Raw genomic sequence first — 250,639 nt, forward strand, 5'->3', positions numbered from 1 at the left:
CATATAGCTGATCAGGCCTATTGATCCTAAATCCCTCAGTGTTACCCAAGAATCTAGATTGATACCCGTTTGGCTCCACAGGCCAAACCAACCAACCCTTCCAATTGGGGTCTGATGAATTGAGAGAACCATTACGTAACATGGTATCTAGTATATCCTCACTGATGTGTAAAGTGCTGCCAATTTTCAAAGTGTGAGAATTCGGGAATACGTGTTCAAATTCTTTATTTTCGCTATACCAAGAAATGAAGTTTGTTGCACTGTTTTGTTCAGGAAAATCATTTGATGTGGTATGAGGCATGCTCTTAATAATGCCTCCATTCCATGAACCTGACAATCTTTTGTCCCTCTGATGGATTTTTGTGTCTAGGGTTATTTTTCAAAAGTCAAAACCCTATACAGACAGTTGGGAAATAAAGGAAGTAGAGTATATCAGCTTGGTGTTTGTAAGCACATTTTTCTTTGCAGGTGTCAGTGCAAGCCTATAGTAATCTGAGGCTGGGTCAAAACCCCAAAAATAAGCAAACTTCTGTTCAAAGGTCTTTGAACTACCTTTTGGCGGTGTCGGGCAGTGTTTCCAATGTTAACAGAACGTTGTATATTAGCTTTATGTAAAAAAATGGTGACCATAATGCTGATAACAGAACATGTCTCCAAAATTACTTGTACCATCATACAATTCCTCATTAGAAAATGCAGCCGACTGCTCTAAATCTGAAAGCAAAGTATGCTCAATTTCAATGTACCAACCATCAGAGAAAGTACTAGAGGTGATGATGTCATTTAAAGAAATCTTAAACAAATAAGGAATTTTCAAAAGTTCAGTAGGACCATACGCATCATACGATACCCTGTCCGAATCAATTCCTTCAGGAACTGGAACTGCTGTAATGTTCACCAGGCAAAGTCAAGTAGTTCTTGGTGCAATGATACATGGGGTTTAAGAACCAAGTTCACTATTTATACTAGGGAGCATTTTGGGTGAAAGTGTCCATTCAGAAGTAGGAAAAAGACAGTCACTATGCCAATCCAAAGTACCAGGAAAAGTAATCCAATTGTAATCCAGAGATGTATCCAGGGAACAACGAAGTAAGTCTTTCTCAGCCAAAAATAGAAAGCATACATTCGTAGCTAGAAAGTGAGAGGCGGTGTTGACAGTTCAGATTCACTTGGATCCAATGAAAAATCGTCATAATGCATGAAGTAGCCAGACGTCGTCCGGTCTATTCTTGGCAGCTCAGCAGGTTTTGTAGAAATGGGAGATGAATTGATCTGTGACATGTTAACATAGACATTGTCAATTTGTTTAATTGAAATTTCTGTACTTGTTGACTGTACAGTAGTAGTAGTTTCAATAGGGAGAAGTACCATTTCATTGTTTAGAGCTTTTCCTTGGAAAATGGAGTCTTCAGTCGTTATTAAAGCTTCCATGTGAACTTCCTGCATGGTAGCAAGAGGAGAGCAGCGCTACCCAGTGTGAGAAGTTGGCCTGATATATAGTGCTCACTATTCTAGTGATCACTGTGTATCATACCAAATGACCCTTATTGATGATTGGTTGTAAGTCAACCTTATAGACCAGCTATCCTAGTAGCATGGACAAGAGCAGTCTTTAGGCTAAACTCTAGAGGGCGTGTTAAGCCAGCTGTTATACCATCACATATACCCATTGAACACCAAGTGAAAGGACACCACACAAGTTGTTATGAAAATAAAAGGATATTTATTTATAACAAGTCTACCCTGAACTCTTTATGAGTCAGGGAGCTAAGCACACAACAAAACTCTTACGAAAATACTTTAAGTTGCACAATTTACACAAATGCCCGAGGGGCACGAAAAACCATATACACTAAAAGTGGAATGCGAAATACTAGCAGGTAAGTAACAAGATCCAGAGGCTTCAGGATCGCTAGGACTACACTACTGAACCCTCAGGTTAGGAGCAGGAGGCCTAGGGAGATCGGGTGCAGAGTGTGCACTCTCACGCGGGATGCGGGACAAAGTCTATGGAGGCTAGTATTCACAAAGTTACTGTTATCGGACGAATCCGACTAGATAGACTGAAAACGACAAAGGATCTGGACACTTAGATAGTGAACCTACGTTGGAGCACCGAAATGCTCAGGTTACCTAGCCCAGGGGGTGCGGCTGCATAGGGTTCAAAAGACGTCGGGAATCCTCGTTGAAGTCTATGGAGCCTGAAAGAAGAAGTTGCTGGCAGGCGACCAGTGAAGATGTCCGGAGTGATCCAAGCCTGGATCGGTGATGGAGACGAACTGAAAGCAGAGGGGACTCAGTTCTTAATCACTAGCCAGTGATTAGGTGGGCACCAGGATGGCACCGGATGAAGTCACCTCGACCAGGTGAGTGGGCGACGCTGGACTCGGCTGTCCCTCGGACCAGGAGGCGTTGTCGGCGACCAGGCTAGAGGTGCGAGCTGTCCCACAAAGGTGTCTGCTGTCGGCGATGCTGGACCCAGGATTGGGGCAACAAACCTTGGCAAAGTCAACCCACGCGGTGGAGTCAAGATGGCGTCTGGAGTGGACCAGGAGGGTCCGGGGTGCTCCTCTCTTGGAAGGGAGCAAGGGCCAGTCTGGAGCAACCAGACCAGCGGAGAAATCGTCATGGTGCGTCGTCAGGAGGGCCACTAGCCAGCAGGCAAGTGACCGGACAATGCGGTGAGCAGCAAAGAGCAGAAGGGCCCCACGCAGATCTCGTGGATGTTGGGGGGCTGGACTTCGGTGCTGGAGCTGCTCAGGGTTAGGGCTTCTCAAACCCCAAAGCACTCACTCGAGGATCCCTCGGCAGTCGTGCTGGTTAAGCGTCGTGCAGTTTTGAAGATGGCCGGTCCCTTCAGATCTCGTCACACCCACGAATCTCAGCTGGGCGGATGATGCAGGTAGAGGTCAGAGATGCCAGGGAATCCGGGTCTCGTCGAGCTGGGCAGTCTTGATCCGGAGGATGGACTTACAGCAAACCGCGATGCTTAGGTGGTGCCTGCGGGTGCAGGGTGGCTACTCCTTAGCCACAAGGGAGAGTCTTCAGAAATAGTCAAGAGTCCTTTCGTGGAAAGTAGTCGAGATTCAGAATTATCTAATTTGGGAAGGGGGCCTGCTCCTACCTTTATTCTAAAAAAAAAGGGGCTGGCACGCGACTAGGTCCTGCCCATGGGTGGGACCAGGAGGGGGGTGGTTACACCCCTCTCCCTTGTCCGGACTTTCCCCAGCTCAGGGGCTGGTGTGCCCCTGGAACTGGTTCAAGCCGGCCTATGCACAGTGAGCACCGGGGTGCCACTTGCAGTCACCTTGCTCTCAGCCCTGCCTACCTGGGATACACAAAACCCTGTCTGGGATGGTGCTAGCACCGCCCCTGACAGGAAACCCTTTGTCCAAGCTCTCCTGGCTGGAAGGACTCCCAGCAGCAGGAGGTCAGCATCCATTTTGTGATGCTGAGGCTCGAGTTAACTTTAACCGGGGTTCACAGTCACATACATTTCGTGTCCCTCTAGAAGGGTGGAATGCTAACCCCGTCGCCAGAATTGGCGAGGGGTTAGTATTCCAATTCGTATGACACCTTACTCGACATGTTTTGATAAAGCGATACCAAAGTTGGCAAATAACCGCGAGGATTATAATGCCCTTAAGAGTATATGGTACGCGTTATCATGGAACAGCTATTAGGACCTGGTTCCGCAAGCTGTAAACGGGCTCAGCTCATGCCACAGCACCATCTCACATAATTCCAAGCACTCTGCCTTCAGGATTGATAAGGCCTGCCATAGGAGTGACTGATAGGAATATATGTGTCCATTTTAGGGTTAGATATAGGAATACTATATCTAAAGCAAAGGGTGTTTACACCACCTTGCCCCAGCTGTCGTGCAGCCAGTTGCTTCAGATTTGGATGGCCTGCCAGGGGTGGCATAATACATGCTGCAGCCCCTGGTAGGCCCTGGGTATACCTATGCCCTTGATACCTGAGGTAAGCTATACAGGGACTGATAAGGTGACTCAGCATCCAATTAGATATGTACCTAAGGTACATGGAATCCATTTTACAGAGAGAGCAGTGGGCCTGGGGCCCTGAATAGCAGGGTCCCAGGTCAACTAAGTCGAAAAACCAGCAAAACACCAGGCAAAAAGTTGGGGGTAACCATAGTCGGATATCCACCTTCCTACACCCAGGAGCACATGTGACCTGCTGTTGAGAACCGGCCACATAGTGTGGTTTTATCAGATCAATTGAGACAAACCTCTTGGCGGCCGGCAAGGGGCGGAAGAAGAACAGTTCTGATACCTTCGACAGCCCAAATTCCTTTTTGTCTGCAATTTTCTCTCTGACCAGGTCCCCAATCTTCACGACCCAGGCAGGTCTTACCGATACCATTTTCACTTCCCCAGTGGTGGTGTGTTTTACTTGGATGTTGCTTTGTAAAGCTCGGTATTCTTTGAGGTCCTGTAAAACATCCAAACGATCACTGATATCTAATGGAGTTTCAGCCACCACTCTGCTGACACTATCGAGGTCGGGTACCCACATCCTCACCCAAACAGGAGTTCATAAGGTGTACGACCATCCAGGGATTTTCTTGGTATATTGTTTAGTACCCTCTGGACCGCAAGGCCACACCCAAACTTCCCATGTCTTCTTTGTAAGCCCAAGAGCTGAACGCTGGACGCTGGTTGGAATGTAGTGTGCCAATTGCATATGTGCTGATAAAGACTCGCAAATCCTTTATAACAGTTGGAGCATCAGCCGAGCGCTCGGGCCAAATCCACAGGAATCTGGAGCATGAAGCCACTGCCACCAAGATGTACTTGTAAGCCCCGTCTGAGTGTTAAGGGTCACAGTGCTCCAAATAGACACACGCAAGAGGTTTGTCTGAGATCAATAAAGGTGTTTGTGGTGGACGTGCTAGAGTGGAGCCCTTCATCTGCTGGCAGATATCACATTTGAGGACAACGTTCTTGGTCTGCTTAGTAAGACATGGCTACCAATAGTGCTGCTTTAGTAGTGAAGCTGTAGCAGTGATCCCTGCATGAGCTGAGCCCAGATCCTCTTGTGCAGCCAGTATCAATCTCAATCTGCAATCAGTGTTTGGTATTACTCTATCCCCTACTCCTGGAATCTGAGCATACAGAACGTTTTGTGCATCTGGCTTGCAGGAGTACTTGAGTTGAAAGCCTTTTAGCAGGGCTGATCTGTTGCGCGTGCCATTGACAGCAATCATAGTTATTCCATCTATCCTCTTACTGATGTGAGTTATTGCAGCAACGGCAGCAGTATGAACTGTTGCCTTGGTGGATTCATCCGCCATCAAATTCCCTTCAACATGAATGCCAGCACATTGATGACTCAATGTATGAATAGCATGAGCCTGTGGAGACCTTCATTCAGCTTTGCCACTTGTTCCCAAAGCATCTTGTGCTTTACTGTGCAACCTTTGGAATCCCTAAATCCATTCTGGCCCCAATAAGGTAAATATTTGTTCTATGACCGAAATGTCCGCAACTCAGTGTTAGAAGACAGAAGCGAGACTCTTGAGGCACAGCCGGGAGTCAGGGGCTTTATTTTGAATCGCTTTTAACTCTGGGAAATTACTTCACCCATTTTAATCATATTGTGTGAAAATTTGTGTGCTCTGTGTAAAATCGCATCTTTTTAATTTATTCTGTGCATTACTTTTAAAAAACTCCCCTACCTCTCCACTCCCTTCCCGAGGACCCACACGTCCTTAGGCAGCCGACTTAGGGCTCCTGGGACGCGGGCTCAGGATCACAAGCGCTGATACACAGGCGCCATCTTGGGGGTAATTTCGCTCGGCGGTCTAGTGGTGAGGGCGATTTAGGCCCTCCCACTACAAAATGTCCCCTCCAACTCGGCAGCGGGCGCGCCGGAGGTGCGCCAGAGGTAAGCCCGTCTGCGCCCGTCCGTGCTCGACCGAGCTCAGAGCCCAGCCCTCTGGTAGCCACCCCCCAGAATCCCCTTACATATTCTAAAGAAGCTCTACTCCTCATGAGACATAAGACCTCCCCACCCTGCTCCCACTCTATCCTGGTGGACGGTCTATCCAAACACTGTCATAATTGCCCCTTCAAACTCACCACCAATGTTCCTAGCCCTTCCCCCTCCACGGATGTTCGCATGGCCCTAGTGAACTGCAGGTCACTCCCTAAACATGCCGAAGAAATTTACAGCATGCTAGAGGATCTCCAGCTGGAGGTTCTCTTTTTGACGGAAACCTGGTTAGGACCTTCATCTGATCCGGACATCGTCAGGTCCCTCCCACCAGGTTTCCTCATACAGCATCTAGACCGCCTTATGGGCAAGGGAGGGGGAATAGCCATTATTCATAGGGGCCATCTCTCCTGTCGCCTTCAAGGCAGTCCCCTGTCAGATTGTGAAAATACCCTATTCACAATCCAAGTGTCCCCATGCAAATCTCTATCAGGCCTCCTTATATATCGCTCTCCGGCTCGGTAGGACAATTTTGCAGCTCACTAGTGGAACACTCCTCTACAATGGCTACCACCCCTTCCAACTTCATGATCCTAGGAGACCTGAATTTTCATTTTGATAAGAATGAAGATAAGTTGGTCTCGGACCTCTCTTTAGATCTTGCATCCTATCACCTCCGTCTGGAAAGCCGCCTTCCAACCCATACGCTGGGACATCTGCTAGATCCTATCTTCTCTAATGTTCTCGATCTTTCAATCTCCACGCCATCTCCAATACCCTGGTCAGACCATTATGTAGTTACATTTAAGTGGCAGATTCCAACCCCCCCCCCCCCTGCCACAGACCCCCTCCGAGCCGACCTACACGCCCTTGGGCTAAACTCGACCTAGAAATCTGGAAGCACCACTTGGAGCGCACCGCTCCAAGGGGCGGATCAGATCCCATATCGGCCGATTCCGAGTTCTCAATATGGATAGGGGACTCATTGGACACTACCCTCCCGAAAAGATTCACCTGCAAACCCCGAAAAAAAATGTCGTCGCCCTGGTATACAACAGAAGCACGCCTTCTAAAAAAACTTTGTAAAAAAGCTGAAAGGGCTTGGAGAAAGGACTTTGACCCTGCAAAGAAATTAGAATACAAGCGCCTGATGCTCAATTATAAAAAAGCCCCTAAATCTGCACAGTCCACGTACTTCGACGATAAAATCAGGTCATCTGCGAACTCCTCCAGGGAGACATTCAATATCGCAAAATCCCTTTTAAAAATCCCTGACCCAGCGGCCCCCGTGGAGCCTTCGGTCAGCCGATGTAACGAACTGGCTGAATTTTTTGACACCAAGATCAAAAATATTCTGACCTCTCTCCCATCGCTCCCCCCAGAGACTACTGAACCGCTTGTACAGGTAGAAGTCTTACCCCAAGCACAAAAACCTAAATTAGACTGGTTTGTCCCGACAACAGCAGACAAACTTTTACCTGTCCTACAGTCAATCAAAAGTGGTTCCCCACTGGACCCTGCCCCTCTAAATACCCTAAAATTAGTTTCCCTGACCATTATGCCTCAGCTGGTCAACCTGATCAACATTTCACTCTCCCATGGAATGGTCCCACCCAGTTGGAAAAGGGCATTTGTTAAAGCTCTGATTAAAAAGCCGAAGCTGGACCCCCTTGAATTAAATAACTACCGCCCGATTTCCCTCCTTCCTGGTGTTAGCAAAATTGCAGAAAAGTAATCAATCAACAGATCTCTAACTACTTAGAGACGAATGGCCTACTTAGACCCTCTCAGACAGGTTTTAGGCCAGGCCAAAGTACGGAGACTGCTATGGTGGAGGTGGTCGATGAAGCCAGAAAGATCATGGATGAAGGAGGGTCAGTGGCAGTGATCCTCCTGGACCTTAGCGCGGCATTCGACACCGTCAACCACTCCATACTTATCCGTAGGCTCAGGGACCTGGGTATCTTAGGGGTTGCCCTGACGTGCCTCGACTCCTTTCTGAGCAATCGATCTTTCCAGGTGGCGGACGGGGACTTACTCTCCAATAGCACACCGATACACTGTGGGGTCCCCCAGGGCTCGTCGCTTAGCCCGACCCTCTTTAACGTATATATGTCCCCCCTGGAGAAGATTGTCGCTCCATTCGGGATCAAGCTACTCACCTACGCTGATGACACCCAGATGGTAGTGTCTCTCAACCAGCTTAACCACCCCTATCCTGATCTCTACACTTGTCTCGGAGAGATAACCAAGTGGATGGATGGATCCCACCTGAAGTTGAACAGTGGAAAAACTGAGATCATAGTTCTGGGCAATCAATCTCATTTTCGCCCGGAGTCTCTCTGGCCCCCATGCATGGGTCCCTCTCCAATTCCCAAGTGCGCAATCAAAAGCCTGGGGATATGGCTGGACGAAGGGCTTCCCTTCTCCACCCAATCCCGGAAAACAGCTGGCATCTGCTATGGCCTCCTACGGACCTCCAGGAAAATTCTTCCGCTGCTGCCCCTCAGTCCCAAAAACTCCTGATACAGGGATTAATACGGTCCCGTCTGGGTTATGGTAACGCCCTGTACCTCGGCGCTCCTAAAAAGGTGATCTCACAACTCCAAGTTGTACAAAACACGGCTGCACGCCTCCTCACGGGCACGAGCAATCGCTGCTCGGCCAAATCCTCCCTCAAGTCCCTACATTGGTTGCCGATCCAAGAAAGAGTGCATTTTAAGGCCCTCTGCACCACTCACAAAATCCTGCACAAGAAGGCCCCTCCCATATTGAAGGATCTCATCACTCCTCACACAACCAACAGAGCACTCCGTTCATCCCACCTCCACCTTACCTCCACACCCAGGATCAAGAAAGCTCGCTCAGGTGGCCGTCGTTTCGCCTACAACTCCTCCAAACTGTGGAATTCTCTCCCACTGGACATTCGAGGCCAATCTGACATCCTTCCCTTCCGTAAACTTCTCAAAACATCGCTGTTTCCTTAAAACTCCCCCCTCCCCTTCTTCTTCTTCTTCTTCACTAGCGCTGGGACGCTTACGTGCAGCCATGCGCTCTACAAATCTAATAATATGACTGGATGCAGTAAAATAAATCACACACAATTAGTGTGGAGAATTCACGATCCGTAGTTCGTAGTGCCAGTATCAGAGCTTTTAGTTCTGCCATCTGCGCCATACAATCCTCTAGGGACTGAGTGTGCTTTCCCAGGATGAAACTTTCCATCCTGCATGCGCCCTTTCACAATAGCGCATGCCATGGAATACTGCTGTTTTATTCCTAAGGCCCGTGGGGCAGATCCATCGGTATAGATGATTCATTCATATCGATGAGACATAATTTAATTTGGCTGAGGATATTCTTGTTCGTACTGCAAGAAAGCTTGTGTTTGTAATGTAGAGTCAAATCTGTAATCTACATCTGTTGCAGAGACAGAGTTAGCCCATTGGACCCGTCGTGGATGTAATGCTTTAGCATTCTGGATGCTTGCTTTTGTAACAGCCTCTAGGGTCGGTACCAGGGTCACCACAATTATGTGTTTGCCCAGCGCTAATGCTCGCTCTCTCACTACAGCAGTCTGTCCCACTGTGAGTATTTCTTCTGTTGGTGCAAAGCGCACTTTAGCGTTTGTGTACTAATGTGATTTGTATACAATAGGTACTGTATCACCTTCATTTAAAGTATTATAAGTATACCCTGTTGGCCCAGCGACTACGTGGATCACCAGGTTAGTTGGGTTAACACATGTTTGTAAATGTTTGTAAGCTATCATATAAGCTTGTACGGAACGTAGAATGTCTGTATGTTCCTGTGTCCAATGATTTACTGAAAAATCCGGTCTAATTAAGTTGTAGAAAGGCTTCACCTTTCTACGTAATTCAAAATGTATGTCCTGCTACAATTCGAAAATCCTAACTTGGTTTGTAGTCTCTTCAGAGTTGTTGGAGGCTGGAGCAGTGCACATTTTTCGGAAAATTGTGCCGCCAGGCTTTTGCCTTCACCTGACAACTCGTTCCCTAAAAATAGGACACTGAGGTGGGCAATTTTTGATTTTTTAAAATTAAATTTGTATCCCAGGTGGGCGAACCCAGGAATTATGTGTTCCATTAATTAATCGTCCGTCAGATGGATGTCATCTACATAGGACAATGCCTCCTCATTAAAATCTTTGAACACCTCTGTTACCCTGACTGAAAACAGTCCAGGGCTGTTCTCATACCCTTGTGGTAAACAACAAAATTGGCTTTAAGAACTAAGCGCTGAGAATGGTGTCAAATATCTGCTCCTAGGCACTATATTTTGGCAGAAAAATCCAATTGAGATATCTGGTGTTGATTTGTATTTTTTCCGCACAATGTTATTCATTAGTGCGGCACGGTGTGCATTTTGTACTGCAAATCTACATGTGGATGCATTTAAATGTCTGTAATCTAGGACCAAACTATATGAATTATTGGGTTTCATTACGGGAAACAAGAGATTATTCATAGGAGAGGTGCAATTCTCTAACACACCATGGTACTCATAGTTGATCTAGGATCTCCCTGACTTGTTTCTTTGCTTCATGCTTTATTTGGCATTGTCTCTGTGGTTGAGGAATTGATTTTAATGGGATTTCATGATGAGGTGACTCCTCATCCCACCCAACATGATTGCGGCAAAGAGCAGGAGCTGGCGCCAACGCTCACTCCTGCGCGTATGAATTTTTAACTGATTGTGGTACGAGGTTGGAGAAAGCAGGTAAAATATTTTTTTTTTCTGCATGGGGCAATCCATTATGAAATCAGGTGGCCAATCTTTTTTGGCCAAAAGAATTTCGTAACAGTATATCAGGTTCTCCCAAAAGAGACCCTTTACTTTCCTGGGGATGCCCCCTTCCATTTGCACCACATTTTCATATATACATTGTGGACACTTACCCTTGTATCAGGTATTTCCACTGTGATATGCTCACTCAACACTGCTACCCCAAGACAATACATCAGGTTCTGCGAGCTATGGTGACTTCTACCACGCTGTCCACAATCGTCACTGCGCATTCCCCGTTCAGAAGCAGAGTCCTCAGTAGCATGGGCATTTCTATTCTTATTCGTGGATACCTTCTGTTTAAATTGAGGTTTTGAAGTCTTTTGTTTGTCTTCCTGTTTTATGATGTAGTCCGAAATCCGATGGGTCTCCCTTTTCGACTTGACTGTCTCTTCCGATCTGTGCTCTGACCGCCCGTCTCTCACCGATAATGTTTCGGATGAATCCTGAAAGGAGCGAGAGGAACGTGTATCAGTATCCTGATACCTGTCAGGTTTCCTAATATTGTCACGGCTTCACAAATTGTATTTTCTCTTATGTTCTTTTATGTTACTCAGCATAATGACCAAAACCTGGGAAAAATTGCCAATCAGCTTCATACCTAGATCTGGGGCAGGGTCAGCGCCGTACTCGTTCTGTCTTTGTTTTAGTACATCTGGTATAACTGCCATTAAGGGGTACTATGTGTTTTGGTATAAACAGCAGCGAAGATTGTACCCCAAGTGACACAATCTTCTATCAGGGAGCCATCCCCATTGGCAAGCAAATTTTCAGTATTCTGTGTTTTCCTGCAGGACCTATAGTGGAAAAACTACTTCAAGCTGTGCTATTTTTGTGCTATACAGAATGGGATTTGTTCCGGCTAGTGGGAATCTTTCCCATAATGGCCTTCAGTGTTTGTGGGCTAATCCCTGCAGTAACCATATGTGGTTGTGAAGCCTGAGCAGCCCTTGCAGGTTGAACTGGTAACGTTCTCATTATGGATTGTGTTAGAATCTGTAAGGTTTTACTAGATCTCTATAGAGTGTATGCATTCCTGCTGCTGTTAAGGCAGCAATGTCTGGAACACGCCGCTCTTTCTCTGCTGAGTGGACTGAGTCTCATGTGTTCTGTGGTATGTGGTAGGGCACCTTTAACCCAATTAATGTGCTCTTGGTAAGTTAACAGGACTTCTAAGTCATGTATGGGAAATATTCATCAGGTGGTTCTTCTTCAATGTATTCATGAAATAACCGTGTGTGTGCGTCTGCAGGTGGGAATATAACCTAAGAATAGAATACTGTTCTGAATGCTTTGTGTGCCTCAACCTCAAAGGTAACCTCTCCACCCATTGCCAAGAGGCCATGTTGTAATAATTTCATGGTAACTGCCTGTATGCAATTTTCTGAAATATTTAGTCCAACTATCTGTTCTCCAACGTTCTCATCTTGTTCGGTAATCTTCACAGCAGTAGTATTTTATATAAATGAATTTATTGCGATATGGTATGCACTATGCAAGAACGTCTAATTATCCTAGCTTGAATAATCTTCAGCCAATACATAGGGAATACCTACTCAGCTGAGGTGGATTTATTTCCCTTCCCCCTACGGACAACTCCGGTTTAAATGTGAGGAGGGTCTCTGAGAAAGCACAACTGAACTACTCGAATTAACCATTAAATAAGGGCCTAACGAACTTTGGCGGCACCATGTCGTGTAGTTCCTACTAATCTGTTTGATCTGTGCATTGTTTGCACAATATAAACTAGGGGTTTGGTGTCAAGACTGATTCTGGACACCCCCACAGGATATGTTGGCCTATAGACCAGCTAGCTCACAGTGCCATCGTAAGCCCCCCTAAACTTACCAGGGAGCGAATGGTTTCTGGCAACCACTGACCAGGACAACCCTTCCCCTCAGGGTTCATGGAAACAGTACAGTACCTTTCGCCCAGTGACTCGTGCTCATGTATTATCATAGAAATATACAGAGAATACACAGTGGGACGTTTTCAATACATTTGTTGAACCAACGATATTCTTGCATAAAATACGTGTGCAGCAATGATCAATAGGCAGTAGCAGTGAACGTGATTACAAGCACCTCAAGAGCGAAGAGTAGATATAGTTCTACCATGGTGCTAAAACAGTATATATATGCTGGCATGTAAAACAAGGCAGTAATCCTACGATGAAAACCATACTCTAAGTGTACCTAGAGTGTGTGTAGGTGTAAAGCCAAGAATCCCCCCCAAGGGACGATCCAAGCCCATTACCTGATGGGATTGTGTGAAGGACCCTGTCTTGGTCACAAACTGGACACCCCTCACAAGATGTCAGACCACTGCCTGGTGATTTCTCAACATGCAAGGACCTCGGTATCAGCAGAAGTGCCTCCTCTGCCAATCTATTGGGATGCTCATGTTTTAGAAAAGAAAGCAGCCTTGCGATGTGCGTATAGATTAGCCATGTTATGGATATGTAGATAGCCCTTTTGCCCCGTGGATGAAGATAGTGATGACATTTGTACAAAACGAGACCTTGTGCATGATGTTCAGGGCGTTATGATAATGTTGTGTGAAGCTAGGTGTGTAAACAAGTTTAGTTTCAGGGAAACTAATCCAACATTGTCATGCATGCAAACATGTGCAAAAGGTCACAGCTGAAAATGTTATTTGTGAGAACAATGTAAGAAAAGAAGCTGCTTCGCTACATAGACCTAATTTGGGAATATAGCAGCATGTTTCAGAATCTTTCCTCATAGTGTGACTATTTGATGTTAAATGTTTTTTTTATTTTTTCTTATAGAAAAATTGAACAAGATGTTGTCCTGATGAAGGATGCAGCCCCAAACGTGTGAGTTTTTCTTTCATCCCCAAAATAAGAAATATGAATTTGTTGATTGAGAAGAATGACATTTCAAAATAAAAATCTTATGTAAACTTTTATGAGATTCCTTAATTTCGAACTTCATACAATTCCACAAAAAAATCTTTATTGAAACTAAGATGACTCTCCCCTCAATTGGTGTGTGGAGTGATGCAGAAGGAACACAAGAATATTTGTTATAATTTGCTTACGGATTCTTCAAAAACCTAAACAGCTACGCTGCTCTGGCATGACTGGCAATGTCCAGATGTGGTCAATTGTCTTAGGTCTCTCTGGAGCCTTCCGTAATAATGCAGGGTAAGGGCTGCCTCCCATTGCAAACAAAGACTTTGCCCTGATGGCTCACTGTGCAGAATGCAGGGTCTGTGGGTACCCAGCTTTGGCTCATAGACAGTCCTTGGATACCGATGCACAAGCACAGTCATCCTGTTATCAAAGCTATCCCTGACAGAAGCTATATGGCGCTGGTATGATGTAAAGGATCTCCCCACATTAAGGACAAGCATAGGCAATGTCAGTAGATCTCTCTTTTTGACCTATTTACTTTGCCAATGCTATGCAGCGTTAGGTAAAAAAATACAAAAAACTGCAGTGGGTTGATCGCGTGCACGCCTCATGACGAATATGCACATAAAGTTCATCACACTATGGCAGCCAGCGAGATGAAATATGCACGTCACCAGACATATGAGCCCATACGCAATAACGGAACCGCCATTTTGTTTCTTGTTTTTATTTACCATTCAATGATGGCGGAAGCATAACTTAGAATGGTGAATATTATAACAAGCATTTACAATGCAACGGTCTCGCCTTTGCAAAAGTTAGAGCTATTGGCATTGTAAATGACAACATTTTTATTTATGTGTTGGTTTTGAAAACAGATAAATAAATGGCATTGTCATTTGCATTGCCAATAGCTTAAACGCTCGCAAATGCGAGACCTATTACATTTGCACCCACAAACACAGAGTCACAAACACACACACACAGAGCCACACACAGAGCCATACACACACACAGAGCCATGCACACAGAGCCAGTTTCTGTTGTCTTTAATGACGCAAAAAATGTGTAAACACTGTTTTTAAGGTATTGAAATGACTGTGAAACACTGGAAAAAAACACCAGAAAATACCAAAAATAGAACAAACATGGTACCTCAGCACCTTTATTTGTAGGTGCAAAATGCTCAGAGACTTGTGCGGTCAGATCGAGACTCCAACAGGAACATGAATGGAAGAATACTGTATTTATACCACCTTAAAAGCAAACCATATGCTCTATTCCAACCCAGTGTAGATGTGAGAGAGGGTTAGCAACTGAAGTGCAAACGCAAAGGCTTAACAAGTGGTGGCCTGCTATATTTAGAACAATTAGCAACTGGAACATAAGATATTTGCAGAGACTCAAATGGTTTGCTTTTCCGTAGTTGTGGTAAGAGGAGATAACAGCAGGTGGAAGCTACACAAATTATCTGGGGAGTGAAGAACTGAGAAAGCATCCGACTTATAGAGCGCTTCTTAGGTACAGTTCTATTCATTGTCCCATTGACATATTTTGACTTCCAGAACAGAGCGTAAGGTCTCCAATCTTAGTGTGGAAAAAGGGTGGGCACTTCTTGGGCCAGTACAAAATAGTACCCGTAGGATTTCGTGTGTGCATTTATTTTGAGTGCCAATGGTCGAAATAAGGGTTAACGGGTGGAATATTTTTTTAGAACCAATTTCCTAAGCTTTTCTCACTTTCCAAACATTTTTTACTGGAAAAACATGACTTTCAACAATTTTATCGTCCATACTGGGGGGTCATCAAACTTTGCCCGTCTGCATTTTTATCTTAATGCCATCTATGCACTACTCAAAGTGTGCTGAACACAGGCAGACATGTTGCACAGATATCCGCTTTTCTGTCGGGGAGGTAGCTTATTATTAAGACTGTAGGAACTTCCAGGTTCCAGATGCCTTTAAGCACATTAAATTAACTAGATGCTCCCAGCTGCAGCACATGATGGTGCTTTAGATTGTTGTGTGCTACAATGGGGGCGGGTGGAAGAAAGATGTTTTTCCCATAAGCTGTGCTCTCCTTTCACTCTTATATGCACGTTAGACAGGCAATTGCGTTAAGCTTTTTGAACAGCAACAGCTGTAGCATGCAAAATAAGCGTTTCAAAGAATTAATTGTTCCATGTAAACAACCGTGGCAATATTCACGACTTAAACACAATGAGGTTGGAGCCCGTTGAGATACCATCAGACACTTGACAGTACAATTAACTCAGACACTCCGGCAATGTAGCCCTTATCTAGGTCTTCACGTAGATAATTTGGGTCATCGCCAGTCACTCTCAGCACCAATTTAAAGACACCCATCCCAGGCACCACTACAACCGGCTGTGAAATTGGATAGATGGAAGATAGCACCTCACCCCTGCCCCAATATAACCCCCACATCCTTTAACAAGTGACACCTTTGACAGCAACCCTCTTTACGCGCACCAGTCACTCTCGCCCGCAAACTAAGGTGCAAAACTGACACCCTAAAGTGAAACTGACACAACACCTATGGGCACTCACCTGCCAACTGCCGTAGGATAGCAGCAGCACAGAGAGTCGGATAGCGGTGCCGGACATGGCGTGCGTGGAGGGCATGCTATACTCGGAGTTGTAAAAAACCTCTAGCTTATTTTTTGTTGCCAAAGGAGGAAGATCGTGGGACCTCTCAAAATCTACTTTTGTCAGCTATTCAATAGAAGGGAAACATCAGGGACCACCTTGGGAGTTAACAGCGTGAACAGAATATTGGTCCCGGTCTATTGCTGTGGTGCCGCCATTTTAGGTCCAGGCAGCTCGTTAATTTTTAAAGTAGGTTTCTGTTTCATGGAAAGTGTCAGTAATAAAGGTCTGGGTAGAGTATTATCTCAACACTCCTCAAGGTGCATCATTGAGAGCCAGCTGTCATCTGTTAATTTAACATGAGATATCGAAAATGGGGAGAACAAGGAGAACGAAGCTCAAGCCGCCGCCATTTTGGGACCAGGTAGCCGTAGTTGATGAGGAAATGGACAATGTAATGGCTGAAAAAGTCATTTACATCGTGTGAAGTTGGGATTTAAATTCCGTGTCATCAACTGGAGCATAAATCAGCGACAAAACAGAGTGCTCAGCATTACACACAGGCATCGACGGGGGCCTAGCGAGATGAAGTGGAGCGATTCACGGACGCGTATGAAGCATCCACGGGGGCCGCAAAATGAAGCAAGGATTAACCGGCTCAGTGCTGAGCGCTTACCGCTGAGCGACTCACGATCACGAATGAGGCGAACAGGCCAGCAATCGGCAATAATCACAGGTATCCACGGGGCGCAGCAAAAGAATGCCAGTAGTCGACTCACGGTAGCGAATGCCGCATGGAGCGAGGTGCCGTTACGTGTGGCCCGGAACAAATCGCAGAGAAATGTAGTAGCTTGAAAAAAAAAAAGCAGGCGCTGCCCGGGTGAGGAGCGAAGAAGCCCCTCCCGCCCGGCGTCGACGAGTCTTCCGTTTCCAGGCAACGGCCCCACCGGCACCAATCCCAGCGCGGCTCCTCGTCTGACGTCAGAGGAGCTGCGCTCGGGATTTGTAAGGCTACAGAAGTTCCCGGGCTGCGGCGGTGATTACGGGAAGGCAAGTTTTAATTTCGATACAATGCCGCTGTGGGAGGCGGCGGTGATTTGAGACAGCGCACCTTCTAGCACAGTGCCTTCCCATGCGTAAGGGGAGAGGAGCCCGGTGAGTGGGGTTGAGGGTGGGGGTGTACGCGCGTGTGTATGTTGTAGTGTGTTTGTGCGTGCGTGTGTCTGTTTAAGGGGGGTGCGTGTGTGTATGCAGCGTGTGTCTGTTTAAGGTGGGGTGCGTGTGTGTGTATGCAGTGTGTGTATGTGCGCATGCGTGAGTGTGGCTTTGATTGAGAATGGGAAAATGAGGCACGGCGACGTGCGCGCTCACGAGGTAGAATCTCCGGCAGGAGACGCTTGTGATAGTCTGCTGTCCACATTCCCCTGAAAGTGATTACATAAGTTGTCGAGCCCTAGACAGCAAAGCTTCGCTTTGCTTTCGTCTAGGCTCGACCTAAAAAACGATTTATAAAATGCCCAAAAGCATATTTGGAAAAAGAGTGGCCTAGCTGCAAATGGCAGCTGTAGGCCTGTAGAATATTTTTTAAATAAACTTACGGGCTAGGTCAATATGGGTGTGAGGAAGCAACAGGGAGTGTGTAAGGTCTGGAAGCAGTGAAGGCATTTGAGGTTGGACGATGGGAGGGAGGAGTAGGAGAAACATTTTTAAATTAATTTTTAAAAACAGGGAGTAATGGGGAAATGAAAAAAATGAAAATGAAAATGAAAATGAAAAAGAAATGTAATAAAGCGCACTGCGGCCAAGCGGCTTCCTGGCGCTGGGGACCTGGTCAGGGCTCACAGAGGGAATCTGGGGAACCTAAGAAGGAAAGGCCTGGGTGAAAAGAAAGGTTTTAAGGGCTTTTCGGAAATTGGTGTAGATGGGGATGGAACGAATGTGAAGTGGGAGGCTGTTCCAGAACTGGGGGGCCAAAACAGAGAGGCGGGTGCCACCAGTTCTGGATTTGCGGAAGCGGGGGATGTGCAAGAGAGAGAGAGAGGAAGAGCGAAGGATGCGGCTGGGGGCATGAGATGTAATTAGGGAGGAGATGTAGACAGGGGCAGAGCGGGAATGAGCTCGAAAGGCAAAGCAGGCTAACTTAAAGAGAGATCTGAAGCGGATAGGGAGCCAGTGCAGAGATTTGAGAACAGGAGTGATATGGGAGGATTTAGGAAGGGAGAGAATGAGACGAGCAGCTTGATTTTGAATGGCCTGTAGACGTCGGGACTCGTAGGCTGGAATGCCCACGTACAGGCCATTCCCATAGTCAAGTCGGGAGATGACTAAGGCCAGGACTATGGTTTTGAGTGCATCAGTAGTGAAAAAACGTGAGATTTTCCGGATGAGGCGGAGGGACAGGAAGCAGGACGACACAACAGAGCTAATCTGACTGTGCATTGTTAGGTCAGAACTAACTTTGATGCCAAGAGTGCGAACAGAGGAGGAAGGTGTAGGAGGGGGACCAAAAGAAAGGGGCCAGTGTGCTGGGGACCAAGGGTTAGATGGACCACCCGTGAGGACAAGTTCCGTCTTATCGGGGTTGAGCTTAAGATGGTTGGCGCTCATCCACTCGGAAATGAAAATTAAGGTGGAACTGAATTTAGGGAGAGAATCAGCAGAAGAGGAAAGATCAAAGACGAGCTGGAGGTCATCTGCGTAGTTATACACCGAGACCCCCAGCTCAAGAAGAGAAGTGACGAGGGGAGAGATGTAAAGGTTAAAGAGAAGAGGGGAAAGAGAGGAGCCCTGGGGAACACCACAGGTGACCGGACGGGGGGGGCAGAGAAGCCAGAAAGATGAACCTCCTGGTACCTATCTTGAAGAAAGGACGCTAGCCAGGAGAAGGCCGCGCCCCGGATGCCCGCTGCGCTGACACGGTCGAGAAGAATGGAGTGGTCAACCGTGTCAAACGCAGCGGACAAATCAAGAAGGACCAGGGCTTGGGGGAGGTTGGAATCTGCCTTCCCCTTAAGTTCATCTAGAACCGCGAGAACCACTGCCTCCGTAGAATGGCCTGGGCGAAAGCCTGCTTGATGGGAGGCTAAAAGGCCGTTGTCCTCGATATACGAGGAGAGGCAAGAAGTGACATGGGTCTCGAGGATCTTAGCTAGGTAGGGGAGGAGGGAAATGGGACGGAAATGAGCAGGGAGGGAAGGATCTAGACCGGGTTTTTTGAGAATGGGGAGGACAACGGCGGATTTAAATGATAAAGGAACGGAACCGGAGGCCAAAGAAGAATTAAGCAAAGTGAGCGGGGGAGCAGGACAGTTGGAAAGCAACAGATGTGCTGGAGTAGGGATGTTAGGGAGAAACTTTGAGCATTGCAGCATTTGAGTATTTGAGGGGAAGCAGCAAACAAGGAAAAAAGTAGAAAACAAGCTCACGGAGTGCTGAAAGAAAAACAAAAAAGTTGTTCTCTGAATGTAAGCAGTGGAAGGTCACAAGTCATCCAATCGAAAGGATCACAAATAACCACGCTATGCTCCGGTGCTGGGGTAAACACAATAAAAGTAAGGGAAGTAATCGAATAAGAACCAAGTGAATAAGAGTGACAAGAAAGCCCACCAATGGAAAGCAATGGGCTGGCCTAGAGACTCCTGTATGTTTTGGTGTGGTTCACATGAGATCTTTTAACAACAAACCACTGAAAGCTGTCTGTAGGTGATATTCATAAAGATTAATAGTGGTGCCAGAGACCTTAACGGCGAAGCCAAGTCGTTGCTTCTGGGTCAACTCACCTGCACTTGACGCTCTCCTATTTCCCTGGTGAGGGTTCACAAGGGAGCTGTAAATATGTCTGCAAGTTATCAACACAGATTACTTTCACTAAGCGGAGGCTTCATGAAGACAGTTTGCTGCAGAGCAGCTGCACCATAGGCAGAGGTCCAGGATTACTCTTAACCAGTGCTTAACACCTTCCCTGCGGCGCAAATTCCGCCGCAGGGCTGTGACATTCCAATCTCGGGCGTGGCTCAGACTGCCCCTGGCCGTCATGACGGCTGGGGTCCGTCATGAGCATGGAAGAGGTTAATTTGAGCCGGTAGTTTCCAGTGCCCGGCTTCGGAACTTAATTGTGAATACTGGTGCTTGCGACAGTCTGCCACAAGGTGGCGATGTCTGGCTAATTTAAAGATCACAACAACAGTTCATTATTAATTCAATATACATTAAAAATGACTATTACCTGCTGCCCAAACCATTCTTATAGCTTTGGAGGCCCGGAACAGTCTGAATTGTCACACTTATAGAGAAGTGAACGGTTAGTAGCTGTGTTTTTACTATCATTGGCAGCATGGCAGGGGCAATGTGTGGTGCAAGCTGCAGTGGCCTCCTGAGAAGAGCCCTGATAATTTGTTTTTTTTTTACAAATTAAGCACTGCTGTCAACCTGATGGAGCCAGACAGCACTCTGCTCCCAGAATAAAAGTATTGCGGGTCCTTGCAGGTCACGTTGGCATAGGTTCTAAAGTTAGCTAAGGCTTTTATGGCTAGTTTGGGACAGCCGGCCTAGGCCAATCACAAGAGCTGGCTTGGCCTGCCTTGTCGGTGTAGCCAATCTCGTCATATGGCACTTTCAGAGGCTTTCTCTCGCCCTGCACTTCAACAGAGCTTGCTGGGACTGAGTCATATATGTATTCCAAAACCAAGCCAGATAGGAAAATGCAACCTCTCACACTCAGTTCTTTCCTACAGAAACAGGGCAGATTCAGTGGAATGCTTCCCACACATTCTAGAGATGGCTGAGACATAGACCTTTCACTAGTTAGCCCTTGCCTCCTTGTTTTGAAAGAACGTTACCTGATTTATTTAAGACTAGCAGCAGTTCAGCCAGGTAAGGGATTAAGTTTAGCCAGTTCTGACAATTGTATTTTACCCAGCAGCAGCTTAGCAAGAAATATATCATTGCTTTTCTTGAGCAGTCACTGTGTCTCTGTGGTTGACTAAAAACAAACTAATCTTTCTTGAGGGGGTGGCTCCCCTTGTTCAACAATCAGACCACCAGTGGATAATAATCACCTTCTCTCCTATAATTATAACCCTCAGTGACAAGCTCAGGGCATTTGTTAGGTCTGGCCAAGGGAGGGTATTGACAGGGGAGGTGTTTTTAAATGCAATGCTTTACTGGTGTGTGACTATAACTTTGGCAGCTGTCATTTAGATGGATCACTCTATTGTTTGTGAAGTATGCCTCCACTGTAAATAAGTGCACTGGTTAACAAGCAGACTGAGAGGGAGGAAGTAAGCAATGTTCATGCGAAGGTTGCCTAAATGTTCAAAAGTTCCTAGAATGTTTGCAAGAATTACATATCGGGTTCAAAGTATAGGGCACTGTGGCATGTCCAGGGGGCTGCGGATTCAATATCGTAGGAATGTACCCACAGGTGCTATTAAGCAGCAAGGTATGTGGAAACTCAAGCCTGCAGCTCATCTCTGAATAGTATTTATACAACTTTACATAATGACAAAGTCCAAGGCATCTGTACCACCTAATTATTCTGCAAGATGCTTTCAAATTAATTTATTTTAACTTAAGAAAGTGAATATACAGTGTGTGCAACGTGTCTGTTTTAGAAGCAACAAAGCTACATCATGATTATATCTAGGGCTGGGCAGTAAACTCTGTACTTCGGGCGGAGTTCGCAGAGTTTTGCAAACTCTTTGCAAAAACTCTGCCAACTGTCGAGTTGGCTGAGTTTTTCTCGTATGTGGCTCACTGACAAGAAAAAACATGAGTGCTAGACTGCCTCTCATTGAGATTTCACAATGCTGACCTTTGTGGCAGGTTGCTACCGCTCGCGTTGAGAAGGTTGCCGCTCATGTTGTGTAAGCGGCCACTGTAGTAGAAAATCTACTTGAGTGGCAGAAAGAAGCAGCCCCCTCTTGCACGCCACATGGTGCAGGCCATGCTGATTTCAGCGGGTCAAGCTTCCGGGGCTAAAAATCAGAGCGAGCAGCATGATGGGCCCGAATTTTGCTACTCGTGGAACTCTGCAGACTCTCGCTGAGTTTTTAGGTAGCTCCACAGATTTCCACGGAGTAAAATTCCACGAGTTCCGCACACCCATAATTATATCAACAACATTGCGTTTAGAATAATGGTTGCTGTAAAGTCAGTACCCGAACAACAGAGTGAGTAAGCGACACCAGGGGAGATACTAAACGGCCTCCACAAGTGCTGCTCTACTCGTTATCACAACATTGTGACACTGTGCATGTGAGTGTGAGATCCCAACAACTGGTTGTCCTGTGGACATAATAGTGGCCTTTGAATAGTTTGACTCATGAAGAGTGCATCAAATGTGGATGCACTTTTTTTTTTGTTCTAATATCTTTATTAATTTAAGAAGGACATTTAAATAGTTAAATACAATTAAAAGTAATACACTGACAAAAGAGCACTACAAAACTCAGTGTCAATACTGTCATATATAGCTCCTACATAGCAATGCAAATAGCATGTTTCAAAAACAATATCATAGAGGAACCATATTAAAAAGTCAGATGCATCACTTGATAAAAATTAATCAAAAGAAAAAAGCAAAGGAAGGAGGAACAAGCATTGGAAATGCAATAGGTCTCGCAGTAGTAAAGTTTGAGCTATAGGTGTTATTTATTATTTTGTTTTTTATTTATGTGTTGTTTTTTCTAAATAGCTAAATTAATAGCTTTCTTCTTTACAAAGGCAATAGTTATAATTTTTGTAAATGTGACACCTCTAGCATTTGTAAAGCAACATGTTTTGTATTAACGGGACTTATATGTGACTTAGATGTATTGATATAAAAAAAATCAATGGCTTTAAAAAACAATTAATAATTAATACGTAAATAAAATGGATTTTATTTTATATTGCCAATAGCTTAAAGTTTATTAAATATATTTAGTGAAGATGCTGTGGTTGCGCTGAGTGAGGGTGAGTGAGGTTGAGTGAGGGTGAGGGTGAGTGAGGGGTTGAGGGTGAGTGAGGGTGAGGGGTTGAGGGTGAGTGAGGGTGGGTGAGGGGTTGAGGGTGAGTGAGGGTGAGGGGTTGAGGGTGAGTGAGGGTGAGGGTGGGTGAGGGTGAGGGTGAGTACCCAGGTGTTCTGCAGAACTCCTGAGGCACTCTAAACTGACCACACAAAATAGAGAGATTACGGTCAGAATTGTGAATGATAAAAGGGATATAGTGGCGTAAAACTGGACTGGGTGAGTGAGGGTGAGTGAGGGTGAGGGTGAGTGAGGGTGAGTGTGAGTGAGGGTGAGTGAGGGTGAGGGTGAGGGGTTGAGGGTGAGTGAGGGTGAGGTAATTTAAGATGTTATCAGTGATGTCTTTTGACAGGTCATGAGCAGTGCAATGTTGGTGCTTGTTATGGTTTACATAGCATGCCCTAATTGGCAGTCTTTTGGTCTTTAGGTTGTATTTCGTGTACAAATGCGCTGTTTTGAATAGGAGGATGGCTGCGGAGTTTCACGCCATGTAGCCACAGGTGATCGCTGCCCTGCCCCCGGCAATGGTGGATCGTTCCTGGCGTGCGGAAGGCTGGTGTCCTCTGAACCCTTTAATTGTGGCTCTTCTCGGGAGCAAGTGCGAAAAGCAGCGAGGGGCAATCGACAATACTAATGGCAACGTGGTGAGAGACGGTAGCTGCAAATGCGGCGGCCGCTTTCTTTGAAGTGCTGCTGGTACCGCTCTCTGCTTGGGGGTCTGGCACCTCGCATCTGTTTGTAAAGAGTAGGGAGTCTTACCGGTGTTCTCTAGCGGCGGCTAGAAGAAGATCTCCGCAAAGAGAAAAGTTGCAGAAGCGGCAAGTAGCTCTTTCAAGCACAGCAGACGAGTTTTCCCTCAATGCGACAAAGTGGTGAAAAAAGGCAGAAAAGGCAGCAGCGGTATATGCTGCGGCTGCTTGTCCTGAAGTGCTGGGGGCACCGCTATCAGCCTGGGGGGGGGTCCGGCACTCTTTAGCAGCCTTCTCTAGCGCTTCTACCCCACGAGGCCCCGAGTTCAATTACCGGCATGTCCTCTTGTCTAATTATGTGGCGGCAAGAAGAAGAGCTTTGAAGTTCTGGGATTCAGCAAGTTGCTCTCTCAAACATTTGAGACGCACTCAGGGCTGTGAGAACAGTAGTTACAGCAACTGTAACAGTAAAAAAACAGTGCTATATGGCAAAAGCGGCATGAAAGTACTCCTATCTATCCATTTGTGAGGAGTGTTTAGTGCTCTTCAGTAGTCTTGTTCCTTTTTCCTGTTCAATTACGTGGCGGCAATGACATGGCAGGCAGGGGAGGGGGCGGAGCGGGGGTGTGGGAGGAGTGCGGGAACAGACGGCGAGGGGAGGAGAGTAGGAGGAGGAGAGTAGGGGAGGCACGGCCTAGCGGACGTGCAATCAAGAAGTGAGGGGGCGGGAGAGTAGGCAAGGCAGGCGGCTGGGGGCATGTGCACGCGCTTTTAAGCTCAATGCGCATGCGCATTGAGCTTAAAAGTCACGGGCACTGCAAGGAATCGCCACGATTCCTTGCAAGTTGGATAAAGAGTGGATGAGCCCCCATAGTCTCGCTTGCTCGATGCGCATGCGCATCGACAGGCGAGACCTAAAAAGAGAAAGAAAGGAAAGAGAAAAGAAGAAAGAGAAAAGAGGAGAGTGAGAGTCTCCTGCTACAAAAAAGACAGGAAAAATAAATTAATGAGACGACACAAACGGATATTGCTCTACCAAACCCTTCGAAGCTAAGTCCACATATCTATCCAAAGATCTCCATACCCCACTAGAAATAGAGGGAGAAAGATGATTCTCCTCCACAGAGGTATGAGCCCCACGGAAAGAAGAGACCCAAGACCACCATGTTTAATAGGATATGGACCCAAAGGTTTTCCACTCCGTAAGAATAATCTTCACCGCAATTATTAACAACAAGTCTAATAACTGCCTATCTAAAGAATCCAACGGCAATGGTAATAGTGTAGCCCATGGACCTAACAAAATTAGAGGTAAAGAAAGCTGAAACTGAATGCTAAAAATTAGCATGAGATGCTTATGAACCAATTCCCAAAAAGGTTGGAGTAAAGAACATTCAAAAAACATATACTGATGTGTACCAGGGTCTAAGTTGCAACTCCAACAAAGATCATTATCCTGAAGATTGAGAGAGTGCAGGCGTACTGGTGACCAATGTAGCAGATTGAGAGAATTTTTTTTTAGACTGAATTAGAGAGGGGGCAATCTTATTACGAAGAGAAAGTCTCCCAATAATTTGTCAAGTTTCTGGGGAGATATGTTTAAAAAGATCGTGGTCAAAATGATGTAGCCATTTTATGTTGTGTAACGGTAGTCAACACAGGTGGAGTGGAAGATAAAAATATATATATCTTAGAAGCCACATGACCTGATTTGTACCACATAGATAGGAGTGAAACTGTATGGGAAACTGAATCAAAATGAACCTTAGCAACAGCAACTTTGACTTTCAAAAACGTATAAAAGTCTACATTAGTAAGAGAAAACTGCCGAGCTAAGGAAGAAAAGGGTAATGGATCATGATTTGAATCATAAAGATGATGAACTAACGTAATACCTTTGTTAGCCCAGTAGGCCACCAAAGTCGAGTCAATATCAATCTTAATTTTAGGATTGTGCCACAAAGAAGACCATCTAGACTTATGAATTGGCTTAGATACTTTCTTGTCAATAGCTTTCACGGCAGCAATGGTATCTAACATAATAGCACGAGAAAAAGGAATAGATAATGTGGACGCAGTTAAAAAAGAGGAGGTAGGTAGAGGAGAAGATAATTCTCACTCAATAAACACCCATGACAGAGTATGACGAGGATCTCTAGAGAACCAAAGAGCACCTTGGGAGGCTAAAAAAAGCCACTTGGTATCGATCCCAATCAGGAAAATTACAACCTCCCATGTCATAAGGTTTCCTCAAATCTGTTTAGGCTATTCTGGCTCTCTTATCACTCCAGAGAAATTTTGAAGTGAGGGAATCAATTTCATGAAAAAAAGCCGAAGACAACTTAATAGGAAACATTGAGGACATAAAGTTAATAATGGGAGTTATTATCATCTTTAAAGTTTGAAGACATCCCCACCACGAAATATATTTAGGTGGCCAAGTATCCAGAAGTTGACGCACCTTAATTAAAGTTTGAGCTTCATCATACGAGACTGTGTCTGTTAAAGTACTGCAAAACCAAATCCCCAAATATTTAATATGTTTTGATTGCCATTTAAAGCCAGCATTCCCCATGTTGCAGGAAAACAATGCGCATTGAGGGGAAACATCTCAGTTTTATCCTTATTGAGAGTATATCCTGAAACACTAGAAAATAGATTAATAGTCTCGGAAATAGCAGGAATTGCAGTAACTATATCATCAGAAAAAATGAGCACATCATCTGCATAGGCAGCTGTTTTGATAGAGGTTGAACCAAATTGAAACCCTTTAACATCTTGACTAAGATTAAGTAGACAAAGAAGAGGGTCAATAGATAACAAAAACAAAAGAAGCGATAACGGGCACCCTTGTCTAGTACCCTGACACAGATTAAAAAAAAAAGAGGTAGCTCCGTTAACCCTAATATTTGCCCTAGGATGTGCGTTCAAATACCTCACCATATTGACAAAGGAATCTCCAAGATTGTGGGGTCGAAGTACACCATGTAAAAAAGGCCAGGAAACATTATCAAAAGCCTTTTGGGCATCGAGGGCGAGAGCCGCCGCAGGAAGGCTGGATAACTTTGCTTTTCCCAGGACATGACAAAATGTTCGAATATTATCCCTAACAAACCTACCGTTAAGAAAGCCAGTCTGCGATGGGTGAATAAGCAAAGGAATATATGGTTCCAGACGTTTGGCCAGGATCTTGGCAAAAATGTTCGCTTCCATATTTAGGAGAGATACGGGGGAAAAATTCTTAGGATCCAAATGATCTTTACCTTCTTTAGGGATTACTACAACAGTAGCCTCCGCCACAGAACGAGAAACGGAGCCTGATGAAATAAAGTCATCGAAAACATCTCCCAACTTTACTCCATCAGCACCAGAAACAGTCTGAATAGGAATCGAGTTTAGAAATTGTTGGCATTGATCAAGAGAAGATTGATTATGAGGAGTGTATAATTTACTATAATACTCACAAAAGACCTCAAGGATCTCTTTAGTTTGAAATTTCCTAGCTCCACAACTGTCTTTCATACAAGATATCTGTGCTGATCTGATATTAGACTCTTGGAACCTTAAAGTAGCCGCAAGTACCTTCCCTACTCAATTCTTTAGGAGTAGCCGTTTGGACTTCTGCGCCTGGACACCAATGTGAGCTCTCTTAGTTACAATAGAATTGTAAGAATATTTTAGAGTCTCTATATTTCGTGTAAGAGCGTCATTTCCTTAGAAGTCCTATAAAGCGATTCTTTCTGCTTAATGTTATCCGCTAAATCAGCAAGTTCCTTCCTAATATCTGAATTCCTTTTTGCCATTTTTTCAATAATCTCCCCCCTGATCGTACATTTAAAAGCGTCCCATAAAACCACAGGAGATCTAACCGAGGACTCATTCTCAAAGAAAACATTTTCAATATCCTTGTTAAGTAAGTCAACTTGACTTTGATCATACAAGATCTCTGAATTCAAACGCCTAGAACGTGGCTCCCTAATTTCTGAAAAATTGAGGAGAGTAAAGGAAACCGCAGCATGATCAGAGACAAGAATAGGATGAATGACAGGAGTCGAAGAGTATTTTAGAAGGACTGAGTGAACTAGAAGATAATCAATACGAGAAAAGCTAGAGTGAGGAAAAGAGAAAAAAGTGAAGTCGTTACCAGTGGGATTATGTAATCGCCACACATCAGTAAGATTAGAGGAGGAACACATGTTAGTCATCTGTTTGTGAGCCCTAGGGGGACGAAATTTAAAAGCAGCGTGTCTGTCCAAAATGGGATCCATTCGGAGATTAAAGTCCCCTCCAACAATCAAATTACCATTATGAGGAACATCTGAAAGCTTTTTAGTAATAGACACCAAAAAGATGGATCATCACTATTAGGTGCATAAATATTCATGACATAGATATCGAGAGAACCATTGGATAAACGAGTCAGCAACCACCTACCTTCAGAATGATGTTCCGCAGTAACAACAGTCAATCCCAAATTTTAGGAAATCATAGTCACCACTCCATTCTTCTTGCCAGAGGCCTCAGAACAAACAACATCAAGAACCCACTCCTTTCGCAACAATAGAGCTTCTTTATACAATATTTTGGTTTCTTGTAACAATACTAAATCACTAGAAAGGCTTTTGCAATAATCCAAAATGTTTGCCCTCTTCACAGGATGATTCAAACCACACACACTAAGTTATAGAACGTTCAAGCCTGGCGTAATAGCTAAAAATCTAAAAAAACAACTACTACTTGGTGCCAGAGAAAATAACCCCATAACAATAGCATCTGCACAACAAAGACAAGACAGACCCAATGAAGACACAAACAATGGAAACCAGCACGAGACCCTAGAAAAGAAAGAAGAAGTAAAGATTGGAAAAAGAGAAAAAGGAAAGAGGAAAAAGAAGGAAAGATACAGGATAAAAGAGAAAAAAGATCCCACCTGGGGAAGTCTATAATAGACAAAATGCATACGAGGGAGGAACATGGAGGAGCAAGCAAGGAGGCCAACAAGAAAAAGAAAAACCCAATCACCACATAGACAGAAAGCAATAGAGAATAAGAAACAGAGGCAGCCGAAAGAGGCAAATCAGAATAAATATATAAATACATTATATTATATAAACTGATGAAAAACAGTTGATCTAACAAGGAGCCATCAATCAATATGAACAGTATTTGAGAAGAAAAGCGTATATAATGTTCATCCTATCCATAACATATCAGAGCGCAATATATATATTACTATATAGCAGTATATAATAAAGGAAACATATCTAAGTAGAAATACATCATAACATCAGAAGAGAATTTAGAAATTCACCGCACACTATACTCACTTAGAAACAAACATGGAAAAGATATAACAGATCATAACAGGACATAAAAACACAGACACACCATCAGACAGGAACAAGAGGACAAAAAATGTATATAAACAACGGACAAGACTTCAAGACAACATATATATATATATATATATATATATATATATATATATTAGGCTCTCGTAATAGAAAAAGAGAAAAGGAGAATTACCTAAATAAAACAGAAAACTAAGAGATACCAAGGAACCTCGAGCAAGAAATAACAATAGTTTCCCAGCAATACCCAACATCAAGAAAGGAGAGATACTGCTCTAAGAAAGAATAGACAAAGAGATTGGAAAAATAGATCAAAGAGGACAGTAATAAAGACCACCGTCACTAGAGCCACAGACAATAAAGATATGAAAAAATTGCATCCTGTAAAATCGGAGCAGAACCTGCAAATAAAGGGTTAGAACATATTGAAAGCTGCAAAAATCACCCAACATTTCCTAAGATAGGAACAAATACCCTAGCATTATCACAATGATATAGAAACCAGTACAAGTAAAATTACAGACATCTCACAAAAATACTCAAGAGCCAGAAGGACCATGAGAAGGAGTAGACTCCATCTGGGATTCAGTCTGATTATCCAAAAAGGCAGACAAATCAGAAGGCTCATAAAAAATCTGAGTGCGACCTCTAAAAGTTATTCGAAATCGCGAAGGACCAGCGAAAGAAAACAGAATGTTCATGTCAAGAAGTCTTCTTCGCAAATTGAGAAAATATTTCCGTCTGATGACAGTATCTCTAGCAAAATCCTGGAATATGGCAATTCTGTTACCCTCCCAATTAATCGCTTTAATTTTCCTCATCTGGGCCAAATTTTGCTCAAAATGCTGATGTCACAATGGTTTAAAAACCACCGGTCTAGGATGAGGTGAAGACTTCGGTCTAAATGTAGGAATCCTGTGTGCACGTTCTATTTCAAAGTCCCTCTGAAAAGAAATATTCAACACAGTAGGGATCCAATTGAGCAAAGATTCTAGCATTGATGGCTCTGATTTCTCTGCATCCTCGGGGAAACCAAAGATACGTAGATTACTTCTACGATTTCTGTCCTCCTCCTTCGTAAGATCTCTCCGCAAAGCAGCCAGGGAGCGTTCCATATTTTGCATGTATTTAGTTGGTGTGCGGAATCTTCCACTACACTTATCCGTGATTCAGCATTAGAAACACAAAGTGTTAAGTTCTTGAAGTCATTTCTGATTGTCGCAACTTCAACTTGAAGTAAATCAGTATTGGTTTTAGTACTCTGCGCAATATCATGAACAGCGTTTAGACGAGATAGAATAACATCCAAAGTAGTACCAGAGTCTTTCGGTACAAGTTCTGGAGTAGGAGAAATTTGTTTAGATCTTTTAAGGTTACCTTTAGAGACCTTGGTTTTGGGAGAAAGACCCATGTTATCTGCCATGAGAAGAGGCAATAGAGATAGTGAAGAAGCCCACAACGTATACTTGACTCCACTGAGGTAACACCAGACACCTCACTGTTCGAAAACAACTCCCTGGTAAGAGTGGGCAACTCAGGGTGTAAAATATAAAACTCTTATTGCCCTTCAACAGTAAATTCAATATAGCGCACACACCTGAATATGTCGCTGTAATAAATATATTTCGAGGCACAAAAGCAGGAACACAAAGCACCTCTGAAGAGAACCGTGAAATGTCAACAATAGGCGACAAGCAGGCAGTACTTATCCAATAGCGCTGTCGTCGTTCCAGTAAACGTGGGGAGAGAAAGAAACCAGTCAAATGATTAATGTGCACTGGCGCGCACTGCTTAAACATGTGCCCTCCAAGTGAACTCCAGTGAACTCCAGTTGTCGTGGGATTTCTCCTCAAGTAATCACTGTCAAATAATAATGCTGCACTGCGTTTGCTGTAAAAATGCTGGCATAACTAACATATGAGGCATAGGAGAAAGTCATTGAGCTAGGCTGAAGCTAGGCTGAAGATTACCTGAAGTTGTGGCAGATGACTGAAAGTAACTGCAGCCCATAACTTATTCTCCAAGGCTAGTCAGCGTCAAAATGCGAGGAAAATCTGCCACCATAAGGAAAACGCGAGCGCCTCCACCAGAAACAAAATGGCGGACGCCCGCGAATTAAATGAGGAGAAAAGTGTTGCGGCCAAAAGTCTCCTGAATTATGCAGCGGGAGCAGCGCAAAGGTGACAAGGCTGCTCACCGCATCTTCATAACACCGGTCCCGGACAAGTTCGCACGCATGTGAGGTCCTCTTACATCTTTGTTGGCCCGCGCCGCTCCGGAGCTTAAGCACGACCCGCCATGTTACAGCGGCACGCAAGCCACGCACCCCCTCAAATGTGGATGCACTGAATGGCATTTATACATTGCAGCACCTCTGAACCAATTTAAAGGGCCTTCATCTGGGCAAAAGTACTAGTAAGGTTTTTAGTTATTTTTTATCACAATTTTGTTAGCCTGTGACGAGGAGCAAATCTGTATACTGCTCCTTATCAATATCTCGGAGGGAATATGTTAGTGATATTCAATTGCTGGCTTCGACAATGACTTATTGTCACCAATGCGGTATTACTCTGCAATTGTATTTGTGCTCCGACATATCTAAAGGATTATGGTTAGGCCGTGTATATGTATCTGGGCTACATTCAGGCCATACCCATCTTGATGACAACCTCTGTGAAAATGGGGCATGTAAGTTACAAACACAAAAGACTGGTTCCTGGATTCATTTGAACGAGTTCAACATCACAACAAAGCAAACCTAAATATGTCTTCTTACCCTGTTACTGGGGAACGCGACTGTAATGAGAGGGGTAGTATTACAACTTCACTACCTGCTGTAACCACCATATTAAGATGCTGGCCATTGTTAGTAAAGCTTCTTGTATTGAGTGACTAAGTAGGGCAATATTGGTACCACTTGTCACTGAAGTAACCGTACAGTGGCAGCAGAAGACTGCTAGTGACACGGTAAAATTACCTCTAGGGTCAGCATTACGAGTGGCCTAGTAATGGGTGTGATATTTCACACATCTGATCAAATTTGACTGCAATGATATCGCAATAATTTCCAACCAATTATGAGTTTTGGGGAATCACGTGTTTTTTTTAGCTTACCGAAACAAAATCTGCATGTTCCTGTAAATACCAGGTATTCTTCTGTGATCAATATCACCAGGTTTGACCTGCTGGTATTTGTCACAAAACTTTGTTGTGATATGTGTGGTAGCACCAGTTAACTCCTATATCTAAATTAACCGGGCCATTCGTATTGAGGGCCTAAGTATGCCTATATCAAACCTCTTGATAACTAATACAGTTGTTGCAATACCAGACATTTTTTCACTGCTGCATGTTTACCGGCTGTCAAAATGAGCCCCTCAAATAAAAATTCTGGTGATTAATATAGCCTTATAGCCCGCTGTAGAGGGCTATACCGGCTATTAAAGGCCCTCTCCATCGTTAAAGGCCCAAGCCGAAGGCGAGGGCCTTTAACAAGGGAGAGGGACTTTAATAGCCGGTATAGCCCTCTACAGCGGGCTATTGGTACATTCTGACACTTGAGGGCAGAATGTTCTAACAAAAAAAACAAAGCCTTATGGGAGTGTGAGGGGATTGGAATCCCCTCAGGCTCCCTGAAGCCTTTGTTCACAGCCAGAGCTGTGAACAAAGAAACATTGGAATGTTGGAGCTCCAGACTTATACCAGCCATTACAAGACCAGAGCACTCAATTGTTTTCAATGGAGCTCCCAACATTCCAATGTTCTAATAACTATTAAGCTAAGGCGGGCCAGATTGCGGCCAGATTCAATTGATTATTGCCTAGTTCATCGAAATGGGTTTAATTGCCTAGGAGAGGGTGGTGGCCAAGAGCGGCTTCTTTGAGGGGGTGAGTCTAAAGCGCCTTCTTTTGCCTTTCGTACTAGTTGGTTGTGATCATTGCATTTGTTCTTGAAGGGCTGACTTAGATTTAGGTTTTGTCCGTTTGTGTAGCATGGGTCTGTCACTAATCTGCCCTTGAAGCACTGTCTGCTGTCTTGGGTGAAATGTTTGGGGCGTTTAGGCTCATCGATAAGATTCTGAAGTGTGGTTTGGGTTTAGACCGACAAGTAAAAGATTGACCATGGTCCTGCTTGGTATTTTAGAGGTGGTTTGAAAATGATTGTGCTTTTAGTGCAAGACATTGGTGTCAAAATGTAAACATTGTATCTAACTGGGCTTGGAAGAACTTGTGAAGGTAATTTGTCATGTCTGATATTTTCAATGTCCCTACTTAAAATGTGAAGTTGGATTATATGATTAAAATGAAATAACATTTAATCAAGCAAAAAGGGCAATATGGAATAATAGTTCAATAAGGAAAAATATTAATAGGTAATGTCTTATTTCGAGACCTTTACCCATTGAAGAGATATTAAAGAAAGGTAGTTTCCCAGCAGAACATTCAGACCTTTCTCACACATCCTGTGATGCCCGGGGCCCTTGTCGCCCGGTGATGTGACCTGAACCCCCGGACTGTACACACAGTGCAGCTTTTGTGATCTGCCGCAGCCTCACTCAGATGCTAATAATCACCTCTGATTCATTTACTGGTAAACCGTACCATAACATGAGGTCATCAGCAAGGCGTGTGGATTGGAGGTCTGAACCCAGATGTCTGGAATAATGGCAACAGGTAACAATGCCATACATTGTCATGGGGATAGTGTCTGGTACCATCTTCTTCCTCCCAGAGATGCTGGCTGTCCTTGGAGGGATTCTGTGTGGGTGCACCTTACTAATAGGGTAGACTCCGGCAGAGTCTCACTAGGGCATGTGCCAAATCCAGCCTCGTCTTTCGGTTCTCCACTACTGATATTCATGAGATAACTTTATATGCAATGGTTTTCCATAGCAGTCTTTTGCATGTTGGAACATTGGGTGCTCCATTGAAAACAGTGTGGTGCTCCAGGTTTCTAATAGCCGGTAGAAGCCCGGAGCGCCAACATTCCAATGTTTGTTCACAGCTTTTGCCATGTGCAAAGCCTCAGAGGGCAGAGGGGCTTTCAATCCCCTCAGGTTTCGTGGGGCCTTTGTTTGACAAATTACTGCATTCTGCCCTCTAGGGGTGGAATGTACTAATAGCATTAGAGCCCTCCGTTGCTGACTCTACTGGCCATTAAAGGCCCACTCCCTTGTTAAAGACCCTTGCCTTCAGCTCAAGCCTTTAATGCTGGAGCAGGCCTTTAATGGAAAGTGTAGCCCACTACGGTGGGCTTTAAGGCTGTATTTAATGGTGAAACTGAAAACTCAGCTAGGTTGCGCCCATTGGATTCTATGGGGGAATGAAATGTGGTAACCCTCCTGTACCTTGCATATCAGAGTGTATGGCAGAAACCACTGGCACCTGGCGTGATGTAGAGTAAAGGCCGATCACCTCAACAAAGCAGAAACCAGCGCAGATTAGGTATTGTTGACATTTCAATTACGCAAGCATCTGTTAATGAATTTTGTGTTAAACAAATTTCCCAAAATCACACCATTATGCTACTTTATACATAGCGCTCAATGCTGGATTTGCATTTTGTGTAATTATTTATAGATTTTACGCACCAATATTTTAGCTTGCAGTACTGGAAGTTGCAAGATAGAGAGTTTCCTGAATTGAAATATAAATATTGTAGCTTGCACGAAAGGAGCTTTTTTTTAACACAAACTTTATTGCATTTTCATGTACTTACATGTACCCGTTGCGTGTCAACATGAGAAAACATACAATCAACAATCGTTGCTATCTGGTGCCCCCTACAGTCCATCTTTAGTGACAATATAAGGTGCCTGCTCTTCCTCGCCTTTTAGCAGCAGCACTGACAAGGTTATTATGACTTGGTTACATTCAGGTGACTTATATGCAAATTCTATCCCAAATAATCAAAAAAGAGACTTTTATAAATCGGCAGAAGCATGTTAATCGAAAATAGACAAGGATTTGTCCTCACCAAACCTAAAGCATCAGAAATGCCTCTTTACCGCCCTCCTTGGAAAAGACCCGCTTCTAAGTCTCTCTGCCCCTTTAACTTAATCCTTGTCAGGCTCAGCTGATCATCACGGTGTGATGCTGCAGAAAAGTAGCCTTGGACTGCGCTACAGGGAAGAATCCTGCGCCACCTCCTTTACGATGGAAAGGAATGGACTTTACTACCAAGCAGCTGCCAGATCCTTTAATGTTGTCACTTCATCACTTTTCCTATCTTGGGTTTTCCTTTGCAGATCACTTCTTCCAGTTGCATTACATCAATCGGTTTCATATTTTCCAAAATGCAGTGGTTTGTTAAATGAAAGTTCAGAGTAGGGAAAACAGTGGCCAGCAAATGCTTCTGCCAGGCCATGGATGCTGGCTGGCCATTGAAAGAGAATATTTACAGTTTCTGTACCTGCTGCCTGCCTCTTGGGTTATTTTGGGAAACATCCTTTACAACGCAACTTTTACCACGCAGTGCTTTTACATCGCAACTTTTACAACGCAAACCATTACAACGCATTGCGCTGGGGGGCGCTCTAGGATAGGGAATAGATTTAATTTACTATCCAACACCTTCCCTACTATCCACGGGGACTGGAGTTGGAATAGTAAATTAAACTATTCACTATCCAGCGCCCCAAAGCACTATGCGTTGTAAAGGCATGCGTTGTAAAAGTTGCGATGTAAAAGAATGCGTGGTAAAAGCATGCGTTGTTATGTCATACATCCGTTATTTTTGATAGTGATGCCAGGTACATCATTGCCCCCTGACTGTTTCGACTTTCAAAGCCACATGTTTGCTACAGCTACAATCTTACACTTTGAATAAACGCGCAAAGGCCTACCCACCCTGAAAACATTCATAGTTTTGCTCTTGTTGAGCGAGGGAGTTTGTAGAGTGGGAATGGAGAGGGAACACCCCAAGTTGATAGAGGAAGGGGTAAAAAAATAAAAAGAAAACAAATTTATAAAAGAGCAAATGCTTTTGTGTCTTTGAAATCAGACGTCAACTTGCATTTCACAGGGACATCCCGCTGCGCTTTGTGTTCGGTTGATTCTTAAAATATTAGTCAACAAAATGGATAATTTATACACTGTATCCTGGATATGGCTTTAAATTTAAATATTAATGGAGGAAATAGTGGGTACTGTAGGTGCCCTCTGCATGGAAAGGACCACCATGGATTCCAAGTAAAGCCTATCGCGATTGTCCGGATACCAAAGAAATGTAAAAGGAAACCTGAGTAAGTTTCTGTATTCTTATCATTACCCAAAAGTGCACAGCCTCCCATTAGCATCCAAATTAAGCAGGCCATCTTAAAGATCATCAGAAGGGGCCCATTGCAAAAGAAACATGTATGATGGAGTCAACACATGATGCTGGGTAAGGCAAGAATGCCATAAAATTAACCACCCCTACTGAATTCTTCCATCCGAAAAAGGTCTCAATGGCACGCCACGCTGAGTTGTGAAAGTTGAATCTTGGGATTAAGATTATGCACAGAGAGTCTTGGAGAAGTTGTAAATATTGGCCAAAGATGGATTACGCCAACGCCCTCATAGTTGGCAGCCCAGGTTTCCTTGTGAAGAAATTACAAGTGGTACAAAACTCGACTGCCAGACTTCTTGGGGAGTTGTCATCCAGGCACAGTGTGCGGGCACATTTACGGTCATTACACTGGCTTCCTGTCGAAACTCGCCTGAAATTTAAAATGCTGTCAATTGTGCAACGGGCCCTTTACGGTCTCGGTCCCATCTATTTGCAGAAGAGACTTGCTTTTTACACACCAGGGAGACAGTTGCGTTCGTCTTCTCAGCTGATGATGCAGACTCCGAAGTTTAAGGGTCAGCGACTGGGGGAAACTCCTTTGTGCGCAAAGCTTGCTTGGCCTGGAATGCGTTGCCCTTGGCTTTGAGGGACAGCCAGGATCCTCTTCTGTTTAGGAAAGCCTTAAAAACCCTACTGTTTTAATTGGTTAATTCTGCATGTCCTGCCTTTTTGATGTAAGCGCCGGGACACTTCCGAGTAGCTGTGCGCTGTACAAATTAAAATAACATAACATAACATGTCCACTCCTGGATGGCAATCTTGATATACCACAATATTACCGCGGTGCATTGCAGCGTCGTGTCTGTTCTTGTCTCCGCGATGCTTTCTATGGCTGAAATCAATATTCACTTAAATGTAACTGTTGGTACAGATTTGAGAATGTAATGTAAATGTGGTAGTTGGTTCCTTCTTCAACAGATTTGCTAAATTACAGTATTCATTACTACTAGCCTCGCTACTTTATACTGGGTCATGTTGCCCCATTGTGCATCCTGAAACTCTTAGTCCGAAGGTAAACCCTGTTGTCGATTGGTCTTCACTGTTCGATGGCTTGGGGCACTTTTTTTTTCAAACATGTTTGCAACTTTATATAAAACAGTTTTTACATTCTAGCGGCTAGTGTCAGGACAGGGGAAAAGGATGACGAATAGCAATGAAAATACAAACAAACAACAAAAAAATGAACTTACCTGCCGCCCGCCGCATCGATGCACTTCTGCTCCTCTCTGGCTCCAGTCCACAGCAGCACAGGCTCCCTGACTCCCCTGTGGCCAATCCGGATGCTGCTCTCATGCTGCTGGCAGCATCAGAGCAGCGTCAGGATTGGCTCGAGAGCCCTGGATTTGCGCTTCCAGAGAGACTGGGAGTGTGTACCTGCTGTCTCCAACCCGGCAACGCAGCTCAGGTTAGAGACATCTGAGTGCGCATGTCAGTTTGGCCATCTTAAGATGGCCGTCCATATAGACATACACAGTGACAGTGCACACTCCTCCTGCAGCCTGTGACCGATTAGGCCCCGCCTCCAAGACTCTAGCCAGGATAGAAAAATAAAACAAAAGTAAACCCATTCTCATAATCTTTTTATTTTTTTTAATTTTTGAACCTGCTGGCATGGGGAGGCGATCCTCCTCTGCCATAGCAGAGGGGCTGCACTTGTTGGCCAGTACGAATTTAATCAAGAAAAGACATGTCAGGGCAGGTAAGAAACATATGTATTATTATTCATGAGATGAGGCAAAACATTTTTATAAATTATCCTGTAATACCTTCAAATGCCATTGAGATGCAAGCTAGTATAACCACAAAAAAAGTTTAGATGGAATTAAATAGAGATTACATGTTGAGATAAATACTTCTATGTGAGAAAATATACATTTACCGATCACTCAATTGGTGATATTTTTAAACAATTTTTAAACTTTCATTGTGTTTTTCTTCCTGTGACTCACTGTGCAACCAGGAAAACGACTGAAGTTAGCTTTCATTCAACGAATCTGACAACCAAGTAAATTCCATGTAAACGGAAGTTCTATCGATAAAGGCAAAGCAAAAAATGTGAAACTATGCTTAACGTTTCTTGAGTGACAAAATTACTAGACAACAAAGATGCGCCGCCATTTTAGAACTTAAAACCACGACCAGCGAGAGGAGCTGTGTCAGCTGCACCACACAGACGGCGAGAGGCGACAGCCACATAAAATGATCCGCATGGCGCCTAAGAGCCTCCAGACCCCTGCCAGAAGCGGCACTTCCAGGGGCGATCACACAAGAACCGAGGGATGTAGAAAGACAGGAGTGGGGCGGGGAAAAAGCCCAGTGACACTAAGAACCAAAACTAAACTGGAAGCAGACCAACAGAGGGCCACAATTTTAGACCTGCGATCAGACAAAACCGTGCACGGAGAAGAGAGAGGGCACTAGAACAGCACGCAGACTGCGCAGGGCCTCAGCTCCCTAGTACCAGAAGCACCACCTACATTGCCCCATTACCCCACGTCTGCAGCAGCCTCCACAATTCTGGGCCAGTAGAGAGGGCCAGTGCAGAGCGGCCCTCGGGGCACACACACCCCTCCGCAAACCAAAGCAGCGGGCCGGGGAAAAAAACCAAAACTGTTTCAGGCAGCAGCCCTGCAGCCACATTCGAATGAAAACTTGTAAACTTGCAGATTTATAGAGCGCGAATTGTTGCCCGGAGGCACGGACCGCCACGGACTCTCCTGGACTTCTATACTTTTTCTTTTGGCCTGGCTGTCATTTCGCTGCTGCAGTCGGCCGCTTTTTCTCTGGACCCTGACCCGCCATCTTGCCCATTCCCTCGTCCTTCAACACTTTTCCCTCGTTTCTCCCCTTGACGATCCTCAAATGTTTTTTCCCTTTTCTGATTTGCCTTTTTTCCATACCCGTGTATCCCTCCCACCCTCCCTTGGAGCTGTGACTGCATCCCCCCTCCGACCCCACTTGATGGAACTCTGCTTCTCTGTATATAGAGATAACTCTAATCACTAGTACATGCAGTAGACCTTTGTACTCTCTACCGTTCCTATGTGACTCTTAGAGTATATCCATTCATATCCCTTCCCTATGTATATAGAGATAACTCTAATCACTAGTATATGCAGTAGACCTTTGTACTCTCTACCATTCCTATGTGACTCTTAAAGTATATTCATTCGTATCCCTTTCCTATGTATATAGAGATAACTTTAATCACTAGTATATGCAGTAGACCTTAGTACTCTCTACCATTCCTATGTGACTCTTAGAGTATATCCATTCGTATCCCTTTCCTATGTATATAGAGATAACTTTAATCACTAGTATATGCAGTAGACCTTTGTACTCTCTACCATTCCTATGTGACTCTTACAGTATATCCATTGGTATCTCTTCCTTGAATGACTTTACTATTTGTACATTTGCAATTTTTCTTTCTGTTTGTATCTCGTACTTGTGTGACTTTACATCTTGTACATTTGCAATTTTTTCTGTTTGTATCTTTTATGTAACGCATGTAATCCTAAGTCCTTATGTTTGCAACTGGTTCTTATGTAAAGCGCTCTGACACCTTCGGGTAAAGTTCACGCTGTATAAAATCAAATTAAATAAATAAATATATATATTTTTTTAATTGTCGCACCCCCATTGCCTGCCACATGTTCATAAGAAAGCCATTTCTACCCCCTACAAAATCACTTAGTTTATATATCTCTGCTTCTGTTATTCTCTTTACTTAGCCATCACTTGTAGAGTTTTTGTGGTTTTGTCTACCCTGTAGTTGAGGCTGAAAGTAAAATGTCACTCATCCACATTATGTAAGACATCTTAGGTATTTCCTGGCGCAATGTGGCTCACCTTTAATTCTTGCCTGTGAATTGACTAGTAATATTGCATTCTTTTCATACTGTCACGCAAATTTATGAATTTGTCCACCCACAGCACAACAGTGTCACCTTTCACCTTACTTCCTTAAGGTATCTTTTGTGGGAACATTGTGCTTACATAAATGTGAAAATGTTCTCTTCTTGTGTTGGTTGCTGCTGTAAATAATTTAGTATTATAAAAGAACAGAGATCCCCCATCAAAAACATGTACAAATAATAATACAAAAGGTATACGATGAAACCTATATATGTTCTCCAATCGACCATTTTAAATCATTTATTTACACAAATATCAGAAAATAAAGTGGGAGAGAAAACAAATGAAAAACCAATCATTTTTGACGTAGAGGACTCAGGCATTTTTATGTTACAGTAATAACTAAATAGGTTTAGTAACAATTCAATAGTACTTATAGCCCTTGTGTTCATTACTGTCAACATTAAAGTAAGTTCAGAGTACAGGAGTCAACGACATTTCGATCCTTAAAAAAATCATAAGATCATTATCGGAGCATTATGGATAGCATGCCAGAGAATTAGTTACACAACGGTAAACCAACATATACTGAAAAGGAAAAGGGCAAAGGGGGGGAAAGAAGAAGTAAATCATATCCTATTGTATTATTATTTTTACATATTTTTGATGAGGGACCCTTGTTCCTTTATCATACTATGTATGCCTGGTCACTCGACACCCGTTGGTTCCCCATGTTTTTTTATATATACACATAAATATTTTAGGCCATATATTTTTTTCACCAACCTTAATATTATTTGTGAACAACTTATTAGGTATAAACTGTGAAGTTTTTTGATTTTTGTATCTTTGCCTGTACTTACTAGAAGTATGTAAAGACATTAGATCTCACTTCAGCAAATTTTGTTGATTTTATAAGCTTTGCAATCCTATGACATTCAATAAGTTTTAGAAAGATAGAAAACACTAAGAGTAAGTTTCACCCAAAAAATCAAAAAATGACTTTGGGGCAAGAATTCTCGCACAAAGCTTTGTCCCTGGCAGAGTGACGCTAAGTACTCAATAAACAAAATCTTTCAATGTGTTAAAAATCTGAACATCATGGATGGAAATTAATTCTTCACATCCTTATAACTACGCAGAACTAATCCACTAGTATTCACATTTTTACATGTTATCATAAAATCAATCAAATCAAAATATCTTTATTTATTTATTTATTTTATTATTACATTTATTAAGCGCACAGCTACCCGGAGGTTTCCCGGCGCTAAAGCAAACTGAACGGTGAAAAGAGGGAGGGACATTAGTTGTTAAAAAGCCATGTTTTTATTCCTTTACGGAATTTCAGAAAGCACGATTCCGTGCGCAAGGGTAGAGGAAGAGAATTCCATAAGGATGGGGCCAACAGGGCAAACGAGCGGCCACCCATTTTGGCTCTGTTGATGCGTGGAATTTTAAATTTGTTTTGTGACGAGGACCTGAGTGTACGGGGGGGAACATATTGTTGGACTAAAGCAGCAAGATAACACGGGGCTCTATCAGTCATGATTTTATGCATGTAGCAGAGTGCTTTAAAGTGCACTCTGCTTTCAATGCGCAGCCAATGCAGGTTACGCCTGTGATGAGTGACCGATGATCTTGCGGGAAGTTGGCAAATCAGACGAACTGCCATATTTTGAACCACTTGGTATTTTCTGGTTACCTCTTTGGCAGCACCTAAGAGCAGGATGTTCCCATAGTCCAGGCGTGAGATGACAAGGGCCTGGACCACGGTCCTCAAAGTGTCTGTAGGCAGCATCCAAGTGATCTTCCTCAGCCACCTGATGATGGTAGTACAGGTGGCCGCAACTTTCACAACATGATGTTTGAAAGTGAGTTGGTTATCGAAGATCACACCGAGGTTGCGCGCAGACACTGATGGAATGGGTAAAGGACCCATCTCCGGAGGCCAATGGTGAGGGCCCCAGAGAGAGGTGTCGGGTCCAAACAGAAGCAGCTCTGTTTTGTCCCCGTTGAGCTTTAGTTTGTGCTTCAACATCCAGTCCGATATATGCTTTAATCCAATTTGGAGAGAGGAGGAAGGGAGGTTTTTGATAGTGGAAAGTGAGTAGATGACCTGCGTGTCAACAGCGTAGGAGTAAATTGTGAGACCAGCCTGTTCGGCCAAGAACGCAAGAGGCCTTACGTACAGGTTAAAGAAGAGGGGACTGAGGATAGAGCCCTGGGGAACACCGTGAGAGGAAGGAAGGGTGGAAGATACAGAGGTAGAAGAAAAAACCTGAAATGTGCGATCAGACAAAAAGTTAGCAATCCAGGCCAGGGCGGTACCACCAACACCAACTGCCTCCAAGGTGGATAATAAGATGGGATGGGAGACGGTGTCAAAAGCGGCACTCAAATCAAGCAAGATGAGTGCCACCGTCTCACCATTATCCACTTGGCGCCTGATGGTTTCTGACACGCCAAGGAGAGTAGTTTCCGTGGAGAAACCAGCCCTGAAACCGGACTGGGATCCATGGAGAAAATTGGAGGACTCAACAAAAGAACTAAGTAAGGAATTGACATGTTTCTCCAAAATCTTGGAGAAACAGGAAAGCAAAGAAATAGGGCGAAAGTTGGAAAGATTGTTCGGATCAGCATTGGCCTTCTTTAATAGTGGTACCACCATTGCGTGTTTCCATTCATTCGGAACAGTCGCTTCTACCAATGAGGCGTTGAGGACATCCAAAATAATGTGGAGAGGAGCTGGGTCAAGGGAACCCAGAACTTGAGGGGGGAGGGGGTCAAGGGGAGAACCAGATTTGATGTCCTGAAGGTATTTTTTAAAAAGCGCAGGGGAAATAGGATCCCAGGAAAACAATGGGGGAGTGGTAGGCAAGGAACAGGGACATAAAAACCATAAAAGTACACATTAAAACATACAATTATAATCTTGCATTAAAAATTAGTAAAATGAGGTACTTAAGAGGCAAAATCATGTGTCTCAATGCCCTCCGCTGGTGGCTTGTCAAAGTGAGCTCGAGTATTGTAACACAGGCAGTATGGTTCCATTAATAGAGGCCTACTTTGTGGCCCGGTTAAAAAAAAATACAACAAAAAAACATTAAGAACAATTCATCCTTTATAAGTATTATTAAATTACCTTTTTAATGGTAGTCCCTCACATCTTTTAAATAAAATTCACGGTTCTGAGGGATCGGACAGCAGTGCAAAGAAAGCAATTAAAGCAGCGCAGATTTCATAATCTGAGAGATCTTGTAATGCGAAGAATAGCTTGGGCCCTACGTCTTATATTTCTTGCTCTCATTAGTGGGGCCAAAAACTTTTAGTATATAACGTGTAAAATTTACAAAAGAAAAGGAAGTGCATCATGGACTGTGTGGAACCGTTGCTACACGGGCATGCTATTGCGTCTAGATTGGACTGATATTCTACTGTGAAACAGAGTAGGTATTTTACTGTGTCTGCCCTAAACCTAAATAATAGGGACTGCTCCCAGATCCTCATGGGTTTCTGTGTGTAACTAACTGGAATAACCTCTGAGTTCCATTTTACTAATGGATGCACATGAAGTGGGGTCGGAAAAAGCATGTGGTAAACCAATCATCAAGGGAACTTTTCACATAGGCCGGTAATGGAATTGACATGCCTTTTTCGCATTTCAGGCAATCGCTAATTATGGCCCTAGTTAATGGAGCGTCCTCATTCCGCCAGATAGAAAGCTACAACAAAGGTGGTTTGGTTCGTGTGAGGTCGCTCAAATAGGAAAGCCCAAGTTCACTGTGGCAGATGAGATTTGAAGAGGATCTTGGTATGGATAACAGTCTCTTGCAAAAGTTATTTTCCTTCATCTGTATTGGTGAAGAATCAGCATAGCCCTAGACAGCAGCCCCATAAGAAGCTGTGGGGGAGCATTGCGCAGTGTAAATTTGCAATGCCGGAGCCAGAGGCCAACCCCTGGGTGGCCGTAGTAGGCTAAGGAGTGAACCCGAAGATCGAGCTAATTTCACACTACTTTGCTTGACGTGTGCTGCCCAGGACCCGGTTTTACTAAAAGTTACCCCCAGGTACGACAAAAGTTTTTGTGCTCACCAGAACGTTTTGACCGACTGCTATTTTAAAGTCTGTGCATCTTTTAGTCCCACAAGCCATTATGTAAGATTTACTAAAGTTCGTTATGAGGTCCAAATTTGTGTTACATAAAATGAAAAGAACACATATATTTAAAACTAAGACCTGTCTGTAGAACGAACAGCTTTCCAAACATTCGTTCTTGGCATGGATTTGAATATTATTTTAATTTGTTTGAAAGAAAAAGAAAGACACTATATAGTACCAACACCTGAATTAGAATCATTGTCTTCTTGTTTAAGCACAACTGCATATCCCTGGAGCTCCAATTTTAATATTTTCAGATTTTTCCCAGAGATTTCCTTGCTGTCATGCCTGTCAGATCATGGCCGTTGGTATGCACGTCTTAGATCCCATAACAGCCAAAATGAGTCCGCATTGGTTTGTGGGCCTCGTAGTGTGTGCCACAGTTATGTGCCGCTGTCTGAGACATTTCAAGCTCACCAATGGGCCTCCACTCGCACATCCAGCTTGTCAATCCTCCATGGATGCCTCCACATTGAGACTCCACAAACCAACGGGAACTCATTCGAGTCGCCCATTGGAGGGCTCATATTTTCAAGTGGGAGGTGTGGCCTCTATGCTAAAATGACTGTTGCGCCTCTGAAGAGTGCAATGAGCACGAAGCGCATCAGGCATGAATCGACAGGCATGCTGTAAACTGGATCCGCCCGCCGATCTGGCTTTTACCTCATTAAGGTTGCTGCAGTGGATGTCAGAGTGCATCTCCACAGGTGGGAACCTTGGAGCTTTGATATATATATATACGAAAGCCTTCCTCCACAAGAAAACAAGAAAAGAAGCAGGAGAACAGGTAAGATGGGTTTTATTAACACAAAGGCAGTCCCAGTTGCGGCAGATGCATTTCGGCGTGAAGCCTTCTTCGGTACCCAACACCGGGAGCCCTCATCAGTATTCTGTTCCTGCTGCCTCTGATGAAAAGTTAGCGAGGTCCGCTCCTCCCCCTGACAATGAGGCACACCTGTCGCAGTCCGTTTTAACTTCAGGTACTGCAACTCCCAAAAGGCCATGTGATAGCGGCAATTCGGGTCCGTGAGATAGGGAGGGTGTGAAGATAATCTCCACCGAGGTCACACAGCAGGACACGATGACTGAGCCTTCCCCTGCTGTCATGCTAACAAGTCCGTCCAACTGTTCCCCTATTACGCCACAGCCTCGCACCCAGAAGACCCAATGTACAGGGATCAAATATGCTGTCAGCACAATGTCCAAATCGAGGTAAATTACCTCACTGCGCCGGGTCCTCTGTTAGCAAAGCGGGAACTGGATTATCCATATATATATATATATACCCATCCAAACAGGTTGCCCCATATGAAGACGCCACTTACCAGGGAGTATAAACACCTTTAGTTGCAGACTTCAGCTTCACAGAGTCACAGTCTCCCACCAATATTCGGCAGCAGCCCAACGCATTTCAAGCACTCCTGTGCTCTTGTTCACAGGCGAAATGGAGAAGAGAAACAGCAGTCCTTAAATAGGGAACACCTGATAACTCCACCAAGTCCCGCCCCAGTGGGCGTATGCATGCAAGGCATGCTGGTACTTGGAGTTCCCCATGAGTTTAAACCCCCGTGGGTGCCGCCGCATCTCTCTCAGTAATCCAAATAAAAGCCCCAGTGGGTTCAGAGGGAGCTGAAAAACACCGCCATGCTGACTTGTAAAATGTCTAACAACACGGCTATCCCTGGTTCCAGCGTGTTTGATTTAGAAAACACAGGATCTGCACCTCGCAGCAGGGCGTCTTCGCGACCGAGCCAGCCGCCACAATATCCATCCAAACAGGTTGCCCCATATGAAGACGCCACTAACCAGAGAGTATAAACACCTTTAATTACTGACTTCAGCTTCACAGAGTCACAGTCTCCCACCAATATTCATCAGCAGCTCAACGCGTTTCATGCACTCCTGTGCTCTTGTTCACAGGCGAAATGGAGAAGAGAAACAGCAGTCCTTAAATAGGACCATGAGTGAGCCTGGTTTAGCTATCGTCTCGAGAGGTCTCTAGGCTAATTAACTGATCTCTATGTCATTCTAAAGCTGAGGGGCGCAATCTCATTTTCCAGATACACTGCACCCACGCAGCATATTAAAAGCATTGCAAAGTGTCACATGATAGTTATTTGCGCTATTCCTTATGTTAATGGAATATTTTTAACTTTTGTTCTAATTTAAGGTAAAAGGTACACCAGTATTAGAAATGTTATGTTTCACACATTGCATGTTTATCGTAATGGTCAGATGATGTTTTATGCAGTTATAGAATGTATACATTTGCACCAGGCACTTTACATTTTGATTATTATAATCATAATTTTCATTTTTGTTTGTGACCATTATCGCCACCTAATGCTATTCAAGCGAATTCACTTGCGTGTACGCATTTAAAGTGGGTATCTTTTTTAAATGTGTGTATCTTTTTAATTGCAACTACAAGATTTTTTCTATTTCTATGATGTTGTGACATGTTTAAATGTTTTAAGGAAAATGGTGCTCACCAGATTGAAGAAGGCTGCCTAGTCAGCCAAAATGCATCTCTCTTTGTTGCCGGGTCGGAGGAGGCCCTATGAAATAAAAAGTGCCTGAAACTCAGCATTCCTCGTGTGCGTGCTCTCTTCTACGTGAAGCAGGATCTGTCTGGATATATGTGTATATATTCTCCCATGATTAACCTGGATCTTATCCTACAGGGAGTAAAGCCTGAGTGCACTTCCAGTTGGCAATCTTCTGAGAAGGGTCCCAAAGGTCCAAGAATCCTGAGCCGAGTCCTTCTCCCATTCCCCTTTCCCCCATTGGGTTAGAGTTGCCTTGTTTACTATCTCTGAAATAAGCGACTTGAGCCTGTTGGTGGAGTTGGGAACCAGCATCGCGCATCCAGCTCACTGCTGTGGGAACATCCGGTGAGTGCTCGATACTTGTTGAAATTCTCAGGCCAAAATGCATTGCAAAAAGCCATGTGATCCATTCGAACAGACCAACCAAAAAAGAGCCAGTAAGTACTGATTGTTTTAAAGTTAAGATTTATAATTCAAACCCAGTTAATTTCAAAACACCCAAAAGAAATGGAAACAGCTCCAGCAGTGTAGAGCAGGTCCCTCTGTGTTCATCCACTCCCATCTCGCTTTCCAACTTCGCTCTTTTCTCCTACACCAAATCACACAAGGCCTCAAAGCACTTGCCAAGTTTTCAAAGAAACATTTAAACTATTCCCTGGACTCCAGCAACCGTTCTTAAAACTTCCACAACAAACCATTGATTCTGAAAATAGCTCCAACTCGAAAAATGTAAAATAATATATCAATCTAAAACATCTCTTAAATGTAGGCTAAAACGACATTCATTGTGCATGCATCTAATACATTTCCTTGAAAAGGAACAATATATCATGAGTTGATAAATGACCTGAGGCAATAAACTTGATGTAAATGTCTTTACATCTGACATAATCTGAAGCTGGTTTGTTTCTAGATCAGCTGTGTCCATCGCCAGTTGAGGGGGGGCGGGGGGGGGGGGGTTGAATGGATTTACCAGCTATCTGTAAGAGATACATTTACACACAAGTAATCTAAGTGAGGCCCTTTAACATGGGAAACAACCTTTACTACGCAGTCATTACATCGCAGCATCCTTTACATCGCATGTCACTACGACGCATGTCATTACAATGCATGTCACTACAACGCAGGCATTACATCGCAAGTCATTACAACGCATACCATTACAATGCATAGTACCCTTACTCTATCTGACACTTTCCCTACTGTTGCACTCACTGGAGTTAGAATAGTAATTTTTACCCCTACACTATCCAACACTTACTCTACTGTTGCACCCCCTGGAGTTAGAATAGTAATTATTACCCCTATACCATCCAAAACGTACCTTAAATGCAATGTAATTGCATGCATTGCAATGGTATGCATTGTAAAGGTATAATGCGATGTAATGGAATGCGTTGTAAAAGTAGTTTCTGAAAATGCGAGGTAATGGCATGCTATGTAAAAGAATGCGCTGCAAGGAATGTTGCGATGTAAAAACTGTGTTGTAAAGCCATGCATTGTAAATGTATGCGTTGTAACATCATACATTCCTTTTACACAGCTAGGGCCAGATGTAGGTAAATCACATTTACCGATTTTGAAATACCGAATATTACCGAATTTTACCGATTCAGTATTTCAAAATCGGTAAATGGGATGTAGGTACCAACATCTGGATTGTTTACTGATTCCTTAAAAATTCGGTATTTACCTTGAAGCCCATAGGATTCAATTCAAATACCGATTCGGTAAATACCGAATTTGTCAAGGGTGCAGGGGGTGTCACTTTGACACCCTTTAGCACCCCCAAAACGGGCATGTGTGCAATGTGGCACACAGACATGCACTAAGGGCACGTCTGTCTGTCACATGGCACATGTGTACATGCACAGATGTGCATGTACACAGGAATCGTTTTTTTACCATGGATTTGTATTCTATGGTTAAAATACCGATTCTGAAAGCCATGTGCCAATGGAAAATTGGCTACCCACATTTCAATCTTGCATTTTCGGTAAAATTACCGAATCTGTAAAATTACCGATTCGGTAAAATTACAGATTCGGTAAAATTACCGAAAATGCAACAATTAAGGGCCCCTACATGTCAATGGCCATTTACCGGTCGGTAACGACCGAATTCGGCCGTTACCGATCGGTAAATGGCTATTTTCGGCCACCTACATCTGGCCCCTAGTGTTTATCCTAAAAATCAGGCATGGGTTCCGCCTGGCGAACCTACCTGGGGCGTCACTGATCTAAATACAATTGTTGTATTGGTGCGTTCTTTAGTTGAATGCAATCAATATGTAAGGTAATGATTTTACATAATTGGTTACCCTCCTTGTGCACCAAAGTGTGATCCCTTTTTTTACATGAGAAAATGATGTGTGAGGAGGCTGCCCGACATGAGCAAAAATGCAAACAAACCCATTTTTCCTCGATATGGCTGAATCAATTTAGACTGTTTAACAAAAGAAGTCACACTGTAAGTTTAAATTCACATTACGTGTGGACGTTATTCTAATTAGTGCAGACCATACCTCTGTAAAGTGAGAAAACTTTCCAGCGGCAGGTCTCTAGAAAACTTCCCCCTGTCGCCTCCTCGGTTTGTTTTTTAATAATAATCTATGTTTTCCATTCAGCAGGAATGCAGATTGTTGCTGTGCTGCATGTGAAAACTGGTCAAGGTAAAGTTACTCGGGCAAAGGTTTTCCCAACTCAGATAGTGGATTTCCTGCAGAATGTGTTTCTAGCAATTAGCACTATTGGTATGCATGGGTTTGAAAATGTCCTCTCTTCTATGTACAAATACAGCGGTAAGTCCATAATCTGTAGACCGAACATGGGTCTACACGTGAAATGAGTGTCCAGAACAGTATAAGATAAACACATCTTTTATTGATTCGACAATATCAGGAGCCAATGTTACAGTGCAAAGGCCGGCGGGGCTGGGGCTGCGAAGACACTGGGGCCTTTTTAACCACTGAGAATACAATTTCCTCAAAATGTGCAAACTGTTTTGTTATTCCACTTAGCAAGTAGGTCCTTTAGATTTGAATTTGTTGGGCAAAGTGGCTGGCTGTAATTGCTACTTTTTACTCAACATTTCCTACTGCCCCCTCCTAGTTCATCAGACTGGTTGTTGCAGGGATAGGACCTAGAGCCAGTTGCAGGATTGTTGCTGGAATTCCAATTCACCATGTAAGTGATTCAAGATTCCACCATGTGCACGAGTGCCATGAGTGTGCAATGGTTGCGGATATGTTCTGAATAACTACCTGTACGATTCATGCACAGTGTATTCAAGGAACATTTTCAAGTTCATATCAAGAACCCCGGCCATTCAAGCTGTCTGCGCTTTCTCTTATTCATTGGGTTAGCAGTCACAGTCATTTTGTAAGCGACTAATTTATGTTTCCTTGGGCACCCTTAGAGTAAATTTATAGGCATTATAAATAGTACCATATTAAAAAGCCCAATCAGTGCAGCGGAAACAAAAGGTTCTCTTCGTCCTCATTTGCGTCACGAATAGACGTTCTGCACCATTGCTTTGTCTGATGATCTCAGCTGGGTTTGTCAGATGTTTTGTGATGTCATTCAGTGGAAGACCCCTTAAATCATTGTTTTCCCAATACATACCGGAGATTAAAATTATATACAATCTTAGTAGTCATTGGATCTGAAAAGTGTTTTGGTCGCACACTTTCTACCCCGTCTCTGCTAATTGATTGGTACGTTAGGCCATTCGTCGAATGTGCCCGTCCATCTTCCATTTTGCCACCTTTCCTGTTTCAGGCCCCCAGATCATGGCTACAGTAGAGACTCTCACCCCCTATTCACCGTAGTATTATGGGTAGAACGACCCGTAAAATGTGCCATAGAGGCCCCGCTTATGTTATATGTCAACAAACCACATTTGGTATTCCGTTATCTATACGGGTCCTGCGTTTCTTCTCTTGTTGAAGCCCATAGTAAAGCAAAAATGACTCTGTTACTTGCAGATGGAAGGTGAGGGTATGGAACCCTCTATATCATAAATCCTATGCCCTGGATTTCATTTGGAGTTAATATTAGAAAATCTATACCCAATGTATTGATGTTTTTGCAAACAATACTCATAAAATCCTGGCATCATCCCTTGCCGAGTAGGACTCGGAACTACCCTGGCACACTGCAAACGTCTGGAAGATTGCTCGTGGCAGATACGTCCCCGAAGACTGAGGTTTTGGATCGTGATGATCATATTGCGATCTGGTTATTTTGGCCTGATGAGACCTGTTTCTCTCTCGAGTAAGGTGAATGATGTGTAACATCACGTAGATCGAAAATTGATCGTTTCACTTTACACAGTCCGCCTCTTTTGAAATATTTTCTTGGGGTTTCAGTGACAAATGTTGTGAAAACCTTTCGGCCGTCTGAGTTGGACATCTATTTAGCCTTTGCTCTATATTATTGGGATTGACACTTATGCAGCTTTTTACTTGAAAACACGCTGTGAGAATCTCTTTGAATTTCACAAACGACTCCTAATTTAATTATTCGGGATTCCAGACCACAGGAAACCTATCCCACACTGACATATCTTAATGGATGATCGCCATTTTCGCTGCACATTCTGTATAGTTCTCGGTCACTCACAGAGATATAAGGATTGACTTATAGATCGCCCTGAAGAAGTCCCAGACTGGAACGAAACGCGTCGGCTGTACTGTTTTTTTCTACCACGTAATGGAATAAAGAGATCAAAACTCAGGAGCCTCGCTTTCTTTATCATTTGGAGTTTTACTTCTATCTGTCTTAATTGTGAAATTGGGCTTTATGACGTGATGCACCCGTGCGTTTGTTTGAATTGTATAGTTCCTGTAGGAACAAGCACTGTGATGGTGGGTGCTGTTCGGCGTGCACACGTACCCCTATGGAGATTGAAGGGGTTTTTCACTCCTGGAGTAATTGTAGGTTAGGTGCTGATAGAAAGAAGGTTCCACTGTCCACCAGAGCTTTGTTAGCACACTGCAAACCTCATCGGGGTGGGTGCACTTAGAAGATGCCTACTTTCATTTTGGAAAGTCTGGCTGTAGTGTGGGCTTATGGACATGACCACATGTTCTCATATGGCCAACCACTCGCCAGTGCGATGGATAGCGTGGTTCCTGATCTTTGGTAAAAGGCCACCCCACGCTGAAATGTGGGGATTGTATCATATGAACTATGACCTCAGAGCCATACACCAGACATGCAAGGAGCACTGAAGCCGGGAACCCGTGTAAGAGATGCTTTCTCCTGTGTGCTTTGAACTGAGGGCGTGTAAGGATGGTTGTTGCATGATGCTAGAAATGAAACCCGCCTACTTTGGGTGTCGCTACACTAGCGCTATTTAACACGTCATTGGTTAAAATACATATTCTTATAAGCATCTTTTTTTGGCAAGGTTGTCACTTAGCTGTTTTTTCCCCCAGCATTACCAGTAACCTATGGTCCCCGCTGCTACGAAAAAGAGGACAATGGCTCAAGGCCGGTACTTTCCCCCATAATCAGTGCGGGCTTTAAGCACCTGACAGATAAACATGCCTGACTGATAATGCAAGTGAACAAATTCAGAAAGGATGTTAAAAATTAATTCAGACTTGTTCTATAAAGTACCATTTTAAAATATCATGCCGGGCCTTTGCAAAATCATAAAACGTGAACGAATGGCCGGAATTTTTCTCTGGGAAGCGTGGCAGCCCTAACATGCGGTCACATCACGACTCCCTGAGGTACGTTTGTGATATTTTACCAATTTTCAAGGCTAATGAGTTATTTACGTAAGCACGTTGAGGTGCAGATGTTCTGCCCATAGCGGAAGGTGTGCAGATGTTCTGCCCATAGCGGAAGGTTTCCGGGTTGCAAATTCATCTCATGCAGGCCCCGGTGCCAGGAACCCCGACCCGCCCGCTCCTCGAGCACTTTCTGTGCCCGCAGCATCCTTGGCACTGCAGCCAGAGCAAGGGATGGGAGAACTGCGCGCAAGTGACGTCACGGCTGCATCCAACGCGCGCACCGTGCCGAGTCGCCGGATGCTGCGTAGAGACGCACGCAGGCTCTACAGCTCGCACGCACTCAGACTCTACATCAGCGCACACCGGCCGTGATCCATGCAAGCAGGACCTCTCAACGCACAACCCAGGCCCTCACTGTTGCAATAGACCCTCTTCGGCACACCCAGGCCCTCATGAGCACAGACAGACCCTCACTGTTGAAATAGACCCTCCAGACCCCAGACAGACATTCAACAGCACACAAAGAGCCTCATCTATTAAAGCGGGCCTTCGTCGGCACAAATCTATCCTCCTCTGTACACCGTCGATAGATACAGTGGCGTAACGAAACTTGAGTGGGTCCCCATGCTTCAGACCCAGTCAGGGGCTCTCTGGCCAGGGACCCGAAGCCTTGCCTGTGCTGGAGGGGCCCCCTGAAACTTGTACCCTGCACTGTGGGGGCTAATGTTACACCACTGCGTCATAAGTTCAGGGCCTCCATAACACACAGGCTATCAGCACCCACAGGCCCGATCTGCACACCTAGGCCCTCATCATCACATACCTACACACAAACCTTCAAGAGCATACAGAGGCAGGGTCGGATTGGTAAGGCGGGTACCTGGTCAATGGCCAGTATCCGAGTTCCAGCTGTGGGTTGCTTTTTTGGGCAGCCTGGGGCGATTTGGGCAGACGTGGGTCCCATGTTCACTACGCCACTGGAGTCGAGCTACCCTGGCTGAAGACGGCTGATAGCCAGAAGCCGGTCCTAGGATGCTTGTTTCCGGTCTAGGGAAGACATGGTTTGGCAGTTTGGGCTGGACTGTTCCCATGAGGCACAGGGTCAGACTGATTTGCATATGGCCATGTCTGAACTGGGGTGGCTTGGTGAGCAAAATAACGATGGATTAAACCCAGATCTGTGACTGGGGGGTGAATGTTTTGCCATTGTGTAACATTCCGTCCATCATCTTGTGTGTTTTGCGATTTGGGCAGTGTCTGTGTTGTTCCGATGCAGCCAGCGGCCCAGCGGGTGCCTGAGTGGCCTTTCTGGAGGCAGATGGGTGTCAATTACCTCCCTTTTATCAACGGTCAGAGGTGTCACTCACTCTCTCTCTTGCTGGGTCGGTCCATTAATCTATGCACATTTTGCGGTGGCAGGGGGCCAGAGCAGAAATGGCCTCTCTTGTGTTCAGGTGTGTTTCACCAGTGTGAACTAATCTGTGTATTGTTTTAATCAAAGTAAAGTTCAGAAAACATGCCTCTGTCAGAGACTCCCCCCTTCTTTTTTATAAAACTTTGCCTAAGCAGTGTTTTGCGGAAAGGCAATATGCAAATGTGGGCCACTTTTTTTAGCGTGCGTGGGCCGATTTGGAATCCCAATCCAACCCTGTACATAGGCACAGTGCTTAATTTGAACCAGTGGTATCCGGTGCTCAGCACCGGCACTTAATCATCTATCCATGATTTCATGAGGACCAGTTAAGGACACTTTCATTTACAGGGAGATTAAGTGATTTGCTTAGAATCAGAGAATGCTGAACCGATGCTGAAACTCGAACCTGGTTTCCCAGCTCCAAAGTCGGCAGCCTTAGCAGTCACTCCACATCCTTGCCCCACTTTCATAGTTACTAGCTGGTTCTGTTTTAGGCGGCGCTAACAGAAGAAATGGACTGGTGCAAGCTGTCTCCTGACGAGAGCCCCGGCACTTATGTTTTTACAAATCAACCACTGCATATGCCCTCATCAACACACACAGACCTTCATCAGCACACACAAGCCCTCATAAGAACAAACAACCCTCATGAGCACACAACACGCAGAACCACACTAGTAACACATTAAAACTCTCAATGGCACAAGTCCTTCATGAGCACACACAGACCATCATCAGCTCATATTGACTGCCATCAACACATACAGATTCATCAGCACAAGCAGGCCCTCAAAGCACACAAAGATTGTCATCTGTACATGCAGCCCTCATCAGCGCACGCACACTCGTGTCAACGCATACAACCTTATGGCCAGATCTATCAACACTGAGCCGGTTATAAGTACACATAGACTTCCTCAGCACAGACACTGACAACAACATACACACCGACAGTCACATGTGCACAGTCCCTCACCATTTTAAATGTTTCACACCTGTGCAGTCCCCTAAACTCTTCTCAACATGAAGGCAGGCACTTGAAAGCAGGCCCATAGACTCCCACCAACATGAACAGAGACACCCGTAAGGACATCTACAGACCACCCACCATTAGGAACAGAGACTCCTGAAAGAAGTCCCACAGATCCGCATCACTTTGAATGTAGAAATGCACTCGAAATTCTACCTGTAGACTTCCACCAAGCAACATAAACACAGACACCTGAAAGCTTGCCAACAGATCCCTCCATCATGCCCAGAGACTGTCACCACCATAATCACAGGCACATAAAAGGAGACCCACAGACTCCCATCAACATAAACACAGGCGTTTGAAAGCACTGTAGACCACAGATGAACACCATCTCCCATGGTCTGGGTAACAAAACCTCAATAACAGATAAGGAGACACTTAATAATAGGTCTACTGGCTGCCCCAAAATGCACACGGACTATTGAAATGGCACACACATGCCTCCGCACCAACAAAAAGACCCCTATATTGCACAGATAGATTTTATGACAAGACCGGACGCTACCATATGCATACGTTTCTTTATTGCAACCCCAAGCAGCCCATTCAAAGCTAGAAATACCAGTAAACAGCAGAACTCCTGACCGCAACACTGCTTCAAAACTGTTAGATTTTAAAGAGGGACATATAGTAGATTTTAGACATGGAGTAAATCTAATTAAAAGGGGCAATACCTCAGGTATCAGGGCAGTTAGGTGCATTTGCAAGTTCTCTTTTCCTTGTGGAAAAGAAGCGTTAGCGGCTCCTCTGTTATGGCGGAGGAGCGTCGCCCCACAGCCTTTGCCAGCAGATGATAAATAAAATGATAATAATGTTATTATAATTTTATTTATGCTCTCTGAGCCCCGCAATAAGTATAAGGTGGGGCGGGCATGTCGGGGAAGAGGAGTAGTGTGCACATATAAGTGCACATGTGTGTTTGGCCAGCCATCCTAGGCCAGCCACACACACATGCACACTTACGTTTCTGCAACCCAGCTGTGCTGCACAGACGAGTTGGAGAAAAGCCACAGGCTCCAAAACGCTGTCTGAGCGGTAAACTAGGCCACTCAGACCAATCCTGACACTGCTTTCATGCTATGAGAGCAGCATCTGGATTGGGTGTGGAGCCTTTTCTGCCCGGTGAGAGGAGCAGCGAGGCGGGCGATAGCAGTGCGGCAGGTAAGCCTTTTATTTTTTTACTTTTATATTATTTCTCCTACCCGTCCCCAACCACCCACCGACCCCCCCACCCCTGCTGCTGTCCTACCACTTTAGATAGGCGGCGGCCGCCACTGAAAAGAAGGGCGAAGAATGTTGTCCAATTAAACATTTTGAGTAATCTCCATTGTTTATGGATTACAATCATTTCAACATAGAAAAGATCCATCTTTTAAGAGGCGTTCTTCAGGAGTGAAATTGGTTAGTAAAACTGGACCTGAAAGATACATATTTTGCAGTCCCTATGGTTACAGTCAATCAGTCAGAGATATCTCTGGTTCAGATATGCTGGCCATCTGTATCAGTTCCTTTGTCTTCCACAAGTCTCGCTTCTGTATAGGCCTGGGCGATAAATTCCTTTCCGCTCGCGGAATTTGTGTAATTTCTTGTTCCGCGGAGAATGCGAAATTGCCCAAAATTCTGCATTCCGCGACTTTGCGAAATTTTTTGCTTGTTCGCGTTCTCAAAATGCGTGTTTGCGAGATATTTCCCCCCGAGCATGCAAACTGCGATTGCGAACAGGGAAAAAACATCGCGAACAAGCGTGTTCGCGGAATTTCTTCGTGTCCGCGGAGTTTTTTTACCGTTTTGCAGAGATTTGCGTAATGCGATTACGCAAATTCCGCCCACCCCTACTTCTGTACCTTGGTTCCTGACGAAGGAGACTAGGCCTGTAGCAGCATGGTTGAGAGAGAGAGATGTACGATTATTTATGTACTTGGATGGTTTTGCGATAATATCCCCAGATTCAGTCGATTTAGAAAGTCACTTGAATATGAGTATGGATTTGCTGGAGAGTTTAGGTTTCTTGATAAACCTCAAGGTCAATTTTAGTTCTGTGCAGACAAGTGGAATCTCTGGGCAGACTACGAAAACAATGCTGCTTCTTTTGTGTAAGAAGCTACAATTGATCAAGGTGGAAATTTGCCATTGGTTGAGTCAAGATCAGTTAATGTGAAGGTTGTTCGCCGGGATGTCAGGTCTTTTATTGTCATTTACATAGAGTTTGTTTTCAGGACCACTTCATCACAGGAGTCTGCCACATTTGAAGGCAGAGCCTTTACTCAAAGGGGCTTAGTTAAAAAATGTGCTGTCTTTCACAGACAATGCCAAAGAGGAGTTCATTTGGTGGTTGTACAATTTAGAAGCCTCGAGTGGTCGAGCTTTTTTTGGTGTAGACCAGGAACATATAGTGGAGTCAGATAAGAGCTTGTGTGGTCAGTGGGATGGCGTGATTGGGCAGTTTGAAGACTGGGGCAGCCATGCAATGGAGGAAACCATCCCCTATAAACTTCTTAGAAATGAAGGCAGGCCTGTTTGCTCTTCTGAATTTTTCGAAGCAGTTGGGCAGGTCCTTTTAGAGATGAACAGTATTTCGGCAATCTGGTACTTAAGCCGCTTAGGAGAGACAAGGTCCAAGAGATTATTGAAGTAGACGCTTTGGCATCATTGCCTGCAATACAAGATTCCTCTCAGGGTGGAGTGTTTGCCTTGACGGGTGAGTTTGGTGGTCAACTGGAACTCGAGAAGCTTAAGAGATTACAGCGATTAGAGATTTAATCAGACAGTGTTCAGCAGGATTCAGGAAGTGTAGAGGCCGGGACAGATCTTTTTACATCCTGGTGATGGCACAACTTCTGAACTATTTCAATTGGAGGCCGGATCTTGGGGCTCAGATGCATTTCTTCAAGATTGGAGAAGGGTGAAAGGTCATACATTTCCCCCATTTGGGATGAGTGAGAACTGCCTAAAACATAATTTGGGAAAAGCAGAGGTTCTTCTTTTAGGTAATTACAGCACCTTTTTGTCTCCTGATTGGTGGCCACAGGACTTAGATTCTCTTCCCACGCCGATTGACAAAGTCAGAAACCATGGGGCCGTTTTTGACAAATGGCTTACATTCAGAAATCAGGTGTCCCAAATCGCTTCCTCCGTTTTCTATTTCTTAAAGATCATTAGGAAAATTCTTCTTTACATCCCCTCCTATCTTCAAATGTCCGTTGTCACGGCACTAACTTTATCCAAATTAGATTGCTGCAAAGGACTATGGGCCATATATAGGAAGCTTATTTGCGCTCACAAATGCTGAAATTCGCAGAATTTCAGCATTTGCGATCGCAATTAGGGCAGTGTGCTATGTAGCACACAAAAACCCACATGCAAAATAAGGAATCACAAAATTTGCGATTCCTTATTTTGCTATTGCATTTAAGGAATCGCAAATTGCGATTCCTTAAATGCAATGTAGGAAGCACCCAAGTTGTGCAAATTTTGGCTTAACCCTTTCGATGCTGATGACGAGCTCAGCTCGTCATGATGCACGGTTGAGCTGTGCTGATGACGAGCTGAGCTCGTCATGAACAATGTGCCTAACGAAAAGTCAGCACAGGAGGGGAAAACACCTAGCAGCCAAGGTGTTAAGGAATCGCAAAATACCACCAACTGCAGGTTGGTGGTATTTTGCGTTTACTTTGAAAAATGCCGTTTTTGGCATTTTCAATGTGCCATGTGGGTCACATACATGCCATTGGGGCATGTATGTGGGCCACATGTGCTCACATGTTAATTTCAGGGGTGCAAAAGGGTGTCCTATTGACGCCCTTACAACCCTGAAATTGCATTCTCAATTTGCGATTCTCTAATTGAGAATCGCAAATTGAGAATGTCTTCCTATTCATTCCTATGGGCCTTCTAGCCCATAGGAATGAATGAGAAGGTATTCCTTATTTGCAAATCTCAATTTGCGATTCGCAAATAAGGAATGAGTGGGGTTCGCAAAAAAATTTGGTAATCCTACCTACATTTCGTTTTGCGATTCTCTAATTGCGATTCCCTAAAAATCACAATTTGAGAATCGTAAAACGAAAATTACCTACATATGCCCCTATATGTTAACATTAGGGCTCCCGGTTTTATGGTATTTATTTTTTTAACATTTCCTTCTGTATTTATCCATATTTATTTTTTGCTAATCTTATTGGTATTTATCCTTATTTATTTTGTGTTTTGCGAATATATGGAGTCATAAAATTGTATATTTCCACAGTTATTAAACTGATAAACATGCACTTATACTTTCTTGCTTGTCGTTTTTTTAGAAAATCAAGCAGCCAAATATAGCAATACACTACAAATTCACATTATATACAATACATAAACCTGCATTTAGGGAAATCTCAACCTATTTTTCACTTCCCATGCTGCCTATCTGCTCAACTGTTGTCTTAGAAATCAAGAAAAACAGCATGGAGAGTCACCCACAAGAAGCACACTTTTCTGCATTTTTACGCTTTTAAAAATAAATACAGACAGGAAACACTTTGGTTTCTGCCTGTGATTATCAGTAAAAATCTGTAAAAACAGAAAACCTGGAGCCTTAGGTAAAATGCAGCAAAATTGATTGGCAAAACGCCAGATCTTACAGAATGCGGTGGCACGCTTGATTTTCGGTCTTCCCAAACACCACTCAGCCTCTACGGCACCGCACAAACTCCCCTGGCTGCCTATAAAGAAAAGAATCATTTTTAAGGCCTTGTGCATTGCCTTTAAGGCACTGCACAACTCTGGAGCAGATTATTTCATTCAGAAACTTTGCTGGTACATACCTTCTAGGTCCCTTCGCTCCATGACCTCCAAAAATGTGACAGTCCCCATCTTCAGGAAAGCTCGGTGGAGCGGTAAACATTTTGTGGTTAGCAACGTAAAAATCAGGAATCCCCCTCCCCTTAATCTTGGAGAATCACAAAATCTTCTTCAATTTGGGAAGGCTTTTAAAACATGGATGTATAATCACTAGCCATGTCCTATGTCCCATATTCTCTCAGCAATCTAGCTCCTTCCAAGGCAGCGCCAAGACACCCTTGGGTAATCGATCGCTATATAAAAAAAATAACAACATAACACATAACATAGGTACTAAGGGGAAACCTAGCGGGGCTGGCAGATTGGGTACATTAGTGCATGAAGAGGGATTAGGGTACCTTGGAAACATTTGCAGTAGAATTGTCTATTTTCTTTTCATGTCATCTATACTCATTTGTGTGATAGAACAATAGGTTGTTATAGATCAGCAGGTTATAAGGTGATTAAAGACAAGTCTATTTCTTCTTCTTTAATCTGCAGAGTTATGAAAGGAATTAGGATTAAGCATACTCCAACAATTAGGTATTTGTGGGATGGTATTCTGGTTTTGCCACGGCTTAAAGGATGGCCCTTTAATAAATATTTCCTTTTGCTGCGGTTGAGAAGTTGGCTTCTTTTCTGTGTTAGGTTTCTTTTGAGGGTGTATCGGATGTCCACGCTTTGGAAGATTCTAGAAGAAAATATGTGCCTGCTGGAGTTTGGTTTTAGGTTATTAGGAGGACTAAAACTATGGGTTCTTCGATACTTTATCCTAGAGTTGAAGAACAACCAAAGGTGCGTATGATAGGTGTTTGCCGGCGTATGAATGTTGAAAGGGTGAATATAGGAAAGAAAGAGGGAGAGAGACAGTAATTGTGTTTAAAGGCAGCAGATCAAGTGCTACAGTGTTTGCAAATCTTTATTTGAAACTTATTGATCATGAGTCACCTGCAATTTTTTGGGACTTTGTACATGCAGAATGCAGCCTCCATATGTGTCCTAAACAGGAGATTCACTTGGTGTTAGGAAGAGAGAGTCTGGAATTGATACCAAACACTAACATTATCCCCCTCTCCCTCCCCGGGGGAGAAAATGTAAACACATGAAGGGGTATATAATGGAAATTAATATGGTGGCGTGTTAATTGAAACATGGTGCTTGTAATTTGTATATGTTGGTTTATTTAGGACTGACATTTCCATTCTGTTTGTTTCTGGGCAGATGGGCAGTAAAAGTATGGCGGAAGGCGGTTAGATGGCAAGCTGGAGAAATACGCATCCATTTCTCGCCAAGTGTGGATGCTAAAGTGTTCTTGTTAATTTGTCAGGGAGCTGATGAATGAATGAATGGAAATTATTTATATAGCGTTTGGCATCAACGGCATAAACAGAAGAGAAGACCTCAGCCTGTAAACCAGCACCCTAAAGGCTGAAGCGGTATGTTTTTAATGCTTTTCCTTTAAAAACGTGCTGCCTCCAGTGGCGGCTCTTCCACTAAGACAAAGGAGCGTCGCCCCACTGAGCAGCTCAAAGAGGAAAACATAAAATGATAATAACTCATTGTTATTATCTTTTTATTTTCCCCCTTGCACAGCCGGGTTGGGGCGGGGCTGCTCTGCTCACAGAGCAGGGCAGGGCACGGGAAGAGTGGTTTGACCACTCCAAGTGTGCAGGACGCTTTGGCCAGCCGTCTCTCGTCATGCGCACTTTGCATGTTCTCCATGTAGGCTGCATTACAGCCCGCGTGGAAAACACGCCAAGCCTCCTATTCTCTCGCTGAGCAACGATCCACTGCGCTCAGACCAATCAAAATGCTGCATTGCAGCGTTGTGATTGGCTATCGGGAGGCTGCGAGCCGGGTGCTTTCTGCTTCCTGCCCTGGAAGCGGGCGAAGAGGGAGAGGAGGCGGCGGGGGCAGACAGACGGGTATAAATGTTTTTTTTTCACGCCCTCCTCCTCCCTTGCCCCCGCGATCCACACGACTAGTGCTATTACATACCAACCGCCACTGGCTTCCTCCTTCATTGGTCTCAATTGATAAGGCAACGAATTGCACATACCTGCAGTTTGCATCATCAAGGAGCAGATTCAAAGACGATGGACTGTTGTGAGTCAGGGTGCATATGGTCCACTGTGTTTTAATTCTGGAATGTTGTATTTTAGGTCAAGGACCATTGGCTGGCTTCCTAAACGGAGGCCAGCCATTGGAGGAGAGGGGCATCACTCTGTTCAAGCCCCGTCTTTTTCCGATTCGGGGGCGTTTTTTTTCGCTTCTTTCTTGTTTTCTTTATCTCCTCTTCCCATTGGCTGGAATTTTACCTTCCAGCCAATGGTAAGAGGAGAGAAAGAAAACCACGCCCCCGAATCAGAAAATGACACTGCTTTCTCTGAGGCATTTCTGCTTCGCCTCGGAGAAAGATGGTGGTGTGTATGGCGTTCCCCCCCCCCCCCCCCCCCCCCCCCCCCGACTCTGTATGTTTTCTTGCCTCCTGGCTGCGCACGTCTTTTTCTTTCCTTTTTCACTAGTTTATATTTTGTTAAGCTGTAAATTAAGGTCTATTTATATTTTAAAATATATATATATATATATATATGTGCGTGTGTTCACTGTATAGCCAGACTGCTCTGTTGATTGGCTTATTTTGCTTGAAATTTTTGTTTTTGATTGGCCGCAAATGTTACAGCTCATCCTCAGTGGGATAGATGATTGGCTTTTGATGCCTGACCCATCATGAGGTCCAGCATGCTGAACTCATTTCTCTCGTACAAAGACGGTCCGGTATAAGCCATTGGGAACTCTTAGAGCTCCCTCGGTTGGTTTCAGCTACCCAAGATGTACTCGTAATACAAGGTGGACAATGGGTCATTTATTTGGCGCCTAAAAACGTGAAAGTTTTGGCTCTATCTCTCTGTGTGATTCCTGATGTTTTCAGTGGCTGTTTTTAACCTATTTTAAGTACGAAGCAGACAGTGCTCCACATAGCGCATCGCGATACAGTTTGCACCTTCGGAGCGCATCGCAAGAGGGCAGAAAACATACTTTCAGATGCGCCAGGTCACAGTTCATGACCCCCGACACCGCTGGGGAGTCACACAAATGTTACAAATATCGCGGGGCAAAGGAGAAGCTGCACCATATTTTTCCATCAACATAGACTTTGATAACTACTGCTTCTTTTATGACACTTCTCAGATCAGAGAAAGTGACTTCAGTGAAAACTTCCCCCATGATTTTGAAGAATTTTTGTTTGCAAAGTGTACTTGAGGAATTATGAAACAGCACACTTGGATACAGGAGAAATAGTGCCATTGCGCATCAAATGAATCGATTAACAGGGAGAGAGTGAAAATCATATCCTTTCATGACAGTAGAAAGAATAGTGGAAAAGGGCTGCGTTAATGGTCTAAAAAGCAAATATGTGTGGGGACGGGCGGACTCGCCCTCATACCGCCTCTTGTTTTGCAGGAGATAATCGTTTGGGTCGCCGTCTTCGCTTTCCTTGGCTACGGCAGGAGGGGTCAAAAGAACCCCGGCAGCAGCAGCGGCACCACCACCATCAGGGTGTCCAACATGTCCGAATTCGACGAGTTTGAGCGGCAACTGAACGAAAACCAACCAAGGTGAGGCGTGCGGTAGAGGTGGGACTTAAGCGGTCCCAAAAATCGATGTGCGCAGCAGCCTATCGCGGGAAAATGGAGGACGCTCTAGGCCTAAAGCCTGTGCTCGAGTAGTTGGAGGGCTTTTTTCTTAGTATTTTTAGGCTAATTACGCACGCTGCAGAGACTATTACCAAGGGCATCTGTGAACAAATGTTGGTCGTGGGGCACGAGATAAGTTTTTAAAAAAAAGTTTATAAGGGTGCACCGTGGTCAAGCGCACGTTCTTGACATACAGGATGTTTCATTGTTCGGCCTGTTCCCTCTTACCAGCAATCACTCATCCATCCTTCCACCTTAAGATTATTGCTTTTAGCACCGCTGGGGAGCACTGAAGATAGAGTTCTGCCCCGGTCTCTTTCATCTATTTTTCCACCCTTTCTCCTTGCGGATCGCTGCATATGGCTTTTGGTGTAGGCACACGAGCACATGAACAGTGTTATGCCTTGAAAACTTTCAATGGGTTGGGGGTGCAGGCTTTGAGGTGATAATAAAGCTAGCCACTTTTATTAGTATAGTATGACGACGTTTTAGATCTTTTCATAGCACACTCAGGGATAGTGTTTGTTTTGAATGTTTGGATTGGTGTTTCTCTCTCCTAGCCGCGGGTCAGATTCCAGCAACAGCTCTCCTTCCGACCATGACCCCAGATAGACTGGCCGTGACCCCTACCCCTGTGCCCATCGTCGGCAGCCAGATGACCAGGCAGGCCCGCCGACTCTACGTTGGACATATCCCCTTCGGAATCACGGAGGTACCCGTGGTTTCCATATACCGTCCTCCGTTCTCTCCTACCGAGAAGCGTTGTGTGCAGTAGGTGTATAGTAAAGATTACATTGGAACCTGGTCACAAAACTAACTACCTTTTTCCCCCATTTTTCAGCTCCTCGTATCTTATATTTCAGGTTTTGTGGCCGTTCAGTTAGTCCCACCAGGATTCTGTCTGTGTTTCACTTTCCTCTAGCGATGCATGTTTCAGATGAACAGGCTATTTTTTTCTGCCCCAGAATTTGATGGGTATAGACACGAGGAAATGGAATCTTCTTTGGAATCCAAGCTGTTGCATTTCAATTAAGCTTGGTGCACTGAAGCGCTATTATTGTGTCCTTTGTTGGCCCCCGCTGCCACGCGTTGAAATCGAGCTGTGCATCTCCGCAGCTGCTTTCAGCTTTTATACCCCAATTCTCTGTAAACTATTTGTGCAATGGCAGTCGTGCAAATAATAAAACCTGCCATGGCTGGACTGTCAAGGCTTCGCCACCTTTAGAAGTTGTGCAAGATAGATTAAACAAAAAAGGACAGAAATGCTCTGGTCGTAAATAGTGTGCATAATATAGAAAATGTACTATTAGTAGGCTAAGAGGCAGCCTGTAGGGGGAATTGATTGAGTGCAAATACCTCTGCACAATCAGAACGTAGGGATTCAGGTTTTATCAGAGTATACAATTAATCGCGCTGCCCCCTCGTTGCGCCTCTGTGCCCTGCTTGTGATCCGGTTTTTGTGCCTCTGTGCCCTGCTTGTGCCTCTTTTCTCTGTTTTTGTGCCTCTGTGCCCTGCTTGTGCCTCTGTTCTCGGTTTTCATGCCTCTGTGCCCTACTTGTAAATGTAAATGTATTTATATATCGCAAATCACCGACCTGGTATCTAAGCGCTTGCTTAGGGAACCCATCCTGGTATTCCCCTGTGAGATAACCCCGGCAGGGTATCCACAAGGTGAAAGCCAGGCATCCCACCGCGAGGGGCCGTTGTGGAGATTAAGCAAGCTATTGCCCAGAGTCGCAGAGTGTGAACCCGTGAATCGTGTAGGCATCGGAGCGATAATTGTCGAGTCCGTGGAATTTTGAGCCCAAGACCCGCCGAGGCAGGGAATTGAACCCTGGTCCCGGGCTGACCTCTGCTTCCAGGTCTGCCTCCTCTATCCAGTGAGCCACACTTCTCCACACTTGGGCCTCTGTTGCCTGCTTGTCCCTCTGTTTCCTGCTTGTGATCTGTTTTTTTCGTGCCTCTGTTCCCTAGGGCGTTACTGGGCAGAGAGCTCTGTGTGTATATGTGGCTCTGTCTGTGCGTGTGTGTGGCTCTGTCTGTGTGTGTGTGTGGCTCTGTCTGTGTGTGTGTGTGTGTGGCTCTGTCTGTGTGTGTGTGTGTGGCTCTGTCTGTGTGTGTGTGTGTGGCTCTGTCTGTGTGTGTGTGTGTGGCTCTGTCTGTGTGTGTGTGTGTGGCTCTGTCTGTGTGTGTGTGTGTGGCTCTGTGTCCGCTAATACTCTCTACTACTCTCTAATGCTCACCTATTGCCATTGTAAATGACAATACCATTTATTTATGTTTTTAAAAAGATGAAAAAAATGCCATTTGCAATGCCAATAGCTCTAACTTTAATAAAGCCGAGACCATTGCATTGTAAATGCTTATTTCTTGCGCTGAAAGATCCCCAGGGGGTATCAATAAAGCCATTTATGCCTAATGTTAGCCTCTGCGTCTTTAATAAAATCCTGTCTCCTCATAAACATGGAGAATCTACTTTCTCTTCCACATGTACACAGACGGACAAAAACACAGACAAAGAAACCCACACATTGGCTCTTAACAACACACACAGATGCACAAGAGCACATAGCTCCTCTACAGCATAGGCACTTGAAAATACACCTAGAGCTCCTCGCTTACACACACACACACACACACACACACATAGACACATAAGAACACCTGTAGTCCATCTATATACAGAGGTATGTATTCACACTCACGCACCCTCACACTATGTAGCTGTAGGAAAACACACCCAAAGACTCCCACCGGCATACACACTCACTCACCAAAGTGCAACCACAGACCTTCACCAATAAAACACTCCAAGGGTCAGGCACAAACTCACGAATACTCATCAGTGCTTCAGAAGACGCCCATATACCCTCAGCAGCGTACATGGACGTGCTCAAAGAGATCCGCACAGACCTCATGAAGATGAATGTATTCTAAGCCCACCTTACCTCACCAACACACACAGACACTTAAGGGCAAGCTTACATGTCTTGATCTAATCTACACTCACAAACACACAGGTGGTTGAAATCTCTCTCACATGCCTTCACAAAGTACCCATGAACTATGCAGCTCCAGCCATGGAAGATGGCTCAGAGAAGGACTGCTTACCCACTAGCAACTAGTGGCTCGACCAACTCGGCCTTTCATCCTTCTGAGATAAATTGAGTACGGATAGGTAATTATTAACCCTGTTATTCAAGCGCCAAGAGATAACTAGTTGCGTCCTCTGCTCAGAAGCACTCAGTATCAACGTGCGCTGACCTCTGCAGCTGTGCCCTGAAGTACGTGTTTGGCGCTACAGTACAGAACAGAAATAAATATATATATATATAGAACTGTGTTTTTTTTTTTAATGGCGATTGTGCAAAGCCATTTGGAAGAACGCAGGCTGGCATTCATGCAAAAAAGGATCCCTGGCACAAGGGCTCCGATGTCTCAACACACACAGACCCGCACCAGCATGTGCACTTACCCTCGCACCCCCCTCACAGCCTCCCCCCCCCCTCCCGCCCCCCCCACCCCGCGCTGAGTCACTCTTTCCAAGGACCAGCGTCATGCCTGCTTTGTCTTCAAGAGATGCTTCCTGCGCCACGAGCGCTTAAAAATCCATCTTTTTAGTGTGCACCTGCTGTCGCCATGGTAACCGAGAGCATCCTGGGAGGGGGTTGCTGAGGAGGAGGAGAGAGGGGGTGTGCGGTGCCTGTGTTGGCAGTGCAGGCCGCCAGCACAGATAAGGTTGTGCTGAGCGCTGCAGGGCCCGGGGGCCCTCGGTAACTCCTGCGGAAAAAGTGAAGTCAGCAGCCGGGCTGGACTTTGGCCGAGGACGCGGCGGCCGGGGCGAGAGCACAGGGCGCCGGGGCAGGTCTGTGTGCAGCGAGGAGCCAGGAGGCAACACTCGGCAGAGACCACGGCGACAACAGGCGACGGGGGAGTGTGGGAGCAGGGGCCCCAGAGCGAGACCGCGGTGGCCAGGGGCCTTGGAGGGGCCAAGGAGAGACCACAGGCACCCGGAACATAGCCCCTAGTGGACACCGGAGAAGAGGGGACCACATTCAACAGAGACCACGGTGACAACAGGCGACGGGGGAGTGTGGGAGCAGGGGCCCCACAGCGAGACCACAGGAACCCGGAAAATAGCGCCTAGTGAACCCCGGAGAACAGGAGAAGAGGGGACCACATTCAACAGAGACCACGGTGACAACAGGCGACGGGAAAGTGTGGGAGCAGGCCAGGGCCCCAAAGCGAGACCGCGGTGGCCAGGGGCCTTGGGGGGGCCAAGGAGAGACCACAGTAACCCTGGAACATAGCGCCTAGTGGACACTGGAGAAGAGGTGACCACATTCAACAGAGACCACAGTGAAACGGGCAACAGGGAAGTGTGGGAGCAGAGAAGCCACAGTGAGACTGCGGTGGACAAGGAGTTTGGGGAACGCGGGACCCACTGAGAGACCACGGTGACCACAGGCTTCTGGCACGCTGAGGCCTTGGGGAACCACAGTGACCACGGGTATTAGGGAACGCTGGCCCCACTGAATGACTACAAGTGTCCAGGGACATTGAGCCTATAGGAGGTCCGGAGAGGACGGAGACCAGGTTCAATAAAGACCACGTGGACCACATGCATGGGGGACACTGAGCCCTAGGGACCGCGGTGACCGTGGGCGTCAGGGAGCGCTGGACAGACTGAGAAACCATGGTGACCACGAGTGTCGGGGAACACTGAGACCACGGGCATTCCAGAACATTGAGCCCACTGTACCCACGGTGACCACAGGCATCCAGGACCCTTGAGCCTATAGGGTGCCAGGAGAGGACTGAGACCACGTGCAAAGAAGACGATGGACCACGTGGAAGGAGAGTAGTGAGTGAGCCCTTAAGGACCGCGGTGACCATGGGCTCCTGGGAACGCTGAGCCCTTGGGGACCACAGTGACCACAGGTGTTGGGTAACATTGACCCCATTGAGAGACCACAGGCCTTCCAGAGCATTGAGCATAGGGGCACGGTGAGCAGTTGAGGTCAGTGACCACATTCTGTAAAGACCACTGGAGCCACAGTAACCACGGCAACACCACAGTGACCACGCGCATCAGGGTACATTGACCCCAGGCAGCTTGGAACTCTGAGCCAAAAGGGTCACTGGAGAGCAACACCGACCACAGTGACCATGAAAAGTTGTGAGTAGTGAAGCGACAGAGCCCACGGTGAGCCACAGAACCCACGGTGAGCCACAGAACCCACGGTGAGCCACAGAGCCCACGGTGAGCCAGAGAGCCCACGGTGAGCCAGAGAGCCCACGGTGAGCCACAGAACCCACGGTGACCCACAGAGCCCACGGTGAGCCAGAGAGCCCACGGTGAGCCAGAGAGCCCACGGTGAGCCACAGAACCCACAGTGAGCCACAGAACCCACGGTGAGCCAGAGAGCCCACGGTCAGCAAAAGAGCCCACAGTCAGCAAGAGAGCCCACGGTGAGCCACAGAGCCCACGGTGAGCCACAGAGCCCACGGTGAGCCAGAGAGCCCACGGTGAGCCAGAGAGCCCACGGTCAGCAAAAGAGCCCACAGTCAGCAAGAGAGCCCACGGTGAGCCACAGAGCCGCGCTGCAGGGGAGCACGAGCGGCCCAGCGGTGCAATGGAGATACCCATGCCGGTTATGCTGGAGGAAGGGGAGTCCCTCGGGAATGAGTGAGTACTCTGCGTCTGCAGGAGACCTCCTGCTGGGTTTGTGTCTTCAGGACAGGAGTCCTCCTGCTGGGTATGAGTAAGTACCCTGCGCCTGCACTAATTCTGCCCTCCAGAGATGATGGGGTGCACCCTGTGCCTGCAGGAGATCTCTCTGCTGGGAGTGAGTGAGCACCCTGTGGGACCCATCCTGGTGGTGGAGTGAGTGAGCACCCTGTGGGATCCATCCTGGTGGAGGGAGTGAGCACCCTGTGGGATCCATCCTGGTGGAGGGAGTGAGCACCCTGTGGGATCCACCCTGGTGGAGTGAGTGAGCACCCTGTGGGACCCACCCTGGTGGAGGGAGTGAGCACCCTGTGGGACCCATCCTGGTGGTGGAGTGAGTGAGCGCCCTGTGGGATCCATCCTGGTGGAGGGAGTGAGCACCCTGTGGGATCCATCCTGGTGGAGGGAGTGAGCACCCTGTGGGATCCATCCTGGTGGAGGGAGTGAGCACCCTGTGGGATCCATCCTGGTGGAGTGAGTGAGCACTCTTTGTCTGCAGCTTCCTCCTCCTCCAGAGATGAGTGAGTGTTACATTTGCTGGACCCAGCCACTCTCTGGGTGAGCGTGAGTTCCATTTGTGTACTGGACCCCTCACCACCCGGGATGAGTGAGCCCCCTGTGCCTTGCAGGATCGATCTCTCCCCTCGGGGTGAGTGAGTTTTCTATCTCTGAACGATCCCTACTCTCCCGAAAGGAGTGAGTTTGCTACGGCTGCAGGATCCATCCTCCTGGGAGGGGTAACTGTCCTATGTCTGCAGCTCCCTCTCTCCCCAGGATGAGGGAAGGCCTTGAGCTTATGTAGTCCCCATGTAAAGAGGCTTGGAGAACATGAATATATATATATATATATATAATTTGTTTTTATTATTATTTATTTATAACGTTTTATATAGCATGAACAAGCGCTTTACAATATACAGTTATTAAACATTAGAAGGTTGAGGTAGTACACAAACATTTGGTATTCAATATATATATATATATATATATATATATATATATATATTTCAAATTTCCGTTTTTCATCCTCACTCGTGCAAGAAACGGAGACGGGCCACTTAGATAGTGCCAAATTGATTTATTTGATGTTGCCTAGTCGGTCCTTATATATATATATATATATATATATGTATATATATCGAAAAGCAAACTCCCACTACTTCCACACAGACGAAATGAGAGAAAGGGACCCAGCGGCTCAGGTATATGTTTATTCCTTAAACCTTTCCCTCTGTTGACGCGTTTCGAGCACACTGTGCCCTTGCTCACACGCAATATATAACACGCATATGTATTTATTTACATTTTTTAGCTGGTCCCCCTGCTATACCTACAGAGATTCACAATTTGCGCGTGCTGCCCATGCAGGACGAGAAGAGGGCTTTATCACAATGGCAGTATAATTTCCATGTGGTTATCCCAATGTTTGGGGGTTCGTTTTGTAAGCGTTCTACAAAGGCATCCCACCTTTGCCTAGATACACTGACGCAGGTGATGTGCTACACGGCAACCCCCAACCCCCTCCACCATAGACCCCAAATCCCACTTCTGACCCTCCCTTCATAAGTCAATATTTGCGATCCGTGCAAGTAAGTGTGTGCGTTTGCATGTGTGTGTTTGTGTTTTTTCATTTCATTTCTATGTGTGCTTGTGTGTGTGTTTGTGTGTGTCGGTCGATGTGTCTCTCTTTGTGACTATTGGTCTCTGCGGCCCTGTGTCTGGCTCTGTTTGCCTGGGTCTCTGTGCCTCCGTACTTATGTATTTGTGAGTTTCATATCCACACGCCTCTACCTGTATTTTGTTGTGTGACGCTGTGTGTTTATGTGGGTTGTGTATGTACATTTCTACTAAAAATTATGAGAACTGTGATCCCGAGTGCAGTGGGCGCGGGACAAGTGACCGCGTGGGCCTGGTTAAAGGTGAGACTCAAAAAAACAACCCATTGTGTAACTATTTTGTTGGTCTTTCACCTTCAGTTACCTGCCCATAAAATAACCACACCTTGAGTGAAAAAGAAATGAAAATTAAACTATTCTGCTGGAAATGCTCTATTTCACGTTATGAAACTTCTATTGGTTAATTCCATCACCGCAGATGCCTTTATGTGTAACCAGAGAGCCACAGAAGTGACTCCTGGTTAGTTCAATTGGGCATAGTTTCATGCGTATTTATAGTGCTACAAGGTGCAACCTGTGGCAGAAAGCACATTGAATATGTAAGTCATTATTTTGAACTTGCACGACACAAAGCATAAGATGGGCTGCCATGAAATAAGCAAAAAAGGTATAGGTTTAAGTCAAAAAAGTGCTTAAAAAATATAGATTTTAGTAATATGCAGATTACACCTAGTACAAACATTTTTTATAACTGGCCATTAAAAGCATGCACTCCACAGGTCAGCTGGTGACAGCCTGACATTACCTCTGAAAGAATGAATCCCTGTCACCTCGAAGCTTCAAGTAACTCTAATAATAAAGCCAATAGCAGCTTCCCAGAACAAAAGGGGATAGGTCCATAAACATGTGGTGGGGGCCAGACCCTTTATAGAATATATAACACAAATTGCCCGAACCACAAAGTCTTCACAAGCTTATTAGGAGGGAAAAGATCAATTTATTGTGATCCCCCTCGACATCCTACTTAATGTCAATGTTTTTTATCTTTTTCAAGTTATGACAAGCTATATGACAGAAAAGAACAATACATTAAATATTTACACACCTATATATACTTTGTACATACATGAAAAACTAATTCTTTACACAGTACAAAAAGAAAATGTCTTGCATCAAACATTACAAAAAACTAAGAATACATCACAAACAACATTAGAACAAACATTACAATAAAAAAATGAGAAAAATAGGAAAAACCAATCAAGGGGGAATTATAAGCAAATGAATGGCTCTTAAACAAATCCGTACAGGACCATCCGGTCTTAGTATCGTAGATATGACATTTTATTCCACCCTATGAAATCATAGGGTGGAATAAAATGTCATCTCTACGATACTAAGACCGGATGGTCCTGTACGGATTTGTTTAAGAGCCATTCATTTGCTTATAATTCCCCCTTGATTGGTTTTTCCTATTTTTCTCATTTTTTTATTGTAATGTTTGTTCTAATGTTGTTTGTGATGTATTCTTAGTTTTTTGTAATGTTTGATGCAAGACATTTTCTTTTTGTACTGTGTAAAGAATTAGTTTTTCATGTATGTACAAAGTATATATAGGTGTGTAAATATTTAATGTATTGTTCTTTTCTGTCATATAGCTTGTCATAACTTGAAAAAGATAAAAAACATTGACATTAAGTAGGATCACAATAAATTTATCTTTTCCCATCCTAATAAGCTTGTGGAGACTTTGTGGTTCGGGCAATTTGTGTTATATAAATAGCAGCTTCCCGGCAGCCTTTACATTTGTTGATGAACCAATGTGCACACATGTGTGTTGCATTTCTTTCAGGCAGCAGTCACCCTGCGGAAAAGGCTTGCTTTTTGTTTAGCGGTCTGTCCCTCCCTGGATTCACAGGACAGGAAGCTCCCTTCCTTCCACCTTTACCTAAAAGTACAGGAACTGTATTTGTTAAATCAGAAAAAGCATGAGCACATCGTGCCCCACAGATCCCACCCACTTCGACCTCTGATCTCTACTTGTTTTTCTCTCTGCCTGTGTGCTTTCTTGTGGTGTGTGTCCCTCTCTGTTAATGTTTGTACAAGAGTGTGGCTGTGTGCCCTTCTCTGGGTGTTTTCCTATCACTTTGGTGTGTGTATGTTTGATTATGCACGTATGCTGTTGTACCCAGTGCCCCAATCACAAACTCGTGTTATTATACAACCAGGGCGTAAACATGGGGTGGGGGGTAGGATCCTGGATCTGTTTGCTATTCTTGATTGGATCCGGCAAGCCCTAGGGAAATATTCTGAGTTTGTCCTGATGTAATTTGGTAACTCCAGGACACATTCAGCAGTGCCTGGATGTTGTCTTCTTTTGTGTTTCAGTGCAGCAACTTGCACGCGTCAAAACAAAGGCCCGATTTAAAGGGCCTCCAGCCTTCCTTTTGTTCCAGTGTCCTTGTTGGGCGCTATCTGGAGCCTATCGGCTGGATGCCAATGCAATGGAGGGAAACAAAGGCACACAGCTTACCACTTCACAAGTACTTAAAAGAAACTACGAGTTGGAGGCCGGCTTTTGATTTTATTTAATCCCTGCATATAAGAGTTATACATGCACTATAAGAATGTCAGATGTATCAGTCTGTCTGAGTAGCTACAAAAATATAAAGGTATATAGCACTTATTAGGCTATTTTTATTTATTTATTTTTACAGTGCTAATCATCCCATTGTAGGGTGTCAGTGCTCTTTGCAGCACAAGCACACATTATGCATTGACAATAAATCATACAACTGTGTAAATCATTGTACAAGATGTGGTACATATAACAATCAGGCTTACATGTTGTAGGAGTCACATATCTTCCTTACTGACAAGCATGGCCACTGGAATTATGCAAATATGTGGCTGCATCGGTTTCTTCATAGCTATGGGTTTACAGCACATGCCACATAATCCATCGTCTTCTGCATAAAGGCCCGATTTGTACCCAAAAAATGTTTGCCGCTCAAATGCATGAAAGGTTACTATTGCACTCTGCGCCCCATTTACTGTCACATTGTGGATTACTAGGAGTAGCTAGATTGTGCAGATGTCTGCAGGACCTATTGTTACCAAATTCGTTTAGGCCTGGATTTACAGCCCAGCTGTGTGCAGGAAAGATTGTTTCGAAACATTTAAACTATACATAACAGCGTGCATTGGCTCTGCCCAGAGGAGTATACCTCTGTCACCTCACGCTATTGGCTGTTTCATGTATCATTCCACCTCCTATAGAGCACTTACATTGGAATACATGAAGGACTATTTTAGTTCTAAAAAGCACTCCGAATCATCACACATTAAATTATTTATACCATAGATGTGTTGCACCAGAAAGCAATTATTTTTACTTCAGCAGGCACTGTTAATGTATTAGTCAGGACTCAATGTGCAAGCCAGCCCTATTGGTTGTGCCAATGCTTATTTTGTTTTGACTATGAGGCCCATTTACAAAAAAAAATTGCGCAGCTTGGTGCAGCAACCAAAGATAAATATGCCTGTCCATGCATATTGGTGCGTCGGTTTGTCTTTCACTCTTTTTTTTTATTATTCACTCTAAATGGCAGAATCTGTCTGAAATGGGTCTTGCTCCTTAAAGGTTGTAGACACACAAGCTGATACAAACATTTACACTCCTCTGAACTTCATGTCAAATTCAACAATCATTGCAAACAAGCCCTGCATACATCACTGTTGTTTGTTGTACCCAGGGATCATCAAGGCAGAGACAGGTAAACACAGTAAACAAGGCTGAAAAGTCTAGTTGAGTTTCTGCATATTGACTACTTTCCTTTCCCTGAGCACCTCAGCAACACAGAGAGTAAACAGGGTGCTTCTGGGGAGCTAGGAGTGGGACAAGGACAAGCGCTGTGATGCCACTAGGAGGAAAGGGTGTGTGTGCTGTCATTTTTGCTACCCGGTGCATTCCGGTGAATAGACGTCGATGGGTGTATTTATTTTAATTGTGAATACATAGTGTTTTATTCATTTTAGAAACACCTGAGTTTGGTGATTTTTAGGTCTGGACTTAGCAAAGACATTTTGATTGTACCAATACTATGTGTATAGTGCACTTACAATATAGGTGCTTTCGAACAGTCCTCGTTTTCCATTGGTCTGTTGTTGGGCCATTCATATTTGTCTTTTTCCCACTTCAGCATTGCATCATCGGCCAGTGGGTCAGCCCACCTCATCCATTGGCTAACTTCACTGTGAGTGACGGCATTCCGCTCAATCATATGCAGCGCACCCACACACAAAGTAGTTCCTTTGAAATACGTGGACCACTGTAGCAATGTGTGCTACTTGAGACCCCCAAAAATATTGTTTCTTTTTTCCATGTTTTTAAAAATTATTATTGGCGAGGACCAGGCAATGAAAATTTTGTTTAAATCCAAGCAAGCACTGACAAAGCCAAAAGGCAGACAGCCAACATCAGACCTACTTGTGATGCTAAAGAGGGTGGCATTGTACAGGCAGGTCTGTGTAATGCTTGTTGCCACAAACAGCATAATACATTCTTTTCTGTGGTGAGCTGAAGAGCCAGAGGTGCAATAGCATATATTACAGCTATACCTATGAGCGGTGCTGAATTTGAGATGTTTTTCCATGTGGTGGGCACCCGCGCTTATCAGACTTTGACCCTGGGCAAGAGCGGGAAACGCAAGAATGTATGGAGAAAGGGAAAATAGAAGGATAGGAAAACGGTGATAATGAGGGAATTAGAAAGAACCAGAGTGAATACACCCAGCAAAGAGCAAAGCAAATCCAGCGCCCGCCCAACAGCGCTGACATTTGAGAAAAAATATAAGGACTTTGCACTTGTTTTTTTTTATTTTTTACAAATTCTGTGTATAGCACTTGGCTAAGGGGAGGCTGCAGAGGCATAGGGTACGTGGCACCCTACTGTCACAAACCCCTCACAGCCTCCGAAGGGCCATAATGAGACCCCTGAGACATAGAGAGGGCCCTTGTACTTTAGAGAGCCCCCCACATACAACCTACAGCCAATGAATATCTGAAACATGGGAGGCACGGTCACATTCTGCAGGGAGCCATCATTTTGTCTTATGCCACTGTGCCACCTCCTGCTATCTCACACATGCTGATCTTGGCTCATGCCTCTTTCATGCATGTTGATGCCACATGCCTGTCACCTCCAGTCACCATGAACACAATTCTTCAAATGCATGTGCATTTCTTGTATGGGTGTGTGTGTGTGTGTGTGTGTGTGTGTGTGTGTGTGTGTGTGTGTGTGTGTGTGTGTGTGTGTATACATGGCATCACTTTCAAAATAAAGGTAGATAGGACGGTACATACATGTATGCATACTTATCACACACATTGTTTACCACATGCGGTGCACTCCTACCCAGTTGCACCTGTCACACCGCCTTGTGTTCCTGTCTCAGTACACATGCATTTCGAAGCAATGTATCCCACACAGATCTCTGCACCCTTTATTTTCTGTACACACATGCACACACACAACTAGAATATTAAAGACTTACATGTGAATTCGTACAAACGCACTCACACCTGCGCTTTCTTGTCTCAGTTCATTATTCACTGCTATGGCCCCGATTCCGAGAGTGTTGTATTAAAGGCGATATTTATTGCAACAGACACATAATAATACCGTCTGGTTCTTTATTTATCGGGTGCTATAAATAACACCAATCACGATTTTTTAGGGAATAATGTGCAGATTTTAATGCAGTACATACAGTATACTGTTTCCCTGTTAAATATCAGGCAAGTTTGCCCTGCTTGAATGTAATGAACTGTGAAATATTTAACAATCCAGGTAATTACCGGATGCGGAAAGTACCATCCCAACTCGGGATTCAGCTCCCTGCACAAACAAGGATTTACGCTGGCTGGGGTCAGTAAATTCAGACAAACTTGTATCCGGGCCTTAAGTACAACCATAAATCTGTGAAATCCTACAAAAGGACACACCACCTGCCCCATCTCATGTTTATTTAGGTTTTGAGAAGCACATTCCTGAGACATCTAAAGAGCAGACCATATATGCCATTCACCCTTTATAGCTCCACCACTCCCAGGCCTGGTTCCTCTCAGCCCCTGCCCAGCTCACGCCTACCTGCTGCTCTAGAGAAAAAGAGGCAAGGACTGGTAATTCTGGTTTAATGGCTCGCAGACTAGGAGGGATGGTGAAAAAGCCAGACGATACTAAGCAGTGGGTGGGTTCCAAACCCCTTTGTCTTCTTGGTAAGCCACAATAGAGCTTCGCCAGCTATGCGCAGAAGCGCAGCAGGCGAGCCCTAAAAAGCCAGACGATGCTAAGCAGTGGGTGGGTCCCAAGCCCCCTTGTCTTCTTGGTAAGCCACAATATGCCTCACAACAGGCAGCGCATGCATTGAAAGATATTTGTAGTGGCTCAGACTTCAAACTACAAAGGCCGACATTTACTAAAGTTTTGTGTGCTGGCGCACAATGTACTGCATACATTGACCATTGTAAAGGCCTGCGAGTGCACAACTACATTGTGTTGCAGATTTGAATAAGTGTAAGCCAAAATTCATGGGGGAAATGTACTAACGTTTGATGCAACACAGCGCAGCAGCTGAAGTTCCTGCGCTACTTTGCGTCGCAGGGAGATATCCGGATAGTGCTATACCTACTAAAATATGGCGCTGTTTTTCCCTCCCCCAGGCATGGCACACTTTAGGCTGGAAGTGGACCTTTCCAGTGCAAAAACTATGCTTTAGAGCTTTTCCCACTTTGTGGGTGAGCTGTACTGTGCAGCACACGTGCAAATTTGGAAAAAAATGTGGAGACTTTTTAAACTTGCTGGACTACGCCAGCTTCAAGGAGGTGTGTATTTTTGGCTCACGTCTACAGATGTTAGTAGATGGGGATTTGTGTCAAATTCTTCATATTTCCGTGTATATGTATCGATATTTATTTTTTGGGCCATTTTATCTGTGTTTATCCATATTTATTTAGTGTTTTGCGTAACAATGAAGTTGTAAAACTGTACATTTCCATATTTATTTCACTGATTGATGTCCACTCATACCTTAATGTCTGTCGTGTTTTAGCTATTCAAGCTGCCAAATATTTCATAAAAATACATCCACTTGTAAATATTAGCATTATACCACAAATGTATGTTGACATATGCCGTTATTTAAAGACATTTCGTCTTGTTTTTTCATTTTCCATGCAGTCCAGCTGTTCAGCCGTTGGGCTATAATTCATGAAAAACAGCACGGAGGTTAACTTAAAGAAGCACCATTCTCTTTATTTATCCGCCACTAAAAAATAAATGCAGACAGAAAACACAATGTTTTCTGTCTGAATTCTTCTAAAAAAAATCCATAAAAACGGAAAACAGGGAGCCTTAATTATGATTTGCACTGAAAAGTAAGTTCCCAAAAACATTTGCTTTGGGTTTCACCACTTTTGTGATGCAAGCCCAGTGCAAGTGTTAGTAAATTTCTCCTACACGTGTGCAAAAGGATGGGATGTGCAAACAAGTGAACACAATTTTATATACTTTGAAGACATATATCACAGAGAATATGGGCCAGGAGTGGAATCTAGGCCAGACTGGAACAGAATTCGTCCCTCAGCCGGACAAAAATGTTCAAACCATCCCCTCAAGTGGGATTTGGGGCATGGTTGGGTCCTGGCAGTCCATCCTCTTCCGAGTGGCCGTATGGGCGTTCTGGACCAGAGTTGTGCATGTTTCCCAGCATGTATTTACCTGTGCTGTTATAAACATACTTCGTATCGTACACCACACAATATACCACCTCACCTACCCAGGTGGCACCCACCAACAATACACAAACACATCACTCAACTCCAAACCATTCCGTACCATTCAATAACGCTTTAGAAAGTATCTCATCATACAAGGACAAACCACCCAACCCTAAACAGATTAAACACATCCTCATTTCATAAACAGGGGAAACAGCTTTTACAACAAAGTTTTTACTTCGACCTACAATTATCACACATTTTTTTACAACGCTCAAACAGTTACAACGCAAGTCATTACCGTGCAAGTCTTTACAACGGAAAAGGGGCAGCTCGTCGCACCACTTAATTCTCCTCCCCCCCCCCAAAGCCACAGATATGAAAAATAAAATGGTAAGTGATAACCATTTTGTTTTTCATCCACGTCTTGAACAGAGCATCAGGACGGAGGTGAGGCCGCTGCTGAGTGACAGCAGCAGGGAGGAGAGTAGGCTGGCTAAGCACTTTTCAAAGTGCGCATGTCCCTTTCGCTCATCTTGTGACGGCCAGCCAGACATGCACAATTCGAAACCTCTAGCCCAGCTGTCTTAAGACAGCTAGTTTAGGGTAAGTGCAGGCCTCTAAAGTGCTATGGACTGCCGAGTGAGCCAGTCCCTCCAATCAGAACACTGCTTACACAACATGAAAGCGGCACCAGGATTGGTTTAGGGAGTTGCAGCATCCAGTTCCTGTGGTCGTCAGCGAAAGAAGAGCTCCGAAGCTGAGAAAGTTGTTTGACAAGTTTTTTTTAATTTAATTTTGTACACACGTCTGCCCCCAGCCCACCCCCTTGAAATATTGAAATGGCTGTTACTATGCAAATCATTACAAAGTAAGTCTATACAACAGCAGTTTACACAATATATTACCAGGACTTGATACAGAGAGTGTAGAGGCTGTCGGTGGGTGAGTATCATTTAAAAATTAATTTACGAAAAATATACCTGCTCCCACGAGCCCCTGCACAGTCTAACATACTCCCAGGCTCGCGCCGCTGACGTCATGTGTGGTCTGCGGACAAGGCTACGAGTCCTAGAAAGCCCAACTCAGTTTTCGTTCTTCCGATGTGGTGCTAATATACACCTTTCCAATGCTCACAGGCTGAACTTGTCCTATATACAAGTGAGAAAAAAACCACTAACTTGAAGCCCCACCGCGATGTGGTATACAGTGATCAAATAGAATCGCAGCGCTCGCGGAGTGAGAGACTTATAGAGCCACTGCGTTCGCGACACGAGGAATCATAGGGCACTGTTACCCAATGAATCGAAACCTTCAGTGAGCACTGCATGTGAACGAAAACACTCAAAATACATGACAAGCTTTCTAAAGGAGGAGTCATCTGATTGGGGTCTCAATGCCAAAGGCATAGATTTCCATTACAGACTAGAAAGGAGAAACTTTGCTCCCCCATCTTTGCCTTCTTTATTTTTTGTACTGACACATGTCTTGCAGAGCCAGATCTAAGAGTTCGGGTAGGTATGTGACAGCCAACAATCTCTTTAAAATGAACAGAACGGCTGCTATGCACGGATTTATGAGCTATACACAGAGCCTCGAATTTAATTGTTTCACTGACAGGCAGCCTGTGAAGATGTCTAATACTCTTGGAAACAGAAGGAAATTTTGGTATTCCCAATTTGAAGGGATTGGAGCCTCAGTGGCGAGCGTTTCTGGGTACCCAGATATAACGCATTGGAATAATCTAATTTAGATAATACCAAAGCCACCGCCATCATTTTCTGCATTTCAGCTGGAATGAATGGAAGTATTTTCCTCCGGACTCTCAGGACGTGGAAACAAGCGAAGGTGACCTGGTTGATTTGAGCTGAGAAGCTCAACAGCGCTCCTAAGTTTTTTTGCTTTTTGAACAGGGCAAAGGAAGCTGTCCAGGATTTGCCAGCCACCACGACGTATTCCAAAAAGAGGCGTCTGTACAGAAAAGAACTACTTCTGTCTTTTCTGAATTCATTTTTAGGCAGTTTTCCTGCAACCAGATGTCTATATTACTCAGATAGTTGTGAAAGTCGCTGTCAGCCTCATCCACATCAGACGATGTAGAAACCAATATTTGTGTGTCATCTGCATAGGATACTGCCGGTAACTCGTATAACTGACTACGTTTCATCAGAGGGGTAACATAGATGTTGAAATGTGTGGGTGACAAAGACGATCTTTGAAGTACCCCGCAGAGTAAAGAGAAAGGGTCTGATGTAAAATCTCCAAAGGACACCCTTTGTTCTCTATTTCATAGGAATGATCTCAGGATGGTAAATGCTGCACCTCTAATTCCGACACTCTCTATCCGTCCGACAAGCATAGAATGTTTCCTCGTATCAAATGCAGCTGAGAGATCAAGAAGTATCAGTGTGGCCCTCCCTCCGTGATCTACCTGTTTCCGTATCTCCTCTGTGGCAATCATTAGAGCGGACTCCGTTCAGTGTTGAGGTCTAACACCGTGTTGCAAAGAATCCAAAACATTGTGCGAATCTAGGAAGCAAATTGGGTCTTCATTGATTGTCTTTTCCAATATTTTTGCGGGTAGAGGAAGCCTGGATATGGGGCAAAAATGTTTAGTATCTCCCGGGTCCAGGGAGGCTTTTTTAGTAAAGGGCACACCAAAGCATTTTTCCAAATCTTTGAATAATGGCCTAAAGTTAGTACCTTATTGAAAAGGGGAATCAAATGCCTGGAAATCGTATTTGTAATACATATGGAGTTAATATTTTTTAGATATATGCTTTCTCTGCGTCTATGTCATTGGTCTGTGGGGTTTTACATATTTTTATAAATTGTTGTCCTTTGTGGATTAAATCTGTTCATTTTGAATTTGAGTTCGTTCTTGTACCTGCCTATGAAACGGGTCCAATTTCCACAACAGGAAATTTGTTTATCGAAATTGGATTGGGATGTCACTGATTACTCACATTCCAATTGGTGGATCATTTTATCAGTAAAATGTTTGTATTTTGTTAGTGTGTCATATGTTGTGTTATTTTTTTATGTCATTTTTTTATTTGATTGGTTTAATCGCTGATGAAGATCCAAGAGTGTATGGAATGAAACGCGTTGGCTGGATTTTAAAGTTTATATTGAAAAATAATAATAAAGAAGATAATTTTAAATTTACAAAAAAATTTGGACTCTTTCCTGGTGCACCTTCTTATAGTCTCTAATACATATGGAGGACAAAGGTCCACAGGGGGCATAGATTTGGTAGTTTCTAATAGCCTGCTACCTCTATCTTCAGTTAAAGGGGTAAGGTTATCTAGAACATACAGGTCGGTTTCCACCTTGCTTTGTCCATCCCAGGATATCAAAGAAGAACAGGCTGAGGCACCTGAATGGTCAATCTTTTGAGTACCCATAATCTTTTGTAGACAACATTGACTTTGGCCTAAAAAAACTTGGCCATTTCAGTACAAAATAGTTGTGATGGTGTAAAAGTCTGAGTATTATTATATTTGGATAGGGTTAGTACTGTTTCGAAAAGTTCGCTTGCGGATTCTTTAGTCGCACTAATTTTTTCAGTAATATTCAATTTGTTCTGTCTTAATCAATGCTTTATATTCCCCAATAGTTATTTTATATTTTCTTTTTCCTCATCATTATGCTCTTTTCCCCACCTTCGCCTTTCAGCCCTGCATTTTTGTTTCTGTTTTTTAGTTCGGGAGAAAACCACAGGTAAGAGGGATTTGTCCTATCCGTTTTTAGGATTTTTTTTCTGGGGTTAATTTTGTGACAGCTTTATTTACCCAATCCTTAAAACTACTCACCACAATATCCACCTTGCTATTTCGTTCAGGTGCATGATCATTCAGCAAGCCCTCGAGCTCAAATCTATATATTTTCGTCCATGGGTGACACTTTACAACTTAAGCTAGTTTAAATGGGACGACATTTATTTCCTGACACCATTAAAGTGAAGAAGACTGCTCTGTGGTCTGTCCACGTTATTGTTAACACTTTATCAAAAGTCACTCCAGAATTATTTGTGATGATTCATGCAACATGTTATGATTATGCTGATTTCTTAAGTTTCTTCGCCACAGACCTTGTGACGCAGCAGTAATCTACATGTGAGATCTGTAACACTGGGCTGATTTTTTTTAACACTGTTGCATATGTAATGCTTTATGTTTCAATCTCAAAGGAAAATTCTAATAAAAAGAATTTGAAATAAATAAAATAATTTATTTGACATTTCTAAAAAAAAAAAAAAAGTGTATGATTGGCATTGTGGAGAAGTGTGGCTCAATGGTTAGAGCGGCGGACCCTGATGCAGAAGTCTGGCCTGGGACCAGGGTTCAATTCCCGCCTCGGTGGGTCTTAGGCTAAATTTCCTCGGAACTGTTAATTCTCGCCTCAGTGCCTATTCTAATCATGGGTGCAACTCTGGGCAATAGCTTGCTTAATCTCCACAATGGCCCCAACAACGCTAGGATGCCTGGCTTCACCTTGGGGGTGCCCAGGAGTGGGCACTTCACAGGGAAAGGCCAGGAAGGGTTCCTCAGCGGTATTCATACAAGCGCTTAGAGGCCTCCGGGTAGTCGTGCGCTATACAAGTACCTCTACATTGTGAGTTGGTTGAGTGATTATCTGATTAAGATCCAAGTTTTGTAAACAATCAGGTGCGCAGTATTACTAGTCTCACTGTTTTCTAAGTGAAAATTTAAATCTCCCAACAGAATAAAGTTTGAGAATTCCATGCAGGACTCTATAAACATCCGAACGGATGACAAAAAACTATCTTTGGGTCCGGGTGGCCGATATACGAGTGCTCCAGTAAAAAGCATATTTTTATTGAATTTGAAGGTAAACATTAAAGCTTCCCTCTCTAATTGTGAGGCTTAATTAAGCACAGCACCTCCTCCCCCCTTTTACTTTGTTTATTATTATTATTTTTTTAAATTTTTATTTTAAAGGTTTTATATAGCGCTGGATAGACCCGGAGGTATCAGAGCGCTTTACATGAGCATCAGATCATTAAGTCATATCCATCTGGGATGACAATACCGAGGTCTGGCTTCAATGCAAGATCTGTCCAGATTTCCGTAAGGATCACTGGATCAGGGCCATACAGTTCAATAGAATCCGCAAATTCATATCTATGTTTAACTAACGATCTTGTGTTAAGTAACACACAGCTGAGTGACTCAGCTGAGCGTCCTGAAATTCCAGCGTTGCATAAGAGGTCATAGTTTCTAAATTACTGGAGACAATTGTAGGTTGTAAACTAAATGCAAAATTGCATTGTTCACATCGGTATTTATTAGGAATTTTCTGGCAGGTAAAATGTTCACAATTAGGTTGCTTACCTACATTATCAATGTCCAGCAAGTGCTTTCTCGTTTATACTGAATTTGTGAAAAGGCCAGGGTCCTGGCACTGTCCTTCCGCGGATGGGTGCAGACGGGCGCAGATGGGCTTGCCTTTGGCGCGTCAGCGGCACGGATGCTCTGGTTGGTTTCTTGAGAGGGTAGGCATAGGGGCGTGGCTGTGGGCGTGACCTGTCTCAAAGAGCACAGGCTCACCTCCCAAAGACAGAATGAAAAGGACAACAAAGAGATCAAACTGGGGTCCAGCAAACCCGTACTCACCGAGGCAGGCTCCCCTGCAGGTGGGTACACTGGAAAAGAGATTTGCAACTAAAATAAACGTGTGAAAAGATAACTAAATAAATGCATTTATAATGGGCACAAATTCCCATATATGGGTGCAGGTTATAAGGGGAGGAGCCAGGCAATTCCCAATATGGCTCAGATAAGAGCCCTACAAAGAAAAGATAAGCGCCTTGCCAGAGTTTCATAGCTTCAGTAACCGCTCCATTGACTATCAACGCATTCAGTACGATATAATGTTTGTTCCCATAGCTTTAAGGAGTTCTGTACAGAGTGTTTTTATTTTAATCAACATTGGGAGTTGTTCCATTTACCCTCTTGCCTCGGTCACTGGACTGGTCACTGAGGACCTCTGGTGAAGGTCCGGTCCCTACGTGCTTGCCCCGCATTGGATGTGCAGCGCTTTTGGCGTTTTACCCCCTTCTCATCGATGGGACATACATGGACGTTCTATGCACCCTGAGAAGGGACAGGTGCAAATATATGAAACTCATATTGGACTGAGGTTTCAACGTTGCATTTCAGTGGCGGCTCCTCTGCTATGGCGGAGGAGCGTCGCCCCACTGCTTCTAAGCAGTGCAAAGTAGAAACATAAAATAACAACTTTGGGTTATTATCATTCTATGTTTGTGCTGCAATACTAGGGGGTGGGCGGGGCTGCGCTGCTCTTGTAGCAGATGACGAGTGGTTTTCCCACTCCTAAGTGCGCAATAACTGTTTGGTTGGCCCTCTCGGGCTGCCCAAACCAGTCATGCACAGTTTTCTCTGTTCTCCATGCAGGCTGCATTACAGCCTGCATGGAGAACATGCCCAGGTCCTTTTTTCCTGGTTGAGCGTCCAACCAGGATGCTCAAAACCAATCACAACACTGCATTGCAGCGTTGTGATTGGTCAGTGGGGGCCTGGCTGTGCTTCCCGTTCCTCAAGGAGAGCAGGAGCCGGGACATGGGACCCGGCAGCTAGGTATGTACATTTTTTATTATTACGCATACCATCCCACGCAACCCCCCAAGCGGGAATTCTCGCGTGACCCCGAACCCGCAACTCACGAGCCATGCTGGCCGCCACTGTTGTATTTCTTTATGATTACATGTTTACCTGGCAGGCCCCGGGCTGTGTCCAGGGCCAGACTGAGAACCAAAACCGGCCCTGGCAAAGTGCATTAACACTTTCAGGGTACATCTCAGCCTGATGTGCCTATCATCTCGGAACATTTTAAAAGCTCGTTTTCTCACTTCTCCCTTGGATAAAAGGATGTATCTTGGGCAGATGTACAGTGAGCTAAGCCGTCCCGCCACTTCATGCAGCAGCTATAATTTAGCAAAGACCGTGCAGAAGAGAAGATAATCAGATAGTACTGCACTCCAACCCTTACACAGCTCTTTCATGCACCACAAACGACTCTGTCAGTGTGCCATGGTTCCTAATGCAAAAATGTATGTACTAATCAACATTAAAATGTAAAAAATACACGTAAAAGTCAAAATAAGATAAACCCGAAGTAACGGTATGCGCGGTGGAAGTGTGCGTGCTAGTTGCCTGCGTGGTAAGTGTACTTTTAATGTTAACGGGATGTAAAAGCGTGGTAATTGTACGGACGGTTAAATCTGCAACGTATAGGCGTGCTCGCCAACACCATGCGTGGTAATGTCATACAATCCATAAACCGCCTCATGCAATCACAGCCAACAGGCCATTCAACCTCATCCCACTCCATAATGAACAAACCTAACCACACAACACCAAACACCAAGAGCTTTTATAAATCACACTGTATTTTCATTCAAAACACCATAACACACCTCAAATGCATATTGCTTGAAACTGCTGTACGCTAGGCTTGTGCTAAATTTTTTAAGCCCAGAAAATTTGGGAATGTTGCATTTGAGAAACGTAGAAACGTATACAACTCTGCAAAATTTCACACCCACTCATTTTTTCCGAGATTGGGTGTGAGCAGAAAGTGTTTTGCAGGAGACCACTTCTCCTCGTACCAGTACACTTGATTGCATCTCGCGTGACCTTGATTTGCAAGGTATATCCTTGCATACACTTTGCAAATGTTAACTCGTGAAATTTCATTTCACATACTTTCACTTACTACTTGCAACTCTCGCGAAATTAAATGTTGCACTTTTTGTACAGTCCTGTGATCGGTACCCTTCATATCACACAGCAGCACATCTGTTTAAACATAAGATAACATAATTTAGAGTGTATGCAACTCAATCCTTTAAGGCTAAAGTGGTGTAACCTGGAAGAAGATGGTTATTTCATCAATAAAAGCAAACCCTATTGACACCTCCACTTGAGCATGTGGTGTCAACCAAGTTCTCAGATATTTCTAAAGTTTCTTTCTAATCCATCAGACCATAGCGCAGTGTGGTGGGTTACTCATGTGCATTTTGGTGAATAGTACTCGTTACAATGCAAACAATTACAACGCATGCCTTTACAACGCAATTTTTACATCGCAATATCCATTCTAACGCATGATTTTACATCGCATGCCATCACAACGCATTTTTATAAACTACATTTACAACGCATTCCATTACATCCCATTATACCATTACAACGCATACCATTATATTGCATTCAAAGTAAGTGTTGGATAGTGTTGGGGTAAAAATTACTTTTCCCATTCCAGTGAGTGCAACAGTAGGGTAAGTGTTGGATCGTGTAGGGGTAAAAACGATGCGTTGTAATGGTATGCATTGTAGTGACATGTGTTGTAATGACATCCGTTAAAGTGACATGCGTAATGGCTGCGTTGTAAAGGCATGCGATGTAAAGGCATGCGATGTAATGGCATGCGATGTAAAGGATGTTGCGGAGTAATGACTGCGTTGTAAAGTTTCCTATTATGGCGTAGGCGAGGAACGGCTGCATGCGGTATACAGCCCGCATATGGCCTGCGCACGAGCAGCAAACACAACCAGGGCATTGAAGGAACTCACGGAAAGATCCTGAGGAAAGGGGCACGCGGCCAACTCGCAGGTCCACTCCCACCACACAACAACGACACATGCACCACATTCCAAAAATAAGTCATTGCCTCAAAACATGTTTCTACTCTCTGCCAGACCCTTAGGTTTCCATGGTGATAACCCCCAAGCATACGTCAGCATTCAGTGGTGGGTGAGGAGCATCTGGGGTGTGAGAGCGAGAGCACACAGCCACCAGTGGAACCTCACAAGGTGGTGAAAGAAACCGACAACGGACGAGACAGAGGTGCACCCTCGGGACCGGACCGTGCAGTTAACTTTGTCTTTACTGACAGAAGTGACCCAACTAGGGCCACCCGGGTCACCACTGACCACCTCTCAGCCCTCCATGCCAAATGAAGAGTCAGAGAGAACAGTGGCGAATAGGTACCAATAATCGTTTATTGTACACGCTCAGAGCGGGCCCCGTCTGCACAGTCTCGAGAGTGTTGCAGAGGGAACTGAGAAACTGTAAGCATAGAGATACATTATATGCATTGCATGGTCAACTAATAACACGCCCACAGTGGAACTTTCCAAACAGATGTGGATCAACAACGGAAAGACAAGAAAACCTTCTACTCTCGTATCTTGAACATTTTCAAGGCCGTTCGACCCTGCGCTGCGATTAAACTGCCAGACGGGTGGGGGAGGGCACTTACTGAGTGAGAGGGTTAATGCGCTGGCACCAACAGGTCTTTGTTGCAGAAATGAAACTTAGCAAGGAGCATTCCTTGGAATCTAGCAGGATTAGTTTCGAACAGCAGGAAAATGGCGTCGAAAGGAAAATGGCGTAGCGAATGCTAACTTATGCATGGCATTAAAAAGCATCAGCGAGCATGATCTAACAGTACAAGCACACGGGTATGGGCTAAAACTAAGGGTCATGTGATCTAATCCACTTCAGGAGTTCCCTCCTTTTGGGCCAACCCATCAACCAGCTCTTAGCACCCCAAAATCGTCAAGATGTCCATGGAAACTGGACTTTTGCAGTATATAAACTCTGTAACTAACATGATGTAATGTAACATATCATGACTCAACCCCAAGTGCGCACTTGACCCATCATACAGATCTGAGCACACTTTGCCTGTAATATGCTAACCACTATCATAGACACACATTTGCACAACACTTGCACCACCCACACGCTATGCAGCATTAGTGGCATTTGTGTAGCACACACCTACCACTGGTGAGGACGAGCAGTACCTTCTGTTGTGACTTTGGGCAGAGTTCGGATGTTTTCATCAAAGCTCAGAGTCTGTTTCAGTTTCTGATGGTGAGTGACTAGGGGTGTGCTAATTCATGTTTTATGTTGGGTATTTGTGTGGTGATTTCCGGTGGCTGGTTCTGTTGGCTCTTGTGTGATATGCTGGGTGTACACAATATGTTCGGTCTATTGAGCTTGTCTCTGTGTTGCACTAGTGTCAACAGAGATAAACCTACCGGACACCCCTAGTGTCTTATAGGTTATGGACCAAGTCTGGATCCTAAAGTAAAAGTGCATTGCGCATTGATGACTCGTGCACGATGAACTCATGTATATGTGCACTGGTGGCATCATGCACCAAATTGTGTGCACATCTTCCACCATGAACACACTAGTTATGTCATGTACCATCATAACGTGTATTTGTAAAGCGCACGTTCATCCAGGGGTATCTTGGTGCTGAATAACATATTTACTGTTACTCAACTCAATGGAACTCATTTTATCAACCTCAGAAGGATGAAAGGCTGAGTGCACCCGCCGGGATTTGAATCAGTGACCATGAGGTCGAACACAAGCCCACACAGTAGATGCTTTAGTCCACTCAGCCACCAGACCCAACCATGAAGTGCATTCTTCCATCATACACACACTGGTGACATCAGGCACAAGTGTGTGTACACTTATTCACTTGAAAACTTACAGAGGATATCGTGCGCCACACTGTGCACACATCTCCCATCGTTAACTCACTAGTTAGATCACTTATTCACTTGAAAACTTACTGAGGATATCGTGCACTACACTGTGCACACATCTCCCATCGTTAACTCACTAGTTAGATCACTTATTCACTTGAAAACTTACTGAGGATATCGTGCACCACACTGTGCACACATCTCCCATCGTTAACTCACTAGTTAGATCACTTATTCACTTGAAAACTTACTGAGGATATCGTGCACCACACTGTGCACACATCTCCCATCGTTAACTCACTAGTTAGATCACTTATTCACTTGAAAACTTACTGAGGATATCGTGCACCACACTGTGCACACATCTCCCATCATTAACTCACTAGTTATATCATGCACCACCAAGTGCATTCCTCTTCCATCATACACACTGGTGACATCAGGCACATATGCGTGTACACTTATTCACTTGAAAACTTACTGAGGATATCGTGCACCACACTGTGCACACATCTCCCATTGTTAACTCACTAGTTAACTCACTAGTTATATCATGCACCACCCATCGTTAACTCACTAGTTAGATCACTTATTCACTTGAAAACTTACTGAGGATATCGTGCACCACACTGTGCACACATCTCCCATCGTTAACTCACTAGTTAGATCACTTATTCACTTGAAAACTTACTGAGGATATCGTGCACCACACTGTGCACACATCTCCCATCATTAACTCACTAGTTATATCATGCACCACCAAGTGCATTCCTCTTCCATCATACACACTGGTGACATCAGGCACATGTGCGTGTACACTTATTCACTTGAAAACTTACTGAGGATATCGTGCACCACACTGTGCACACATCTCCCATCGTTAACTCACTAGTTAGATCACTTATTCACTTGAAAACTTACCGAGGATATTGTGCGCCACATTGTGCACACATCTCCGATCGTTAACTCAGTAGTTAGATCACTTATTCACTTGAAAACTTACTGAGGATATCGTGCACCACACTGTGCACACATCTCCCATCGTTAACTCACTAGTTAGAACACTTATTCACTTGAAAACTTACTGAGGATATCGTGCACCACACTGTGCACACATCTCCCATCGTTAACTCACTAGTTAGATCACTTATTCACTTGAAAACTTACTGAGGATATCGTGCACCACACTGTGCACACATCTCCCATCGTTAACTCACTAGTTAGATCACTTATTCACTTGAAAACTTACCGAGGATATCTTGCGCCACATTGTGCACACATCTCCCATCGTTAACTCACTAGTTAGATCACTTATTCACTTGAAAACTTACTGAGGATATCGTGCACCACACTGTGCACACATCTCCCATCGTTAACTCACTAGTTAGATCACTTATTCACTTGAAAACTCACTGGGGATATTGTGCACCACATTGTGCACTCATTTCCCATCGTTAACTCACTAGTTAGATCACTTATTCACTTGAAAACTTACTGAGGATATCGTGCACCACACTGTGCACACATCTCCCATCGTTAACTCACTAGTTAGATCACTTATTCACTTGAAAACTTACTGAGGATATCGTGCACCACACTGTGCACACATCTCCCATCGTTAACTCACTAGTTAGATCACTTATTCACTTGAAAACTTACCGAGGATATCTTGCGCCACATTGTGCACACATCTCCCATCGTTAACTCACTAGTTAGATCACTTATTCACTTGAAAACTTACTGAGGATATCGTGCACCACACTGTGCACACATCTCCCATCGTTAACTCACTAGTTAGATCACTTATTCACTTGAAAACTCACTGGGGATATTGTGCACCACATTGTGCACTCATTTCCCATCGTTAACTCACTAGTTAGATCACTTATTCACTTGAAAACTTACTGAGGATATCGTGCACCACACTGTGCACACATCTCCCATCGTTAACTCACTAGTTAGATCACTTATTCACTTGAAAACTTACTGAGGATATCGTGCACCACACTGTGCACACATCTCCCATCGTTAACTCACTAGTTAGATCATGCACCATCAAGTGCATTCTTCTTCCATCACACACACTGGTGACATCAGACACTTGTGTTCATTTGTCCAATTGAAAAGACACTAGCAATAGCACGCCTCAACGGGTGCGCGCATCTCTCATCTTAAGCAACGCACTGATACCATGCACCACCAAGTGCATATGAATGTCATATTTAACACACTGGTGATATCACACCTAAAACTGTGAGGTCTTGTCCCATCAGACACATTCCGGGATATCATGCAAATGGAACCTAAACACACCAGAGATGCCATGCACAAACTGGTGCACAGATGCCCCTTTCAAAGAACAGTAGTGATGTTAGGCGCTATCCTGTGTGCACTTCTGGCACTATAAATATACTGGTGAATTCAGACATACGCATGCGCACCCAGTTTATACTGTGGCACGAATAGACACATACACGTTCCAGTGCACAGGTCCCCTATCGCAACACACCCGTGAGATAGTGCCCCAGTGTGCGCCTAATTGCCCCATCACAAGCAGCGCGGGTGAATCATAAACACACCTGTCCCTTCACACACACTCCTGCTGGGGGGGAGGGGGGGTAGTCTCGTGACATGTCACGCGCCCGCCGTCTTCCTCATCCCAGGCATACCGGCGCTGCCATAAACACATTCCGATGCCGCACAAATAACCACCATAAATCCGAGTGATGGATTTATTCACCTGCTGTCTCTTCTTGTCAGCCCCCCCCCCCCCCCCCCCTCCCCAGCGTCTAAGACAAACAGGCAGCAGCAGTTGACTGACTACAAGAGCGAGCTCCAGAAGTGAAAGGAGTTGTGGTTCAAAGTGCACGAAGATCACAAGTGTGCGAAAGGTGAGCGCTGTGCGCGCGCCTCCGAGGCCCAGGCACGCGATCGGGCGTCACTCACGTATCAAGCGCCTAATCAGGCTGTGCAAGGGTCGGCCTTTGGGGGCTGTGGGATAAAGGGCTCGGCCAGGACCCGGCCTGCAGCCCCCCCCCCCCCCCCCATTCTGCACCACAGAGTCACGAATCCTTCGGAACCTGTGGGAACCTGCCGCTCCTTGCACCAGGCCTTTATGTGGGCCGGGTCCTGCCGGTGCTCGGCAGCGGCAATTCTTAAAAGCAGGTGCCGAGACGGGTCTCCATTTTGACCCCACAGGGTGAAAACAGAAAACAAAAAAACTTTGCAATAGTAAAACCAGTCATTGCTTTTTGATGTGACTTCAAAGAGTCTCGTTTGTCAGTTATATGTAGTGCAAACTTGGAGGTATTTACATCAGCACCAGGTACATTACACAAGGACATATACATTTTTTGAATCACAGAATGCCTAGTCGACGTCAGGCTCGAACCTGCTTTCTTAGTTCAAAAGCTGGCAGCTCTAGACTTACGCCACAACCTCGCCCACAAGAACTGTACAATTTTCAATATTATATACAACGAAGACATGGTGGTTGCTTATTTATCTTAGGCAACTAAAAACCATTGGCAAAGCCAATAGACCTGGCTTGTTGTAGGTGTAATGTTACTTGTTGTGTTATATATCTGGATGCAATGACAGAAACAGCAAAATACCAATCGGGCGGCACAGTAAGTACAGATTTCTAGCTTACATGGTTTAAGCCACGCCTTGATTACATCAGCCAAGCCAATAAAAAATGGCAAGGAAAATAAAGGCTTTGATTTCCCACTATGCCAATTCTGCTACGTCTACGATCCAGCACTGGGGAAATAACAACACGAAAATGTTTTAAAAAAGGGATTTTGAGTGACTTTCCCAGCATTCATGTGGAACCCTGCAACACGCCCACCTTTCCAGTCATATTTGTGAATAGGAAAACGGTGCAAATATGCACCTTTATGGGTTTGCTACTTTTCTGTGACTTCCGGTCTAAGGAGTGCCATCCACCCAGAGCCACCGTATTATTGCACAACAGACTTAAAATATTTAAAAACTGCCCTAATCGTCTTGTAATGCCTGTCAGCGCCCTTCCTTCAGATCAATAGTGTCAGTTTACCTCTATCTGTAAGACCTTATGTACAATTATGAACCAGATGTACAGCATTTTTGTTGTAAATCAGCATAAACATGGAATTGGAATAGGTTCCGGAGTAGTGTGCTACTGGCTGAAAAAAGCGCTTTAACACCTCATCAGGGGTAACAAGTGCTAATAAATGCAAACCTTTTCCCCTCTTCTATCCCTCTGCTATTCTTCTGAATCCAAATAACTGACTAACCTATCCACCACTCAAATTACTTTCATATTTCACTATACTAACTCAACACTAATCCTTTATGGGTTCCGGAGTAGCGTGCTACTTGCCAAAAAGCACTTCAACACCTCGTCAGGGGCAGTAAGCGCCATATAAATGTAATTACAATACAATACAATACTCTTCCTAACGCAGAGGTCTTCAAACTTTTTGATGCCGAGACCCCCTTGTAAAACCTTTTTAGGGGTAAGGACCCCCTTCTGACAAAAGTTTCTAGAAACTGGTACTCCTCATCATCATCTTTTGACAACCATAAATGCGCCTGTTAGACCTCATCACATCCATCCATCATTCATCCACCCACACTTTCACACATCCATCCATCATTCATCCATGCAACCTTTTATCCATCCATACATCCATCCACCCTTTCATCCTCCCATCCATACATGCATCCTTAATTCATCCACCCTTTCATCCATACATCCATCCACCCACCCTTTCATCCATCCACCCACCCATCATTCATCCTCCCACCTTTTCACACACCCATCCATGCATCATTCGTCCATGCAACCTTTTATCCATCCATACATCCATCCATCGGTCCACCCTTTCATCCTTACATCCATACATCTATCCTTCATCCATCTATTCTTCACCCATCCACCCTTTCATCCTTACATCCATACATCCATCCTTCATCCATCCACCCTTTCATCCTTCCATTCATACATCCATCCTTTACCCATCCACCCTTCCATCCATCCACCCATCATTCATCCACCCACATTTTTACACATCCATCCATCATTCATCCATGCAACCTTTTATCCATCCATACATCCATCCACCCTTTCATCCTCCCATTCATACATCTATCCATCATCCATCCACCCTTTCATCCATCCACCCATCATTTATCCCCCCACCTTTTCACACATCCATCCATGTATCATTCATCCATGCAATCTTTTATCCATCCATACATCCATTCTTCATCCACCCACCCTTTCATCCATCCATCCATGCATCATTCATCCATGCAACCTTTTATCCATCCATACATCCATCCTTCATCCGTCCACCCTTTCATCCTTCCTTCCATCCATCCACCCTTTCATCCATCCATCCTTCATCCGTCCACCCTTTCATCCTTACATCCATACATCCATCCTTTACCCATCCACCCTTCCATCCATCCACCCATCATTCATCCACCCACCTTTTCACACATCCATCCATCATTCATCCATGCAACCTTTTATCCATACATACATCCATCCACCCATTCATCCTCCCATCCATACATCATCCATCCACCCTTTCATCTATCCACCCACCCACCCTTTCATCCATCCACCCATCATTCATCCCCCCACCTTTTCACACATCCATCCATGCATCATTCATCCATGCAATCTTTTATCCATTCATACATCCATCGTTCATCCATCCACCCTTTCATCCATCCATTCACCCATCATTCATCCACCCATCTTTTCACACATCCATCATTCATCCATGCAACCTTTTATCCATCCATACATCTTTCATCCAGCTACCCTTTCATCCTTCCTTCCATCCACCCTTTCATCCATCCTTTCATCCACCCACCCTTTCAGCCATCCACCCTTTCATCCACCCATTCATCATTCATCCACCCACCTTTTCACACATCCATCCATCCTTCATCCTTACATCCATACATCCACCCATCATTCATTCACCCACCTTTTCTGTGCCTTTCTCATGAGGGAGAGGGGGGGGGTCAGTATCTCTCTGCGTGTTTTTCCTTCTTTCCCGATCATGGGAGGGCATCTCTGTGCCTCCCTGCTGGGGGCGGGGGATGTGTCATGGGACCCACAGCTCCAGGCGCCCGCAATATCCATTGACCTCAAAGGGCAGGCTACACTACAGCCTGCTCCCCCAGCCCCCCTCCCCCACTTCCCCAGCTCGAAACGGCTTCAGGGACACACACAGCCACACCCGAGTACTTGACAAGTCTTTTACTTGTTAATGAGGCTTCGATGTTTTTCACACCTCGGTGTGAATTAGGCCTCGCCATGAGCACCCTCATCAGCCCAAGCCAGGGACAGAATCTGCGACCCCCTTCAGAGGACTCCACGACCCCCCTGGGGGTCGCGCCCCACAGATTGAAGACCTCTGCTAACGTGTGACACATTGAGACCACCCGTGCTCTTATTTTTGACCATTGGTGTCTGCATAGCTGCCAAGCTTTCATTTACTTATGTGTGACATTAATGTGTTCAGGCGTGACATAGTCATGTGGATGTGTGACACCTGGAATGACACCTTATTGCGAATAGAACAAAGGAGGAATCGACTTCTGGTAACTGCCATCATGCAGCTGCCGGCTCAGCTACCGCGGCCTTGTCTCCTGTGGAAACTGGTGCTCTGCAGCCGAAGAGTAGGGCTTCAAAGGCAGTGTTTGGTTTCTTTTCTGCAAAACAACTGACCCACAATTAGTCCCTCATTTTGTTTACAAACACTGACTGTCTCTAAAGATAGCAGGCAGTCGTAGCAGTCAAGTTTCGCAGGTCCACGCGTGATTAGTCAGGTCCCGGTCTTTTCATAAAATTCTGGGACTTGTATTCCTGGTTTTATGGTGGGTAAACCCGTTCCATGCGTCGGACGTCACGGTGGGCGTGTGCGTAGGATGTCCGGGGGCCATCCGATTTGCGCACGGGTGAATTCGCCCGCACGTGCTCCGTGGTGAAGGGGTTAAATAAGAATACAAGTCCCAGAATCCTACGCAAAACCATGAATGGCGGAACTTGCCACGCAAGGAACTGGGAAATTTGGCGTCTATGGCTCATAGCCTATGTGAGTTCCAAAGAGACTAAAATATGCACTGAGAAAGGACTACTACACACAAAAACAGCAACTTAAAAGCAACGTCTTTATTGCTCACTTTCCCTCTCTACAGTTGCAGTCTATTTCAGTTCGGACTGGTTTATTTCTTTATTTATTTATACAGTTTTGGTGGTTTCGTATGAGTAGTATTCGTAAACGCAGGGGGATGTGAAATGAGTGGGCTTCAACCATCAGATATGATCATGGCCACTGGAATTATGTTATTTTTCGGCCGCATATTTTCCGTATAATTATGTATTTGCCACGTTTGCCACATAATCTATCATCTGTTGCATAATCAGCAAATTTAATTTTAAAAAATGTTTCTGGTTTAAACCGATCAAAAGATAATAAAAATGCAGTGACATATGTTGCTACACAGTGGAAGGGCCTTAGCAAAGGTTGACCCAGTCAGCTTTCGTTTGCTTATTGTTGTATTTTGTTGCTGAACTGTTAATAATGAGGTGAAACTCTTCAAAAACAGGGTTAAGGGGTGTAAAAATGATGAAGGCATACTATCACAAAGAGGGCTGCGTTTTGCCTTTTGTTGTCGCATAATTTTGTCAACAGTGCCACATAATTTTGTCCTCAGCTGTGTCAATGCCTCATAATGCCAGAGATCCTTAATACCAGTGATGAGACAGGCGGGCCTAGAGCAGGCTTTGAGGGAGATTGAAGGCTGGACTCTGGTATTTCACTCCTGCCCTAATTCCTCCACCGCACGCACCTCACCAGTGGAATGCAGGCCCCGAGCCCCCGCCAACGCCAGGAACATTCTAGAATGAAAGATGGCCGCGCTCCTTCGAGGTTTGTTTAATAGCTTTGAACTCTCACCTCGTGGTGGTGTGAACTCTGCAACCTAAGGTGAAAAGACCGCTGAGAACGGAAGTAGGGGAAGGGGTTGATAATTTATTTGCAATTTTATAAAGTGTAAACTTGGCCCTGGCAGTCTGACTGCCAAGGACCGCGTCCGCGAGGAGACCGCTGCGCCTGAGGCCTTCCGACCGCCGTGTAACGAGTTTCCCGACGGGCTGGCGGTATGGCTGCAGCAGTCTTGCAGCGGTGGGCAATGTATTTCCATATATATCGATGCGTGTGTGTACATTCTGACTGCATATGGGTCAAATGCACACATATGTATCAGGGGCGGCTGGTGACATTTGAAAGTGGTGAGCCGTAAACTAATTTGCATACTGCACCGCAGCGAGCGAGCCCGAACCACCTTGCATCCATCCATACATCATTCATGCATCCACCCATCCATCCACCCACCCACCCATCCTGCATCCATACATCATTCATTCATGCATCCACCCATCCATCCATCATGCATCCACCCATCATGCATGCATCCATGCATCCATCCATACATCATTCATGCATCCACCCATCCATCCACCCACCCACCCATCCTGCATCCATGCGTCATTCATTCATGCATCCACCCATCCATCCATCATGCATCCACCCATCATGCATGCATCCATGCATCCATCCATACATCATTCATGCATCCACCCATCCATCCACCCACCCACCCATCCTGCATCCATGCGTCATTCATTCATGCATCCACCCATCCATCCATCATGCAAAGGCTAAAATACAACTTGGAAACTGCGCATGCGCAGGCTCCCGCGCATGCGCAGTTTCCAAGATGAAGCCGTGATGGGGAAGTTTGCAGCGCAATAAGGTAAGTTTTATTAAAGTTGTATTTTAGCCTTTAAATGTAATTTAATGAGGCGGGCGGGAGGTGAGCGGGAAGCGGGAGGGCGGCCAACTTCCGTTCCGCCCGCGAATGTGCGGAAATTTGCCCCGTTTTTCCACCTTCTTTGCGGAAGGTGCAAATTTCCGCACATTCGGTGGGCGGAACGGAAATGTCCACCCATTCCTACTCCATTCCTACTTTCTCAGTAGAAGGAATGGGGAACTAAAAAGGTCAACTACTCTTAAAGAGGGATTGTTGACATATGGGGAGTGTTTTAGCCAAGCAGCAGTGTGTTCATGTTGATGATTAAAAGGCTGATAGCTCAGTGGGTTGAGCATCTGCTGCACACTTCTGTGTGTAACCTGCAAAACACAGTACATACTGATGTGGGACCTGACGCACGGTTACAGCTTATATATTGATGGCCAGAGAACCACCAGACAATGGTAAAGTCTGTTTTTCTCAGCATCTGCAGCAGGGACATCTTAAGGATTTTGGAGGCATTGGGCAAAACCTATTTTGGGGTCTCCCTCTTGAACAGCTTTTGGGTTTATGATCCAATTTCAGCTCTTTCATGCCCTCTTTGGCCAGGTCACTGACAGTGCACAGACACATTTGTCCATCATCTCCTTGTGTTTGGTCTGTTCGCCCTAAGTTGGCAGGGCATGCCCAGACGTGGTTCCTTGCTCACTTTGCCACTGGAGTCAATTTAGCCTGGCTGATGAGGGGTGTTATCCCGAAACCGGTCCTAGGATGCTTGTTTACAGTCCAGGGAAGACCTGGCTTGGCAGTTCGGTCTGAACTGTTACCATGAGACACAGGGTCATGACTGATTTGCGTATGGCTGGGTTTGAACTGGGGTGGTGGAGTGAGCTAAAGAATGGTGATGGATTCAACCCAGATCTGTGACTAGGGGTGAGTGTTTGAAAAGTTTCAGTGCTCCCACAATCATCTGCCAGGTATGAGACTGCTCACTGCCGGCCCATCTGTAACCCCCACATCACCACTGCGGCTCCTTCCTATTATTTTGTATTGTGGTTACATTTATATAGCGCTTCACACCCAGTTCTGGCACCGAGGCGCATTCGCGGATGGGTAGCACCGCTAATCTGTCAGAAAGTGGATGAATGTCAAGGCCTGTCACGTGGCCTGGGTTAGCAGTGTTTTGTTGATTGTGAGGACCGGATTTGTGCTCCATTGTGTTTTTGTGACTTTGCCCTGGTGAGTAGAATGGTGAAAGCAGTGACAGATACTACACTTAGATCTATACATTGTACGTATAGTAATTGTATAGAGTCCGCTGCTCGGGAGGGAGGGGCTTCTCCTGGCCTGAGCTCTGTGCATCCTGCACAGTGAGCAGGCTTGGAGGTCAAAGGGCGGTGCAAATGTTTACTCACAAGAGGGCACTTGGTCTGGGGAGGGAAGGAACCAGTTCCCTGTGAAGTACACAAGGCTCAAGTGCAGCTCTCAGAAGATGAAAGGCAGGGCAGAGACTCAGCCACTAATCTGACCTCACCTGACCTTTGCACTGCTCTCACACTGGAGAGGTCACACTGCATCCAAGTCTGCACTCACCTGACCCTTGTACACATTTTGTGCACACTCAGCCTCGGGGTCTGATGTTGTGAGGTTCTTGTTGGTAGAGAAGCTCCCTCACTGTGAGGTGTGCGCACACTCTGCATTGTGCTCAGATTCTGGAGGTTGTCAGTGACAGACACTACCTGCCACCGGAGTGGCACACACTGTGGTGCTGGGGTTGCTAGTGATAGAGAAATGTCCTGCCTTTGAGGGCATGCACACTAAGGGGCCGATTATGATCACGGACGGACTTGAGTCCGTCCACGATCACCGAGGATGAGGGAACGTCTGCATGGGCTGCGGAGTTCCCTCCTGTGCAATTAGGATGTGACCGCCACCCTGGCGGTCACATCCTCTATTTTTAACATTGCGGCGGGTGCGGCTTCAAGCTGCACCGCAGCAATGTTAAAAATGCACACATTGCATTTGTATGTAGAAAGTGGCAGGCACCGCTCGGTGCCTGCCGCTTTCTGCATACAAATGCAGGGGGGTACCATAGGTACTCCCCATGTGCACCCCCCACCACCCCTTCACCTAGGGGGCCCGCAACGGGCCCCCGAAATGAAGATCCGTATGCTTTTCCACAGCGGAAAACTCGCAGCGGAAAAGCATATCTTGGCAGCAATCATAATATGGCTGGCGGTGTCTGGAAGACACCGCCACCATATTAGGGCTTTTCCGCCGCGGTTGTAAGCCGACCGTGGCGGAAAAGCTGCGGACTGAAACCAAGACCCACCAGCCATCCTAATGTGGCTGTGGGTCTTTAGTGGGTCCGCTGCGGTTTTTCCGCATCCTCCGGGCCGGCGGTGGCTTCCACCGGCCCGGAGGATGCGGAAATTCCGCAAGCATAATAGGCCCCTGAGTTGTGGTGCTGGGGTTATTCGTGAAAGAGAGATTTCCTGTCTCTGTGGTGTGCACACACTCGTTATTGTGCTGTGGTGCTGGGGTTAGTGCTAGAGACATTTCCTGCCTCTGGGGTGTGTTTACTCCCTGCGTTGGGCCCTGGTGCAGAGGGGTTTTACTGGTAGAGCTGCAGCCTGGGTTTTAGGTGTGCACACATGCTGCATTGTGCTGTGCCGCAGTGGGGTTGTTACTGGTAGAGAAGCGCTCTGCCCAAAGGGTGTGCACAAACTACCCTGGGCTCTACTGCTGTGGGTTGTAACTGGTAGAGAAGCCCCTGCCTCTGAGGTGTGCACAGACACACTTTGTGTTAGACTCAGATGCAGTGGATGGCTTGTTGATATACAAACCTCCTAGACTCTGGTGTATAGATACACGAGGGTCTATTGTCGAAGTTGTATACAAAAGTGTATATTTACTCATATGTATATTTACTACTAAACCTAAGTGTAACTCTACACTTTTCTGCTATTCACCATTTTTGAGTGAGGATTTAAACCTAGGTGTAAGCCTAAATGTTTCCACCAGCGTTTAGCGCCTTCTATAAAAGGCTTTACGTGTGTAAAGCCACTCTTGTATCTGCACACATTGGTGGTGGAGATCTTTCTATGGGAAAGTGAAAGGAAAAGTAAACAAGCATTGGAAATGCAATAGGTCTCGCATTAGGAAAGTTTGAGCTATTGGTATTGTAAATGACACTTTTTTTTATTTATGTGTTGGTTTTGAAAGTAGCAAAATTAATAGCTTTGTCAGTTACAATGTCAATAGTTTTAACTTTTGCAAATGTGACACCTATAGCATTTGTAATGCAATGTGTGTTGTATTTACGTGACTTAGATGTATTGATATTACAAATAACAATGGCTTTTAATTTTCTAAATAATTAATACTTAAATAAAAGCTATTGTAATTTATAATGGCAATAGCTTAAACGTTTGCAAATAACTTTTGTGAAGATTATGTTCAGTGTATTTTATTGTGACGACAATCCAAGAACATTGCATTTGCACCTACACACACAGAGCCACACACATGTAGATGTGGTGGATCTGGGGGATATGGTGGTGGTGGATGTGGTGGTGGATGTGGTGGTGGTGGTGGATGTGGCGGTGGATGTGGTGCTGGATGTGGTGGTGGTGGTGGATGTGGTGGTGATGGTGGTGGATGTGGGGGTGGATGTGGTGGTGGATGCGGTGGTGGTGGATGCGGTGGATGTGGATGTGGTGGATGTGGTGGTGGATGTGGTGGTGGATGTCATGGTGGATGTGGAGGTGATGGTGGATGAGGTGGTGGATGTGGTGGATGCAGTGGATGTGGTGGTGGTGGATGCGGTGGTGGTGGTGGATGCAGTGGTGGTGGTGGATGGGGTGTTGGTGGTGGTGGATGCAGTGGTGGTGGTGGATGGGGTGGTGGATGTGGTGGTGGTGGATGCAGTGGATGTGGTGCTGGTGGATGCGGTGGTGGTGGTGGATGCAGTGGTGGATGGGGTGTTGGTGGTGGATGGGGTGTTGGTGGTGGATGGGGTGTTGGTGGTGGATGGGGTGGTGGTGGTGGATGGGGTGGTGGATGTGGTGGTGGTGGATGCAGTGGATGTGGTGGTGGTGGATGCGGTGGTGGTGGTGGATGCAGTGGTGGTGGTGGATGGGGTGTTGGTGGTGGTGGATGCAGTGGTGGTGGTGGATGGGGTGGTGGTGGTGGATGGGGTGGTGGATGTAGTGGTGGTGGGTGTGGTGGATGTGGTGGTGGTGGGTGTGGTGAAAGTGGTGGTGGATGTGGTGGTATATGTGGTGGTGGTGGATGCGGTGGTGGCTGTGGTGGTGGTGGTGGTGGTGGATGTGGTGTTGGTGGATGCGGTGGTGGATGTGGTGGTGGATGTGGTGGTGGTGGGTGTGGTGGTGGATGTGGTGGTGGATGTGGTGGTGGTGGTGGATGTGGTGGTGGTGGATGCGGTGGATGTGGATGTGGTGGATGTGGATGCGGTGGATGTGGATGTGGTGGATGTCATGGTGGATGTGGAGGTGATGGTGGATGTGGTGGTGGATGTGGTGGTGGTGGAGGTCTATACAACAAAGAATGTACATACTAGATACGGTGAGGCACCAGGTGATCTGGCAAAACTCATTTTTATCACGTACATAGCTCTTCACTTACCTGGATCTGTGGTGGCTGTGTCCAGACCACCGATGCCAGACTCTGTTGCTGTCTGAGGGCTGATAAGAGCACACACGGCCTGCTCACTTGGGGTCAGCCTCTCATGGTTCCCAAGACCACCTCCTGGAAATGCAGCAGCAAGTTCGATTCGCAGAACCTTGTCCCTGATTCGGCGCTTCTCGTCCTGCCACCTTTTTTTGATATCAGTAACAGTGCGGCGCTCAACACCCATGGCATTGACCTGGTCTGTCACCTGCTGCCACATGGCCTGCTTGGCCCTAACGTTTAAATTATGTCCTTGGTTGTTGTGTAGCGCTGGATAGTGCTCCATCACGTAGCGAATTAGGATATCCGCTTCGGTTTCTGTAAAATTTCGTTTTCGTTTTTGCATTCTGTAAGGTGGATTCACACTGCTGTCGACATCCATGTTGTTCGGATAGTGTCGTACCAGATGAAGTGGTAGGTGGCTGGACCTCATTGTCTTTTCTGGCATGGAAATCATTGTCCACTGGTTTGTGGTTAATCCAGCAGTATGTGTTCTGAAAGCAGACTAAAATGTCAGCTAGCCACACTTGATAACCGTACTTTATACATGTGCTATATAAGTGATTTTTGGTAGCTTGTGTACTTAGTGGCACACATGCACATGTAGTTGCATTTTACTCCCTCTTACGGATGTATTTTAGGACTTGTGTCTTTATGCACAGCTCAGAGACTCACGTTAAGTCCATGGGTGTATACAACCTCAGCTTGTGATAGATGGGATTCCATTTATGATTTGTCAGGCGTGAAACACCCTTAGAAACATATACATCCACTGGGTCATGCTAGGAATGAAACACCCTTTAAGCCTAGCTGAGCTTCATATTGCCATTTGGGCTTGCCAGATGTGGACCTACATGCAAGCTTATAGATCCAGAGGACCTGGCCAGGTGTGAGCCTCAATGTTAGAACTGGCTATTTCTGGTAGGCTAAGGCTGACGCCAAAGCCAGGCAGAAACCACCATTCTAGTCAGGGCAAGGAAGTCACACGCCAAGATAACCTCTGCTCACCCCCTTGGTAACTTGGCGCAAGCAGTAAGGCTAAACTCGGAGGCAATGTGTAAAGCATTTGCGCCAGCGCACAACAGCAACAACATACTAGGCACACCACAAGAGAGACTCCACACAAGGTTATTATAAAAATAACTTTTGTATTGTAAAAACACATCAGATAAAATCACACATATACATGGTGCCAACTGGCACGGGCAATATTCACAGGGATTATGTACACCAGACAGGGCCACAAGGGCGCCTGTCAAAATCAGATATAGAACTCCTAGATAAAATGTAGAATATCAAATCACTTCTAGAATAAAGAATAAATGTAACATAAAATAATAATCAAAGATAACCACCAGTAACCACTGGTAACAGGAACCAGGACCTTACTAGGACCACCTGTACTAAGAAAGAAGAACCACCTAAGTATCACACAGCATTAGGGGTCTAAGAAAGAATACATTACTCATGATGTAATAAACCTACATTCAGAGGAGTAGAAAAGACAACCACCTAAGAAGAAACACATTTAGGGGTATAAACCAGAACACCTTACCCATGATGCATGACCACATTCAGAGGAGTAATAAGGAGAAACACATGATGACTAAACATTCAGAGGGGTTAAGAATAGAGCACATGATGCAATAAAATCACATTCAGGGGTGCAGCGCAAGAAGACACATGATGACTAACCATTCAGAGGTGCAGCGTATGGAAAGGAAGACACATGATGCAGTAACACATTCAGAGGTGCATAATAAATCAATAGCGCAAAAACTCACACAAGCAATAACTATTAAAAAGCATAGAAATCACATTGCGCCAACACTACATAAGCCACTACCTGTGGCAGTCCCTAGGCCAACTGGCCTTGTGGGGCAAAGATGCCCTGTGTCCAATGTCAGGGCGCGCTGCCATGCAGCGCCAGTCCAAAGTACAAAAAGCCTAAACGTGGCAGCTGCCCACAAAGTGCTGGACAGCTGGAAAACAAAAAGTTGTGGCAGGGCTCTCAGTAGCCCCCAGAACGAATCTGCGCCACCTGAGCCACACAGGCTCTAAAACAAACACTGGTCAAACGTTGGAGCCCTCAGGCTCTGCAGACACTGCCCCCTCGAGCCTTCTCCTGGCCCTGGACAACGTTGGGGCGACCCGCTGCCAACTGGGGCCGCCCTGACTCTGCGCCGTTCACGGTGGAGTCCCCTACGGGGGACTCTAATTTCTAAAAATGCCCCCAGAGCCTCTCAGGGCTCTAACTACAAAAAATGGGGCGGGGAGCCTCTCCGGGCTCCGTGCACGTTGGGGCGACCCACTGCCAACCGGGGCCGCCCATGAAGCCTTCATGGCTTTCTGCTGGCACTCTGCAACGTTGGGGCGGCCCACTGCCATCTGGGGCCGCCCTTGAAGCCTTCGTGGCTTCTCTTCATCGAGCGCGAGCTCGCGCTACTGCGGGGGAGGGGCGGACACCGACAACGTGTCCCGGCGCCCCTCCCCTGCTCTGCCCCACTCCGCCCGGCCCCAGCCCAGACTCACCGGGCCTCAGGGGCGGCTCCTCCGGACGGCGGCTCTTCTCTGCTGGCGGTGGGGGCAGGCACCGGCAATGTGCCTCGCGCCCCCGCCGCTCCTCTCCTCACTCGGGCCTCCTCCTTAGATGCCGCCGGGCTCCCTCAGCTCACGGGAGCCCGGCCGACCTGTGGCCATGCAGCGCCATCTTCTCTCCTCTCCCCGGGCCCGGCGGTGATCCCGGCTGTTAGACCTGGCACCTTGGCGTGAGTCTCCCTTCCACTTTTTGCTGATGTGCCTCCGATGTTTTGCTGGTTTTCCGATACTCAGGGCACTGCGCCACGGCTGATCCGTGCCGCAGTGCAAGTGCTCCCTACTGTAAATTGTATATACGATTGGTATTCCTGATTGGTGCATTGGATTTGCTGTCAGTCCCTAGTAAAGTGCACGAGAGAGTGCCGGGGCTTGTAAATACCAATACTGCTGGTGGGCCTGCAGCGCTGGTTGCGCCACCCACCGAAGCAGCCGTAAAGATGTGTCTGGGAACTGCGACCGCAGAACCCGCGTGCGGTCTCGTACTGTCACGCTAGCTGGGCAAGTGTCCCCACTTGCCCGCACCGACCCTTCCCTTGACTGCATGTTAGTCACCCCTATGGTAGGCCTGCGGGCAGGGTGCGTTGTAGGTGTAAGGTAGGACAAGCCCTGATGTGCGTGGCATGTCCTGGTAGTGACTTACAACGAAGACCGTATTTCACTGCTGAAGGCTACCTGCTCCATTAGGCCAGACTGAGCTGCGAGGATTATTACACCCTATAATCCCCGCAGGCTCAAGGAGCATGGTAGTGAGTCATGTTTAGTATGCTTGAACTCAGGATAAGGAGATATTTCTTGTAGTCAAGTTTATTTCAGTACCCTGGGTTTGCAAATGCTACTTCTAGAAAGCTAGCATTTGCTTGCTTAACCATTTCAGCCGCCTCTGCTGGTGTGTATCTGACTGTCTGGGACGTGTGAGTGACAGGGCTGGAGGGATGACCGGTGGTGAATGCGCAGATTACACCTTAGTGGGAGGTAGGAGTGCCTCTTGACTCGAGCTGTCACTGTGCTCGACCTCCACAATGCTGGCTCCACCCTCCTGGGGAGCGGCGGATGACTCTGCCGGCACCTGGCCCAGGAAGGGCGAAGCTCCCATCAACAAGGTACTCTGGCCACTCCTGTCCGGACAATGCTGGCTCCACCCCCTGTGGGGCGTCTGATGTGCCTGCCCCTCACACTGAAAGCAGAAGCCGGAGTACACCCGCGGGGGTACTCCAGAACTGAGAGGGGCTATGCAAAGGCCCCCCTGGCCTGCGAGAACAAAAGAATTGGCCTATAAAAGACGGAGCCCTGCTCCTTGAAAATTAGATCCGGTTTGGGCCACAGAAAGACTCTGCCCGACGAGAAGGACCGCGAGAGACAAGGAGGGGTGCTGACTCTTGCCTGTGTCTGGTGCCTTGCTGCTGAAGGAGAGACTAGAGAAAAGACTACGAGAAGACTTTTGCTTTACTTTGTGCCAAACTCTGCTGAAGAGATCTCCAAGGGCTTGCAACTGAACTTGCCCCCTGACCAGCGTCCCAGGACCAGTGGACGCTACCCCCTTGGAAGAAAGCGACTGCGGGTGCTGACCATCGCCGCAGTATCGACAAAGAGGAATCTCCTCTAAGGCACCAACGTCATCCCGACCACCGTGACCGGGGCCCACAGCAACAGCGGAAGCAAAGCGAGGACCAGCCGCCGCTGGTCCGAACACCGTGACCGCAACTGCACAGGGAACCCGAGAGCAAAGGGAAGGAGGACCCGTCCGGTCTGAGCTCTCGAGGAGACTGCACAGCGAGTAGTCACTCACCTGCAAGGACGGGCAGTTGCCCTACGAGAATCCACAAGGTCGGTAGCCTGCCCGACAGCCCAGCTGTGAGCCCACAGCTGCATCGACATTTGGCTGGGTACGTCCTGCACTTGGGGACCGTACTGCCACTTGTCACCGCCGCACAGCCGCCGTCTCCAAGGTCGGAGCGGACGACGAGGAGAGGACCGTGCCGCCACAGAGCACCGCTGCCCCGGACGACCAGTGACCTGCTCGGCAGAAGAGCCGCAACGATCAGCGACCCCGGGAAGGCAACGCGACGTGGGACAGATCCCCTGGACGCCGCCGGCTCCACAACGACCTTTGGTTAACCCCGGCCTACGGGCCTCAAGAGACCTGCTATAAGAACTGTGGTAACCTGAATCAAGTATCCTGCAACCGTTTTCATAAAGCACATCGACTGTATTCACAAGCCTGCTTAAAATCTATATAAAGATATATATTTTTACAGAATACAGTCTGGTCTCGTTGTGTGGTGGGTTGGTTGTGAAGGTGTACTGTTGCAAGTGTTTAACCCTATGTGCCCCAAAGATTAGCCTGCGACTGCTTAAGCCACACTACCTAGAGGGTAAGCAGAGGTTGTCTGGAAGGTAACCCTCAGCCCTGACGAGGAAGAGGGAGTCCCTGCTTGTCGCTAGTGTTGCACTGCGCCAACTAGAGCTTCCCCCTTCCTACATTGGACGCAGCGGTGAGGATTTCGAATTTACACTTGCGATATTTATACCTGAGCTTCTGACCACTACACAAGGACTACGGTCCAGATACTTAGCCACAGACTTTGCTTTTTGAACTTTGCCGAAAGAAGATTCCGAGTGCAGGAGCCATGCCGGGCACAAAGAGCCTGGATGGAGCAGAGTCCACGACCTCCGAGGTGTTGGAGGTAGAGTGGGACGCCGCAAAGCTGGACAAATACTCAAAGATGGAGCTGAAGTTTTTCTGTAGGAAACTCAAAGTTCCGCACGCTGGCTGCAAGAACAAGCCGGAGCTCTACAAGGCCCTGAAAGCCTGGGTGGAGTCCCGAAAGACCCCGGAAGAGCAAGACGACCTCGCCGAGCAGAATGCAACGGAGGAGCAGAATGCGCTTGGGGATCTGATCGATCTCGAGCGGCAAGACAGCGAACACAGCTTGGGAAAAGGCCTGTCGCCAGAGGAGCTGGCGGACAGGAAGGAAACCCGGAATCACGAAAGAAAGTTGGCAGAATTGAAAATCCAGCTGGAGCTTGAAACGAAAAGAATGGCGCTGGAAGAGCGAAAGCACCAGATGGATTATGAGGTGAAAATGAGGGAGATAAGTCTCAAGGAGAGAGACTTGGATCGTCCTCCCTCTGGTGGCAGCACATCGCCAGTGCAGGTAGAGTCAAGAGTGCATATCCCGAAGGACGTAGTCAAGGAGTTCTTTAAGGGGGATGACATAGGACAATGGTTTAGGGCATACGAGGTAGCCATGTCCTCCCACCGGGTCCCTGACAAGGATTGGGGAGCGGGGTTGTGGGGAAGGTTCCTTAGCGAAGGGAGAGATACCTTGCTAGATTTGCCCGTTGAGAATCAGAGGTCCTATATCCACATGAAAGAAGCTTTGTTGAACAGGTACGGGCTTACCCCTGAAATGTATAGACAGAAGTTTAGGGGGTGTACTAAGCGGCCTGGGAATACGTATGTGGAGTATGTGACTTACTTTTGCAGAGCGCTGGATGGTTGGGTGAAAGGTAACAAAGTTAATGATTTTCAAGGTCTCTTTGATTTAATTGCATGGGAGCACTTGTCTGATCACTGTTTTCCTGAGTTACGCCAACACCTGATCGATAGCAAGCTGTCCAACCCGAGGAAGCTTGCTGAGGAGGCGGACCGCTGGCTCAGCACCAGGGTCCACAAGGGTCCCGTGGGGGATTCCGCCAAGAGTGGGCAGGGTCCCCAGCCGAAGAGTGGGGGGGACAAAGGGGGAAAACCGAAAGGGTTCCAAAAAGGCCCCCAAAGTAGTTCCCAAGGGAATCCGCAGCAGGGTTCTCAGCCTCCCCCACCCCCGAAGCAGAATGGGGCCCCGACAGGTAAGCCTGTTCCAAAGGGGCCCTTCAATTGTTTCAAATGTGGCGAGCCTGGGCACATATCCAGTGACCCCAAGTGTCGCCTATTTGGAAAACCCGCACCCACTGGTGCTCCACCCCGACAAGTGACTAGCGTTCACCTGGGAGAAGAAATGATGGTCCCGGGGGGTGGAGATCCCGTTCACATGACCCTGGTCTCGTTAGGAGACAGCGAGATGATCCCTACGAACTACCTGCCCTCTAACACTAAAAAATATGGGCAGGTGGTGATCATCAATGGTAAGGAAGCCGAGGCTCTTAGAGACACAGGAGCCAGTGTGACTGCAGTGAGGCAGCACCTGGTGTCTCAAGAGCAGGTTGTACCCCATGCCTACTGTAGGGTTATCAATGCTGATAATTCCGAGAGCCAGTGTCCGATGGCTCAAGTTCCCTTCGAGTGGGGGGGGGTCTCTGGTACTCTGCAGGTCTGTGTGAGAAAAACCATGCCTGTTGACTGTTTGCTAGGGAACGACTTGGAGCACTCCCCTTGGGAAAAGGTGGAGAAAACGACTCACCTGCGGATGGTGGGTCTGCCTGACTGGGCGTGCGTGACCACCCGGTCTATGGCAGCCAGTAGGGGTGATCGAGAGGTCCTGGGGCCTGAAGGAGAGGCCCAGGAACCGGCCTTAGAGAGAAGGCGCAGGGGGCGCGGGAAACCGGCCCCGGAAGTTCCTACGGTCCAGGAGGAGGCAGACCTTGAGGGGGATGCCCTGGAGCCTACAGGGGAACAGATCGCTGAACTGGGGGACCTGCCTGAGCTGACCCATTGGCAGCAAGAAGGAGGACCCTCCAGGGAGGAATTCTGCAGGGAGCAGAAAGAATGCCCTTCTCTCGTAGGTATGCGGCAGCAGGCTGCAGACCAGGCCAATGGTGTTCAGGCCAAAACACATTACGTGTACTGGGAGAACGACCTCCTGTATTCGGAGCCTAAGGCTGCTGAACCTGGGTCAGCCCGTGTGCTGGTGGTACCCCAGAGGTTCAGAGCCTTCCTACTGGGTCTGGCTCATGATGTGCCTTTAGCAGGACATTTGGGGATGGACAAGACCTATGACAGGCTTGTCACCCACTTTTACTGGCCCCAAATGCATAAGAGTTCAGATGCTTATTGCAGAACCTGTCCGACTTGCCAGGCAAGTGGGAAGTCAGGAGGGAAGAACAAGGCTCCCCTCCAACCCTTCCCTGTGGTCGGTACGCCATTCCAGCGAGTGGGTATTGACATCGTTGGGCCTCTGGACCCCAAGACAGCCATGGGCAACAGGTTCATCCTGGTCTTGGTGGACCATGCCACCCGGTACCCTGAAGCCATTCCTCTGAGGACAGTGACGGCTCCCGTGGTGGGGCGGGCACTGATGGGAATTTTCTCACGAGTAGGATTCCCTCTAGAGGTAGTGAGCGACAGGGGGACCAATTTCATATCGAAGTATATGAAGTCCCTTTGGCAAGAGTGTGGCGTAACGTACAAGTTCACCACACCCTACCATCCCCAAGGTAACGGGTTGGTTGAAAGATTCAACCGAACCCTTAAAGGCATGATCATGGGCCTGGAAGGCCCGATGAGGCGTAAGTGGGACGTCCTCTTACCATGCCTGCTGTTTGCATATCGCGAGGTACCACAGAAGTCCCTAGGGTTCAGCCCCTTTGAACTGCTGTACGGTCACCCCGTGAGAGGACCACTGAGTTTGGTAAAGGAAGGCTGGGAGCAATCTCCCAGGAAACCTCCCCAGAATGTATATAGCTACATGCTGGCCTTCAGAAACCAAACCAGGCGCTTCAGACAACTTGCCGAGGCAAATCTGGAAGCGAGCCAGGAGGAAATGAAGCGGTGGTACGATCAGAATGCCACTCTGGTCGAGCTTCAGCCTGGACAAGAGGTGTATGTCTTGGCCCCAGTGGAGCCCTGTGCCCTTCAAGATAAGTGGACAGGTCCATTTGAGGTTGTGGAGCGGAAGAGCCCCGTGACATACTTGGTGGACATGAAGACACCCAGGAACCCTTTGCGGGTCCTACATGTCAACCGCCTCAAGCCCCACTTGCGAAGGTCCGAAGTGGGCATGTTGTTGGCAACCGATGATGGAATGGAAGAGGAGTCAGAGCCTCTACCGGACCTCTTGGTGGCCTGTGAGAAGGATGGGTCAGTGGATGGAGTTAACCTCTCACCCTCCCTGACCGCCGAACAACAGGAGGACTGCCGCCAGTTGCTGGGGCAGTTTCCAGACCTGTTCTCCCTGGTTCCGAGTGTCACAGATTGGTGCGTCCATGATGTGGACACTGGAGACAGCTTACCGGTGAAGCATAAGGCTTACCGGGTAACTGACAGGGTACGGGCCTGCATCAAGGAGGAGGTCTCCAAGATGCTTGCCCTCGGGGTGGTTGAGTCTTCCAGCAGTCCTTGGTCCAGCCCCGTGGTCTTGGTACCGAAGGCTGCTGCGCCGGGAGCCACACCCGAACTCCGGTTCTGTGTGGACTACAGAGGACTCAATTCAGTCACGAAGACTGACGCGCACCCCATCCCCAGAGCTGACGAGCTCATTGATCGGCTGGGGGCTGCCCGATTTCTCAGCACGTTTGATTTGACGTCTGGGTACTGGCAGATCGCCTTGACCGATGGGGCAAAGGAGAGGTCGGCATTCTCTACACCAGATGGGCATTTCCAGTTCCGGGTTATGCCATTTGGAATGAAGAATGCCCCTGCCACCTTTCAGAGATTGGTCAACCAGGTGTTGGCTGGACTGGACGAGTTCAGTGCCGCCTACCTGGATGACATCGCGGTGTTCAGCGGCACCTGGCCCGAACACCTGCGACACCTCTGGGAAGTGTTGATGGCCCTGCGCAGAGCAGGCCTCACAATCAAGGCAAGCAAGTGCCAGATTGGGCAGGGTTCAGTGGTGTACTTGGGACACCAAGTTGGGAGTGGCAAGGTAGCCCCCTTGCAGCCCAAAATCGAAACCATCCTGGCTTGGGAACCCCCCAAGACCCAGACTGCTGTGAGAGCCTTCCTGGGGCTCACTGGGTATTACAGGAGGTTTGTCAAGGGCTATGGCACGATCGTGACCCCCTTGACAGAGCTGACTTCGAAGAAGCAGCCCAGGAATGTGATTTGGACTGACACCTGTCAGGAAGCTTTCGACACCCTGAAGACTGCCATGTGCACGGCGCCCGTGCTCCTGGCCCCAGACTTCTCCAAGGAGTTCATTGTGCAAACAGACGCTTCAGAGCATGGTGTAGGGGCTGTTCTTTCACAGATGACTGAGGAGGGCTTTGACCAACCCGTAGCCTTCATAAGTCGAAGGTAACTTCCACGGGAAAGTAGGTGGAGTGCAATAGAGCGTGAAGCATTTGCTGTGGTCTGGGCGCTGAAGAAGCTAAGACCCTACTTGTTTGGGTCTCACTTCCGAGTTCAGACGGACCACAGGCCCCTCAGGTGGTTGATGCAAATGAGGGGTGAGAACCCGAAACTGTTGAGGTGGTCCATTTCTCTACAGAGTATGGACTTTACGGTGGAACACCGCCCTGGCACCGATCACGCCAACGCTGACGGTCTGTCCAGATTTTTCCGCCTTAGTGATGTGGAACTCCCTGGGGAAGGGTAGTTCCCCCCACATTTCAGCTGGAGGGGACACATGTTAGACCTGGCACCTTGGCGTGAGTCTCCCTTCCACTTTTTGCTGATGTGCCTCCGATGTTTTGCTGGTTTTCCGATACTCAGGGCACTGCGCCACGGCTGATCCGTGCCGCAGTGCAAGTGCTCCCTACTGTAAATTGTATATACGATTGGTATTCCTGATTGGTGCATTGGATTTGCTGTCAGTCCCTAGTAAAGTGCACGAGAGAGTGCCGGGGCTTGTAAATACCAATACTGCTGGTGGGCCTGCAGCGCTGGTTGCGCCACCCACCGAAGCAGCCGTAAAGATGTGTCTGGGAACTGCGACCGCAGAACCCGCGTGCGGTCTCGTACTGTCACGCTAGCTGGGCAAGTGTCCCCACTTGCCCGCACCGACCCTTCCCTTGACTGCATGTTAGTCACCCCTATGGTAGGCCTGCGGGCAGGGTGCGTTGTAGGTGTAAGGTAGGACAAGCCCTGATGTGCGTGGCATGTCCTGGTAGTGACTTACAACGAAGACCGTATTTCACTGCTGAAGGCTACCTGCTCCATTAGGCCAGACTGAGCTGCGAGGATTATTACACCCTATAATCCCCGCAGGCTCAAGGAGCATGGTAGTGAGTCATGTTTAGTATGCTTGAACTCAGGATAAGGAGATATTTCTTGTAGTCAAGTTTATTTCAGTACCCTGGGTTTGCAAATGCTACTTTTAGAAAGCTAGCATTTGCTTGCTTAACCATTTCAGCCGCCTCTGCTGGTGTGTATCTGACTGTCTGGGACGTGTGAGTGACAGGGCTGGAGGGATGACCGGTGGTGAATGCGCAGATTACACCTTAGTGGGAGGTAGGAGTGCCTCTTGACTCGAGCTGTCACTGTGCTCGACCTCCACAATGCTGGCTCCACCCTCCTGGGGAGCGGCGGATGACTCTGCCGGCACCTGGCCCAGGAAGGGCGAAGCTCCCATCAACAAGGTACTCTGGCCACTCCTGTCCGGACAATGCTGGCTCCACCCCCTGTGGGGCGTCTGATGTGCCTGCCCCTCACACTGAAAGCAGAAGGCGGAGTACACCCGCGGGGGTACTCCAGAACTGAGAGGGGCTATGCAAAGGCCCCCCTGGCCTGCGAGAACAAAAGAATTGGCCTATAAAAGACGGAGCCCTGCTCCTTGAAAATTAGATCCGGTTTGGGCCACAGAAAGACTCTGCCCGACGAGAAGGACCGCGAGAGACAAGGAGGGGTGCTGACTCTTGCCTGTGTCTGGTGCCTTGCTGCTGAAGGAGAGACTAGAGAAAAGACTACGAGAAGACTTTTGCTTTACTTTGTGCCAAACTCTGCTGAAGATATCTCCAAGGGCTTGCAACTGAACTTGCCCCCTGACCAGCGTCCCAGGACCAGTGGACGCTACCCCCTTGGAAGAAAGCGACTGCGGGTGCTGACCATCGCCGCAGTATCGACAAAGAGGAATCTCCTCTAAGGCACCAACGTCATCCCGACCACCGTGACCGGGGCCCACAGCAACAGCGGAAGCAAAGCGAGGACCAGCCGCCGCTGGTCCGAACACCGTGACCGCAACTGCACAGGGAACCCGAGAGCAAAGGGAAGGAGGACCCGTCCGGTCTGAGCTCTCGAGGAGACTGCACAGCGAGTAGTCACTCACCTGCAAGGACGGGCAGTTGCCCTACGAGAATCCACAAGGTCGGTAGCCTGCCCGACAGCCCAGCTGTGAGCCCACAGCTGCATCGACATTTGGCTGGGTACGTCCTGCACTTGGGGACCGTACTGCCACTTGTCACCGCCGCACAGCCGCCGTCTCCAAGGTCGGAGCGGACGACGAGGAGAGGACCGTGCCGCCACAGAGCACCGCTGCCCCGGACGACCAGTGACCTGCTCGGCAGAAGAGCCGCAACGATCAGCGACCTCGGGAAGGCAACGCGACGTGGGACAGATCCCCTGGACGCCGCCGGCTCCACAACGACCTTTGGTTAACCCCGGCCTACGGGCCTCAAGAGACCTGCTATAAGAACTGTGGTAACCTGAATCAAGTATCCTGCAACCGTTTTCATAAAGCACATCGACTGTATTCACAAGCCTGCTTAAAATCTATATAAAGATATATATTTTTACAGAATACAGTCTGGTCTCGTTGTGTGGTGGGTTGGTTGTGAAGGTGTACTGTTGCAAGTGTTTAACCCTATGTGCCCCAAAGATTAGCCTGCGACTGCTTAAGCCACACTACCTAGAGGGTAAGCAGAGGTTGTCTGGAAGGTAACCCTCAGCCCTGACGAGGAAGAGGGAGTCCCTGCTTGTCGCTAGTGTTGCACTGCGCCAACTAGAGCTTCCCCCTTCCTACACCGGCCATCTTCAAAACACGCCCGGGAGCCAGCCAATGACAGCGCGGCTCCCGGGACCAGCCCCTGGGAGATGCTGAGCCGTCAGCCAATCAGGGCGCGGCCTCGGCGATGACGCGGCGGCGCTGGGCCAATCCCAGCGCGGCGTTACTGGAGGGGCTCGTCTCGCTGGGCCAATAGGAGCGCGGCGGCTTCGATCTTCGCTACCGCAGCTCCTGGTCCTCGTCCTGGCCCCGGGCAGCGGCAATCACGGCGTGGGCAGCCGCAGTTAGATAAAATTAAGAACAAGCGAGGTGGGCACTCGCCAGGCTGGCAAAGCGCTCCTCAGCGCTATAATCAAAAATAAAGCGCTCGAAAGTGCTATGGGCAATAAAGCGCTCCCAAAGCGCTAGAACAAAAAGTACAAAGGGGTCCTTCCAGAAATGCAGCTCCACCATGCTGCACAAAGGTCCAGAGAGTCCCAGGGGGCAAAGCAAAGTCCCCCCCATCAGCCCAGCAAGGCAGAGGGGTCCCCCAGGAGTCCAGGAAAGTCCATCAGGTGCCCAGGGGCTGGGCAGAGCCAGGGATTCCCCTGAGCTCAAGCAGCAGCAGCCCCTGGCAGATTCAAGTTGAAAACAAGAACAATTTGGAAGGGGATACAACCCCTTCTTATATAGTGCAAAACCTTTGAAGTTCTTTGAAGTCCTTTGAAGCAGGCAGTGTGAGAACCAGCTGGACTGGTTTAGAGGGAAGTCCCCTTCAGTATCAGGGACAGGGGTGTCAGTCGCCCAGCGGGAGGTGGAGCCAGCTTTGTAGTTACACAGGAACAGCCCTTCACTATCAGGTGCCATCTCCTCCCACTTCCCTGGCAGCAGATGCTGCCTTTCATCCATGGGCTGACTCAGACAACCTCCTGGGCTCTCCAGCCCCTGTCATCCTCAAACCAGACAGTCAATCCACAAGCAGGCCCATGCACTCTGGGCCAGGCTCACCAGCCAATCACACGCTAGCACCAACTTGCACAAATATGCCAACTTCCAAAAGTAGGACTTCTAGACTAGACACAGCCATGTCGCATACATCATTTTGCAGCATTCACTCTCACGAGTTGATACATACCAAACTCGCCCCTGCACTCCCCACACATCAGGAACTACCATGGGCATACATATTCCCCATTCATTCCTATGGGAGGGCAGGTCACTCACCACACATACAGAGAGCTCAAGCACTTTACACTGTACCACAGTGAAAAAGTGCGCAGAGGCCTAAAATCACCAACACCAGGTTCCATAAACAGGCTAGGAAAAAGCAAAAAGTCTAGGGGTGAACCTGCCTAATGGGCCGGGTCCAACACAAGCTTATAGATCCAGAGGACCTGGCCAGGTGTGAGCCTCCATTAAAGTCTATGGGTCCACTCAGGCGGCCAGAAGCGGGACTTACTTCTTGAGGACGAGGCAGGCATCCAATCGGTAAGGCTTCCGATACCTATATTGAAAAAATTACAGTGAACCCGAGCAGGAACTTTTGGAGTATCTCTTTAAAGACCGCCGATTTCCGGTTACTCCGAAGGCATCGAGTACACCAGACCAACAAAGGCGGTGCGCATGGGCAGGGCGCTCCGCCGCTGCACAGGCAGAGCCAGGCTAGACTGCGAGGGGCCGTCTGCTCTCATACCGTGAAAAAGCAGAATCCATCTTTACACGTTTATAATTCTTTGGCGCACTGCGCAGTAAAATTCAGGACGAGAAAAAGCATGAATGTTTTTTAATATCATAATAATGTTTGAGTTCATCATTTTGTACAAAATCAAAAAAATATTTTTTAAGACATGCTCTGCAAATATATGCGAACATTACTCAATACAATATTTTATTATTGAAATACTTAAAATCAAACTTCGTATTTTATTATGGCAACAAAAGTACATGCGTGCTCTTCTCGCGAGATTTGCCGCTGTGTGCCCTTGCAGCGTTGAAGATGGGGTACTGGGACGCCGAGGACGGGACAGACTGTTTGCTGAAGACATGGATCCCCACCAAGCTTGGGGCTGCCATTGGTGAGGGCAATGGTTCTGCCAGAATCCTCGAAATTCAAAATTGTGGGGGTTGTGTGATTTTGGGAGTAGGTGGTAGATGTGGCTCCAGTCTGGATGAGGGGCAGTGCGGTACATTGGTGACTTGGTGACATTTAGGGGCGGGCAAAGCTGATGGAGGACTTCATTGGTTAAATTGTAATGCAGACGGGGGTGGTGAGCGCCCAGTTATAGTTACAGCTATAAAACCAGAGATTTAATGACAGAAAAGGTATTGAGACATCCGGGCAAGGACAGGGTGGCTTGGCACTAAAAGCCCAAGAATGAGCAGAGCCCCTGAAGAGAGCTCAAAATAAATACAGTGTAAAAACAAGAGAAACACCGAGCACGGCGTCAGTGTTGGCATTGCTGGGGGGTAGGGGGGAAGTGGGGATTTAAAAAAAAAATGCGACACGGCGGGCAGGGGAGGGGGCGGAGCGGGGAGAGGGAATAGACGGAGGGAAGGCAGATAAGGGGACGGGGGAGGAAAAATGCGACACGGCGGGCAGGGGTGGGGGCGGAGCGGGGAGAGGGAACAGACGAAGGGACGGCAGATAAGGGGAGGGGGGAGGAGAAATGCGACACGGCGGGCAGGGGAGGGGGCGGAGCGGGGGCCTGGAGTGCGGCTGAGGGAACTGATGTGCACGCGCTTTTAAGCTCAATGCGCATGCGCATTGAGCTTAAAAGTCACGGCACTGCAAGGAATCGCCACGATTCCTTGCAAGTCAGTTAAAGAGTGGTTAAGCCCCCATAGTCTCGCAAGCTTGATGCGCATGCGCATCGACAGGCGAGACCTAAAAAGTGTATCATTATTTGCAAAAATATATATTTAAGTGAAATATAAATGTAAATTAACTAAAACAAATATTTTCAAACTAGATCTAATAAAATTAAATGTTTCAGTACATTAACATCACAAATTAATTCAATTAGTATAAGATATTAATTTAATTTGTTGGGTACATAATATTTTCAAACAATAATAAAAAATCCCACCCTCACTATCATTTTTATTTTGTGAATAATTATGTGCTCAGTTAAACAATTTTTATATTTTCCTAAAAGTTTAATTTATAATTTTTAAAATTAATTTTTTTAAACTTTTAAAATAATACAATAATGTTGTTTTAATATTGTACATATGTTGTAAGATTGTGCATTACCACTTTGGTAGCTTTTTGTTGTTGGTTTAGAGTTCAACTTTTTACCGGCCACCCTTGCCCTCATTCCACCGCACATCACGGTGACAGCATGCCCGCCTCCGCTCCGCCCCCAGCATTCCAGAGTGAAGGTTGTCTACAATGTTGGTGGCTTTACACCTGCTTCCAACTCTCACCTATATTTTGCATGAACTCTGCTAGCCTGAGTGAGGTTGTGGGTCTATGCAGATGCTGGGCTGGTCAAGAGTGATGCGGCAGTACCGCCTCCCAGACCATGAGGATGTGAGCTTGATGTACAGAGAGATACAAAAGGGGATGATGGACGGAGCGCTTGAGCCAATCAAACACTCCCCCCCCCAGTCAATTGATCTGGGTTTAATCCATCACCATTCTTTAGCCCACTGTTCCACCTCAGTTCAGACATGGCCATATGCAAATCAGTCTGACCCTGTGCCTCATGGGAACAGTCCAGCCCGAACTGCCAAGCCATGTCTTCCCTGGACCGAAAACAAGCATCCTGGGACCGGTTTCGGATTCATAATCCTCATCAGCCAGGCTATCTTGAATCCACTGGCCAAGTGAGCAAGGGACTCACGTCTGAGCATACCCTGCCAACTTAGGGCGAACAAAGCGATACAAAAAGGGATGATGTTCAGAGAGACACCGCCCATAACTTTCCACCACTCCAATAAGTTGGGACTATTTGAATTGGCCAATGTATGGCTTTTTGCAATTGGAACTGAAAAAAATTGTCTCATGGAACTGAAAAAATCTAGGTTATTAGTAGCTAACTGAATAAACCCATGTTACCTCAGAAATATTCACTTGAAGGTCCAGTGTCTTATTAGCTGTGCCTAAGAAATGGCAGACCTCAAGCTGCCCTCTCATCTTCAGATCCCTATTTCCGCCCAGCAGTGCTTATTTTGTGAAAGAATAATTGCCAGAGTCCTCGTCAGGAGGCCACTGCAGCTTGCACCACCCATGGCCCCTGCCAATGACATCACAATCAGATCTACTAATTATCACAATCCTACAAGTGTGACAATTCACACTATTCCAGGCCTCGAAGCTATAAGAATGGCTTGGGAACCAAGCATTATTCATTTTTTTTCTGTAAATTGATTTATTAAACAACTGTTGTGTGCTTATCTCCAAATTAGACGAACAGTACCGCCGTGTGGCAGGCCGAAAAAAGTGCTGATGTTGACAATTAAGTGCTAGTGCTGAGCATCGAAAAACACCGGTTCAAATTAAGCACTGCCGCATAGAATCCTAAGGTCATTGTTTCTCTCTCTCCTTCTTCAAACTCCCACAAAAATAACCTTGCGGAGGAAGATCCTTTGGGGTCTTGTCCCCCAAAATCTGAAATGCCCTCCTGATTGCTCTTCGGCAGGCCTTGAATTTTGCTTTGTTTCTTAGGAAGCTTAAAGCCTTTCTATTTTGCTACTCCTATTGTTATCTTCTTCCAGGCCGCCTTCTTGTGTTTCCTTCCAGGGAGTTTTTTTGTCGTAGCGCCACGGTAACCCACTACCCGTGCTTACTTTAGAACCCATGACATCCGGCTATGCCTCTGGTGCCCCCTAAGTCATCCAGAAACGTAGAACAAATTTCACTAAGCAAAACCCAAAACAATTGAGTTTGCCAAGGCTTTTTATGTGTTCAACTACAGACCTGGCACAGATTTTTTTCAGGTTTCAGGTCTCTGGCTTGATTTCTTTCCTCTTGCACCTCCTTTTGACTGAAAGGCCTACCGGGTCAAGCAGACTCTGGTATTAACAAGCATTACCAAAACCAATAGGTCTCGCCTTCGAAACAATGGTTCAGACGTCTTGGCTTTGCCAAATGTGTGCATCGATGGCCATCTTTGAATTGATTATCATAAAGCTTGAAAAATTTCTAAGATGGCCGCTCTGGCTACAGATACATGCGCATGCACGGCAGCGATCTTGAAATGCTGGTTTTGTAAAACTATTCCAAGAAAGCCTCCTATAAGCACATATGCTCGGCGACCATGCTAGAATATTTCATTGTTTTTTCATAAACTATAAGGAAAAACATTCCAATATGTCCACCAAGCATCTTTGAAAACCCATTCAACCCTGACTACCGACCCTCAGTGGTTGGCGGATGGTGTGCTGCAGCTGCCATAAGCTCTCCTGGGGACAAGGGGGAGTAAACAGAGCAGTGAGAGCAGGGAGGGGGACTAAAAGGGAGAGAAAATAGCCCCTCAAACACTGCAATGCATGGTCCTGATGATAAAAGTGGAAGGATACAACTCAGCCAATCAAAACAAGGCGATGCTGCAATGCTCCTTGGGCAGGCAAACATAATAGTGAGTTAAACTACTGAATCGGGAACACGCAAATGACAACAGAGATATCAAATTCGGAGCAAGGGGTGGTGGACCCATCGTCCAATCTAAGTATAGTGAGCACAATATGTCTGTAGCCAACAGACAGCTAAATCTGTGTGTGAACAACAGCTAAAAGCCAATGCAAAAGCACACGCAGCCAAACAAACCAAGCAAACATATACAAGGGATTGAACTGATATGGGGTGCTACTGACCTGATCTCTGTGCAGTTAGTTAGCAAGGACTATTGCAACCTAAAGAGATGTTGTGTGTTTGAGATACGAACCAGTTTTGAAGGTTTCTCTCAAAAGAAGGACCACCAACTTAAAGGGCATTTGTTCAAGATGCGGAGGCAAGGTCAGAAAACCTACAGCACACAAACCCAGTCCCTGGACTCCCCTGACCCATCCATTGTTCTCAGGATGGAAGATATCACTTTAAACATTCAATTAGTGGATATTGTGTTTTTTCATATTTAAAGTTCTGCCACACTTGCCCAGTATTCACTATATGCTTCATAGTTTGCAAATTTGAGACTAAAAGTACTCAAATTCAGAATACAATTTACTAAAGAAAATGCAGCCAAATGGGCCCTTTGCAAAAGTTACCTGTGACCTGTCAGTTGTTAATTGCTATTGTCTGGTATGAGGGAGGTGCTGATCAGGTGCAGCCTTTGTCCAGAAGGTATTAATGTCCCCATTTGCTGGACTGGGGAATATCTTTTTCTGGAGTAAGAAGAAATCCTCACATAATTAATTATAATTCAACCAGAGAAGAAATGATGATAACTTATTTGCCTTAAATTGTTCTGTTTCATTGTATTCCAAATTCAGGTTACTCCACAGTCACTGTCCTCAAAGTAGCAGGCATTTCAAGGAGACTCATAGCGCAGAAAATCAGAACTATTTTACTCTTTAGGTCGAGCCTAGGCAGCGCATGCGCTGTACTGTGAGGCATGCTGTATCCAGAATATGTGCTTAAAGCACCTCCCATCTTTTCTATTGACTCCTGTTAGTGCCCTTCCTAAAGCCCTGATTTTGTTTGGTGGAGATACTGAATTAGTCCTGCCTTTTGGTATTTCGGACCCTCGCAGCCAACTGTCCCTGTTACGTGGGATCTTACTCTTTTTTTATGTATGTTCCTCCCTGCGCACTCTTTTCTTTTGCTTTCCCTCGCCTCGTGTATCAGCATGGCGCCCGCTTCACGGACTCTGCTCCTCATGTTTCGGACAGTAATGCAATTCCCTGCTTAGCTGATGGCATTAGGTTTGCTTCTCGGCTTGTCTTTGGCCCACTCACAATAAAGCCAACTGATCGCATTGATTTATCTGCCTCAACACGGTGTAGTGGCCCCTTCTGAATATGATGAACCCCTGCCCCTCACCACACTCATCTCATACCGCCCACCTCCCTACAGTGTTCACTCCTCTTGCTTTACTTAATTTTACAATCCCTATGAGTGTTCGCTTTTCTCCAGGATGGTGTTACTTTCTTTTTTCAGCCCGCATACTACTCTTTTCTTCCCTCCCTCATAACCTTTTTCCTATTTTCTGGTTCCCCAGCGCCGCAACTTCATATGAATGGCAGTAGCGCTATGCATATATCATCATTCCAATGCATACGAAAAACAAACGTAAAAAACATTGTCATTTTCAATGCCAAGAGCACTAACTTTCACAAATATGAGACTGATTGCATTGTAAATGCTTGTTTTCTTTGAAGTCTGATGACTTGAATATCATGGTGGCCTGGTGTATCCTGTTCTGGTAGCTGCTTCCTAATGTAAAGAGGGCCTTCTCGTGTCCCATACCATGGAAACCGAGTAAACTACAAATTGATGCCTGGTTCTCAAAACATAATTGGAATATACAGAATAAAGGAGGCACCGCATTTATTACAAGTGTATGTATGAGGTCATATTTACTACTGCTTTCAACTGTGTATATTTTACACCGACTATTTTACTTTGGGTGTTATAAGGAATAGTCTTAAAGAAAATTGTGTTGCTCTGCTTCCGGTAAAATAAAGTAATTATTTGTTGGTGAATAACATTTTCAATGGGATCCTTTTCTTCCATAATAACTTTTGTATTTTGCACAGCTTGGGGATCTTTTTTTTGCACAAATGAGTAGCAAAAAAACACAAAATTAAGAGATAATACTGCCACCGACTGTAAGTAGCCATTTCTTGTGGTACAATTTAGTCAAAGCTGTAGCATAATTTAGCCTCACATTAGCAGAGCGTTCCAGTGGCCCTGCACTCACCTGACCCAGCCTCTACTCGTAAGGTCGCACAACACTCTGGTCTGTCCTCAAATGACCTAACCCCTGTTATCAGACCTCACACCACCCCTAAGTCTGCTCTCACATGGCCCGGCCCATGCTCTCAGAGTTCACGCCAACCACATGTTTGGCGTCACCTGACCCGGCCTATACTCTCAGAGTGCACACCGACCTAACATCTGCACTCACCTGACTCGGCCTATACTCTAAGAGTTCATGCCAATCTCACATCTGCACTCCAAGAGAGAATCAGGACAAGCCAAAAATTGCCATTTCGCATGGAGAACATTCCAATACACAGTATGCAAGGAAGTGATTTATTTTTTATGTGTTTGTTACTCGCTTGAAGGACTCAGATCGCAAAAGAGGAGTAACAGCCAACACGTGTTTCGCCCCCTTTACATGGCCATCCGGCCTGTGGCTTCCTCAGGGCGTAAATGATTCAGTGCAGGACAGGTGTAGTCCTGTGGAATCCGCTCGATTTGTGTTTTTCTCAAATGTCACGGGCATAATGCCCCGGGTTCCGCAATCATCACAGTCGGCATCAGCCTCACTTCTGCACTCACCTGACCCGGCTAGTACTCTCAGTCTGTGGGCACAAACCAACCTCACGTCTGTTCTCACCTGACCCGGCCTATACTCTCAGAGTGCACACCAACCTCCCGTCTGCACTCGCTTGACATGGCCTATACTCTCAGAGTGCACACCAACCTCCCGTCTGCACTCGCTTGACATGGCCTATACTCTCACAGTGCACACCGACCTCACGTCTGCACTCACTTGACCCGGCTTATACTCTCACAGTGCACACCGACCTCACGTCTGCACTCACCTATACTCTCACAGTGCACACCGACCTCACGTCGGCACTCACCTATACTCTCACAGTGCACACCGACCTCACGCCTGCACTCACGTGTCCCGGCCTATACTCTCACAGTGCACACCGACCTCACGCCTGCACTCACGTGTCCCGGCCTATACTCTCAGTGCACACCAACCTCACGTCTGTACTCACCTGACCCGCCTATACTCTCAGAGTGCACACCAACCTCACGTCTGCACTCACCTGACCTGGCCAGTACTCTCAGTCTCAGGGCACAAACCAACCTCACGTCTGTTCTCACCTGACCCGGCCTATACTCTCAGAGTGCACACCAACCTCCCGTCTGCACTCACTTGACATGGCCTATACTCTCACAGTGCACACCGACCTCACGTCTGCACTCACTTGACCCGGCTTATACTCTCACAGTGCACACCGACCTCACGCCTGCACTCACCTATACTCTCACAGTGCACACCGACCTCACGTCTGCACTCACTTGACCCGGCTTATACTCTCACAGTGCACACCGACCTCACGTCTGCACTCACCTATACTCTCACAGTGCACACCGACCTCACGCCTGCACTCATGTGTCCCGGCCTATACTCTCACAGTGCACACCGACCTCACGCCTGCACTCACGTGTCCCAGCCTATACTCTCAGTGCACACCAACCTCACGTCTGTACTCACCTGACCCGCCTATAATCTCAGAGTGCACACCAACCTCACGTCTGCACTCACCTGACCCGGCCAGTACTCTCAGTCTCGGGGCACAAACCAACCTCACGTCTGTTCTCACCTGACCCGGCCTATACTCTCAGAGTGCACACCAACCTCACGTCTGCACTCACTTGACATGGCCTATACTCTCAGAGTGCACACCAACCTCCTGTCTGTACTCACCTATACTCTCATAGTGCACACCGACCTCACGTCTGTTCTCACCTGATCCGGCCTATACTCTCACAGTGCACACCGACCTCACGTCTGTTCTCACCTGATCCGGCCTATACTCTCAGAGTGCACACCAACCTCACGTCTGCACTCACCTATACTCTCACAGTGCACACCGACCTCACGCCTGCACTCACGTGTCCCGGCCTATACTCTCACAGTGCACACCGACCTCACGTCTGCACTCACTTGACCCGGCTTATACTCTCACAGTGCACACCGACCTCACGTCTGCACTCACTTGACCCGGCTTATACTCTCACAGTGCACACCGAACTCACGCCTGCACTCACCTATACTCTCACAGTGCACACCGACCTCACGTCTGCACTCACCTATACTCTCACAGTGTACACCGACCTCACGCCTGCACTCACGTGTCCTGGCCTATACTCTCACAGTGCACACCGACCTCACGTCTGCACTCACGTGTCCCGGCCTATACTCTCAGTGCACACCAACCTCACGTCTGCACTCACTTGACCCGGCCTGTACTCTCAGTGCACACCAACCTCCCGTCTGCACTCACCTGACCGGCCCCTGCTCTCAGAGTTTACATGAAATGAAAATATGCAGTCGACTGGCCCAGCCCCACCTATCAGAGCTCATATCAACGCCCAGGTGTGCACTCACCTGCCCCAGCTCCTACTCTTGGAGTTCACATCAAAACTCAGGCCTGCACTCACTTGACCCAGCCATGCTTCCGAAATGTCACAGATCATCCCAAATCGAAAGAGTTATTCAAGGCACCCTGCAACTCTTACCTTCAGGAAGGAGCAGTGGCTGCTTCTGTCTGTAGTGCTGGTAGGTTTTGTTAATAAACGAAGCGCTGCGTCTAAAGTGTGCACAGTAAACAAAATAAAAAGTTAAGTGCTTGTGCTCTGGAGGTGTGCAGTGCTTGTGCTCTGGAAGTGTGAGACACAGTGCTTGTGCTCTAGAGATGTGCAGTGCTTGTGCTCTGGAGATGTGCAGTGCTTGTGCTCTGGAGATGTGCAGTGCTTGTGCTCTAGAGGTGTGCTGACACAGTGCTTGTGCTCTGGAGGTGTGCTGACACCGTTCTTGTGCTCTGGAGATGTGCTGACACAGTGATTGTGCTTTGAAGGTGTGCTGACACAGTGCTTGTGCTCTGGAGATTGCTGACAGTGATTGTGGTCTGAAGCTGTGCTGACACAGTTGTTGTGCTCTGGAGGTGTGCACGTGCTTGTGCTCTGTAGATGTGCTGACACAGTGCTTGTGCTCTGGAGATGTGCAGTGCTTGTGCTCTGGAGATGTGCAGTGCTTGTGCTCTGGAGATGTGCAGTGCTTGTCCTCTGGAGATGTGCAGTGCTTGTACTGTGGAGGTGTTCAGAAACAGTGTTTGTGCTCTGAAGAAGTGCAAGTGCTTGTGCTCTAGAGGTGTTCTGACACGGTGCTTGTGCTCTGGAGGCGTGCTGACACAGTGCTTGTGCTCTGGAGCTGTGCTGACACAGTTCTTGTGCTCTGGAGGTGTGCACGTGCTTGTGCTTTAGAGATGTGCTGACACAGTGCTCGTGCTCTGGAGATGTGCTGACACAGTTCTTGTGCTCTGGAGGTGTGCACGTGCTTGTGCTCTGGAGGAGGGCTGACACAGTTCTTGTGCTCTGGAGGTGTGCTGACACAGTTCTTGTGCTCTGGAGGTGTGCAAGTGCTTGTGCTCTGAGGGTGTGCGGACACAGTGCTTGTGCTCTGGAGGTGTGCTGACAGTGATTGTGCTCTGGAGGTGTGCTGACACAGTGCTCGTGCTCTGGAGATGTGCTGACACAGTGCTTGTGATCTGGAGGTGTGCTGACACAGTTCTTGGGCTCTGGAGGTGTGCACGTGCTTGTGCTCTGGAGGTGGGCTGACACAGTTTTTGTGCTCTGGAGGTGTGCACGTGCTTGTGCTCTGGAGGTGTGCTGACACAGTTCTTGTGCTCTGGAGGTGTGCTGACACAGTGCTTGTGATCTGGAGGTGTGCTGACACAGTTCTTGTGCTCTGGAGGTGTGCACGTGCTTGTGCTCTGGAGGAGGGCTGACACAGTTCTTGTGCTCTGGAGGTGTGCTGACACAGTTCTTGTGCTCTGGAGGTGTGCAAGTGCTTGTGCTCTGAGGGTGTGCGGACACAGTGCTTGTGCTCTGGAGGTGTGCTGACAGTGATTGTGCTCTGGAGGTGTGCTGACACAGTGCTCGTGCTCTGGAGATGTGCTGACACAGTGCTTGTGATCTGGAGGTGTGCTGACACAGTTCTTGGGCTCTGGAGGTGTGCACGTGCTTGTGCTCTGGAGGTGGGCTGACACAGTTCTTGTGCTCTGTAGGTGTGCACGTGCTTGTGCTCTGGAGGTGTGCTGACACAGTTCTTGTGCTCTGGAGGTGTGCTGACACAGTGCTTGTGATCTGGAGGTGTGCTGACACAGTGCTTGTGCTCTGGAGATGTGCTGACACAGTGCTTGTGCTCTGGAGATGAGCTGACACAGTGCTTGTGATCTGGAGGTGGGCTGACACAGTTCTTGTGCTCTGGAGGTGTGCTGACACAGTTCTTGTGCTCTGGAGGTGTGCAAGTGCTTGTGCTCTGAGGGTGTGCGGACACAGTGCTTGTGCTCTGGAGGTGTGCTGACAGTGATTGTGCTCTGGAGGTGTGCTGACACAGTGCTCGTGCTCTGGAGATGTGCTGACACAGTGCTTGTGATCTGGAGGTGTGCTGACACAGTTCTTGGGCTCTGGAGGTGTGCACGTGCTTGTGCTCTGGAGGTGTGCTGACACAGTTCTTGTGCTCTGGAGGTGTGCACGTGCTTGTGCTCTGGAGGTGTGCTGACACAGTTCTTGTGCTCTGGAGGTGTGCTGACACAGTGCTTGTGCTCTGGAGATGAGCTGACACAGTGCTTGTGATCTGGAGGTGTGCTGACACAGTGCTTGTGCTCTGGAGATGTGCAGTTCTTGTGCTCTGGAGATGTGCTGTGCTTGTACTGTGGAGGTGTTCAGAAACAGTGTTTGTGCTCTGAAGATGTGCAAGTGCTTGTGCTCTAGAGGTGTGCTGACACGGTGCTTGTGATCTGGAGGTGTGCTGACACAGTGCTTGTGCTCTGAAGGTGTGCTGACACGGTGCTTGTGCTCTGGAGGTGTGCTGACACAGTTCTTGTGCTCTGGAGGTGTGCATGTGATTGTGCTCTGGAGGTGTGCTGACACAGTGCTTGTGCTCTGGAGATGTGCAGTGCTTGTGCTCTGGAGATGTGCATTGCGTGTGCTCTGGAGATGTGCAGTGCTTGTTGTGCTCTAGAGGTGTGCTGACACAGTGCTTGTGATCTGGAGGTGTGCTGACACAGTTCTTGTGCTCTGGAGGTTTGCACGTGCTTGTGATCTGGAGGTGTGCTGACACAGTGCTTGTGCTCTGGAGATGTGCAGTGCTTGTGCTCTGGAGATGTGCATTGCGTGTGCTCTGGAGATGTGCAGTGCTTGTACTGTGGAGGTGTTCAGAAACAGTGTTTGTGCTCTGAAGATGTGCAAGTGTTTGTGCTCTGAATGTGTGATGACACAGTGCTTGTGCTCTGAAACTGTGCTGACACAGTGCTTGTGCTCTGGAGGTGCGCTGACAGTGCTTGTGCTCTGAAGGTGTGCACGTGATTGTGCTCTGGAGGTGTCCTGAAACAGTGCTTGTGGTCTGGAGGTGTGCTGACACAGTGCTTTGGCTCGGAAGGTGTGCACGTGCTTGTGCTCTGGAGGTGTGCTGACAGTGCTTGTGCCCCTGAAATGTGCGGACACAGTGATTTTGCTTTGGAGGTGTGCTGACACAGTGTTTGTGCTCTGGAGGTGTGCTGACACAGTGTTTGTGCTTTGGAGGTGTGCTGACACAGTGCTTGTGCTCTAGAGGTGTGCTGACACAGTGCTTGTACTCTGGAGGTGTGCTGACACAGTGCTTGTGCTCTGGAGGTGTGCTGACACAGTTCTTGTGCTCTAGAGGTGTGCTGACACAGTGCTTGTGCTCTAGAGGTGTGCTGACACCGTGCTTGTGCTCTGGAGGTGTGCTGGCAGTGCTTGTGCTCTGGAGGTGTGCACCTGCTTGTGCTCTGGAGGTGTGCTGACACAGTTCTTGTGCTCTGGAGGTGTGCACCTGCTTGTGCTCTGGAGGTGTGCTGACACAGTTCTTGTGCTCTGGAGGTGTGCACGTGCTTGTGCTCTGGAGGTGTGCTGACACAGTTCTTGTGCTCTGGAGGTGTGCACCTGCTTGTGCTCTGGAGGTGTGCTGACACAGTTCTTGTGCTCTGGAGGTGTGCACGTACTTGTGCTCTGGAGGTGTGCTGACACAGTTCTTGTGCTCTGGAGGTGTGCAAGTGCTTGTGCTCTGGAGGTGTGCTGACAGTGCTTGTGCTCTGAGGGTGTGCGAACACAGTGCTTGTGCTCTGGAGTTGTGCTGACACAGTTCTTGTGCTCTGGAGGTGTGCTGACACAGTTCTTGTGCTCTGGAGGTGTGCAAGTGCTTGTGCTCTGAGGGTGTGCGGACACAGTGCTTGTGCTCTGGAGGTGTGCTGACAGTGATTGTGCTCTGAAGGTGTGCGGACACAGTGATTGTGCTCTGAAGGTGTGCGGACACAGTGATTGTGCTCTAAAGGTGTGCGGACACAGTGATTGTGCTCTGAAGGTGTGCGGACATAGTGATTGTGCTCTGAAGGTGTGCTGACACAGTTCTTGTGCTCTGGAGGTGTGCACCTGCTTGTGCTCTGGAGGTGTGCTGACACAGTTCTTGGGCTCTGGAGGTGTGCACGTGCTTGTGCTCTGGAGGTGTGCTGACACAGTTCTTGTGCTCTGGAGGTGTGCAAGTGCTTGTGCTCTGGAGGTGTGCTGACTGCTTGTGCTCTGAGGGTGTGCGAACACAGTGCTTGTGCTCTGGAGGTGTGCTGACACAGTTATTGTGCTCTGGAGGTGTGCTGACACAGTTCTTGTGCTCTGGAGGTGTGCAAGTGCTTGTGCTCTGAGGGTGTGCGGACACAGTGCTTGTGCACTGGAGGTGTGCTGACGACACAGTGATTGTGCTCTGAAGGTGTGCGGACACAGTGATTGTGCTCTGAAGGTGTGCGGACACAGTGATTGTGCTCTGAAGGTGTGCGGACACAGTGATTGTGCTCTGAAGGTGTGCGGACACAGTGATTGTGCTCTGAAGGTGTGCGGACACAGTGCTTGTGCACTGGAGGTGTGCTGACGACACAGTGATTGTGCTCTGAAGGTGTGCGGACACAGTGATTGTGCTCTGAAGGTGTGCGGACACAGTGCTTTGGCTCTGAAGGTGTGCGGACACAGTGATTGTGCTCTGAAGGTGTGCGGACACAGTGATTGTGCTCTGAAGGTGTGCGGACACAGTGATTGTGCTCTGAAGGTGTGCGGACACAGTGCTTTGGCTCTGAAGGTGTGCGGACACAGTGATTGTGCTCTGAAGGTGTGCGGACACAGTGATTGTGCTCTGAAGGTGTGCGGACACAGTGATTGTGCTCTGAAGGTGTGCGGACACAGTGCTTGTGCACTGGAGGTGTGCTGACGACACAGTGATTGTGCTCTGAAGGTGTGCTGACACAGTGCTTTGGCTCTGAAGGTGTGCTGACAGTGATTGTGCTCTGAAGGTGTGCTGACACAGTGCTTTGGCTCTGAAGGTGTGCGGACACAGTGATTGTGCTCTGAAGGTGTGCGGACACAGTGCTTTGGCTCTGAAGGTGTGCGGACACAGTGATTGTGCTCTAAAGGTGTGCGGACACAGTGATTGTGCTCTGAAGGTGTGCGGACATAGTGATTGTGCTCTGAAGGTGTGCTGACACAGTTCTTGTGCTCTGGAGGTGTGCACCTGCTTGTGCTCTGGAGGTGTGCTGACACAGTTCTTGGGCTCTGGAGGTGTGCACGTGCTTGTGCTCTGGAGGTGTGCAGACAGTGCTTGTGCTCTGAGGGTGTGCGAACACAGTGCTTGTGCTCTGGAGGTGTGCTGACACAGTTCTTGTGCTCTGGAGGTGTGCTGACACAGTTCTTGTGCTCTGGAGGTGTGCAAGTGCTTGTGCTCTGAGGGTGTGCGGACACAGTGCTTGTGCACTGGAGGTGTGCTGACGACACAGTGATTGTGCTCTGAAGGTGTGCGGACACAGTGATTGTGCTCTGAAGGTGTGCGGACACAGTGATTGTGCTCTGAAGGTGTGCGGACACAGTGCTTGTGCACTGGAGGTGTGCTGACGACACAGTGATTGTGCTCTGAAGGTGTGCGGACACAGTGATTGTGCTCTGAAGGTGTGCGGACACAGTGATTGTGCTCTGAAGGTGTGCGGACACAGTGATTGTGCTCTGAAGGTGTGCGGACACAGTGCTTGTGCTCTGAAGGTGTGCGGACACAGTGATTGTGCTCTGAAGGTGTGCGGACACAGTGATTGTGCTCTGAAGGTGTGCTGACGACACAGTGATTGTGCTCTGAAGGTGTGCGGACACAGTGATTGTGCTCTGAAGGTGTGCGGACACAGTGCTTGTGCTCTGAAGGTGTGCGGACACAGTGATTGTGCTCTGAAGGTGTGCGGACACAGTGCTTGTGCTCTGAAGGTGTGCTGACACAGTGCTTTGGCTCTGAAGATGTGCGGACACAGTGATTGTGCTTTGGAGGTGTGCGGACACAGTGATTGTGCTTTGGAGGTGTGCGGACACAGTGATTGTGCTTTGGAGGTGTGCGGACACAGTGATTGTGCTTTGGAGGTGTGCGGACACAGTGATTGGGCTTTGGAGGTGTGCAAGTGAGAGAAGTTCCCTGCCTCTAGGATGTGAATGCTGGCGCTAAGGTTAATTGATAGTGACAGAGGGTCCCTGTCTCTAAGGTGTGCAGCCTCATGGCTTTGTACTCTGGTGCTTTTTTTAGTGACAGAGAAGCTTCCTGCCTCATAGGTGTGGAGATACACAATGTTGAGCTCCAGATGTGCGTTACTGTAGATTCTGTGTAGAGCTATAGCATGCTGCGTTTGGGTAGTTTGTTAGCGAAAGAGAAGCCCCTGACTCCCAGGACTGCCAACACAGTACAATGAATATGGTGCTGAGAAGGGTTCACTAGTGGTAACAAAGCTCCTTGTCTCTGAGATGTGCAGCGTGGCACACTGCATAGCGCTCTCGAGCTGGGCAGCTTGTTGTACTGTGTTTTGGTGCTTTGTTAGTGCCACTGAAGCTCTCTGCTTTTGGTTAGTGCAGTGACACACTGTGTTGTTTTCTGATAGTATAAAAGAGGTAAATAGCTCCCTGCATCTCGCGTGTGAAGACACACTGTGTTAAGCACTGGGGATGTGATAGTGAGAGGGCTCCCTTCTTCTGACATCATGCGGTAGTGTGCGTCTGATAGAGAAGCTCCCTGCCTCAAGGGGTGTGACAACATACAACATTATGCACTAGTGCTGTGGGGGTTTGTCAGGGAGGGAAGCTCCCTTCTTCTGAGGTGTGCAGGTGGCTTTAGTGATGCTGTAGTTTTAATTTGATCAGGAGAAGCTCACTGCCTCAAGGGTGTGAAAACACACTACATTATGCAATAGAGCTGTGGTGAGTTGTAGTGAAAGACGCTCCCTTCTTCTGTGATGTGCAGGTGGCTTTAGTGATGCTGTAGTGTTCATTGAATAGGGAAGCTCAATGCCTCACGGGTGTGAAAATACACTACATTATGCACTAGTGCTACGGTGAGTTGTGGTGAAAGGCGCTCCCTTCTTCTGAGGTGTGCCGGCAGATTTTGTGATGCAGTCGCTTGCTTTTGAAATAGGAGCTCTCCGTCTCAGGTAGTGTGAAGAAACACTACATTATGCACTAGTGGAGTCGTGGGTTGCAGTGAAAGATGGTCCCTTCTTCTGAGGGGTGCAAATAGCTTTAGTGATGCAGTAGAGTGCATTTGAAAGAGAAGTCCCCTGCCTCAGGCACTGTGAAGACTCACTACATTATGCACAAGTGCTGGAGTGTTTTGTTAGAGTAGATACCTGCCTCTGAGCCAGGTATGCACATAGTGCTAGTGCTGTAGTGAGGTTAATTTGATAGAGAAACTATCGGGCTCGGGGGTATGCTGATAGGCTGCCCTATGCACTGCGGCCAAGGTGGTTTAAAGGAGAAACTCCCGCCTCTTTGGTGTGGAGACCGGCTACATTATGCACTTATGCTAAGGTGATTTTTTTTGTGGTAGCGGCTCCCTACTACCAAAGTGTATTGAACGTTCTAGTGCTGGAGTGGTGTGCAATTGATAGGAAAATCTCCCTGCACCTGCACTGTGATGACACAATGCCCTATGCGCTGGAGCTGCAGTGGTTTGTTAGTGAGAGAAGAGCCTGGTCTCTCGTGTGTGAAGACACACTACATTATGCACTAGTGCAGAGATGCTTTGTTAGTGAGAGAAGCTCCTGGCTCAGAGTTCTGAAGGCACACAGCCCTATGCACTGTTGCTCACGTTGTGTGTCAGTGAGAGACGCCCCCATCTCGCGGGTGTGATGATGCACTGTCTTATGCACTGGTGCTTTGTTAGTGAGAGAAGCTCTCTGCTTCTGAGGTAAGAACTCACACAGCCTTGTGATCTGGTGCTGCAGTGGCATTTTAGTGAGAGAAGGGTCCTGTTTCTTGGGTGTGATGACAAGCTCTGTTATGCACAGGTACGGTGGTGGTTGGTTAGAGAGAGACCCCCTGCCTCTGTGGTGTGAAGTCATACTGCCTTATGCAGTGGAGCTGCAAAGGGCGGTTAGTGCAAGACGCCTCCTGGCTCTGAGATGTAAAGTCACACAGCTCTGTGCTCTGGAGCTGATGTGGTTTGTAAGTAAGAGAAGTACCCAGTCTCTTGGGTGTGATGACACGGGGAACATCCTTTCCAACGCGGATGTTGCCCTGCAGTGCTTTTACGACACGTCCTTTACAACGCAAGTCGTAACCACGACTTGTGCTGGAGGGCGCTAAAGGATAAAGAATATTATATTTACTATTCCAACACCTTCCCTACTATCCACGGGGACTGGTGTTAGAATAGTAAATTATACTATTTACTATCCGCGCCCCACAACGCAAGTTGTTGTAACGACTTGCGTTGTTAAAGACGCGTTGTAAAGGCACGCGTTGAAACGGTACGCGTTGCACCGTCATACATCCGATGACTCCCTACCCTATGCACTAGCATTGCTGGGGTTTGTCAGTGAGCGTATTTATACCAAAAGTAGAGAGGCAACAGAAACAATTACGGATGACCACATTCAACATTAAACAGATGCTCGTGAGTCTTGGTTATCGATGTAGTATTTTTCTTTATTGTGTTTTCCCAAGATAACGCAGTCAACGCGTTTCACCTTACAAAGGCTTCATCAGGGCTGCAAATATGAAGAACATGTGTTTTTCACAAATCTATACACACATATAACAGCTATAAACGAGGAACTGATATTAATACAAAAACATGTTAGCTACACAACAAATACAGTTTTCTTAACAGTTTGTCAGTGAGCGAAGTGCCCGCTCTTGAGTGTAAAGACACACTACATTATGAACTAGTGCAGAGATGCTTTGTTAGTGAGAGAAGCTCCTGCCTCTGGGGTGTGAAGACTCAATGCCCTACGTGCTAGTGTTGAGGTAGTTTGTTAGTGAAGACGGCGCTAGTGCTGTGGTGACATTTATGAAATAAGAGACACTCCCTGCCTCTGAGGGGTGATAAAACACCACCCTATTCACTAGCGCTGTGGTGTGGCCGTGGTCTGTTAGTGGGAGAAGCTCTCTACCTTTGTGGTGTTACGTCACACTGCCCTATTCGCTGGTACTCCTGTGGTTTGTTAGTGAGAGAAGCTCGCTGCCTCTGAGGTGTGCAATCAGTGGCACACTGCGTTGCATTCTGGTGCTAGAAAAGAGACCCTTTTGCACCTCTCCTCACCCCCTCACTCACCACACACTGCTGCCAAGATGTGTTTGTGAGCCAGCACCTCCTTGACTGACATGTGCTGGTGACAGAAGGCATCTCACTGCCTGTTCTTCACACCGGGTTCTTCCCAGCAGAGTGTTATGCACTTCCGCCTTAAGTAACCCTTAAGTAACCCGAGCACAGAAGTGAGTGAGTCACTCGTGTTACAAAACCTACCGCCTGGTTTTATATGCCACTGTCCCATTACGTGTTTCATTACAACCAAGCTGGTGGAACACACACTGTGCCCTGCGTACATGTTGTTTACGGCGTAGTCATTTGTAGAGGTAGACAAGGTCTATCTATCTATTTATCTATCTAAATCTATATATCTATATCTATATATATATATATTTATATATATATATACACACACAATTGAAGTTAAGACTATTAAATCCATACCTCCCTCTGTGCACTTACCTTTTTGTTATTTTGCATATTCTGTCCCTCCGTGTGCTAGCTTTCGTATTCCCTTCCACAATCCTCTGGCTCGACCCTAGTCCTTTGGGACTGGTGGGCCCAAACGGAGCCGAGCCCGGGCAACCCAGGTACTGCTTCTTTCCCTCCTTATTGACTTTTTAAAATTCACAAAATCTAAAAACAAGGCAACTGAAGGCATGAAATCTAGATGGCGGTTTTCTGCTGCCTGTTTTTCTGGACAGCAACTACCGAGGGATGTCAGACTTCCCTTTTTTTTTTGGCTAATTGCTAACAAAAGCCCTGATTCCCAATCGGAGGGAGGAGTAAGCCCTACTTATCACACCTGATAAAATCAGACTCCGAAGCTTTCAGAATTTATCACACTTGATAAGAAACATTTATCCTGAATACTTGGGGAACAATAAGCAGATTTTGATGCCACATGTCACATTAAATACAGTATTGTTTCCCCCGTTAAAATCTGGCAGGTTTGACGTACCAAATTTTAATCAAGTGTGAGGTGGTCAAAGCACCCGGTAAATACCTGTTGCGGTAAATACCAACAAACTCAGAATTCCAATCCAAGCTTAAAGAGAGGTCCAACACCTTCAATCAGCTTAGAATCAGGGCTATTATATTTTAATGTAGATCATAATGTACTTTAATGCAAAGGGGCAAATTTCTCCAAAATAAATATACGTATTTAGATCTGCTGACATGTATATTTATTATTACATTGCTTTTCACCATTTCTGAGTGTAGCTTTATACCCAAGTACAGACTTTCATGTCTCAACCGCCTAGTGTAATCTCCTTCTCCATAATTTACGAGTATAAAGTTGCTACTAGTACATTTTCACACGTAGGAGAGAATCTCGATCACCATGGAGATTTCCTTATGGGAAAGTGCATTGGGAAATACTAAAAAGGGAAAAATCTTAAAGTCTTAAAAAAATATTTAAATATGTTAAAATAGAATAAATATGAAATAATTCAACATTTCCATTAATAACCTAGAATTCAAATAAAATATTATAGCACTTTAACCCATTTAATGAAATGTGTATTTAATCAACATATATATATTTTCTTTATAAATTATTTGTAAAAGAAAACAATCTACAGTAGAATGTAATATATGTTAAATATTGTTGAAAGTTATGTGCTTCTTAACTTACATTTTATTTTAATTTGTAACAAAACTTTTAAATGTTTCATTTGATATTTTCGATAAAGGATATTGCTTGTTATATATATATATTCTCTTCTTCTTTTCTCCTTTCTCCTTTCTTGCATATATATATATATATATATATATATATATATATATATATATATATATATATATATATATATATATATATATATATATATATATATATATATATATATATATATATATATATATTCCCTGGAAAAAAAACAAAGGTTACAGGGACGTTGTAGTTAGGCTCAGGTTTCACTCGTACAAAACCAGAGACATTCAGCAGTTATAATTAGCTGAGCTAACTATATCTCGCGTCCCCCCAATGAACTGATTATGCATTCACATATTACATGACTCATGCCATGGTCAGTGACATCATGAGGAGGAGATATTCACAAGAGGTTGAATTGCACAATGTGTAACAGGAAATGAAAGGTTTAAATCCAAGCTTCCAGATTGGACCAAATTGTGTGAACTACTCAAATCATTTTAATTCAGTGTGCCTAATTTTTATTTTGTGTCAAATCAAAGCATACCTTAAAAGAAAGCAGTTCAGGATGTGTGCTAGATAACATTTTCGCTTGTGCGTGCTTTCATAGACAATAGTATTGTACAATAACGTCCGATAACAATATTGGCCCTCTGCACAGGGTACGTGAAAAACTGATATCTCATGATTGACTCATAGCGGTGTCATCAGGGCGTTAAGGAGACACTCAATTTATTTGGCCTCGGTGGAATTTTAATTATGGAGTTGAAATTCCTGCATTTTGTGTCACGTGAAATATGTGACATTTCTAGGAATTTCACATGATGTAATTTTATATAACTTTTTTTGAAGGGAGTTTTTACCTTGCGTAAAAAAGTTTTGTGAGGTAACAGTAAGAGACTGGGTCGGACATTGAGACATTTTCGGCTCGAACCATTCTCCTGATAGTAGACAGACTTTTGTTATGCAAGCTTCGTGCTCAGTTAAAAAAAAATCACACGAGGTACCAGCAAACCACATTTTGCTCTGAAATTGAAAATGTCATCTAGTTTGCTTATGTTTTCATAGAGTTTTAAGGAAAGGGGAAAGGATGTAGCCTTTACGACTAGAGAGGTCAGCCTCGAAGCTGGGGAACCAGGTTCGAGTCTCGACAATGACGCTCAACATCCTGTGATTATGGGCAAATCACTATGGGCCAGATGTAAGTAATCTCAATTTACCTATTCTTAAATACCGAATTTTACCGATTCAGTATTTGAGAATAGGTAAATGGGATGTAGGTAATTTTTCGTCAAAAATTACCAAATCGATAAGATTCAGTAATTATCTAATCGGTATTTACTGATTCGGTAATTGCCATTCATTCCTATGGGTCTGGATGCCCATAGGAATGAATGGCAATTACAGAATCAGTAAATATCGATTCGGTAAAAGGGGGAAAACATTGAAGGGTGGCAGGGTGTCACTTTGACACCCTGTTGCACCCCTCAATTGGGTATGGGTGCACATGTGGCACACACACATGCCCTAAGGGCATGTATGTCTGCCACATGGCACCTTTGAAAAGGCACTGATTTGCATTTTCAAAGGTATTCCTTATTTACCACCAACTTATAGTTGGTGGTAAATAATGAATCCTAAAATGGGAAAGCACTCATTTGAGCGCTCCTTACATTCCTTAAAATACCGAACCGGTAAATTACCGAATTTGCAATTTAGGCCACCTACATCCCAAATGCCCAATACCGGTCGGTAACGGCCGAAATTCAGTAATTTCGGCCGTTACCAACCGGTATTGGGCCACCTACATCTGGCCCTAAATCTCCCCATGCCTAACAAAATGAATGTGTCCATCTGTAACAAAACTGGTGCTCATGTAAAGCGCTCTGATACCTGATGTCTCGGGTCTAGTTCGCACCATATAAAACTCTAAAAATATATATATACATCACAAAACTTCACGCACCCTAAATATAACCTAATGAACTAAAGTGAAACACCGCCGTTCATGAACCACACTATTTTCATTTTGAAATAATTTTAATGATAATTTTACATGGTGTTTGCTATGTCATTTTTCTGCCATGTCTTTTGATGGCTGGGCTCGAGTTTTGGCTATTAGCACCAAGCTAGGCCCCTGCCTTGGCTTGGCTCATGCTTGGCTGTCTCTATGGATTTGCCGGTATGCTCACCTTCAGTGGCATAGCTAGGATGCAGTAGGCCCTGTGGCAAGCAAGGAAATGGCCTCTTTGACTTCAGCAATCATCATGGTATAGTGAGCGCTGGTGCTACTGCACCTGCTGCACCAACTGTAGCTATGCCTCTTCCTACCTCTACACTCTTGGGTCTGTCTCTTCCATTGGAGTCGCAATGGTAGGAAAATGTGATCCTTCTGGGGGAGGCCGGGGAGTTAAGTCTTGAGTGCAGACCTTAGACTGTGTGAAATGTCTGGACAGACCTGTGGGTCTGAAAAAGCCAGGAGAAAGGGTGTAGCGTCAAATGGTGCAACAGGTGCAGTGGCACCACAGCCCAGAGGCCTGAGGGGGCCACTGGACCCTGATAATTACTCTATTTTGTCATTCAAATGCCACCCTAGGGCCCATTTCCTTCCTTGCACTAGGACCCATGGCACACTGGCTACGCTGCGGGCCAGGAGGGCTGGGGCACTGTCAACCACACATGCCACGGGCACCAACATTCCCTCTTTCCTCATGAGGTCTGTCAGTCACTTTCGGGAGCGGCTCTGTCTTCCCAGAACCGGCCTGGCCTCCGAAGGAGGTGGTGCGCGCGCACCGCAAACCCCCGGAAGTGGACAACAAACAGAGCCCGTGCAGGAGCGCAGACTGAATGCATAAATAATTACAGGCAGAACCCGCAGAAGGCTTTTAAATGTGGATGAAACTATGACAACGGGCGCGCGCGGCGTCTGCCCCGTCAGACGCCTATTTCAGAGCAGAGCAGCTGGCAAAGAGAGAGGCAGGAAACCGAGGGGGGAAACGGGATGCCAAGGACGTACTGGAGAGACCCCGGAGGAGAGAGGGAGAGAGGGAGGAGGGAGAGCGAGGAATGGGAAATGGAGGGAGAGAAAGGGGGGATGGAGAGAGAGAGAGAGGAAGAGAGAGAGGCAGCAAGAGAGGGAGGGAGGGAGAGAAAGAGGGAAGGAGACAGAAAATGACTGTGGGAGGGAGAGAGATAGTGATAGAAAGAGAAAGAGGGAAGGTGGGGAGAGGGGGGGGAGAGAGAGAGGGAAGATTGAGCGGGAGGGAGGGAAGGAGAAAGGGTGGAAGAGGGAGGGAGAGAGAGAAGTGGGAAGGAGGGAAAGACAGAAGGAGAGAAGAGAGAGATGGAAGAAAAGAGAGAGAGCTAGAAGTAGAGACGGAGGGAGAGACAGAGGGCGATAGGTGAGGAAGTAGAGAGTGACAAAGAGAAAAAGAGAGTGAAGGGGAGAGAGGGAAAAAGTAGGGAGGGAGAGACAGGGAGACAAAAAACGAGAAGAAAATAAAAAGAGAGAGACAGAACTAGAAGAAGAGAGGGAGAGGTAGAAGTAGAGAGGGAGTGAGGGAAAGTCACAGAAGGAGGTGGAAGAGAGAAAGAGAGAGCCAGAAAGGAAGAGAGCGAGTGTGAAAGAAAAAGAGACAGCGAGAAGAGGAGAGCGTGAGAAAGAAGCAGAGAGATAGGGAGGGAGAGACACAGGAGGAGATAAAGAAGAGGGGGAAAGTGAATAACAAACAGAGAAAGATAAAGAGAGCAAGAGTTAAAGAAGGGAGGAGGAGTCAGGGGGAAAAGGAAGAGACAGTCAGAGAGTAATAAAGAGAAAGAGACAGCGAGAGACAGAGAGAGAGTCGTGCTACATTGGTGGGACTAGTGTATTGTTTCTGTGTATTCGGTCACTTCTCACGAACCGGCTCCATCCGTGACCAGGGACCGAATACCTAGAAAACGATACCCCTGTACATCTGCAAGGTACAGTAATCCCGCCAATTTAAAACCGCTACTGCAGGTTACCACAAAGATAAAACGCTCCCCAACGCGAGGCACGCAACAACCCAGACGCTACACCGAGCTCCAACCCTGGAGATATTTACATTTACCAAAACAACACCAGCCAAATAATAGTGTAATATTCAGTCTCCCTTACAGAAATCCTAGCCTTTAGAAAGCTCCAGGCACTCACAACAGTGAAGGGGCGAAACATGCGCCGGCTGGCTTATTAATTCTGTATAGAGCAGCGGTTCTTAACCTTTTGACTTCTGAGGATCCCACTGAATTGTTACTGAAATCCGGGGATCCACACTGAGCCATTATTGGAAGCTGGGGACCCCCAGCCCAAGTAATTTCTATGAATTGTACCTCAAAACAATGCACAAAAATATAGAAACAAGTGTACACCAAATTTTTCAATATTTAAATATTTTGTTTAATACACAATCAGATAGAAAAAGTTTTCTAAATTTCAATTTTGCGTCTTTATTTGTATATGCTTTATTAATTTTAAGGTATTCATTGTAATTTGTTGATTTTCATTTTTTTGTAAAACAGTCGTGGACCCCCTCTGTAGGCCTCATGGCCCCCCAGCGTTCATTGAACCACAGGTTATTTTATTTTTATTTCTTTATTTATTTTATGCGTTTTTATATAGCGCAGACTTTACCCGAAGATGTCAGAGCGCTTCACATTAGGACCAGTACTGATACATGAGGAGAACATTACAAGTGTACAAATTACAAAAGCAAACGTTAAGTTACACAAATGTGACAATTGTGAGCAAACAGAATACTAGAGGTAGCAAAAGGTACATTACAGGAGGGAAAAGGGACATCTGTGCAGGTTACAAAAGTCTACAAAGTACAAGTTGAGGTATAGTACTACAATAAATGTCAGACACTCAAACACAAGAGCAAACGTTACGTAGGCAATGGTGGCACTTGTGCAAGTATCAAAATGTAAGAGGTAGCAAACAGTGTATTACAAGAGAAAAGTGACGGGTGCCTGTTACAAAAGAGTACCAAACACAGGTAGAAGGATAATACTGCAATAAATGGCAGACACTCAAACCACAATAACACACAGGGATGGCACTTCCATAGTCAGGGAGATTATAATTTTCTATAACGGAAAGTCTTCCTTCAGATAATAGAGAGGACGTGAATTAAATTTGGAAGTGTCTTTGGAGGAGGAGAAATTTGAGGTCAGTTTTGAAGGCATGGGAGGCCTGATCATCTTTCAGTTGCTTATTGCTGTATTTGATTGTTGTTCAGCGCACGCATATTGAACTAAGAAACGTCTATGAAATTAAATACTAGCTAAGACATGTAGAATCTGATCGTACTTGACCACTCGAACTTTAGAAATTCATCTCAGTAATCAGTTTTCGTTCACTAGTGGCCACCTACAACCTTTCCGAAATTATTTTGGCCTTGTGGGATAAGGAGTTTGTCTCACACATAGGAGAAGTCCGATACAACTAAGCTTATAGTCAGGGCCGCTGGATTTATGTGCAGCGCGGCTCCTTCACAATAACGGAGGAGCGTCGCCCCACTGGCTCAGATCCGGTAGCTAAAAATCTGAACGATATTTCATTATTGTTTACTTTTTAAGCTGCTGGCTCAGCCAGCGTGTACAGGGAGGGGCTGGGCCGGGGCCTGGGTCTCAGGCTGGTCAGACACTCTTGAGCACTTAGGTTTGTCTAACCCGGCTGTATTGAACAGCCACGCTGGAGAAACCCCACAGACTCCCTGACCCGAGCGGAGCTTCATTTCAGCCCGCTCAGGCCAATCCACGCGCTACGAGAGCAGCGCGGGGATTGGACATGGAGACAGTGACGTAGTCATATTGTCTGCTGGGGCAAGGAAGAACTAACACGGAGTCGTGATGCGTGAGGGGGCCGACAGTAGGTCAGTTTAACTTCTGTTTAAATTTTCATTATTATTAAACTCCTCGCCCCGCAGTCCCACTCCTGTGCGCTTCCTCACCACACCCCACGTGCCCAACCAATTTTTCTATATGACAGCCACAACTGTTTATGAGACTCTGAGGCTGCAGTGTTTCCCAAATAATTAAGGATATTCTGCACTTGCCACATTATCCATCATCTACTACATTAACAACAAAAACCCTCGCTCAAACGGATCAAACATTACTAAAAATATTGCAACATGTTCCAGTGCAGTAGAAGGCCCTTGCAATAGTTGACTGTTCATCTTTCAGTTGCTTATTGCTGTATTTAATTGTTGCGGTACAAAAGGGGGTGGTGATAGACGAAGCATCTGAACCAATCAAACACTCACACCCAGTCAGCAGATCTGGGTTTAATCCGTCACCGTTCTTTAGCCCACTCTGACACCCCAGTTCAGACATGGCCATATGCAAATCAGTCTGACCCTGTGCCTCATGGGAACAGTCCAGCCCGAACTGCCAAGCCATGCCTTCCCTGGAACGGAAACAAGCTTCCGAGGACCGGTTTCTGGCATTTTAGCCGTCTTCAGCCCGGCTTGCTTGAATCCAGTGGCAAAGTGAGCAAGGGACTCACGTCTGAGCATACCCTGCCAACTTATGGCGAACAAAGCGGTACAAAAGGGGGTGATGATGGACGGAGCATCTGAACCAATCAAACACTCACACCCAGTCAGCAGATCTGGGTTTAATCCATCACCGTTCTTTAGCCCACTCTGCTACCCCAGTTTAGACATGGCCATATGCAAATCAGTCTGACCCTGTGCCTCATGGGAACAGTCCAGCCCGAACTGCCAAGCCATGCCTTCCCTGGACCGGAAACAAGCTTCCGGGGACCGGTTTCTGGCATTTCAGCCGTCTTCAGCCCGGCTTGCTTGAATCCAGTGGCAAAGTGAGCAAGGGACTCACGTCTGAGCATACCCTGCCAATTTATGGCAAACAAGCGGTACAAAAGGGGGTGGTGATGGACGGAGCATCTGAACCAATCAAACACTCACACCCAGTCAGCAGATCTGGGTTTAACCCATCACCGTTCTTTAGCCCACTCTGCCACCCCAGTTCAGACATGGCCATATGCAAATCAGTCTGACCCTGTGCCTCATGGGAACAGTCCAGCCCAAACTGCCAAGCCATGCCTTCTCTGGACCGGAAACAAGCTTCCGAGGACCGGTTTCTGGCATTTCAGCCGTCTTCAGCCCGGCTTGCTTGAATCCAGTGGCAAAGTTAGTAAGGGACTCACGTCTGAGCATACCCTGCCAACTTAGGGCGAACAAAGTGGAACAAAAGGAGGTGGTGATGGACGGAGCATCTGAACCAATCAAACACTCACACCCAGTCAGCAGATCTGGGTTTAATCCGTCACCGTTCTTTAGCCCACTCTGCCACCCCAGTTCAGACATGGCCATATGCAAATCAGTCTGACCCTGTGCCTCATGGGAACAGTCCAGCCCGAACTGCCAAGCCATGCCTTCCCTGGAACGGAAACAAGCTTCCGAGGACCGGTTTCTGGCATTTTAGCCGTCTTCAGCCCGGCTTGCTTGAATCCAGTGGCAAAGTGAGCAAGGGACTCACGTCTGAGCATACCCTGCCAACTTATGGCGAACAAAGCAGTACAAAAGGGGGTGATGATGGACGGAGCATCTGAACCAATCAAACACTCACACACAGTCAGCAGATCTAGGTTTAATCCATCACCGTTCTTTAGCCCACTCTGCTACCCCAGTTTAGACATGGCCATATGCAAATCAGTCTGACCCTGTGCCTCATGGGAACAGTCCAGCCCGAACTGCCAAGCCATGCCTTCCCTGGACCGGAAACAAGCTTCCGAGGACCGGTTTCTGGCATTTCAGCCGTCTTCAGCCCGGCTTGCTTGAATCCAGTGGCAAAGTGAGCAAGGGACTCACGTCTGAGCATACCCTGCCAATTTATGGCGAACAAAGCGGTACAAAAGGGGGTGGTGATGGACGGAGCATCTGAACCAATCAAACACTCACACCCAGTCAGCAGATCTGGGTTTAATCCATCACCGTTCTTTAGCCCACTCTGCCACCCCAGTTCAGACATGGCCATATGCAAATCAGTCTGACCCTGTGCCTCATGGGAACAGTCCAGCCCAAACTGCCAAGCCATGCCTTCCCTGGACCGGAAACAAGCTTCCGAGGACCGGTTTCTGGCATTTCAGCCGTCTTCAGCCCGGCTTGCTTGAATCCAGTGGCAAATTTAATTTAATTTAATTGTTGGCCTGGTGCTAATGAGCTGAAATCTTTGCCCAGATTGTATTGCTGTGAGTATAAATGACAAAATAATGGAGTAAAGCTATAGCAAAATGTGGCGCATTATGCCGCATAATTTGGCTTTTCTTGCCGCATTAATTAGCCAATCATGGTGCATAATTTTGTCCTCCCCACCGCATAATTTGCGTCGCCCAGTTTTTAGCCTTCTGTCGAGAGGCGTAGGTCCCAGGACTGTCAGCCTTCTCGTTTGCCCACCACATCTACAGTAGCTCACCCTAGCCCTCCAAAAGTGTACTGTCCAGGTGCCTGGTCATTTGTTTCCTGCAAACTAGGAACCCACTCCTGACTATTTTATTTTTAGGTCGAGCCTAAGGGCAGCGTGCATGCACTGCTTACTCTGCGAGGCATGCTGTATTGGGGTATGCAGTGGAAGCCGCTCCCACTCTCTGCCAATATTTGTCATTGGATTGTGTCATTGTCCTTCATAAATGCTGTCCTCTGATTCAAAAGAAGGCTTGTTAGTCCCTCCTTGGTACCGCCTTGTCTGCAATTGTTACCGCCCATAACAACTTGGTTCGTTACACCGTCTGGTTTGTGAAGTGGGTGAGCACTATTTTGTTGGGGACAATGACAATGATGGTTGCTTTTTTGTTGGTATTTGCATAATGAGGGCAGTACCCGCTTTAGGGACACTGCGATCATTTAAAATGTTACTTTTATTAAACTTTCATGTTGAGCGCAGCGTCCACTTCTAGGACACCTCGCTGTGATTTATTTATTTATTGTTTTTTTTCATACTGAGCGTTTTTTTTGTTGTTGTTTTTACTTTTAAACTGAGTGCGGCGTCCGCTTCAAGGACACCACACTTGGTTTCTTTTTGTTTTTTTTTACTTTAACACTTAGTGCGGCGCCCGCTTCAAGGAGACGGCGCTCTGTTAAAAGTTAAACAACCATTTACAATGCAATAGGTCTTGCATTTACACGAGTTAAAGCTATTGGCATTGTAAATGACAATGCCTTTTATTTCTGTCTTAAAAAACAAAACATAAATAAAAGGCATTGTCATTTACAATGCCAATAGCTCAAACTCGCGTAAATGCGAAACCTATTGCATTGCAAATGCTTGTTTCTTATGTTCTAGTACTCAAGGGCTAGGTAACGGGCTATGTATTATCCTCCAAAGCACTTTATTTCTACCGAGTTATCAAGCAGCATCCAGGCTCCTGAGGCTGCCAGGGCGCTGTACATGTAAGTCATAGGAACAGATATATCACATAAGAAGACCAGGAACTTCCGGGACACGCCAGTGTCCCCACGCTGTGCCAAGTCACGAGTGAAATGCTCCTCCACACCTTTATTACTTAACTTTTTGCATTCTTGGACTTGTAGTGCTGCGGCCAAATTTAGAATTTAACAAGTGCAGAAACCGGTTTGCAAAGAATGCAGCCAGCACTGTGTAATCGTTGCTCGAGTCAGACATGAGACAAGTTTAGAGTTGTGCATGAGAGTGTAATTATGCACAAACACACAATTTACCCTGCACTTCTCCTTTGTGTAATGACTGTACACGAAGCGACAGCTAAGGTGTTATCAGGAGACTGTGACACACACATTTTCTTTCAGCCACGCAGGCACAGATAGCCCTCTGTCTGGATGTGTCCTCCTGTCGCCACCGCTGGGTGCCGCCTGACAAACACACCTCTGTCTGGCACACGCCCCTCTCGTGGCACGCGCGCGCGCCCCTCCCTTTCATCGAGTCACACAGAAGACCCTGTCTGCCTCTCTAGAGACACGCCCACCGCTGACGTCAAGGCAGCGCGTGTTTATGCAAGAACCGAGCCACGCTGGCACACGCAGGATGAGCGACCAATCAGACAGCTTCTTTCACTTTCATTCAAGCTGGTGCTAGCGGGGCCTTGGCGTCAGCACAGGGACTTGTGCGCCATGTACAGCCGTAGAGGGGGAGCCAGGGGTGGATTGGTGTGGTTATTAGGGGTGTTTTAAACTCAGAAAAACAACATGTAGACAGGAAGATCATGCACGTTATATAAGTCTAGTGCGTGCACCGACTCAAAGAGGGTGAAGGCACACACACTATTTGAACAGCACATCATTCATGGACCTGGGAAACTTGGCAACTATGGCGAGTCGCACAGAGTTAACGCTGTACTTAAAAACAAATAAACGCGGTTGGCCACCCACACAACTGCAGACATGCACACACAAAACTGAGCCCTCAAGTTTCCAAAGTCCAGTAGCAAATAGCTCCGCCGGTCCATATTTCGGCTTTAACGCCAGGCCTACAAGCCCCAGGATGGAATGTAAAAACCTAGAACGGACCACCTGGGCCCGGAAAACCTGAAAGCGTTGCAAAAATTACAACTAAACAGCACCTGTTGAACAGAACCATCATATGAGCACAAAATGCATGTGCACAAACACAACCGCTAAACAGATTCCGCCGTTTCATTACATAGTGGCGAAACACGAGGGCTTGGATGTTGACAATACATGGAAACAGGCAACAGAAAGGAACCCCTTAAGTGGGAGTGCGTCAGCCTCTTTCTTATTGAACAATACCAGCCATTTGTTTATGTTTTGTGGTTCTGGAAAGTTCAAAGGCTCAGACAATCCTATGAAACATATTCACATAAAATCATTTATTCCATTACTCATTTTAATGTGTGTGTTCCTTAATTCCATTATTCATTTTATCATGATATGTCTACTTCTGTTGCTTTAATAAGGAAAATGTAAGACATTTCCAAAATACCTTGGAAGTTATTTCTTCTTATGCTTGTGATTTCAAGAGTCTTCTGAAAGAGGGAACATAATGATAGAATTACTTTGGCTGAGAGGGCTTCTAACAGGATTAAGGACTTGGACCCTGGGTCTAAGAGGCATGGACCCTGCGACTGACAGGGGCACATAGCGTTCACAGAGACATTCACACTGGGGCCGAGACATGGACAGTGGGACTGAGAGAGGCAGACATTGGAGAAGGGAGAAAGCCCACTGCTAAACAGACCCACATCAACAGCAAAGTTGCAGTAAATGGGGTAACGGACACCCCAGAAAGGGCTATCCCAGTGGTCGAAATGTGCTATAGAAAGTCACAAAACATCACAATGCTTCACCCACCTGATCAGACCATGTTCCCAACTCTGCCCTACCTAGCACTTACACAGATGTCTCTCTCTACTACATACACTCCTCTTTCCTTACCTAGACATAATTCCTGCCCACACCTACCTCATCTTTCTACCCAGAAACACCAGCCTATTTCCTATGTCTATAGACACACTTCTGCCTACATGTTCTTCCACAAACTGCTAGCCACTTTTACTTACCCACACCCACCTATACACACATACTCAAAACAACCTACACCAAGCTATAAATTGTTGGATAATTAAATGTATTGCATAAAACAACGTGAGTAATTAAAAACAATTATGAAATTAATCAAAGTTACTACCATAGCTGACTTGAGAGGTTATAGTGGCGAAGGAGTCATTTAAACATATATTTACCATTATATAATACATGTATTATAGAAATGCCAGAAAGCAATGCATTTATTTTGTTCGAATATCCCTTTTAAATACTTCACAATGTTAAGACATTAAAAATACCTAGTTTACAGTCAACACAAAATACATCCAAATTGCGAGTGTACGTGCATCCACAGGACTTGTGTATTTGAAAGGGAATGTATGTTATAGGTCTTGAAATAGTCAAAATATTCTTGTTCTGTAGTGCAAATTAGGGAAAACAGTGAGCATTAGAATATCAAAAATAGGAAAAAAATGTGATAATGAGGAACTGTGCTTTTTCAATAATCAGACAATTCATACATTGCAGGATTATGTCGAGGAATAGATTTTGGTTGCTTTTGGGAATGTGTAAATTTTATTTGTAACCAATAAAATTGGTAAAAATGTCAAACTTCGCACTTAGTTCATTTTTTAAAGTTTTGATAATTTTACAGACGTCACTCAAAGGGGCCTGTAGGAGAAAGGTTCCATATACAGATGTTTTTAGAGAGCGATTTCCATTCAAACTTACCTGTAGTGAGCCTTTTCTTTTTTTTTTTTACTTTACACATTTGTTCAAGTCCATGAAAAATGCAAGTTTAAAAAAAGTTTCTGTTGCAACTTTGGAGAGGAATTTTTATTAAGGATTAGAGTTATCCTAAAGGTATTGATTGGTTGTAGGATTGTGGTGATGTTTAGGGCTAGGCTTGTAGCTGTGATTGGCATGAGGGGTAGGGTTGTGGTTTGAATAAAGGCAAGGGTAAGAATTATGATCCAGGGTGTGTTAAAGATTGTCCTCATTCAAGAATTTGCTTATTTTATGATTATTCATATAATGTTGAGGCGTTTTTTTGCTAAGGGGTTTTTATAACTACTTCTTCATAAGTGTTTTTTCCTCATGTTTACATTCTTTGCTTCTACAACAGTGTTTTAAATGGGAAAAAAGAAGTGCAGGTACTCATCAAATTGAGTTGTGGCCATGGGCGGGACTTTGGGTGGGGTTAGGGACTCCGAAAAATTTCGGGGGGGGGGGGGCTGATTCTTCCAGCAGTATGCAGAGTGGCGATGCAGGGGCTCTAAAAGGGGTGAAAACACAACAAAGCCTGTTAAGCAAGTAAGTGGTCTTTAAAAGACCTGTGAAGCTCTCGAGTGCCCCTGTCTGTGTGCCCGGGAAGCGGTCTCAGCCGGGCTGCCACACACGGGGGGTGGGGGGACTGAAGCCCTTTGAGCTCTATGGGCGTTGCACGCCTGATAGCCAGTCTCATCAGAAACAGCAACGCCTGTCCAAGCAACGTTGCTACACGTTCATAACATAAGCCTGGCTACTGCCCCAGAGTACCAGTACTCTCCCTGGCTAAGGAGAAGTTCTGATACTCAAGGTGGAACAATTTGGAAGTGCCGGTACTCAGTGCCCGTGAGTACCGCCCCATTTAAAGCACTGTTCTACAATGTCACACAAGAACCAAATGCCGCTTGTTAAATGCCATGTTTAGGAGCTTGAGATGTCGCCTATAATAGCTCCAGACCATCACCCCACTTCTGGAATTCCGAAGGGCCCTCCGGACTTGGCTATTGGAATGAGCCTCTGGGAACTGGAAGGGCCTGAATACCCTATTGGGTGATTAGCATGCTTTTGATTGATAGATTAAATATTGTCGGCTGTGCCCATGATCATCTAATCCTAGGGTGGTCCAGAGATATTGTGAAGATCCCCGCCCAACACTCTTGAGTTCAGTCACCTGCAAAATAGTAGGTTTTTAAAGTTTACTAAGTCAATTCGAGATGACATTTAGACTAATAGTCTGAGCTGTAAGGTCACTTTTCGCATCAACATTTAGTGAGGCGTACCGGTGTTACCCTTCCTATGTGATTGTGTCCTTGTTCGCGAGCAGCTGAAAAATATACGTGTAAATTGGCTCATGCAAAAACATTTTTTTAATCTTTTTTTACGCGAGGAACATATTTTAAACGTGCCGAAACCTTTCCCCATGCACGCCCACTAATATTTAGGGACGTTCACTTCCGATTTCCAGTCTAGGAAAAAATTGACTCCTGCCCTTGTCTGGAGTACATTTCCGGCCTTGTTCAAGGGGAAGGGGGTCAGACAAGATGATCTGAATGCACACAAATATGCAAGTCCATGGTTATGCTCGTTCTTAGAGGACACATACGCCCTGGAGTGCCTACTACTAGCCAAAGGGAGTAGATATGTCCACATAAACATTTTCAAATGCATCTTTGAGGTGTAAAATCAACGTCTGTGAATTACAAAAGTTGTTAGGCTCGTTAAAAAGTGTCCCATGCTTATGTGTGCTACATGGACATGTGCAAATGCATTTGCATGTCAAAATAGATGAGTTATCTAAACCAAGGTATGACATAACTTAGTGCATACAAACATTTTGAGACTAGAGTTATTCTTGTGCACACAGGTGGTGAAGAAAGCAAGCCCAAGGAGATGATGGACGGAGCGCTGAAACTTTTCAGACTCTTACCCCCAGTCAAACATCTGGGTTGAATCCATCATCGTTCTTTAGCTCACTGTGCCACCCCAGTTCAGACCCAGCTATATGCAAATCGTCGTGACCCTGTGCCTCATGGGAACAGTCCAGCCCAAACTGCCATGCTAGGTCTTCCCTGTACTCGAAACAAGCATCCTGGGGCAGGTTTTGGGGTAACATCCCTCATCAGCCAGGCAAGCTTGAATCCAGTGGCAAAGCGAGTAAGGGACCCACGTCTGGGCATACCCTGCCAACTTAGGGCGAACAAAGCAAATACAAGAAGAAGATGGACGGAGCGCTGAAACTTTTCAGACACTCACCCCCAGTTATGGCGAGGCCGCACCCAGAGACAGTACACACAGCCTGCAGAAATGATGCAAAGATTGAGAGATGGTGCCTGCTGCATGTGCTGTAGTGCAGGTGCATACAGAGGAATTCATGTGAACACAGGTCCATGTGCATACAGAGGCGGTGCAGGTGTTCACAAGAGGTGGTGCATGTGCACAAAGACGCAGTGCAGATGCACACAGAGTAGCTTCAGATGCTCTCAGAGGCGGTGCATGCAGACATCGAAGATGCACACATAAGCGTTTCAGGTTCACACAGAGGCAGTGCATGTACTCAACAAGGCAGTGCATATGCACATAGAGGCTGTGTAGATTACACAGAGGTGGTGTATGTGCACACAGAGGAGATGCAGGTACACATAAAGAACGCTCACGTGCACACTGAAGCAGTGCGGATGCTCAGAGGGCCACTGCTGATGCTTTGAGAGGCGGTGCACACTGCTAAGCAGTGCAGGGGCACACTGCTTACAGAAGATGTGCAATTATTCACAGCGGTGCGGTACGCTGCATGCAGCGACAGGGCAGGGGCAGTGCCAATGCACACATTGGGAGTTCATGTACTGAACGAGGCTGCACGGTTAACACAGAGGTGGTGCAGAAGCACTCGGGGTGGTGCACACTTCCTTGTGGGGTATGGCAGGGCTCATCTTCGAGCCCTACGCTGTTCAATCTGTATGTCACCCGCCTAGCTGATGTCATCAGGCAGTTTGGCTTCTCGCTAGTGTCCTACGCAGATGATACCCAGATTGTAGTATCCATCTCAAGCAATCTGGAGGACACAGCAACCTGCTTAAATCAGTGTCTGACCTGCGTGGAGCACTGGATGAGCACAAACCGCCTAAAGCCTAATGGAAGTAAAACAGAGGTGCTTTTGCTGGGCTCACACTCCACCATATGGTCTCAGAAATTGTGGCCTCCGGCCATGGGAATACTTCCCGCCCCAGTGCATAAATCTAAAAATCCAGGCGTCATCTTTGATGACAGTCTTACCTTCCAACATCAAACCAACAAGGTCGCCTCTCAGGTACATTTAACCCTAAAACTAATTCAGAAGGTGAAGCCTTATAGTCCCCCAGCCGCAGTAAAAACATTGGTTACAACCTTGGCATTGGCCAGACTGGACTATGGAAGCGCCCTTCATCTGGGCCTTCAGACTGCAGCGGGTTCAAAACTCCGCCGCCAGGATGTGGCTGAATATTCCTAAGTTCCAGTCTGTGTTCCAAGGCCTAAAACAATTACACTGGCTACAGGTGAAAAAGAGATCTGAATTTAAAGCCTTGTGCTTAGCGTTCAATGCTCTTCAGGGTTCAGGACCCGAATACCTGAAACAGCATCTGATATGGTATCTTCCAGGCAGAACACTTCACTCAGCTCAGAGCAAACTCCTTTGGATGACGAAATTCAGGAGAGTTCGCTGGGGAGGAAGCAGCTTTCTCGTCAACACTGTCAAACTGTGGAACACACTTCTGTTACCCATAAAAAACTGTCCTACATTACTTTCCTTTAGAAAGGCTCTGAAAACTTGGCTGTTCTCGACCTAATTATATCTTTCATCTCTGGTATTTTCCTCCGCTGCAGCGCCTAGACGCCCTTGGGCATTCGAGCGCTATATACATTTTAAATTCATTCATTCATTCAAGATGCACACAGAGGCAGTGTATGCACACAAACTAGCGGTGCTTGTGTACACAGATGTGGTGCAGATGCAAAGAGAGGGGCTACAGAAGCACTCAGTGGCGGTGCACACTGGCAGTAAAGATGCACACAGGTGGTGCACGTACTCAACGAGGCAGTGCATATCACACAGAAGCGGTGTATGTTCACGCAAAGGCGGTACAGGTGCACAAAGAGACCGTATAGGTGCACACAGAGACGAAGTAGAGATGCACACAGAGGTGGTGGAGGTACCCACACTGAAGGTGCACACAGATGCTGTGTATGTCGATACACAGGCTGGACAGCTTTGGTTCACACAGAGACGTTGCAAGTGCCCACAAAAGTTCAAATGCACACAGAGGGAACAGTATAGATGCACACAGAGGTGATGGAGGTGCACACACAAGCGATACAGGTGCACACAGATGCGGTGGGGGTGCACGCACAGGCGTCTTAGCGCCAGTAGACCCAGTAGGCTCGCGCTCGCAGTTTGCGTCACGGCACAGGCACGCAGCGCAAGTGACGCTCTTACGTAAGCGCCTCGTTTGTCGCTTGCGGCCACTGTTCCCAGGGGGTGACTCAATGTCCCGGGGCCATGGGAACAAGAACTGCGCGTTATTTATATTCACTGTCCGGCTTCAGCGCGAGCTCGGTGACGTCATCGCAGGCAGATCCGGGGCAGAGGTCACTCCGCGACCGGCCGTGCGATTATGTCATGTCGGACTCCATGTGGGAACCATAGCGTCCTCGTGGCGGGCCTGCGAAGCAAAACAAGGAGAAGTCTGGGTCTTATTACCGCTCAAAAATGTGCTGTCCCAGAAAGAGAAACCCCCCTATTTATAATAAATAAACACACGTATAAATTATAATAAATAAAACAAGGTATTATTAGCATTACCTGCTATATTATTGTTAGTATTTTTATTTCTTTATTTTTACTTCCTTAATTGATTTTATTTATGTGGTGTTGTACTTAACCTTACGCTCAGTAATAAAGGGGGTGGGAAGGGTCTAGCAAGAGCTAGGAATAAATGGGTAAGACTTTGAGCCGACCAGGGTCCATATAACGTCTGCAGGTTCATCATGTTCACAGGACTGAGCACGTGGCCGAAAACAACAACGATAATACTAATAGTAAATGTAACAACGCCCGTTGCTATTTTAACACCCTTTGATTTGAATTCCCCAGTCCACATAATTGCGTCTTGTGCAGGGAGGGGAGGTGCATAGGGGTGGAAATGACAGTCGATAACGCCCACAGCAACGGGCGATAGTAGCGCTGCTAGCGCCGAGACTCCCTCCCGCTCAGCTGGACGCACGTGTCCGTCGCCCGCGCCATGCTCCTGTCCAGGCTTTCCTTGAATTCAGCATGCGCTTACACAACAGCATCCACTGCATTCCAAGCATTCCAATCGACCCAGACACTCTCAGCATTCCTACACAATGCTAATTTGCATAATAATTATACCAACAACAACATCAACAACAATTAGAAGAACAGAACAAAAATAATGCTAATTTATTATTGTTTTTATTATTTTTTTTCCAAGCTGCAGGGAGGGGAGTGTCTTTTTTTTCAGTAGCTAGCCTCCACTAATGAAACAGTGTCTCTCACGTTTGCAAGGCGCTATTGTTTGTTTGTTTCAATAAAGTCTTTTTACATTTGATTGCCCAGTTTTTGCCCATCATCCAGCCTTATTATTCATATACCCTGTGCCAGATATTTTATGATGTCATAAGGTAACCTGTTTATTTCTCTATGATCATAGATATTTCGTGTTACAGTGTATCTAAACTGTAATCCTGTTTTATGATGTCATCAGTCAGTATTACAGTTGCTTTGTGATGGAGGCAGCCATTTTATTGTCACCTTGTGATGACATCAAAGAAGTGTCATGGTACAGTGGGCCAATCTAGCGCCCCTTTATGATGTAACCAGGCGGTGTGTTAACTTCTTTGTGATGACAGCTGTTTCGTTCTACAGTGCACCTTGTTAACCCTTTATGATTCATCAGAACGCCTCACTGCTGCTCTGCGTCCCTTTGTGATGTAATTACAGAACTCTCCCACCACAGTGTGCTAATGTAAGGCTTATTTGTGACGTAATTAAATAGTTCTACAGTTGCTTTATAATGTAGCCTGCCACTGTAATACCGCCTTGGTGATGCCATCACAGCTTCTTAAAGACACAGAGCGCCTGGAGACTCTCACAGGTGACAAGAAGCGCTTTACAAATCTACTGATTGATTGGGATGGTATCAGCTAGTCTTACAGTCCCCCATTAGGATTCTGCTTTGCCACATCATCAATGGTCTTCATAACTAGGGCTCCCGGTTTTATGGTATTTTTGTTTTTAACATTTATGTCTGTATTTATTTTTTTACCGTTTCCCTGGTATTTATCCATATATATTTTATGTTTTGAGAATAAATGAAGTCATAAATGGTATGTTTCCACTTTTATTTAGCACATAAACATACACTCATACGTTAATGCCTGCAACATTTTAGCAAATTAAGCAGTTAGATATAACAAAACACTACACGACAGGTAAATATTAGCATTATATACAAATATATGTTAACATATGCCTGTATTTCAGGGAATCAGATCCTGTTTCAAACTCCACATGGCGTCTATCTTCTTACCAAGGACAACAAGGAGTGTCACAAGAAACACAATTTTCTATACTTTTCTGCTTTTTAAAATAAAAACAGACAGAAAATAGATTGTTTAGTGTCTGTATTTATCTGTAAAAACGTTAAACTGGAGGCCTTATTCATAACCTAGTGCACAGCTGTAAAGCTTCCTGTTGAAGTTATCCGCCTGCTTTTTGGCTACTGTGTGATGTGTACTTTGGTTACGATGCCTCTTTAAGATGGCCTCTCATCTATTTCGTCATATAGGATGCCTTTGTAAAACTCAGTTATGACGCCTTTACTAGACTCCTAGCTGCTCGGTCTTGTAACCATCCAATATAATCCCTTCTTGTGATGCCATCACAGATGTTTCATGATTTTGCGCACAATGGTAAATCCCTTTTTAGGTCTCGCCCTGGAATTCGCATCCGAAGGATGCGTCCAGGGTCGGAGACTTTTAGTTATCGGACACGGGGAATGAGGACAAGAAACTGTCACGAGCTTTTGAAGGCAGATTTGGGTGCGCGAACGCGCACGTTCCGTCCTGCGCCGCGCCGTGCACTTCCCTCCCATACTCCCAGCAAGTCAGCCTAACGCGCATGCATGCACACACACGCGCACACGCACTTACACTTACACAGACACGCAGGCACCCAGACAGGCAACCCCCCCCCCACAGTCTCACACACACACACACGCATACACACAGACTCCAAGACACATACACACGCACGCTCACACATACACAGCCCGCCGCGCGCGCGCGCGCACACACATGCCACCCGCCCTCGCAGCCCAGCAACAAGGCGAAGCCCCACTCACCGGCTTCCTTGGTGCAGCGGCTCTCACCGGCAGCAGGACTCTTCCTCCCTTCTTCGGCACCGGGGCGCAGGGTAGGCTCCTGCCTGCTCCGGTGCTCCAAACAATCGCGGCTCTTCCGTGGGAGGCGGGGTAGGCTCCCGCCCTCCTACTTCCTGTTTCCGGTTGTCCCGCCCGGCCTGCCTGACTTCCTGGTCGCAGGCCGGCGGCGGACTGCAGCACGCGCTTAAGCAGGGGTTGTTCTGGAGTGTCAGTGTTGAGTCTTCCACATTAACGCCCTCATTGCTTTTCTCCCATTTGCATTCATGCCGCCGGTGTCTGACGTTACTTCTGACCGATTAGATTATGGCTTTTGGAATGAAAGGACATTAATTTGCATACAACAATACAAGCTAAGCCTGTTGCCTCTGCCTTGTGCCAGTGGGCTAATAGTCTGAATCCTGAGCAACACATCTAGAACGGCACAAAAAGTTGCTACACGGTACTGCCAATATGACGCCTTTTGAGTTGGGAATAGTCCAACTCAATTCCTTTTTTTCACCAACTCTCTCCTGATTATTCTTGTTTCTCCTTCTATCCCTTTCTATTTATCTGGCTACCAAGTCTTTCCCCTTCTTTGTCTCTTTCTTGAGGTTGTCCTTCTGTCTGTCTCGTGCGTGTCTTTTTCTGATCTTGCCTTCGTCCCTATATTCCACTGGTCTTAGTCTCTTGCATTCTCTCCTCTTCCCTTGTAGCTCTTTGTAGCGTGTCCTGTTCCTTCTTCTCTCGCTTACTCGTACTTCTCATCCTCTGCCCAGTATATTTTCATTGTACTGTCTCTCTGGTCAGGTTCCCTCTCCTTTTGACATGTGCGATTTAATTTGAGGCTTACTCTCCAGCTCTTTTAGTTTTGCATTAGGAGCATAGACTGCATATCTTGATAATGGACTGTAGAACTTATTCACCTCCCTCCGTCGAAACTATACTGGCTTCTTCTCTGCTGCAGTAAGATGTGTCGTCACCCTCAACATTTCCCAGGTTTTATTCCCAAACACGGACTGCAAGCTTCATGAATGAATCTCCCCCTGCCTGCTGCTAATGGAGTCTCGCAGTCCGAGTTAGAGTGCAGTTTGGGACTAGTGTAGATCTTCTGAAGTCTGTAAAGGATGGTGAAGGTGACTACATATTTGCTGATGTTATGCCTGTTTCAGTGTGAGCACTTGTAGAAGCTTTACAACCCCATCTTGCTGCACTTCACATGATGCTGCCCTGTTACCTCAGAGGAAGACCTGCCCTCTTGAAAAGAGAATTCACCATGTGGAAAGGGGACGTGGCCTTAGACATGCAGGGCTTTATGCAGATAAACTGCCCGAGGCCCTCCTTCAGTTTTCAGACCCCCCCCCCACCCCATCCGTTTGCAAATCGAATGTACCTATAAAAATTATTTGGACACATCATTAAAATGTTTAACTTTTCTACAAGAAATATTTTATATGTACCTTTTTATGCAAAGAAAATTAAAATAGCGCATAAATAAAAACATTGCCATTTACAGTACTAATAGCTCAAACTTAAATAATGCGAGACCTATTGCATTGCAAATGATTGTTTGATATTGTCAATCATTCTGAAAGACGCGTTTTGATGAAAGCCGCCACCAGTAAACAGCTTTGTGATGTCATAAGCCACCTTGCTAGCTGGTAGTGAAAAATCATTGCACTCCTTTATGATGCGCCATTCAGGATCACAGATACTTTATAATGGAGTCATCTGTTATAAATCCCCCTTTCTGACGTCATCGTCCAACATCACAGCAGCTTCATGATAATGCGTCATAATGACATCCTCTGTGACCTCATCAATAACAGCTGTCATCAGCTAGTTGAATAGCTACGTTTGTTGTAGTTTCTCATTTTGGTGCAGTTCTGCCACTCAGTCAACCAGGTTGACTGTTGCGTTATGATGTAGCGTCCCAATAAAACCGCCCAGTGTGATGTCATTTTTGTGATGCAAAAATCAGAGTGAGAATGGACACTTGTAACTGCGTTACCTAGGTTTCATCTTTTTTTTTAAAACCCTCATACTCGCAATGGTAAGATCGTTAGCGGTATATCTTGATTCTCCGCTTATACACATACGTTATTGCATCATCATTGGGTTTCTTATTTGTGCTGTATGCAAGCCTCAAGCCCGAGGCAACCTCTGGTTGACGCAGTAGTGGCAGTAGTGTCCAGAGATAGGTAATAACCCTCAAAAATATTAAAAAACAAGCCTATTCCCTTTAGTAACTTTTAATAAAAATTGGGTGAGGGATGTTGTTAAAACAAATAGGTGGGTATACTGTTGGATCGTGTTACTAGATATTGTTATACCACTTAGAAGACGGTCGACATGTTTCTGCCCCACCATGCCCAGCCGGCATAACATTAAAACAAATAGTACTTACACGATTTGTGTAGTAATTTAAGTGGGGGGGCAGAGCAAGCACAAGACGCAGAAACGCTGCAAGCGGCCTGGGATCAGTGTATTCTTAACCTGAAGCAACGTGCATGATAATTAACAGAGGTACATCATTCCCTCCAAAAGAAACACAGTGGCTACATAGAAACCACTTAAATTACTACACAAATCGTGTAAGTACTATTTGTTTTAATGTTATGCCGGCTGGGCATGGTGGGGCAGAAACATGTCGATTGTCTTCTAAGTGGTATAACAATATCTAGTAACACGATCCAACAGTATACCCACCTATTTGTTTTAATAACATCCCTCACCCAATTTTTATTAAAAGTTACTAAAGGGAATAGGCTTGTTTTTTAATATTTTTGAGGGTTATTACCTATCTCTGGACACTACTGCGTCAACCAGAGGTTGCCTCAGGCTTGAGGCTTGCATACAGCACAAATAAGAAACCCAATGATGATGCAATAACGTATGTTTATAAGCGGAGAATCAAAATATACCGCTAACGATCTTACCATTGCGTATATGAGAGTTTTTTAAAAAAAAAGATGAAACCTAGGTAACGCAGTTACAAGTGTCCATTCTCACTCTGATTTTTAAAATGTTAAGATGGGGAAACTGAATGGACAGATATTCCTCCTCCCCACCTGGTGATTGGTACCTGTCATTTTTGTGATGTCATTAGCTGACAGCACTGTGCGTTTTATTTGGAATGTCTTTGAGCTGTTTAATAGTTCCCTTTATAATCAAGTTGAAGAAACAGCTCCATTTATCATAATCCGAAGCATTGAGTCCACCATGGCATGTCACCCCTTGTTGGGGCATATGCTCACTTTTTAGGTTTTGCCTAGCGGAAGCTGCGCTCTGCGCAGCTTTTCCGCGCAGGCGAAATCCTGTTGAGAACTGTAGGGTGCTTTGGGTCGGCCCTCGTCGTTGATTGGCTGGCTCCGTAAACGGAGCCTTGCCATTGGACGAGGGGCCTGTCCGTCAATGCCGGACCAGACACGGGGGCGTTCCCGACATTCTTTGGCTTTTGCCGACGTCACGGGACGCCGGGAACGCCCCCGTGTCTGGTCCGGCATTGCCGGCACTACTGCGTTGCATGCCGAGGCTTTTAATCACAGTTCCTGCGCGAGTGGTTCGGCCCGGGAGTAGACTGCATTCCAGCGAGTCATGTAGGGTGAGTGCTCTGAATGAGCCGCTGTGCGCTCCCGGCTTGCTTCGGATGTATGTCCCGTGCTGCTCAGAGCTACTCGCTGCCCCTCAGTGACTTCCCCGTCCCTGTCAGGAACCGACAAAAGGGACGTCTGTGGACTTGTCCAGCACTAACAGCGAACTCATTAGGAAGGGCACAGACCTCATCATCAGCAGCAACATCTGTGTGCATTCCAGCGAGTCATGTAGGGTGAGTGCTCTGAATGAGCCGCTGTGCGCTCCCGGCTTGCTTCGGATGTATGTCCCGTGCTGCTCAGAGCTACTCGCTGCCCCTCAGTGACTTCCCCGTCCCTGTCAGGAACCGACAAAAGGGACGTCTGTGGACTTGTCCAGCACTAACAGCGAACTCATTAGGAAGGGCACAGACCTCATCATCAGCAGCAACATCTGTGTGGAGTCCACTTTACAGACCCTCCGGTGTTCATGGCATGTGCGTTTAGGGAAAGCAGCTGCCACTTTCTACAGACCCGTAAGAGAGGCGAATCTACGGGGTAAGCTGGTGTAACTTTGCATTCTTCCGTGGCTGCGATACTTTCCCCCTTCCCTCCTCTTCCTTTTGTTTGCGGGCTGGTGCCGCTGCAGTGGTGCTCTGCTCGCAATTGAATGGAGAGGGATGAATAGGGTTATTGTGTGGGGGTGAGAGGGGAGGGAGCAATAGAAACTTCTTTAGAAGCATGCTGTGTGGGGGCAGCCCTCTCTGTGGCAGATAAAGCGCTGCGGGTTGAGGTTTGGGCTGTGGGCAGGTTGCAGGCAGTTTTTCGGCAGCCGGAAAGTTCCCGTTTCTGGTGAATGAATGACTGGGTAACTTTGGGCTGCCCGATGCACACAGTGTGAGAGAGGGGCGGCGCGCGCATGAACGGGAGGTACCGGTCCTACTGCTGCTGTCATCCTACATACAGGTACTGACCACCTGCAGATGGAAATGGGTAAAGTGTGCGTCCTACCGTGAAATGCGTGCTGGATCTGGCCATGCTATTCCTACCTTCATTTTTAGGTCCGGGAACGCCCCCGTTTTGCCGGCACTACTGCGTTGCATGCCGAGGCTTTTAATCACAGTTCCTGCGCGAGTGGTTCGGCCCGGGAGTAGACTGCATTCCAGCGAGTCATGTAGGGTGAGTGCTCTGAATGAGCCGCTGTGCGCTCCCGGCTTGCTTCGGATGTATGTCCCGTGCTGCTCAGAGCTACTCGCTGCCCCTCAGTGACTTCCCCGTCCCTGTCAGGAACCGACAAAAGGGACGTCTGTGGACTTGTCCAGCACTAACAGCGAACTCATTAGAAAGGGCACAGACCTCATCATCAGCAGCAACATCTGTGTGGAGTCCACTTTACAGACCCTCCGGTGTTCATGGCATGTGCGTTTAGGGAAAGCAGCTGCCACTTTCCACAGACCCGTAAGAGAGGCGAATCTACGGGGTAAGCTGGTGTAACTTTGCATTCTTCCGTGGCTGCGATACTTTCCCCCTTCCCTCCTCTTCCTTTTGTTTGCGGGCTGGTGCCGCTGCAGTGGTGCTCTGCTCGCAATTGAATGGAGAGGGATGAATAGGATTATTGTGTGGGGGTGAGAGGGGAGGGGGCAATAGAAACTTCTTTAGAAGCATGCTGTGTGGGGGCAGCCCTCTCTGTGGCAGATAAAGCGCTGCGGGTTGAGGTTTGGGCTGTGGGCAGGTTGCAGGCAGTTTTTCGGCAGCCGGAAAGTTCCCGTTTCTGGTGAATGAATGACTGGGTAACTTTGGGCTGCCCGATGCACACAGTGTGAGAGAGGGGCGGCGCGCGCATGAACGGGAGGTACCGGTCCTACTGCTGCTGTCATCCTACATACAGGTACTGACCACCTGCAGATGGAAATGGGTAAAGTGTGCGTCCTACCGTGAAATGCGTGCTGGATCTGGCCATGCTATTCCTACCTTCATTTTTAGGTCCGGGAACGCCCCCGTGTCTGGTCCGGCATTGCCGGCACTACTGCGTTGCATGCCGAGGCTTTTAATCACATAATCAGAATCGCAAAAGTGAAACTACGAGTCTCAGAATGCAAGGTGCGGTTGGTTGAAAAGCCAAAACTGCTTAAAATTTCATGCATGGTATCTTTGCATTTTACCAGCTAAACTACTGTGCCTATGCATGCAAATGCATACGGTGGTTTAGAATTAAAAACACATGTTCCCTGGTGGCCAGCATTAAAGCGTCGTTTCTGCAATATAAACAAATTGACCACAATAAAACATTTCCAAAATCATAGACTATTGAGAAGTGGCAGGCTCAGTAAGAGCCGTGGACACAAAAAAGACAGCTCGACAACGGCAAGTAAAAGGTCCTTTGCACATCAGAAATGTAAAATACTTCCACGTGCTGCAAGCAGCACATCAGGCTGCTATTGTTTTCCACATGTAGCATAGCTCCCAGTCCAGCTGCAGGACGTCCTCTTTATCAGATGCGAGAGGCGGTGGGTCCGAAAGCTGTCTCGAATTAAACAAATGCAGCATGAAAGGAGGAAGGCATGTTTAACTTGGGGGGCACGACCAATGCCAAATGCTGAAAAGTAACATGATGCCCAATCCTAAAAAAAAGTTTTAGTGGGTAAAAAAAAAAAGAAAAAGGTGTAATTGCTTCCAGAAATGTAATTAGAGTCTGCATATGTGAGCAAGGAGTGCTTTCTTTTCACTTCAGCAATCTCAATCAGAGCTCTAATCGCCAGCAGGCGCTCAGGGGACCAGCCGGCCGCTCCCTGCACACAGGAGCCGGCCGCAGCCAGGAGACAGTCCAAGGCGACGTGGGGACTGGGAGTGGTACAGTCCGCCGCTCCCCGGAGTTCCTGCGCGAGTGGTTCGGCCCGGGAGTAGACTGCATTCCAGCGAGTCATGTAGGGTGAGTGCTCTGAATGAGCCGCTGTGCGCTCCCGGCTTGCTTCGGATGTATGTCCCGTGCTGCTCAGAGCTACTCGCTGCCCCTCAGTGACTTCCCCGTCCCTGTCAGGAACCGACAAAAGGGACGTCTGTGGACTTGTCCAGCACTAACAGCGAACTCATTAGAAAGGGCACAGACCTCATCATCAGCAGCAACATCTGTGTGGAGTCCACTTTACAGACCCTCCGGTGTTCATGGCATGTGCGTTTAGGGAAAGCAGCTGCCACTTTCCACAGACCCGTAAGAGAGGCGAATCTACGGGGTAAGCTGGTGTAACTTTGCATTCTTCCGTGGCTGCGATACTTTCCCCCTTCCCTCCTCTTCCTTTTGTTTGCGGGCTGGTGCCGCTGCAGTGGTGCTCTGCTCGCAATTGAATGGAGAGGGATGAATAGGGTTATTGTGTGGGGGTGAGAGGGGAGGGGGCAATAGAAACTTCTTTAGAAGCATGCTGTGTGGGGGCAGCCCTCTCTGTGGCAGATAAAGCGCTGCGGGTTGAGGTTTGGGCTGTGGGCAGGTTGCAGGCAGTTTTTCGGCAGCCGGAAAGTTCCCGTTTCTGGTGAATGAATGACTGGGTAACTTTGGGCTGCCCGATGCACACAGTGTGAGAGAGGGGCGGCGCGCGCATGAACGGGAGGTACCGGTCCTACTGCTGCTGTCATCCTACATACAGTTACTGACCACCTGCAGATGGAAATGGGTAAAGTGTGCGTCCTACCGTGAAATGCGTGCTGGATCTGGCCATGCTATTCCTACCTTCATTTTTAGGTTTTGCCTCGCCAAAGATGCGCTCTGCGCATCTTTTCGGCGCAGGCGAAAACTTGATGATCCTGTCAGGATTGGGAGGTGGGGGCTGCGTCATGCGCGCGCAGTTTATTTTTCCGGGTATCTCGCGCTCTCCAGTGACGCCGAGATTGATGGATCGAATACAGACTGCGCAGAATGATAACTAATGCACACCAGAAGGGTCTGGTATCCTCTGTGGATGAGATCTAAAGCCCTGTGACTCGCATTAAATGTAGCATACTTCTGCTCTGTGTGGGGGGGGCTCTGTGTGGGTGTATGTGTGGAGGGCGCTGTGTGGTTGTGTGGGGGGGCGCTGTGTGTGTGTGTGGGGGGCTCTCTGTGGGTGTTTGTGTGTGGCATTTGCGAGAGATTAAGCTATTGGCATTGTAAATGACAATGCCATTTATTTATGTTAAAAAAAACATAAATAAAAATAATGTCAAGAGCAATGCCAATAGCTCTAACTTTAACAAAGGCAAAACCATTGCATTGTAAATGCTTGTTAGGTCTGAAAACCAAACAAGCAGCCAGTACTGATAGAAATTTTAAACCTCTGAATGACGGGCGCAGGGATATCCAAACCAAGCAACCATAAGCTTCTTAGTAGCCTTTATTTTCAGTATTCAAAAAAAAATTATTTTGCAAAAAATATAAGGGATATATGCATGCATATGATACACAACAAATACATATTTACTATACACTGCTATTGCCAATCACTGCCAATCTTATTGTTAAAACAGACAATCACAATCATTCCAACTACAATCAAACGCTCCCCTCACACATCACACATCATAAAGTTCTAACAGGCCAATCTAAAGTTTTAACAGAAAGGCTTTTACCACTGTCCAAACCAAGAACTGCTTGGGTTATTTTTAGAATGTGCACAGAATTGTTCATAAGAAACAAACTAATTTAAAAAAAAACAATTTTTCAGTTCTTCAAAGTGCACCACAAGTTTTAAACAGCTTGGGATAAAAATGACAGCTGTCAGCAAAACTAAACATTGCACCAATGGCGGCTTGCGGCACCTTGACCTCAAAATTGAGTGGTAGAAGGCTTCACACCAAATTACGGCAAAGGAAGGCGAAACTGGTGATAACTCCGAGAGAGAACACCGAATTAAACAGGTGCCCGCGCATTGGCGCATTGAGGGATTTTATGGAACACGTGACATTTATATCCCAAGCTGAAATACTTTTGAGGAAAATCACACTGAGAATTAAGGATTTAGGAATTCCACGGCGGTGGCTCTTTTTCTATAGATTGTATTGTCTGGTCCTGATGAGAACCCCTACAATGCTTGGGGTTTGAAACGTGTAGACCTTTCGTATTGCCACTACCAAACAATTGTTTTTTACATTTTGTTTAAAACTTGTGGTGAACTTTGATGAACTGAAAAATTGTTTTTGTTTAAATTAGTTTGTTTTTTATGAACAATTCTGTGCACATTCTAAAAATAACTCAAGCAGTTCTTCGTTTGGACAGTGGTAAAAGCCTTTCTGTTAAAAATTTAGATTGGCCTGTTAGGACTTGTGTGTGATGTGTGAGGGGAGCGTTTGATTGTAGTTGGAATGATTGTGATTGTGTTTGAACAATAAGATTGGCAGTGATTGGCAATAGCAGTGTATAGTAAATATTTATTTGATGTGTATCATATGCATGTTTATATCCCTTATATGTTTTGCAAAAGGATTTTTTTTTTTAGTACTGAAAATAAAGGCTACTAAGAAGCTTATGGTTGCTTGGTTTGGATATTCCTGCACCCGTCATTCAGAGGCTTAACATTTCTACCAGTACTGGCAGCTTGTTTGGTTTCTGGTTTAGTTGGCTCAGCCTTACTGATTAGAGTCAGGCCCTTTTTTGTTACATACACTTTTTAGGTCTGGCCTGACAGCTAGGCTGTTACCTGACCTTATGTGATGGCCAGAGTTTATGATCATCAGAAGAAACGAGCTTTAAGAGGCTCTTATGAGAGAGTGGATTTGGCTCAGTATTTGATTGGCCAGCCGCTTTCTGCTTCCTCTGAAGAAGAATGCCCGTGGTGCACATCATGCCTGGTTGGGAAGCTATGGTCATGGGAGGAGGCCCGAGCGAGTAATGGTGGCAAGCCAGTGCTGTTATATCTACACTCTGCAGAAGCCTTCACTGTAATATCGGGCACCATTTATTCCCATGTGTGCCATGGCAGTGAAACTGTTTTTTGGCAGCAGTTGGGCTAATTAATTGGGGAGAGGAGTTGGCCTAACGACTAGGGCGGTCAACCTGGAATCTGGGGAACTGGGTTCGAGTCTCGGCAACGACGCTGAACATCCTGTGATTCTGGGCAAATCACTTAATCTCCCCGTGCCTAACAAAAATGAATGTGTCCTCATGTAACGCAAATGGTGCTATGTAAAGCGCTCTGATACCCGATACCTTCGGGGCAAGTTTGCGCGATATAAAACTCCTTAAAAAACAAACAAGCAAAAAAACACACATTGACACCTTTATTGCTACAGTGCAAAGGTCAAAGTTGAGTTTGTTACCACTGTACATGCAAAATCTACACTTCCCTGACTGCATGTAACTCATGCTTTACACAAGGGAACAACTTTCCTAATATACATCAGGTCTCTTCTGTGTGATTTTACCATGTTCAAATTTAACCCCTAACATCCTGCTTTTAGGTAAAACAAACACACTCTACAGAAATGCCCTGGCACAGGCCTTAAGTGGAGCCTTGCCTTGTGTAATGTGAGATTCATCGCCAGTGTTGTTGAAGTGGAGAATCATCATGACACACACAAGCTTTGTCTCTTCGGCTCTCGTCAAACATTTATTTATTTAGGCGATTTGTTAAGCGCTCAATTACCCGTGGGTGTCTTGGCGCTGAGTGAGATGACTGGTCCATGAGAAGTTATTGCGTGAACAGCCAGGATTTTATCTGTCTGCGGAAAGAGAGAAGAGATGTGGAGGCTTTGATGTAAGGTGGAAGACTGTTCCATAGTTTAGTAGTGGTAACTATGAAGGATCTGTCTCCCCAGGAGACTTTGTTAGTCCTGGGAACCTGCATGAGTCCAGCGGTTGAGGAACGTAGGGATCTAGCAGGTTTGTAAGGACAAAAGGAATCTTTCAAATACGCTGGACCTTGAGCGTGAATTGCCTTATAGGCAATGCAGAGAGCCACACGCCCAACACGGGTATTACATATATAATGGACATTCCACAGCGTGGATGCCTTTGGGGAGTGGTGGAAATCTGACAAACGTAAGTGTGTGGGTATTAAAAACTTTTTCAAGGCCTCATGTCGCTGTCAGAGGTTAACTCTTGTCAAGGGCTGGAGTAAATCCTCAACCAATCTGCAAATTTGGAGGAAACCTGATTGAGCGGTGGAGGAAGGGGTTTCTCATAAGAAAAATATTTTCACATTGCAAAAATAAGAAAAAAAACGTAGCAAGTGAATAGGCACTTTTTACACGAGTGTAAACGCACACCACTTAAAATGACATGTACATAAATGCTTATGATTGCGAGCCCTCGTCGACGGTTACAGCTGTTGCACTTTTTCTGGAGTATGACCTGAATTTTTTTTAATTTGCTCCAAGCTTAGATGCAGATCTACAAGAGTAAATGTAATTTAATTTGCCAGTGTGCCCCGCGGTGTATTATGCTGAATGCGGCTTTGTGGCAGCCTCCAAGAGCTGACATGCACTGATCCACATAGGCCAACATAAAAACATAGCCAGTGAAACACCAGGTGCGCACCACAGGGAGGACCCGCAGTAGCCTGCTGTTTGCTAGCTAAACCTGTGGCCGGCTTATCTTTTCAGAGAAGCTGACTTTTTAGTTCTTTTTTTTTTTTTTTGTCCTCATCTTGCGATATCTGTATGATTACGGAGTATCAGGTGTCTATCTCTGGTTTCTTTCCGAAACTGCCCCTCGTTCTCTCTTGCCTGGGGAGTTTTATCTTCCTCTTATTGAATTAGAGGAGTTTCCTTTACCCGTTACATACCATTGTCTCTGGTTTGGAGCGAGGGGAGCTAGTCAGCTTGACTACTCGGCAAGTACCATACTTGTCCACCAGAAGATGTATCGCGTTAATCATTGGACTAGTATTTAGATCTTATGTGGAGTTTAAGAAACTTTCAAAACTTTCCCAGAACTGGAATCTCTTGCTTGCATTTCCTTTCCGATCAGGTTTATTTATTCTTATGGCCGAGTTCAACCATTCTGCATGAGTTGGGCTAGAGGACCCTATCCATTTAATACAAATTTCTCTCCTTGCAAGAGCTATTAATACAACAAGCATTTACAATGCAATGGTTTTGCCTTTGTTAAAGTTAGAGCTATTGCCATTGCTCTTGACATTATTTTTATTTATGTTTTTTTAACATAAATAAATGGCATTGTCATTTACAATGCCACTAGCTTTATCTATCGCAAATGACACACACAAACACACACAGAGCCGCCCCACACACACCCCCACACAGAGCCCCGCACACACAGCCCCCCACACACACAGCCACACAGAGCCCCCCACACACACAGCCACACAGAGCCCTCCACACACACAGCCACACAAAGCTTCCTACACACACAGCCACACAGAGCCCTCCACACACACCAACACAGCACAAGCAGGCAACAGGGGCAGACGGAGGCACAAGCAGGCAACAGGGGCAGACGGAGGCACAAGCAGGCAACAGGGGCAGACGGAGGCACAAGCAGGCAACAGGGGCACACAGAGGCACAAGCAGGCAACAGGGGCACACAGAGGCACAAGCAGGCAACAGGGGCACACAGAGGCACAAGCAGGCAACAGGGGCACACAGAGGCACAAGCAGGCAACAGGGGCACACAGAGGCACAAGCAGGCAACAGGGCACACAGAGGCACAAGCAGGCAACAGGGGCACACAGAGGCACAAGCAGGGGCACACAGAGGCACAAGCAGGCAACAGGGGCACACAGAGGCACAAGCAGGCAACAGGGGCACACAGAGGCACAAGCAGACAACAGGGGCACACAGAGGCACAAGCAGACAACAGGGGCACACAGAGGCACAAGCAGGGGCACACAGAGGCACAAGCAGGCAACAGGGGCACACAGAGGCACAAGCAGGCAACAGGGGCACACAGAGGCACAAGCAGACAACAGGGGCACACAGAGGCACAAGCAGACAACAGGGGCACACACGTGCAAAAGACACCCACAAGCTGACAGCCCAATTATCTTGAGCCACAAAATGTATACAGACCCTTAATTCAAATGTCATTTTTAATTTCAAAATTCCCACTGGCCAGCAGATCACGTTCTGCTTCAGGATCTTAGAAATCTTGCATCTCTTGCCCATCCACAGTAAGAAAATGGTGGCCCAGCCTCCAATTAAATCCCGTTACTTTATGGGAATTCTTTGGACATGGGGGCTTTTAAAACCTCTTCAGGTTACACTTCATATTGTTAGAACATGGTTCACACATTTTATGCCTCAAAAGTAGATTCATTGGGGGTGGCGTTGCCAACAGCATGGCCGGTAAAGACTCACATCTCCGCTCCGGAGAGATGATCTGAAGCAGACGTTAGGAATTGCCTGAAAAGTCCCGATTTCGGGGTAAATAGCCGGCGGAAGGTCTAGACGCCACTGGAGGACCGACACAGGAATACAGCCGCCTAGAACCTGGAAACACGGGGGCAGTAAGGCCCAAGATGGCGGCGAGGGGCGCGTAACCAGCAGAGAGGTAAGGGCCAGAACAGACACCTGAGCAGCCCCAGCCGCGAGAGCCAGACTACACCACCAAGACGCGGCAGCAGACAACAGCATAGGGGGAGAGGCACAGCGGCTGACCGCCGACACCCAGAGCTGCGCCCCGGGGGCAAAGCACGGCGCGACACAAGCTAGGCAGGAAGAGCGGACGCAGGAGCCAAGTGCCGAAGCGGGTGAGCGATATGGTCCAGACGCACAATTGAGCTGGTGTGAGGGACCCAGAGGCACTGAGGGAGTACAGCCGCCTAGAACCCGATATCACTGTGGGAGCAACGGGACGGGACAGTCAGCTGAGCAGCCCTAACCGCGAGAGCCAGATCGCCGGAGCTGCGCCTCGGGGGTACCACACGGCCCGACAAAGCTAGGCCTGAAGATCTGACCCAGGAGCCCGGCGGTGCAGCTGAGTGCAGAAGCGGGTGAAAGACATTGTCCAGGCGCATGACTGAGCTGGCGTGGAGCCCCGGAGGCACTGAGGCGATGGACGACGGGGGGGGGGCTGTATCTGGTGGAACACTCCAGGGGCACCACGCAGACGGCATCATCGGGAGTCTTCCCACTGCGGGAGAGAGGGTGGACGCCTCAAAGAACGGGAGTCTCCCTGCGGTCACACTGGACGCAGCTGCGGGAGGAACCACAGACAGACAGAACGGCGGAGCAAGGCGGCGCGAACCTGGGCCCCCAAAGACGGCAGCGGCGCCTGGATTCGGCGGACAAGTCTAGGGCCTACGGGGCGGTAGAGCACGTTGCGGCAGTTTAACGCCCTGGGGCGAGCTCTGAAAAGGACGCCAGTGTGAGGTCTCGCAGCAGAACTACAGACACAGTAAGACTAAGGGAGCTACGGACTCTACGGGGGGGCGGGAGGGGACACGGACGGCAAAGCACTCACGCAAGCAGGAAAGGGTGCCGGCTCAATGCCGGGACAGATTCGGGGGCGTTCCCGGCGTCGCGTGACGTCGGCAAAAGCCAAAGAATGTCGGGAACGCCCCCGTGTCTGGTCCGGCATTGACGGACAGGCCCCTCGTCCAATGGCTAGGCTCCATTTATGGAGCCAGCCAATGAATGACGAGGGCCGACCCAAAGCCACACTACAGTTCTCATCAGGTTTTCGCCTGCGCGAAAAAGATGCGCAGAGCGCATCTTTTTGGCGAGGCAAAACCTAAAAAGGAGATTTTCTTGCCCTTTAGTGAGCCCCCCTTTGTTTCCTGGGTCTATAATCCCAAAGAGGGCAAGAGTTGTACTTACGGTTAGTTGCTTGGTCAGGATAGTGTTCAGGGTCTTACCAACTTGGTCCCAAAATTCTTCCAGTTGGGGGCAGTTTTTGAACATATGGATGTCGTCTGCTCTTTCTTCTCCACATTTTGGACATTTCTTTATTCCTGCGTTCTTAAATTTGGAGAGCTTTCTTGGTGTCCAGTATGCCCTGTGGATTGTGTACAAGTGATTCCTTTTCAAGGCCGCGGATTTCAGAGTTGACCAGCATTTCGCCACGGATTTTTCCCAAATTAGGTCTAAGTCTGCTATTGGTAGGTCTTTCCCCCAAATTTGTATTTCTGTATTGGGGTTTGTGTCATTGGCCTTTATCAGAGCCCAGTACCATTTCGCTACTTCTTTTGGTATTTGTGTTGTTACAACCATTTCCTTTTCCACTTTTTCACTATCATTGTTTATGCTGGGTAAAGTCTTTGACCAGCTTAGAATTTGATAGAATTTGAATTTAGATAGCGTGTTGTTTGTCAACTCTTGTAGCTCTGACCATGTTTTTAGATTCGATCCATTTAATATTTGCCCCCAGTAGTTTATATTGGCCCTTTTTAGTGGAAGAGCAAGTATGTCTTTAAAGCATTCTGGGTTTCCTGGAGAGTCCCAGATGGGGGCCCATTTGCTGTAATACGTTATTTTCAGGGTTCCTCTGATTTGTGCCCACAACCTTGCTGCGTCCCTTAGTGTCTTGAGTTTTATATTTTTGAAGTACTTGGGGTGTCCAAACTTAAACAATACATGGTCATCTAGATTTGTAGTTGCTTGTAAGTATTCTGGATAATTTTTGTGGTTTTTTAGTAGTACTCTGGTGTTCTTAAATTGGAAGGCTCTGCAGTACTCCATCAGATCCGGGCTAGCTAGTCCTCCATCTTTCTTCCCCTTCCTGATTTTTTTCCAAGCAATCCTCCTGCTTTTAGCTGCCCATATGAAGCTTGTGATGACTCTCTGTGCCTGCGCTAGCCCCTTTTTTCCAAACTCCAGTGGTATTGCATTAAATAAGAAAGTGAATTTTGGTAGGATGGTCATCTTGATTATATTTGACCTCCCTATCAAACTAAGCGGTAAAGAGGCCCATGCTTCGAGCAGTTTCTTTACGTCTCCGGTTATCTTGTTCAGGTTATGTTGTGGAATCTTTTTTATATTGTGGTTTACTAGGATTCCTAAGTATCTGATTTCATTTTTTATGTTGCGACTTTGAAATGAGGTGTTCCATGTCATGATCTCTGTTTTTGTTTGGTTTACCAGATACCCTGAAACTTTCCCAAATGTTTCTATGGTTTTTCCGATAGTCTCCTTGGCTTTTGGGTAGTCATCCGTGAAGATCATTAAGTCATCCGCATATAGTGCGATTTTCTTCTCCCATGAATGGTGTTTGAATGGAGTGATTTTTTTATTGTTTCTTAACTTGTTCGCTAGCGGTTCGATGTATAAATTAAAAAGTAAAGGTGAAAGGGGACAACCCTGCCTCGTTCCTCTGCTTATCTTTATGTCTTCTGTGAGACTACCGTTTATTAAAACCTTGGATCTTGGGTCCTTGTATATTTGGTTTACCATATGTATAAAGTTTGATCCTATGTTGTTTTTGACCATAACCTTCTCAAGGAAGGCCCAGTTGACCCTGTTAAATGCCTTTGCGGCGTCTACGGTAAGTATGGTGAGAGGAGTTTTCTCATGTGTTGCGATATCTATTGCAGTTAATAGTTCTTGTGTAACTTCATGAAGATTCCTCCCTTTGATGAACCCTTTTTGATCCTGGTGCAACAATTTTGGTAACACTTTCCCTAACCGAGCTGCCATTATTTTAGTGAATATTTTATAGTCTGCATTCAGTAGTGATATCGGACGATACGACTCGCATCTGGCAGGGTTCTTTCCGGGTTTTAGAATGATTGTAATTATGGCATCATTCCAGGAGTCTGGTAAAGCTTTCTGTTGTTTAAGAATTATATTGATTAATTTAGTCATATGAGGAAGTAGAGAGTCTTTTAGTGCCATGTAAAGTTCGTTCGGCAAAGCATCGGGCCCCGCTGCCTTTCCTTTTTTCAGGCTCTTAATGGCGTCCGCCACTTCACATTCGAGGACTTCTTTGTTCAGTGCTTCACTTTCATCCTCCGCTAGTCTTGAGAGCGCAACATCTTCCAGGTAGGAGTTGATCATTTGATCTTGTGGATTTGTGTCTTCGGTATAAAGCTCTTTAAAGAATTTCCAGAATTCTTGCCTGATGATCTTTTCATCAGAGTTTTGATCAGTTTGATCATCTGGAATAATGCTCCTCACTTTGTTTCTGGCCAAATCCGTTTTAGTTTTCCATGCCAACCATTTTCCGCAGCCTTCACCGTATTCGTGCTTTGCTAGTTTACCGGAGTCCCATTTTTTCTTCAGTCTATCTTCTAAGATGTAGGCGATCTTCTCTTTTTGCTGCTGTTTTTTTTGATGAAGTTCTTGTTTCCTTACCTCGTCTTGTTCTAATGAAATGGCGATATCTAGGGAATTAATGTTATTTTCTAAGTCTGAGATTTCTTGTTTTAATTGCTTATTTTTACGAGCCCCTAGACTCAGAAGTTTGCCCCTTATGACAGCTTTAAACGTATCCCAAGTTGTTTGTTCTGTAGTACCTGAGGCATTTAGTTCGAAAAAGCTTTTTATTTCAACTTCCAGTTCCTTTATTAACTGTACGTCTAGTAGCAAGGCTCTCTCAACTGTGAATCTTCTTTCCGTTTCTTTTACTGTGATTTGTAGTGCTAGCTGTACTGCTGAATGGTCTGACAAATGAGCTGGTAGGTGAGATACTTTTTCCACGTTCTTTGCTAGTTCATTGCTGACCAGGAAGTAGTCAATTCTTGATTTATGGCCTAGCTTTTTGTTATGCAGGGTAAAAGGATGCATTTTATCTCCTTTGTTTTTCCAAATGTCTATTAAGTCAAGATCTCTTTTGTAAATCCCAATCCATTCTCTCATTTTTTTCAAATTCGTCTGTCTTCCTGGTGGTAATCTATCTGTTTTTAAGTCCATCACTAAATTGAAGTCACCTCCTAATATTATGGGAGAGGTGGCTAATAGTAACTGCGAGTATAAGTTTCGTAGGGGGTCGGCATCTATAAGTTTCATAGGGGGTCGGCATCGACTTTTTAGTTCTTGCCTACAGGCAGCTTTCAGCAGTCTGTTGCCAGAAGCCTCAGGATGCTTGTTTCCGGTCCAGGGAAGACCTAGCTTGGCAGTTCGGTCTGGACTGTTCCCATGAGGCACAGGGTCAAGACTGATTTGCCTATGGCTGGATCTGAACTGGGGTGGCAAAGTGAACTAAAAAATAAACGAGGATGGATTCTACCCAGATCTGTGACTGGGGGTGAGTGTCTGAAAAGTTCAAGCACTCCGTCCATCATCTCCTTGTGTTTCCTTTGTTTACCCTAGTTGGTAGGGTATGCCCAGACGTGGGTTCCTTGCTCACTTTGCCAAGTGATTCATGCAAGCCTGGCTGATGAAGGCTGTTAGCCCGAAATTGGTCCCAGGATGCTTGTTTCCAGTCCAGGGAAGACCTGGCTTGGCAGTTCGGGCTGGACTGTTCCCATAAGGAATAATTTTCTGGCACGCCCCTCCTTTTAAAAATCGTGCTTTTGCGCACATTTATATTTTTTTATTTTAATTGCTGCTTTAAGGTTGGCGTAGGCCATCTTGGAACAGTAAACAAAAAAAACACAAAATGGGGGCTATGCTATGCCATATGCATTCTCATTAATGTATGAATGCATAAACGTCACCGTGCTTAGCCGCTGAAGTATCACTATGCATACCCTCACCTGCATGATGACCAATTCGCACTTCAATGTCATTCTGATTTTTTACTTTTTTCTGCCAATGCTGCACAGCATTGTTAAAAAAATTCTATTTGTGCAGATGCTCAAAAGTAGGATTTTTTGTAAAGACATCACGGAAAACAATGATTTGCCCAGAATTTTGGTTTTATGTGTGGTGTTGGTCAGTAAATATATTTTAGGAATGCACATACTGGTATTAGTGTGATAAGTAAGCCCTTTGGATATCTGGCCCAATCACAGTCAGTCCTCACTGAAGCTAAACCTAAAACCAGAGTCCCTAGAATTATGCGGCAGGGGAGGACTAAATTATGCAGTAAGAAAAGGAAAATTATGAGGAATAATTCTGGTCATTTTATGGTTGTATTGCCACTGTTTTGTTATTTTTACACATTTTAACACAGTCTGGGCAATGATTTCACCATAGCAGTACCAGTTTAACAGCCAAATTCAGCAATAAACAACTGAAGGTTGACCAGTCATGCTTTGACAGGGGGCTTCCCAGTGCACTGGAACACGTGTTGCCATGTTTTTAGTAACTTTTGATCCGATTAAGCTAGAAGCATTTTTTTGTTAAAATCTGCAGATTATGCTGCACATGATTAATTAAGTGGCAAATGCAGGAAATCTATAATTATGCAGAAATTGTTGTCGCTGCAGAATGGCATGACTCCAGCGGCCCTGCCTGAGCCTGTTTACCTTTGACGCTAATCAAATTCCTTCCAAAAGCTTCTTTTTTCTTGTTTTTTTTTCAAATATGAACTTCTGAGCAGCTATTGCCTCACTATTATCTATTAGCTATTATCTTACTCAATATAGACCATGGCTATCTCAAGTGTAATAAGGCCATGAATACCACTAGTATCCTTCCGCCTCCACTTGAGTGCTTGCATTGAGCTGCTTAAGGGACTACTTTACAATATGGCACTCTCTGAGCGCTCCTGCGGGCTCACTGCCATGCGGCTCGCTCTAATGCGCTACCTCTCCATGAGTTCGCAAGTTAAACCCAGACCTATTGGCTTTCTCAAATCATGTTTGCTGTGCTCTGGGGCACCTGTCCAGCCTCGGATTGGTAACGCGGGCACTCGGACAATGCCCGAAGGGCCGGTTTCTGTGTTCCTGATGTGGGCTGCTTTTTTGAGCAGTATGGGGCCGATTTGGGCGGTGTCTCTATTTTCGGAATACAGCCAGCGGCCCAGTGGGTGGCTGAGTGGCCTTTTTGCAGGCAGATGGGCGCTCATTACCACCGCCCCCCCCCTGCCACCAACAACGCTGGTCCCCCGCCCCCGGTTTAGCAACAGGCAGAGGTATCACTCCCTTTGTCTCGCTGGCCGGCCCCTTAATGCATGCACATACTGAGCGGAGCAGGGGGCCTCAGTAGAAGTGGTCTCACTTGTGTTTCACTAGTGTAAACTAATGCGTGCATTTTTTTAAGACCCCCCTCCTTTTTTTCAGTGCACTTACTCTGAAGCAGTGATTTGAGGAAAGGCATTATGCAAATGAGGGCCGATTTTTGTTTGTGTGCACGGGCCGATTTTCAATCCCAATCCGACCCTGCACCTGTTGTATATATGCTCTACTGTTGTATAGCGCTTTGATACCCTTGAGGCCTGGTTTACGCCTCACAAATCCATGTAAATAAATAATTTCAGGATGGCCATTCCCTAGCTGCTATCACTCCCAGTGGTGTAATGAAAGTTTAAAGGCACCCCCTGCAATGTACACGAAGGGCCACCCGCTCTGAATTTTATCCGGAGGGCTCAGACCCAAGTGCTGTGCTGAGGGGGCCCCCTGCAGCTGGGCCCCCCCTCCACACCGCAGGGGATGCGGGGTCCAGTGTTACGCCCCTGGTCACACCTCAGATCTGTGCTGAAGGGGAACATTTGTGTACATTATTTATACAGCACCTTATGTCACCTGCAGTCGCCTCATAGCGCCTAGGGAAGGACAGTAGGATAGGTGAAAAGGGAGCTGTGTGGTTGTAGTGGTCTCTGTCACTGAACTCAGCAGGGAGATGAGGGGGGCTGGCCCTGTGCGTCTGGCCATTCGAATTATGTGATTCTGTGTCATTTTCCACATAATTATGGATTTGGTGCATTTGCCATATAATTCTACGTCTACTCGATAATCTGCACATTTTAACAAAAAAATTCACTATCTCAAACAGCACCAAAGTTAATAGGGATGCAGCAACATGTGATGCAGTGCAGTGGAAGGCCCTTCACTAAGGTTGACTGTTCGCTTATCTGTTGTTTATTAATGTGTTTGGGTGCAAAACAGGTACTAATGATGAGAAACCTTTAACCAGGCAGTGTTAACATGAGTAAAAACTACAAAACAATGAAGTAATACTATCACATCGTGTGCCGCATCACGCCACATAATTTGCCTTTCTTGCCACATAATATAGTCAAACTTGCTGAATAATCTGGTTCTCCTCTGCCAAATATTTTTAGTAGCCCTGGTTATTGGGGAGGGTGGACAGAAGAGGGCAGATTATCCTGGGCAAAAGATAGCTCAGTCAGGATTGACAGTGGACAGCGGAATGAGGGCCTGACGAATGAGGACGGGTCAGAGCCGGAAAGGAGGCAGGAGGAGAGCACTAGGGAGAGCTACAGAGACAGTAGAGGGGGTAGGGGAGCGTCGGTAGGAGGGATACCAGTGTGGGTGGTGAGGAAGAGGAAAGAAGATAAGACAAGGGGGCAGGTCGCAGGAAAGGAGGAGGCGAGAGATGGACCTGTGTCCAGATCACCAGCAGTGGTCGAAGTGGGCAGCATCGGCAGGGCACAGCATGCGCCTACTTTATCAATTTAATAGAATCCATTCCGCTACTTTAAAAAAAAAAAAATGCATCCCAGGATGGCAGAAATAGCCAAAGCCTATAGGTAAGTCTCGCCCCTTCGTGTTCGAGGACAGGCGGGGTGGGCAGAGAAGGAAAAAGACTCAGTCTCTTCCTGCTTGCCCAGAGAAGACAAGGACAGTGTCCACTTCTCGTGCCATGCCGCAGTCTGCGGCTCCCCCTCTCTCTTTCTTCCTCTTTCTCTTATTCCCCCTCTTTCTGTCTCGCTCCTCCTCACTTGCTAAATGAAAACTGTGACTTCAAGAAACGGCTCTTACCCTCGCTTTCCTCTCCTTTCCTTCATTCGTTCTCCTGTGAAAGGGATCCAAAAAAGAAAGAAACACTTTTGCTGGAAATGTCATCGTTTTCTGACATTTTTCTATTCCAAAGTGCAGCCTTGGGACGCAGAGAAAAAGGGTTCAAAATATGAAAAATAACTACATAACTCAATAAAGCAATACAGAGTGGTCGAAAAATGGCCAAATTGGGTTTATTCACACCCAAACACATTTCGCCCCTTTACTGAGTTTTCTAGTGAAGCGCTACTTTTGTTTTCCCGTCTTTCTTTAAACAGCATTGTTCCCCCTGGTGGGGAAGTGCACTATTCCTGGAGGTACTGCAATACCTGGTTGATGCGTGGAGTGGAAAAGTGTCATGTGATCCTTATCAGTGGTTTTCCTTATGTTAGTTTATAAAATGTGTACTGCGGCTCTGTGTTTATGGATGTGGTCTTTGTAAACTGTACTGCTTACGTTTTGTAAGGATATAATCAATGGACATTGAAGCGGGTCCCTTCCGGGCCCTGTAGTCATGTCCTTAAATTTTCAGGTAAAAGCACTCACTGATTTGTAAATAGTGAGTGTAAAAGTGTTAAGGTAACAATGTTGTTTGTTGTTCATGCGTACATTTCACATACTTTAACCTGTTCCGTGCTCGCGTCGGCCGTTGGCCGATGCAAGTTCAACCTCCCTGGTGCTGCGCACGACCATTGGCTGACGCAGCCCCGCCTACCTAATAGAACACCCGCACCGCGGTGGAATTTGCGCCGCGGTAAACAGGTTAATTAATCTTGCCTTCCCTGCATTTGTTTGCTTTTTCCAGGATGTTATCACTTTTTTTTTCCAGGCAGCATTACTCATGTCTGGTGCATAATTTGAATTGAGTCGCATCCAGGTGTTTATAGCGGGGCACAATCGGGTTGTAGGCAGTGTGAGTTTCTCTCAGTGGGGCAGTATGGTGTTTAGTGGGGGAAAAGATGTGGCGCTATGGCCAGAGCTGCCGAATTTAGAACTGGGGAACCAAGTCCAGCCTTCATGACCAGACCACTCTCCTGAGGGATCACATTCCTGTGCTAGACCTAAGAAGGCCCCGTAAGACGTTAGAAGCCCTACCTAGACCTTAGAAGCCCAGGTGATTAGCAACAAAAGGTTGACCCTAGTGCTGACAAGTGTGCGTTAACTTTGAAGGATTGTCCACCACAATCCATACTGACGTTCACCTCCAGTTTGCAGGCAGGCCTACGAAGCAGCACACCCTAGAGCGACAGTGACTCTGTCACTGAAGCCACAGGACCCTTGAGGCCAGTCCACCTCTCCCATTGGCCCCTCCATTGGCCTTGTTTCACAGTAGTAGCTGCAACTCACCAGGGATTGGCAATGTAGGGTTTGCACACACGCCAAACCAGGCGGGCAACTAGAGCCAAATTTTTTTGGGGGGGGGGGCTGGAAAATATTTTGTGGGGCGCTAATCCTTCCACCACGGGCAGAGTGGCTGTACGAAGGGGTGAACACACAACAATAGCCTCATTTACAAGTAAATGGTCTTTCAAAGACCTGTTAAGTACTCGGTGCGGCTGCAATTTGATGCTTGCCAGCCCGCAAAGCTGTCTCCCCCCGGGGTTGAAGACCCGTGAGCCCAATGGGTGTTGCGCGCCTGCGCCAAACTAAGTTTGCAAACTTCACAGTCTCTCTGTTTCATGCACAAGCACTTTTAACATGTGCTGCCTGCTTTGCAACCACTGGACTTATGCAGCAAAGGAAGACAAAATTATGCTGCAGCGTTGAATAAATTATGCAGCAAAAAAAAGGCTGCAACGTAATGCAGTACATTTCCTGATAATTTATTATTTTGCCATTTTTGCACATACAAAGATTGTTCCTCACTAGTATCAGTGTAACAAGCAAATGCAGCAGTGAGCAGGGGCGGCTCCTTAGTTAGGGCGGAGGAGCGCCACCCCACTGAAAAATAAAATGATAATAAAACCATGTTAATATTTTATTTTTGATTACTGCCAGCTGAGGCTAGGGTGGGGGCGGGGCCATCCTGCCGAGCCTCACGCTTTAGGGAGAACTGTTGGGCACTTGTAAGTGCGCATGTATGTTTGGTGGCTGTCCTGGGCCGGCTAAACATACATGCACACTCATGTTTCTCCAACCCAGCTGTGTTACAACAGCTGGGACGGAGAAAAGACCCAGGCTCCCTAGGCCTGAGCGAGCGTCAAGTCAGACAGCTCAGACCAATCACAGTGCTGCTCTCATGAGCATGAGAGCAGCGCTGTGATTGGCCCCCTGGAAGCGTGTAGTGGGACCAACATCGCAAAAGGAAATTCGAGGCGGCGGCCCCAGATGCAGGTAAGTGTATTTTTAAAAAATTGTTTTCCTCTCACTTCTGACCCCCCCACCCCGTGTTCGCGCTTGCATTGCCCCACCACCCGATAGTTGGCGCAGCCACCAATGACAGTGAGAAAGGTGACCAGTCAACCTTTGCAACGGGCCCTCCACTTCTCACAAAAACTCACTTAGTAACTTTTAATCCGTGTGAGCGACAAACAATTTTTTGTGAAAATTGTTTGATTATGTAGCAGATGATGTATTATGTGGGAAATATGGCAGAAAATTAAAAAAATTATTATGATAACCTGCACTCCTTTTTATCTCTATGTAATCAAAACTTAAGTTCTTATATTCACATTTGTAATTGGTGCAATCCCATATCTTGATCAGCCCATGTCAAGTGAAGCAATAAATCAAAAAATCTGTTGTTTTGGAAATATGGCAGAGCCATAATTATGTGGAAAACATTTGCAAACTAGGATATTTTACCATTCATGTTTGAACTGTTATTGTGGAAAAAGGTAGAAGTGCTGATGACAGAAACTGCACAGCTCGGAGACAACTGACTTGTGATTCCACTTTTAAGCGTGTTTGGGACATTCTGTGATTGGAAACATATCCCACTTTGTGAATATATTTTTTTGTCAAAAACTCATATTAAACCTTAAAAAACTATGTGTATCCATTGGTTGAATTAAATAATAAAACTGTCACTGGTCAGGAAAATGCTAAACAAGTACTAAAAAGTGGGAGTTTTGCACTTACTGGCCCACCTCTGACCCAATCCTCCGTTTTAAAAACAAAAGTTTTATATAACACGAACTTGACCCAAAGTATTGGAGCACTTTACATGAGCACCAGTCACATAACACAAGGAGATTAGGGAATTTACCAAGAATCACAGGATGTTTAACCGACGCCAAGACGCTAACCTAAACTCAGCTCCAAAGTCGGCAGCTCTGGCCTTTGGGCCACATCTTCCGATTCTCCGCCCACCATTCCCCTAATTATTTTTCCCCACTTCGACAACTGATCGCTGGTGGGACAGATAAATGTGTCAGGAGAGGGTCGGGACAGAGAGAAGAGACAGAAGAATGAATAGGGGAGAGGATTTAGCCTAACGGCTCGAGCGGTGGACTTTGGACCTGGGTTCGAGTCTCGGCAACGGTCAGCAACGACGCTCAACATCCTGTGATTCTGGGCAAATCACTTAATCTCCCTGTGCCTAACAAAAATTAATGTGTCCATCTGTAACGAAACTAGAGCTAAAGTAAAGCGCTCTGATACCCGAAAATATAAAAAAAGATACTGGGAAAGATGAGAGGGAGAGGTGAGATGAGGTGAGCCTGGGAAAGATGCTAAGACTGGGGCTTTTGCATGGAAGGAGGTAAGAGCGGTGTGCTCTGCTCTATACATAGACCTTTGAAGAGGGAGGAGGGAGTGAAAGGGCTCCTCGTGCATCACGACCCCCCCCCCCCCCCCCTCCCCTCCCGTGAGCATCCTTGCATTTCAGTGTTTGACTGTGAAACTCTTTTTGTTTGACCTCGCGTGACAAATCCACACGCTTAGGCAATGGGCAGGCTGTGCATGTGGGGGGCAGAGACCGGAACGGTGTGTGCGGGGAGGCAGTGATAGGAAAGGTCTGTGGGAGGGGCGGCGTTTGCACGACGTCGACGAGACAAGGAAGCGAGAGAGGAAACGGAGATAGGAAGACGTAGCGGGGGTGTGAAGGGGGGGGGGTGGGGCAGAGGAAGGAGAGATGGGAACCTCGGCTAAGGATGTGAGAGGGTGTGAGGAACGAGGAGTAGCGCGGAAGAAATAAGCAGGTTTTCCAGAATTGGGCAACAGTTACAGGGCTCATTTTATCGTTCCCGCACAGGCACGTGTACGTAACGAGACTGAACCTTGTTGCACAGAGGCAACTCAGTGGGTTGAGGTTCGCGAAGATACAAGCTATCCTTCAGCGTAGTACAGCAAGGGGAAGGGGCGTGGGTGGGATGGGCGAATGGAAATAGTGGTGAAAAGAGCGTGGGGCCAAAGTGGGCCAGGCGAGGGCAAGAGTGAGAAGTGGGGAGGAGCATGGAAAGAGAGGGAGAAGCTGAGGATGTGGCCTTAAGGCTTGAGCGGTCGACCTCGAAGCTGGGGAACCAGGTTCGAGTCTCTGCATCAACGCTCAACATCCTGTGATTCTGGGCAAATCACTTATTCTTCCCGTGCCAAACAAAAATGAATGTGTCCATTTGTAACGAAACTGGTGCTCTGATATCTTCGGGTCTAGTTTACGCTTTCTATTAAAAAAAACACAGCAGAGAGGGTCCCGAGCAACGTAGGGAGAATGGGAGATAGAGAAAGAGAGACGTGGGAGGGAAAGAGAGGACAGGAGAGTGAGAAAGAGTGAGACAGGGGAGAGAGGGGTGGGGCGAAAGAGATTCAGGTACAGCTTAAACCTGTTGTCTCTTCCCTGGCTTCCTATCCAAGCAAGGTCAATTTACAAGACTGCCTGCATCACCCACAAAGCCTTGCACACCTCCACCCCATGCGATCTGGCTAATAAACTCAAAATCTCAGGCGGCTCTAGACCTTCAAGCAATGCGGACAACTTACTGCTCGAACCTCCTACCTTCAACAAGCATTGGAAATGCAATAGGTCTCGCACCATTAGAGTTAGTGCTTTTAGAATTGTTTATGGGTTTTTTTTGTAAATGTTTAGCATTTTTGTTTCCTGTAGCCAATGCTAAAGTATTACAAATAAAAAAAGCCATAAACATTTCTAAAAGCTCTAACTGAAATGGTCTGAGACCTATTGCACTGTGTGAGGGTGAGGGGTTGAGGGTGAGTGAGGGTGAGGGTGGGTGAGGGTGAGTGAGGGTGAGGGTGAGGGGTTGAGGGTGAGTGATAGTGAGGGTGAGTGAGGGTGAGGGGTTGAGGTTGAGGGTGAGGTGTTGAGGGTGAGTGAGGGTGAGGGTGAGTGAGGTGTTGAGGGTGAGTGAGGGTGAGGGTGAGTTAGGGTGAGGGGTTGAGGGTGAGTGAGGGTGAGGGGGAGTAGTTGAGGCTGAGTGAGGGTGAGTGAGAGTGAGGGTGAGTGAGGGGTTGAGGGTGAAGGTTTGAGGGTGAGGGTGAGGGGTTGAGGGTGAGTGAGAAAAGCGTGTGTTATAGACTGTTTCAGTTGACATGATGCAAGCAAGACTGGAAAATGACTTATCTATCCAACCCTGGAGGAGTTCAAAATATATGGTAATACTGCCATGTAATGTAATATGAACAAGAACAAAAACAGATAAGAAACTATGAGCTAGATGCATCAAAGGGTTTTTCCCATTCTGTGTCTATGAACAAGTGTGTTCATGCATATGGCCCTCAAGAACTATACATTTAACAATGCAAATGATTTATTATATATTACTTGATGTATGTCACATTCTCTAGGTTGTTCTGCTGAAGAATCCTTTCATTGACTCTTAACACCACAGTCCACATAGTGCTGTACATCATGAGACAGCCTCAATGGAAATTATTTAGGGGTCGAGTGAGGTAGCAGCTGCTACTCATTGCTTCCCTTTTACAACCCCCGCTCTCAGAGGTGGAAAACGCAATGCCAAAAACAGTTAGTAAGCAGCATTCTCAAGAGCACAGTTAACTTTCTACAGCTTCCATGGGGATATTACAATTTCAGTTGCAGAAAATAAATAGTTAGCAGTGCATTGCATCCTCTTAAAAATACTTCAAAAAAATTAGATCAATTTTTTTTAAAAAGCATGGGCATTTTCAACTCATTTTCATATTTTCTTATTGTGAATACATGAAAAAATGATATGTTGCAATAAACCTATCAACTCTCTGATTCACACAAGTTCCGTACAAAACAAAGCTAACAACGATAGGGAGCAAGTCAATAACACGCTTTCTATTCAATATATGATCCATATGAATTAATACAGATGGACATGAAGAGTAGGTTTTTTTTTAATCGCTTTTGTGGTTATTCTTGTGATTTAGCAATACGTTTTCTCTTGGAGTCATATTCTAAGCTTCATTGATGTCAATTACATTGATATAGGGTGGTCAAGCATATTTGGCATCACTTATTGGGATTCAGAGTCAAAGGTCATATAGCACGGAGGTCAAAGGTTATGATATATAAAACCGCAAATACTGAAGAACCACCTCATCGGTGAAGAAAATTATGTTTTAAAAAAAACGTGAGCCAGACAGAATAAATTATATTTGATTTAATCAAAGAGCTTGTGGAGATTAGATACAAGTAATAGCATATGAATGACAACACAAAGAGAATCGGGATGTGTCAGGATATAGGCCCAGGAAACAAAATAAAAGTGGCCACACAAGCTAATCGGATAATTAAAAAAAGTGACCCCTGTTTTCAAATTGTTTTGATCTTGCAAAGACACTCTGTATAAGTGTTTTGTAAGATACTGAAGACTGCACGGACTTGAGCTTGGTGCAGGCAATGTTTTTAATATCAGGGAAAACTACTGTAAAAACCTGCCCAGCAGACCATAAAACTGGCCCACAAACAACCCAAATATGGTCCAGATTCTGACCGGTCACATCAACCTATCGGGCACTTCCTGGTTGTCTTACGGCCCTACACACGAATGACGGGGAGAGCTATTTACAATATGAAGAACATGGGGTGCCGTTTTCGACACAGGGGCGCAACAGTAAATATTCACACACACACACACAATGCGGAAACGCAAACGATTCACAGTCATACTATTGTTCAGGTATAGATAGTACTGCCATGCAACTTCCTATCCTCTAGGGATCTAGAAAGATGTGGAAATAAAAACCAAACACAGAAGGCAGAATTACCTAAGAAATGTCCCTTCGGTCGGTTTTAATAGAAAGGAAAACTTTTCTCGGTGGCCGTTGAGAAAGGGACTGGGGATTCTCACGGGCGCGTCTTCCAGCCTTTGGGAAGCGACAGCACTGTGCCCACAGACAGGGCAGCAGTCGGGCACGTAGGCACAGTAAATGTCCTTTTTACAGTGCCTTAGCATGATTATCCCTTGTTCCAAATCTGCAGGTTGCATCCTTCCAGGGGCTTTTTGTTGACAGCAGAGCAACAAGGAGGAGAGTAACAACACTTCCTTTACTTCTCACTGGAAGAGAGGTTGCGTTTGTAACAGGACCGGTGTTTCTGTTGCAAGAAATCGTTCATCTGCTCTGTCCTTCAGACTGACAGCAGCTGCGACCAATCACTGTAAAGAAAACTAGCGCAAAGGTTAGCAGGGCGTGCCGGGTTTTTAAAGAACCCATCTTTATATTATAATCGTTCCAAAAAAAGCGTAACTTGATGTGCCGTAAAAAATACAAAATTCTACCCCAGAACAGATGCCCTGCTTTCTAGTAGCACGGTGCCTTATCAACACACAAGTCAGTGTGAACGCTATGTTCATTAATTAGCTAAATAATATTAACATTTCCGACGAAATAGCCCTTTACTAGCTTGAATGTTCGGGTGGAGTGCTACTATTGTATTGGCCATCTTCTCAGTCAGAATGTATGTTGGTTTCTAATTGGGCTGTAAGAGTATTAAGTTATAATACATTAGCACGTGCCGCAAAACAGCCACCTGTTGGGTGACATGCAGTGGCGAGTGTCACAGGACACGCCTAGTTTCTTCCCCTTCCGGCTGCGGAACCATAGACAACGAGTCACGATTCCCAGCCGGGCCTTAAGGAAAGTAGGACGCGCTGTCCCTGTGACGCACGTGACAGCAGCAGTGAATGGGCGGGGCTTGCGCACAAAGGAGCAAGAGGAACACAACACAGGAATAAAGAAACAGGAAAAGAGCTGGGGAAGGAAATTCATGCCGCACCGCATCAGACCAACACAAGCAGCAGCACAACCACAATGAGCGACATTAGGAGCAGCACGAGAGAGGTCACCTGCAGGTCAGTCTGCCAGAGGAGTAGCTGGGAGGCACAAGCGTAACATCTGCAGAGCTCCTATAACCAGCAGCAGTCAGTGAGTGTTACTGTTAGGAAGTCAGACGGGTCACTCTTTGGGTCACAAAGCTATCTCTGCCTTGTCTGACTAGTGGAGTAGAAATGATAAGGTCATGAGAAGCATGCTATAACCGTGGTGGTTCAGCGCCTATCCCCCTAAGGATGAACTTGCTGCATTGCAATGTTATCAGATTCATACCCTGGCCACCGTGCAGAGTCTACCACCAAGTATTGTGTTACTAGATTTTTAAAACTAAAACTCGGGACAGACCACAGACTTGAAGAGGGGAATAAATGGTGCGTGTAACAAATGGCGAAGAAACACTAGAACGACAGCCTCCCATGACATGACAAAAGAGCTAAACTGGCAAGACCCCAGACGTACATGACAGACTAGATTTAAAATGAAAAGAATGTGTGCTTCTGGTGTACTGCGTTAATCGTGTGTACTAAAGGTTCAGCGAAATTATGTATGAAAGTTTTACACATACAACTTACCTCTTTTCTGGTAAGGGTTCTTAAAAATCCGGTTGCCTGTCTGCCTTGTTTTCAACTCGGTTACTACTTCAACAAGACGGAGGGGAGGGGGAGGAGAAATGCGACACGGCGGGAAGGGGAGGGGGCGGAGCGGGTAAACAAAGACGGACGTGCACGCGCTTTTAAGGTCAATGCGCATGCGCATAAGCTCAATGCGCATGCGCATTGACCTTAAAAGTCACGGGCACTGCAAGGAATCGCCGCGATTCCTTGCAGTGTAGATAAAGAGTGGATAAGTCGCAATACTCTCGCTTGCTCGATGCGCATGCGCATCGACAGGCGAGACCTAAAAAGGAAAGATTTATGGCTCAATTCTTTTCTCGTAATGCAGCCAGAATCTGGGACTCACTCCCTCCATACCTCCCAACCACCACCTCTTTCCGGACTTTCAAAACAGATCTTAAAACTCTTCTCCTCCAAAGGCACTTCTCGGAATAATTCAACCCATTTATTGACCTTTACGGTATCTAGCGCTCACATGAGGACAACTGCTATGTTATTATTTTTAATAAAGCGAGCGATTACCAAAAAGGCGTCTTGGCGCTAGTGTCCAATGAAGACCCGACAGTACAGGATATAAAATACCTAAGAGCTGCTAAGCAATGAGATGAGCTCATTTCTTAAATTCTTAAATTCCTTCCTGAACTTTAATAGATTAGGCCGACCTCTGAGGTTATTGGGTAGAGAGTTCAACCATTTGGAGGTGAAATTGAAGAAAACTTTTTTCCCCTCAATCGAATCTTTTAACGCCTTAGCTGCGACCGTAATTTCGGCGCAGTGCTGGGCGTTCCAAAGAGTGGGCGGGGCCGCGTCTGCCGTTGAACGTTCGCAGCACCAGCCAGGTAGTGCTCCGAACGTTCATCGGCCGACGGCAGCAGCTATGAGGTTAAATCTTGGTACCTCTGGGTACACATTCCTGCCTGGCATTACTGGACAACATTAGAGTACGAGAAGGGGCAAACCATTTGAAAACATCTTGTAGAAAGCGAGAGCCAACCGGATGTCGTGCCGTATGGGCCCGGCATAGGGCTTTGAACTTTATTCTTGCCCTAATGGGCAGTTAATGGAGGTCTTTAATGGCTTTAGAGGCTGAGCAGAGTTTGGGTAGATTCTTCAGCACTCTTGCTGCCGCATTTTGTAGGTTTTTTAAGAAGGTGCAATTGGGAGTCCACATAAAGAGCATTACAATAATCGTAATCTATTTTAGATATGACAAGAGACGGGATGACCTTTTCCTAAACTCCATGGGAAGGAAGTGAAAGATTTTATTTAAATCCTCTTGGGGAGAGGAGTTGTCCGAACGGGTAAGGCGCAGGACCTCGGACCTAGGGAACTGGGTTCGAGTCTCAGTAAAGACGCTGAACATCCTGTGATTCTGGGCAAATCACTTAATCTCCCCGTGCCTCACAAAAATGAATGTGTGTCCTCAACTGGTGCTATGAAGAGCGGACTGATACCCGATCCGGATTCGGGTCAAGTTTGTTCTATATAAAACTCTGCAAAAAAAACAAAACATAATGAAACAGGAAGATGTTACCTGCTTAGATTGGTCAATAAAAGTGAGTTTTGAGTCCAAGACAACCCCCAAATTTCCAGCCTTCTGGACTGGGAGTGGAAGGGGCCTGGGCCGAGTGACCACCAAGAGGTGTTGCAGAAAGAGGAATCTTTACCAAATAGAAGTACCTCCGTTTTTTTCGGAATTAAATTCAGAATTATGCTTAATTCAATCCTGAGCTACCCATGCAAAGAGCAGGCATCTAGAATAGTCCTTGCTGGTAAACACCCGCTCGAGGAGCAGAGGAAACCCTCCAAGCAATTGAATATGACACGCTGTGACGCAGGGAGCTGGTCTCTTTAATGCTTAAGACCATGTCTGTGTAAGTAAGTATTTTACTCCTGGTTTTAACCTAGCGCCGACACCTTTCTATTTTTTACAATATATAAATATGCAACTTGTTAGCGTTGAAAGTGCATATTTGTAACTTGTTGGCATGTACAGTCTATCTTGTGTATCTTTGTAACTGTATATATGTAACTTTTTAGCCTGTTTAGTCTATCTTGTGTACCTTTTTGTAACTTACCTGGTTGTTTTGTAAAGCGCTCTGACGCCTTTAGGTAAAGTTTGTGCTCTATAAAACGACATTAAATAAATAAACTGGAGGAGGGGTTTGATGGAGATATTGAAGCAAGATATATAGAGAGAGGAGAGGGGAAACAATGGGTGAATGAGAGAGGAGGGAAGAGTCCGGAAGGGAGAGGAGGATAAATACCATAAAAAGAAAGAGGAGAGGCAGAAATAGAGCGAAAGGAGAGAACTGAAAAGTAAAGAGGAAGAGAGAACGAGAAAAAATAAGGCAGAGAGAAGAGTGAGGCAGAGCGAGTCGGAGGGAAGGGTGAGAAAGGTGGAGCGAAAAGGATTTAGAGACAGATGGAGGGCGATGAGGGGTTGAGAGAGTGGAGAGACTTGGAGGGAAGAGAAATATATATATATAATTTAAAAAGAAAGATAGAGGGGGGCTTCAGGGGGTGGAGACAAGCTGTGAGTGTGAGAAAATAGCATAAAGATTTAGAGACTGACAAGAAATGATGGAGCGGGGGGGGGCATAAACCCACAGGGGCTGTGGTGGAGGAGGGAGCGTGTGTGAGTGCACAGAGAAAGTCGGGTCGGGTAGGGTACGGGGGCATCAGTTACAATAATAAGAACGTGTAATATCAGTTGTGTATTTCAGTGCATGATCGTGCACGCCAGGAAGCGGAACGCTTCTAGGCGCTTCGCGTGCATTCCCCGAAGGTTCTTGCTTCTGTAAGTCACGACGACAGCCTGTAAATAGCTGCACTGGCCTTATAGAGCCACGAAGCCGAGATATCACCGCAGACAGTGTCTCTAAAAGGCAGGAGGGGTGCGTCACAACCAGTCACTGTCAGGCTGCGGTGCAGGCAGTTTGCTTTTTTGCAATTTTATAAAGAGTAATGTTGACCCAAGGGCACTAGAGCGCCTTACGTGAGAACCAGGCGCTGTACGGGAGGACCACACGTTTCATAGGGCGTAGCTTTCATTGGTGCAACATGTGCAGTGGCACCGGGGCCCTGAAGGACTACTGCTACTTTGACATTGCATTATGTCATCCTTCAAAGAGTCGCCCATGGGAGGATTCCTTCCTTCCGCTAAGGCCCCTTGCGCGTTTCGCCTTTTTTTAGGCAGAAACACGTGATTTGCCCAGGATCACAGTTGAGGTGAGGCCGGGATTCAATTTCAAACCTGGTTTACTGAGGTCCAAAGTTGGCAGCTCTAGCAGGCAAGCCACATCTCTTCAGGCTGTCGCTTCAGAGAACTGGACCACAGGCCAGACCCTCCGCCCGTTCTGAGCCGTCATCCATCCGACAGATCGCGCGCCTTGAGGCTCCTGCTTAACATGCAGCTGAGCTGACTCACTCTGTCCCAGCCCTGCCAGCCTCTCAGAGGCACAGGCCTGTCAACACATCATGCCCTGGCAGGTGACTGACTCTGCGCCCCTGATATGTCACTGTTTTGTCTGTGAGACCCCAGAGAAGCAGGGCTGTCAGCATCCTCCCAGTGCCTCTGTGGTCCCCTGTGGCCCCGCCCCTCACCCCACTGGTCCCAGCCCCTCTGACTGGCCACTGCCTGCATGTGCAGTCAGTCACCCAGAGGGGGCGGGCCTTGCCCAGCCTCCTGGGCAGTCCCTGGCAGGGAGAGGTGAGCTGGCATCATAGTGGGCGGGCCCCGGGGAGGGGCCCGGGGATATCAGCTGAGAGGGAGGGCCCCAGCGCCCAGAGAGAGAGCCGACTCCCCCAGGGGTGTGCGACAGAGCAGCATGCGTGCCAGAGAGAGCGGAGCAGCCAGAGGGGGCCAGGGGGGCACCGCCGACACTGCCGGGATGAGCTAGCCGCGGAGAGAGGGTGGAGAGGGCCGGGGGAAGCAGAGAGAGCTGGAGGAAGAGAGAGAGAGACAGACGGAGACAGAGAGCCGGAGGAGGAGAACGCAGCGAGGAGGGAAGGAGAATATGAGGACGGAGAGACAGACTTGAAGAAGGAAAGAGACGTCGGAAGGAGGGACCGGGTCCTGGTGACATACAGAGAGAAACAGGAGCAAAGGGAGAAACGAAAGAGACGCGGAGGCAGGCGAGACCCCCCGAAAGAGAGAGACTCTGAAAAGAGACCGAAACACAGAAAGACCGGTGAAGGAGAGGAGTGGAAGAGACGGCCCAGGAGGAGGAGAGACCGGCGCCTTAACCGGGGCCTCGAGGCGCCGCCACCATGAAGCTCGTCGGGAGGAGCTCCCGGGAGACCCTCACACTTCCTCTCAGGTATGTCCCTGCCCCAAACCCGGTCGCAGCCTCTGCCCTGTCCCGACCCCAGCTCTGCCTGGGTGATGTGTGCATCCATCATGATTTCAGGTAGCGCCTTCCTTTGAGATCTGGCGACTTCCGTGTACTTTCTATTCACGCAGTGTATAACCGTGTAAAATATCTAACTTATTTAGAACTGCCCCTACCTTGACGAGTGTATTCAAACTCTAGGTGACTACATTACACTGTTTTCCCAAGATCACACACTTCGGTGGAGTGGAGGAGCTGGGATTAGGAATCAGGTCCCTGGCTCGACCTCTGATGCAGTTCTTTACAACCATCTTTTTGGTTTTGTCCCATTCAGAGCAGGGCCCCTGGCACTTCTGGGCTACTTAAACAGGAGTACATATCTTTCAGATTCTAACTTCACGTGTGTGTGGGGGCGATTTATCTGTGTGGAGGCTTCTGTAGGCAGTTGTGGAAAAGTGTCTGTGTATGACAAGTGTTTGTGAGGGGGAGTCGTGCGTGAGTGTGTAAGCAGATCTCTGCGTCTTTGTGTGCGTGCTGTGTGTGGTGACCTGCGGGCTGGATGTAGGTGTGTGTAGTAAGTTTAGGGTTACACGTATATCTGTGTAGATGAAATTGTTAACTGTGTGGGGCATGCCTTTTGTATTGTCTAGGTCTGCATGTATATGTCGGATGTGTGTGGACTATAGAAGGGCATCTTATGTCTGAGGAGCTGTGTATAGCGCCTTGAGACCTGTGTGTTTTGAAATAAAGCCGGCGTATACACACAGTAGGTGTGAGCCTTGGTCCTGACCCAATGAGCTGGAGACAGCCAGCTCTGAACCCGTCTGACCCTAAAGAGGGGTTGTATTTAAGCGGAGCCTCGAACGCAAGGGGGGTGCAGTGAACATAGCCCTGAACAGAGAGACCTGTAATTACAGAGCATCCCTGTAATTGAGCGGAGCCTCGAACGCAAGGGGGGTGCAGTGAACATAGCCTCGAACAGAGAGACCTGTAATTACAGAGCATCCCTGTAATTGAGCGGAGCCTCGAACGCAAGGGGGGTGCAGTGAAAATAGCCTCGAACAGAGAGACCTGTAATTACAGAGCATTTCTGTAACTGAGCAGAGGCTGGAACGAATGGGACTGTAATTAAGCACATAAGGGTAGATTCACAAAAGCATTTATGAGTACAGAAGTAGTGTTTTACACACTATTGCAGTGTGAAATGTCAAGTTGAGTGCAGAGGGCACAGTTTTCCATTTGTCCTGAAAATTCCCATTTTTGAAGTTTTGGGGCCAATTCACACAGGTATGTAAGAGTCCATAAAACAGAATGACTGAAGTACTCTGCGTGCTCCAGAATGTTCTTGTAAATGGGCCCGAAGTATTCCTCTCTGGTTTAATTGTGCTGCCTGGCCTTGAGGGCCTTTGTGGTACATCTTGTTTGTGTGCGCTTCAGCCCATGTACACATACTTTTCAGCCCGTTGCAGTGTCTGCGTGGTGAGTTTGTGTTGACGTGGGTTCGAGCACTGCTGTTTATGGCTGTTGGAAACCCTGAGTGTGTGTTTGTGGGCCTGTGAGTGCTGCTGCATAAAGATTTGTGGTGTTCTTTAGGGTGTCTGAAGATGTATATTTGTGTAGTGGTAGGGACCGGGTGGCCACCATGTCTTCAAGACCTCCTGTTTTGTGTCCCGAGCTGGTAACCTATTGCATTCTGGGAGTTGTAGTCATGGTTTCCATCCATCACCCACACTTGATAACCGTGTTTTGTACATGGGGGTCTTGGACTGAAAGCCTGGTCCTCGGGGTGCCACGGGGCGAGGCGGGACCCCAAATTCTGAGGTCCTGTAGGGATGGTGTGGGGTTGTGTTGAACAAAGTAGGTAGCACGCATTTTGAGGTTTTATAAGGTGCTGTAAGCCTGGTTTGTCTGTGATGTTATATTGCTTGCATAATGACACAAGTACTGCTTGAAGGAAGACCACAAACAGTTGTGTACAGTTGCTTGTGTTTGCACACTGCAATGTTTGCTTGCACAGATCCATGCAAGTCTCCATGTGACTGCAGGACTCAGTGACTGTGTAAGTCTGTGTGGGGGTTGTACACAGGCCTTCCGGGTTGTGTTGCCCGGTTTGTGTTTTTGTCCAGAAGCATAGGGAGGTTTCCACGTGGATCTAATTCTGTTGTAGGACTTTGTGTGGGTTGCACAAGGCCCTCGGGTGGCGAAAGGCCCTCGGGTGGTGGGTAGAGGTTGTGCTGGTCGGTGTGTTCTCTGTAAGCATCCAGAGATGTCCATGTGGCTGTAATGCCCTTGTACGTCTGTTTGTGAGTTACACAAGGTACTCTTGTGCTGGGCAGGGGTTGTTTGTTTGTTCTTCTATACACAAATGGACTCTGGGTGGCTGGCATGCTGGTGCAGGTCTGTGTGCGCATTACACACGGCTTTATGGGATTGTGCTGGGGTTCTGTGGGGCGGTTTGTGTGTTCTTTCACAAGCCTATGAAGGATGGCCTGGCTTGGCAGTTCGGGCTGGACTGTTCCCATGAGGCACAGGGTCAAGACTGATTTGCATATGGCCGGGTCTGAACTGGGGTGGCATGGTTAGCAAAAGAATGATGGATTTAACCCAGATCTCTTGACTGGGGAGAATGTTTTGATTTGTTCTTCATTCCGTCCATCAATTGTGTGTCTTATGAAGGATGGTGGCCTGTGCGCCAGATAGGAGCCCTCGTGAGCGTCTGTGGAGTTTGTGTTTAGTACTCTGTGGTGTGTTGCGACCTGTGTGTGGCTGCATCGATGTGTGGTTCTGTGAGACTCAGAGCTTCTCTAGAGGTTGTGTGTGAGGGGGTTTGTGTGCAGCGGCGTCAATGTGTATACTTGTTGGTTTTCTACAGCGCTGCATTCCATCTGTAGGCCGCTTCTTGGCTCTCTGTCGCTGAGATCAGACACTTCCACCAGAACAGTTTATTTTAGTGTGTGGGAAATCCGGAGAGAAAAGCAACAGGGAGAGAGTAAGGGCACGGGGAACCGAAATATCTGTAAAAACAAGAGAAGTGTGAAATGAATGTTCTGTCAGCACAGTTGCAAACTTTGTCACTTTTACCAAAGTGTGAAGTTTCCTGCAAAACAAAGTTACACAGTATATTTTTTCAGTTTTTTTCCCTCTCGGAGAAGTACATTTTGGTGAGTTGTTTTTTTTCTTCCGCAAAACCTAACCTTTGAAGGATTTAGCTTTCACCATTTTTAATTTACAAATGTAAAAAGTTGAAAGTAGTTTTATTAGAAATAAAGTGGGCGATCCACACGTATGCGCTGGAGGTAGGGGTACGGGGGTCGCTCCAGCGCTCCCAAAATTACCAAATGGAGTTCAGAAAGTGAATGAGCTATAACAATGCTTTAACATTTTTGTTTTTATCTTGTCACATTTGCTGTGTGTATAAAGACAGAGGTCAAATGTCACGCTATGTCTCCTGACACATTGCTCCTTATTCATTAAATAGGAGATTGATGTTTACTTTTCTCTCTCTGACCGCAAGGGAGAGGTGTTTGTACAGTAAATTCTGAAGATCTCACTGGGTACAGGGAGTGTGAAAGGAAAAGCTGTAGGGTGTAATTTTTGTGACGCACAACAACATTTAAATACCTGTAAACTAACTGTACAGACATCTTGCAATATATTTTTAGTTATGAAAACATTTTTTTTGTAATTCTGAAGTGTGATGAAAACAACGTTTAAATAGGTTCAAAACAAATCAATACCCTGGTGATCGAACTGGACCACCTTTGATCGAACAAGATCCTGTCTGTGTTGACCAATCAAGGACCACTCCGTTTTGACTGAAAAAAATGACGTCTAACTGAATAAAACCCCCTCACTTTTGATGGAAGAGCACCTCTATTGTGTCTTTCACAAGAACTGCTTTAATTTTCCCTTGGAGCCCCACTTATTCCTGCCAGGCCTGGATATGGCGGAGAGGATGTAGTCTTACGGCTGGAGTGGTCGACCTGGAAGCTCGGGAACCAGGTTCGAGTCTCGGCAACGACGCTCAACATCCTGTGTTTCTGGGCAAATCACTTTAATCTCCCCGTGCCAAACAAAAATTAATGTGTCCTGGTGTAACAAAACTGGTGCTCATGTAAAGCACTCTGATACCCGATGTCTCAGGTCTAGTTTGCACTATATAAAACTCAGAAAAAAAGACACAATTTATTATTTTTTTTTAATGGTAGACTGTGGTCAAAGGGGGGGGGGCGAGGCAGACACTGGGTGCACGTCACACCCTTCTCCATGCCTTGCGCTATGTCTCTGCCCACAGAACTATACCCTGCCACTTGGCTTAAGTGACGACTCACTGCTTTTAGCCCTCAGCAGTGGGTTCTGGGCACAGGGCATGGCCTCAGTGCCCGCGCCACCTCGTGCATCTCTGGGCCGGCAGCCTCGTCTTCAGGGGTTGGTTTGGCAATAAGGACCTTCCTCCATGCCTGCTTTGGTGTAATTCCATTCAGCATTTTTGGTTGCATCCCAGAACAGAAGTTAGAACCGGACTAAATGGGAAATGCTAATTTTGTGTCAACCCAATGACTTTGTACCCTTCCCCCCTCACCAGTATACTTACACTTTGAAACATTGAGTCTTAGTTGAGTCAGCCAGGACTCTGACAGATTTCTAAGAGCTTCAGCAAATTGTGCCAAAGTTGTAAAAAATACAAAATTCCAATTTCTATGTCCCACTTTCAACAAAACGCCAGAGTATCCTTTCCGAGGCGCGTCCGCTATCAAGGGGCGTGGTATTCAGCTTTCAGGGGGCAGTCCACTAATTAAAACCCAAATCTACCTTCTAGGGCCTCCAGAGAGTCTTGTTAGTCGTTTTAATATCATTTGAAAGCCCTGTATTTGGAATTTCAAGTCCCTCTGAAGACGAGCACACCTTTCGTGATGAATGCCGCTGCTTGCCAGCAGGTGGCGCTGTGTGACTTGTAGGTTGACTCTGATGCCCAAGTGCACATATTTGGGTGACACAGGGAGCTCCCGCCTGCATCATCAGCAGTATTCAACCTCCGAATACCCTTTAAATGTGTACGTCAAAGAAAACTCGACACTTCCCCCGACGTCATGTGGTTCCACCTGAAGCTATAGACAGCAAAAACAGACTCAATAACTCCGCCCGCCAAAATGTCTGCCATACTCCACTATCTCCCTCCAAAAATATGAATCCATTTTAATTAACTGAACCGAGCCAAGCGCACGTTCCATCTACTACAGGACAGGGTGGGTGTACTAGTCCTTCTCCAGTCCTGGCGCAGATAGGGGCAGATGGTGTGATTTGGGGCAGGTCAACATTCCGGTGGGGAGATATTGATATGTGGTAGATATATTGGTAGTCTATATTTTTGCAATCGTTGGCCTGCTGTATCAAAGTGTTTTACCTAATTTGTGTCTATAGGGAAATACGTTGATACATAAGTGCCAATATAATTTAGTTTTCTAATGGCTACCAAAGACGGGTGGGCTGGGCTGGGGTCTGTAGTTGGTTGAACTGGTGCCTCCCACTGTCTGATCACACTTTAGGGTGTTATCAAGGCACTATAAGCAAACTTGGCCTGAGTTGAAATTTTTTTTCTGACTAATTTGGTTTTTAGCAAGCTATCACACCTGTGGTCTCATTGAAATTTAAATGACGCCTTCCTAATTTGCATAATTTCGTACATTTTATGTTATGCGTGTTACATGAAATTCGAGCAATTTACACCAGTGTACCACAATGCGTAATTACGTGCCATTTGCAATAAATAGGTACCTCAAACGCGCCACTAATAATAAAAGTGTATCAAGAACACAGGGGGGAAAAAACGCACAAACTGCTTTTGTTTGCAATGCTTTTGCTCAAATGCATTCAAGCCCAAAAGTTGACATATGGATAGGATGCATTCAGTGCTAAAATATACAGCAAATTGACGAGCTTGTATTTTGAATAATTATAGGTAATTTCATGTAATTAAGTGAAAGCAATTACATGCATTTTAACACACCCCTAGAAATTGGTGTCAGTTAAACCTCGCCTTTAAGTGGTTTATCTCTGTGCTACTTGCTTCTTTCCTCCCTTTCTTCCCTCCGTCCCTGTCAACCCCCATCTCTGCGTCCATTTCTAATGTCGAAGCTGGCCTTGAGCTCTGGTCGCTTAATGTCAATGTCTGCAAAGCATTCACGTTTCCCAGTTCCTTATGTGAATAATTGGAATTCAGGTTATTTACTTTGCATTCTGGGATTTATAGTCCTGTTGATCCCCCTTTTTAAATCAGGACTACAAGTCCCAGGATGCAAACAAAGAATTTGGGTTCTATGATCTTCTCACCTATGGACCTTGGGAACTTGAGAGCTTTGCTTGTTAGTGTTGTTGAATGTTGTTTTGTGTCTGTCCTACTGTTTGTGTCAGCCAGAGACCTGATCCTAGCAAACCCTAACCAGGGGGTTTGACTGGAAAAGAGCTGTTAGAGTAAAGCAGTCTGTACCTGCCACCTCGAACCTCTCTGTCAGAGGAGAGAATCGGGGGCAGCTCAGACACTGTACAACCCCTGTCTTGTCACCTATATGTGTAGTTTATTAATCCTCTTTGTTGCAGAGACTGGCGTGGTGTCCACCGCTTCCTTGCTGTCGTGTCCAACCCCTGTTGGGGGCGCTCCTGGTATGTACTTTACCTCTTCTGTTACTTTTAAAAATGGAGGACATATTGGTCCCAGCAAGAGGGATTCTGGGATAATCTCGCCTCCACCTTTTGACACAATGTGTGCTTTTAGACAGATCTGCCAGAAGGAAACATGGTAGATAAAGGCTTGTTGAAGCTCTGAAGCTCTTACTATTTATATTAGAATGGATTTATGGTAACCTTAAGTGCGATTATATGTATTTATGTATGTGTGTGGTATTTCTAGCGCGAACGTAACCAACAGACAGCCGAGCCCTTATCCATTGTTTTATTTAATAGTTTCCTTCTGTGAAATCATAACAAGTGGCTACAGAGCCTCCTGAGGTGTGTTCTTGAGTTGCTCAACCAATGTGGGAGCGAAGGGGCTAGAGCAGGGTGTCCAACGTGGGTCTAGGAGGATTGGACCCAGGCCAGAGTTTCAAGATGTGTACATAAAACAAATTTGGATAAAATGCATCTAAGTGGGGCTCCTTTGCCTACAGGTGGCTTTCCTGAAAATCTGTCATGAACCGGCCTTTCTAGGCTGGCACTGTCTGCCTCTACAGAGCACCAAATGGTCAGTCCTTCTTCCCCTCATACCTTTTACTTAGCTCATCCAGCTTATTCCTAAAGTGTCTATTTTATTTTAGTACTACCCCAAAGTTTCTTAAGGTCATGGGCTTCCTGGATCTGGCTTCAATATTTCAGATTCAACAGATCTTCCAATAAGTCAAAGGAGGCCTCTTATGGTAGACCACCGGACAACCATCTGCCAACCCGACTGGGGTCCCAACCGGCAGGTTGGACATAGCCAGATTGACCACCCGGGCAAGCCACTAGCATAACGAAACTTGGAAGGGGGGGCTGCAAACTGCAGGGACCCAGTCCAGGGGACTGACTCGAGGGGGCCCCCCTGGAGCTCGTGGCCCCGCACCACAGGGCTGCGGGGGCCTATGTTGTACCACTGGGGCAAGCAGGAAATCCCCTGAGAGGCTGGTTTTAACACTTGGAGGCCAGTTTCAATCTCCAAGAGTCAGTTGTGTCCGGTATGACAAGCAGGGGTGGGGAGGCGGAGAAGGGGTCGCGGAGGGAGGTTTAATAAAAAAAAATGTTAACTTACCTTTGCCGGACCGTCCCACATCGTCGGTCTGTGTTGTCCTCTTTACAACAGGAAGCAGCCGCAGGCAGCCTCCCTCCTCTCCCCTAAGCCAATCACAATGCTGCAATAGCAGCGTTGTGATTGGCTGGGACGCCGACCCCACAGGAGGCAATGGGGAGGCCATTTTCTCTATGTAGGCTGCATGCAGCCTGTATAGAGTAAATGCAGAGTGCGTATGACTGGTTTGGTCGGCCCGGGGGCCGACCAAACAGTCGGCGCCCACAACAGTGGGCAAGCCACTCCTCCCCTGCCCTCCAGCAGACATGCCCGCCCCCAAAACCCTGCCTTCTGCTTTCTCACAGTGGTGTTTAAAATACCATTTTATGTTTCTGCTTCTCGCACTGCGAGGAAGCAGTGGAGCGATGCTCCTCCGCCCACATGGAGGAGCCGCCCCTGCTAAGAGTGATGGTGCACGTTTTGCGATCCCTGCTGCAACTTGAAAGAGTTGCTCCAGTTCTAGCATGCATCAGCATGTCTGCACATGGGGGCTGAATATACATTTTTTGCAGGGCTGTTATAAGTTCCCAGTCCGGCCCTGTGGTTGGAGAATCTCCTTTATTTCTCAGTCCCGCATTCTCAGGGCCCCTGCATTACACAACTACCGAGCCGTGAAGTATAAATAAAGATTATTTCCAAGATATTATCTTGTAGAAATGTAAAAACTTTAAAATATGATGCAAATTATAAAACCATCATATCCCAATAGATTTTGTCATGAGTTGAAATTAGACAGTAAATATAATTAAAAACTAACGTGCAATACCCAACAGCAATAAGAATCTGATATATTAATTATGCAAAACTCTTTTAGAAAATATTCTTAAGTAAGAAACTTCTTTTTCGTAATTAGCTTAATATATGCAGGAATATGTAGGAATTGCAGTAGCTATTCCTACATCAAAGAATTTCATTCGAAATAAAGTGACGAGTGTTTCACTTCAAATAAAAACTTTTATAAAAATAATATTGAAGGTTTTTTTTTTCCTACTGAGTCTTGGACACCCGGTTTAGCTAATGTGCTCATGTAATAATGTATATTAAGAGTGTGTAAAGTTTAAACTTTACCCACAAAGTCATGACATTTCACCCTTCATGATAGCAGACTGATTCTGCAACTTTAGACAAGACAAATGCTAACAAGTGTCTGGCAGCTCCATGTGGCCGGATGCCCCGTTTCCATCAGGAAAGATGGTGGATGGTGTTTTTCCACCACTAAGGGAAAAACGAAATGTTTACTTACCAGTAGGAGTAGTTTTGCAGCTTGAAGACTTTTCTGGATTCGGACCCAGCCACTAAATGGCTGAATAATGCACAGCATGTGAATCCAGAAAAGATTCACACTGGAAAACCCTTCTGCTGGAGTCTCCCACCATCAAATGATAAAGCTACATGAACCAATAATTCAGGGAAAGTGCAGCAAGAATCTGGAAATCCCGTCCCCACGAACCTTGCCACCATCCTTCAAAATAAACCCACAATGCATCTTTTCAAAAGACCTTTGGGCTAAGTCAGTGATCTTCCACATGCTCTTGCAGCTGCGGGCTGTGCAGGTAAGAGTGACGGGGCCCGGGGGAAGGGAGGAGTCTACAAACGACTAGGGAAAATAATATATAAAACCAAGGAAAAACCACTTACCTTGCGCTTGCCGCACCACTGAGTCGGCGAAGAGGCGAGGGCAAGGTAAGTGTTTTTTTCTTTAGTTTTTTTTTCTTCGTCATCTTCTGTCGACTTCTCTCACCCCCGCCCATTGCTCTTACCTGCACCCGCCACGGCTGTGCTCTTGAACACCTTGGAATCATTCTGTTTTTCTCTTTTCCTCTGTTTTAACAGAGAATGTGTAATTTAATGCAGGGTGGGCGATTCACTAAAAAGTCTGACTCTGGCTCAGCTCGGGGTCCTTTCGGAACCTCGAGCACATAACGAGCCGAGCCTGCAAGTGGCTTCTGCCTGCCAGGGCCGGACTGGCCGTAGCGAGCACCGGGCAATTCCCCGGTGCGCTGCATGGGTGGGGGCCGGTTTTGGGCACCTGGGGGGCGATTTTGTTACAGGGCCGTTATGCTGCAAAATCGGCCCTGTAACAAAATCGGCCAAAAACCGGCCCTGGCAAAGAGCTCGGCGGCACCTAACCCGGCCCCCCGGGGAGGGGGGGGCTGCGGCAGAGCACTTTGCCAGGGCCGGTTTTGGTTCCCAGTCCAGCCCTGCTGCCTGCCAAACTACCCCTACCGAGAATGTGTTATTACAGCCGGGGCTGCCGACTTTCGGACTGGAAAACTGGGTTTGAGTCTTGGCGTCAGCTCAGCATCCTGTGATTCTGTGTAAACCACTTAATCTCCTTGTGACTCTGAGGAATATTGTGAGCTCGTGCAATGTAACTGGCACTCTATGTGCACTGCTAGAATGTGATGCATTAATGTCGAAGCTTTCACTGGTCAAAACACCTTTTTGAACTTTGAAGACGGGTTGTCATACTTCTTGTGATGTTTGCTGTACCAGTCAGTAGATTTGTAGAGCGCTACTTGTCACCTGTGAGGATATACAGGCACTATGATTTACTTTGCAATCATTTTTAGGGTTTGGCTCCTTAATAGGCTTTAAGACTCAGTTCCCCTGTTAATTTGTAAGCTCGCCCCCCTGACGGTTAAAATGTGTCCTCTTGTAAAGCGCTCTGATGCCCTTTGGACATGTTGATGATGCTAAATAAAATCACAAAATAAATCAGTTTAGGTAGCCATTGCATTAACCTGGGCACAGTAGCCGCACACACTCCACCCCCTCTCAACTTCCACGCACCAGATGTCCTACCAATGTGGGACTTTCACCAGTAGGGAATTAATGATGTGTGGTTGCCAAGTGGTAGCTGCCCAATTTATGCCCTTGGTGGCAGCGAAGATGTATTTTTACTCTCACACAAGAGTTGCTTAATTTGAGCCGGTGGTTGTAGGTAGGGCCCATCAGCACTAGAGGCTTGAGATGGAGTAAAAATTAGACACCCCCTATATTTGGCATCTCCCAACATCCTGCTGTGCTGACGCAGGCTTCCGAGAGAGACTTTGGGTACCCGCACTTATTTCACAAATTAAGCATTGCGCAGTCAGACAAATTCTATTTCACTTTTTATTAATATCAACCACTTTGCATAGTGGGTGAAGCTTGAATGGCTACTTTAAGCCACACCAACTTACCTAGGTCCATGCGTGATGTCCTGCTCCAGTCCAGGTTTTTTCTATGAATTCTGAGACGTGTAGTCTTTTTTGTTCCATTATAAAACATGGACTACAAGTCCCAGAATTCAAAGAAGAAAAAAACCTGGACAGTAGCAGCATATCACGCATGGATCTGGGAAACTTGGTCGCCATGCACTTTAAATCAGTATTTAATATTACTACTTTCTGATGAGTGTTGGGTAAAAGGGGGTGCAGGGGAGGGTGAGGCTACAGGCTTGAAGATGGCATGTTCCAGACCCGGCATCGTAGCCTTTTATTAACTGCGAGGGCTTTCGTTGTTACTAGTTCTTACAGTCCAGGTTCTTCCTTTGCATTCTGGTACCCATGGCTTTGATTGTCTCATCTCAAAACAAATATGCAGGACGACAAGTTTCAGAATATATGGTGATTGCATAGGGCTACCACCTTACTCCAGGCTATTACGGACACTGTTGCCATAACTTTTCACCTACAAGTCACTGGTTTCAGGAGTTAGGTTAGTGCAGTAGAAGTGAAACAGGACTACAACACCCAGAATGCATCTTTATCACACAAAAGTCCAGGCCTGGAAAAAGTTATTCGTAATGACTAAGGGTGGGCGTAGTATGCGTAGTGGGGCTACGCGAAGCTACCCAAAGTGGGCATGAAACTATGCCCACCCACGCACTTCGCGTAGCCCCACTACGCGCCACCCGTTGTCCTCTCCTAAATACCTAATTAAGGCTAAATATACTACAAAAGTAAATTAAAGGCACTTACCTGGTCCGCGGCGTCCCGGGTCTCCCTCTTCTCTATTGTGCCGCCGCGTCTTCCATCCTAATGCGCATGCACAACCGCCCGTGCATGCGCATTTCTCGCGAAAAATGCGCATGCGCGGGCGTCCACGCATGCGCATTGGGATCGAAGACGGCGGCACGAAAGAGAAGAGGGAGCCCCGGGATGCAGCAGACCAGGTAAGTGCCTGTAATTTACTTTTATAGTATATTTAGCTTTAATTAGGTATTTGGGAGAGGGCGGGAGGGAGGCGGGTTGCAGGCAACTTCGCTCCGTCCACGGAGCGTGCGTAGTGTTGCCTACTAGGCCTACTTTGCAAAATGCAAAGTAGGCAACACTACGTACACTCCGTGGGCGGAGCGTAGTCCTGCGCCCAGGGTTAGTAATGACCTGGAGTGAGGTGGTCATCCTAGGTACGAAGAGCTACTCTACCCTTCAAAGGACAGCTGTGTTTACTATCTAAGGACAGAAATATCTCACCAAAGCAGCTTCACAGCAGCAGCGTTTCAGTTCATGGTTTCCTGGGCTACTTTTTTGTGTCAGTTGTTGACTTCCTGTCATATTTCTGGAAATTCTTGGTTTCCAGTCTCGGTTCCCTTGTATTGTGGTCAGTGTGAGAGAAGTGCAAGTCTCGACGGAAATACTTCTGGCCGTTCATAAAAAACAGAATTTCAACTTTTGGTCGGATAATGAGGCACACGTCACACAATCTGTGTCAAGCGCTCATGCTTCCCAGGCCTATGTGTGAGGAGCTCACCCAACACACGTCTGCTTTGAATTCTGGGACTTGTAGTCCTGTTCATTCCATTATAAAATCAGGACTAAAAGTGCCAGAATGAATAGCTAAAAACGGGCACTGGTTGGCTCACATATCGACCTGGGAAACTCGAAAAAGTTGCTTGCGTGTATAAACCGATCTCCGCTGGGGTGTACTACCCCTCTACAACGGCATAGTCCACTTAGGGTAAGGATACTGGGTCCTAGTAGTGCATAAGTCTCACACACACAAGCTCTGCACAGATCTGCGCCTTTGGGGTAAGGGTACTGTGTCCTAGGAGTACACTCAGGGCTTTAAGTGGAATAAAAAATCTGGGGGGGGGGGGTCTCCGGGGGGCGTGGTCAATGTAGTTAAGGGCGTGGCTTAAAAACACATAAGCTAAAAGTTTATGCTTAGCATAGTGCGCCGCGTGACTTGTATTTTGTTGTTTCTGTCATTGCATCCAGATATATGATACAACAAGTAACATCATACTTACAACAAGTCAAGAAAACTGGCTTTGTCAATGGTTGTTAGTTGCATAAGATAAATAAGGAGCAACTGTGGCTTGTATGTATGTGTGTATATATATATATATATATATTTTGAAAAAGCTTCCACATAAAGCCCTGGTGACACCACAACAATGTTGCTGCACCTGAGTTCCGAAAAGAGAAGAGAAATCCAGAGAGAAACTGTCTCTCTTTAAAGGATTTCCCTTCCCCCACAACGCTTGAAAAACTCGCTTCGAGGCCTCCTTACCAAAACTGCCGCTGCTCAGACCCGGTGAGCCCCGAGGCAGAGAGATTTTAAGACATGGACAAGTGGGCATTTGCCCAGAGCCCCCACCTTCCAAGGGGTCTCCTGGGGAAGTGAACTTTCTCTCTGTGGCACACGGACAGCGCCCTTGGAGTACATGGACAATGTCGTGGGAGTACAGGCGTCACGCGTAACTCCTCCAATGGGCCAGACCCTCAAAAGCCTGACGGGACTAAAGCGCATCATCGGAGTTTTTTAAAAATGTTTAATAAGCTTTATTGATATATGGTTGGTACTCATGAAACATAGGCCTAAATATAACAAGTTAGATAATAACCAACATATGAGATACAACGAGGCACTAAAACACAGTAGAAAGCTGTTTACAAGCATCACCAGAGTTTGAAAATGTGGTTTAGGAAGCAATTGTTTACAAATTGCAGATTACATTCGAAATATACATGTTGCATAATATGTGTTAATTCTGGATGGAAATTATGCACCTTTTCATGGCCTGGAGAGTCAGAATGGACTTTCCAAGGGGAACCTAAAAAATGTACTGAAACTACCCAGTGTTACTCGTATCGCTCACTTAGATTACTTTCCCAAAAAAGTAATCCTGACTGGAGTGTGGGTGAGCGGAAAGCTACATCGTTACTTTCACCAGGCCGTGTTCAGGGCTGTGAGAGGGGGTTACACCCCGAGCAGTCCTGCTGCCGGCCGGGGTTGGGGTGCTCTGTCGGAGCAGCGAGTCCTATTTAAAAATCCAAACGTACCCTGAGCTGTTATCTCACTTCCGGGTTTCACACGTGATGACCTTTGAGCTGGATACCAAGAGGTGTTATATAACACGCTTATCATTCTGGAATGTTGGCCGGTTCCATAATTACATAAACTCACTTGTCTTTTGGTGTTAAATAATTAGTGAGTCAGCTAAATGTTATGTATCTTATACACCTTACACGAATTAAAACACCAGTCATCTCGCCCTGATTACATGGAGAAATGCATACCTGTGTGACAGGTGCGCAACCAACCGAGCTGTCCCACCTGGGCTCGAGTCTACATACATGGTCTTGGGTGAGTGGTCTGGCTGACGTGCGCCGAGGTCTTGGTAAAACAGATGGTGCAGCCCTGTGTCTGTTACATGGTACATTCCGAGGTCACCCCTTGGACCAGGGATGCTGAGTCTTGGAAGAATCCTGGCCAAGGCTAATTCTCTGTCACGTGCTGCCTGGCACTCTTCAGTTCCCTCGTGCTCAGTCTTGCCCAGGTCCCCGCCCATCCTTGACATCACACGATCCGCCAGGGTCTTTGGAACCATTCACCTTCTTTGCACACTGGGAGGGCGATTTGCCGTCTGTAAGAGGATTTTCTCCATAATCTGGACAAGGCCATGAATATATCCCGAGGCGGCCTCTCTTAAATCAGGATGGACCACAGGTCACCTTCGCCGAGACTGACTCCACCACAAGATGGCGCCCAATCTACCACCCATGCCATTCTCCTGAATGAGACACGACTGACTCTATCCCAGCCCTACCTATCTTAAAGAGACCACAGCCTTGGGAGGTCTCGCAATTTTAATGTATTGTATTGTATTGTAATTGCATTTATATAGCGCTTACTACCCCTGATGAGGCATCAACGTGCTTTTTTGGTGAGTAGCACGCTACTCCAGGGCCCATAGAGGATTAGTGTTGAATTAGTATAGTGAAACATGCAAGTAATGTTAAGTGGTGGATAGGTTAGTCAGTTATTTGGATTCGGAAGGATAGCAGAAGGATAGAAAAGGGAAAAAGGTTTGTGTTTATATAGCGCTTGTTACCCCTGATAGGGTGTTGAAGCACTTTTTTGGGGGGGGGGGGGGGGGGGGGGGCGAGTAGCACGCTATTCCGGAACCCCATAAAGGATTTGTGGTGAATTAGTATGGTGAAATATGAAAGATCTGTATTAATATACAAACTTTCTAGGTCACCACATTATATGGTAAAGCCGCTTATGTGTTTGGAAATTGGGTACAGTGAATGACTTGGGTTAGCAACAAATTACATAAAACTACAAACATACCAGCATATGTTGTGTACGGGAGAGATTCACAAGTTAACCTATTCCAACTTTTTACAGTTCAGAAATCAGAATTGGGTGGTGGAAAAGAAAGTTTATATTTTTACATAAACATCACAGTGCTTCTGCGGATATGAACTGCTGTTTCAGGTTTCTTGGGAACTATTGCATTTTGATTTAAATTGAATTAGAAAAACTAACAAAAACGAATAAGTATCAGTATCAGTATCAGTATCACAAAGCTTTATTCGATTTTGAAAATTAAAATCATAAAAGCATACAGACAAATACCACAATACATTCTACAAACATTTGAAAATAAATCTCATAATAGCTTTAGGTTTGCACAGTTAACGTGTTAAACGTACTTTGCACTACCTTTAGGCAACATTATAAGTCTCAATAATCCCAAAAATTTAGTAGTCCAAAAGATTTAGTAATTACGATACAGAGGACTGTAAAAAGACGGTTTGGGACAGTTAGTAGGCAGTGAAAGACTATTGCCATTGGTTACATGGGTTCCTCTGCCCACTGGGATGTTTATCAAAGCCCCGTGTACTGGTTGAAAGATTATAGGGCATGTAAGGGTAAAAATCATATAGATCCCAAATAGAAATAAGACCATCTTCATTTTGAGGTAGCCATGTCTGCAGGTATGGCACAATGTGTCTACTCCTAAATCGGATCAGGATCAAATCCCCCAAAATGTCTTTTTTAAGGGGTCCAAGCCATCCCACCCTCCGGACACTTAATATGCGGCCATCAAGATGGTAAGGCAGAGGTCTGTTTTTGGATAACCAGAACTTGACCTTGTTCATAAGTTCAATGTGACTCTCAGTTTTGCCTTTTGTTAGTTCAGGGACTCCCGATAGAACTATTACAAAAGGCGCTGCTTCTGGCGGTAAATGTATATGGGTGGTTCGCACATATTTGGGTGGGACGTGGCGTGGTGTTGTCACTTTTAGGGGGCCTTTGGGTTTGGTGGGCAACAAGGAAGTGGTGGTTGAGAGTTGAATAGGCGCCGCATCCTGAGAAGTAATCGGGTTAGATAGATTTGTAAGGGTGGATGTCGGCGAGGAGTCAGTTGTAGCGACATGGGCTGATGGTTTCAAGAAAGATCCAATGGAACTCTCCAGGCCCGTGAGCTTATTCTCTAGCGTATTGATTTTATCCATCAAGGGGTGTATTAAAGATTTCAGCATTTGCTCGATCATGGACAGAAGGGCCTGCTGGGGAGATGATAACAAATCGTCCAGATGAGCAACAGGTGGCACAGTAGGAGGAGAATTAATTAAAGTTGGAATTGGACTTACAGAAAGTTTATCAGGTTTTTGACATCTCGTAAGACTCCCATTGTCTTTGAACCCCTCGGTCTTCCTTTTGGCATGGGTGTCCCTGAAAGGTATAGATTCCAACTCCCTTGTAGGTGATAGTGAGCTGCTATGTTTTCGCGTGGGGGAGAGTACTGCTGGGACATATTTGACCTTGCACAGACTATTTAGGTCCTCCAGCCATGGGAAGTTAGATGGTGAGTGTGCAAATATGTCATCTGGGATTGTATTGGGCATTACCCCTGCTTTGGAGTTGGGCATGTGGTTATAAAATACACGTTCGTAATTTACCTCAGAATAACAGCCAAGAGGTGTGGCCCGTCCACGTCCTCCTATGTCCGATGAGGGCCGTAGAGGGCCCGCCCTTTGCCCGGGCTTCGCCCGGCGCTCCCGCGCGCGACTCGCGGTGCGAGAGGTTCTCCCGCCTTTGTCCCGCGCCTCCGGGCGCTCCGCTGACGTCACCCGACCGCCGGGGCACCTGGGGGATGTAGTCCCTTGCCCTCGCGACGGTCGGGTTGCTGGCAAAATGAAGTTTTCCGCCGTTCCCCTCACGGCACCGGGATCGTGTGTCAGGACCTCCCCTGTGGTGGCAGCTTTCCCCCAGAGCGCTCACAACAGCGCTCGGCTCTCCCGCCTTTGTCCCGCGCCTCCGGGCGCTCCGCTGACGTCACCCGACCGCCGGGGCACCTGGGGGATGTAGTCCCTTGCCCTCGCGACGGTCGGGTTGCTGGCAAAATGAAGTTTTCCGCCGTTCCCCTCACGGCACCGGGATCGTGTGTCAGGACCTCCCCTGTGGTGGCAGCTTTCCCCCAGAGCGCTCACAACAGCGCTCGGCTCTCCCGCCTTTGTCCCGCGCCTCCGGGCGCTCCGCTGACGTCACCCGACCGCCGGGGCACCTGGGGGATGTAGTCCCTTGCCCTCGCGACGGTCGGGTTGCTGGCAAAATGAAGTTTTCCGCCGTTCCCCTCACGGCACCGGGATCGTGTGTCAGGACCTCCCCTGTGGTGGCAGCTTTCCCCCAGAGCGCTCCAATAAGGCTTATTATACATTTTCAATATCTTGGGACTCAGCGAATTTGTGCCGCTTTGTGGTTGTGTTGTGGCTGGGTATTTGACTCCCCGGAATGTGTGCAGTAGATTCTACCAGACCTAGTCCATGCTATAGTTTCAAAATAATCACTGGTTATGTAAATGTTTTTAGTTTGCATTTAGTGTATCCACTTTTATCTCATGTGGAGGTCTTGTTTTGCCTTGCTTCGGCCTTCTGTTCCCAGGCAGAGACAGGTTGTGGCTCTACCTATTCCATCCTATTGTGTATTTGGAAACAGTTTGTTGGTTTCCCGTCCCTCCCACACTTGCTATACTTGCCATGCCAATATTTGATGTCTGAGATAGGTAGATGGTTGCTTGTCTTTCTCCTTCCTTCTGAAACAGTTTCCAACACGTTTCGGTCTTTGAGGTCACTGAACGGTGGACTTCATCTTTCCTTAAACAGTGATGGTTTGTTCTATATCAAGTACCATGAGAATTAGGCAGGTGATGGTCTGTTGTCCCTCACTTTGGTGTTCTCTTTGTGTCACACAGTGAAAGGTGTAGGCGGATGTTAGTGAGTTTATTGAAAGTGATGTTCTGATCTGTGTGCTTTCAGGATATCAAATGACCCCTTAGTGACCTCAGGGAAAGTAAAGAAGAGCAAGAAAAAGATATCCGAACAGAAGAAATCCCGAAGCCTGGAAGAACCGAGTGTCCCTGAAACCCCGAAGACCGTAAAGAACTCACCCCTCACCAGGTAAGAGACATTCCTTCTCCACATTTCTTTCTTCCTCCCCATGCCCCATAAACACAGTAAATCTGCAGTTAGCATTGAGCAGGCCAATGAATAGTTTTCGCTGGATAATTGCCATCACCCTCGCCATGGGCCTATCCCACCTGGACTATTGCAACAGGTTGTACACCGACCTCCCCTGAAACTTCAGAGAGGTCAAAACTATGCAGATCGCCTCCTGTTCAGCTTGGAATAAATCAATTAATCAAGTGCGGCAAATCACCCATGCGTTTCTAAAAGTGCTGGAATGGAATGGAAGGACCACCTCACTCTTGCCCTGGGATCCCTCATCTGTCTTCTAGCAAAAGCAAAACCGTGCCCCTCCAAAAGGCTCCACATAGCTGCACACAGCTTCTTAATGGAACCCTTTTTTCCTTGCCAACTGACCACAAAGCAAGCCTCACGTCTGCTTATTTTTGTAGCCTTGGTGGATGTGACCTGTTGCTCGTACACAAGAGGGTGATAGATCTTTCTGTTCTCACCTTGGCAAAGCACAGTGGGCTCAGTTGAGGTTTCACCATCTTTCTAAAGGTTAGAGACCCTCACATCTCTCCCTTCTGCTGTGTAGACAGGGCTTAATTTGAGACGCTAGTTTCTGGTGCTCAGCACCGGCACTTAGTTGTCAACACCAGCACTTATGACAGTGCACTATATGATGGTGATGTTTTTCTAGTTTAGAGATGAGCAAATCACAAACATTAATAATAACTAATACCTCCTGCCCAAGCCATCCATACATCTTTGAGGCCTGGAGTAGTCTTAATTGCCACACTTGTTGGAGTGTGATGATTAGTTGTGTGTTCCTGTCAGTGTCAGGGGCAATGGATGGTTCAAGTTGCAGTGGCCTCATGACGAAAGCCCTGGCACTGAATATCTTACAAATCAAGCACTGTGTGTAGACTTTTTGCTGGGCCATCTCTTATGCACCTCTTCCCTTTCATGGGATCACGTGGTATCTTCTCACCAATGTACACCCTCACGTGGAATGTCTTGTTGCTTATTCTCCGTGATGTGTTATTCTCAAATTGGTACGTGTTAGGTGCCCTGCTGAACAGATCTCACCGCTTTCGTTGGCTCAATTGTATTTCTTTGCTGCGGTTACCTGCTGCATCTCCTCACTTTTTTGGGGGTAGTGACATTATCATGTGGGTTGTGACCATTATCATACACGCCTGTACACACATGTACACATCCCTAACTTCTATCAACTTCATCTACCAAAATAAACCTGATGAAATGCCTTGAACTGTTTCCTGAGATCAATGATTAGAGCGGCAGACCCTGATGCAGAGGTCTAGCCCGGGACCAGGGTTCAATTCCCTGCCTCGGTGGGTCTTGGGCTCAAAATTCCACGGACCTGATAATTCTCGCCTTGGTGCCTATTCCAATCATGGAGTCCCACTCTGCAACTCTGGGCAATAGCTTGCTTAATCTGCACAACGGCCCCCACAACGCTAAGGATGCCTGGCCTCCACCTTGGGGGTGCCCACGAGTGGACGCCTCACAGGGAAAGCCAGGATGGGTTCCACAGCGGTATTCGTACAAGCGCCTTGAGACCCTTGCGGGTGAGTAGTGCGCTATACAAGTATCAATTTACAATTTACAATATACAACCCAATAACCAACAATGTGTAACACTAGCCAATAACCACAGAATTAACCTCTAAATTTGGGTTGATTATGGAGCAGCATGCTACCTGCCCTAGAGTGCTTTGACACCTTGTTGGGTGTAGTAAGCGCTATATAAACCCACTTATAATACATACATTTCTCAGAAGCGATCACATGCTGTCTCTCTGTTCTAAGAAAGCCACGAAGGGTCTCCCCAGAGGTCATGGTGTGCACCTCCTAGGTCGAATGTATAATGGTATTTCTCCCTCTGCAAGTGGTCACGTGCCATTCTCCCATTTCCCAACCCCCCCAAGCCCATGTCATGGACCCCTCTCTTAATGACTCTGATTTCATGCTTTTTATTTCCTTACAGATCAAAAACATATGACTTGACTACCGCCAAAAGTCTGGAAAATGAACCTGGTCTTGAAAGGAGGAAGTCGTCATCATCAAACGTAAGAATACATTATATTTTTTAGCGGCACCTTCACATTGGACGTCTAGTTGTCCTGTTGACTAGAGGCGGTGTTTAGTGGTGAATGTAAGAGCCGATACTAGGCCTGGGCGTACAGCAAGACCAGAGCCTAGGGCAGGAATCCAGGAATAAGGTTCACGCCCAGAATCCAGAGCGGGGTTACAGCAAGAGCCAGACCATTGTATAAGATCATCGCAAGACCAGATTAAAAAGGGGAAACAACCTTTACAACGCAACTTTTACAACGCACTACCATTAAAACAAAACTTTAACAACGCAACATCCATTACAACGCAACAATCATTACAACGCAACATCCATTACAACGCATGACACTACAGCGCATGACACTACAACGCATGACACTACAACGCATGACACTACAACGCATGACACTACAACGCATGACACTACAACGCATGACACTACAATGCAGTCATTACAACGCATACCATTACAACGCATAGCATTACAACACATAGTACCCTTACACTATCCAACACTTACCCTACTGTTGCACCCCCTGGAGTTAGAATAGTAATTTTTACCCCTACACTATCCAACACTTACCTTACATGCAATGTAATGTTATGCGTTGTAATGGCATGCGTTGTAAATGTAGTATGCGTTGTAGTGGAATGCGTTGTAAAGGTAGTTTCAAAGTATTCGTTGTAATGGTATGCGTTGTAATGGATGTTGCGGTGTAAAAAATGCGTTGTACAGGTAGGCATTGTAAAAGTATGCGTTGTAACGTCATAAATCCATTAAAAAGACCAACATCTAAGTGATCCAATCTAGAGTCGATGAAAGGATAACGAGGTCCCTCCAGGAGTCAAGAACAGCTTCGAGGGAACCAGTGCAAGGCTAGAGAGGCGCCTCCAAGAGTCGAGAACAGCGTCTAGAGGATAAAACCTGGGGCCAATGCAAGGATAGAGAGGGGCCTCCAAGAGTCGAGAACACCGTCTAGCCGATAAAACCTGGGGCCAATGCTAGGATAGAGAGGCGCCTCCAAGAGTCGAGAACACCATCCAGGGGATCATAGCTAGAGTAAAAATGGTGGTGTGTAGTGACACCAAGAATGCACACCAGAATGGGGGAGATCCAACTTAGAGCAAATTGTGTAACCTTTATTTGTCACACCAGAAGTGAAGTCCAATGTTTAAGGGAGCAAATTTAGTCCACACAAAGGTACAGGGCCGCCGCCGAGTACAGACCCAGATCTAGGGCGGGCTCAAACCTACAACCAATGAAAAGTTGTAGGGGCCACGGCACTAGTCAGGACCGCGACCGAGGGAATTTAAACCTAGAGTAAATTCAAGGGTCAGGACAGTGTTCCTAATCATATCCAGCCTAGGCTGTACGGTATTGCTAAACACAGGGCCCCCGCTACCCCACCCCTGGCTAGTGCCCAGTCCTGTTGCACGCCCTAAAGCCGGCCCTGTGTGGGGTGTTACACCCCCTACAAAAATGTATTTTGTAGTAAATAGAAGGGCAGAGATGCTTTCAGTCTGGTATGGCGAGGTGTCTGTTGGAACACACACACACACACACATACACACTCACACTCACACACACTCACACACTCACACACACTCACACACTCACACACACTCACACACTCACACACTCACACACTCACTCACTCACACACTCACTCACTCTCTCACACTCTCTCACACTCTCTCACACTCTCTCACACACTCTCACACCCTCACCCGGTTAGTTTCAAAAGTATTGTGTTTTGAGTGCCTCCAACAATCCGCCCTCCTCTCTCTTTCCACTGCCTCTTCAGCCCCCCTCGTGTCCTGCTTCTCATCATTTCTTTTAGCAGGCTATGCCAGCCTGAATGTTGGGGAATCTGAAGCTTACATCCCTCCTCCCCCAAATCTTACTGACCTCGCTACGCCCGTGCCTAAGTGCCAGAGGTGGGTACCACCAGCAGGGGCAGCCCTGCTCCCCAGAACCTGGGGCCAATAAACACTATTCAAGCCACAATGGTTCAGGAAAGATATTTCTTAAGCAGATTTTTTTTTCTCAAAAGACAACATATATAACAATAGATTCAAGACCATAAAAAAGGTACCCACAATAATTAAAAGCAAAAAGCATTCATGGCTGAGAAATATCACAAAGACACGTGTTATATGTTGTGCTTTGAGAAAACTTTCTGCTTAAGAAATGTCTTCCCTGAGCCATAAGTACCAGAGGTGGCAAGTGTGACATTCTGTACTCTTGAGCCAATAATGGCCGTGCTGGTTTGAACCCTTCTGACTGCCTTACCTGCATCCTATTTGCTGCTGAGAAGTTAAGGGCTGGGTGGATAGAGACAGTGGACAGGGCCTTTCGGACTCTTTACTCTGCTGCCGCAGTTGCCAGGTCCCTGCTGGGTGAGCTGCTCCAGGCCAGGGGGGTTTTTCCTTTCCATTACGGGACTTGTGGTTTAATAATGGAGTAAGTAAGACTACAGGTCCCAGAAGCCACAGGTTAAAACCTGGAGTGGAGCAGCTCGTTATGCACGGACCAGGGACCCCTGGCAGCTATGATTTATGATCACTCCTGTGACCAGGGCTAGCAGGGGGTGCCAAAGGGCAAGTCAAGAAAAGTGGAAGGGGGGCACTTTCGTCTCCCTAAATGACGTCCAAGTAAATGGACTGAGAGGGTCGTTTCTGGTGGCGAGGGGTAACATGTTTATGGAGCAGTGATAGCCTGGAAAGGGGGGGGGGGGGGCGGGGATGAAATAGTGGTCAGAGCATGAAATTGGTGATAATCTCAGTGCTTTAAATGAGCTGGTACTGCCGGTACCGACACTTTTTTTTTATTTTGAGCGGGAGAGCACCGGCACTTCTTAAGAGTGACGTAATACTTTTAATTGGAGAGTACCAGCACTTCTCGGAAATAAGCAGGTACTCTGGCCCAGAGTGCCTGCACTTTTATTCATCAATGTAAAGCACTGGATAAACTGCAGTGAAAGAGCGGCAAGGGGGGGGGGGGGGGGGGGCGCAAATACTTTATACAAAGGTGCAACTTGTGTGCTGAATAGCCGGATGTTGGTTCTCGTGGTTCCCATTGGCGGAAGCCATGCCCAGTGTTTCCTGTTCATCCACCACGAAGTGTGGGAGTGTTGGCCCAGGGCACCCCCTATTGCGAAGCAGGAAGTCTCTTTGGTTTAGGGAGTGGTGAAAGCAGCCGGCGGCGGCGGAGTTTTCCTGTATTTCTGGAATGGGGGCGCTTGTGACGCAATGAAGGCGCGCGCGGGTGCCGGCGGCACCTCTGAGGCCCTTGTGCTCATTCCCCAGCCCTTGCGCAGCAAGCGTTGTGCAACCCTCCGGTCTCACGACACGTGAGGCGGCACGAGCAGGTCGCGCCTGTGTCTGCACAGGTGCGCTCAACCCAGGCACCCGCCTCGCTCTCAGCGCCCCCCTGACACTCTGTTTGATCTTGGCAAACTCTCCTGCCTGAGATAGCAAACCTGTGGAAATGCAGCCATGATCTCAAACATACAGGAGGCATATCTCTGTGACTAAAAGACCAAAGTTGCTTGGAATGTTCTATTGTTTCGTGATGTCATCTGAGGTTTAGAGACCTATTGTGGCGTCATTCACTGTAAGGCCCCTTTAAAGGAAGGTGGCGGCGCTTACTGCAGATGGCTTGATTCTAACAACTATATATAAGAAGACGGGGTGGCGCCTTATACTTCAAATACATTGTGAAATCTGTAACCCAGGATTTGTTTACACTGCTGAATGACACAACTATGTCGGTAAGATTAGAACTTATCTAGTTACTTGGGTAACTTGGTTACTGTTTACCTGTGGAAACAGTCACTAAGAGCGCTTGTCTTCGATGACACGAACCACGGCTTTAGGATCTTTCTGAAATGCTTAGGGTGGTAAAGTGATGTCATTTTGAGGGTAGGCAGCGGGTCCTGGACATGGGCAAGTGTTCCAGAACCCAGATCCTGTTTTTGAAAAATGACGGAGGCTTGACATTTTAGAAAGCAAGCTACTAGGGGCGGGACTTCCTGTTTGATGTTAAAGTGCAGGATGTATTTATTTGTAATGAGTTTTATATAGAACTGTATGTTACACCCTGGTAACTTCAGAATTTTAGAAGAGGTGACAAAATACAGTTACAAGCAGGGCTTGAAATGGAAAAATAAAAGTGCAGGTACTTTGTACCAGAGTACCTGTTTGTTTCTGAGAAGTGCCGGTGCTGTCCAATTAAAAGTATTACGTCACTCTTGAGAAGTGCAGGTACTCTCCCTCTCAAAATAAAAAAGTGCTGGTACTCCGTACCGGATAGAACAGGCCCATTTAAAGCACTGGTTACAGGAAAAGACGAGAAACATGGGCCTTGAATTCCATTCAGATGAGTATCTTGCATGTCTAGTGATTGGAAATGGCCGCCCTTGTTCAGTGCATAGTTTGGTAGACAGCAAGTTGGAAAAGTTCAATCTTAAGGAATTTCCGTAATCAGAAATAATTGGGCTTTAACCTTGTTGTTGGGTCAGGTAGGCGGAGCATGACCCAAGGTTTCTTGAAGGCGGGCACTTTCCGCAATGATTCTGTTGCTTATGCCGGAGTCTGCCTTATAAATAGGGCTCCCAGTTTTATGGTATTTTTTTTTGCCTTTCTATCTGTATTTATCCATATTTATGTTTTGCTAATTTTATCAGTATATTTCTATATTTATTTTGGGTTTTGTGGAAAAATTAAACGGAAATTAGTATATCTCCACATTTATTTAACCAATGAATATGCTCTCCTGCTTGAATGTTTGCCAGGTTTCCGTGCTGTGAACACCCGCAAAAGATTAATCAGTGCACTTATATCAATGTATGCACATTTCAGTATCAACTTTTTGCATATCTACAACTGTTAAAGCCTCTTTACTAAAATTCCTTTTTTTAACCCCGTTATCTATCAATCCAAACATCTATTGGCCTGGCAGTCATGGGAAATAGTAATTAGAGTTACTTAAAAAGTAACCCAATTTCTGTTTTAACCCGCATTTAAAAATAAATACAGACAAGAAAATGAATGTTTTCTGTCTGTATTTATCTGTAAAAATCAGTAAAAACGGAAAACAGGGAGCCTTACTTATAAATAATGTAGAGAACCTTGGAATTTGTTCCTGGCTCAACTGGGAGCCAGTGGTGAACCACAGGATGGTTTAGGCACAGTCTGACTGCCCGACTCTGCGGTCTTTGCAAGATAGCAACAAGTTTCTTGTGTAGAGCTGTAACAATGATGTTCCAGTTGTCAAGTTGTGCTGGGACATTGCTCGTCAGTTCCCCCAATATTTTAGTTTTGGCTTGCAGAGGTGGAGAGTGATACCATTGACTTCCGTGACTTGGACCCGAGTTCAGAGTCGCAGTATCCTCTGGTACCCGGCGGCTCCTAAACTCCGAGGCCATTCGAAAGCTAGACAGTGAGACCCAGTTCTTCCCGTGACAAGGAAGTCGATTTTATTTACCTTTATGCAAATTATGTTCTACTTCATCAAGTAGATAAACGGTCTAATCACGAGATGATGATGGTGGTGGTGGTATCTTGTGGGTGATTGTCTAGCCGGCATGATGTACCCGGACTTTTGTGTGATAAAGATGCATTCTGGGTGTTGTAGTCCTGTTTTACTTCCACTGAACTAACCTGACTAACACACCTGAAACCAGTGACTTGTAGGGGAAAAGTTCTGGCAACAGTGTCCGTAATGGCCTGGAGTAAGGCGGTCACCCTAATCCAATCAATGGTTTTGGAATATTTCTTTTGATATGACCGTCAAGAATGAACACAGAATTGTCCCGCATGGCATGCCTCAACAAATGCACTTTGTAGGAGGAGGAGATGGTGCCCACGCCATTGTCTGCTAACAAAGAACGGCTTTATTTGGGAGGTGCTCCGTGTAGACGGTAGCAAGCTGTTTATGAACTGTGTTAGTGCCCATTCGTAAGTAGTTCCATGCGCGTTTCCTACCGCCACCATCTTGCATCTTTAGAAGGCGAATATCTTGGAAGAGGCTGGGACCGATTTTCATTTGGTGACACCCAAGTAGATGGCAAGTGAGATGTTCCCAAATGACCCATATATCCTTGTGTGTTGATACTCTCCTTCGATGTCTAGTGCCATTGATCGAACCTTCTCCACTCTTTGAGTGAGATGTTTCTTGCTCTTTGGAGCTCCTCCCAGATTACAATAGGTCATTCCAGGAACCTGTTCCCAAATGACCCATATATCCTTGTGTGTTGATCTTCTCCTTCGATAGCGAGTGCCATTCATCGAACCTCCACTCTTTGAGCGAGATGTTTCTTGCTCTTTGGAGCTCCTCCCAGATTACTTTAAGGCATTCCAGGAACCTGTTCCCAAATGACCCATATATCCTTGTGTGTTGATCCTCTCCTTAGATGTCGAGTGCCATTCATCAAACCTCCACTCTTTGAGTGAGATGTTTCTTGCTCTTAAGAGCTACTCCCGGATTACAATGGGTCATTCCAGGAACCTGTTCCGAAATGACCTGTATATCCTTGTGTGGCGATCCTCTCCTGCAACGCTAGGTGCTTATCGGCGAGCCAACGCCCTGTTGACTCCGCAGGTAAATATGATGAATGCATCGCTATCAGACCAGCATAATGTTCTTAGGAATTATTCCTGGCTGACCTTTATGCTAAATTCTGGTAACGTGGGTGGATCCTTTCAAGATCCGCACGTAGACCATTGAATTCCTTATCCCTTGAAAGCCATGGAATGTTGTGCAGACATTTTTCATGAGATGCAACGGAAAGCGAATATTTAGGCAGGTAGCCCTAGGATACAATTTCCAGCAAGCTAACACTTTTGGCAAGTAGACAAGACCCGCCCTAATCTGTCAGGTACATGGCTCTGAATGATGTTCACAAGAGCAGGTGTTCCAGGGAGAATAAATGGGGCTGGACTTGAAGTGGGGCCTATTAGCTATATTTCAGATGTTACACAAGTGGAGTCCTCTGCAAGTAACCAATAAAGGTGGCATTGTCGAGGTTCCCACAGTGCATACAGTGGGGACCTGCGATGAACGGTGTACCATCTCGAAAGGTGCGTTTTTTCTTGCCTCTTTTGGGAAGTTCTATGGGAAATGTCACGAATTTGCAATGTTGTATGCTTGTCCACATTTATGTGGCTTTTTTTCAAATTCATGTCAAAAACAAACCCGCTGAGGAGAAATCTGCATACATTTTCCACCTCGGCTGGGTTTGATTAGAGTCAAAGTGATCCTGCAATGAGCAAATTTTGCGGTGGCGAAGGTGAACTTAAATGAGGCGGCTTTGCAAAACTTCACCGGTGTAAAAATATATTTTCACACTCAGTGTTGAGTTCACCATTGACACTATTGTTGCTAAACTCTATTCTATTCCCCTGTGATTTGAATGCTTTTCCCATTGGTGGCAGCGGAGAGAAGCCGCAGGCACAGCTGTGAGTTGACGGCAAAGTGAGAAGCTGTGTTAATCTTTTAAGCTGTCCATCTTCTCTCCCTGGTGATCCGACATGTATCCCAATCATGGTTGGCGCTGAGGGCTAATTAAAATAACTCTTGACTAGGCGGCCACTAACGAGCTGACGTGCCGCATCGCCACCTGCCAGCATGCCCGTCCCTGGGCGCTTCGGTAATAGCCGGTTGAGGCATTGCCACCTGAGATCAGTGGGGCTGAAAAAGCACATGGTCTATGGAGGTTTACAGACCAGGCAGACATCCAAAATGGAAGCATTTTTTTTTTGCAGTCTTATGTAACGTGAACTTCACCCAAAGGTATTGGAACGCTTTACATGAGCACCAGTTACATTACACAAGGACACATTCACTCCTAGGGAGGTTAAGTGATCGTCCCAGAATCACAGGATGTTGATGCCAAGACTCAAACCCGGATCCACAGTTCCAAAGCTGGCAGCTTTGGTTGTTATGCCACATCCATATAGTCTCTCTCCACTGGCCCCTGCCGCCTGCCTCTGAATGTTGCTCTCTTTCTCCCCTAGATCAGGCGCTTCCAACCCAACCCAAATTTCTATAACATGCTCATGGGGCTCTAAGTTTGTTGAAATCATTTAGAAGATTGCCGTTGTGAATAAATAAATGTATCTCTCTCTCTCTCTCTCTCTCTCTCTCTATATATATATATATATATATATATATATATATATATATATATATATATATATATTTTTTTTATAAATAAAAAATGAACTATTAATGTTGTAGTGGGACAATGTATCTTTGAGGCTCGAATTAATTGTTAAGGAGATGTTCTCTGTTGTCATTTTTCGATTTGTTACCTGTTCACCTCTCCTTACATTTAGCGTTTTCAGGGACCCTCCTCTGTTCTTGATTAGGTTCGTGCTAGAAATAAAATATACGACATACAATAGCGAACATTCTGTTGACTGTCACCCATTGGCACAGGGGCATACCTTAAACACCGTAAACACCGATACGTGCTGTGATTTTTGGACAACACCATTTTTCATGAGCACAAAAGAATTTAAAGTAATGTGATCAGTGTTTTTCTTTGATCTGAAACTTAAAGGACTGAATCTCAATATAATAACATGTGGTGATGCCGCCTGTCATTTAGAATCAAAGGTAATTAGTTCTTGATATAGAGTCATTTAAGTGTTTCATTTACTGTCATGGTAAAGCCAGCAGATAAATGTTGGGTTTTATGTTTTTATGTGTACTAATGCATGCATGGATAAATTGATATGAATCTACTTTATAACGTGGAAACAAATATTGCTAATAAGCTCTAAGCATTATCTAAAGAGTAAATGTGAATTGTATGGAAGGTGCTGCAAAGTCAATCCAGATCTGTAGCTAATTGCAGCAGCTGTAGGATGTCAGATTCAAAATATTATAATGTTGGCACGTTTGCGGAATTTTTATTTGGGAGCATGAAGAGGTGAAGAGAACCTCCTGTTACCCCCAGAAGTTGCTCAGCATCTGTCAGCCTAAAGTCAAGGTCAGGGCTAGGGTCGAAGGCAGAACAGCACGTGCACAGATGTCTTGTGGAAGCTGGTGCAGGATTTGCCATGTATCATGGAGAAATTAGCATCATTTCGGTGACCTGTATATTCACTCTTTGGGATACCCGCCTGCCCAGGAACTACCCATTTCTCGCCTCTTTCCCAATGTCGCTTGCTCGTCTGCCTGTGGAAGGGTCAGAGACATTGGGTGGGCCAGGGGGTAAGGCTGGAGAGCTTCTAAGACAGGGTTCACGTGGGACGGTGAGCAGCCTTTACAACGCAGGCATTACCACGCGCTGCCATTACTACGCTGCTATTACAACGCAAGTCATTACAATGACTTGCGCTGGAGGGCGCTGTTGGATAGGGAATAGTTTAATTTTCTATTCCAACACCTTCCCTACTGTAACGTGGGCTGGAGTTGGAATAGAAAATTAAACTATTCCACTATCCATTGTATCCGTTGTAACGACTTGCGTTGTAAAAACAGCGTTGTAATGGCACGCGTGGTAATAGCCCGCGGTGTAGTGTCATACAACCCGTGGGATAATTCTGTATTCCGTTACATTTATAAATGGGACTTGGCCTAAAACCAATATATTTATATTATATACAGCACCGTAACCCTTTTTTTCTTTTTTTTTTCTCTGTCTTTTTTTATTCATCCCAACTCTTCCATTTCCACCCCTCCCTCTCTTTTTCTAGTTACCCAAGCACAACATCACCTTCCACCGTGTCTTCAAAGAGGTGCCGGAAGATGAAGATCTCGTTGACTGTAAGTTTCGGCCCACTCTGAACCTTCACCAGGCTGTGCTCGTCGCCGAAACACTAATGTAATGCCCACTTCCTTCCTTTCTTCCCCTCCAGCCTTCTCCTGCGCATGGCAGAAAGAGGTCTTGTACCAGGGACGGCTCTACATCTCCCCAAACTACGTCAGTTTCTACTGCACCATGCTGCGGAAAGAGATCAAGGTGAGTCATGGCTGCAGGCCGTGTACAGAATGGAATTATCTGCACATCGGAGTCACTGTTTGTCTTTTGTCAGCATGCATGCATGCATGCGCAGGTGCAGATCTTGAAGCTAACACGTCGCTCATCTCCCATGTAACTGCATGCATTGCGTACCTCTTTTATCTGCATGCACAAGAGTTAATTCTAATATGCATGCATTGCTTATCTCTTTCAAATCTGCATGCAGAGGTGTTGACTCCCATTGCAGTATGCTTGCTGATATCGCCCTTTTGCTGCACGCACAGGCGAGGCGCTGATTCACATAGACTTACATTGCTAGTCTCTGTTAGCACTGCATGCACGGGTGACGATTCACATAGTCATGCATTGCTCACCTCTTCTCTGCAGCCACAGGTGCTCATTCCGATACACTTGCATTGCATATCTCTTTCCTTTACATGCACTTGTGCTGATTCTCGTACGATACATTGCTTATCTCTTCTTTTGCTGCATGCGCAGGTGCAGATTCGCATAGACTAAGCATCTGCAGCTGCGGAGAAGAGATGAGCAATGCATGACTGATACACTTGCATTGCTTATCTATTTTCTCTGCATGCATGAGCCCGGATTCCGATACACTTGCATTGCATATCTCTTTCCTTTGCATGCACTGGTTCTGATTCTCATAGGATACATTCTTATCTCTTCTTTTGCTGCATGCGCAGATACGGATTCACATAACCATGCATTGCTTATCTTTCCATGCTCCATATGCACAGGTTTTGATTGTTAAAGAGACACATTGTTAATCTCGCCTTTCTCAGCATGCGGGTGCACTGATTCCCATGGTTGTACAGTATTTATGTTGCCTGTCCCTAAACGCACACCCTAGGATTCCCCTAGCCTTATACTGTTCATCTTGCTGTTTTCTCTGAATGCACCGATTCCCATAGACATTCATTGGTTCGTGATCCTTTTGTCCACATGTGCAGGTGCTGATTACCATCATCGATATCGCTGTCCTGAAAAAGGCAAACACTGCGTTGCTGGTGCCCAATGCCCTCTGCATCAAGACTGTGGAAGGCGAGAAGGTAAGAACACCCTTCTGACGCGATTTATAGGGACTTAGAAAGAAAACGCAAGGGTCACCTACCCTTGATATCCTTATGATTGTGAGAATGCGCATCTGTGAGCCGCCATCAGACGTTGAGCTGCAAAAATAAGATGCGAATGGTTCTAAGAGACAGTTCCATGACTGATATTCTATTGTCTTTCTTGTTTGGAATGAAAATGTACAACATTTGGCGTACTGACTAAAGTCCTACTGCATTTCATTTGCCACAAGTCAATTCCCTCTGTGTCGAGTTTGCAAGTGGTTCGACTTACTCATTTGCCATCTGTTCAGATAGGTCTAAGGCGCTTTGATTGCAATGTACAAATGCGCCACAATCCATCTTCATATTCTATTTTCTAAAGAAGTGGTTCAGTTCTTTGAATCTCACCGGCATTCCATCATTATTTGCCTCACGAGTGCACTGACTGCACCCCCGTCCATTAACGCCTCTTCTGTGGTGCGGTCTGTATTCTCACGGAGATGGAGGCAGTTCATCATTTCTTGATGTCCATCTTTCTAGCGCAATGACATTTCACCCATCCTTCAAGTTAGACAAGGCATTGCACAATCTGCTCCCAATTGTAGTGTAGAGGCATCACCATTCCATCATGGCGTCTCCTTACCACACCTGCTGCACACCTATCCATCAAGGCGTCTTCTCAGTGGTGGAGGGTGGGTCCATGTTGCTTTGAAAAAGCTCTACCATTCTCATGGCTGCCGCTTTATCATACTGATTGCATGTCCATACTTAACCACGCCATCTCATTGGTACAGTGAAGGGACCTCACCATTCCAACATGGCTGCCCCCATAACACACGTCTAGCAAGCCAGTCCATCAAAGCACCAAATCTATGGTGTAGAAAGTGCTGCTAATGACTTATCATAGATTCAACATGGCCACCACCATAGTATACTAAATAAACTGAGAGGCATTGTATTTAATAGCCACTCAGGAACCATGTTTTGAGGGCATCCACAAAATGTTAGATGCAGCGCTTCATTAAAAGTAAATAGCTTCCTCTGTGTTTGTTTTGCCACTCAGCTGTGCTGCTTTTTCTGACCACTTGTTTTCTCTCATTTTTGTTGACAGTATTTGTTTGGCTCGCTTCGGAACCGCGAAATCACTTTCCAGGTCCTCTGGGCGCTGTGCCCCCAGTTGCAGGTAATTCACATATCTCTGACATTTATTGGTACATTATTAGCTTTACATTCACTGCATGCCTACATTCCTGGGAGGAAATGTTTAAAAATCCCCCCATTTGCACACACCAGTAAGATAGCTCAGTAGACTGGGTGCCAGCTGCATAGACCTGTTTCATGCAGAAAGCAGTTTTCAAACTTGCAAGGGCACATTCAGCCTTTCACCCTTGTAAGTTTACACAATGAGTACTATTGAGTTTGTGTGTTATTTATGTGTTAGTAAAAACTCATATATTAACATCAAGCCTATATGATTCATTCTGCACTGTACGTTAACCCCTCACCAGGCCTTCTGTTTACATTGCCCAGTCTATGTGACTTTAGAGTCAAACTTTGCTTTCCAAAACCCCTCTAGTGTAGCTATCCTTTTATTTTCAGAGGGAACCTCTTGGCTCACTACAGTCTCTTTGTACCTTTCTCTACTAGTTGCTAAATAAATTCTGTTTTGTCAAACTACTGCATCATTAAAAAAATGAAAGGATGCAGATTGTCAGGTGTCACACAGTGTCAGTGAGAAGCTGGAATTAAACACCCAGATCCACATTAAAAAATCAGTGCCACCAGCTTTTGACCACAGCTCATCTCTCCTTTTTGTCTCTATGGTCGATTTGACGTATTCCTCTCTTCGATGCAGGATGGAAGCCCGAACAATAGCCCTTTGAGCTCCCCGGCAGACACCTGCTCGGAACAATGCAAGAAGACCCTGGTAAGGAGAAAGCGCCTTGAATCAAGCTCTGTCCGCAGTATCAGTCTAGTATTTCTGTCCCTGTCTTCGACCTGAAATCTATCTTTTTTTTTTTTTCATAAGTCAAAAACAGTCAGTGCCTTTCCAACAAAAAATAATTTTATTTACATGCAAAAAAAAGCTAATCGAGAGGGTTCGCAATATACATATCATTGCAGTGCATTTTGCAGTACACGAGAGAGCAAAAAAAAGTCCTTACATATCCAAATCTGTCAAACATCAAATCAAACTCACGCAAAAAATGGGAAAAATTATATAAAAAATGCATAATGACTCCTCCAGCCCTAGAGACAGCCGAATCTTAAATCTTACAACCACGGTGTACAAACACTGACATTCTGAAATTAGGCTAAGTCATGATTATTTTAAATACTCTGTAAGCGACCCCTATATCTTCATTCCTAACCGGTGACCTGACACCTTTACATGCAGTTAACATTAGACAGGAAGAGTTTTAGGCTTGCTGCACTTTGACCTGAAGATGACCCTTCAGAGACATATGTAGTTAGTGTTAAACTTAGCAGCTCATTTGAAGAGTAGGCACTGGGGGACACGGGATCATTTCTTTAATTGCAGGTGCTGCCGGTACAGGTAAGAGCAGTGGGGCGGGCGGGGTTGGGGAGGAAGTCGACAGACGACGAGATAGGGAACTTAAAATAAATAAAACCACTTACTTCGTGCTCGCCGCATCGCCGACTTGGTGATGCGTCGAGTACAAGGTAAGAAGTTTTATTTATTTATTTATTTAGTTGTTTGTTTTATTTTCCCTATCCCGTAATCTGACTTCCCTCCCCTCCCCCGCCGGCCTCACCGCTCTTACCTGTCCCGGCCGCGCCTATTGAATTTCATTAGTGACGAGTGATGAACACAGCCGTCTTTATGCAGCATAGCTATGGTGACCACCTCACTTTTTAACTAATAAATTGTGCTTCCTGTTCTGAGCTTGTCACTTACAAACCATTGCAATCAGGTGTACTAGTTAAGTTAGTTCAAGGGAACCATAACAGGACTTCAACATCCAGACTGCATTATGAGGCATTATCACTCTTAAATATTATATATAAGTATTCTTTGCTACTGGTGGAGTACCACAATCAGCGTTTAGCTCTATATGGGTATAAGCCGGACTTCCATATCACTCTATTTGCTGTTATTTCTCAATTCTTAAATTTAGCAGTAAAATAATTGATACACAGAATGAATTATGTGGCAAGCCCAGGACAGAAGGCCATGTCAGTGATGACCTGGATGAGGTGGGCATCGTGACCATGCCTACCGCTGTGGTACCTCCACCAACACGTCGGATTGCTTCTTTGAGGCTTGTGAGTGGGAGTGAAAGGCCTGTGGTGCCCGTCTGTACTTGCGACAGACCCTGTTGCTCTGTTCCTTGCCTTGCCTTTCATCGGAGTGTGGAGACATTCAAGTAATAACATGTTCTGTTGAAGTTCTGTCACGGAAGCTACATTTCCTGCTGTCTTAATGTTTCAGAATTCCAGCCAATCAGACCTGGAACACGAACTTCCAGACGAAGATCCGAGCTTCGCCTTTCCAGACGTTCCAGGTGAGATGCTGACCGCAGTGGTCAACCTGAGCATACACGTCGGCACTATGCGTGCAGACACCGTTGTGCCCCTCAAACCCACCCACCCACATGGTGTGCTGACCTATGAATAGATGCATAGATGTGATTGCAGAAAAAATTGAGTCTAATGAAAAGTTTGGAACTTTATTATGATTTTTTTTTTTACTGTTAATTTTGAAAGAAACACTTAGATTTGTTTTTGAGTCTGTTTTCTCCCGTGTCAAAAGAATACTGTCATGGCATCAGGGGATGTTGCTCATTTCTCACGCACAGAGATGCTCAGCTGTTATTTGTACGTCCACGCCAGGTCAGATGTAACAGTGAGTGATGGGTAAACTTGTTCAGCTTTCTGGTCATTTCCACTAAGAGAAGGATCAACACCCAGGAAGCTGCCGACTAACCTTCAAAGCCATATGAAATACATATACCCTTCCAAGGAGCAAAGGGAACAGAATGGCAGAAAAATATTGACTTATAAATTCCAAAAACTCCACATAGAGAGGTGCATAGAAAAGAACGTAAAAAATAAGAAGATGTAGAGGGAAAGAAGCAACGTTGGTGGCAACATGCATAAGTATGTGACATAGAGGAGCTAAAGAGTAGAGAAGTAACTAACTTTACAAGCATTGGAAGAACCAATTGGTCAGGCCTTTTCAAGTTGGTGTCATGGTTAGTTTTTATTTTTCACTAGCTGTACCCGGCCACGTGTTGCTGTGGCTCAGTCTGGTTAAATGGAAGAGAAAGAAAAGAGTGAGCGCACGTTTCTAATATGTTTAATTTCACAATGCTTGTGGGTATACAATATGTTTTTGTGACTATTGTCTGTATGTGTCCCTTGTAGTTGTTGCGCAGCAAGAAAATCGATAGGGTCTGTTTGGCCTTTCGATTAAAAACACGCGCGTATTGTACACGCGTATTCGAATCCAACGTTGTGTATATATAAACACATGCTAATGTTGCGAAGTGAACCAACTCCTCCCCCCTCCCTCCACCCACTTCCCGGTCTGCCATCCTGACACCAACTGTCCATCCTAATATATGTAGACTATTGTCTCTATGCGTCCTTTCTTAATGTTGCAAAGTGAACCAAATCGATAGGATCTGTTCGGCCTTACGATTAAAAACACGCGCGTATTGGACAGGCGCGTATTCGAATCCAACGTTGTGTATATATAAACACGCGCTTAATCGAATCCAACGTTGTGTCAAAATTTCAAAGCAATCGGTGAAGAACTTTCGGAGATTTACGCTTTTTAAAGAAACGAACATTTACATTTTTACTTATATAGATTGCAAGGCTGTGCTAGTAAAATGAGCATGGCGGCCATGTGCATGAGAAAAACCTTACAAAAAATGAATCTTTGTCTATAATTTTAATAGGGCAACCGGGTGCTACCTCGTAGTGGGTGTACTTATAACAGGTATTGATACAGATTTTAATTTTAATGTGCATCACTAGATGATACAATCCTTGGAACAAATAAATTGTAGTATTTGTGTTGCGAAACCATAGCCAATGGTAGTGGGCGTTGTGGTTGGTGGAGAGGGCAACGAGGAAGAAATAGCACAAAAGACAAATCAGATGGGCGGGAAATAGCAAATGGAAAAAAAGATGACATTTTCAAAAGCCTGAAAGGGGTACAACGCACGAGTAAGAGAGTAAATAAATAAATGTCAGTGTAAAAAGACTGTTGAGTGACAAAAGGCCCAGAGAGCTTGATTCACAAAGCTCTTATGGTAAAAAATTGCAAATCCTGCCCTGTGTTTGAAGGAGATCTTTGACTGTTATGGCACTGACAGCATCTCCAATAGTATTCTTGGCAATACAAAGCCGTTGTTGATAACCTGGAGTATTCCAGCTTCATATTTTCTCATGCAAGTTTTCAACTACAAGGACAACTGTATGAGAATGTATGGTGAAAATGTACATTGAAGAAAAAAAAGGATGTTTTTGGAGCTCTTCTACCCAGTTTGTTCACTTACTCCCACCTTTTGTGGGAGTAGATTTTGCTTTTTTAATAGAGTGGAAAATGTGATTGTAAAAAGTGGCTTCCACCACTACTATGGCTTATTGTCTGCCCTGTAGGCCCTCGACATGAAAGACCCGTGTCTCAACCCTAGTGCTAAATGCATGATGATTGATAATACACTATACTGTGAGATTTATCGCGATTTAAAGAGCAATTTATGATTGTAGAAATTACAATTTTTAGAAACTTGCTAACAAATGTTCGGTTTGGAATTTGAGATTGTTGCTCTCCTCAATGGCGCAAAAACCTTTATGAATCAGTCACGCAGATGTTGAAGGAAGGAGCCTGCTAGAAAAACATGTATTTGTATACAGATAGAATGACGCGCTAAATTGCTTGGTGACAAACAAAGCAGTGTTCCGGCACTTTTCAGCGGAGGAGGCCCCAGTGTTTTCCCAAAATGAACTTTCCTCGTTATTAAGGACCTGGGCCCTACTGTAAATGTCCTTGTTAAGAAGGACCCGCCCCTTTCAGGGCGTAGCCCCAATTGTTATGAAGGCCCGCCTCATTCTTGTGAATGGCTCTGCCTTGTTTTGATGGACCAGTCCTTTTCTGTGAATGTCCCGATTCCTCTGAAGAACCCACCTCCTTCTTGTGATTGGCTCAGCCTTGTTTTGAAGGACCCGCCCTATTCTGTGAATGCCACATACCCCTTTATTGCAGAGGATCTGCCCTTTTGTTGGAACATCTCTGTATGAGACTTGTTCCTTGCAGTGGAGGGCCTGGGCACACATGCACACTCACACACATTCACGCACCCAAACCAGTGTCACCCTGCACTCTGTTGCACTCTAAATTCCATGTCTGTCCGCTGCCACCAATATTGCATGGAATAACCGCCTATTTTTCTCCTATATGCAGATGGCGGGGGGTCAGTGCACAGCAGAGTCAAAATAGAAGACGACGTCAAGAAGCCTTCTCCAACAACAAGGAGCAAAGGTGGGTGTTTTTTTTTTTTGTGGAGTTTTATATTGCACGAACTTGACCCAAACGTATTGGATATCAGAGCGCTTTACATGAGCGCCCGTTGCGTTACAGACAGACAGATTTGTTTTTTAGTTAGACACGGGGAGGTTAATGATTTACCCAGAATCACAGGATGTCGAGCGTCTTTGCCGAGACTCGAACCCAGTTCAGAGGTCGACCGTCCTAGCTCTTAGGCCATATCCTCTCTGAACACTATCTTTAGATTCATCCCTCTGCTTTCCTCAAACATCTGTGGCAGGTCTGAACGAGTGAAATTCCTCTCCGCCATACTTCCAAAAACCTATAATACACTTATTGTAAAGGTCTTTGGGTACGTGTGGCCCTGTCTGTGCGCTTACGTCTCTATGCTGCATTCCTTGTATCGCGGTCCCAATTGCTCACTTGTATAAACTCACTTGCTCTCCCTCTCCCTTGTGCTCCAGGAGAGTCCTCGAACCCAAAGACGTCCAGCAGGGCCAGCTGGCAGAACCTAAGCTCCATCAACATCCTTCTCATCATCTACCTCATGCTGTGAGTATACGACTGTACAGGTGTGAGCGAGGAGTGCCCGTGAACGCGATCTCATGGCCTGCATGTCAATGTGGGGATTGAATATGTGATCAGTGAGAATGCATGAACACCGGGACGGTAAGTGACCATGGGGGCTCTTTGTGACCACAGGGACCTTTAACCCCTTCCCTGCTCGGCACATTCCCATGCTGTGCTGGGGGGAGGGCGGGCGCGCGCAGCGCTCCCATGCTCATGACGAGCTCAGCTCGTCATGAGCTACAGTGCTCCTGTGCTCATGACGAGCTGAGCTCGTCACGGCCGCACCCGTTTCTTTAGAACGCTCAGCACAGCAGGGGAATTTGCCCAGCGTGCAAGCGTTCTAAAGGCCATGACGAGCTCAGCTCATCATGAGCACCGGAGCACTGTAGCTCATGACGAGCTGAGCTCGTCACGGCCGCACCCGTTTCTTTAGAACGCTCAGCACAGCAGGGGAATTTGCCCAGCGTGCGAGCGTTCTAAAGGCCATGACGAGCTCAGCTCATCATGAGCACCGGAGCACTGTAGCTCATGACGAGCTGAGCTCGTCACGGCCGCACCCGTTTCTTTAGAACGCTCAGCACAGCAGGGGAATTTGCCCAGCGTGCGAGCGTTCTAAAGGCCATGACGAGCTCAGCTCATCATGAGCACCGGAGCACTGTAGCTCATGACGAGCTGAGCTCGTCATGAGCATGCAAGGGGTTAAGCGTGTGAAAGATGAACTGTGTGTACGACCAAAGGAAGTGCATGCGAGACCACTGAACTGAGTCTGTGAACGTGTAGAGACTGAGTGTCCCCATGAGGACTGCATGTGACGCGTGTTACCCCTGGGAAAAAAACTATGCCTTGCCAATCAATCACTCAGTATTTATAAAGCGCTGCTTATCACCCAAGAGGTTATCCAGGCGGTGTGCTGCGAAGTCAGTCGTAGAGCCAGGTCTTGAGTGCCTCCCTGAAGTGGGTCAGCGAGGTTGAAGTGCAGAGTTGGAGGGAAGGCCTTTCTAACCACCATTTTGCATCTCAAACCCCAGCTTCCACATATATTCGATAGCAGAAATAATTCAGTGCACTCGTTCCCCGTTCAGATAATGGTTTCATCCTTATGACTGGGTTCCAACAAATTGTTTATGTTGCAACCACCGCCGCTCCTAAACGTACCTTTACTGGAAAGTGCTCTGAGGCCGCCGCAGGGTGGGTCATGAGCGCTTTAAAAAAACTCATAAGATTTCAAGGCACCCACCCTCCTGACAATTGTTCCTTCCTACCTGTTTGTGTTCTGTGTAATGCACTTCTGTTGAATGGGTCCCAATTTTCAATAACTAGAAGTAAGATTGTAAGTGCATGCAGGGGTGTACAGCTGTGGCGACTGCAAGGGTGTTGCAAGGAGATGTGGGCAGAGGGCAGTGATTATGGGGACGTGGCCATGGTGACTATGACTGGGTGGACGGTATGGGAGCGTACTTGTGGACAGGCACGCGCCACAGTGTAGGGGTGCTTGGATAGTAGAGTCTGTATTACGTGTCCTTTGTCAGAAATGTTTGATGTGGCTCGCGAGGACTGGTTGTGATGTTATTGTGTTTGTGCCGCTGTGCCTTGTCGTGTAGGACGCCTTGGCTTATAGCTTGCCGGAGTGGCCTTGAGAGAGAGGATGGGTGATCTGTTCAAGTTTTGGCTAGTGTGACCCTGTTTTGAAACCCTCCTGCACACGGAGTGTGTGTCGGTGCATTGTAAGGGGGTATCTGGTGGCTTAGTGGACTGATGCGCCCACTTAGGGGCCTGTGTTCGACCTCATGGTCGCAGCTTCAAATCCCTGCGGGTTCATTAAGCCTTTCATCCTTCTGAGGTCGATAAAATGAGTACCATTGAGTTGGGTAGCAATAAACATCTGTTATTCAGTGCCAAGATACCCTTCTGGGTGAATGTACGCAAATACTCATGTTATGTATGTGCCTTACCCGCGGGGGTCTCACCGCCTTCTCTCTCCCCCTCAGGGTGGTGGTCCTGCTCCTGTCTTCGGGGTACATCGGGCTGCGGATCGTGGAGCTCGAGCAGCAGCTGACCCTCATGGGGGCGTGGCCTGAGTTGAACCTTCAGAGCGGGTGAGTCTGCTGGGTGGGGTGGGAGACCCCCTGGGACGAGGGGAGATGGAGGACGCCAAAGTGAGAGGCTAGGGAGCGGGGTGGCATCGTGGGGGAGGGGCGGGAGGGAGAAGATGGGGGGGGGGAAGGAAGAATATTGGGCAGGGGCCTAGATGATGAGGTTGGGGTAGTTCAGGAGGGCACCCCCAGTTGCCTTACGCACCCACACTTCTACATTTGCCAGAGATGCACATGCCGACCCATCTACAAGGTGCGAGAGAAATGGATGGTAAAAGGGGAACACGAAAGGGTTAGTGAAAAAGAGAAGGTATGGATTGACAAGAAAAATTAAAAGGGGCCTGGAAAGAGTTAAGTAAGAAACTACAGGAAATAATCGAGCAGGAAAACGAGGGGAGAAATTGGGAGAAAGAGAAAACAACATGATGACATGGTTAAAAAAAATAAAAAAATGAAAACCGAAAGAAACCAGCAAACATGAAATGTATTTTACAGGCTAAAATACAGAGTCCGCTCACATATGGGCGTTGATGTATCTATTGCACAGTTCAATGTGTAATACAGCCTTTATGTCTCAAATTATAACCGAAGCCAGAACACTTGGTGGGTGATTGCACGTACTGCAGTGATCTGCTGGGCGCAGCAGGTGGCAGAGCCCGCGTGGCAGCAGGTCACAGAGCACACATGGCGTCAGCAGGTCACAGAGCACACACGGCGTCAGGAGCACATGGCTCTGGGTGATGCCGCGAGTCACTTACAGCGGCCTGCTGTTCCTTCTCTGCCTGAGCTGCCTGTCCATGATAGGCTTGTCTGCCTTCGGAGGCTCACACGACCCTGCCAAGCGCAGACTAATTTAGTCTGTGATTGACGGTTGTTTTGGGGTGCAGGTGTGTGGGGGAGCCCACAGAGGCCCTCTGTTTCCTGCACCTGTTCCTGTGCTCTCACATTTTGGAAGTGCAGACCCAGCAGCTTCTAATTGATGATGTCAGACGTCTTTTGTGCAGCATACTCTGCACACAACTAGACACACAAGATACAGGGACAATCCACAGACACTAGCCACATCTTATGTATCACACAGCACACAATACAAAGGGCTCACAACAGACACATCCGATGCAAATGTTGCAAGCAGCACTCATGCCAACAAAAAACAGTGCACACCAATGCACATCCTACACCCAAATCACTCAGCAGACGTGCACGAAGACCACACAACAAATACACACACAGTACACAAAGACACAAACGTAAGGCATTGAGTGCGCATAGCACACCCACAAGTGTACCTTCACACGTCACACCACACATAAAACAGGCACAACAGAGTCACAGCTCACACACACCTACACATGACACTAATAAGACACAAAGTACATACACTATTCACATGACACATTGCATAGTAGATGCTAGAACACAGCATACACCGAGTGTTTGCTTACACATACATTGTGCACAGGTAGAAAACAGCCCACTCCATGTTCGTACACAGATCATCCATGGTGACATGGTATAAAGACAAACAGCAAAAAGGACAAACACACAGGAACAGTACTTAATATACAAAAAGTAAATAATGTCTAAAGACACAAAAAGAGAGTAGAAACTTCCACAGCTTACTCAAGGTTCCAGATGCACATGACACAGGCACAAATAACATGTACACAGACAAAGTGTTAGGAACACTCTACATAATCACAATGCAAGTACACAGAGATCACACAAAGAACAGCCACACAGTACCCTCCAGGGATTACAGAATCACACGAGGAACAAATAATGCACACGCCAGAAGAGTGAAAGCTGTGAGTGGACACTGAAGTGTAACATGGGCAGCCATGAGATAGATAGATATATATATATATATATATATATATATATATTGTAGCTCCATTCGACCCATTCTCCTGAGACGAAAAACGCACTCACGGGGGTATGTTGCAAAGAAAATTTAATACGGCGTTCTGACCAAAACAAACAGACGCGTTTCGGACCTCTAGTCCTTCGTCAGTGTTAGTATATATATATATATATATATATATATATATATATATATATATATATATATACACACACACTTTACATTCACTCACCTCAGAGAAAAAACATAGAGGTGATTTTGAAACGTCATCAGGTTTATTGATAATAATTTGGGTAGCTGAAGATTTTCGACATGTTGACGTCCGAAACCAATTGGCTGGTTACAAATTCAGACTGGATCCAATTGGATCCAACTGCATTTCCACTGGAAAGCAAGTTATGGGCTTATGTAGAGTTTGGCGGAGAGGTGCAGTGCCACAAAGGAAGGGGGGTACCATGTGCTTAATTTGAGCCGGTGCTTTCCGGTGCTGAGCACCGGCACTAAATTGGTTTCCGGTTCTCAGCACCGGCACCTAATTGTCCACACCCACCACACTTAGGGCAGTCTGCCACATGGTGGCGCTGCTCATGTAATTTAGAGATGAGCAGTATAACAGTTGTTTAGGAAAACAATATACATTAAAAAAATGATCATACCTGCCTCCCCAGCCATTCTTTTAGCTTTGGGGACCTGGAATAATCTGAACTGTCGAATTTACATGCAAGAGAGATGGTTAGTAGTTGTTTTGGCAGCGATGACAAGGCCGATGGGTGATGCAAGCTGCAGTGGCCTCTGGTCAGAGCCCTGGCACTTGATATTTTACAAATTAAACACTCCCGGGTACCCTGTCTGCAAAACTCTCGGTTCGCCTGCTGTGTGCAGGATCGGGGAGCGCCCTTGTTTCCGTTAACCGAGCCTCCTCTGGCTGTGCCAGGGAAAATATTACACGGATGGGACAATGGACGCCGGGCCATCACTCTAAGCATCTCAGATCGTCCGCACTATTTAGAGCAGACGCCATTCAAAATATTTCCTGTGCCTGTCCTCCAGGAAAATCCTGGTGTTGCGAACAGGAAAGTAAAACAAATGACCCCCCACATACACTGGGATAAAGCCCCCAATCGAGGCAGAGACATTTATTTTTGTTTTTCAGAAACAAACTCCCTCTTTTGGAAAAAGCCTTGAGTGGCTGCGTTAAGCATGGCGGCTGTTGAGGAAAGCTACAGAACCTTCAAAGAAGGTGCCACAGTGGCTGTTCAGGAGGGCTGCAGCGCCTTCAGAGAAGGAGCCATGGCGGCTGTTCAGGAGGGCTGCAGCGCCTTGACAGGAGCCATGGCCGCTGTTTAGGAGGGCTGCAGCGCCTTGACAGGAGCCATGGCCGCTGTTTAGGAGGGCTGCAGCGCCTTGACAGGAGCCATGGCCGCTGTTCAGGAGGGCTGCAGCGCCTTGACAGGAGCCATGGCCGCTGTTCAGGAGGGCTGCAGCGCCTTGACAGGAGCCATGGCCGCTGTTCAGGAGGGCTGCAGCGCCTTGACAGGAGCCATGGCCGCTGTTCAGGAGGGCTGCAGCGCTTTGAGAGGAGCCATGGCCGCTGTTCAGGAGGGCTCCAGCGCCTTGACAGGAGCCATGGCCGCTTTTCAGGAGGGCTGCAGCACCTTGACAGGAGCCATGGCCGCTGTTCAGGAGGGCTGCAGCGCTTTGACAGGAGCCATGGCCGCTGTTCAGGAGGGCTGCAGTGCCTTGATAGGAGCCATGGCCGCTGTTCAGGAGGGCTGCAGCGCCTTGACAGGAGCCATGGCCGCTGTTTAGGAGGGCTGCAGCGCCTTCAGAGAAGCAGCCACGGCGGGTCCTGTGAAAGCACAGATTCCGCCTGCCTGGTAGAGCTCTTTACACAAGGAAGTCAGGCCCCCGCTGCCCCGATGGACCGACGAACATGCTGTCAAACTCCAGATAAGGCCCTTGGTGTGCATTCTGAATTTTAGTTGATCATTCAGATTTAGGGGTGTAACTCCCTAAAATAGGGTGTTACACCCCTAAAAAATGTATTATGTAGGAAATAGTTGGGTACAAGTACTTTGAGACGGATAGTGTGAAGTGTCTGTTGGATTTCACTTGGGATTTTTACACGCCAACACTGACAAAAACACACATACTCTCTTGTCTATGTTTTGAAGGCCTTAAAAAATGTTAATTAGTTTGAAAAGGAGTACATTTTAAGAACCCCTAACAATTCACACCCCTCTCTTTCCACGGCCTTTTAAGCACCCCCCATAGCCCTGTTCGTCGTATGTGTTTTTACAAAATGTTCCAGCGTGATTGTTGTGAATTCTAAAGTTCACCCCCATCCACCAATCATACTCACCAAGCCACGCGCCGCAGAAGGATAGAATGTTATGGGTTATAGCAGCCCGGGCCACAAGCCGTTTTCAATACACTCAAGGGCAAGTGGCTGACACTGGTGACTGCTGGGCGAGCCAAGGCTTGTGTGTGGGAGACAGACTGGAGGGGCTAGGAAGGTGTACTGGCCAGCCACTCCCCACAGCCCCTGGCATTGCCGGTGACCACACATTGGCCCACCCACTAGCCACATGGGGAAACTCCCAGTTAGCCTCCTAGCCCATTAATCTCTGGAGAGTTTGTGAGCAACTTTCTGAAATCTTATTTCCACAAACTGGCAGAGCTCTGATGTTTCCAAGGTCCAGATTAGAGTAAGTGATGCAATGAAAGCTTTTTTTACTAAGCATGCTGGGACTTGCAGTCCTGATTTTCTAAAAGGTTAAACTGGACTACCAATCACAGAAGGCAAACAAACCGGACGTCGATAAGCCGGTCACCTAGTGACCTGGTAACTGTGAGAGCTCTGGAATTAAAAGATTTCGACAGGAGAAGTTCACAATAGTGTTGGTTTAACATCCAAATACAACCTGTCTGTAGGGCCTTCCACTGTGCAGCAGTATATGTCCTTGCATTTTTGTAACTTTTGAAATGTTTGAGCGAAAAAGAACAATTAAAAAAATATATATGCATAAGATAATGAATTGTGGTATGGGAAAGGTATTATATCTCCATTTACATAACGTATTATTATTCCTAGAATGCATTTATTTTCCCGAATGTAGATCTCCAATTCTGTTTATTACAAACAATTTTAGGAAGAGCAAGGATTTTTTTTTTTTTTAAATTCAAAGTGATATGATTTAATTATAAACATTTCAAGGGGCCTCTGTCTTACACCACATTTGAGTGCTACTTTGCTCAATTATGCCAGTACATCTTGATTCCAGTCTTGGCTTTTCTCTCAAAGTCACTGCAGTAAGGTGTGTCAGTAGAGCTGCTTTAATGGAAGCCACGTTTACAGCTCTTTTTAAAAGTGTCAGATTGTCAAATGAAAGCAATGGCTGGAAACATTGTGCCCAAAGGCAGGGTTGTCATACGTTTTTATGAGGACTGGGGCAAAACTTACGGCAGGGCCCATAGGAGACTGTTTCCATTTTTGGTAGTTGCCATAAGCACCTTTTATTTAAAATAAAAATAAAAAATCTGTTTAGGAGAAAAAGAAAACATAACCTGGCAGTATCTAGTTGTATTGCCATGTAAGCTGTCTCATTATTATTATTATAACAAAGATGGCAGCTTGCTTGCAATTAAAAATTCATGAATAAACTTTGCTGAAGGAGTTTAGGGCCTTGCAAGATATGGAGTATTTTGCTTAAAGCCCCCTACCACCCCCATTTGTGACGACCATGTCTGAACGACACGGAGTTAAGTAGCTAGTATACATTGGACAAATTTGCCCTGAGTTCATGATCCTTGGTGGCTGTTTGTTTCCATTGATCTCACTGCTAAGTCTTTCTTTGCTTTCTTCCAGGTACAAAGAATCGTGAAGCCCTAAAGAAGCCTGGTGCGGCGCTTGTATCTAGGCATTGCTTTCCTGCTCGCGAGTCGCTGGTGACGTTTTGTTCGGCGTCGTGTCGCCCTCTGCTGGACAGAGGGTCAAAGATGCCCTGAAGAAGGGCGTGCTGTTCGGGCCATGGGGAAGGAGCGGTGTCTCCCCTTGGTGTTCCGCACCCCGTGTTTTTAAAGGAACAGTGCAAATGAACGAAATGAATAATATATGTTGAAGCGGAGACAATGGCGAAGATTTCCTTATTCTGCTCTCAATCAGCTGGTGATTTTTGACTGTGCACTTTAAAGGCTTAAAAAGAGCAAAGTAACCTTCTCTTTGAGGGATGGTGATTACTTCGGAGGGGGTGGAGGGTTCAAACCGTAGGTACGTTCAAGACGCAGATAGCAACAAATCAAATTGTTTTTATCAGACTAATTTCACTGGGGGGCAAGAGTTGTAGAAGATGGAACTTGATAACCTGAGCTCTTTTCTTTGGCGCAGTTAGTTGAGAAGGACTTTGAAATTATTTTCCTGACACTCCAGGACAGGTTTCTCTCTCACACTCTCAAATCTCGTAAGCATAAAGACTTTTCTGTGTGTGGCTCCTGTGCCACCAGCCTTGCAATCAGTAAGATTATGACCATAGCAGTGGCCAAGAAGCCATGGTCATGTAAGGATTTATGTGCTCTGGGTCGCCAAAAACTTGTCCGCCCAGTCCAGTCACTTCTCTTCCTGGTCATTTGATTTATGTCTGACCAAGGGCTGTTTTTAAAAACTACACGGCTCCAAGCCACTTGGAGAGGCCAACCCAAGCGTGGCTTTGGAAGCTGCAATGTTCATTTCAAATAGGACAGACCGGTCCATTCTTTGTCCCCGGACCATGGAGGACGGTACCACATGGGTTTCTTCCATGATGTGGTTTCAGAACCAGTGTGCCCCTTGTCACTTGGATTAGACTGCCTCAGGGTTCTGTGTTGGACGCGGTTTGAGGTGTCGCATTGTGCTAAGTGACTTGGAGCAGACTGGCTCAGGCTTAATTTTGAGAGCAGGGAGCTTCCTGTTTCTTAGGTTAAGTTTCCTACTTCTGGATTAGGGACCACCATTTTCATAGTCCTTTGAGGAGCCCAGCCAGGCGTGGTTTTAGAAGTCACAATGGTCAGTGACTTCGGTTAGACTCGTTCAAACAGGGAGACAAATGCTAGACTTTATTTATAAGTTTGTATGATTGGTTGTGCGTGAGTATAAAGAAATATGTATGTATATTCGGAACTTTGTAGCAAATAGGAAGCTTATTTGAAATGTGCACATAATTTATGCATACAAATACTGAAGTAGACCGAAAAATGCCACGTTTGTTCGAACTTCTGAGTGTGCCGCGTGGTCTACGGAATTATGAAACCCCCTTCTTTAGTTCTGAGAATGGATGAAATATTACTTGTCCCAACGAAGTACTGGGTTCATGCCAGATTGCCCTGCACATTAAAATGTGTTGGCATTTTTGTGTGTGTATGTGTGTGTGTGTGTGTGTGTATGTATGTGTGTGTGATGTGTATATTTTTAATTATTTATCATTGCACTTTATCAAGATGTTTCTCATATGTGCGAATAAATCTTTTTTGATTGATTTACTTCCTTTCATCTTGTCTCATTATTCAGGCTTCATGAGTAGCAATTATTCCTCCACCATCTGTACATATGTCTCAAAATTGGACGCTGAAACGGCATACAGGATCTGACTTCCTGTCCGGCCGTGCCCTTTTTTCCACTTCCTATAGGAGCTTTGGCCTTCCTGTTGACGCCTAGAATCTTTATCCCTTCCTTTCATGTCTGACCAATGCTCTTTCCATCTCTAGCTGGTCTGGGCCTTGGCTCTATTTCATTCCCACCCTCCAGTTCCATCCTGTAGCTGCCTTCTCTCCACTTCTGTTTAGTGGTTCTGTTATTTTCTAAAAAAACAGAACTCAAACCATCTCGCTGGGTGTTTTCAAATCTCCTAGTATGTTGATAGACAAGGGGATCCCTCCATGCTCACGTTCATGCCCCACGCTCTGTAACATATATGTGCCCCCCCTTGCCAAGCTAGTCAGATCCTTTTGATTTAAAATACGTCCTATGCTGATGACACGCAGCTGGTCATCGCCTTTGACAAAGACCTGGTCAAAGTAAAAGAACGTTTCTCGACAGGGATTACGCAATTGCAGCCAGGATGACAAACAGATGCCTACAGCTGAATGCAGAAAAACTGAGATTATGCTGTTCGGTAAGGCCCAACTGCTCTGGTCTTCCGATTGGTGGCCTTCAGAACTAGGCGGTGCTCCAAAACCCAAACACGTAGTTAAGAGCCTCTGTGTCTGATTGGACCAAACCCAACTATGAAGGAGCAGGTAATGTCTACTACCGGCACCTGGTTCCATATGATGTGTGCCGGTTCAGAAAAGCTCTTCCTTTTCTTCCTGCGAGGAAAACCTTGGTTCAGGGATGTATGATCAGCAGATTAGACGATGGCAACGTTTTACTCACCTCTGCAAATGAGACATTACTATCCAAGCTACAGGCTGTCCAAAATACAGCAGCGCGCCTCATTTGCTACCTCCCTTCTGGTGTCGCCTCCACACCTCTTCTGAGATCCTTGCATAGGTTGCCTGTAGGGGAAAGAGTAGTCTTTAAAATCTGCTGCCTTACTCAAAATTTGTGACGTAAACCAGAATCTTAAGCACTATTGCCCTCTTGAGATCCAGGGAGAAAGCTTTGCTCATCGTCCTGTGTGTTGGGGCAGGAGCGGGTGAAAGGTCTTTCTCTCATCTGGCCCCCTTTTACTGGAACATTACACCTGAACGTGTACAGACCATATCTGATTCAGTAAACTGCTCAAGCCAGAGCTGTTCTAATCCTTCCACCAAACCACTTTATTCGGCTAGCAAAAGCCATAAACGTACACCACAAACAACAATTTACATACAAAAAAATGCGTAGTCTCATATGAATACATTCTGGGTTCAATAAAATATACCACGTACAAACAGTAAAAGAATACAGGTAAAAAGAGGTGACTTACAATTCATTGATCAGGCAATAGAAACCGTTATATCAGTATATAAAATTCATCAACAATTTAACATTTCTAGCACCCTTTCTTCCTATATCTAACTGCTGCCACCCAAAAATTTGCAAGATAAAAAATCTCCCCTGGGTTACTTAACAGCTGCAAACATAATAAGGAAGGCCTAACTTGTACAAAACCCCCTCCCCTTTAAAGTAGGACTTAAAAACGTTCTCCTCATGGAGCTAAAATGGATACAAAACATTATAAGGTGTATGGTATCCTGTGTTGAAAAATTGTCACAAGTGCAGTGCTGTTTTAACTTAGCGCGTCTTCTGTTCCTGCGATCTGTGATTCATGCGCGATAAATTAAATTAACATTATAAAACTTCCTTTGTAGGCCTTTGCCTTCCTTGAACCCCTACCCTTCCTGTCAGGATCACGTCCATTTCTCAGTCACATTCTTTGCCCTGACCTTCCTCCGTTTCCTTCCCATTCTTGTTTTGGTCTTAGCTTTCATTTCACATTACTGTCCAAATGGACTGTCCCTACCCTGATTTCTCTTCTGGTCCCAGCCCTCCTTCCATACCCTTTCTGTTAAAGGCCATCTCCTTTCTGCCTGAACCTTGGCCTCCCTTACCTTACCCTCACACCATTGGCTTGGTCAGCTGTTCTTACCTCCTCCATCTCGTGGCCTGTTCCTGCTTTTTCATGTCCATTCCTTATTCTTTTCTCCTCTCTTCTTTGTGCTGGAAGGGTTCTTAGCTTCCCTCCTGGCTTGAACTCTGCCAGCCCTTCATTATTTTTTCAAGAGGTCCTTGACGCTTCTGACTGTGTATTGATTATTCTTACCTCACTTCCTGTCTGGGTTATTACTTGTTATTTCACTTCCTGTGTGGGCTTTGGCGTTCTTTCCTTCACCTGTGTCTCCAAGTTTCCGCGTCCTCCTTTTCACCTTTCTGCCTGGGGCTTCACCTTTCCTCCTGTCCTGAGACCATGATAACCAGTGGCGTGGGTGGGGTTTCTGGAAGGGGTCACTCCTGACATCCAGTGTGTGGTGTCAAGAATATAAACCTGTAAGTTGACGGAAAACACCCCCTAAAATATAAAGTTAATTCTGTAATGATTTAATTTGTAGATCTGAGTTAGGTAAGACATATGGATTTTATTAAAATTATATGTATAATAAGCTTACTTAAACAAGCTCTCAGCCAATTGTCGTCACCACTGGTGTGTTGTTGTGTCCGCAGCCATCTCAGTATCCCAGCCAGGCAAACACCTCATCCAGTTGACAAATCCCCCCCCCCCCCCTTTCGTTTGAAAAGAAATATGCTTTGGCAAAGCCAAAAAGTCTCACCTGGGCAGTCTATTTTTATATGCCTTGTTTTGCTGATGCTGTGCAGAATCAGCCAAAAGGAAGGGGAAGAAACTAATTTTGTTCTCCGTTTGGGTGTCTTACTGTGTTATTTTACCATATGCTGCACTTTCTACCTAACAGACTGATAGCAAACCAGGTGGAATGGCCAGAGCTCTGGAATACTTTACAACCGGGATAGGTCATGTGCACTATTTTTCTCCGCTCATTCCTAATTGTTTGTTCATAAAGCAGGCTGCTGCAATGATGAGAGTAGAGGGTTAACGAACATTCATACTCATACGCCACAGTATTCTGTTCATAGGTGTCAACAGCAGAATGTGCTCGAGTAGTAAGCTGCATGACCCTTAACACTGCCAGCTGTTCTTTTATCTGACTCTGTAGTACAGTTACACACCTACAAAAAAAACTATGCCGCGGCTGTGAACGGCATCACTTGCATCTAATGCATAAAGCAGTGTCTCAAACCAGCTCTGAGGTGGCTCTATGTTGGCGTACCCCAAGGATCATCCCTCATCACCACCCAGTTTAACATCCACATGACCCCCTTGCAGACATCGTCAGAGCCCACTGACTCAACCTAATCTTCTATTCAGACGACACTCAACCAATCCTCTCGCTCACCAAGAACCCCTCCAATGCCAAAACCAGCTTATGCAACGCCATGATCAATCTAGCCAAATGGATGAGAGACAACTGCCTCAAACCCAGCTAAGACAAAACAGAACTACTGCTCTTTGGGAAGAACACCTCTGTATGGGACCAGCATAAAACAGTTCAACACCCACACTGAAAGACCATGCACACACCTCAGCATCATCCTCGACAGCCAACTGACCATGAAACGATGAGTCAACGCAGTCGCCTGCTCCCACATCCTTCGCATGCTCCACAATCCTCAAGTAGATCCCAATCAAAACCAGAAAAACCCTCATGAGCAGCTGCCTCGACTACGGCAACTCTCTCTATATGACAGAAGTTTCATCTAGCTCTGTCAAATGACAATACAGAACACAGACTCCTACTTGACCAGAGGAGTAGGTAGGGGGAAAATGGGGGCAGAGGGTTAAAACAAAAATAAAACCAGGTGAAGAGAGGTGGAGGGGGCAGCACATGTGGGAGAAAGAGACAGAGTGTGGATGGGGTGTAGAGAAACACACGAGAGAGAGAGAGGGCGCATCTCTTAACGGATAGAGCAATATGGAGCAGGGGGTGACAGCTGTTAGGTGGAAGCACGTGGGAAAGAGCTGGGAAACACATGCTCTCTCATGGAATGCTTAACCAACAAGAAAAGGTTGTTTCCTAAAAGCGAGCAGTAGTCAGCTGCGCAGAAGGATGGTAGAGGCCACGGGTGGGACAAACACAAGGTGGACATGGGATTACTACGAATAAGAAGTGACAAATAAGAGTGACAATAAAGACCACCAATTGTAAGCAATGGGCGAGCTCTACACCCACAAGTTCTTGGAAAACCCATTGTAGTTCTTTTGCTGCCTTAAAATAACCCCTCCCAAACCCTACCTACTGCTCTCAACCCCTTGCAAAGTTCCTGTCTTCAGAGAACAATCTTTTGACAAACTGCTTGACTAGGGCGAGGTTCATTAATAAAAGTATGGCATGGCTGCCCCAACAGACCTATCGACCCTACAGTTACCGGCTTCCTCTGCCTTTGACCGAGGACTTACACTGGAGCTGCCTGGGGTTTGGTATAGGTCGCCGCCTCATGAACCCATGCAGTATTGCCAGTAACGTTGAGGGGTGGGTTGAGTGGATGGAGATGGGTGAGAGACCCCCAACGCAGGAGATGCTGTCAGTCACTCCACATCCAAGGGCAGTGACAATTTGATCCATAGTGGACAGTTTCAGGCATGTTCCCCTTAAAGGAGTGGAGGACAGCATTATTAATGCTACATAAAATCACTGTAAAATCTACGAGGCGATTGTCGGCTCTGGAGGGCTGGCATATTAGAAGCCATAAGCTTCAGACTCCTTGTTGGCGTCACCCTACTCGCTCACTGTAGCTCCTGAATCCCATCTTTTAATCCTATGGAGTACTTGAACTCGCCAACTGCAACAGAGAACTTCACGCATTGCTGAAGGGTATGCAGACAGAACCAAATAAAAACAGACCTAGGTAGAAGCTTTAGGCCCAATTGGCACATTTACTGTTTTTTAATCTACCGACAAAGGTAAGAGCGGAGCAGGCAGATCCCTTATAGCTCTGGGGACTAGACTGCTGTGTGCATTTGCGGTGCAGCCTGCTCCAGGCTATTGCTACTGTCTGATTCACTGTTTGACAGGAGCTTTACAATACAGTTATTCCATGATGACTTCTAAACTGTCTAGACAGCTCCTTTTCTCCGAAGCACTAGTGGGAGGTAAATGGGCTTCTCATCCAGTGACTCCCACCAACATCTCAGAAGTTTTGCTGAAAATTATAATACAAGAAATCCCGTCTATCCTCTCCAAAATGTGTTTGTTTGGCATCAAAATGACTCGCCTGGTCTCTGAAGTGAAATCCTTAAGGACTGAATTAGCATCTGTTCACAAAAAGTCAATTCTGCAGTCTTCTGAGTGGAATTTGTGGAGAGACAGCAGAATAAGCACTCTGACTGAGAAGCTGAAATATGGCACCTGCGAGGGAAAATAATGGATATGGAGGATAGGTCAAGGAGAAACAATATCCAATTGAACGGCATATCTGAAACTATGGAAATATTATATTTTGTCATTTCTGAAGAAGTTCCTGGCATAATTATTGAACACTTTTTTGGGGAATTGTTGGAATTTAAAAGTGCACACAGGCACAGTTCTGATCACCCAAGGCCGGTAATACTGTGTTTGTTAAGCCATCAACAAGGTTGAACCATACTGCAAGTTGCCAAGAAATAGTGGGCTTGCCATTCATCTTCAAGTATTGACTTTGCACATTATTGCATGCTTCTCACATGAAGTTGCCAGTGGTGGCCGGCACAGCTCGCAGGGCAGGAGCGCGGTGGGGGGGGGATTGGTTCACAATAAAAAAATTATAATAATAAAAATTAACACTTACCTTGTCGCCAGGGCCTGTGTTTCTGCTTCTGCTCTCCTGCGTCCGACTCCAGGAACAGGAAGCAGAGCCAGGCTCCCCTGACCAAAAACAACGCTGCAGTGCCGCATTGTGATTGGTCTGAGTGCCGTGACACGGCGCTCCGCCAGGGGCTGGAGGGATGGGCATGTTCTCCACACAGGCTGTATTGCAGCTTGCATGCAGAACAGGGAAAGTGCGCATGACTGTGTTGGGTGTTTTCCTTTCTTTTACTGTTGTAGAGTAGTGAAGCGATGCTCCTCCGCCTCAGAGTAGGACCCGCCCTTGGGAGCTGCTGGGAAACAGAAGACATTTCTGGCTTTAAGGAAAAGATTGTGGAATGGAAACATTACATTGGGCCTATTTCAAACAGCAGTTATGGTTTGAGTAAAGGGTAAGGCGCCCCAGTCAAGTCAAGTCAAAAATTTATATAGCGCGCTACATACCCGGAGGGTCTCAAGGCGCTTGAAGGGTGGGGAATTACTTGTCAAATATCCACGTTTTAAGTTGCTTTCTGAATGCTAGGTGGTTCTGAGTAAGGTGAAGGTGAGTGGGAAGTGAGTTCCAGGTTTTAGCTGCCAGGTAGGAGAAGGATCTACCTCCCATGGTGGATTTGTTGATGCGAGGTACAGTGGCAAGGGCTTGGTTGGAGGATCGTAGCTGGCGGGAGGGGGTGTAGAAGGACAGTCGTGTGTTGAGGCATTCGGGTCCGATTTCGTAGAGTGCTTTGTGTGCGTGGGTTAGGAGCCGGAAAGTGATCCTTTTATTGACGGGGAGCCAGTGGAGGTTTTTCAGGTGACCGGAGATGTGTTCTTTACGTGGGATGTCTAATATGAGCCTGGCTGAAGCGTTCTGGATGCGTTGGAGTTTTTTCTGGAGTTTTGCGGTGGTACCGGCGTAGAGGGTGTTTCCGTAGTCCAGTCGGCTCGTGACCAGAGCGTGGGTGACTGTTTTTCTAGTTTCGGTGGGGATCCAACGAAATGTTTTTTTGAGCATGCGCAGAATGTTGAAGCAAGATGAAGAAACGGCGTTGACTTGTCTGTTCATCGAGGTATGCACCTGTTACAACGCAATTTTTACTCCGCACTACCACTACAACGCAGGCATTACAACGCATACCGTTACAACGCATTGCGCTGGGGGGGCGCTCTAGGATAAGAGGTAAGTTTAATTTACTATCCAACACCTTCCCTAGGGTCCACGGGGACTGGAGTTAGAATAGTAAATTATACTTACCACTATCCAGCACCCCAAAGCGCTATGCGTTGTAGCGGTATGCGTTGTAAATACCGCGTTGTAATGGTATGCGGAGTAAAAGTATGCGTTGTAACGACATACATCCGTTCATCGAGAGTGATGAATCCAGGATGACGCCCAGGTTCCGTGCGTGGTCCGTCGGGATGGGTGCTTTTCCAAGGGCCTCTGGCCACCAAGAGTCATCCCAGGCGGAGGGGGAGGTGCCTAGGATGAGGACTTCTGTTTTGTCTGAGTTCAGTTTCAGACGGCTGTGCTTCATCCATTCGGCTACTTCTTTCATTCCTTCATGCAGGTTGGTTTTGGCAGTGTTAGGGTCCGAGTTCTTTGAGCCAGGTGACTGGGTGAACTTCTTAGACAACAAACACTACATGGAAGGTTGAAACACCTGCAGCGGCTGAATACGTAGCCACCGATCAAACTGTAGTAGCTGGCCGGATAGACATGTCCCGGCAGAGTGAAGGCGCATTTGGGGAGACTACCTATCATCAACGATCTGATGGAGAGAACTTAAACAAAGTGATGGAAATTCTTATCCGGCATTGACAAATCCCGACCTCTCATAGACAGATATTCAGACTGAGGCAGCAGCATTTTTCCCCTTCAGCTGTGTGTCAGAATTGATTTTACTGTAATGTTCAAATATTCCTTCCTTCCTGCATTAGCACACCTGGAGGTTTCTATAACTCGATCACTGTTTGCATTACTACAGAGAGCCACCGGTACACCTATTCCGATAAACTGAGGAAGCCACTATGGTTTCTAAGGTTGCCACTTTTTCAAGTCTCCTGCAGAGCTCCCACTTATTTCTCGATGCCGCTCAGTGTACCCATTATTAGACCTTGATGTCAGACGTCCCAGAGGTTTCCTCAAGGCCGGGACCAAAGTCTTCATGCAGGGCCCCAAATGCCATGGTTACCTGTTTCTAAGTTTAAAAATAATGCCCTGCAGGGACAGAGACAACTCAGCAGATTCAGCATGTGGGACCACATAGTGTTGATAGCTGTGTTAACTGCCTTATCATTAAAAAACAGGACATGCCTGCTTTAAAATCCTTTTTAAAAACTGGAAAAGTGTGGGGGCTGGTGAATAATAAATACCTCATCTACCCACCCCTCTGGTGGCCCTGTTTGGGGGAAGTTAGCTAGCTTCTTTGAGGATAGATCAGAGACACCCGTTTTTAAATCGACTCTCATAGGAAAAGGCGAATTCAAGATGTTTTTTTCTTTTTATTTTCTCCTTTATTACTATTACTAGCAGCCCGCCCCAGCGTTGCCTGGGGCAGAAAGGGGCTGGGGGCAGTACACCTGCTCTCGCCCCGACTCCCTCCCGCCCCCACTCCTCCCACCTGTCCCTCTGTGCAAACCCGCTCCCGCCCCCCTCCCGCTACCCGCCGCCCGCCTCCCGCCTCGATTTCAATGAGCATTTACTTTACCTGAGCTGCCGCTCCTTCCCGCGATCTTCACTTCACCGCCGCTCCTCTTCGCCATGACGTGCCCGCGCTCCTCACTTCACCGCAGCTCCATGTCTCTCCTCCTCATCATCCCGCACGTCCTCATCACGCACGTCGCGACCAGCGCTACGTTGCGGCCAGAGCAGCGTCGCGGCCGGCGTTACTTCCAGGGCACTACTTTTTTTGAAAAGTTATATTTCTAAATGTACGTTTATTTTTTATTTTTTATAGCCTATGTCCATCTGCACACCCTGACAATTTCTACAATGTATCGGGTGTGTGGATTGGCGCTGTGGTTCCCGAGTTTACCTGGCTCAAAGCTGCGTGTTCTCTCTTTATAATAGTAGTATAGATTTTGTCCTATGAGCTCTGACTTTATTTAAATAACCCACTGCTTGTCGACCGTGTGTGCTTTTTTAAATGTTTTGCATGTTTGACTGAAACAACGATATGTGTGCTTGTAGGTGTTTTTAAAATTATTTTTATAGGCTGTTTTGTGGTACACTCCTGTAATGTTGTTTCTTCATTTGTGACTTTTAAAACCAACATTATAAGTTATAAACCTAAATGGTGACAGAGATGTATCTTAGGGTGTGGTAGGACACATCTGGCCCTATCTTAGCTTACCAGTCAATATAGAACAAACCGATGTAGTCAACCTTTTATTATCGTAAACAATGTACATTCATTAACACAAAGACTGAAATTCCAGGAAAGCAACACAAGTCGAAAAAATACGCCTTCACTTACATCTTTTAATGTTAAAAAGAGACAATAATGTTTGAGATTAAGTGCACTGATAGAGAAAAGATCCGAACAAAAGAGCCAGAGAACAAAAGATCTAAAGATCTACAGATTTCAAAAGGGCATTCTCTTAGAGCATTTTAATGAACAGCAGGAAGGGGCGGGGCTCCACGATTCTACGTGGATTGTCACGAGGCAGAGAACAGAAGAACGTCAGCTTTTAAAATAGCACCTTTGTAGCATTACAGTCGGGGCAGAAGAAGCCTGTGTAATTAATGCATAAATATACTAAAACCCACATCATCATAGTGGGTCAAATACAATGGGTATTAATAAAGCGCAGACTGGGCTTCCAGGCGCTGGTCTCGGATTAGGTACGGGGTAGATTAGAGAGAGATGTCGCCCCTGAAGAGCCAGACCGTAAGAAGTTTACAGAAACTCAGGAGATCAGTGGTGTTCCTCAAGTGATCTGAAACAAGATTCCTGGGTGTCCTGAATCGATTCCAGTAGGATGCCTGCGGGTTCTTTATTATTTACCACGAGGTGAAAGACCCTCTTCAATGCCAGGCTGCCCCGGGCCACCAAAGGTGGCCACCTAAGAGGGCGGCCACCCTTAGTGCCACAGGATGGCACAGACCCATAGGAGCGGTCTAGTGTTGGGGAAAAGTTATTATGGAAAAGTTTGATTGTGAGCGGTCTGGGGTATGGGCCGATATTGGCACTATAGAGTTTACTCACTTCTTACCAGTGGCAGCTGGTGGTGGGCAGGAGGGGGGAGGGGGCATAAAAAAATAAAACATAAATGAACATACATTTCGGACTTGCCACGCGACCTCGTCCTCCTTCGGGTGTCTTCTCTCCTCCTGGAAGTTCAGGACCACGAAACTGCACTACCCAATCCTGGCGCTGCTCTCACAGCATGAGAACAACGCCAGGATTGGCTAGAGCAGGCTCTCTCGGCGCTCCTAAGAGCACTGGAGCCCTGCGCTTTCTCTTACCAAGCTGCCGAAGACAGCTATTTTAGAAAACGTTACAATGTGCATGTCTGGCTGGCCTTTGCAAGAGGGCCGGCCAAAGAGCCAAAGAGAGAAGCACGTTTTAAAGCGCACCGCTCCCTGCTGCCACCCGGCAGCACTTGCCCTGCCCCGTCCTGACAATTAGTTCGGGACTGGTTGCTGAAAAATAACATGGCACTAACTAACCTTTATTACCATTTTATTTTTCTGCTCCGGGGATTGTGGGGCAACCCTCTCCCGCTCAAATGGAGGAGTCGCCCCTGCTTCTTACTAGTTTGCACCTGGTGTCCGCAAAGCTGGGATTCACCCATGGCTTCAAGGACGTCATGACACAAACATGCAGTGTTCCAACCCAGCAGTGCGATCACTGGTGCACCGCAGGTGAGCAACTCTGCACCCACCCTTCCCTTTCCTATGCATAATCCCAACCACTACTTCTAGCTCTGCTCTTTCAACCAACCCCAAATTCATGCAGATGTCTCAGACACTGCCAAACATCTCACCTTAGTCAACAAAATCACCTAAGCAGACTTCTAACCAAACACCGCTTCACCCACCCTTGTTGGGAGTTACCAGGCTCGACTTCATCAGTCCTAAACCTGAGTCTTACTCTCTAGTTTTAGTAAGGATACTACTGACTGCTGGTGCAGGGACGCGGTGGCACTCGACTATCGCTGACCCATCAGCGACCACGTCAACACCAGCACATACCAGACCCACCCCACAGCACTCCAACACAAACTCAATCACAATGGTGTATGCTTGTCTCACTTATTGTGTTAGCCAAACCCACCTTACCACAATCAACACGCATTCCACTTTGGAACACGAAGAACACCGCTTGCCAAACTCTGACAAAGACAAATTTGGCAAACTCCACGGATGTTCATCAAACTACACTGTAGCCAACTTAACACTCAGTTCAGGTGAGCAAACCACAGACACCAAAGGTAGCAGGAAAGACCACACTTAACAGTGCTTAATTTGTAAAACTAAATAAATACCTGAGTAAAGGAGCCTGAGGCTGTTTTGAGAGCCCTCTAGCAGTACTGCCAATTGCTGGGGTTGCTAAATACGAAGGCTGCTTGTTCATGATCTGACCTCCTGCCAGCTGCATCACCAGGGTGGAACCAACTGGATCCCGTACTCCACCTGCATCCCACCCCCTTGTGTCCCATCAGCGGGCGGGCTCCAGGCATTTCCCCAGTGGGCCTCCAGGGTGGGGGCCAGTTTTGGCCCCTGGTGGGCCGTTTTTGTTACAATCGACCCCC

At 46.3% G+C, this 250,639-nt stretch overlaps 1 protein-coding gene across 4 annotated transcripts; it reads left to right on the forward strand.

The window, feature by feature from the left end:
• Positions 1 to 67,476: 67,476 nt before the first annotated feature.
• LOC147673305 (GRAM domain-containing protein 2A-like) lies at positions 67,477 to 239,047 on the forward strand. 4 transcript variants are annotated; one of them, XM_086947124.1, is made up of 15 exons: positions 67,776 to 67,935; positions 68,056 to 69,114; positions 69,363 to 69,597; positions 209,187 to 209,327; positions 211,348 to 211,429; positions 221,145 to 221,214; positions 221,307 to 221,410; positions 222,382 to 222,480; positions 223,595 to 223,666; positions 224,339 to 224,410; positions 225,938 to 226,010; positions 228,923 to 229,000; positions 229,471 to 229,558; positions 231,565 to 231,672; positions 237,402 to 239,047. In XM_086947124.1, the coding sequence occupies exons 3-15, from the start codon at positions 69,545 to 69,547 to the stop codon at positions 237,415 to 237,417; spliced, it is 1,056 nt and encodes a 351-aa protein (XP_086803250.1). In that variant the 5' UTR covers positions 67,776 to 67,935; positions 68,056 to 69,114; positions 69,363 to 69,544; the 3' UTR covers positions 237,418 to 239,047. The 4 variants fall into 4 exon arrangements, with proteins under 4 accessions (XP_086803249.1, XP_086803250.1, XP_086803251.1 ...); XM_086947123.1 differs by having other exon boundaries at positions 67,477 to 67,935; positions 68,056 to 69,597; XM_086947122.1 differs by lacking the exons at positions 67,776 to 67,935; positions 68,056 to 69,114; positions 69,363 to 69,597 and adding exons at positions 190,621 to 190,817; positions 197,427 to 197,489.
• Positions 239,048 to 250,639: the final 11,592 nt, after the last annotated feature.

This window comes from Lissotriton vulgaris, chromosome 12, assembly GCF_964263255.1.
Source record: "Lissotriton vulgaris chromosome 12, aLisVul1.2, whole genome shotgun sequence".
Taxonomy (NCBI): domain Eukaryota; kingdom Metazoa; phylum Chordata; class Amphibia; order Caudata; family Salamandridae; genus Lissotriton; species Lissotriton vulgaris.

Coding starts and splice junctions, on each gene's coding strand:
- LOC147673305 (XM_086947122.1), top strand. CDS start 190,768: ATGAAGCTCGTCGGGAGGAGCTCCCGGGAGACCCTCACACTTCCTCTC. Junction 190,818..197,426: donor ACCCTCACACTTCCTCTCAG/GTATGTCCCTGC, acceptor TCTTTGTTGCAG/AGACTGGCGTGGTGTCCACC. Junction 223,667..224,338: donor CGCTGTGCCCCCAGTTGCAG/GTAATTCACATA, acceptor TCTTCGATGCAG/GATGGAAGCCCGAACAATAG.